At 43.3% G+C, this 243,505-nt stretch overlaps 1 protein-coding gene, 1 long non-coding RNA gene and 1 other non-coding gene across 6 annotated transcripts; 1 reads left to right on the top strand and 2 right to left on the bottom strand.

Moving 5' to 3' along the window:
• Positions 1–8,147: 8,147 nt before the first annotated feature.
• CLIC5 (chloride intracellular channel 5) lies at positions 8,148–165,501 on the top strand. 4 transcript variants are annotated; one of them, XM_055330576.1, is made up of 6 exons: positions 8,148–8,672; positions 117,852–117,961; positions 121,365–121,490; positions 128,949–129,055; positions 154,126–154,310; positions 160,717–165,501. In XM_055330576.1, exons 1-6 carry the CDS (start codon positions 8,148–8,150, stop codon positions 160,882–160,884), a joined length of 1,221 nt encoding a protein of 406 aa, XP_055186551.1. In that variant the 3' UTR covers positions 160,885–165,501. The 4 variants fall into 4 exon arrangements, with proteins under 4 accessions (XP_055186551.1, XP_055186552.1, XP_055186553.1 ...); XM_055330577.1 differs by lacking the exon at positions 8,148–8,672 and adding an exon at positions 65,013–65,461; XM_055330578.1 differs by lacking the exon at positions 8,148–8,672 and adding an exon at positions 65,489–65,791.
• Positions 62,017–62,123, bottom strand: LOC129513172 (U6 spliceosomal RNA). Its single transcript, XR_008665158.1, has one exon. It is a non-coding gene; the product is annotated as a U6 spliceosomal RNA (small nuclear RNA).
• A 39,927-nt stretch (positions 165,502–205,428) lies between the features above and the next one.
• Positions 205,429–214,941, bottom strand: LOC129512516 (uncharacterized). Its single transcript, XR_008665045.1, has 3 exons — positions 214,819–214,941; positions 213,876–214,046; positions 205,429–207,166 (listed from the first exon to the last, which is right to left on the bottom strand). It is a non-coding gene; the product is annotated as an uncharacterized LOC129512516 (long non-coding RNA).
• Positions 214,942–243,505: the final 28,564 nt, after the last annotated feature.

Raw genomic sequence — 243,505 nt, 5'->3', positions numbered from 1 at the left:
ATTATTTCAGTGAAGAGGATCCCATCGGTCTCATCATCCCTCTAATATTTAATAGTCCCCTTTTCCCATTTTCTTTACTCATATTCTCTAAGTAATGACACATCATAAATGACTTCTACTGAGTTCTTCCAGATTGGATACTCTAAAATAGACAGTGCCAAGGTGGACCAAAATGTAATGATGAGTCAAGGTATGGATAACTGTATAGTTTGGCAAGTAATAAAGTGCAGTAAAATTGGGGGTTCCTATGGATGTAAACATTTGCAAAGAGAAACCTATGGTGGGGTATATGCCAGAGTCATTATCATGAGGCATGAAATTCAGCAGGTTGGAACCACTAGATGAAGTCTATGCATTGACTGGCTGGTAGAGCACCAAGGAGGAGAGAGTGCCAGGAGAGGGGCATATTTACAGTGATGGGAATGACACAGCAGAACCATCAGAAGTTCTCAGGTGGCTTATACATGATTTCCTCTCTGTGCCATATTGAACTGTGGATGTCATGCTGTGATGTGCCAGTAGAATGAGTTGCTCCAATAAGCAGTAATAGCTACTGAAAATAGTTTTTGCTGAGCACCTGTCTTGGCCTTGAACCTAGCTGGAATTTAAATGGTTCTGGAATTCAGCTTCTTCTTCTTCTTCTTCTTCTTCTTCTTCTTCTTCTTCTTCTTCTTTCTCTTTTTTAAAGATTTTATTTATTTATTTGAGAGAAAGAGAGAGTAAGAGAAAGAAAGATCATGAGCAGGGGGGAAGGGCAGAGGCAGAAGCAGACTCCCCACTGAGCAGGGAGCCTAATGCAGGACTGGATACCAGGACTCTGAGATCATGACCTGAGCCAAATGCAGATGCTTGACAAACTGAGTCACCCAGGCGCCAATGGGATTGAACTTATTTCTGTGTTATGTGTCTGCTCATCCTCAATATCATCCTATGAGCATAAAATTCGGATTTCTGAGCCTAGCATTCCAGGTTGTCCACAGTCTAATGCAGTCCTGCCCATCATCTCTAGTTTTTCTATAGTCTACATGCTCCATGCAATCTGATTTACTTTCTATCATTGTAAATTCTCAACTCTGCAGCATATCTCTCACACCTTTCCCTCCCTTCTCCACTCCACTCATCCAAGTCTCATCTACCGCCCAAGATACTCACTTTTCTGGGCCCTCACTCCCAGCCTAGGGTGAACTCACCCTCTTCTGAAATCCTACAGTCCCAAAGATCAGTCTCTCTTATTTATCACTACACATGATACCTCCTATTGCCAGTTAACTCTTAAGCAGGCACATTATATCCTACACTCAGTTAGATTTAAACTCTTAAGGCCATAGGCTATATTTTATAGCCATTTTCATAACCTTCATAGTGTCAGATTTCCTGTCTTTAGATGGATCCCCAATGTTTGCTTATTCCTTTAAAAAACAGACAACAGAATTGATATTGTTATCTAAGGAATAAAGCTTAATAGTAGTAATAGTGCCAAGTAAGAGCCATTCAGGCACAGCAATAAGCTTCTTACTGACATTATTTAAGTAAATCCTTCAATAACACATGCTATCACTCTCATTTTACATATGGTACAACTGAGAACTAGTGAGAAATGGATCTTCCCTAAAGAGTGAAAATGGAAAACTTACCATTAGGTATTCATTCCTTTGGCTTAGATTGCATTTTTTGAAATGAAAAAATTACTGAGTGTAAGCCAGTGGCTTGTTGAGAGTATGTGGTTCTTTGGAGGGAAAAAGCAGTGATGAGGGGATGGCTAAGGTAAAGAGAAGAAGGCAGAAAAGCAAGTGGAGGTACTGGCATTGGAGATAAACTTGCCCTTCTTAAAATAACTCATTTATCTTTCCCTCTCTTTTTTTCCAGCTCGTCTGAGGCCAACCTTTTGCGCCAACTTTCCTGAAACCCACCTGCTAACTCAGCTACCTCCAGCTACAGGGTCATGTTTTAAGTCACAGGTTTACCACATGTAGTAGGACCCAATCAATCATTCCAGGACCTGTTGTAGGATCTGATTTCAGTATCTCTGCCTATTTTAGGAGTCTATGGTTTGATAATTTTCAGAATTGGCTGGAACAAACTGATATTAAACCCAAGTAAGTGTTCCTAGTGAAAGTCAAATATTTGAGCTCTGCAGGAAATTTAGGCCTATAAACTGTCCTCATCCCCTCCACCTCAAAATGTTGAACAAATTACAAGCCCTTTTCAAACAGCAATTTCTAACAGATCCTCATTTCCCCTTCCCCATCATCTGCAAACCACTGATAAGAACAACTGGGAGGAGGGAGAGTAAGGCAGGCAGTGCTCAAGGTTTGCTCCCTCAGTGTGAAGTGCCCTGGCCATTCCCATTTTCTCCCCGGAGCTGAGCCATTTCACTGTTCTAAAGATCAAACAATTCAGAAATACTGCTTCTGTATGGAAAGTCATGGCCACTGGGTCTTCAGTATCCCCCCAGATCTCATGAGGATGTTGCAAAATCTGAATGTAAATGGAATAAGATGGAGGATATCATATTCATGAGAGGGTACTGAAAACATGAAGATCTGAAGACATTTTTTGAGAAGGAAGGTGAAGAGACCTGTCCCTCAAGCCAGATGTGAGTGGAATTAGTCTGAAGAATAATCTGTGGGAGAAACTGAAAGAATTGATGGTTCCCCTGGGAGTGGAGGAAGGGAGAAAGGAAGGGAGTGAGGAAGGGAGTGGGATAGGGGTGGGCCAGTGAAATGGTGCCACTGATGTGTGACACTATTCCCTGTGACCCCAGAATGTCCATGAAATTCTTGGATGTGAATGGATTTTTTTTTTATATAGAAACTGATGAAAAGATGGCATTTTGGGTCTGAGTGATACAAAGATGGACCTAGATTCAGAGAAAAGGATGAGGAAGGAAACTATGAAACTGGGAATTTTTTTTTTGAAACTAGGAATTTTAAGATCTATTTCCTCAAGTGTGTAAGGATTGAGGTATTCTTAACCGATGCCTGGGTTATATAAACTGGTTTAACATACCCTGAGAGTTTTGTAATGGCACTGTTGATAGTTACCTAGAAGCACCAGTGGTTAGGTTGTTGCTGGCACCAGGGGCTTCACGCAAATTCCTTTGCCTGACTTGCTCCACCTGATTGGCTATATTCCAGGGAGGTGGTGATTTTAACTCCCATTACTTAATGATGGTAACTCAAGAAATTCCACTCCCAGAGGAAGAAGTCTAAGATAATTGTTAACATGGAGCATTTCTTATTCATTAGCTATGGAAGTGATCCTTTTTTTTTTTTTAAGATTTTATTTATTTATTCATGAAAGACACAGAAAGAGAGAGTCAGAGACATAAGCAAGGGGAGATGTAGGCGCCATGCAGGCAGCCCGATGTGGACTTGATCCCAGGACTCCAGGATCACGCCCTGAGCCTAAGGCAGATGCTCAACCACTGAGCCACCCCGGCGTCTCATATGGAAGTGATCCTTAAATATTTTGCTTAGGTACCCATTAAAAGAGTTCTTAGAAATCTTGTAACCCTTGGTATGTTTTTAAGTTGGCATAATTATATGGAATCATGTAGTATACTCCTTTATGTCTGGCATATTTTGCTCAACATAGTGTCTCTGAGATTCATCCATTTGGTTGTCTGTATCAGTAATTCATTCCTTTGTTATTGCTGAGTAATATTCATTACATAAATATACCACAGTTTGTCCATTCTCCTCTTGCTAGAACCTTTCAGTGTTTTGGATTACGAATCAGAGTTCTCTAAGCATTCTCATGCAAGCCGTTATGATGATTTTCACATTAATTTTTTTCCTGGATACATTTCTAAGATTTTCTGGAATTTTGGAGTCATAGGGTAAGTGCATATTTAATTTTATAATAAACTGCTAAACAATTTTACAAAGTGGTTGTACCATTTATACTCTCACCATCAGTGTATGAGAATTCTGGTTGCTGTACGTCCTCACTGACACTTGGTATTATTAGTTCTTTTAATTTTAGCTGTTCTAGTGGTATGAAGTTACTTCATTTAACTGCATTTCCCTCTTTAAAGACCTTATTTAATAACATTCTTATGTTACTTTCTGGTGAAATTTCTTTTTTCAAAAAAGATTTTATTTATTTATTCATGAGAGAGGCAGGGACATAGGCAGAGGGAGACTATGCAGGACTCTATCCCAGGACCCGAGGATTATGACTGAGCCAAAGGCAGATGCTCAACCACTGAGTCACCCAGTTGCCCCTATGGGGGAATTTCTATTCAAGTTTTTTGCTCATTTTTAAAGATAGAAATTATAATATATCTAACCTAAATGCATTGCAATTGGATTAAATATATATAGACCAACTACTCAAATTAAAGGCAAAGACTGACAGTCTGGATAAAAATATAACTATCTAATGCTTATTATATAAGGACACACAAAAGTTGAAAATAAAAACTTGAGAAAATATATCCTTAAACACTAACTAAAAGAAAGTTGATATAAGAAGAAGGCAAAAAATATTACTAGAGGTAAAGAGGGCATTTTCTATGAAGAAATAGCCCATTTACCAAGATGATATAACAGTTCTGAATCTGTGTGCACCTAATAAAATAACCTTAAAAACATAAAACAAAAACCAAGAGAACCAAAATAAGAATTAAATCCTTTTGACATGGATGATCATAAAAATAAAACATAGACAATCTTGTGGGATGCAGAAAAAGCTGTACACAGAGGAAAATTAATAGTCTTAAATGCATATATTAGGAAAGAAAACTGAATACCAATTTATCCATCGTAATTATCTTGAGGTAAAAAAAAAAAAAGCAAAGTAAAACCAAAGTGAGGAAAAGAAAGAAAATAATGTGTTTTCTTTCCTTTCTTTTCCTAACATATATATGAAGCCCTCGAAATATTTTTGACTGATTAATTGATTGATATACTCTCTTTTACAAGTAAGCAACCAAGTTGCCTTTTTTTTTTTAAGATTTTATTTATATATTCCTAAGAGACACACACACACAGAGGTAGGGACATAGGCAGAAGGAGAAACAAACTCCATGCCAGGAGCCTGATGTGGGACTCCATCCCAGGAGTCCAGGATCATACCCTGAGCTGAAGGCAGATGTTCAACTGCTGAGCCACCAAGGTGTCCCACCAACTTACTTTATACAAAGTGCTGTGGAATACCCAGATGTTAGTTTTATTTCTATAAGAATTTAAATATAGTGAGAATATAATGTTTATACACATAATACAGAAAGAAAAATAGACCATGAATAAAAGGATATGAATTCTAGATACATCTCCTCCACTTTAGTTGTTTATAAGACAAATATTTAATAAGCATCAATGGTGTGTCAATCATCTGCTGAATTTTAGATGTATACTGATGGGCAAAATAGTCCTGGGCTCTGTTCTAATAGAACTTGTGTTCAGCAAAGGATGAAGATCATCAAAATTTATTCAACAGATATATATTAATATATCTAATATATACCAGCGACTGTTCTAGATGTTTGAGGTAATGATGAAGAAGCAGGTAGAGAGCTGTGACCATACAGGGTTTACATTCCAGCGGGAAAAAAACAGAAAATAAACGAGACAAAAATATGTCATGTATACATCTTATTAGGTGATAAGTATTATGGAAAAAGAAATTAAAAGTCAGGTGAGGTTTTTAGTAATGGGGGGGGGTTACAGATAGGATTTGGATGTATTGACATTTGAAATAGGACAGTCAGAGTGGCCTCATTGGCAAGTAGATGATGTATAAGCCAAGATTTAGAAGGAGAGTTTGGAAAATTGATTATGTAGACACCCAGCGGGAAATGTATTTCAGGCCAATGTAAAGAGAGCATTCTGGAATGTTCCTGGCACAGCAACGAAGCCAGACTATCTGAAACACGGTAAGCTGGAGTAGGAGGGTGGGGAGCAGTTACAGGAAAAGTGGTGCAGATTTTGTAGGATCTTGTGGGTCATCATAAAGACTTTGACTTTTATTGAAAGAAATGGGAGCCATTATAGGAGTTTGAACAGAGCTGGCTGATATTTTAACGGGATGATTGGCTTCATATCATAATCAGTAACCAAAACATGATAGGTATGCAGGGAGGTGGGACACAGGGGACCAAATTTATAAAATATCTGCATGATCTTAGGCCCTAAGCTTAACCAGTCTCCAATGCCTGGCTGGGTCATCGTGGTGAGGACCCAGTAGCATGCTGCGTATATATTCCCATGTTGTAGAGTATTATTCCTTGGTAATAGTAATACAGAATGGAACGTAATCCAGTGCCAGATTATGAGTTACACTCCAGAAGTACTTCAGCAGTTAAAGCATGCATTCTTGGAAGGAGCAAGACGACCCTAAAAGAATGAACATTCTTAAGATACCAAAAGCTTATTCTTTTTCTGCATATGAAACACAGATATACATACAGTATGCAAACAGATATGTAATATACCAGCAGTATTTTCATTTCATGGGAAGGAATATCTAAGAAGGGTTCTCCAGGTGAGGGCCTGGCAAGAGGGATCAAGAAAATGGGTTGGAAAACATGACTTTAGGAGTGAGCAAGTACCTGAGTTCACTGAGCTGGAGGTTAGGAAATCATCACTGAAATCAGCTCTGTCATTCACTCTCTGTGTGAAGCCTTTCTAGATTTCAGGCTTTTCCCTGACATAAAATAAATGTTAGACTAAATGTCATTTTAGGTTTTCTCCAGAGCTTACATTATGAGTGGGATTTGAGCTGTGGGGCTCCCCTGAGTTATGCACACCTGATTATGGAACCTATGGTAATGTATCAGGGATTTGGACCCATCAAATCTCATATTTCAACGAAAGATAAAAGGCTAACATCAAGAGCCTTCAATGTCTGTCTCTAGCAGCTTTGCACTCATCTATTCTTTGAGCCATCCCTGAAGCTAGAATGTAGAAATTCTGCTCTCCTTTGCTCCAGAAGATTCCTGGATACAATAGTGGAGCTAAGGGTACAATGGAGTTTTGTTGATAAGATGTTCATTGAATGCTTTGTCCACAGTCACATTGCTTCTTAATTTGTACATGATTTCTAGACATTGAAGTCCCTTTACAATTTATATGAGGTGTCACTTCAAAGAGAACTGTGTGCATGGTGTGATGAAGGCAAATAGGAATTAGCAGAACAGAGTACCAGATTAAAAACAAAGAACTTGTATATTTGTGGCATCCATAGATGACATCAAACAGGCAATCTTATGTATGTAGCTCCTTACTGCTTATCCCAGACGTGAGGCAGTTGCACTAAGGACATCTTGAATAGTTTATTCTGTGCCCATTAGGGTTTAGTTTTTCTTCCTTGCCTTTCATGTATAGAAGTCTCTTGACCACAGAGAATGTATCTTCTAACATGTATGATTTGTGCTCTATTTGGTATCCTGTACAAAACAGAATCTTGGTGAAGGTTTGTTGACTCTGATGATCACATGGATTTAAGAGGGAAAATAAAACCCAAAGCCATAAACCTTTGAGGTCTTTATTTTGGGCTCTTTGTACTGATGTGACTATAGACCGGTACTTTTATCTCTCTTTCCTTCTGCCATTTAATCACCAGGTGGTGTTTCCAGATAAGAAATGCAAAGGGAATTTATTACCTAACTGGAGCATATACAACTCATGTATCAGTACTCTCAGAATTATTTTATGTAATAAATTCAGCCTAGTAATAGATGAGCTACCATTGTGTAGAACTGTTCTCCGCCCAACTGCAGGGACTTCTTGAATGTTGTCAACATTTAGAGGCAATTGGAAGAGGGAGCCCAATTTAGTGACAAATGGCTAAATATTCAGAAGTTCAACGTGTACCAGGAAGATGATTCAACCTCTTGCCAGACCAAAGAATCTCAGAGTGACTGGCAGTGAGGAAAACCCCAGAGTCTGCTTGAAACTATCCTTAGGAGTGAAGGAGTTAACTGAGTGTGTAAGCTTTATCTTGTATCCAATGGACTTGTGGTTTGCCGATGAAAGTCTCTGGTAAATGATTGTTAGAGACGTATCATTGGTAGCTGTTGCTAGTTGCTGTGTTTCAAAAGCCTGTTGATTCCTCTGCAAGGGGCTGGAGGATCCTCTATCCCTTTATTCATTTCTGGTTCATTCAGGTCTGCCTGCAAAAGATCTATCAGATTCAGGAACATGAATGATGAAGATAGTAACAACATCTATGACACAGTCCAAAGAAAAGGCATCTATGAGCTTCCAGATGATCCAGGAGAAAATGAGTTTCCTTCTTATGATAACATCAATGAATGCCTGACAGAAAACCACGTATATGCCACTGAACTGGAAACCCATGAGTATGACTCTGTGTCAGTTTACGTTGCTGGGGGCAAGGAGGACAGCTTGCCTTCTTCCCAACCAGAAGCAGCAGATTACCTCCTGCCTGATGAGGTATGTCCTGAGTCCCAGGATCTTCAACCAGGTGAGCTGCAGGAAGACCACGACATCTCAATGGAAGAATTACATTCAGCAACCCAGGACCAGGAGACTGGCCCAGAGGAGTCCCAAGAGGATGGAGGCATGATGGGGGAAGATCTTCCTTCCCCTGCAAACTTCACCATCCAGCAGGGCAGAGCCTTCGTCGCCAGGAATTCTGCTAATGAGGGTTTGGAAGAAAATCAATCAACTTCCATGGACCCTGAGATAAGCCTGTTTGTGAAGGTAAGGGCTATCTCTAGATAGGCACACTTGCAGGTGTAGATGGCATAATTGGGGTCTTCTTTTGCTCCGAGCATCCAGGGAAAGATGAATGATGTCATGGTCCTTGGATCTTAAGACATATTTAAGAGTGAGGCTGGTTAAATAGTCAATGCCAGAGTTCACTCAGGACTGCTCAAAGGTATAAGAATTGGAAAGCACATTTAAATTGTGTGTCAAATCACTGACCTTTATATACCAGGGCAAAGCATGTTTTTAAGAGTTTACCTACAAGTGAGCAGAAAATGCAGTTCAAATCCTTACCTTTGTGACAGTGTGACAGACGTTAAGTACATTTTCCTGTCTGGTTAAACTTTTTTTGTCAATTTGATTTTCAAAAATGAAACCAAGTCTTGTGAGAGGAAGTCAAGTCAGTAGTCGGCCAGGCACTGGGGTTTCCTTCTTAGCATTTCCAAGGTCACAGATACTTCAGATACATGGTTAATAAACGTTACCTCTGTCACTAAGTCTGCCCTTTTGGCACCAATATAACTAAAATATCTGATGAAGTAATATGATCTTGGTTGTAGTAGTAGTAAAATACTAAAAGCCAGTGTTAATGCTTATGGTATATAAACTCAGAACTTTGGTAATCTTGGTTTTATACTGACATCGTGATAAAGACTATTTATTACAATATTATCAAAACATAAAAAAGCATTTCAGGGCTAGACAAATCATCTTTATGAACCAAGAATGCAGAACACTTTTTCCCAACATCCACTCCCTGACAATATTCATACTTACACATTTCTTAGTATGAAGATGGCATATTAGTAAATACTGCTATTCCTTGATAAAAATAAACCTACAAAACACTCAGTTCATGCTTATTTCTCTCCTTTGTGGTTTCCAATAACTCCAATAAAATATACTTTATTTGCTAATTTATTGATTTTTTTACTTTGTAATTTTCCCTAGATGTTTTGTGTGTAAATTGTGTCTCCTTTCTCCTATCATGAAGTCTTTAAAAAGCACCTAGCAGAGTGTTTGACTCATACTTAGATACCCGACAAAACTTGCCTGATATTATGTTGAGCATTTGGTGGGGAAAAGGGGTATGGAAGACAGGGCGGGATTTTATGTCAAGAAATCAGCGATGTGGTGCAGGAGACAGACTTGCCCATGGTTAATTTTGGTGAACTCGAGGCTGGAGCTCAGAGCTGTGGGTATTCTGGGAGGGAGTGCTCAAGTGTGCAGGAAGGAATCAGGAGAGGTTCTACTGAGGAGCTCACTGACATTCAAGCAGGTGCATTCAAGCAGCCCTCCACTTCCAAATCCACATCACTGTTATATTAGTTAAAAAACAAACAAACAAACAAAATAACCCACAAAATCCCACACCCGGTGAGGACTGGTAGGTGTATTTTTTTCAGGACAGAATCGTCCATGCAACTTTATGCAACAGACAAGGTGGGTCGTCATTATGATCATCGTCATCACTATGGACACATCAAGACATTTGTAAATTTGACAAAGCATTGATTTCACCAGAAATTAGCTTGCCACTGGTGTTGAACAAAACAGAAGTGTGCTTGTGGGGGGGGAACAGAAATATTGGCGTCTCCAGCTGGTATTAGCAACAGGAAAAACTGCTTGGTAGTAATGTGCGGTCCTACGTTATTTAAGATCTGTAGTTCCCGAAAGCAAATATTGGAGCTAATTAACTCTTTAGGTTTACATTCTTTTTTCATAATTGTTAACTAATAGACCTCAGCTCCTATGTGTGAACTCTTTTTAAAGGATACTCAGCAGTACTCAGTAAGAAGAATGGCAGTCATAATCCATGTTTCCCAATCCTCCACCCATCCCCACTGCCGTTCTTTATTCAGTGTTGAATGGAAATTATACACGAAGGCAAGGAGTACAGGGGCTTCTCTGCTTATTTGGGAGTGGAGAGTCTGAGGGTAACCCGTTCAGGCTCTTTCCTCCTTCCAGCTTTGGGGTGGGGGGATGGCAAAATGCTGGATGCCCCACCTTGGATGGAGATCAAGTGGGCTTTATGGCTCACCATCTTTTTAGCAGGGCTTCTTGCCATGGAGTCGTGGGGTTTATTCTTTCCCTGAGCTGTTTCAGTGTAGACCACTTTGGCTGCATCTAAGTCCATACTCACTTGCATGCATTTTCAGCTGTTCTAGGCAAACCAGTGAATATCATGCAGGTTTGCCTAACATTTTACTGAGGTGCAGCCATTTCACGGTGTTGGGTGATTACTTAATTAAAAAATATCATTTATTTATTTAATTAAACAGATATTGTGCCAGGCCTTGGTTTACAGCAATGAAGAAAACAAAGTCCTGGCTCCCCTGCACTTTGCATTGTAGTGGAAAAACAACTGATGGACAAATACGTAACTACAAAATATGCCTGGTGGTGATAGTGCCTTTAAGAAATATAAAATGGAATAATGGGTGTGAGCATGTCCTATTGCGGTCACACTTTGTGGCTTGAAACAACACAAATTTATTCTCTTCTAGTTCTGGGGATCAGAAATCTGAAATAAGTCTTATGGAGCTAACAATAAGTTGTCAGCAGGGCTGTGTTCTTTCTGGGGGCTCAGGGAACAATATATTTCTTTCCCTCTTCTAGTTTCTAGAGGCTGTCCTCATTCTTGGCTCATGGCTCACATCATATCACAGTGGCTCTTCCTGCTTTTCTCCTCATCCTACCTTTTTCTGATCTGATTCCTCTTGCGTCTTATAAAAAGACTTGTGATTAGTTTGGGTCCATCTGGATAATACAGAATAATCTCTATTTTAAGATCCTTAACTTAATCACATCTGCAAAGTCCCTATTGCCACAGAAAGCAACACTCATGGGTTCTGGAAATTAGGACACAGACATACTTGGGAGTCATTATTCAGCTTCCCACAGTGGGACAGAGTGACAGTGAGGAAGGGAGCCAAGGAGGCAGGGTGGCTGGAGTGGGGGAGTGAGAGAGGTAAGGTAGCAGCAGGTAAGGCCTGAGAGATGGAGATGGGCACAGAGCGTGTGGAAGAGGATCTTTCACTTTCACTCAGAGTGATATGGGGAGTCATTGGAGCTGGCTGCTTTCTTTTTTTTAAGATTTATTTATTTGAGAGGGAGAGAGAGAGAGAGAGAGACAGACAGACAGACAGACAGAGATACAGCATTGGGGAAGGAACAGAAGAAGAGGAAGAAAGAGAATCTCAAGAAGACTTCCCACTGAGTGCATAGCCCGAATCCAGGGCTTGATCCCATGACCTTAAAACCATGACCTGAGATGGAATCAAGAGTCAGTCACTGAACCAACTGAGCCACCCAGGCACCCTGTGGCTGCCCTTTTGATGGTAGACTGTAACAAAGAAAAAACAGAAGCAGAAAGGACAGTTTGGAGGCAGGTGAAAAACTAGGCAAGAGATGATAGTGGATTGGCCAATGGTGACCACAATGGAGGTAGCACAAAGTAGGACTACAATGGCTTTGAAGAGTGACTCCAAAGGTTCTGCTGATGTGACATAAAAAAAGAGAAAAGCCAAGGCTGACTCTAGGGGTTTTGACCAGAGCCACTGAGTGAATGGAGATGTTATTCCCATTTCACCTATGGACCTCTTCTCCAGGACCATATGAGCAAGAAAATGTGCTCGTATAATCACTCATACACTATCTTTCCTCCCTCTCTCCTCTTCCCTCCCTCCATCCTTCCTTTCTTTCTTCCTCCCATCCTTCCTACCATCCAGCCATCTATCCATCCATTCAACATTTACAACATACTAACTACATGCCAGGTACTGGATAAGAGAGGAACACACCATGTCTTAACGCCAACTGTCCTGTAAGGGAAGGCAGAGAAACACAATTCTTAAAGATAATAAAAGGAAAGAAATAGTTGCTTGTTGGTCATTTACTGAGATCCAGTGGGGGAAAAAGGTCTCTAGTGAGAGTCGCAGTCCACCTTCCATAAACTTCCTGGGTTTTCAAAAGCTAAAGTTTTTTGGGGGGCAAATAAAAATTCATCATTGCAGGTGAGAAACTATAAAATCCCATTGAGGAAAAGAGGGAAATTTGGCTGGATTGGGATATTGGTATGTGGCTCAGTTGAGGAGCCAATGAGGACATTGTGGGCAGTGGGTTCAGCATAAGCAAAGGCACAGCAAATATCAACATGTGTATGACTCCATCTGTTTGGCTGGAGCAGAGAGAGGTATGCATAGGTTCAAGCAGATGATGAGATTGAAGGCCTAGGAAAGTAGTTTGCATGGCAAACTGGGGGGCTTGCAGTTTATCTTGAAGGCAACTGAGAGTGAGATCAAGAGTAAAGCAATGTTTACGGTGACGGTTAAGCAAATTAAATAGCATTGTCACTTATTGTGTGGATCAGGACCAAACAGACGTGTAGCAAGCTTCATTTCTTTTTGTTTGTTTTCGTGTTTTGTTTTTGCAAGCTTCATTTCTAAAACGAGTTCAAGCATTTAGATGTAAATCCATTGCGTATAATGATTACCTATATATATTTTTTTTTGATTACCTATATATTTTTTTGTTAATTTATTCATTCAACTAAGCATCTGGATATGTCCAAATATTTAGATACTTGGCTACGCACACATAAGTTTCTGGAAAAAGCTAGTCAGTGTGATGCTGATTTGTATATTATCTATGTGTATATCTAGTTTGGTTATATTTGGTCTGGAGAGTATATGGATTCAGCACAAAGTTTTTATTGATATTGTTTTAGCATAGTTTCCAATAAAAAAAAAATGTGTTTGTGTGATCTGTCGCAGCGTGGCTGAACTACTTAAAAGTTGTAGCTAGCACTTAGATGTCTAGAAATGGCTGGAGCCCTGTAAAGGTCTTCCTATTCTATGATCCCTGGTGTCAATAATAAGACATGTCAAGTTGGTAACACTGTGAGAAGAGACAAGTCTGAGCCTGTTGCATATGCCCAATCTTTCATGGGGCAAATGAAGCATATATAAAAAATGGAGCAATGAGCAGGTTTGAACAAAGATTTCTATTCTTATCATAATTTCCTCTTAATTAGGGTGCTGGGAACACAGTCAAATCCCAATTTTATTCAAAATAATTTTCTGGGTGCCCATAAGAATTAGTTTGCTTTGTGGACAAATGCCATCAGTCAAAGAGGTCACAGAATTCTGGTGCTATGACAAGAAATTTAAAACCCAGAGGGTCCCACAAACTTGCCCATGGCTGCCTGCAAATTAGTAGCAGCCTGGGACTTTGGCCTCTAAATCCAGGGCACTTCCCTTTATATCGGCATTCCTAGCCTCGGATGCTGGATATTCACAGATGTGCTTCAGGAGGTTCTGGAACATTCTAAAAGTCTATGCAAATTTTTTTGTGGAAGGTAATCTCAACAGGGTTCATGAACCCTCAACATTATTTATCATTGTGATGCATTCCACTTGCCCTACCTAGGTATTCATGTCTTGTATGTCCATGTGGGAGGAAGTAGAATGTGTGATGAGTGACCCAATTAATGCCTTTTCTTTCCAACCAGCTCCTTGCTCTAAGCCTTTTAGTATCTTGAGAAACTATGTGAAGAAACTCTCCTGAAAGAGTAATGAAGGAGCAGTCCCTGATTCATCATGTGGGACTATGTCACCTCTGGAAATGAAGGCAACGTGGTATATTCTAACATAACTTCCATACTAGGATCCACCTGTTTTCTAGGGGACATTTTTGGACATTTTTCCCCTGCAAGCTTCACGTCAACATAGCCACAACTACCTTGGTGGGCAGTATCACCACTTATACAAACTAAAACTTTTGAGTAACATAGGTTTCCACATCTTCACTTCTCAATGGTCTAGTCAATTTCACCTCCTGAATGTTCTCATCTCTCCAGCCTGGCTACCACTGGCCACCGTCATCCTGGCCACAGTTATTCAACTGGTCACTCTGTCTCTAGTCTCATCTCCCTCTCAAGAAGCCCCCACATAGTGACCAGAATGGTCCACATAAAGAGCACATCTGCCCATGCCTTTTTCTAGCTCTGCAGTGGCTCCCCACTATCTCCAGGAAAAAGGCCAGAAGGAAGACAATATGTATGAAGGTGTTCGTGTTCCATCAGTCTTGCAGCCAAGACCTACCTCATCAGGTGCTACTCCCCACTCACTCTTTGCCTCAAAAAACGTTGACTTGTATTTTACTGCACCCTTCATACCGTGTAAAGCCTGGGCTTTTGCTCAAGCTGTCCCTTTTAATGCTATCCTTTCTGGAGGTGACCCACTGTCCCAGAAGTCATATTTTGCAGGTGCATCTCCTGGCCCCTCCAGGTAGGGCTGGACTGAGTCTCCTCTGGTGCTGTTCATTGCTCTTACCTCAACGTATCAGTTTTCCAGGGTTCTTATAACAAAGTACCTCTACTACATGGCCTAAACAAAAGAAATTCATTTTTTTAATCAAGGTGTCGAAAGAGTTGGCTTCTTCCAAGGCCTCTCTCCCTGGCTTGTAGATAGATGGTCATTTTCCTCCAGTGTCTTCACATGGTCCTTTCTGTGTGTGTGTCTGTGTCCTGATTTCCTCTTTTTATAAGGATAACCAGTCATATGGGACCAGACCTTTCCTAATGATCTCATTTTAACTTCATTACCTTGTTAAAGACCCTGTTTCCAAATGCAGTCACATTCTGAGATACTAGGGATTAGTATTAATCATACACATTTTGGAAGAACATAATTCAGCCTGTAACACTGAATGTTAGGATAACCTCTTTGTGTCTGCATCTGTCTCTTTAGCTGTGAATCCCTGAAGGAAGATCTGCCTTTTATATATACTCATATACCCAATCCATGGCTACTTAAATGATGGTTGAAGGAAGGAAAGGAGGAAGGAAAGAAGGAAGGAAGGAAGGAAGGAAGGAAGGAAGGAAGGAAGGAAGGAAGGAAGAAAGGAAGGAAGGAAGGAAGGAAATAAATGAGTTACCCCCAGGATGCTCAGGGCAATGCAGCAGGAGGAAGACTGGTCCAGTGGTGCTCCAAGCACGTGTATTAGTTTCATAGAGACTCTGTGACCATAAACCAGGGGGCTTAAAACAATAGGAATTTATTCTTTCACAACACTAGGGGTCAGAAGTCTGCAGTCAAGGTATTGGCAGAGTCCTATTCCTTCTGACAGCTCTAGGGGAGAGTCCTTCCTTGCTTGTTCCAGCCTCTGGTGGCTCTTGGCATCCCATGGCTTGGGCCTGCATCTCTCCAGGCTCTGCTCCATCATCGCATGGACTTCTATCCGGTGTCTGTCTCTGCTTTCTCCTCTAAAGATTTTATTTACTTATTTGAGAGAGAGAGAGAATGCTCAAGAGAGAGCACGAGCAGGGGAAGTGGCAGAGGGAGAGGAAGAAGCAGGTTCCTCACTGAGTAGGGAGCTAACAGCCAACACTGAGCAGGGAGTTGACAATGACACAGGGCTTGATCTCAGGACCCTGAGACCATGACCTGAGCCAAAGGCAGACACTTAACTGACTAAACTACCCAGGCATCTCTCGCCTCTCTTCTCTTATAAAGACTTGTCAATGGATTTAAGACCCTTCCTAATCCAGGATGATCTCATCTCAGGATCCTTAATTTAATTACAGCCACAATGACCCTTTTTCCAAACAAGGTCGCATTTATAGGTTGTGGTTGGACCTATCTTTGGGTAGGGAGGCACTCTAACTCACTATAGCCCCTGCAGGTAGGAATTAGTTGAATTGAAGCATGGGAACACGGACAGCCACTCCTGGGATCCATATTTGCACCAAATGCAAGGGGTTCTGTGAGAAGTCAGTGGACTGTTTCCACCTTCATCTCATTAGATCCCAGACATGGATGAGAATGCCTGGCACGTTCTTAACATCATTCTGAAGCTGGGCAGAAAGCCAATATTCTGAGTGCTTAATTTGATTTGTTGAGCTCTGAAGGAACATTAGAATCAAGGGACTTGAGGATTCCCGCAGCTGTCAGCGTTAAACAGTACAAGGAGCCCCCTGTGGTAACAATGTCACCATAGCTAATGCAATGTGTCCTTGCTCCTGGGTCTGCCTTTATGCTTCTGCATCCATATAATTGACCAAACACAGTCTGTCAATAGACATAGAAGCCAAACCAAACACATTAACCAGGAGAAAGTGAGTAGTGTCAACACTGGGGGAGAGAACACCAACTGGCCAGGAAGGGGCTGCCAATCAGAATATTGGGGGGAGGGGCACAATGCTGGACTAGTGGATGCTGGATCTTTTTCTGGGCTCCCATTTTCTAAAGAGTAGCTGGCCAGATTGTTAGGTCTTTGAGGAAGGGACCACGTTTTCCTTTATCTCTGCAGCACAGTGTCCTGTGGGCTGCTGGCCTTGTCATAGGGATTCCGTAAATGTTGGTCAGAGTAAAGTGAACTCTCAGGTATCTTTCACTCACCAAATGGAGTAAAGATCATTTCTTGGAACAAAACTGCATACTGGACACTTAACTTCTCTGCGTTAAGCTCTGCCCCTTGCCAACGTCATCAAGTCCACCCTGGAGCAGGACCCCAGCCCTGACCCAACAGCCTAATGGTCTCTCTGGTCCCAGCTCCCTCCGCATTGTGCCTCATTCATTATGCTCCAGGAATGCCGAGCTCCCTGCGAATTGGATGCTGTTTTGCCCTAGCTGGCTTTGCCTATACGGACTCCTCTGTCTATAGCATTTCCTCCCCTCTGTCAATTGACCAACTTCCATTCATCTTTCTGGCCTTGAATACCCTGGGAAGCCAATTCTAAACCTCCAGGCTGTTCTGTGTGATACTCCCTTAGTGCTTACCTCCATCTTAGCAGCTGTCACCTAATATTGCAGTCATCAGGGCTGCTCTTCATTGGTCTGAAAGCTCCACAGAGAACGTGCTCTGGGCCGCATCTTACTCACCTGTGTAGGTACACTCACTGTTAGCATGGATCCTGGCCCATAGTTGGGTCTCTTAAATATTTGTCAAATTGATTGAAATTGAACAGGTTATGGGAAGAGCAGTTCTTTTCTGAAGAAAAACCTTATTTGTATTCTCTGGGAAATGTGCTCAGCGTTAAAGCAACGGCTCTTATGACGCTGCCTCCATTGATATTTGACTTTGAGGTAGGGGTGGGTGGATGGTGAGTTCTGATGAGAAACCAGCTGATATAGAGGGAAGAACCAAAGGGGAAATTCTTATTTACTGAACGTTTACTTTGAACCATGGTGTGGTTCAAATACCTGATCTCCTGGTATTATTTCTGTAATAAGAATGAGGAGCTAGATTCCCATCTGGATTCTGACATTGACTAGCTGTGCAACATTGGGGAAGTCACATGCACTCTCTGGGCCTTAGATTTCTCACCTGTAAAAAGGACGGTTGTATGAGATGAGCCCAAGAAGCCCCACTGGTTCTAACCTGCCATGCCTAGAACTCCGTTCTACCCTACAGTAAAATTGTCTCCAACCCACGGGGACCCTCCATCTGTCACATCTTGAGTTTATATTTTTCCCCTACTTTGAAGTATATATTGAACCTACTCTTAGGCAGTCCTGTGATTTTTAAAGTAAGGGAAGGAGGAAATGATGAGTAACAAAGAAAGATGTTCTCACATAGAAACAGGATTTTGACTCAAATCATACTGAATAATATTAGGTTTTGGAACTTTTCTCCCCCTTAAATAGGTTTGTTATTTGCATGATTCAAAATTTGAGGATGGAAAAAATGGAATCTCTCCTCCATCATACTAAAATTCATTCTAAAATTTCATGTATATACTTCTTGAGATATGCTGTGCACATTCCAGCATATATATGTATGTCCAATATTTGAAATTATCTCCTTTTTCTCCATTTTATTTAATACTTATGATATTACCATATACCCTATTCTATACCTTCCTTCCTTGGGGCAAATTTATTGGGGTATAATTTGCATACATCTAGCAACTTTAAGTGTACACTTCAATAAGTTTTGACAAGTGTATATAATTGTGTAACAACCACCACACTCACCATGTAAAACATTTCCATCATCTCAAAACATTCCCTCCTGTTCATTTGCCATGAATCTCCTCCCAGCCATCCTCTGACTCCTGGAAACCACTGATCCTCTTTCTATTGCTGTAGTTTTGCTTTTTAAAAAATATCATATAAGTGTGGCCCGGGTGGCTCAGTGGTTTAGCGAGGCCTTCAGCCCAGGGCGTGATCCTGGAGACCTGTGATCGAATCCCACATCGGGCTCCCCGCAGGGATCCTGCTTCTCCCTCTGCCTGTGTCTCTGCCTCTCTCTCTCTCTCTCTCTGTGTCTCATGAATAAATAAAATCAAATCTTAAAAATATATATTATATAAATGGAGTTAAACTCTGTGTAATCTTTTGTGTGTGGTTTCTTTCACTTAGCATTATGCTTTTGAACTCATCCATGTTTATATATATAGCTCCCTTTTATTACTAAGTAGTATTCCATTGTATGAATACACCACAATTTGTTTATATATTCATCAGTTGATGGACACTCGGGTTCTTTCTCCTTTGGGGCTATAATAATAAAGTGACTAAACATGCACACATAAGCTTTTGTATTGATTATGTTTTCATTTCTCTTGGGCAAATACTTAGGAGCAGAATTATTGGCTCATATGGTCAGTGGGTATTTATCCTTATTAAAAACTTTCAAATTGTTTTCCAAATGACTGCCATAATTTGTATGAGATTTCTAGTCACTTTCTTTCCATAGTATTGAAATACTTAGTATTTTCAATCTTTTAAGTTTTAGGCATATTGGTAAATGTATAGTGGTGTTTCCTTATATAGCTTTAATTTACATTAAAAAATTTAATCCCAGTACGTTAACATACAGTGTTATTTTTTAAAGATTTTATTTATTTATTCATGAGAGACACAGAGACATAAACAGAGGGAGAAGTGGCTCCTCACAGGGAGCTCAATGCAGGACTCAATCCCGTGACAAGGATCATACCCTGAACCAAAGTCAGATGCTCAACCACTGAGCCACTCGGGCATCCTTATACAGTGTTATATTAGTTTCAAGTATACAATATAGTGATTAAACAGTTCTATACAACATGCAGTACTCATCACAACAAACACCCTCCTTCATCCTCATCTCCTATTTCCCCTATCCCCCCTCCAACCTCCCCTCTGGAACCATCAGTTTGTTCTCCATAGTTAAGAGTTGGTTTCTTGTTTGTCTGTCTCTCTTTCTTCTCCCTATGTTCATTTGTTTTGTTTCCTAATTTTCACATATGAGTGAATTATATCACTTAGCATTATATTCTCAGGCTCCACCCATGTTATTGCAAATGGCAAGATCCCATTCTTGTTTAAGACTGAATAATATTCCATTGTATATATCCACCACCTCTACTTCATTCATTCATCAATCGATGGACTCTTGGGCTACTTCCACAATTTGGCTATTGTAAATAATGCCACTCTAATTATAAGAGTGCATGTATCCCTTTGAATTAGTGTTTTTGTATTTGGGGGTAAATACCTAGTAGTGCAATTACTGGATTGCAAGGTAGCTCTATTTTTAACTTTTTGAGCAACCTCTACACTGTCCTCCACAGTGATGGTATTGCCTTTTATTCACATCAACAGTATAAACTATTCCTTTTTTCTTCACATTCTTGCCAACACCTATTGTTTCTTGTGTTTTTGACTTTAGCTAGTCTGACAGATGGGAAGTGACATCTCATTGTAGTTTTGATTGGCATTTCCCTGATTATGAGTGATGTTCAGTTTTTATTACTTTATATAGTATCTTTTTATATTGAATTTTAAGTTTTTTATATAGTAACAATACAATTTCTTTATTAAATAAGTGTTTTACAAAGTTTACAAGTCTGTGTCTTTTGAACAGAGAAGTTTTTGATCTTGAAGAAGTCCACTTTTCAATGTTTTTCCTCAATGGTTTCTGCTTTTTCTGTCCTTTCTAAGACATAATTGTCTATCCCAAAATCACAAAGATTTTCTTCTATATTTTCATGTCATCTGTAAAAAAAGGACATCTTTATTTTTTCCTTTCCAATCTGTACTCTTTCTTTTACTCCTTCCTTCCTTGCTTTCCATTCTTAGAAGGAAAACATTCAATCTTTCCTCGTTAAGGCTGATGTTAACTATATGCTTTCCACAGATGTATTTTTTAAAGATTTTATTTATTTATTTGAGAAAGCAGAAGGGGAGGGGCAGAGGGAGAAGCAGAGTTCCCACTGAGCAGGGGGCCCCATGTGGGATTCGATCCCAGGACCCTGAGATCATGACCTGAGCCAAAGGCAGATGCTTAACTAACTGAGTCACCCAGGTATCCCTCATAGATGTCTTAAGTTCCTTTCTACTCCTAGTTTTTTTGAAAGTTTTTAAAGGCATGAATGCCTATTGAATTTTGCCAAATTTGAGGTTATCATGCGGTTTTTCTTTTCTTTTTTTTTTTAAGATTTTATTTTAGAGAGAGAGAGCAAGCATGAGTGAGCAAGAATGGGTAAGCAGGGGGAGATGCAGAAAGAGAGGGAGAGTCTCAAGAAGACTCCATGATAAGCCCTGAGACCATGACCCCAGACAAAATCAAGAGTCTTTTGCCTAACTGACTGAACCACCCAGGCACCCCTCGTGTGATTTTTCTGTTACTGTGAAATAAATTCATTGACTTTTCAGGTGCTAAACCAACCTTACATTTCTAGGGTCAACCTTACTTCATCATGATTTATTATTATCATTATAGATTGCTAGATTTGACTTACTACAATTTTGTTAAAATGTTTTCATCTATGTTCATAAGGAATATTAATTAGTCTGTAGTTTTCTCTTTTTTTTTTGTAGTTTTCTTTTAATTTATTTGTCAGGTTTTGTTATAGGGATAATGCAGACCTTATAGAATGAGTTGAGAATGTGTTTCCTCCTCTCCTGTTTTCTGGAAGAGCTTTTGTAGAATTGATACTGTTTTCTTTAATAGTTTCATAGAATTTGCCAGTGGAGGCATCTTCACCAAAGATTTCTTGGTGGGAAGGTTTTTCCCTCCCTTAAAATTCAGTGTACTTAATAGATACAGAGATATCCAGGGATATCTTTCTTTGTGGATGAATTTGGTCAATCTTGCCCCTCAAGGTATTTGTTGATTTAATCTAAGTATTGAATTTACTGCCAGTTCTTTCCTTATCATATTCATGTCTTCTTCTACCTTCTTAAATATAGTCTATTCTTAATGACAATTTTAATATCCTTGTACACTAATTCTATCATCTTATCTCTATATATCCATATATATGATATGGAGTTTATTTTTATTGATTGGCTTTTTCTTTAATTATGAATTATATTTTCCTAGTTATTTGCAAAGTCTAGTAATAGATTTTGGCTGCCAAACATAGTGAGTTTTATGCTGTTTGATACTGGATTTTGTTGTGTTTCTTTAAGTAATGTTAGGCTTTATTTTGAGATGCAGCTAAGTTACTTGGAATGAATTTGATCCTTTTGGAGCTGACTTACAATTTTTGTAAAGGTGAGTCCTTAAGTCCCATCCTAGAAATGGTTTAGAGCTAATTTAGCTCCATTACTAAAGCAATATCCTCCTGAGGATTCTATCTAATGTGTTCAAGGAGGTCTTTCCACTCTGATAGCTGGGAACCAAACTACTACAAGTCCTATGTGAGATCCTAAGACTGTTTCTCCTACTCATTTCCAGTTCTTTCCCCATACTTGGTAGTTTTTCCCTCCCTCTCTCTCATTCTCTCTCTCTACAGCTCTATCCCCTCTAGTATTCAGATGAGAGAGACAATCAGGCTCTATTTGGGTTCCAAGCTGCCTATCTACAATGTTCAAAAACCATCATTTCATATAGTTGGTTTGCATAACTAGGTGTTTAAAGTAAATTTCTCATTATTGAGTGTAAGTCTGGATCCTTTCCCTCCATTCTGGCCAGAAGGGGAGGTTGTCCTAATTGACTTTAAGTTTTCCATTCCTTTTGAGTTGCTTCTCCTTTCTTTCCAAACATTGGCCCCTTGAATTCAAACTTGAATCACTGTTTGGAATGTAGTCATAAAGCCCAACTGTACTAAAATCTAATGATAATGACACTAAAGTGATTTTGTGGGAAACAACTATAGCAAATATTTTGGCCTTCAGACAAAGGTTGCTTGCTGACCTTCCTTCTTTCCATTCTCTTTTAAGAGTATGTTGTTACATGCAAAGTCTTTATTTTGTATCTTTGAAGAGACAGGAAAACAAATGTCCCAGCTAATTACTCACCAACACAAGCCAGAATGCAATGCCATATATTAACCTCTTACCATTCAAATTCTGGTGATTCCATCAATTCCTTGGAAAATTCTAGGAGGAGTGAGCTTTCCTACTCCCAAAAGGGAATCCTATTCTCAAGCTACCTTCCAGTACCCAGGCCCCAAGTGTCCAGAATGAATTTATGGGCCAAATGTATTGTATACAAGGGAAAGTGTGCTAAGTGGTAGCTTTGCTCTCAGATGATACTCCCTCAAAAATATGAGATGACCCCCCCATGTGAGTGAGGCTTGAAACCAAGTGTTTTGTGCAAGACAAACACCTTGTGAAGACAAAGATTAAAATTCTGGGCTTTAAGCCATGCCTCACTTTTATGCTTTATAGCAGAGCCTTCCACATCCCTTCATGAGCCTGTGGGTCAACAGAAGTTCTAGACCTGTCACAAGCCATCAGCCTCCCATTATTGCCAAGGCTTGGTGCATAGCAGTAACATGGCAACAGCCAAAATAAATAAGAAAATGTATTGTTTAGGAAACCACTAATGTTCTGAGGTTTCAATGATAACAATTGCATAGCAAATATGTGGGGTGATGATGAGTAATGGACATTGGTGCCTCTCACTGACTTCACTACAACTGTGTGTGATTTCCCCTTCAGAAATATTCTAGCCCTGTTCTTCTGTACTGGCAGGAAAGGCAGGCACTGGGTAGATAGTCTTTTTATATTTCAGTAGCAACCGCCTATAAACTGGTTTGGTTTTTATAGAACTGTGCTATTTGAAACAATAGACATTAGCCACATATGGCTATTTAAATTTAAATTACTTTCTTTTTTTTTAATTTTATTTATTTACGATAGTCATACAGAGAGAGAGAGAGATGCAGAGACACAGGCAGAGGGAGAAGCAGGCTCCATGCACCGGGAGCCCGACGTGGGATTCGATCCCGGGTCTCCAGGATCGCGCCCTGGGCCAAAGGCAGGCGCCAAACCGCTGCGCCACCCAGGGATCCCTTAAATTACTTTCAATGAAAAAAATATTGAAAGTTTGATTCCTCAGTCATGACATCCACATTTCAAATGCTCAACAGCCACATGTGGCTAATGGCCACTGTATAGAAAAGTTCAGATATGGAATATTTCTACTACTGCAGAATGTTCTATAGGACAGTGCTATCATAGGGTGAGCAGGGTTCAGATCTGGCATGAACATCAATCAGCTGTGCGGTCACAGGTCACTTTCTGAACCTTTACTCTTTTGTCTGAACATAAGAGATTGGGTGATTGACTTTAGTGAGACAAGATAATGGGCATGCCCACAAAATGAAGAAATCAACAATGAAAATTATTCACAAAATAAACAATACCTGTGCTACAAGTTCATCGAAATCAATTGGCTTAAAATGGCAACTATTTAGGCAAAGGTCTTCAACTAATAATCATCAGCTCTTGTGAGTCTCAATAAAGCTATCAATATCCATGGGCGAAGCCCAGGCTCACTGAGAGTCTCTCTGTGGCAAGTGCTATCCATCAAAGCCGCAGTAACTTTGAGGATCGAAGAAGCTGCCCCTTCAGCAACTCGGGCCGAATGGAACATTAATCCTGAAACCCAGCCACATAGATCAGGGTCCTTCTCCATATTCAAAATAACTTGTCAGGTTAAAGCAGGGAAAGTTACCTGGAGTGAGGGAAGGGGGTTGTTTATTGAGGAAATGTGAGGGTGAAGGTTGAACAATTATCTGGCAAGTATGGTAAGTTCTGATTCTATAATAAAAAATGTAATAGCTGTGAGAATGAGCTCCAGTCCATTGTCTTCACCTTCCTGTGTGTCCCTTTCATCTTTCAAATCAAAGGTCAATTAATCTTTATTGAGCCTGTACTCTGTACTTCACGTGCTGATACTGTGAGAGTTAGAAAAGCAGTCTAAGATGGGTTTCTTTCTGTGACTGTGACCAGCTGGCTCAGGAAGAAGGCTTAACACTGTGAACCATTTAGGAATTAATAGAGAAACAGTTTCTAGAACATATGACACATCATACCAAATGAACACTAAAGGCATTCAAAGATGAAAGAGGATTGGATATATCGGGGAAGGCTTCATGGAGGAAGCAGGTTTTAAACTTTGAAGGAAATGCAAGCACTGGGTTGCAGGTAGGAATTAAGGAGGAGATTCCAGGCCTCAGCAATTCAGTGTCTTTCTCAATCCCATGTCATCTTGGAAGGCAGTTTGGCAAGGTGTTTTGTTTTTTTCTTTTTTAAAAGATTTTATTTATTTATTTAAATAATAAATTCCCCTGCACCTCCGCAGGTGCAGGGGAAGAGGGAGAAAGAGAGAATCTTCAAGCAGACTCCCTGCTGAGTGTGGAGCCCTACACAGGCCTCACAATGCTGAGACTGTGACCTGAGCCAAAATCAAGAGTCACATACTTAAGGGTGCCTGGGTGGCTCAGTGGCTAAGCATCTGCCTTCTGCTCAGGGTGTGACCCTGGGATCAAGTCCTGCATCAGGCTCCCAATAGGGAGCCTACTTCTCCCTCTCCCTATATCTCTGTCTCTCTCTCTCTCTGTGTCTCATGACTAAATAAATAAAATCTTAAAAAAAGATAATTCAGACACTTAACCAACTGAGCCACCCAGGCACCTCTAACAAGATATTTTATAGTAGAAACCATGGAGTTGGACAAAGTGATTCAAATCCTGGTCCCAGTGCTTATTAGCTATGCAATGTTGGGCGATTTATTTAACCTTTCACGGGATTGATGTGGGGATGAAACGAGTTCATATATGTTAAAGTCTTAGGTATAAATTAGTCACCATACAACCATTACTGCACCCTCCAATCTCTTTTTCTCAGAGCCTATTTGTTTTTACTTACATTTACATTGAAGCTTCTTTTAATAGTAGCCTCAGTAATTTGTATTAACCTGATCTTTCCACCATTTCGTCAGTTTGGTTTTCCTGACTTAACTTTTGCAGTTAGTAAATATACCCTGTTTAAGTCAAACCGTCTGCAGATTTGTCTTCATGAATAACTCAGGGTTTTTTTTGGGGGGGGGGTGGGTTGTTTGTTTTTAAAGATTTATTTATTTAGTTGAGAGAAGTGAGAACATGAAAGGGGGAAGGGGCAGAGAGAGAGAGACTCTCAAGCAGATTTCCGACTGACTGTGGAGCTCCTGGCAGAGCTCCAACCCACGACCCATGAGATCATGACCTGAGCTAAAGACATGAACCATCCAGATGCCCCCCCCCCTTTTTTAAGAATACCTCAGTTTTTCTTATCAAAATACTCATGTCCTGGGACACCTGAGTTCCTCAGTCAGTTAAGTGTCTGACTCTTGATTTCTGCTCAGGTCATGATCTCAGAGTCTTGAGATCAAGCCCCATGTAGGGCTCTGCACTGAGCGGGGAGCCTGTGTGAGATTCTCTCTCACTCTCTGCCCTTCTCCTACACTTGTACATGCTCTCTTCTCTCTCTCTATAAAAGAAAGAAAGAAAAAGGAAGAAAGAAAGAAAGAAAGAAAGAAAGAAAGAAAGAAAGAAAGAAAGAAAGAAAGAAAGAAAGAAAAATACTTAGTCTGTAAAGCCCTGAGCAGGGTCCACTTAGTCACCAAACTTGAGGCTGGGTCTTAATGTGTTTCCCATGGCCATATCTAAATTATTCAAGAGACTAATTGGTTTAGGAAGGCCTTCTGTTGTGTCAGTGTTCTTCCCTAGTGGGCTCCAAGTTCTCTGAAGGCAAAAACTGGGCCTTGTTCATCTGTGTGTGCCCAGCCAGCATCCTGAAGAGTACATGCCACTTTCTCATTGGTCCATGCCTCCCTAATGAAACTGGCCTCTCTTTGTAAAATGGGCTAGTGATGCTTAACTCCCACTGGCTCCTCTAGGGTAAAGTAATTCAATTCCATTCAATTCAAATGACACTTAGTGAGCATCTCCTCTGTGTCTGGTTTAGTGCCAGATGATGGATATCCATTAGACAAACTGCCCACCTAAGGGGCAGTTTCTGCTGCCATGGAGTTAAAGGCCAGTCTATCATCTCTCCTAAGAGAACAAGACCTTAGGAGATGCAGAAGAATCTTATGGAACCTCGTTCCATCCTTATAATTTCAGGACACAGTATCTCTGGCAAACAAACAAACAAACAAACAACAACAACAAAAAAAAAACACGCACAAAAAAACCCCTTGAACACCATCTGAATTATGGTTGGCAAGAAGAGTTGCCCCTCCCAGATGTGATGGAACTGTGCCTGGTAATGATTCTGGAGAGTGTATGGACCAGGCAGGATGTGCTGATGAGATAATTCTGATTTGCCTAGGCTCTTAGTGATTTCATAGCTTGAGATGAGGAAGGAATTCTACTTCCAAACCTTGCCTTCTGGGTGGGCTTCTGTTCATGTCTTACTGTGACCTCATCATAACACTTATAAGATTACCTGTGGATGTGCAAACCCCCATATGAGCTAGAAAGGCTTCTGTTTGCTCATTATAGGAATGTGATGATGGCTTCAAAAGTAGGGCTTATTTTTCATGTGTGATGAGAGCCTGGAGCCTGGCTGTTGGGGTTAGGTCAGCTGACTCCATGATGAGCTACATAGTAGCTCTCCACTCTTCTCAGTCACACAGGGGGCCATACTGTAGATCAGGGGATGGATCAACCTTCCACAAGGTAAAGCAGCTCCCCTAGCACCTGGAAAAAGCAGGGATATGTTAAGGAAGGTTGAAGGGTAGTGCTCTTGCATAGGCAACAAACTATGCCTGCCACCTGCCCTCAATTCCCCGTCTCCCGTGTTGCTGGGGCTTTTCTTTCCAATGAGCGTCTTGTTTTAGTGCTGAGGATCCTACTTTTCTTCCTCTTTCCTGCTGTAAGCAGACTGGCAACATGGGTTTCTGAGTTAAACCTGGGTTCTTGTCCCAGTGAAGATATTTATAAACCAGTTGAACTAGGGCAAATCTCCTCACCTCTTAGAGCCCCAATTTCCATCCATGCCCATGTCACGGACTTGCTTGGAAGATTAAACTGTGGTTATCTAACTCAGTTCCTGGCATGCAGTGGGAGCTCACTCAAATATAGACAAGTTAGGTTTGTTATCACCCTCTCTGAGAAGGAGCCACATTGCTGCTACTCAATTCCTCAGGTTAATTTCACATTAAGAAGGAAGCAAGATTTCCTCCAGCCTGAACTGGTTCTATCTATAGAGATAATAACATACCTTTTGAATTAATTTAAACACAAAACCAAACAGAAACTATACAAATAAAACACGATTGTGTATCTGTTTTAAACCCTAACACTGAGCTCAAATTGCTAAGTAATGTACAGTGTGGTCTTGTTCTTGAAATAGCTAAGACAGGCTGTACACTTCTACAATAATCTCTCCTTGAGGATGGGGAGCAAGCCCATCATTGCCCACAACAGTTCTTGTATTGGTAAGTGGTCTTAGTTGCAGACAACAGAATCCCCTCTAGTAGTTTAAGCAGAGAGGGATTTATTCAGGGTGTTAGGAAATTCACAGATTTTTCTGGGATAGTCAGGGGCCAGGCTTAAGTGATATACACCCAAGGACAGAGCAACCTAGAGAAACACTGAACCATATTCTAGGATGATTCTAGAGGAAACCCCACTGCTTGCTGTTGGCCTCTGTGACACAAGGGTTAGGCACTAAACTTCCCACCAGATCTGCAACCCAGAGAACCCAATACCTCTGCCACGGTGCTTGTCATTAGATCTCATATGTCATGCACACTGCTGCTATGTGATGCTCCCTTCTGCCAATCCGTTCTCACACATAATGCAATTGTTTAGTGCAATTGAGGACATCTAGACCCTAGCTGCAAGAGAGTCTAAGAAATATAACTTTTGGAGGGAGGGATGTGAAGGGATCTCTACAGTATAGGAAGCCATGCCAGGAGAGTTTAGAAAGATTTGAGTGAGCCTCTCTGCAATATCTGCCACAGAGCACAAGCTCACTTCCACAGTAAAAGACTTCCCTGGTCCTCTCCCTCTCATACCCGGTGACTCCCTTCAGATTGTGCCTATGGCACTTCACACATATTCTAGATAGTGCCCCTATGACATTCAATCATCACTACTTGTTCCCACAAAGGTTTTCCTTGTTAAACTGAATCATGGCATAGTGGGAAAAGCACTAAATTTAAAGTTAGAATGGAGTTCAAATATCAGATTTACTATTTACTAACTATTTAACTTTGAAGGAAGTTGATTGACATCCCTGATCACTAATATCTCTATTTGGAGAATAGGGTATGGTATCTACCGCAGTAGCTTGTTATGGAGAGTGAAGTGCTTAACTGGATCACTGATACATGCCATGAGCTCAATAGATGGAAAATTCTTTCTAAATTTTCTAATCATTAAGAACAGAAATCATTTTATTTTAACTTAAATTTGCATCTCCAAGTAGTTTATATTTAGTACCTGCTATAAGCCAGGGATTCTGTGAGGTACTAAAATGATAAAAATGAACAAGAATCTCACAAACACTCAACATATGTGGGAAAAGACACACACACACATATGCATGTACACACATGCACACACATACACTCTTTGACCGTGCACGATGATAATGTGTGGCAAAGGAGTGATTGATCTTTCAGGAGGAGACAGGAGGCCCAGGAGGATTTCACAATTCAACACTTGAGTTGGATTCTAAAGGTCATGTAGGAACCCAGATAGAGCAGAGGAGAGGTATGCAAATCAGGTATCAATGGCAATAAGCTGAGGGCATTTAGAATCAGCAAGTGGTTCAGAGACTGTGTTGCAGGAGTAAATGATGACTGCAGTGAGTAAATGATACCGAAAATGAGGTTTAGCTCCCTAACTTTTAGTGGAAGGTTTTGTGTGCTGAACTAGGGAAGCTAGATTTTACCTTGTTGTTAATGGGGAGTAATGAAAGATAAAGCAGAATCAGGACTGATCACATTTCTACAGCTATAAAACTTTGATACAATAAGGTGTATGGAAGCTGGTAGACCAGTTAGCTGGCTACGATGAACAATCAAAATTATATCACAGGTGAGAGGCTATGAGAGTCTGGACTAATACAAAGAGCAATGAAAAATATACAGTCAGTGAAAATTATTTAGAATCTAGAACATCTGAGACTGAGTACATACTTGGATATGGAAGACCCGGGACTCCTGGGTGACTCAGCGGTTGAAAGGTCTGCCTTCAGCTCAGGGTATGATCCCAGGGTCCTGGGATCAAGTCCCGCATCAGGCTCCCTGGAAGGAGACTGCTTCTCCTTTTGCCTGTGTCTTTGCCTCTCTCTCTGTGTGTCTATCATGAATAAATAAATAAAGAATCTTAAAAAAAAAAGGGTATGAGAGACCATATGTATTATGATATGACAGATTAGGGAGGAGAAGATTTAGGTAAAGGGAGTTGTTTTCAACATTTTAATGTGCCCTGGCCTATACCAGTTGATGTGCCCAATAGGCAGGCAGACATATGGGTGTAAAAGTAGAAAGAGGGACAAGATTAGCTATAGACATCTCACTGGTATGTAGAAATAAAAGTTGTAGTAATTGATGTAAAGAAGTTCATACCAGAAGAGAGTAAGGACTTCAATGAAGCCAATGTACACATTGTGCACAGTGGTGTGCTAGTAAATGATTAGAAACAATTTCTCTAAGGAGAAAAGTCTCAATTTTTAGTATTTGCTGGTTTCAATAGTTTTTTTTTAATAAATTAATTTTTATTGGTGTTCCATTTACCAACATACAGAATAACACCCAGTGCTCATCCCATCAAGTGTCCCCCTCAGTGCCCATCACCCATTCACCCCCACCCCCGCCCTCCTCCCCCTCCACCACCCCTAGTTCATTTCCCAGAGTTAGAAGTCTTTATGTTCTGTCTCCCTTTCTGATATTTCCCACACATTTCTTCTCCCTTCCCTTATATTCCCTTTCACTATTATTCATATTCCCCAAATGAATGAGAACATACACTGTTTGTCCTTCTCCGATTGACTTACTTCACTCAGCATAATAGTGTAAATATTCCCACCAAAGCCAATTGCAAGCTGCCAGTGTGGCATCACTGAACAGCAAGTTGGGAAGAGGTGTAAACAGTTGGCTTTCATAAGCTGGGACAACCCACTCCACCCAGCACTAATTGTATAGCTTGTACCACATGCAAGGGTGCTTGTCTAAGGGAGGTAGGGCTGGTATCCAACCAAGTCTACTCAAGAAACCAGGTGTCTGTAGGGCTGCTTCTGAAGAAAGGGAGCACAGTATTCTACTTTGTTTGCCTAAAGATGCCATCTTTATCTAATTTTGTACCCCAAATCCAAGAAAGCTAAGGATAAAGCATTGAGGAACACCAACATTTATGCAAGGGGGACAGAAGATGCACCAACATGACACAAAACAGAGTGGGCAGAGAAGGCTCAAATCCAAGCATTTCCCCTTTTTAACTGGATGGCTTGGGTAAATTACTTTAGACTCAGTTTCACCATTTTTTTTTTAAATATTTTTTTTTAATTTTTTTATTTATTTATGATAGGCACACAGTGAGAGAGAGAGGCAGAGACACAGGCAGAGGGAGAAGCAGGCTCCATGCACCGGGAGCCCGACGTGGGATTCGATCCCGGGTCTCCAGGATCGCGCCCTGGGCCAAAGGCAGGCGCCAAACCGCTGCGCCACCCAGGGATCCCAGTTTCACCATTTTTAAAAAACTGTGGGAAAATGCATGTAACATAAAATTTAATGTCTTAACCATTTTTTAAATGTATTGTTCAGTGGCATTAAATACATTCCACATTGTCATGGTTTATCACCACTGCTATATATCCACAGAATTTCTCATCATCTTGCAAAACAGAAATTCAGTACCTGTAATATCCTAACTCTCCTTTCCTCTCCCTGCTAGCCCTTGACAATTACCATCCTGATTTTTGTCTTGATGAGTTTGGCTATTCTAGAGACCTCATATAAATAGAATTTTACAGTAAGCTTCACCATTAAAAAAAAATGAGAATCAAAATACCTTCCTCATGTGGTGATTGTGAAGGTTCCAAGTACGTATAGAAAGCATTACACACATACCCAGAGAAGGCATTCAATAAAAGGATAACTATCATTTTTCACATGTTAGAGATGCTGGTTGGATAGTTATGGGTGACACACATAGATGAGTAACATCCAGGACTTCAAGAACTTTCAGCTCAGTAGGAATGATTTCATATTTATAAGTCACTATTACTCAGACTCAGACAGAAAGTGAAAAAAATCCTACGCAGGAACTTTGAAAGATTTGGTCTAATGGAAATAGTGTGTGAAGAGGGACTGTACACACAAGGGCACTGTATCAGTTGGCTTGGGCTGTGTAACAAAATATCACAGACTAGGAGGTTTTACAACAGCCATTTATGTTCTCACAGTCCTGGAGCCTAGAAATCTAAGGTCCTGGTGATAGCTTCCTTCATCTCTTTTGGATGGCAGCCTTTTTCTCTGTGTCCTCACAGGGAGACGAGTGAGCTCTATGGTGTCTTTTCTATACTACAAGGACCCCTCTTATTGGTTCAAGACCCCACCTTTATGACCTCCTTTTACCTTAATTATTTCGTTATAGACCCCATCTCTAAATACAACCACACTGGAACTCAGGGCTTCAACATATGACTTTTGAGAGGACACAAACATTCAGTACATAATAGGCATGGAGATGGGAATATACGTTTTTAGGGAATATTCAAATATCCAAAGAAATATTCCTTTGGACAGAGCAGAAAGGACTGAAGGTAGAGGCATGGAGAAACAAAATTATCCCTGGGGATTGTTTTGGACTGCAGAAGGCCTAGAATTGCAACTAAGATTTATAGAGTATATTTTGTTTACAGCAAGGAGTTCCCAAGGGTTTTGAACTAGGAAATTGCAAGGTCAGAAATGTGCTTTGGGACGGGGTTTTATGGCTACTTCTGCCTCTATTATCATGGAGCATAGAAGGAAGTGTCAGCATTCCCAGATTAAGTACCTAGCTCAGAATCTCCCAACCAGACCTTTCAAGTGGCTTTCCTGAATGCCAGTCAGTGTCCTGTTTGGCTGGTAAGGAAGGGACATGTGGTTTGAAGCACAGGCTCTGAGAGACCTTTGTGAAAAATCAATGAGGGGCATCCTCCCTGGACCTCCCCCAACCAAGACTTTCTAAGCATCAATCAACCCGAAAGCAAAACAGTCTCCTTATCTCAGCGAAAGGTCTTGGATGGCAACTATGAATCTACCGACCAAAACAATCTGGCCAGCTTCTTGCTGACTGCTGAGTACACAGCACAACTACCCGATCTCGCATTTCATGAAGGAGGTGTCCAGTTCTCAGTCTCAAACTGTCAAATCTCAATTAGAGAGCTCTTCAGGGCAAGATTACAGAATGGAATGCCTCTGCCCCAGGGGAAAGTTCTCCTCAACCTCTTGAGGCAATAGGTCCCAGCAGCCACTGCGGATAAGCAACTAAAAATAGCCACAGTATAAAACCCCAGTCCCAGGAGCGTTGGAGGAAACAGTTCTAGAAGAAGAGAAACACAGACTGCGATCAAGCTTTGCCTGGTGTTTCCCAACACATCAGATGTGTGCCTTGAAATCGCTAATGCCAACCCCAGCGATTAAAGTGGATTTACTGGGTGGGATCGGAGGCCCTTTTCTAATTATGCCAGACTGGGAGATTATATTAGCCCCCCATCACTCTTCCATCTGCATACTTTCCTCCCTTGATTTGTTCACAAACACTGATGGAACATGACTGATTGCTCACTTGATTCTGTGTCAGCTGTCACCTCCTCACGACCCAAGCAGCACCTTCCGTTGCTCTATTCCCTTATCCTCTTATTTCCTTTAAACACCTGGCATTGCACTTGATGGGTTTTCTCTGTGCTACTAGCATGGCAGCCAGCTCCAGGGCCAGGCACTCTGCCTACCTGGGGTCTGGCTCAGGAATGCTGGTACTGAGCATGTGTTGTGTCATGCATAGCCCTGCTCTTTGGCCTTTCTCTTCGTAACCCTAATTAGTCGGATATTGTCCATTCCAGGTTTGGCTTCTGCGTCCTATTATTTCGCTCACATTATCTGTCTCTCTCTTTTCTCTCTGTGTTCTGAAATATACTCTTTATTCTCCAGCTCTTCGATTAGATTTTTCATTTTTGGCAGATACTGTTTTTTTTTTCTTAAGATTTTATTTATTTAATCATGAGAGACACACAGAGAGAGGCAGAGTCACAGGCAGAGGGAGAAGCAGGCTCCCTGCAAGGAGCCCGATGTGGGAGTCGATCTCAGGACCCCAGGATCACGCCCTGAGCTGAAAGCAGATGCTCAACCACTGAGCCACCCAGGCGTCCTGGCAGGTACATTTTTAAATTCCTAATATTTCTGGTCTTATTTTCTAATTGTTCCTTTTTAGGAACAAAGCTTCCCATGCTACCCAATGAAGGCAGAGACAGAAGTCAAATCAACCATTCTCCCTTCGGGGTAAGCAGGAAGGAAGTGGATCTCCAAATGCCAGAGTGAGCAAGGCTTTACCCTGGTGTTCTCATACCCACAGTGAAAGCATAAGCTCTCCCCTAGCTCATCAGATGTTTTCCTGTGGAGAAGAATCTTCCCTCTAGAGCCTGGAGGTAAATGCCACCACCTCCAGCTGGAGGTGACAGTTGGCTGTCATCTGGTATAGCTGTTCCAAGTGAGTCACTCTGCTTGAACCCCACATTGCACCTCCCGCCCACTGGCCAAGTCCGAGCCCACAGCTTCTCCAGGGTCCTAGAAGGGAACATGGCCTCCACCTTCTCTGCAGCTGCCTTGGGATTTATTCTGGGCCAATCCCATTCTGGGGTTTCTGTGTCCTCTATCATCAGTCAATATGCTTCTAGCTGCCTTCTCTCCTCCAGAAGTTTGTCTAAATCCCCTATTGGTGACCCTGTCTCATTTTCTTATTCCTGTGAGGTTATTCTTTTTCATACTTCTATACTGCTTTTCAGCAGGATCTCAGGAAGGTCTGTGGGCAGAAACCTGTCAATAATACTTCATGTACAAAGGGTTCTAAATATAAATATAATATAATGGGTTTAACTGCAATATTTTCTTCTTTTAAGGAAATCTCATTATGCTAGTGTTTCATGAAGTACATTAATGGAAAATACTGTTTTAATTTACTGGTATCCTGCTAGCACTGGGACCTAAATGTGTGAGATTTTAGCAATGTTTGCTGGATACGTGAGTTCTCAATACCACCCCTACTCAATACCACACCCTAGGAACAGACTTACTTCATAGCCATTATCCCTAAGCTTAGACATGAGTATAACACACTGGCTTAAATCATAATTAATGTATGTGAATCCCAACTTCCATATCTATGACATGGAACAGTATTTACTCTTCCTACTTGGTCCTGCATATCAAAAGAAACTATATGTGAAAAAAAAGAAACTATATTTGACTGTATTGCTGTATTGTATAAAATGTAAAACACTAAACAAATACAAGGAATCAGTGTGTCAAAATTCAGTTACCATGTCACAGGAGTTAGAGCATGAAAGGGAAAGATATTTGAGCATTCCCTAAACATATCATATGGCTGGTTACCTTGTCATTCTGCATTTATAGATGGCCCCAGCCACAGGTCACAGGGCAGAGCACTTAGGCCTGTATGTAGAGCTAAATCAAGACTTTTTCCTTATTTTGCAAGTGACGACTCTGAGGTACAGAAACAGAGACTCCAAGATCTTTAGGTCTGCAGAGGATCATGGATGTTTGATCCAGTTTGCTTGCTTTAGATACATAGAAACTATGACCCAGAGAGGTTAAATAATTTGCCCCCAATCATATCAATATTAAGGTTAAGGTAGAGGCAGAGCTAGCAGGCAGGTCTCCAAGGTCAACATAACTCAACCCAAGAAATATTCACTGAGTCTCCAGCTCGGGTTTGCCACTGCCCCTGAAGAAGCTCACAAGTGCTCAGCAAACACTGGTAGAAAGTTGATAACTACAGAGTGAGTCATTCAGTTACATGCTCTGGGAGCTCAGCAAAAGAGCCTTGGTTGATCACTGAGATAGAAAAATTTTTGGTAGTTGATACCTGCTGTTGCCAGAAATTCTACCCCTGCACCTCAAAGATTGTTTAATGAGGTGATATATACTACACGAACACACACACAGATAGATGTATGTTATACACACCTACTGTATATGTAATATACCCACATAGATATATATAAAATACACACATACAATGTATATAACGGACACATTTATATATAAAATATATATACTTTTTATTTGTATATACATATATAGTATATGTATGATTTGTGGAGGCTATTACTCTTTCCCTATTTCTTTTTTCTGGTTATCTTTAGAATACTTTGAGATATATAGAGATGTAAGCAGAAGAATCTACTGTAAATGTCAAAGGCAGTTTCTTGACCTTAAAAACTTCAGGAGAAAAGGGGACCTGCTAGGGGAGTGCATTTTGCCTGAAATATATTTGCTCCACTGAAGCCAAAGTACCTCAGAGCCCACATTCCTTTCATGGCAAGGAAGTAGAAAACTCCCATTTTCCTGGCAACGATGTTTATTTACTATTGAAATATTATGCCTGTGTTTGGAAGGCTGATGCATCTATTAATATTTTAATTTCTAAAGTTTATAGAGCAGCAAATTGGTTTGGCGTCTGTTAGTAACTCTGCCCTCAGATGGAATGATTCAATCTTGGCAATTAGTGGGCACTGTCTCCCATTAGCAAGAGTAACAAAATAATGTGGTTGAATATTTCAGGATGCCAAGTTTATTTTGTGTGTGGACAAATGACATTTTTGTCTTGGTTTCCATTTCTTAGGTCTTTTTTTTTTGTTTTGGGTTTTTTTTTTTTTTTGAGATAAAGAGGGGGTGCTGGCATGGCAGAGGAATGGAGAGAATCTTCAGCAGATTCCACACCCAATGGAGAGCCCAATGTGGGGCTCAAGGTCATGACCCTGGGATCATGACCTGAGCCAAAATCAAGAGTCAGACGCTCACCCAACGGAGCCAACCAGGTGCCTCAGAAGATCTTTTTAAAAAGTCTCCCCTTTTTATTTTATGTTGGAAAATTGAATTTAACCAGAACCAGAGCACAGGGCATTCAACAGTGTGAAGGCTGGGTGGACCACTCTTCTGTACTCTGTCCACAATGCGAGGACAGTTGCTTTCAGTGGAGAGGATTAACTGTGGTGTCTCTGCACAGAGGTGTGATCCCAGGTCTCACAGCAATCCAGAAACATAGAGAGGGATCAAAAGACAACTTAGTAACCAGCCTTCTGACATTCATGTGGCTCAAAAATGTTTTGCCATTAAGGATATGCACAGGCACTAGCCACGGTGTGATCTTCTATGCCTGGTGATTATTTCCAAAGCTATATCCCGCACAATACCAGTCCCTTGACACACTTCACAAAAACTGGATTGTATGGCTAAAGAAATTTGAGAAACATTACCTACTACTTCCTCCTCTTACAGATTTGCAGTACATATTTGCCCCTAAGATAACTTAGCCAACCCGATGTTTGCCACTTGTTGAAGTTGCGCCTATTCCTACAACCAGTTGGATGGCTCTTGCCTGGACCTGAGGCTATATTGAAACCAGGACTCATATCTGTGCCTGTTGGCCTCCAAAGCTCAGATTTTTAACTGTGTGTCATTCTGTTTGGTATGTGAGCACATTTAAACTCTCCTTTGGGGGTGCCCAGGAGGCTCAATCAGTTGAGCTTTGGCTAGATCATGATCCTGGGGTCCTGGGATTGAGACTCCAAGTCTGACTCCCTGCTCAGTGAGGAGTCTGCTTACCTTTCTCCCCCTTCCCCCTTTCCCTCTTCCTTCCTACCTCCATGGTTGTACACACACACTCTCTCTCTCAATTAAATAAAATCTTTAAAAATAAATAAATAAAATAAACTCCTCTCTGAAGATAATTCAATAGTTGGAGGCTTTCACTGTCTCCTATGCTACCCAATGTTCCCTTTATAGAAATGAAAAAAGAAAAGAGAGAGATGGAAGAAAAGAGGGAAGGAGGGAGCAGTTAGTTCTTGCAGACGCATAGGTAAGATTTAGCAACAGGAATACTTTTGAGCATTTGAAATACTTGTTTCTGGGGCTCTTGGGTGGTTGTGGGTGCTTGTGGTTGAGCGTCTGCCTTTGGCTCAGGTCGTGATCCTGGGGTCCTGGGATTGAGTCCTGCATCGGGCTACCCACCGAGGAACCTCCTCTCTCTCTGGCTCTCTCTGTCTCTCATGAATGAATAAATAAAATCTTAAAAAAAAAAGAAATATTTATTTCCTTATCACTGTCACAACTCCCTGGGAAATGTTATGCTTGGACACAAGTTTAGGACATCATTATTTGAAGGATGAGAAACTTGTATCTTCACGGGATGGGGAAATGATGGCAAGGTGACTGTGAATGAGGGGGTCCAGGGTTAGTCTCCAAAGATTTCCTGGTGGAGCAGCCTCTAAGCTACTCTTCTCAGCTGACATTTGCAAAGCAAAATACCGTGAGTGTAACTGGCTTATCTTTACTAAGAGCCCTACTTAGCCTAGGGGTCGCAGGGTTATTAATATAGGTGGCCTTTAGGAAAGTGCTTTTGAACAGCAACCTCCTTTGTTTGCCTCCCTTGCCTCTGACCACTCTACTCTGGTTTTTAAATTCTCAAATTTGAATTCTCAGATTATGTATGCCCTTTATCAACTGAGAAGAGCTCATTTTTCCTGCTGTCGCCATGGTCTGGAGCATGAATTCTGATGGCTAAACCATCGCCGTGTGACTGAGCTCTTCAGGCTCTCTGCCTATTCTTCCTCCACAAGGCAAAGAATATCTGATGGAGGAATTGGTCAAACTCTCCTGAGCTGTCTCCACTGCCCATCTGAACTCCTCTCCCAAGCAAGGAAGAAGGCCAAGGCCCTGATTTGGGCTTGAGTTCTGGGAGATGGAGTGGAAAAACAGATCTGGGGAGGAGAACGGAGTTGAGGTGATGCAGGCTGGGGCACAGCAGGTAGCAGCAAAGGTGGGATTTGGTGTAGGAGGCAGAGTCTGGGAAGGAGATGTAAGGAGGCCAAGGAACCTGCAGAGGGGGCATTTGAAGTTGGGAGGATGGAGAATTAGGCAGAGTACAAAAGTATTCTCGTGCCAAGGGTTAGGTGAGGAGCAGGGGCAGCTCTAGGTTTCTTGGGGCCTGAAGCTTCTGTAATCAAAGAGCCCTCCTCAACAGATGGTTACAAAATTGTGAATATAAAATTAAACACAGAAGTGAATATTCATTTGCAATGAGAAAATGAATCAAATCATCAACTTAAAATAGTTGTCAAATATCAAACATCAAAAATCCAAGAAAGTAACTTACTGTTTTATTAAGTTCCTACCACACATTTCCAATACCGTTTTCCCTTGTTTTTTGTTTGTTTGTTTGTTTTGGCTGCGTACACTTTGATTGCTTCTCCATTTTATAATAATTGCGTAATGTTCTTTTTTTTTTTAAGATTTTATTTATTTATTCATGAGAGACACAGAGAGAAAGAGAAACGTAGGCAGAGGGAGAAGCAGGCTCCATGCAGGGAGCCAGATGTGGGACTCAATCCCAGGTCTCCAGGATCAGGCCCTGGGCCAAAGACAGGCGCTAAACCACTGAGCCACCCAGGGATCCCCTGTAATGTTCTTTTTTATAGGAGAGGAAAAAGAGAATTCCTCCACTAGGACAACTGATCAACATTTGATTTTTAGGATTGATAGTTGGGGTGCAAAAATGCAATTATTTATAAAACTACTATGGGTTGATATAACACAGATATACAAAGTCTATTGGGGATACATCCCCTTAAAATGTACAATGTGTACCTTATTATTATATATGCTGCATTATTGGGTATATTCCTGCCTAAAAAGATCTTCTGTTTTGACTAAGCTTTGGTAAGAACTAAACTTACTGCTTGTGATTTTCCATATCTGATAACTGAGAGGACTCTCTGCAGACTAGCTTCTGGCTCTGTACATTGCAAATCTTGACTCTCCACCACTACACACATACATCTGGTGCACACATTTATACTGCACTATGATCTCTGATGTTGCGCCTTTAGGTCGTGACCTGGGTAAGTCACCACCATGGATGGCATGAGTATTACCAGAAGCTAGTCCTTCATGAGGACATCTAATATAACATAACTACAATCAGAAATGACTTAGAACCACACAAATATATCCCGCTAAACCCAAACAAAATATATTCTTCAATTTAACTTCCCACTTGGTGGAGCCCCCAAATGCCCATGGCCACTCCAATATAAAACCAAAGAAAATATAATGGAGGCCAAGTTGCAATAGAGACTCTGTTCTTAACCATTGCTGCTTGAGTATCTTGTGCTTGCAAATTTTACAAGAACAAATGTTTATATGAACTCTATCATAGGTCCCTTTCTGAGACTTGGAAGGAACCAATGCAAGAGAGGGGATTAAGGATTTTGAATTTTATTAATGTTGTAATCAATCTTGCTTGGGTTAGGTTAGAGAATTTCAAGCATCTTCCCCTACCAACTGGGTATTTATTTATTTAAAGATTTTATTTGTTTATTCATGAGAGACACAGAGAGAGAGAGGCAGAGACATAGGCAGAAGAAAAGCAGGCTCCCTGTAGGAAGCCTGATGTGGGACTCGATTCCAGGACCCGGGATCATGACCTGAACCAAAGGCAGATGCTCAACCACTGAGCCATCCAGGTGCCCCCCAACTGGTTATTTAGACACGGATGGATCAGTCCCGATCTTTCACCAATCTTACACACGAAGGCTGAGCCATCGTGTCATGCGGTAAGGGATGGTGTCAGGCTCTGTGTTATCTCTCAGGAACAAACCCCTCCTGTGTGTTAAACTTCACTGCCACATGCTTCCACTTAAGGAAACTACAGTTAACAGACAGACATTGTAACTACTTTAAATGGACTCTGTTTCAAATGGCCTTTGTCAAAAATTATCCTGGGTTACCCAATTGGAAGATGACCATCCAGTCCTAAGTAAATTTCTACTTCCAGGACAGGAATACTGGGCAAAAAGACATTAAAGAGGCTTTTGACCTCCTCTACCCTTTTAGTACTCCTAGTTAGTAGCCAGGCTGTCTGGCAAAACTGTGCAAGTCCTTCACCATGTTTCTTTTTTTTTTTTTTCTTCACCATGTTTCTTTTGTTTCTGTTGAGGTAGAATTTATGAGCTTGTCTTGCCAATAGTTTTACTCTGGGAAGATCTTCAGGCGAGCTAGACAAGAGAATAGCAGAGGACATCAGAGGAAAAAAAAAGTAGCCTTAGAGATGCATTGTCAAGGGAAATAAAGTCCCAACAGGCAAAATGACACATCAGAGTTAAGGACATTGGTAGACTCAGGTAACAGAGCCAAGATTCATCTATGGAAGCCAAGTCTACTTTGCTTCTTTACCTTCTATGCAAACTGTGATTTTCTTGAAATCCTAGTGAAGATAGTTCAGGAAATCAAGGGGTAATTCGGGTACCCTCTCCTCAGCCCCCATACCCACTGCCCATATCTTCCTTCCCCAGAGTGTCTCTACCTGCCTTGACGCAGTTCAGGTGATTGTTCAAACTTGTATTTGTAAGGTAACGATACCAAACATTTATATTCATTGGAGATCACTTACCCTGGGCTTCTAAGGACTAGGGAATGTTGGAAATTTTGTGGGTACTATTTATTAGGAAAGAAGAATAAGATGTGGAAGATCGTAGTGCTTTGATAAATACCAACTGGTAATAGAATATAATTTCAACTTTGGATGATATGAAAAACAAAAAGCCTGCATAGAACACAGATAGGGAGGAGACAGATGAACTTGTTAATAGCAGTCACATTTGTGTTGTCACCTTACAAGCGCATGTCATTTTTTTCTTCTGTAAATATATTTTTATACCAGTTTCAATTCATAGACACTTACTAAATTAAAAAAAATAGATACAGTGTTTTTTTAAGAAAATAAAATTACCTTGACTTTGAATAATAATAATAATTTTTAATAATAATTAAATGCATTTTTATGGTTTAGTGCTTTGATTCAGGTGTCTGGTTTTAGAAACAGGGATCGTAGACCCAAGGGCAGTCAGTACATTTCCATAAGAGATCCCCAAATATAGAAGTGAACCATCTTGCTGCCCAGAAGGCCAGTGTTTTCTTGATGGCCAGTATCGTGGAGGCTGAGCCCCTCGAGTCCCCAACTCTGCGTTTCATGGAGTCATACTTGCTGTGAGTCAGTCCAGGGTGAGTCATGCTTCCCACATCTGCAGGGGAAGGAAGGGAAGGAAGCAAGAAAAATAATAATAACTTGGTTGTTATTGTATGAAATAAAGTAAACTTCAGTGTGCTGGGCCAGATGTAAAATTATAACAACCAATCTTTGTGAAAATGTAAAATGCAGTATGCTGGATTGAGTGTTTTGTTTTCTTAATTTTTCAAAAACTGTCATTTTTTGGGGGAAAAAAAGGTTTATTCTCTGACCTCTTGGAACTGCCTCTTAGAAAGGGGCAGCTAATTCCTCTGGCAAACTTTGTGGAAACTTGACACAGAGCCTTGGGAGTTGCATTAAAAATGCAAGAGGGCATTTTACTCTCAGAGGAGAGCGGGGGTGGAGGAGGCTGTGTAGTCACTGCTCCAGGTCAGCAAATTAAGAATTATTTATTTATGGAAAGTGGGCTAGGTGTCAGCAGGGTTCTGGGAAGCAACGTGCCCAAGAATGAAGTACTCAAACCCAGCAGATGAATCTCCCCAACCCTGATGATTTATAAGAGAGTTTTGAATTCGGTTTTCATTGTCAGTGATTTTTCAAGTTATATTTTGAATTCAAGCTATTGATCTACCACTTTCTTTGGCTTCAGTTGGATAAAGTTTAGATGGTAGCTTTCATTAATTGCACTGTAATCCTAGGAATCCCCAGCTATGCATTTTTATAGCTTTAGTAACTTTACGGCCTCCCATAGACAAACCAGATGATAGAAACAGATAACTGTTTAATGAAAGAATCAATTCCCCAAAATATTTTTATCCAGGCTCACCTAAAGAAATCTAGACCCCTGGGCACTGACAGATAGGTCTGTTCGTATGTAACGCAAAAGATCACCAAGGCTCCATTTATGTTTTATCTTTGCCACGAAAGCTCATCATCATAACGAAAGGAAAAGAATTCAGAACCACAGCATAAAATTTCCAAATTTATGTAAATTTCTGAGGAAGCTTCCTCTTTTAAAAAAAATTATTTATTAATGACAGACACACAGAGAGAGGCAGAGACATAGGCAGAAGGAGAAGCGGGCTCCATGCAGGGAGCCTGATGTGGGACTCGATCCCGGGACTCCAGGATCACGCCCTGGGCTGAATGCAGGTACTAAACCACTGAGCAACCCAGGGATCCCAAAGCTTCCTCTTGAACACAGTGATAATACAGGTAAAACTGTCTTCTAGAAGCCACAGTTTCCCTATACCTACTTCCTATCTCTCCTCTCTTGCCTTCTTTTTGCTCTTTCTTCAAGGATTACTCTTGGAAAAGAGTCTGGCAAGTGCAGTCATGCCAAGATATAAATATGGCTTGAGGTGATGATTTTCATCAGGATGTTTGCTTTTTTTTTTATTGATCAAAAAGACTTCAGCCATAGCAAGGAATTCCTTTTGCATTTTGCAAGGAAAGGAACCCTAAGTGGCATTCCAGGGATGACAATTTATTGTACTTATGCCTGCTTTTGGATTTGGGCAACACTCAATATAGACATCACACACAATTTTGCCCCCACTGTTTTAGTTGGGGATGCCTTTTCTCTCAGCCAGAACACAAGCAGATCAATGTAGGCAATGTTGTCTTATTTAGCTTTGCCTACCCCGTAGCACCCAGCAGGGAGCACTGCACATAGTGGGCTGAACCATCATCCCGTGAGTCTAGGAACTGAAGGATGGGCTGCCACTCCCTCTAAGCACATAGTCACAATTATGGTGCCCTATGCAAGTTATGTACAGAGAGCTTCTCTGCCTTACCCTGGTGCCATGTGCCGACAGGTGAGGGAACTGTCCTCAGGAAGTAAATGAAACACAGGTAAAGGATATTTCTCTCTTCCCCCTCTCCACAGTTCATATATTTTTCTTCTGATCTTTCCTTAGTATGGATAGTATCCTCAACCTCTTCCAAGTGCTACCTCCAACTTTGAAGCAGCTCTCCCATCCCGTCTTCCTAACTAGAACATGAACCAAACACATTAGGAGTTTGCCTTATTTGATTTGGCAGCACAAAAGAAAGAAAATTGGTCTAACTGCCATACCTCTACTACCTCAAGTCTTCCTCTGTTTTAATTTATCTTGATCTCATTTTCTATAGACACAGATATTTGAGAACACAGCAGATAAGTGAATGAAGACCCTGATTGATTTTTACATCTAATTCCCTGCCTGCCACACATGTGATCCTGGGCTATCTCCTTAACACTCCAAATTCTCACTTTTCTTGTGGTACATGCCTTATAAGGCTATTGTAAGGGGTAAATGAGTCGATGTATATAAAGCACCTAGCACAGTACTTGGCATACCAAAGGTAGTCAAGAAATGTAAGCTCTCATCAGCATCATCAATATCACCACCATCACATCCAGTAGCAACAACCAACACTGTTGGTGCTAATAAGGCAGTTATCCAGTGAGAGTTATGAGTGGGCCAGCAGAGAGAGTCACAGGAACGAAAATCCTGTGAATTATATACTTCTCAATAGATCCTTCCCTGTCAGTCAGCAACTATACTCCTTAAAAATACAGACTAGTAAGCAAGGGTGTATGTGCATCCAGAAGTACTTGTTTGAGCCTCCCACTTGATGATACTGTGTCTTCCCTTATGAAAGACCAGGTGGTAGAGCAAAGTAGGTCTGGGTTTGAGATCTGGACTCTAACTTTGTCTCTGCCACTAATGAGTGATGGATAAGCTCCTCATCCCACCGGGCTTCTGCATTCTCACCTGGCAAAGAGGAACTTAGACTTGATACGTTCATTCCCCTCAGGCTTGGACAGTTTGTGTTTCATTTAAGATCTATTTACTTCACTCCTCTTTTTTTTTTTTTTTTCCTTTCCATTTTCCCATTGAGAGGCCAAGGCAAAAGTGGTAACAAGCAAGAAAACAGCGCCCTCTAGGGTTTTCCAGAAACATGCCTGTGTTGAGGATGTGAGCAGAAGAAAAACACCAGGGTGAGCATCTGGGGGCTCTGAATTTCCTAAGGCTTACAATTACCTGCCCCACTTCTTTAAAAAATTTTTTTAAAATTTACTTAGTCATGAGATACACAGAATGAGAGAGAGAAAGAGAGAGAAAGAGAGAGAGAGAGAGAGAGAGAGAGAGAGAGGCAGAGACACAGGCAGAGGGAGAAGCAAGCTCCATGCAGGGAGCCCGATGTGGAACTCAATCCCAGGACCCTGAGATTATACCCTGAGCCAAAGGCAGATGCTCAACCACTGAGCCACCCAGGTGCCTACCCTACCCTGCTTCTTAAGTGGAATTCACAATGTTGCTTCTATCTTGATGGGTTGAAATAAATTTGTTTTTAAAAATTGCAAAATACCAAAGGAAGAAAACCAGCAAAAACGAAAATGAAAACCCTTGAGAAAACTTGAAGGTACGGAAGCCCAAGTCAAGTAAGAAATACTGGGAAAAAAAATTAAGCCCTGCTCAGAGAGATCAGTTGTTTTTTATTTCAAATATGAAAGTTTATCATATTTAAGGAAAAATATAACCTTTTGATGTTTCAATTGAGACAATTAAGACAGTGTTTAGAATATATCAGCCAGGTAAACATTAGTATTTTTACTAATGTGATATTTAAAATTTTTTTTAATAAAGTTTTCGGAGGGAAATCCATTTAAATTTATATTTTTGAGTTTATTATTATCCTTTTTAAAATGAGGCAGAACTCAATAAAAAGGAACATTTATTGTCTCCTAGACAACAGAGTCATGGGATATCACAAATCACCTGATCTAATGGTCCATTGTATAGATGGAGAAGCTGGTAACCCAATGTCTTCGTATTTAAATCAGAGCTCTTCATAGTTTCTGGAAGATTACATAGAATAGTAAGAGCAATGCTAATACTTCATGTAAATGGCAATAAACAGCTACCAAGTATCCTGCCAGGTTTTATAGGGAGCATCTCATTTAATGCTCAATAAGTTCGTTACTATTGTTTCTTTCCCTTTTATAGACAGAGAAATGGAAGCACAGAGGACTCATATGACCACCCTAAAATTTACAGCTTTATCAATACTTGTGGGGTTTTTTGTAAATCATCACAAACATATCCTACATTCAAATTCATAGATATATACTCAGATAGATATCACTAGGCTTTTTATGACCTCTGTGTTTAGAGTTGAAACAAAAAATTATTCAATTTTGAAAGCTCTTCCTTGACCATTGTGAGGACCAAATGAGTCACAGAGAGCTGGGAAGAGCATTCAAAGATGGTGGTAAGTGGGTCCCAGGGAAGAGATGGAAGGCAGCTTGCCTTGGAATTGGTCAGCCAGGGGTCAGTTCTTTTCAGTGAGGTATAGATTTAGGTTCCATCATAATCTTTAATAAATTAAGGGTCTGTTGACCAAGTATACATACAAGGAAAAAGCTGAATTCATATTGAAGCTTTGCAGAACTCTATGTCCTTGTGTTTATATTTTATTCTATTCTTTGGTAAAAGTACACAAATGCACACTTGACTATCCAAACACAAAGTTTTGTGTTGTTCTATCACAATTGTTTTCATATGGATATTTCCTCATGTTTCACTTTAAATAACTACATCATGCTATTCCATCACCTTGATGTATCACGATTTGCTTAGTCACTTTCCTATTGTTGAGGCTTTGGGTTGTTCCAGTTATAAATAGCGTTGCTATACCATTTACAGACAGTTTTTAATTTGGGGAATTTTTTTCTGATATGTATTCCTAAGGGTTTAATTTCTGTGTCAAAGTGTACTATCTATTGGATCTTGTTATGAATTGCTAGATTGCTTTCCAGAAAGGCTAAAAAAATAAATTTCAAGTCCAATAACATTGAATTTTCTGCATTCAATTTTTCTGATTTATCCACCAAGAAATCTATTTATCACTTTAAGTTGTTTTGATCCCACCACCACCATCACCTCTACCCTGACATCATGACTACTTCTAGCACCCTCACCTTTGCCAAGACAACCAAAAGTAACACCATGAACCATCAATACCACCACCAACATCATCATCCACCTCCCTGTCAGCATCACCTTCAAAATGCCACCACAACTTGTCACCAAGATCACAGTCACCTTCATCAACCAAACCACTACCCCATCTCTGTCATTCATTACCATCACCATCATCAAATCCACCAACACCAGCACTACTGCCACCATTACTTTTATAACCCAACTCTCACTATGGTCAGCTATTTTCACCACTATCTGGATCACCACCATCACCATCATCACCTTCACCACCACCATCACCAGCACCATCATCATCATATTCTACCACATACCATTATTGGAGACATTCAGAATGTGCCAAATACTGTACTTACATAAATGATTTTGTCCTCACAAAAAGTAATAACCTCCCGTTACTGACTAGAAAACTGATGTTGAGAAATGACCTTTGGTCAAAGACGCTGATAAAATATGACAAAGCCAAGATCCTTAGCTGCCTTCAAAGCCCCTTCTCTGTACCGTCATTTACTTTAATTGATGTACTGTGGTCTTCCAAAGTTCTTTTGTCTACATCTCTTTAGTTACCATTGAGACTGAGTCTCATTCCATGTGGCTGTTTATTGTTGACACTTCTTTGTGTGTAAACCCTTCATTTATTTCTTGTGACCTCATTTTGAATGAAAGTTGAATACTGACTTTAAAATAATTAGATCAATTCTCAATTAGATCAATTCTCTATTTTTCTATGGTAAGACTTTCCCTTTAACATTTATTTTTATTTATTTATTTTTAAAGATTTTATTTATTTATTCATGAGAGACAGACACAGAGAGAGAGAGAGAGAGAGGCAGAGACACAGGCAGAGGGAGAAGCAGGCTCCATGCAGGAAGCCTGACGTGGGACTTGATCCCACTTGATTATTTCTTGTATTTGTATATTCTATTTTTTAAAAGATTTTATTTATTTATTTATTTTAGAGACAGCACACAAGCAGGAGGAAGAGCAAAGGGAGAGAGTATCTCAAGCCGACTCCATGCTGAGTGTGGAGCCCGATATAGAGTTTGATCCCAAGACCCTGAGAGCATGATCTGAGCTGAAATCAAGAGTCAGACACTTAACTGACTGAGCTACCCAGTTTCCTATATATTATTTTTGTCATGTAATAAGTTCTTATTATAGCTTCAATCTACTTTTGAGATATGTATTCTAACTCATAATTTCTTCCTTGCTTTTAATATAATATCACATAGTTTTGGTAATTGTCTTTTGTTTTAAAATTTAGAAAGTAAATCCTCATTAATCCTTTTAGAAAACATTTTTTTTTTACATTTTTTTTTCCCTGTTTGTTCTTCTGGAGAAATTTTCAAATCAGTGTTTCAGATTTTATGAAATATATTATGGAGACTTTAATTGTTATCATATGAAAAAAGAGTTTTGTTACTTTAAGAATATTTGGCTTTTCATCCGTGAAACAGATTTAACTTCCCATTATTCATAGTATTATATTTTCCTTTCAAAATTATTTTATCTGGAACTAAATTTTTACCTAAGCAATTAATGGTATTTTTATCATAAGAATACATAGGTTTTATGGCATTATGAAGTTATTCATCACCTAAGTATCAGGATATGAATAATTTTAGTGAATTTATCTTTTCTAACACATTAGCTTTTGCTGTAACTGCCAAATCTAAGATAAATAATTCAGATATTATAACAATTTTCTCTGTCACTTGAAAAACAATATCCAAGTTAGTAAAATCAATGGCATTTTTTTAAACCCAAAATATTTCAGAAAGGCAGGGCCCCTAGATGAGCCAATTTGGGAGATAGAGAGTCTCCTGGCACACGGATACTATTAATGTAAATTAATTTTGGATGTGCCCACTATGGCTGAACTTTCTAAAAAAACTGTCATGTGAAGTGAGATTTTTGAAAGCACTAAACTTCCTTTTCTCCTTTTCCTCTCCTTTTCTATTGTCTGGGGCTCCTATGTGCTGACTTTGGCTAAGTCAAAACTGGGGTATAAGCTAGAAAAATTATTCCAGAGACAGACCTCTAAGAAGTCAACCCAAGGCTGGCCTTGTTTGCTCCTTTTGTCCCAGAGATAGAGCACTGCCCCCAAGTACTAATGGGATCCTGGAGTTTGAGGACCCACTTTTTACCTCTCTGAAAGGTAGCGTCCTGAAGTTTGGAGATTAGATTTTGCAGTCACAGCAGAAATAGGTGAGTCCAACATTCCATGCATTTATTCCAAAAATATTACTGAGCTATGCAGGCCACTAACTGGATAAAAGCATCTGTTCTCCATCTTTTCTTTAATCTGTGAATGTAAAAGGGGGAAAATAAAATCACTGGATTAGGTTTATTCCTGTGTCCCCTTCGCTCTAGAATTAGTATGTTTGCTATCACAGAACAGATACTTGAAAGACTGGGTCAATGAGCTCTTCCAAATAAGAAAAACTAGTATTAGTGAGTGAGCCCTATGAGTACAATATGTCCTGGGTTTGCTGTGAAGGCCCAGGTCTCAACCTTGAACTCTGAGGCTCATTGTCACTGGCTTTAATCTTCTCAATACAACTTGCTTTCTACCCGCTCAGGGATCTACCTTTTGGTGAATTTGTGATCAAATATCAGTCCTTCCTGTGATTCTCCAGTGGTATGTATGTTTCCTGTATCCTTAGCCACGCAGTGATGACCACATTCCTAGTACACACCCAGGAAGGGCAAGAACTGTTCAGCAAAGCAAGGAAGCCCTTTGATGTCCAGAGACGACTCCTTCACTTATTTATTCATTCTTTTGTGCTTTCATCAATTTCTTACTGAACACAGTCTACGTGCCCGCACTCACAACTTTTTTTTTTCTTGAAGATTTTATTTATTTATTCATGAGTGACACACAGAGAAAGGCAGAGACATAGGCAGAGGGAGAAGCAGGCTCCCTGAAGGGAGCCTTGTGAGGGATTCGAACCCAGGATCTTGGGATCATGCCCCAAGTCAAAGGCAGATGCTCAACCACTGAGCCACCAGGTGCCCCACACCTACACCTTTTTGCCCAACCTTATCAAGCATGTCATTCAGCTTGTTAAGTATGTCATTCAGAGGATAAACTGTGACCAAAAGATAGTATTTTTTATTTTTGAGCCAAATCAAGGTTTGGATATCCATTTGCAAAAAAATTCCTTAATACTATTCTGAGTAAAGGAGGAAATAATTAATTGGTCTGTCACCAACCAGAATGACAGTGATGACCTTCTTATGGAGGAATTCCTTGACTATTCATGTGGGAAGCAAAAGAGGTAAAAATGCAGCCCCTGCAAAAAATATCAAGACCTTTGCAAGATATACAAATATCCAATCATTGTACTGCATACTTGAAACTAATATAATGTTATATGCTAATTATATTTCAATAAAAAGATATTTTTAATGTTAAGAGCAGAGCTTAAATAAGAACTGGTAAACTAAGGATGAAAACTAATTCTTTTTTTTTGGTATATTTTTCCTTGCTTGTCTGGAAGAATCTTAAAATCTGTTCTTTCGGGTTTTATAGAATATACTGGAGGCCTCAATATTGTCTTATGTGTAATTTTGGAGTAAGGAGATGGACAGAGAATTTGGAAGGCAGGAATTTCCAAAACTAAGACTTGCCATGTTATTTTCAAAACAAGCTATTGCAACTGTTACACCATAAAACACATCAGGTTTATAAGCCTCTAGCCCTTGGGAATCCACTAATGAAATACTTGATATTCTGCAATACCATTGAATTTATTCAACAACCATTTATTTATTTGACAAATACTTCCTGAGCATGATTGTAGCACTGTGTGTGCTCTGGGAGCAAATGAAAAAAAGTATAAAACATTGTCCCTAGCCCTCAAAGACGTTGCAGTGTGGTTGGAGAGACAAGATTTACAGAGTGAAAGGAAAGCTAATAATAGAACACAGCTTAAGATTAAACAACAAGGATAAAAATAAATAAATAGCCAAAAGATAAATAAGTGCCAAATGAAAAAATAAAAGTGACGCTGAGTTTCCAAAGGAAGAAATTACTGTCAGAACAGACGCCCTGCCCTGGCAAGGTAAGATTTCAGCAGCCTTAGAACACAGAGAAGACATGGGCAAGGCCGTGAGTGGGGAAGCTTTACTGCAAACACAGCCATTGGGTCAGCTAGTGCCCCAGGCAAACAAATGACTCTCAGGGTGGCTTGACTAAATATGCAAAATGACCAGTGACTTCCGCTAAAATGGCCAAAGTGAGAGCCCAGGATAAATGCACGTTGTCCACAGGCTTGATGCAAGTCTATCCTAGAGTTTTCAAACACAATTCTGAGAGATTGAATACCTAGAGGCAAACAAATCCAAAGAACAGGAGAGCTGCAAGCATTGATAGGGGAGCTGAGGCAGTTATGTCATTTAAAAGGAATTGAAGCATGGGACAACTGCCAGGTAGCCATTAAATAGCACATTTGTGTACACAATACATTCTGAAACAAATGCCTATACTTGCCCGTAGTCAAAGTGCCTTTTGCTAGAAGGAAAGTATTTTCTGCTTCATTAGTTCTTTTTTCTTCTTCTAATATTAGTCAAAGACTTGAAAATTTCTGCTCTCTTCTGAGGCAAAGGTCACAGCACAATATAAAATAGGAAAAAGGAAATGGCCATTAAGAGCCAAGACACCTAAATTCCTGTCCTGCTTTTGCCATTGATACCGTTTGAAACTTGAGACTTGTCAGTTAACCTTTCTAGATCTGCATTTTTCCCCACAGGATGATGGTAATATCGTCTACCTTAATTGCTTTACAGGGTTATTTGGGATTGAGTAAAATGATATGGGGGAAAATGCTTAACGTATTGAGCACCTACTTTGAATCAAGTAATCTCACATTCTTTATGTCATTGAATGCTGAAGACAATGGCTCATATTAGGTGTTAGTAGCCCTGTTCCTCGATAAGGAAACTAATGATTTGGAGAGGTTAGATGATTTGCTCATTGCACAGAGATTGTGATTCAATTCAACAAACCTTAGAGCTATTTTCTCCCGTAAAGCCCATCTGTCAGGTTGAAGTTCATGGCCTGAATGTCTGCCCTATCCTCCCTCAGCTTGGGGCTCATTTTGCTTTGGAAAGATCTGAGACAGAAAATTGAGAAGGCAGCCCTTGGGGTGAAATGTTAGCCTGTGCCAAGCTCACAGCTAAGGCAGAAGATGGGGGTGGGTTTTGAAGATGTGACAGTGTCCAAAGCACGGGCTGCTACCACCTTCATATACTTAGTATGTTACATGTCTCAGCCAGAAGCGCCTGAGTTGAGATTATTTCCCAGCTCAGGGCTTCCGCGAGGGTAGATCTTGCCTTCCATATATGGGATTAAGAAGATTCTCTAATAAGCAACATTCTCAATGTTGGCTGCACATTAGAATCAACTGAGTAACTTACAAATAATCTCAGTGCCCAGGCTGCACCCCAGGCCAGGGACATTAGGATCTATGGTGATGGGAGATGGAAATAACATTTTAATAGCCCCCAAGTACAGCCAAGTTCTAGAGCCATTGATCCCATAGGATAGAGGAAGGGTCTCCCTAAAGGGCAAATTTGGTTCCCGGTATTTCAAGATCTTCTAGTAACAGGGAGAAGCTACTCAGGCATTTTCTCAAGTAGCATCTTTGTTTGTTTGATTGATTTCTGTTCTATTAGCAAGCGATGAATAGGAGTCCTAGGATCCTAACCTAGGCCTTCCTCAAACTTGCTAATGTCACCCTTAAAAAGTAATAACCCCTTGTATTAACATAACATTTTATGGCCATGTATCCTGCTTATTCTTAAAACTGGCTCTTCAGATATCATTTAAGGACAAAAAAATTTGTTTAACTTCTTTCTTACTGGATTTCTCTTCTATCTATCTATCTATCTATCTATCTATCTATCTATCTATCTATCTATCTAATCTTATTAGATATATTGGTGGTGATCAGTCTACTGGTTACAGTGATGATCAGCACAGGAAGGACAAAATAAGAAAGACTCTTCCAGATAGAGATAAATCTACAGATAAATGCATCTAGGGGTAGAAATTTCATCTTACAAAGTGATGCAAGTCTCTGTCCTTTGGTATCTCTCTTTCTGTATTTGGGGTCTTCTTTATGGAGCTTTCAGAATCAAAACTTAAAGTTTCCTGTGCTGATATTGTCAAGGACAATGAGGTGGGTCTTCCTGTGTGTGCAGAATAAAGGTACGAAGGCTGTGGAGAGCTGCAAGAAAGTGTCTGGGCCTCAGACTCTTCTTTCCTTCTGCCTCCATGGTGATGGAGCTTCAGTGGCATGAGCATCACGAGGTAACTTATCAAAAGTAATAGGTTTCCTGGCCCCATCCTCAGACTCAGGGTTTGTAGGAGGGGCCCAGAGAGATGCATTTTTTAAAGCTTGCTCAGGGATTCTGGTTCAGACTGTCCTAGGAAACTCCTCTGGCCTCAGACCCTTTTGGAATGCTGGCCTTTGTGCTATCAATTGCCTTCTCCGGCGATGCCCTTTTAAAATGTAGATATGACTGCAGTCTGAGTCACTAAGTTCCTCTCTGTGGGCAGATGTGAGGAAGACTGAAGTAGAAGGGTCTTAGTACCCTGCTTATTGAAGGGACAAGGGGGAAAGTTAAGACCTGCTATTGTGAGAGTTTTGGTAAGGCATGAGAGTTCTGAATCCAGTGACGGGTCCAAAGAAAAGGGAATTGGCTTCCCAAAGACAATTGTGGTTGATTTCACATAGCCCAGGGGAGCACTAAGAGGGCTATGCACAGTCTAGCTGACTATGGATTAATTAGAAAAGACACTTCTTGAAAAACAAACAAACCAAAAACCCAATGTATGAAGTAAAAGTTGTAAAAAGCAAAAATTGAAACATTCTCCCTTCTAATCCCACAATTTTGAAATAACCATTATTTATACTTTATGTGCAGAGCTTCCAGGCAATATATACCATAACATTCTATATATCTTACAAGAAATGAAATAAATTCATGCACTTTTCCATAATTTATTTTCTTTTTCATTTAACAATATATCCTGACATCTTTCCATGTCACTATATATATTCTTTTTGCAACATCCTTCATTATATGGATGCACCAAATGTACCCAATCAATCTTCTGATGGATATTTAGTTCACTTCTAGTTTTCTATTTCAAACAATGATGCAATAAACACCTTTGAACATATACCCTTTGTTTCCTTAGGAGTTTCCTATCAATGGGCCTGTTGAGTCTTCACATGACCCTATGTCTTCAAATATGATAGATAACTGATTTCCAAAGGTTGTACCAATGTACACTCACCACTCGTATTGCATATTTACCTAATTTTTCTCATAACTCTTTAAAAATTTTTACCAATTAAATAAGTGAGAAATCTTCCATTGGTGCAAAATGTTTTATAGCTAAGTGGTGTGTTTTTCATATACTTATTAGTCCCTGAGATCCTGCAACTAGTGGTTCATACCTTTTATCTAGGAGTCAAGGCTCATTTTTGTGTTTTCCCACAGTGTGTTTTCTTATTTTCACTATGGCATCTGTTGATAAACAGCAAATAGTCATGGGTGGCAGAGAGCAAATCCCATGGAGAAGGGGACAAGCAAGGGAGTCATTTTCCACTTAATCAAGATATCAGAACCAGCAACTTATTAAAAAGCACTGCTTTTATTATTTAGTATGTAAACTTTAAGAATTAGAGCAGGGATCCAGGGATCCCTGGGTGGCACAGCGGTTTGGCGCCTGCCTTTGGCCCAGGGCGCGATCCTGGAGACCTGGGATCGAATCCCACGTCGGGCTCCTGGTGCATGGAGCCTGCTTCTCCCTCTGCCTGTGTCTCTGCTTCTCTCTCTCTCTGTGTGTGTGACTATCATAAATAAATTTAAAAAATAAAAAAAAAGAATTAGAGCAGCATGTTATATTCTGCAAAGCACAGTGCTGGGAATAAAATAAAATCTTAAATTATAAAAAAATCTTAAGTTATTTACAAAGAAATAAGTGCATGTGGACAGATAGAACTAGACACATACCATATGCTGGCTGTGCTGGGCACATAGAAACACACATAAGAACACCAGTCCTGCTTTCAAAAATTTAGATTTGTTGGAGCTGTGGATGTGTAAAGTGATGATTACAGTCCAAGAAGTGATTAATGGAGGTATGAGTAGATGTCTTCTGTTCTTGAAGATCTTAGCTCTAGAAGGCAACAGATTCATAAACAACTTCAATGTAGTGGCACAAGAGTAGAGGTTTGCATAAGGTGTTATGGAAGCATTAGCATTTTTCGTTCATTTGTTTGGGGTTTTTTTGAGAGAGAGGAGTGGGGCTGGAGAGGGGCAGAGAGAGAATCTTAAGCAGACTCCATGCCTAGCATGGAACTTGATGCTCAATCTCAAAAAGTTGAGATCATGACCTGAGCTGAAATCAAAAGTTGGAGGCTTGATGATTGAGTCATCCAGGCACCCCAGGATGCAGTTTCCTTTTTAAAGTGCATCACTGTGCTGTTGACCCATGTCCACCTTAAAATAGCCTTTTAAGATCTTTTTTGGTCATATGGACCATCTCTTACCCATAGCCCTCTGTTCCATGCAGGTTCTAACTGTTGTGGATATAAACCTCCAGCTGCAAACATTAAAAAACCCAACTCAAGATGGTTTGAGCCAAAAGGGGATTTTAATGACCCTCAGGACAGGAAACTCTAGGGTATTAATTTTTAGGTACCAAGGGATCTAGTCACTCAAATACTACATCAGAACTTGGGCTTTCTTTTTTTAAATAATAAATTTATTTTTTATTGGTGTTCAATTTGCCATCATACAGAATAACACCCAGTGCTCATCCCATCAAGTGCCCCCCTCAGTGCCCGTCACCCATTCACCCCCACCCCCTGCCCTCCTCCCCTTCCACCACCCCCAGTTCGTTTCCCAGAATTAGGAGTCTTCATGTTCTGTCTCCCTTTCTGATATTTCCCACACATTTCTTCTCCTTTCCCTTCTATTCCCTTTCACTATTATTTATATTCCCCAAATGAATGAGAACATATAATGTTTCTCCATCTCTTGGTCCTTGTTTTCTCTCTCTGTTGCCTTTACTCTTAATTATACTCTGTTTTAGTGGTGGCAAGACCGTACAAGCAGCTCCAAGACCATGTTGTAGTTTCTCTGTAAGTCCAGCAGAAGGAAAAATTGTCTCTTAAGCACATTTCTGACAAAAGCCCCAAATCAGAGCAAAGTCTGACCTCTTTTTATCACATGATAATGAGGATTCATATTGTATCTTCTAAGAGTTACATAGAAACAGCCTCAATTAACTTTATCACCTGGTGGAGATAATCACAGTTTTAAAGAAAATGATTCTTTGCCAACTAGATCATAAATGTCATGAACTCAGCATTACATAGTTTGCTTTGCAAGTCTATTAGAAGACATGACTTTTTCATTTTAAAAATGGAACATTGGCTCCAAGTTGATCATGTGCCCATTTTGAACCATTCAATGTCTCAGAGGGATTCAGTGCTCCCTTTGGCCAACATGAGTCACCTGCCCACCCCAAAGCTCCACTCGAACCTAATGGGCTGTGAATGGAACAGTGTAGATTCCAGGAAGATGCAGGAGTCCCTTAACAAAAGTGCAAATGGATTCTGGTTGTCAAGCATTGTAACAACTCTTCGCTTTTCCTTTCAGAATTCTAATCTGTTTGGTCATTATGGGCATTTCCCCAATTCCCTCAACTCATTCTTCATTCTCCTCCCACCCATGGACAAGCTGACTCTCCCTTCCCAAAATTCCTTATCTTTCTTCTCCCCCAGGCAGGGTCCTTCTTAACACCATGCACTGTTTTGAATTATTAAAGGCTCTCTCTGGTCAATTGGCAAGATGGGCCTGTTGGCTAAAAGAAAATTAGATGTGTGCATAAAAATAATATGGATCAACAGCTTTTTGGGAATTTTGTTATACATGTATTTATTTTGAATCCTGTCCAAGACTTTTAAAAATATATTTGTGTAAAAGTTGTATTTTAATGTGATCTTGCTGTGACTAAAGTATGAACTTTGCCATTAAGTGAGACAATTACCAGAGCAGTAAATCCTGCCAAAAATTCATGGTGCTGCAACAGAACATGACCTCAGGTCACTTTTTTCTGGTTGCTTGTCTACCATTGGTTTCCCTTTCTCTAGAGGCTAGGTATTTTTTAAATTTTTCGTGTGCCACATTTTGGTGCCACTTCTTTTTTCAGTTCTTCTCTGGTGTCTCTTAGATTAAGGAGAGTAAAGGAGGATTCCAGAATTCCCAGATTCACCCATGCCTTATCCAAGACCAGTCATTCACTGATTCCAATCCAATAAACAATTTTTAAGTCTCTATCATCATCCCAGCCTCTTCCAAACTCATCCTACTTCTCACACACTGGAAAGCACGGTGGTTAAAAAGATAGGCTTTCACAATGGACAGACCTGAGTCAGAATACCAGCTGTGTTGTTTATAATTATCTGTGTGATCTTGGACAAGTTACTTAACATTTTTAAGTCTTTGCTTCCTTATTAGTGAAATGGGACTGATGGTACCTGTCTCATGGGGTTATTACAGAGATGAAGTGAGCTTATGAGAGATTCAGAGCTTCCGGCACATGGTGGGCTGTTAGTAAATGTTAACTATGATTATTATTACATAAATATTTCTCATGTCTTACTTCAAAATTAGAATCTTTATAAAAGCCCCACACTATAATGTCCATTTCAATGATGTCAAACTTTGAGTAAAATAAGGACAGAATCCTTAGTCAGGGAGGACTCTGAATAAAACAGCTGCCAGTTATTCATTAATTCATCCCACCAACAATTATTTTTTGAACATGTACACTGTACTAGGATTATGAATAGTTTGTTTATAAGTGGTTTTGTGGATGTTGTTGTTTATAAATCTATAGCAGGGAACCCTTATGTTCTGAGGGTCATGCGAAAGAGACAGAATTGGATACGTGTCCTCAAGGAGCTTTCACTCACATGGAAAAGACAAAACGCAATCTATGGTTGTTTAGCAGCAGGAAGTGATATGCACAATGCATGCACGTTCTTGGAGGGTTCTAGAATGAACACAAGCAGCACTCCTCCAAAACACTGGTGGAAAGAATGAGCAATGAGTGAATCAGTGGGTGAGCGATGGTTGTTGACAAGGACTCAGGGCTTGGCTTCAGTCCAGCCCACTCCCAGGCATCTCCCTGGGAGACTGGAGGCAGACTGCTGTGGGGACCAGGATTGATGGTAACGTTAGGCATGCCCAAGGGCACAATAGTTTATAAAGGAATAGATAGAGCTAGCAACCCACCCTAATCCTCTTCACAGCCCAACCTGTGACTTCATGTGGGTATAATGGCTTTAGGACTCTCCTCCCCTTGTCTACACCCAACCTGGTCCTCCCACAGAGACACTGTGTAACTTCTGCAGCTGTCATCAAATCCTGCTGGTCCCTTCAGCTTGAACCTCAAGTCCTTGGGATTGTTTGTGAGAGCCTCTGTAAAGAGTGTAAGAGTGGGACAATCTAATTCTCTTAGAAATAGCTGCTACTCTGGGCAGAATGAAGGGGTTCAACTAAATATCATTAGGTACATAAAAGTTGGAGCTTGTATCTAATGATGTGCCTATACTCTGGTACTGGACAAGGTGAACATTTCTAAAAAAAAAAAAAAAAAAATCTCCCTAAAAGGATCATCATTATTTCATAATAAATGTCCTTTTATCACATACACACACACACTCTCTCAGTCTACATATGCTTATTTTGTTGTTTTATTTTTTATTTCAATGAAGGTTTGTTCTACATTATTGATTGACTATAGTTAGAAATACTAGGTCTCATAAAATGTCCGTTTTATATATCTGAAGTCAATGGTAAGATGAGATCTGATATCAAGGATTTGAAAAGAAGAATGTGAGGAAAGGGGATAAAAAAATAAAATCTAATGGCTTCACATTTTTTTGAAGTTTTTAAGAGTCTTGATCCTTTGAAAAATTTATATACAGATAATTCTCATTTTGGGTATAGAGTCCTGTATGTTTTAATCTATAACCCCCACCACAAACAAGATACAGAATAGTTTGATCACCTGAAATAATTCCCTATGCTACTCCTTTGTAGTCTCATTCCCCTGCCAATCCCAACACCCTGCAGCCACTAATGTGCTGTCCATTGCTATAATTTTGTAGACATTCCCAGAATGTCATATAAATGGAATCATTCAGTATGTAATCTTCTGAGATTGGCTTCTTTCACTTCTTATACTGCAGTTGAGATTCATCCATGTTTTGTTCTTATTCATTTTGTTTTATTGCTAAGTGCTCTATCATTGTATGGATGTACTACAATTCTTGATTTATTTAGCTATTGAGGGACATTTACGTTGTTTCCAGTTTGTGTCAATTATGAATTATGCTGCTATGAACATTCATGTACAGGTTTTTGTGAGAACCTGTTTTCATTGCTCTATCCTAGGGAACACCTGGGAGATGCTGGTCACCTGAGAGATGACACGTGGGTCTTATGGTTAGCGTATATGTGACTTTATATGGAATTACCAAACAGTTTTGTCAGAATGGCCGTACAGCTTTGCGTCCTCACTGACAACGTATGGGAGTTTCAGATACTCTGCATCCTTGCTACCACATGGGGTTATCATTCGTGTATTATTGTCACCATTCTAGTAGGTATACTATGTTATAATTTTATTTGTATTTCTCTACTCAGTGATGATGCTGATCATCCATGTCTCCTTTGATGAAATGTCTGTTCAGATTTTTGCTAATTTTTTTTAATTTTTTTATTTATTTATGATAGTCACACACACAGAGAGAGAGGCAGAGACACAGGCAGAGGGAGAAGCAGGCTCCATGCACTGGGAGCCCGATGTGGGATTCGATCCCGGGTCTCCAGGATCGCGCCCTGGGCCAAAGGCAGGCGCCAAACTGCTGCGCCACCCAGGGATCCCCGATTTTTGCTAATTTTTAATTGAGTTATTTGTTTTCTTATTTTTGAGCTGTAAAAATCCTTTACAAATTCTGGATGCAGGTTCATGATTTCCTCCTCTACTTAATTTTGAACGAGATTGTATAGATTGGTATTATTTCTTTCTTAAAGATTTGGTTGACTTCATTAATGAGGATCTCTGGGCTTGGAGGTATTTTTGGGTAGGGAGGATATTCCACTATGAATTCAATATCTTTAGTGTACATGGGGCTGTTCATTTTATCTCTTCCTTCTCGAATGAGTTTTGTTAGTTTGCCTTTCAAGATTTGGTTCTTTTCTTTCAAGTCTTTAATTTGCATGCAGAGAGTCGCCTATATTATTCCTTTATCATCCTTTTATGGCTGAATTTTGTAGTGCTAGCCCATCTTTTGTACCTGAAACTGATAAATAATATATAACTTCTCTCTTTTTCTCTTCAAAACTCTAGCTAGAATTTTTATCAATTTTATTGGTCTTTTACAAGAATTAGCTTCTGGTTTCATTGATTTTCTCCACTGTTTTATCTTGTTTCAGTTTCATTAGTTTTTTTTTTTCCTTATATTTATTATTTTATTCCTTCCTGCTTTCGGTTTTGCTGGTTTCTTAAGGTACAAGCTTACATTTGAGACAACGATTTCCTTCTAAAAAGAACATTTCAAACATAAATTTCTTTCTAGGTGCTACTTTAGCTACATCCTGTAAATTTTGATACATTGTATGCTCTTTTACATTCAGGTCAAAATATTTTCCAATGATCTTTGAGACTTCTTTATTGACCAACAAATTTCTTAAAGTGAATTGCTTAATTTCCAAATAGAGATTTTCCAGAAACATTTTTTATTGATGTAATAGATTCTATTATGGGCAGAGAATGTATTTTGTATTGTTTCATTCTTTTAAATGTAACGCTTGTTTTGTGACCCAGAATTTGATTTATTTCGGTGACTATTTCATATGTGCTTGAGAATAATGTGTATTCCATTGTTATTTAGATGGGATAGTCTACAAAAGTTCATTAGGCCAAATTGGTTGGTAGTATTACTTAGGCCTTTTTTATTCTTACTTATTTTGTTGTTGTTGTTGTTGTCTATTTGTGCTATCAATTACTAAGAGAAAAGTTTTGAAAAAAAAAAAATTTTAGGGATCCCTGGGTGGCGCAGCGGTTTAGCGCCTGCCTTTGGCCCAGGGCGCGATCCTGGAGACCCGGGATCGAATCCCACATCGGGCTCCCGGTGCATGGAGCCTGCTTCTCCCTCTGCCTGTGTCTCTGCCTCTCTCTCTCTCTCTGTGACTATCATAAATAAATAAAAATTAAAAAAATATATATATAAAAAAAGTTTTATAGTCTCCAACTATAACTGTGATTTGTCTCTTTCTACTTTCAATTCTATCAGCTTTGCTTCATGTATTTTGAGACTCTGGTATTAGGTATGTTATATCTTTTTTTAAAAAAGAATTTATTTATTTATTTATTTACTTACTTATTTTGAGAGAGAGAGAGAGAGAGCATGAGCAAGGAAAAGGGCAGAGGGGGAAAATATGCCATTTTATAGTAAGTTTTATGTTTGCTCTCTTTTTTCCCCCGTCAAATCTATTAGATTATTTGAAGATTTCTTCCCATTACATTTTAATATATCTATTGGATTTTTTTTTTTGTATCTCCTTTATAACTTTTCTACTTGTTGCTTTCAGAGTGGTTACAACACACATACCTAACTTTCCTTAATCTGCTTATGGTTCATAGTTTGCCACTTCAAGTGAAGTATAGAAACCCTACCACTATGTAAATCTCTTTACCTCCACCCTTTATGTCTTATCATGGAATCCGAATATATTTAAAACCCCATAAAACATTTTATAATTTTTGCTTTGAACAGTCATACACAAGTATGGATATTACACAGATTTGCTTGTCATCCTTTCACTGGGGCCATGCTAATATTCTCTGTATTGTTCTAATTTTAGTATATGTGCAGCCAAAGTGAGCACTAAATAGGTTTTTGAAGTCCTTTGCTGGTAAATGTTTATCCAAAACTTGCACCAACTTTGTGAAACTATGATTATTAATAGTACAGTCTATGAAAAAAATAGTACAGTCTATGTATGATCAAGGAGGTGTTTTTCTCTGGACAATGCTATAGTTGACTCTAACCAATTATGATGTGACATTAAAGGGTACAAAATGAAGACTATTTATCCTGAACTAAAGCAGAATGTGGAATTGAAAACTAGAAATATGCACAAAAATATTTTATCGTCGAAACTGCCTTTTTTTTTTGCAACATGAACATTTATTATATCAAAACTACTGGTCATCTGAAGGGATGTCCAAATGGAAGATATTATCTAAAAATTAAAAGGCAACTGGTCTGTTTCCAGTAAGCAGTAGATATTTGGAGAAGATGAAATAGAAGCCAACTCTGCTACGTTTGGAATTAAGGAGAGTGGAGGTCATACCAGACATTGTTTAGATCATAGCCAAGAAAATGATCACACATGTAAAGCATCTTTCATCTAAAAATAAATAACCCTCAGAGGCATTTTATGCATATAATTTTATTTACCTCTGCCACATTGCTATTGCAAATACTGCCCAGAGTCCAGAGTGGGGAAGCGATGAGCACTCAGTAAAGGTATCAGCCACCCTCTGTACCCTTGTCCTTCCCGGAGATGCAGTCACTGGCTCTGAAGGTACAGCTGTGAAGGTGACTGTTTCTCTAAAGGCTTTGGTGATGTAAGACTGAAACCAAGGAGGAGGGGAGAGGGATGAAACCTCCCTTTGATTGAGCTGTTGCGTACTGTGAGGGTTACAAAGTTGGGTTTGATGACTGTTTCTTCAGTGAGAAAAGCATTTGGACTTGGACTTTATGGAGAAACAGCCTGCTATAAAGGGCAGTTAGGATACCTTGCCATCCATCTTCTCCACCTGTTAGATGCCCGCCTATTCAGGAAGGTTCAGCCCAAGTGCCTTCTGCTTTACGAGGCCTTTCCCTCTACCCACTCCAACTGTGGTGAAGAATCTGTCTACAGGCTGATTTATGTAGCTCTTGCATCTGCCCAATTCATGTGACAGGCTTCATCTTCTTTCCATGTGACTATAATCTGGAAATGGATCTTAATCTCCGTTCAGACCAGGACAGTGTCATTGTTTCTTCAAAGTGACTTACCCAGTGTGTACTAAGATAGGGAGAGGCAGTTAGCAGAGGAGCTGAGAGCACAGGCTCAATCTTTCTGTGTTTAAATCCACCACTTTCTAGCTGGGTGACTAGAGACAAGTTACTTAAATACTTTAAGCCTCTGTTACACTGGGATAATAACACTATTTTTTAAAAGATTTTATTTATTTATTCATGACAGACACAGAAAGAGGCAGAGACAGAGGCAGAGGGAGAAGCAGACTGCCTGCTGGGAGACTGATGAAGGACTCAAACTTAGGACCCTGGGATCAGGATCTGATCTGAAGGCAGACGCTCAATCACTGAGCCACCCAGGCCTCATAACACTATTTGTAAAGACTCAACAAGTGAAGATGGTAGAGTGCTGAGCATTTTTGTCTGGTACATAATAAGTAGTTACCTATTTTTCTTATTGACTAATTTTTTTTTCTTACAAAGCTGGGAAATACATACATATTTGAGAGCAAGGCAAGCCAGAGCACAAACAGGATTAGCTAAAGAGAAGGCAGAGAAAACAAACAACTGACCAGATTTCAGATGTAAAAGATTTTGTACCTATTTTTAAAAGAAATGAAAGATGGGAATGCAAATTGGTACAACCACTCTGGAAAACCATCTGGCAATATTTATTCAAGAAGAACATTCTCACACTCGATAACTTATAAATTCCACTTGTAAGTATATACCCAAGAGAAAAGTGTCTGTATCACCAAAGGATATTTGATAGGATGCTCATAGCAGCAGTATCCATGGCAGTAGTTAACTATGCAAATGTCCATCAACTGAAAAGTGGATACATAAATCGGGGCCACGAAAATGGATGATTTACAACTACACACAACAGAATGGATGAATCTCACAAGTGTCATGGTGAGCAAAAGAAGCCAGACATCAAGGAGTATACAGCGCCTCTATTCTAAGATTCCTGGCAAAACTAACTTGTGTTGTCACAACTCAGGATAATGGTTACTCTGGTGGAAGAGGGAGACGGGGGGAGGAGGAGGAAGGGAAGTGAGACCCGGAGAAGCTTCTGGAGTGGAGTGAACACTCTATTTCTTCATCTGGTGCTCCCTGCATGGCTTCAGGTCACTGGACGCCCATGACATGTGCATTTTTCCGTATGCGTATCACACTTGACTACAAAACACAGAATCGAAATAAGAATAGGAAAGGAAAGAAGAGACAAGGGAAAGAAAGGGAAGACAAAGCAAGCGCAGATGAGAGAGCCACGGGTCCTTGGCCCGGGCTGCACCTGACCAGGCTGGCTCACCCCTGCACCTCACGCACCGGCCCTGCCCATCCCCTCCTCCGTTTGCCCAGCGCCAGGGGGGCTGGTACTCGGGGTCCTTTCTTTCCGGGCCCCCTCCCCTCGGCTCCTCCCCACTCTGAGCTCGGCGGGGGCAGGCAGGGGCTTCCCTGGGGTTAGGTAACGGGGGTAGCGGCGCGGCGCGGAGGAGCTAAGGCATCACCAACGAAACCCAAGACCTAAGCCATCTTTCCTCCCTCTCGTCCACCTCGCCTGGCCTCCTGCTCCCGCCCTTTACCTTTCCCAGAAGGTCCCCCGGCCGGGGGGTGGTGCCAGCCAGGCTCCGCGGCGCCCGGGGTCCTGCGGGGCGGCGGGGGGGGGGGCGGGGGCGCGGGCCGGGGCAGAGGCCGCGCTCGCGGGGTGCCCCTCCCTCCCCACCCCGCCCTGACCCCGCCCCGCGGCCTCCGGCTATTTTGGGCGCGTTGGCGGCGACGCGGGGATCGCTGACAGGCGCGGATCCTGTGACACCTCCCTGCAGCCGCACTTGTTGCTCCGGGGACCGGCTGCCATCCCTCGGCCCCTGTCCCCTCGGACTTCCCCTCCGTTGCATGGGATCTCTCCGGACACCCATCTGGATCGCTCAGACACCGCTGTCCCCGGCTTGAGAAACTGATTTGAAAATAATCATCATCATCATCACCAGCAGCAGCAGCAGCAGCAGCAGCAGCGCGGCTCTCCAGGAGGACCAAGCCCACGGAGCAGGGGCGCAGAGCGCGGCTGGCCCCGGCGCCGCAGCGGTGGCGCCCCCCCGGCCCGGGACGCTGGCCCCGGGCGCCGACGGCATGACGGACTCGGCCACAGCTAACGGGGACGACAGGGACCCCGAGATCGAGCTCTTCGTGAAGGTAGGTGGGCGTCCCGGCGGCCGCTGCACCTGTCGCGCCTGCAGTCGGGCTCCCGGCGGCGGCGCGGGCTCACGTGGCAGCCCCGACAGAGCTGGGACGCGGGACCCTCCCCTGGGAGCGCGGCTCAGCCTTGGCACTCCCTTGGGCGGCCTTGCTGCAAGCCAGAGAGCAGAGCCTCGCTTCGGGGCTCCCCGGGGTCGGGCAGTCAGGTGCAGCCTGGCAGGTGGCGGTCTTCTAGGAGAGTCGGCGGGCTGAGACCTGGAGCATCACCGGTGCGGCCCCGGAGCCCTGCCCGGTGGGATCTGGGCTGGTCCTAAAGGGCGTCTCGAGGTAGGGGGAGATGGCAGGTTCGTGGCGGGACCCGAGAACCTTTCTTCTAAAACTGGGGGGGGGGGGTGGAGGGGGGGCGGAGGGGGGAGGAGACAGGGGAGGGAAGGGAGGGAAGGGAAGCAAAGGACACCTTACCGAGATATTATTTTGCCAATTATCCTTGGCAAAATAAAAATGACATCTCTGCAAACGTCCTCCCTCGCTCCTGCTCAGAGCTACTTGAGAAGGAAAAGCAGGAGGAAACCAAGGTGTTTCTTGCTTTGGTGACCCGCAAAGCAGGAAAACACACACTCCTTGCGCCGGCATTACTATTATTGCCACAATCAGGATTCCGCAGGGTAGTGTAAGGAAGTGCGGAGGGTCTGGCACTAGGGGAAGCCGCAGGTCACACCGGGGCGGGATGGGACGAAGCACAGGGAACCCACGAGACGACGCGGCCTCGCTCCCCGGGTGCAGCGATCCGCCGCCAGCACTGCGCTTCATTTGCAAGCTGTGGGAGGGAAGGGATGGAGGCCGGGAGGCGGCGTTTCCCCGCTCGGCTGGGGGAGTGCTGTAAGAAAGAAACACTTGATCAGTGCTCGCCGTGGCCGACGCGCCGCGGGAGCCGGGAAACCTGAGGCGCCCGCGGGCCGGTGGCCTCCGCCTCCCCGGCGGTGCAGAAAGCGCGGCCAGGACGCGGGGGAGGGGAGTCCGCGGGCCGCCTGCGCGCTGGGACTTTCGCGAACCGGGAAAATACCCTTGGTCTGCGGTTGCCCTGGAAATGCGCAGGTAACTGAGAAGGGGAGACGCCTTGGTGCCCTTCGAGAGGTCTCCCCGCTGAATTTAAAAGGCGCAGGTGTTCCCTGCAATGGGAAAGATGTTATTTGGGGGCAAAGCTCCCTGATTTCCAAGCTGATTAAACAGAGAGATTGTCACAAGAAAGTGTAAGATCTGCATAAACCTTGGTAACAACCTTTTGGTCTTTGGTATCTTTGGATGCCTAAAAACAAAAACAAAAACAAAAACAAAAACCCAACGGGTTGTGACTTACTTTGCACTTGGAAAGTGGTCTGTCCCAGCTGACCCAGCCTGCCACAAAAGTCTGTTACATTATCTTTGACGGGGTGTTTCCTTCTTTGGGTTTATTTTTCAAAATTATCTGTAGAAATTACATCTGTCGTTTAGTGACATTTGCTTTGCTAAGCTTATTTCTTGTCTCCCCTCAGTTGGTTTCTGGGACCGTTCTGGGCAGGAATACCAGGTCTTCTGGGAGACCCAAGGAATGATGAAAGAGGTCGTGTCCCCTTCAGAGCTTGGCAGTGTCGGACCAAGGGCCGGGAAGGGGAGCCCTGGACCTTGGCGTCCAGGTCTGTGTCCCAGGGAATCAGCCGGGAGGGCTTTAACAAAGCGATGAGTCTCCCTGCCTGCCCTCCTTGAAGAAAACTATTCTAGGACTTTCTCAGATTTCCTGGGAGCAGGTAGTTTCATAGTGTCAAGTTCCTGAAAGCTATTTGAAACACAAATTGACTCTTTAGAAAGCCAAAGAAGCCCTTTGCCCCACTAGTAGGCACAGAGACCAATTCTAGCTGGACCTTTGGAACTTCATGGTGGTGGCTTTGAAGGTTTGCTCCATTTATATAAAAAGCTCACTGGGCAGCCCCCAGGACCCCCAAGAATTCAAAAATGCCTATGTTGTTATTTGTTTTGTCCCTGAAGGAAAGAAAGGGATCCATGAGAACCGGGAGGCCCTCATGATTAGCTCAAAACCCAGATTGATGGTAGAACAAAAAATTCAGAATGGAAAGCCCTTGATTTTACCCCCTCTTTTTTTGAAATTCTAGGTCGTTGGTATCATTTACAGGGACCAGCAAGGGCTGAAAATGATTGTGAAGTGGCAGGTTGTGAATGGTTTCATTTTAGGGAAACAATGTCCTGATCTACAAAATCAGGTATTCTAAAGTTGAACAATCTCTCAGCTTTATGATTCCCATGAGAAAGGCCTTTCTCTTGGGGGTGTCTAGGGTGCTTTCTGCAGGGCAGGGTGGGTTGGTTTCTAGGAAGCCTCTGGGGCAGGTTGGACCCCACCCAGAGCCACGATGTATGATCGTCATCTTCAACACTTCCTTGAAGAGACCTCCTCTTCACACAATCTGTACCCTGGGTGTGTGCCATTCAAAACCTGGGTCACCCAGGGAGTTTCAAGGATTTGGGATTCTATCCTACATCAACTGATTATCATAATCTGTTAACTATTACTGCTGCCGCCAATAATAATAATAATAATAATAATAATAATAAAGGCAGCAATTTTAGAATTTATGAAGCATATTCAACTACCTTCTCTTGTTGGATCCTCAGCATCCCTGTTTCTAAGCCTTGGCTCACTCATGTGAAAAATGAAGGAAACGAATAAATGTGACTCACAGGAAGCTTATGAGAGTTCCTGCTGTCAGAGCATTCAGTGAACCAGGGTTTACTCTCTGCGTAACAACCTAGGGAAGTGAGCATGATGATGCCACCTGTTTGATGGCTGAACAACGCCCGTGCTCAGAAGTACACTGTAAATAACATTCAGATCCAGTCCTCCAATGTTGTAGTTTGGACTCTGCATTTCTTACTCTTACTTTTCCAAATACCTATATGTCAGGCCTTACAGCTTCTTTTGCTGAATTGGGCTCTCGCGTGTCAACCAAGATGACAATTCATTGATAGCTTACTAATCCATTCTATGTGGTCATCGAATGCTGCCAAGATGCCTGCTCTCCTTGCTCTGTACTCCTTCCTTCCAGGGAGCATTCTGGTAGTGACATCTAGGAGATCTTTTCCCCCCATTTTTAGTTTCTTCATCACCAGTAAGAAAGGTTTGAGTAAATCAGCTCTGAGCTAATGTTTCATAGATGCCCCATGGGCCGGGGAGAGGTTTAGAGGCCCAGAACATGAGTTGGAGACTTGTCTCTGCCTAATCAGCTCATGACTGAACAAATTACATAAGTTCTATGGTTATAAATAACCATAATGATATTATGGTGATCATATCATTTATTGCTCAGACTAGGACATTTGGTTTGAGAGTGAAATGGGGTGCTATGAATATTTGGACTAGGACAACAGGTGTCACCAAGAGCTGGTTGGGGGCAAATCAGGATGTGTGGCCACCCTAGTTATGAAAATGCTGCCACCACTAACTTTCTGTGAAGATTCCACAGGAGCAAATAGGTGAAAGTACTTTGTAAATGAAAATGGTTGTAAGCACATAGATGTAAAATAATGATATGAATTCTATGGCAGATAAAAACCTTTCCTGATCTGCAGGCCCCTGATATGCCTTAGGGAACAAAAGCCTGGCTCCTTCCTCACTTGCAGGGCTATTTCGAGAATAAATGAGATCATACACAGCTTGGACTTTGATTGTAAGGGGAAGAAAACAGGTTAGAGAATTGACAGTGGCAGCCAGTGTGGTTTATAGGAAGAAGAAAGAGTGAGGAAGTAAAAGCAAAACAGAAAGTGATTTGGCAAAACAAATACAGGATGTGCTGAGTACGTTAGATCAAGACATTCCTCCCATCTCTACTGACTCCTTGATACCCAGTCCCATCCTTGACCCAAGAAGTAGAACACCAGAGAAGTGGTTAGACCAATTTGCTACAAATGTCTCTTGGTGCCAGGGGTGTGAATTTCAATAGAAACTAGCAGTTCTCGGGATCCCTGGGTGGCGCAGCGGTTTAGCGCCTGCCTTTGACCCAGGGCGCGATCCTGGAGACCCGGGATCGAATCCCACGTCGGGCCTCCGGTGCATGGAGCCTGCTTCTCCCTCTGCCTATGTCTCTGCCTCTCTCTCTCTCTCTGCGTGACTATCATAAATAAATTTAAAGAAAAGAAACTAGCAGTTCTCAGCTTCCTCTACATATTCAAACTGTTTGGGGAGCTTTAAGAGTACTGCCCCCTGGTCAGTTGCGTGGAACTCTTTGCAGGGGGGAACCAGAATCAGTATTCTTACCCCCACCCTCAGGTGACTCCAGGGGGCAGCTCAGGTAGAGAGCCACTGAATCATGCTCAGAGGCAAGTCTGACTGCAGGTCTGACTGCCACAGCTGAAAGAGGTAGCCTTACTAGAGGGGATTAACGTCCAGAATTTCTACCAGCTTCAGAGCATGGAGATCAAGAGTGTTGTTGATAGAGCGCTTGTGTGCAATCTGTGCTCAGTTAACAGATGCTGATGGACTATAAAGCCCTATCCGCGGGACTCCAGAACAATCCGTGCATGGGTTGGTCTAGTCGAATAACCATCAATTCAGCGTGGGGGAAATAAAACGGAGTCCTGCTGATCGTTGGATGGAAACAACTAGTTGTTTTATTTGTTGAGTGATCCGGAAGGCTCTGACGGTGGTGCAGAGCACAAATCAAGTCACTATGACCGATAGTATAGTCCTCTGACTTCCAGAACAGACAGGATGAAATCTGGTGGCATTCCCTTTCAGATCCCAGCTGCCCACTGGCTGCCTGGTCACCTTGGGTACCTCACCTAAGCATGGGATCTTTCAGTTTTGATGTTCCTTTCATCACATTAAGCAACTGTTTTTCCTTTCTACTACTCCAGGTTTGGGTCTGCGGCCAGTAATCTAATACCCAAATTCATCTGCCCTGCTATGTGTGTGAATGCATCTTTCCCTGGTAGCACATCCATGGGGGTGCTAGTGTTGTAGGTCAGCTGGTATATGCGTCCAGGTCCTGTGGCAGGTGGTGGGAGTAAGGGCTACCGGCTCACAGATACTGAAGTCCACCTTTAGTGCTGTCAGCTTCTGCCTCCTGGGTGACTTACGTTGTCTCCCCAGGTTGCCTTTCTCCATCCAGGGCAAAGACTCCATCTATTTAGGCGGTCAGGTAAAAACGTTCTCCTCTAAATTCCTTTTGAGTTGGCAGGGGCTGGACCCATGTAAGTGGCAGCAGAAGGTGCAGTGGCGGAGGGCTGGCTTTGGGCATCAGGCTGTGGGTTTCCGGCTGTGTGGGCTAGAACAGGCTGCCATGGCTCTCAGTGCCACAGTTTTCTTATCAGTGTGGTATTGATGATGATAAGACATAGTTCATGGAGTTGGTGTGAGCACTGAATAATCTGTTGCAAAAAGGTAGCTTCTTTTGCAGGCCCGTTGCATCCTAGTGAGAAGCCAAGCCCGTGAGCTCCCCTTGCCTTGGCACGTCCAAGAAGTCACAGACTCAGTCCGGTCCCTGCTTTGTCGCTGGAGCAGGACACAGACCACTGGGAGCTGGAGCAGTGTGTAAATATCACTGGATCTGATTGCCTGTGTGAAGCTGCTGCTCTGTGAGCTGGAGGCCCCCAGAGGCCATGGTCTGAGGCAATGTGGTTGGCCTGGCTGCAGAGGGTGTGCGGTGAGCCTGACCAGTGGTTGGGCTCCTTGAGCTCAAGGGAAGTTGATTCTTCCTGTCAGTTGGTCCTTCAACCCAGGGAGCTCTCCCATGGCTTTGGGGACTGGGCCAGGATGCATCAAACCAGTAGGGGCCCTTACCTTGCACCCCTGGAGATGTTACTTTAGGGGCTTCATTCCCTTTCTTGTCACTGAGCTCTGGGCAGGACTTCACAAGCTTACCTTAAAGCATCTTAAAACCTTAACCTGTAGATGAGAAAGAAGGCTCTAGAGTCTACTTCCTTTGGTTCCAGGAGGATCCTTCCCTCCCAGCAACCTTCTAGCTCTGCATAGCCATAGTTGCTCTTATAGAAAATATACACATGTGTTTACTGGTCTATGCAAACAACCTAGTAGACGCTCAATAGATGGTATTAAAAAAAAGCTGTTATCCAGGAGACATCCTTATCTGTCTTTGTCATTAGGGCTGGAGGACTAGAAATTGTGAAGGAGCAAAGTGGAAGCATGGCTTTCCTGAAGATGTGGGTCAGTAATAACAAGGTTCTTTCTACCTGGAGCATCCTAGATCTGAAGCTGCTTGCATTCTGAGGGGTCAGCTCTACCTATCGGGGCCATTTGTCTTCCAGGTCCCTGAGTGAGAATCTACTTTGGAAACACATATATGTAGTCAAGGAGTATTTTAGTTCTGAGATGTGAAATCCTTTAAGGATAAATAAGATAGCCTGTTGTCAGAAATGAAACGAGTCCTTCCTAGGAAAAAGAAATGGAGTTGTAACTTCTAGAAGCACCCTCAAAAGCTCTGCAAGCATGGGAAAATTCTTTGTGTGTTATTTGTTGTTGCACTCATGGTGTACAATGGCGAGGCCAATGGTGCTCAGCTTTGGAGTGTGAACAAGTCACAGCAAAGCTGCTTTACATAGGCTTGCTCGGGCCCCTTCTGCAGATATTCATATTTAGGAGGATTTAGATAAGGCCTAGGCATCTGTATCCTTATGAAGCTACCCCTGGGTGATTCCGGGATTCATCAAAGACTGAGAACCACGAGCCCAGATCATGAGTATTTAAATAGGGCTAAACAAATAGTGGGGCATCCCAAGGGCAACGTGAAGCCCAGCCCCTGCTTGAAGCATGCATTTTATAGGGTGGAAAAACCTGAGGCAAGAAGGCTTATTAGGATGAATCATCCTGAATTGACCACAAATAAACCAGAAAAGAGAGGAAAGGAATGCACTTGACCTTTCTTTCATAACTTGCTTTTATTCCTTTGTAACATTGCACTAAAACATTGGAGTGACAAGTAATTTTAGAAGCTAGGTATGCAGGCAGCATTAATAAGGTAAAGAACTTTCGGAGTAAAGGGATAGAAAACAATCAGTCGATCAGTCAACCAGTCAGACAATTACCAAACATGTTTATGAAGCCACCTATTCTGTGCCAGGTTCGGTGAAAACTGATGAAGGGGACTGGAGAGCGAGGATGGTGGGTGTGCCCACGGTCTTGAGCTTTTGGCTAAAGGAGCAAAACTTCAAGCAAGCATGAGCGACAGGGAATGAAATGAGAGGTGTGAGTGTAAAGACCAATATGGCCCAAAGAGCTTTCCAGTGTAATTTGAAGGGAGGTGGGACCTGAGTTGTGCTTGGAAAAATGATCAGGATTCACAGAATGGCAACTATGTCAGGTTCAGCAACAGTATGAGGTAAGGGTATTCAGGGACCAGGGGAGGAGATTGGCATAGATTGGCTGAGGAGAATGGCATATGGAAGGGTACAGTTGGAAATAAGATAGGAAAAAAAAAAGAATGGGAAGGATCATGAATGGCAGATAAATGATTTTTGCTCCCTCATAAGTAAATGGCACATAACCAGAAGTTTCTACACAGAGTAAGACCTTGATTTGGTCCCTGTCTGGAAAGGTTCACCTGCTGTATTACATGATGTGGTGGGCATGGTGGGTGAGCTGCTCTGTTTCTGCTGTTGCTCTCATGCCTGTATTCACTGTGACCATGTCAGGAGGGGAGATTTGAGGCAGAGGCCATGAGGAGGATTCTCCAGTGTTCCTTGTGAGGTGGCCATAATGAGCTCAAAGTAGGAGGGGGATGCTGTGGAAGGGAGATATGAATACAAAATAGGGCACAGGCCTTGAGAGAAAAGTGTAAATATATGAGGGATGCCAAAGCTTAAGATTGAGTGGTATTGTGGTAAATTCACCTCCCAAGAGACTGGTTTCCATGTTTCGGATAGTGAATGGACTGAGTACAGATAAACTAATTGGGCTTGAGCTTTATAGTTCCTTTTAACCCTGAAACCCTATGAATCTATGATAGAGTGGCAAGCACAGAAGTAGTTGCTAATGAGAACAATCTTCTGATGTTACAAGTGTTTTGTTTGAGGTGACGGCAGGTCAATCAAGTACAGATGTCCGCCAGAGTGCTGGAAACCCCATACTCAGAATGACGGGAAGACCAGGGCGCAGGGCGTGGGTCTGAAGTTCTGCTCAGAGCTGCAGTTGAAGGAATAAGTTGCTGGAGGAGGAGGGAGCATGAAGGAGTGAGGAGATAAGGACTGTGCTCGGGAAATGCCCATTTGAGGGAGAGGAATGAGGCACAGGAGAATCTGGCGAAGTTGAAGAAGAAGCAGAAACTGAGGGAAATAAATCTAATGTCCTGGAGGAAGGGAACTATGGGAATGATGGCTGAGAGGCAGGAGATGTCAGAGTGTCCCGGAAGAACTCAATTCTGTGCAGCTGTGGCAAAGAGAGCATGAAGAGAAGCCAGAAGGTGACAGAAATATAAATTAGGGTTGGATCATGAGGCACTTCTGAGGGCAGGTCAAGAGATTTGGACGCTTATTTAGGATGTATTGGATTGCATGCGGTACCACCTGCTTGTGGGGCAGTTATATTTTTAAAGAGAGGAGAGTGCTTAATTACCGGAAGCTGGTGTGCGTGGCCCTGTTGTATCTGAGGAGATTTGAAACAGGAAGTCTTCACGGTGTGTCCCAGGCCACCCACAGGCTGTGTGTGTTGAAGTTCGGTGCTGGTTACTCTGCCCGCTGCGTCAACCTCTATGGACCTTAAGATGATGTCTTCCACTTCTGTTTATCATTATTCTGTGGAAAGGAGGAAAGCAACAAGTAGCAGGCTGGAGAGATGACAACAGGGAAAGGAAGGAAGGATGTATAATGAATGGAGTCCAACTGGGAGCCCATTTTTTAGAATGAAGAGGAATGAAAACCATGTCCCAGTTACTATCTCTTAAAAATCCAAGTTGGGAGGTTGCCATAGCAACAGATATAGTTTCTTGATTCAGCTCAAGGCTCCTCTCTCCTAAATGCATGCCTCTGTTACCCAGTGCTGACGAGGAGCAGAGGCCCAGGGAGTAAGCAGGTAGGTATTTCACATTTTCACATTTGGGTGCTGTGGCATTTTGCAGTCACATCATAAAATTTATGATCTACAGTGTAATTTGCCTTAGAAGCTAAAGGAGTCATTTGTCTGTAGTCATTTATCACAAATGCCTCAGATTTTTCTTGTGGGGATAAAGAGTTCCTGGCCGGGCCTGACCACGGGGTTCCGGGAGAGGGGAGCCATGTGGGCAAAGTTATGTGACCTCTCCTCTGTTGGGGACTTAAGGAGTATAACAGAAATCTGATCTGTTTGACAGGATATTATAAGGGACAAATAACATAAGAAACATGAATCTCTTCTGTAAGCCAGAGTTTCACTGAGGCATTTTATTGGTCATTGTGTGCCCATTGCTGAAACAATGGCCCATCTGCTTATTCACCTGACAGCTCAGTGCAATGTTTAGTGAATGGTTTTCCCTGCTTGGGCTCCTTCCACTCTAGTCCTGCCACCCATAGGGGTGCCAGCAACTCTGCTGGCCTCTATGTTTGCCAGCACAGGAGGAGATGGAAGGTGGTGAATCACCTGGAAGGTTTGCAGGGTTTCTGACAGGAAGTGGTCAACTCACCTGCTTTCCATAGTCCAGAACTCAAGTGTCATCTAGCAGTGTTCCTAGGAAAAGGGGGAACAGGTTAGTGAACAATGAAGTGTTCTCTACCATAGAAATGATTTATTTCCTTATTCCTCACCACCATGTTTACCTCATCACCCCCCGCCCACCGCCGTCATGGCATCCTCTCTGCAGCCTCTCTCCCCTCCTGTCAACCATGTTTGATGCCATTACCTTAATATACTCTGAGTACTTTATCATGCCCACTCCTCTACCTGCTAGATCAAGTTCTGTTGCTTCAGCCTGATATTGAAGATACCCTAACCAGGCCAGCGTTCTCTTTCCTGACCTTCCTTCTCATGCTTCCTGAAGATGGTTCCAAATGTGTCCTTACAGTTTGTGATGCATTAGTGAGTGTCTTTCCTGATTTTATCCTCACACCCAGCCCCTCCCCTTTGAGGAAGAAAGAGATTTAATCTTTATCACAGACAAGGTGCTCGCTAGGCTCTGTGTACTGTGTTGTCCCGCACAAGTGGAGGAAGGAACCTGGAGATCCTGACTCTAGAGCTGGCCAGTCCCCACCAGAACAGGGTTGCTCCACCCTGCGTGGTCCTAAGAACCACCTGGGACACTTTCTAAACTCCCGCACAAACTCCTAAGTCAGAATCTTTAAGGGATGAAGTCCCAGACATCTATAATTCGCTAGTACCTGGTGATTCTGATGCATAGAATTTCCATTATGCGAACATTGCCCATAATATCACAAGGGCCCACATGAATATCCAGAACCCAGAGAAGTGAGTCTAATGGTGGGAACTGAAGGCCCTGTTACATGCAAACATGGGGGAGAAATTTGAGGGGGCCAATGGGGCTTCATCTCTAGCTTCTCTCGGGTCACCCCAATGAACATAGAATCCCAGTCATCTTAAATATTGGCCCATGTCTTTAGAATTCACTCCGTTCCCTATACAATTATAGAAACAGCCATTGGCATGTTTCTGGTTTTTGTTTTTGTTTTTTCCCCAGCTGTTCATCCCCATCCCTAGATCATAAGGTATTTGAAATAGAAGATGTTGGGAAAGGTATTGGAAGGGTGGCAGGGGGCCAAAGGGAGATGGAGATGAAGGGAAACAGACTTGACTTTGAGGTAGAGAACCCAGACCTCATTCTTCAGTTCTCTTGGATGCACGGAGTCTCCCTTCAGTTTTGGGAATCAGACAGTTTGGAAGGTGAGTAGCAATAGCTGTGGCTGTGTGCTGGTCTGAATACCTTGCTTCCCTTAGCTACATCCTGTTATTACTCCCAGTTGGCAGATAAGGAGACTGCAATGCAGAGAAAGGGCATCCCCTGACCAAGGCTGCAGAACTAGGACATGGTGGGACCGGCTGCAAACCCCACCCCTGGGCGTCAGAATCTGTGCTCTCTCCATTGCCTCATTTCCCCCAGGCCCTCCCAGCTGTGTGAAGATGAAGTGTACTAAAGATAGAGTAGGATATGTGAGGATCTGTTTTTCCTAAATTCTCTGTGGGTCACATGAACAATCCAAGGTCAAGTCAGATCTCTATACTTGGGCGATTGCCAGGTAAGGGCATTAGAGCCACCTAAAGACCCACCTGTTCTAAAGTCTCCTTTCTGTTTCTCTGCTGTAGTAGCATCGACCCCTTGGTTTAAGACATGGCCCCCAAAGGCCCTTTATCAAATCTAGGTGTTACCCTGAATGGGCTGCACATGGACATGGGGTCTCCAGATGTCACGTTAGCTAGGATTTCTTTATCAGATCAGGTGGCAGGAAGAAGAGGATCAGCAGAAGGGGAGAGAGAGACCAGGAGTCTCTCTGCATGCTCTGAGTGCTGTGTGTTAGGTGTCTGTCAGGGCAAGGAGAGAAGGTGGTACCTGCTGTGTGATGTGGGGGTGGCTACCAAAGGCAAACTTTGTCCCCTTGCCAGTTTATCTAAGAGCTGACCATTGGCCAAAGTGCCTTAGGATTCTAGGGTCAGCTTTAAAACTCGTTTTCACAAGGCTGAAGCCCTTGACTTGAAAGAAATCCTGTGTGTATTGCAGCCAGCCCTTACTCCATAGTAAGAACATTTTTTTACCTGTGTGCCAAGAATTACACTATCAAGGGTGAGGCAACTTTCATTCCAAAGTGGGAGATAAATGGCCCTTGGTGAGAATGCCTGGCTGGTTAACCCTTTGGAGTGAAGGAGTACTTCCCAATGTATAACCAGACATCAGTCAAGGAGGGAAAAAGAGTGGTTATCAGGTGCACCTAGGTGATGAAGTGTGTGTGACACAGGAAAAGGAGAGTCTACAAGAATCTTGAAAAGGAGGTTAGGGATGGAAGATAAATGTCATCCTTGCCATGGCTCGGCTCTCTGGGCTTGGTGCTGGTTTCCTTTAGTTGGGTCCAAGCAAATAAGAACAGTAACCAACTGTTCTTCTGAAGTCACAGATGAGCTGGAGCCTTTCCTTGTGGCTGGCTGTTTTTCTACAAGGGACTTTGCGTGCCATCATCTCATTATTGCTATACCTAAAGATCACATATATTATACACACTATATATTATAGACATACATTAGATATATGGTGTTTGGCATACACTGTACGCTCAGCTAATGCTACTGATAATTAATAAATACATATCTGCATTTATTCTATATTTACCAGGTGTTTGTTGAGTAACAGAGCAATATAAGGGAACTCAGGGAATCTGGTCTTTGCTTCTGCTTCCTGCCAGTCTCTTATTTTGGACAGATTGTTTGAGTTTCTTCATCTCTAAAACATGAGGATTGGATGAAATGATAGCCGAAGTCCCTGTGAGCCATAAAAATTAGTTCTTTGATTTTTCTGTGCACTGACTGAGTACCGTGTGAGGCCCCGAGGAAGATTCCAAGAGGACTGGATTCTCAAGCAGGTTATTTTCTATTTGGTGCAGGGTCCTGGAGCCCCCATAACGAAGGCTGGGTCCAGCAAACTGCTTCTGTAAAGGGTCACGTGGAAGTGTTTTTGGCCTTGTGGTCCATAAAGTCTCTGTCACAGCCACCCAAGTGCCACCATTGTAGCATGGAGGCAACTGTAGACAATACGTAAAAAGAATGCTTTTTCTCACTTCCCCTGAACTTGGGGAGGTGGTTCTGTCAAGTGATTCCCTTAGTGTTTACATCTAGCCTGGCTCCTGCCATGCCCCGTGCTGCTAAGTCACACTGGCTGTGTCTCTGGGCAACACTCTTGACACCCATGTGCTGGAACACGGCCACCTGGCAGTGCAGAGACACAACAGGGTCTCTGCCGAGAGATGTCACCAGGTGAAGATACAATAATGACCTCATTGACAAACCAGTTTTGCACACTGAGGGAGCTAGGTAAGCAGTTCCAACGGACAAGCCAATCTGTGAGGCCTCAGACAACTGCTCCAGCGGTTAATTTCCTCAGAAAGGAGAATGTTGTCTTCTGAGGCAAGTATTCCTGATGGTTACCACTTGGGGTACTTTATGCCCTAGACTCCCCTGTGCCCTTGACTAAGATGCTTGGCCTCTCTGGGAAATTTTTCCTAGGTCTGCTGGATCATGACCTCAACTCAAATCGTGTAAATTCATGGAATCCACTTATGGTCTCTGGTTATTGTTTACTTCTTTTGATTAACTTTCGCATTAGCCAGTTTCACTGTGGGTGTGTGTCTTTGTGTGTGTGTGTGGGGGGCGTGTGTATGAGTGTGCGTGTATGTGCGCCCCTGGCTTCCTCATGTTCAGCACTTCGTTCTCAGCGGTCTCAGATACCAGGAAAATTGGTTCTTTCCTATGCTAACAAGTCTTAACAAAGAGCACTTTTACTCATTATTCATGTATTTATGTACTGGAGAATACTTTCAACTGATTTCAGTGCTGACACATTTGTCCTTTCCGCTGTGGCCCCGTACCACTTGACCACGCTCCACGTGAGCCCTGCTTCTTCGAAGCAGAGGCCAGGAGCTGACTTTTGGACCAATCTCATTCTGCTTAAATTAGCTAGAGTGTGTTCTTTGGTTTGCAATGAAAAAATCCTTATCAGTACCTCCTTAGAAAAAATTGTACAATAAAATCTTCCCTGAAGTCTTACAGATCCTAAGACATCAATGATAAAACCATAGAATGCCCTATTAGGATATTTAACACCGAATATTTATTTTATAACTCCAGTAAATTCTTTAGGGGTGATTTCCATAAAGGCTATTACAAACGTGGATCCAGGGCCATGGAATTATCTGACTTTGCGGGCCAGCCTGGGGGAGGCTGAGGTAAAGCAGATCACATGGAGTTTGTTGCCAAAGTGCAGCCTTTTCACTGAGAGAAAACAAGTTATAATAATCAGAGAGTCTCCTTCAAGAGTGAAGAGTATTAGTAATTTGTTTTTAAGATTTTATGTATTTATTCATGAGAGACACAGAGAGAGGAAGAGACACAGGCAGAGGGAGAAGCAGGCTCCCTGCAGGGAACCTGATGTGGGACTTGATCCCTGGACTCTGGGATCACCACCTGAGCCAAATGCAGACACTCAAAACAGTCAACCAACAGCCTCACCCTCAGCCTACTTATTCCCCTCTCAGCCTGCACTGAAGCTGGGATCCTGGTGAGGATGTCTGCTGAGCATGAGCCCTGCTTTCAGTCAGCCACATGGAGAAGGAAGTAGACTTATTGGGTCAATCCTGAGGGTGAGTGCTGATGGCTGATTTTAAATTTTAAGTAGGAAAGGCAATTATTTTAATTTAATGTACTAAAGAACCTTCTTGCATGGAGAGTTGTCAAACCGAACAATAGATACCTTGAGAGATACGGTGAACTACCTGTGAAGGATGCAGTTTTTTTAATTTAAAGATTTATTTATTTTAGAGAGGCAGAGGGCATGCACGCATGTGCATGAGTGGAGGGAGGGGAAGAGGGAGAGAATCTTCAAGCAGACTCCCCACTGAGCATGGAGCCTGATGCAGGGATGGATCCTGAGATCCATGAGATCACGATCTAAGCTGCATTCAAGAGTCTGGCACTTAGCCATCTGAGCCACCCAGGCACTCCTGAGGGATGTATTTAAAAAGAGGTTGGATGACTTCCATAGGACTTGATGTAGAAAGAATCCATGTATTTGGACCTCTCATGTAGTCTTGGGCACATAGTAGGTGCTCATTAAACAGTAGCAATTGTTAGCAAATCTGTTCCCACTCAAGTTATTTTAATCCTCTTGTGGAAAGACTATTTCATGGTAAGCATAAAAGTAGTCAGTACTATTATGTGAAGGGTTTGTTAAGTTTAGAAATGTGTTAAAATGATGCTGTGCTTTCAAAGTGCTGGAGTTACTCAGAGGAGCAAGGGAGGAACTATCTCTCCTGTGTCCTGGGATTGCTGTAGTTCATGCAGGAGTTGATGTGCTCAGGCCTCGTATCTGGTTTAAGTTACAACAAAACCAGGTTGTAAGGCATTTGAAGGCAGTTGTGCTAAGCTTTACTTCCACATACCCTGCAAGTCTTTGCAAGAGCTAAATGTTTGGCAGGTCCTCAGGGAGTTTCTCAGAGATTGATTGATTGGTTGTTTAATAAAATCCTGCCAATCTGGTGACCTGATCTAGAAAATGTTAAAAAAAAAAAAAAAAGAAAAGAAAATGTTAAATATGCTGATGGTTCTCTTTTGTCCAAAATGTGGTCTGTTCACTTTCTTTAAAATAGATATAAGGGGACACCTGGATGGCTCAGTGGTTGAGCTGCCTTTGGCTCAGGGCGTGATCATGGGTCCTGGAATTGATTCCAGGACTGGGCTCCCTGCAGGGACCCTACTTCTCCCTCTGCCTCTGTCTCTACCTCTCTCTGCGTCTCTCATGAATAAATAAATACAATCTTAAAAAAATAACATGTGAACTTAATAGTTTGCAATGGCAATGTAAAAGTTAGAATTTCAGAAAATTTCCTCCTATACAATTAGATATTTTCTGCTCACATGGCTTTTTGAAATCTCTCACAACTCTGAAAATTTGGAAATGAGGTCACGACCGGTGAGCTTAGACTGGCTAGAGTTCCCGAGCTTTCTAATTGCCAGCATCTATTTCCTACAAGGATCACTGGACCAGAGCTGTTCTCCTGGTTGGCTGTGATTGGCGGGAAGCCTCTCCTGTGGGAGCTCAAAATGCTCTGTAGGTCTCTTTCCCAGGAGCCAGCTGGCTTTCATGGTGTGTGTGTGTGTGTGCGTGTATGTGTGCACGTGCGTGCACAAATGCACATATAGAGCATGCATTCTCTCTCTCTTTTTTTTTTAAAGATTTTATTTATTTATTCATAGACACACACAGAGAGAGAGGCAGAAACACAGGCAGAGGAAGAAGCAGGCTCCATGCAGGGAGCCCGACATGGGACTTGATCCCGGGTCTCCAGGATCACACCCCAGGCTGCAGGCGGCACCAAACCACTGCGCCACCGGGGCTGCCCCAGAACATGCATTCTCAATGCATGTTCATATCTCCTGAAGGGGGTAAAATTGGTTCTTGTGGGGTGAAATGTCTTTCTCTTTTTTATAGATAAAGCCCAAATGCACATATAGCACATCCACAGATATACAATCTATCTGTGGTACTAAATTTTCATGGGAGTGATGAGAGAAAAAAATATCTGAAAAGGCTTTTCAGGGTGATAATAATGAGAAATCAGCTGAAAAACACTGATGCAGACTTACAGCAGATACACTGACGTATAAATACCCATGCAATTGTGTGCACACATGTACACCACAAGTACGTGCATGTATGTCCATTAGGCATAAACACACACATATATATATGCTATAGTAGATTCACCCTAAAATTGAATTGGTGACAGGGACAGGACTGAATTCTGTGTTGTTTGTGAAACTTTCTGCAACTAAGAGTCTCCCTGTGAAGGATTTGCTTTCACAGTCATGTCCCCCATTAAAGATCTGATTTTCCATGAACTGCCATTCTCTTCTCTCTCTTTTTCAGACAGAGAAGGAATGAGGGAGAGAGTGTGCACACATGTAGGGGGCAGGGAAGGTAAGAGGGAAACAGAGAGGGAGAGAATCTTAAGCAGACTCCAGGCTGAGTGCAAAGTCAATCGTGGAACTTGATCTCACCACCTTGAGATCATGATCTGAGCCGAAGCCAAGAGTTGAATGATTAACCGACTGTGCCACCCAGGTGCCCCTGCCATTATCATTTTAATTTGCAGACACTTCAATTAACATTGTGCACAGTCTTCAAACCCAGATAATCTGTGTTTGCTGTCATTTTAGGGAAAGGCTGCCTGTTAGAAATGAGCTGGAATACCAATTCACTCCATGAGACAGTTGCTGAGTCCTTTCCTGGTGGGTGGTGTTGCAGGGTATCGTATGGGGTATGCACAGATGGAGTGCTAGACCCCTGGGTCTGGGACCCCAAGGCAGAGTCAGGGCTAGGGATGGCATTTACAGGCATGAGTACCCCGGATGTCACTGAAGGAGGGGAGGTCACCCTTGGGAAATAGCCCAAGACAGGGGAAGGGACTTGACTCACATTCTTTGGAACTCCTGATTCAATTTTCTCCTGTCCCACTACCTTATCAATCTTATAGCCTGATGTTCACGTTTCTCTTGTTAAACACTTCTGCTATGATCAGACCATGTTTTGTTTTTTTTTTTTTTAAGATTTTAATTATCTATTCATGAGAGACACACAGAGAGAGGCAGAGAGACACAGGCAGAGGGAGAAGCAGGCTCCACCCAGGGACCCCGATGTGGGACTGGATCCCGGGACTCCAGGATCACACCCCGGGCTAAAGGCAGACGCTTAACCACTGAGCCACCCAGGCATCCCCAGACCATGGTTTGATTCAGAGGGCCTTTCAAACATTTTTGGAAGTGGGTGGTATATATAAAATCCATAACATAAAATTAAAGTCTAATTTTTAGAAAAAGTCTTGTTCTGTATTTGTACAGCTAATACCTTTATTCGACCAGGCTGTCAAGAACCAGTGTTGAATGCCTCGCACTTCATCTCAGTGTCCTCCTTCGCCATTATGCTGACCCTCTGCTCACACTTACTCTTCTGGTTACTTCCATGATGTATTCCCAACCCTCCTTAGAAAGCACTGGGGAAGGAGTGCTGGGTCAGCTCAGCTGGTTAAGCATCTGCCTTTGGCTCAGGTGTTGGGCTCCCTGCTCTGCAGGGAGTCTGCTTCTCCCTCTTCCCCTGCCCCTCCTCACCATGCTCTCTCTTGCTCTCTCTCTCTCTCTCTCTCAAATAAATAACATCTTAAAAAAAAAAAGAAAAAGAAAAAAGAAAGCACCTGGGGAATTTAAAAAAATGTCAATACCTGGCCCCACTCTGGACCAATCAAATCAGAGTCTCTAGGGGTGGGGCCCAAACATGTCATGTCTTAAAACTCCTTTAGTGATTCTGATTGCAACCAAACCAGGTATTACTTGTTTACTCCATTAGGTTCCTCCCAAATGACCACACATCTGAGCCTTCCAGGGAACTTCTGAAAAATACAAGCCCCTAGACCCACCAGGGAACTTGGGTATGGAAAGAGAAATCTGTGTTTACTGTTGCTTTACTGCCCGACTTTCATGTTGCAGCCTCTGGCTTCTGGAGACACCATTTTCTTTACAAGAAAAGTTCTCTCTTTCCTTTCTACTTTACCTTCGTGGAAGCCAGCTCAGGATTTTGTTGTTTTAAAGAAACCCCTTTCTGATGGACATGCACACTCTCCTGCATCCCCTGGGTTCTTGTGCCCTCTGTCTCGGTTCAGAGAATATGGGTTTGCAGTATACCAGCTTTGCATGTGGTTAAATAGGTGTGACTACAGGCACACAAAGAAAAAACCCAAGTTTTTCCAAATAGCGGAGACTTAAATGGTTATTCTACTTTACTGTGAAAGAAGCACCTGAGGTCATTATGGGATGGGCTGGGAAAGGGGACAGGACTGGTGAAGGTGCAGTGAGGAAAGCACACAGAATGGTAAAATGGAACGTCTGTGAGCCCTTCCTGTTTGGTGAGCAGCTACCTTGTGTCAGGCGCAGGACAAGAGAGGAAGGGCACGTTCCCAGCCTATAGTGAGCTTGCTCTCTGTGAGACGTACAGTCACTCAGCAGTTTCAGTACGTCCCTCACAGGGCTGTTGGGAGGATTGCATGACTTAATGTCTGCAAAGTGCTTAAAATGGTGCCTGGCATATAGTAAGAGCTCAGTAGATGTTGACTATTATTATTGGGCTTTGCACATGGCTATGCTGCTCTCACCCTGCTCTATGGCCTTAATTGTTTTTTTTTCTTAAAATATTTTATTTATTTATGAGAGACATACAGAGAGGCAGAGACATAGGCAGAAGGAGCAGAAGGCTTCCTGCAAGGAGCCCGACATGGGACTTGATCCTGGATCCCGGGATCACACCCTGAGCCGAAGGCAGACAAACGCTCAATTGCTGAGCCGCCCAGGCGTCCCTAATTTTTTTTTTTCTTATTGAGATATAATAGACATATAACATTAGTTTCAAGTGTATGATATAATAATTCAATATTTGCATATACTGGGAAATGATCACCACAATAAGTCTTGTTAACACTCGTCAACATACATAGTTATATTTTTTTTCTTGTGATCAGAACTTTTAAGACTTTCTTGGCATTTCTTATTTAAAGCTTCTGGACTTAATTCCTTCAACAAACACTTAACCTTGGGATTTCATCATATATCAACAAAGGTTCACAGAGTCCTTCAATTGTTCCATGTTGTGGCCAGGCTAGGGCTCAGAAATGACAAGAATGAGTCAGGGTGTCTGCCTTTGATGGGAGTGGAGGGGGAGGTACCACTTCTGTGCCTGCCTACCAGGGAGAGGGAGCCAGGGAGGAGCTGCAGTCAAGAGGAAGGCCCCTGAAGCCACTGCAAGGATTCAGAGGGGTCGCTGCTGTTTCAGGCTCAGGGGTGGTGGAAGGCTTCCTAGATGTCTGGCATTTGAGGAGGAGCCTGGAAAAGAGAAGGCCTGGTAATGCAAGTGGGCCACACTTTATGTCTTTGCACCTTGAAGTGTACTCGGGCATCATCTGTGCTGCCATTTCATCCTTGCCTCATCCTTCTAAGGGGAGTAGGTCCCCTTAGAAGTGCCACTTTAAGGATGGGGCAACTGAGGCTTAGAAAGGTGGTCGCCAACTCTCCATATCTCAGAGCTAGTGGGAATATGGTCAGGCAGAGAGCAGCGGGGAGGAGAGAAGACATTTCAGGTGGAAGGAGCAGTGGAAAATAAAACAGAGTGTGAGAGTTTAGGGCATGGGGTGGGGGTGGGGGTGTCCAGTGACAAACTGACTTTGGCTATCCCCAGGCAAGACTGAGAGTTACACGGGGAAGGTTGATTGTCCAGATGATAGTCACGTGATCTAAGGTTTGGCACCCATCCTATTGCTGGGGCGAGGTCTGGAGGCTGCATGTCGTACCTGCCATCAATCCATCAATGCTGGATGCTGGGGAAATCCACAGGGTCCCAGAAGGGGTGGCTGGGATGATGGTGACCAACCAGTGCAGATATTTCAATATTTGAACAGCTGGCATGGCCCGAATATCTGCTCTGTTTGTGATGGAATCATGAGAGCCTTTGCACATAAGGTAGAAGAGTTTGGGGCTTGTTCTGTAAGCATTGAGAGGCAGTTTTCATAGGTTTAGTTATTAAACTAAATAAGTTGAGTCATGATTGTTAAGTACTGTCGTTATGAGCAGGGCTGGTTTTGATTTTGAGTCCTCTTGAAACTCTTGGGGGGAAGCTGGTGGGTGGAATATATGAAATCAATAACACAAAATTAGGGCAGCCCCGGTGGCGCAGCAGTTTAGTGCTGCCTTCAGCCCAGGGCATGGTCCTGGAGTCCCAGGATCAGGTCCCACATTGGGTTCCCTACATGAAGCCTGCTTCTCTCTCTCTCTCTCTCTCTGTCTGTCTCTCATGAATAAATAAATAAAATCTTTGAAAAAAATAACCTCCTTAAAAATATATAGTTGCTCTATTTACCTTTGAGTTACCGAGACCTCGGAGCTAGTGCACCTGATGCTCTTCTACATGTGAGAGCAATTGCTGCTTCCAGATGGCATTTGATGCCTTCCTTTAAGGGGCCAGAAATTGTCCCTCTGCCCCCACTCTTCAGTAGAAGAGCCACTGACGTTCTTTTTGATTTTAACTTTTAAAAACCTATTTCCGCAGTGATTACTTTGTTATCCTCATGACATCCTTCTGAGCTGAGTGAATCTCATATGATAATACTTTTTTTGCAGATGTGGAAACTAAGACACCCCACCACGCACACACACGCACAGATGAAAATAAGAGATTGGCCCAACTGTACAGAGTGGGTCAGCAAGCCAGAGCCAGCTAGCCCTTGCATAGCCTCATGGAGACCTGGCTGTGACCAGTGTGGCGAGGCTCAGGGGAGGTTCCAGAGCACTCCTGCTGCATCAGAACAGGTGTGTGTAGGGAAGCTTCTTTTTCTTTCTCTCATCCCTACATCCAAGAGTTCAACAGATGGAGTAATGGTAGACCCTATCTTTCCTCAATCCAGCCCTATCTATAGGAAGTGACTTCCAGCAGCAGCGGTACATTTGTGTCCCTTTGCTGTATAACAGTTACTACAAATCTGGTGTTTTAAAACCAATGTATTTATTATCGAAGGGTTTCTATGGGTCAGGAGTGTGATGTCCACTTAGAGGGGTTCTCTGCTCAACATCTCCTCCGGAGCTGAAAGTTCTTTGCAAACCCTCGTGGTTGTTAGCAGAAATGGGACTGAGGCCCCGAAGCCCTGAAGCCCCTGCCAGTTGTCTGCCAAGGGACTCTCTACATAGACACTTCCCATCCTAGCAGCTTGCTTCTTTAAGACCGTCTTTGCCATGCTTTCTCCTGATTAAGTCAGGCCCACTCAAAACAGTTTCCTTTTGATTAAATTAAAATCAACTGATTTGGGGCTGCAATTATTTCTTTTTTTTTATTTATTTATGATAGTCACACACACAGAGAGAGAGAGAGAGAGAGGCAGAGACACAGGCAGAGGGAGAAGCAGGCTCCATGCACCAGGAGCCCGACGTGGGATTCGATCCCGGGTCTCCAGGATCGCGCCCTGGGCCAAAGGCAGGCGCCAAACCGCTGCGCCACCCAGGGATCCCTGCAATTATTTCTGAAAAATTACTGCACCTTTACAATATTCTCTTGGCTAGAAAAAAGTCATAGATCCCATCCACACTCAAGGGGGGTATTATGCAACAGCATAAATGCCAGCAGACAGGAGTCATGGTCAAGGGAGGGTGCGGGGTGGGGGTCACCTTAGGGTGTATCTGTCATAGGCAGGTGAACTAACTTTTCTCTACACTTATTAACATTACCCAAGCGCTCCATATACACCATAAGGAATTGATATGGAACCATTTCATAGTAAGGGTTGCTGAGGTTTGAGACCCAGTCCCTTTCTCAAGTTCTCACAGCTAATAAGGGCAGAAGTTGGTCTTGAATTTGGGTGTGTCTGGCATCAAACCAGCCAACCAAAACTCTATGTGCCACTTAAGTGAGTTGCCAGTCTTAAGTCCATCGAGGACACCATTATATTGAGAACTAAAGTTTTATTCTGATCTTCCTGGGTGCTTATCCACTTTATATTTCTTCCCAAGCTTAGATTATGAGCATAATCTATGACCTTGGATTTGGCATCATTGGGTTTTCTGAGGGAAGAAGAACACTCCTCCTATGTAAGAGGGGATTTTGTGTATGTTCCCTTATAACCATCCTGCAGTGTGAATACCATCTTGCAAATTTTTGCTATGAGGAAACTCAGCTGCTGGCTCAGGGATGCTATGTGACATTGAACTTCTTATAGTTAGTTGTCCAGAGTCAGATGCTAAACTCACCATCTTTCTATCACACTTTATTCCATCCAGCACCCATGGACCAGCCCAAATCATTTTCTAAAACAAAAAGGAAACAAACATAAAAGTCAAGATGGAGGGTTTCTCTGTTTATTTGCTTTAGACAGTTACTTGTATAGCTGCCTCTTTACCTCCTTGCCCTGTGGCTGGAATGGAAACTAGTGACTTAAACATGAATGGAAACCACTTTAAAAAATAATAGCACAAGGCTGGTACTGCCTACAGAGGGGCAGAGGGTGAGGTTTACAGAGGAGCTCAGAGAATCTATCTTATTTTGCTTGATCTTTATAACACCTTTCCTTTGTAAAACAGACTACAGCCTAAAGCATATCTGTATAATTATATAGTCAAATTGTCTTAACAACTCTGTTCACCTGTCGCTACTTTATGGACAAGGGAAAGTTTCACATAGAGACTTAGTGTCTTGCCCAAAGTCACATAGTCATATGAGGAAGAGCTGGGGGTACTGCACAGGATGTACCACCAAGCTCTCCATCTGGATTCCCCTCTCATGAGCAAAGATGGATATATGCGTGGGGATGTCACTGAAGCAAGCTTATGGATGGGAGATGAATTCAATCATGGAGCCAAAGAGTTGGCCCCCCAATTTAGCCATCGACACCCTGTTGGTAAAAATCCTCAAACCACTATCTCAGGGCTGGTACTTTTACTGTCATTTCCCATCCTGGAGAGCAATGTGACTTGCCCTGCTCTCTGCCGCTGGGGGGATTTTGGTACATTTAATGGGATGCCTAGCTTTTTCAAGCTAATTTTTCGTGTACTTAAATATTTACGAAACAGAGCCAGGCAGAGAATCCTTGTAAAGAGCAAGCTAGGCCATTTCTCTTTTCCTATTTGGATTAAATTGTACTACCCGGTTTATGTATTTACATGTTACATGTTTCATGATGCCATGAAAGCAGCACTCAAGATAATGTTCAAACAATGATATTAGGCACAGAAAGCTGGTGCCTTCTGTTGATCTTAATTTTAGTTTGGGGATTTCCCTTAATACTTTTTCCAAAATTTCAAGGCAGCTTTGACTTTTGCCAGCCAAAATGATTTCTTTTTTACAGAGGTAATATCAGCAGTTAGGATGTTTACAGAACAATACTACTTCAAGGGGATGCTGGGGATATTTGTGGGAGAAGTTGGACAGGAGGTCTGTGAGGTCCCAGTCATGACAGTCATGAAAGGGGACATGATTCATATAGAATGACACCTGGAAAGTGTCACTGAGGACTGTGAGAGTGTTCAGTTAGAGCAAATCATGCCATGTGTTTCCTCAACATTTTGACAAGAATGAAATAAGATTCGAATGGTCAGCAACTCCTGCAGACCAAGTCCTGTATGTCAGCACTTCTAATCTACAGAGCAGTTCCACCCATGGGCAGGAGATTCATGGGCTACCTGGGATGGAGAGAGCCTCGGCCCTGGGTAGTGGGCCACTGAATTCATAGGATCCCTTAGACAGATTGGTCTTCTGGTTTCTTTCCAGGACATTGCCCCCTGCCTGTGGCTTTAGGTATGTACAACATGTTCCTTTCTCCAGTGGAGACCACAGCTTAGCAGAAGAGATAAAGCTTGGACGTCCATAGCAACCCGTATCTAACTTCAAAGGTCAGCAGAAGATAGTGCTAAATGTTGAGTGTGGAAAAACAGCAATGACTTCTGGCAAGGGAGTTAACAAGAAAGGTTTTGTATAGTGAGACAGGATGTTAATACATGTCTGTAGGAAGCAAACATTTGCAGAGCTTCCCACATACCAGCTAAGTTAATGGGGTCAAATGCTTGGATTAAGTCCATAGTACCACTCATGTTGCTATTCTCAGCATCTTCCACTGGCTGCCAGTGGAAGAGCATCAGGTCTCCATTTCATGAGCAACACAGGGGCCACACTGACTTTCAAGTGAGACACACTGCTACTGATACATATGAAAGTTCATGGAAGATGACTCAGGTAAATGCTGTTCTGGAATTGTCCACAAGAAATATGGCTCCAGGTCGTCTGTCCCTGAACAAGCCTTTTTATGGTGGGCAAAGTCGCAATCACTGTGACTGCCTATTTGTAATCTAAGCATTTATGATGCCATGAATCCTTAGGTTACTGGCCACCATACTTGTGGATTGTAGTGAAGATTACATCCTTATCAGGTTCCCTCTACTCCATGAATGGGGAGATGAGAAATCTCAGTCCTAAAAATCAGGAAAGACCTCATGCTTCATTGAGCCCAGTAATTTCCAAGGATTTTTTTTTTTTTTTGGTCATTTTTGTTAAACTAAATCGTATATAGAACCTCACTCTATGAAGAAAGTTAGGAGAGGGGATACTCTGGTCCACCTCCCCTTACCCTGAAGTGGCCCTGAGGTACCTCTGAACAACACTGGAGTTCCAGGGACCATAGTCCCCAAACCTCAGATCATGCCTTCCACTGCCCTCCATTCTTAGGCAGCAAAGTCCTTTCTTTTAAATTAATGCCCAGAAGGTTTTTTACCTGCCTGAGGTGACATAGCTGTTCATGGACCAAGATGGGACTAGAACCTGGGTTTTCTGACTTAACAGAACTCCTTACCCTCTGGGTGGTCTTGTCTATTAACGCTAAGGATTCTGACAAACCTCCATTCCCCTTACACCAGAGAACCCGTGATACAGGAAGATAATGATAGTGTATCAGTCAGGAGCTCAATGGAAACTATTGACAATCCTCAGAAATAGCACTTGGAAGAGAGTTTAGTAAAGAGGCTATTTACAAAAGTATGACCAGGGCTTAGAGGCACTATCAGGAGAGGGTAGAGAAATATACCTGGGAAAGCAACAGGAAGGACCCTTTACCACTCTGAGGCCTGAACCTTTACCTAGACACAGAGAGAGTCACTGGAAGGTGTGTGCCCTTCAGTAAAGGGATGCAGCCAACTCAAAGCAGCCCGATAAGTGTGGAGCCAGGGCAGTAAATACCCTGACTTTATGTTTCTTCGGACCTCGTGTCTTCCTCGGCCTCACTGGTCAACGACATCCTCAGCAGCCAGAGGGTAAGGAGCCCCTTGATAGTTTCCCCCATGTCAGCCTCCCAGGGTGCATGCAGGCCAGGTGGAATAGGTGGAGAGGGGGTCTGGAGGGACAAACAGAGATTTCCAACACAGCTGGTTAGGAAGTTATCACTTCACTGTGGCACTTCCTGGTCAAACATTGTTTTGAGAGGAGCTTGTTTTTTACAGAAAGGTAACTATGGGAGGAAGTTTATGAGGAGGTTAAATACACATATTTCCTGTTCTTGAACAAATAGCTCAAGGCTCCCAGAGGAGCTAGAGCACATGCTTCTCTCTCTACCTTGGAGGTTCTTTTTCATCCTTTTTGCCTGGATTTAGCCCTTGGAAGCCTTTTCAGCCTCTCCCTCCCACCCACCCTGGCTTAAGTCTCTTGGGTGTTTCTCCAACACGGTGTGCATGGCTTTGTTACTGCTCCCATCCCATTACCTTCTAAGAGCATGTTGAATGTTCTGCATCTGCCCTTGAGACAGTCACAGGGTCAAGGCTGGCAATTGTTGACCTTATCTTCCTGGTATGGAGCTGCTCAATGGATGCTTTGTGGAGGGAAAGAGGATTTCTTGCCCACCAGTCTGCTCATCTTTGGAAATGAAATATCACGGAAAACTCAATGAATTCTTCATGAGTGATTTTGATTGATAGGCTGTAAACAAAGTCACTTGCCTAATGATTTATATTTTTCCTTTAAAATCCATTCTTAGCAATCCATTTTGTGGGTAACCAGTTGTGGTGAAGGCCACAAACCCATGAAGGCCTCCCCCTGGGGAGTGAGTCCTAGGAGGAGGCCCCCTGGTGACAGTCAAATGGCAAACATCTGCATGTGGATTCATGGCTTACAGAGTCCATGCACTACATTTTCAGCTCAGATCTCAAAACAAAGCTATGGCAATGGGAACAGTTAGCTCAAATGTCATTATCCCCACCTTACGGATAGGAGAAACTCGTAGCTCTCAAAGTTATGTGTCTTGTCTCAAAGTCATGCGTCTTGTCCCAAAGTCATTCATCTTGTCTCAAAGTCACACAGCCAGTGACACATTGGTGTGGGGCTGGGCCTTCTGACCTCCTGCTGGTGTCTTTGCCATGCTAGCACAGCACATCTAAGGACAACAGGAAAGAGCATTGGCATCATCTAGCTAAAGACAGTAGATCATGGACCAGAAAGTACTTAAGAATTAATATTGCTCAACCTTCTCATCTTGAAACAGGGAGCTGATACATTGACAGCTCCTCTGATTTTTTTTTTTTTTTATGCCAAGTGTCTTGTTAAATTTTAGGGGGTGGGCAATTCAGTCTCTGTACTGGTTTCTCCTTTCCTTTACTGTTCCAGTAAGTACTTTTCCACACTCTCTTAAAATGTCTTTCCCAAGGACCCAGGTTCCATTTATCTCTTTGAGCTATTCATTCGAACAACAGTTGAGGGCTTACTGTGTGCTAGGCACTATTCTAGGTGCTGGAATACAGCAGTGAAAAAAGTAGACATGATCCCTGTCTTCACAAGGCTTATATCCTAATGGATGAGACAGGACATAAATAAATAATGTAATTTCAGATTATCCATAGCATTATTAAGGAAATAAGTAAGGGGCTGATTTAGATGGAAGGGGGGAATAAAAGAATTATCTGAGAAAGGCACTGTATTTTGGCCCTAAATAGGTACTGAGGAAATATTTGGTGAATGAATGTATGTGTGCATAAGTTAAAATGAATGAGTGAATGGTTATTTTTACTTTTTTTTTAACCAGACATCTCCTTACCCCTCACAATCTACTCTGACCTACCCACTTCCTCTTTGTGCCCCCTGGTCCATACCTAATTCCGTGTGACTCTTCATCCTCCTCCCAATACACCTGCTACTCCCTGAGGTAAGCCTGATGTACCAGAGCAGTGTAGGCTTGAGCTGAGCTCTGCAGAGTGCCACGTTCAGTGCTCCAGCAGGCTGTAATGACAGCCGCCCACGACAGTATGTGGTGGGCAAGCACTCCTCTTCCTGTGTTGATTTCATTTACCCAACCACAACCCCCACCCAGGAATGTGGGGACATTGCTTTCAATGACACTTTGCTGGCTCTGGGCATGACTGAACACACCCCTTTCTCAGAAGGTATGGATTTGCATAGCTTCCCAGGAAGAATAGTAACAAAGCCTATCGAGCTATTCACCCCCACTCTTCTCACGCCGCTGCATAAATCTCAGATCTGGTGGGGTCAGCCTGTGAAGAAGCCCCTGGGTGGATGTCTGAAGTTCTAACAGGTGTATGGGTGTATACTCAGAGAGTATATGCCACAAGGGTGCTCTGCTACTGTTGTGTGACTGTTTCTTATCCTTCCACTTCCTTGAATGTGCATGCTTTTCCCCGAACAGCCCATAAAATTAGGCCTATGCATTTTGCAGTGTGTTCTATTCACAACATGTTATCACTAGCATTTACTCTCTTGCTTTTTTTTTTTTTTTTTTCATTTGAGAGAAAGTATATGAGTGGAGGAAGGGGCAGAGGCAGAGGGAGAAGCAGACTCTCTGCTGAGTGTGGAGGCTGATGCAGGGCTTCATCCCAGGACCCCAAGACCAAGACCTGAGCTGAAGTCAGACCTTTAACCAACTGAGCCACCCAGGTGTCCCCTCACTAGCATTTGCTCTTAATGTTAAGTATCCTTTTACCTGTGTTACTGGGTTCTAAAATCATTTTTCACATAGTGTTTTGTGTGGAGAGTATAAAGAACATGGAGAAATATAAGGAACAATGCCTTCATCTTTTTTTTTTTTTTTAAATAGTAAATACAGTAGAAAACTTTGTATGAGGAGTTATTCTAGTGATCGTTGGTGAACACAGAGGCCAGGACACTAAAAAGTAATTTAGTGAGGTGATTTTCACAGATGCTAATCTTACGGGGTAGGAGGATTTCACTGTTGGCAGCCCAGCATGATTCAAGACCAAGCAAAAGGCTACAGGGTAGACAGAGGGCCTGGAGCCCTTAGTGGAACCTCCCTAGTGTCACTTTAGAGAGAAGGGCTCTGGATTCAGAGCTGCTTTAAGGTGTTGAAGACTTTATTCAGGCAGTTGGGTTTTTAAGATAATAATACTTTGGTGAGTTGGGAAAGAATGTGACTTGTTTAGAAATCTCTTCCATTCAAAGGGTCACTTTGGACTGGCAAAGGGAGGGTATGTCCCTGTACCTGACTCCCTAGTTTAGTATCCGGTCAGTACATATAATACTTCACCTTTGTCTCTGGTCCACACAGCACTGTGAAATAGGAAGGGAATGTTCTATCTTCATTTTATGAATAGGGAAACCAAGGCTCAGAGGAAGTGAATGACCCATCTAAGGTCATATTCCGGTGAAGGGTGGAACCAGAACTAGGATTTGGGTAGTCTAACCAGACTCAGGGTTCATCCCACTCTGCTGTGTCTTTTCTTCAGACCCCAGTACTCAACTCTTTTGGAAAGCCGACCCACACCCCTGTCATAATTATTCTGTATCCCAGGCACCCAGTACAGAGGCTCTTAAACCTGTGGCTGCTAGACCAGAATCATCACCTGCGAACTTGTGAGAAATAGAAGTTCTTGGGCTCTATGCAGACCTGCCATGTTTGAGCAAGCCTTTCAGATGGCTCTGAGGCATGCTAAAGTTTGAGAACCACTGTTTTAGAAGTTTTCAAAAAATACTATTGAATAAATATTTCCTAGAATTCCCGCAGACTTTCATTAGCATATTTTAAATGTTCAAGAACTCCCATTTATATTTTTATTTTAAACATTCCAGTGACTTCCCAGGAACCACTCCTTATTAACCAATCCCCTACTGGAAAGGAGTATTTTATCACAGAGTAGCAAGGAGGCCCAATACGGTGTTCCTTGTACATGGAAAGCTCAGAGAGAAAAGAAGGCACCAGAGATGGAAACAGCAGACCAGATATAATATCATAATGTAGGGAATGTTAATTGAGCTCTCATTTTGTACCACAAGCTATCCTTAAGTATTTCCCATGTACTATCTTCTTTAATCTTCACTGCAACCAGAAGAGGTATATACCACATTGCATCCCCACAAATGAACAAAACCAAGGCCAGGAAACTTGCCCACAATTACAAAACTAGTTAAGTGGGACAACCTGGTAAGATTCCAAAGCCCAGGGGCTTACATGCTCTTGCATTTTGCTTCTCATGCTCTGCATCTTTCAGAGGTGAGCATGAACACTGAGCAAGCCACAGGGGAAGATGTGGAGGGGAGATTCATCTGATGTCCCTTGCACCTAGAATAGCACTTAGCACATTGTTGATGCCTAATATTTGTGTAGTGAATGATGAAATGGACTATCTGCAAAATAATTCTAATAGGAGTGGGCGAAAAGGCTTGGCAGAGAGGGTGGGATCTGAGTTGGCATTGGAAAATAGAGATGTAGAGAAAAGGCACTCCAGATGAGAGGAAGGGTACAAAGTATACATGCAGCAAATGGAGCTCTAACAGATACGGTGGGCAAGCCATTGCCCTGGAGGGCTGGAGAGGGAAAAAGGTAGGTCCACTGACAGGAACTATTGATAAAGCTGGAAAGAGAGGGTGGGAGGTTTGAGGGCAACCCAAGGAGGTTGAAGTTTATTCTGTTATCCGTGAAAGGTCGTTCTCAGGATGGTCTCCAAAGGGCCAAATAAATAGTTTAGGGTGTTCTAACATATCTGTTTATTATTTTTAATCTTACAAATGACAGAAGAGGGCTGGATTATAGATCTGGGACACTTTGCTGGGATGGCAACACGAAACTCTTCGTTCCCTGTTTTGATTCATTACCATTTGCATGCAGTCATAGTAACTACAATATGCCTGTTACTAAAGCTTGCAGTGGCATGTGATAAAAATGAGGTTTAAAGTTGATTGTAAAGAAGCCTGACATATTGTCATAGGAAAGAGGGAGGCAAAATCCAAAAGACCACGGGGCCCTAAACAAAGAACAGAGAAGTTACGATGATCTCTATTATTCCAGGATAGGATGAAAGCAGCTACCTAGTATATTTATTTAAAACAAATATTTATCACAAATATTTATTTTAAATCCTCATAGAGCTTAAACAGGGCTTCTTTGCAAAGGCAAAGCCCTAAAAGGAAGTAATTTCCTCTTTTGATATGCAGGCAGGTCTGTCTGAATGACACTCCCATTCAGCAGTGAAAAGTGAGACCAATATGGCAATAACAATATGCACCGTGCAGGCACACAGCACAAGTGAGATCCACCTCTAGAGAGAATCAACAATACTCCTTTGTTATTGTTGTTTTCCTAACTAACTGCCTGTTCTTGTTCTAGTTATTTTAAGAAAATTCCTAGGTCTGAGCCATTACAGTGTCCATTCCCCATTCCAAAAGAGTCTAGAGTGATTATTAACACTGAGAACCATTGGATTTGATCCAACGAAGAATACAATTGTCATGTTTTTATTTATTTATTTATTTTTAATAGGATTTCTATTTTTTTTAAAGATTTATTTATTTATTCAGAGAGAGAGAGAGAGAGACAGAGAGAGGCAGAGACACAGGCAGAGGGAGAAGCAGGCTCCATGCAGGGAGCCCGATGTGGGACTCAATCCCAGGACACCAGGATCACACCCCAGGCTGCAGGCGGCGCTAAACCACTGTGCCACCGGGGCTGCCCAATTGTCATGTTTTTAAAGAAAAAAGGGATCACACACTCGCTCCAGGAAAATACATAAGAATCCAACAAACTCACTCTTTTAAAATAGCTGTGTACTATTCCATAACTTAGCCACATTATAATCAACCAGTCTGCTACTGGTAGACATGTTTACAGTATTTCGCTTTTGAGTATCACATGTTCGTGATTTGGAAAGGACAACTTATCTATGGAGTTTAATTCACTTTATATATATCCGCATGTAGGTTGGCAAAGAAACCTTTTCTCTGCATTTTACAGGTAGAAACCGTGAGGCAGATATTGTTTGTTTGTTGTCTTTTTTAAAGAGTTAGCTGCAACATACTTTCTTGTATTTTTGCAACTTTCTAAAAGATTAATTTATTTGAGAGAGAGAGAGAAAAGAGAGCAGGACAGGGGGAGAGAGAGAGAGAGAGAGAGAGAAACTCAAGCAGATTTGGCACTGAGTGCAGAGCCCAATGCAGGACTGGCTCTCACAACCCGGAGATCAGACTCGAGCCAAAACCAAGATTCAGAAGTTTTAACTGACTACACCACCCAGGCCTCCGTATTTTTGCAACTTTCTATGCTGGCTTTTCATATACTGGGGGTTACAGGCAGGTAGCCTGCCAAGCCAGGGCATTGCACCCTGATGCGTACTGGGAACACGCAGTGTAGAGCCTTCAAGAAGCCCCATTCACTGACCACAGCGTGTCAGGTTCCCATAACTTAACCTCTGAGGCGAGAGTCCAACATCTGACTGGTCCCACAGGCAAAGAGGCAGGTGACTTCAGGGCGCCAAGGATGCGTCCTACGCAGGGTGGCTCCGTCTGATGATTCTAGGCTCTGTGGGCTCCTCATGGACAAGCTACATCATGGAATTTCAATAAATAATGTAAACCTGGCTCTGGTTTCAGCCCCGGTGTTCACTTTCAGCACCAGGCTGCCATTGTTATTTGCAAGCAGGCCCCTCCTCTGCACGAGGTATGGAAATTTGGCTGAGATTCACTGACATTTTGAGAGCACGGGAGGGCTAGATTACTGTGTGCAAAAATAGAGATTTTTGTTTTTTTCTAAATAGGAGCAATGTGAAATCCAGATGTGCAAGGAAGTACTTTTTAAAATAAAAAAGAAAAGCTGCTTATCACTGACCTAGTATGTTTGCTTTGTTGCTCTATGAGGCCCTTGTCTTCCAAGGCTGAAGGCCTTCTCAAATACCAATAGGGATAAATCACCTAGAGATCTTGTTAAAAATGCAGACTGTGATTCAGTAGGGCTGAGGTAGGGCCTGAGGATCTCCATTTCTACTAAGGATCTGCATTCCTGAGGAATGCTGATATTGCTGGCTTGTGGACCCACTTTGAGTAGCAAGGCTATAGACGACCTAAGAATTTGCTCCTATCAAGAAAATTGTTTCTTTTAGGGACATTGTTGGGGATTCTCAGGGGAGAGATAAAACACTCTTTTTTCTTTTCAAGATTTATTTATTTGGGGTGGAGAAGGGACAAAAGGAAAGAAAGATTCTCCAGCAGACTCTACACTAGATAAGATATGGGTCTCCATTTCATGACACTGAGACATGACCAGAGCTGAAACCAAGAGTCTGAAGCTCAACCAACTGAGCCACGCAGGTGCCCTACAGAGATAAAACATTCTCAATGGGACTTGATTGAGGAATGGGCTCATGTTCTCTTTCTTAGGATGGGGTATTCTAGCTATAATGTCAATCTATTGATAAAGAAAGAAGGGATCTGGGCTTGCAGTGCTGTTGGGCCAAATCCTTCCAGGGTACTGGCATGTGCTGTACCCCATTTGAGCCTCACAGAGAATTTGAGAAGCACCTGGGCAGCTATGGTTATTCCCAGTTACAGATGAGGGACAGAGCTTTGGGGCCAATACAAGCCACCTCTCTCTCCTCCACTATCCCCCCACGGGTGACAGGATTGAGAGAAGAACCACCTTGCTCACAGCTAGTTACATAACTGCAGGTGCTCTAGACTAAAGTCCCGGATGTTCAACATTCCACTTCTAGTAAATTTGTTGAGAAAGCCTTGTTCCTCCTCAACCCCAAAGTCTTTCCCTGAGGCTGTGGTATTTGCATGCAAACTGTATTTTGAACAATGAGAATGAATATGTCTGGCCCTGAACTTATCACAAGACTGAGAAGAGAACAATGAAACAGGGTCTGTTTTATGACTTGGTAGAAAGAGTCCCATAAAAAAAAGATCTGATAAGAGCTAATTGGGAGAACACAGGGGGAAATTAAGCTTCTCGTTTTAGCTGTGCCCTATTTTTTCTGCTTTTTCTGCAGTCCTCTGCTCTCTGGGGAGAAGTGTCTGCAGAGTCCCATCTGAGGTCGCCATTATAAATAAAACATGTAATCACCAAATGACACTGACACTCCGTCCCACTGATCCTCATTGAGGCCTCAGAATTTTCTACATCATGCTTCTGGCAGCCTCTTCCAATAATTGAGAGATGAAGCACACGTTGAAACGTCTTTGCCATTCCTGAGCCTCCACAGAAAGATGATTTGAAGGGGGCTGATCCTAAACATTTGATAGAATTCAGAAATCTGTCTGCTATTCTTGAAGGCCAACACTTGGCATCACCCATCCTAAACATAGCCAAACAATAGCGAGCTTCCTTAGGTAGAGCTTGCAAGTGAAGCTACTGTGACTAGCTCATTCGGCTTAAATTGGTTCACATGGTTGAGAGTTGGTCTAGAGGGCAGGACCATACATAGTATGATTTTTAGCAACCACATGCAGCTACTTTAATTGGTGCCTTCAAACTAAACAAATAAAAATTATATGCTTTGCTGAGTATTGACATAAATTTACGTTACATAAATTTCTACTCCAAACCTATTTTTTAAATATTTTATTTATTTATTCACGATAGACACACAGAGAGAATGAGAGAGAGGCAGAGACACAGGCAGAGGGAGAAACAGGCTCCACACCAGGAGCCCGATGCGGGACTGGATCCCGGGACTCCAGGATCGCGCCCCAGGCCAAAGGCAGGCACCAAACCACTGAGCCACCCAGGGATCCCCCTACTCCAAACCTATTGATGGGACAATTTCTGTTAGAGCTGGAAACACACCTTCACATCCTTCACATCATGTGGCTGATTTGAGGGCTCCTTTCTATGGATCCCAGTATTAGGATGAAAGAGCAAAAGTAGGGTTTTTTGGTGCTTGTGAATTTGAGTAGCCCAAGAGCATCATGCCAAATTCTGAGACTTACAGAAAGGATCCAGTAGAGGAGAACCATTCCTGCACCTCACTTATTTTGGAGTCACTTGGAGGTAGTTTTGTATCTTTATAAAGACCACTTTCTGTGTTTCCTCCGAGGCACAAAGTGGAGAATTTATATGACCGTTCTTCACAAGGAAAGGCCATTTCCAACTTCTAAAAAAAACTTTATTTATTCATGAGAGAGAGGCAGAGACATAAGCAGGGGGAGAAGCAAGCTCCCTGCGGGGAGCCCGATGCAGGACTCGATCCCAGGACCCCGGGATCATGACCCGAGCCGATGGCTGACTCTCAACCACTGAGCCACGCAGGTGCCCCAATATCCAACTTTTTTGGAGCCCAAATAGTATTGCTTAGTGAGTACCTGGGAGCAGAGTTGGACATTATGCAGTCATCCCTTCATTTCACAGGCAAGGATGCAGAAGGCGACATTGATACAATCACTCGCTCAAGGGCACATTTATCTTGCAGGACATCTGGGACCAGCACACAGGTCTTCCAGCTGCCACTGGCCAGACAGAAAGCAGGGTGGGCAATCTGTCTTTTGTAACGGTAGAACTTGTGAAAGAAAATATTGTAGGTCTTGGAAAAATTCCCTTTCTGAATAGAAACACAGATTTCATCTCAGGTTATGGCTTCCTGGGAGATGGCCTGGACCGTTGTGTGTGTGGTATAATCACTGGAGTGAGTTTATTTATTTTTTTTATGGGAGTACAATAAATAGAACATTTCCTGTCTCGGTCTGCCATTTGGAAAAGCTTTTCATTTTCCCTCTGGGCCTAGAGGATGACAAAAGACAGACTCCTTTTCAATTATAGCTCAGTCTGAGCTTGAAGACACAACTCAGCCAGGATCGAGCTCAGATTGAGTTGTCTCAAGGCAGAGAAAACGAAATTGCATCTCCTTGACACAAAACCCGGCTCAGCTTCTATGTCTGTAGCTGTGAGGCTGTTTTTAAAAAGTGGAAGACGGAATCATTGAGGACCGCAATCATCACAGCACATTCTGTAAGATCTTGAAAGGAATTAGTTGGGTGGACTTATGTGATAGGAGGCACTGGCTGGTGGGGATCTTTCCATATTGCACGGTGGTACGGAAGCCTTTCCAGACTATGTCTTTTAGTATACTGATTGGGGGTGGGGGGTGGGGGTGGGCAGGGACCAGAGGGCAGAGGGACGATTAGGGGGGTGATGTGTTGAGGGCTTGCTCTCTGCTAGGTTCTGTGCTCCCATTTCACGTGTGTGATCTCCCTGGATCCTCCTAGTCATCCCATGGGGGAGAAGGGGTGAGTGAAGGTGGGGATCTAGCAATACCATTTCTCTCCTGTACTTCCCCTGGGGGCTCAGCGCCTTCAGTATGAGTCTGACTTGTCTTTACCCTCAGTGAATCCTTCATATTAAAGTGGAATAAAGCTTGGTCAGAGTCTGTATACTACAATGATCAGAATTTTTCCTCCTATGACTTTAGTATTTTACTCTTTTAAGAGAGTAAAAGGACAGGTAAGCAGAGGCTAGCAGGAACTTCACCTCTAGAGATGAATTTTGGAAGGATTCAGTTCTCACAGATCCTGTGATTATGTCTGAATCACGTACATTGATGACTTTGAGATTTCAATCGTCTCCGCTCTGCTGCAGACTCCACCCCACCACTTGTATCCTGGACAAGCCATCTGTGCTTTGTGGAGCTCTGTTGGCCTCATCTGAGACATGAAGGAGTTGCATGAGGCCTGAAGAGTCTAGGCTGGGGTGAGGGTGGGGCAGCCTTCCAACAGGAAAGCTTCTTCAATAGCTTTCTGAGGGAACGTCCTGAGAATACCATGGAAAGGTGTTCGAGGAAAATTGTGGGAAGGCAAAGGCTTGAAGGGGCTGTGAAGGTGGTTAGAGGTGGTTCTTGCTGTATGTCTCATTTCTCCTGGTGCTGCATTGATGGCTGCTGCCCTGGAGCTCTAGCTGCCTGCCTGTCAGGGTGGAGGGCCAGCCCTCAAGCTCCATCTCCTCAGCGAACACTTCCCCGCAGGAGCCTGTGTGGTTCTGGGATCTGGGAGGCCATTGCTGGCTCATAGGATTTCTATTCAGCCAGTAGAATCCCTAACTGCAGATATAAGGCTCAGGGATATTTACCTTTTCTGAGCCATGTTTTGGCCATATTTTAGAGTGCCTTTCAAGAGCATCTTTTTTAATCGACCCACTTTATGAATAACAAAACTAAAGCTGGGCATGGGGGCTGGAAATTATTTGCACAAGATCGCACAGTTATTTGAGCCCAAACTAGATCTGGAACATAGGACTTCTAATCTCTGCTTTTTATTGCCCTCCCTTCTTTTGATTAAAGGGCTACCCCAGGAACTCCATTTAGCCAGACACCCTCCAAACATTCTGGCCAGGGTCTTACCACAAGCAAGGATCCCAAATTCATAGCACTCATATCAAAGCAAAGTTAAACATTCCTGTAGTCTCCACCTCCAGATTAATTAAAAAGGAATGTGTTTTGTTTTTAAGTCTTGCCTTTCCGACCAGCCCTGAAGTAATTTTAAATAGAGTATTTTAAATGGAAATTAAAGCAGCTTTGTGACAAGAAGTGCTTCCCATTGGCCTCAGCACTCTACTCATTATAGAAGCTCCAGCCTTATAAGTTGAAAAGATAAGAATTGACTGGATCTCACATAGGATTTAAAAGGGAAAAGCCCTTTTAAAGTCTGGTCTCCAGACTCTGGGATGCTACTGTTACCATTCTTCCTTCTTTCCCAGCTCCTCACCTACCTGGCAGATGCCTGAAACCCCAGAACCAGAGCCCTATCCCTTCTGCATATATCTGGCCCATAATCAGTGCCAAACAATTATCCAGGATTCATTCTTTAATTCGAGTGCTTTCAGAGTTGGCTTTGAGAAATGGGGAAGACACCATGTTGGGGATGGATGGCTAAAGGGGTAAGAGACCAGTGATGGCAGGAAAAGCAGACCTAGGGGACATAGGGACTCCCAGAAGATAGGCTTTTGACTGCTTTGTGGCCTCGCCTTTGATTGAGCCAACACTCTCAGACTGCAGGAAGAAAGAGAACTAGAGAATCCCTGGCTGAGTTTCCTGAATACAGCACAAAGGGCAAGACCACCTGCTTATAAACACCCCACTCTGTAACCAAGCCTCCAGACCTGCACATATGCAGTCACTTCTGCTCCCAGGTCCTCACCCACTGTTTTGCTTGAATAAATCCTCTTACCCTTAGACTCATATCATTGGTTGGCCCTAAGACCTTCCCTGAACTCCCAGATGGGCTCCTTTGTGTTCCTACTCTACCCATGCTCTGTCACTATTACTCTTCACTTATGATCTGGACATCATCTCCTTACCTTTTGCTGCCTTCATGTGGGCCAGCTTTTTAAGGAAGGGGACTGGTTCTTATTCATCATTGAACTCCCAGGCTCTGCACCCAGCAGGCCCTCAGTGCAGGTACTTGTCTGACTACGTGGACCATCCCCTGCCTAAGTGGTCAGGTGACTGCATATGGTTCAAGGTGGGGCTAAAGCCTCCTAGTGCTCCACACAGCCAGGAAAGCTGAAATAGGACTTGATGGGATCCTGCCTGTAGAAGAGAGTCTCTGTAGCCATTGGTGGCTAGAGGATAGTGCATGGAAAGAGGAAATGTGGTTGAGCCCATATGACCATGTGAGAGCCTGGACCTGGTCACAGTGTTGTCTGTCACCCTCACGGAGGACCCATCTGCAGAGATCAAGAGCAATCTTGTGTGGAGGTGTAACCATGAAGATATGAGCTGGCAAGTGAGGTTCCTGGCACTGTGGCTGCACTGGTTTAAGGTTCTCCAGATATCTTCCATCCAAAATGGGCTTTCCATTTCCTGAACAGCTCAAAATGGTGCCTTTCTTTCAGGGCCTATGCAAGGACTGGCAGTGGGGGAGCATTAATAGAGGTGCAGGGTGGGGAAGAGGGGGAGAAGGAGGGCTGTGGTCTGATGGCATCTCCAGGACAGGAGTGTAAGGAAATAGGGAACAAAAAGAGTAATGAGGGCCCCTGAAATTTTCCTGAGATTCTGACTGTGTGTTTGGAGGGGCCTGGGGACCTCATTTGTCTGTTTTTTGTTTGTTTGTTTGTTTGTTTGTTTAACACATCCTTTAGGTGGTTCTATTATATATCCCTAACTGTGAGCACCACTAGGTCAGACATGGCCAAGTCCAGTCCAACATTGGAATCCTTTTGAGAGTTTTGAGGAAAAAAAAAAAGTTCTGAGCCCTACCCCAGATAAATTAAATCCAGATATCTGAGAGCAGGTCCTGGGCATGGCATTTTTAAGTGAATATTAGCCTTTTCAAGTTCTATAAACCTACTTCACCAACATATTATAAAATACTCATTTTTGCCAGAAAATTTTCCAAAGGGTCCCAGATTTAAGTGAACCTATTTAATAAATCTCATGACTCAGATGTAATGTTAGTTGGCATAAGCTTTTAATCTGTCATATTTGGGAGTTTGGGGTAGATGAGAGTTACTGAACCCAAGTGAGATGCCAGATGGCAGATTTTGTGATTTGAAATCTAAAGTCTTTCCAGACCAGCTTGTGATATTAAGATTCCATATCCCAAACTCCACATTCAGACAACTAAAGCAGAGGGTGGGATGAATAGTAATTGACAGATCTTTGCTATCACAGGATCCCAAATGCTAACTTTTGTGGGAGATGCGGAGTTCAGTGTCAAGATACTCTTGTCTGCTGTGAAGATTATAGGAGTTGCAGGTTCATTTCGTGAACGAAGAGAAATGGTTTCATGATCAAAAGTTGGAACTAGTATCTCTAGTATCTCAAATAATAAATATGAAATAGGTGAAGGAAGGAAAGCAACACTTTTGACAGTGGCCTGATTAAGTGGAAAACACGTTTTCTTCATTAAGACTGCTATTCTTCTGGGGCAGGCTTAGGTGAGAAGATGTCTTCAAATGAAACCCATGTGAGACAGAGTTCCATTTATTTGAGGCTGTAGATTTATATCGCTCTTTGGCTTCCTGTGCTTTGGTGTATTTCTGATGTGGGAGACTTCCAGCTTTTAGCTTTCCTGATTCAAGCATTGAGAGCCATAGTCAAGCCTGAAAGAACAGCATGATGATCCCATAAATGTGTGTAGCAGAAGTTCCTGGTGATGAGAGGACATACAGGCTTCCACCAGGCTTCAGTAGAAAATCACCAGGGATTGGCCACAACCTGAGTCTCATCTTCATCCATCTATCTTCCTTGAGTTCTTGTCTTTGGCACCTGAGCCCCTTGAAAACAGTGGTTGAAGAATGTAACTCAGCACAGAAACTCAATGACTTTACAGAACACAGACATACCTGTGCCCATGATCATACCTACAACTCACCCAACATGCATCCCTTTCCCTTCCTCCCTTATGGTCCATGTGACACTGTCCTCGTTTAGGAACACTTCTCTAGCCAGTGGACAGTGACCGTAGTTCTTCCTGTGTTTGCTTTCTCTCCTGAATGCATTGCTTGGCACACGAAACCCTGAGCACCAAGGTATTGTTGAGTTTTTGTGTCAAAGAGAGGTCTACTGGCCCTTGACCAAGGCATAGCATTTCATAAAGAGGGATGTTAAATTAGCTCTTCCTAAGTATTTGTCTTCTGTAGTCATAATGACTATATAAATTTATAACATGAAAATCATGTGTTTTATGCCTACTATCATTCAGTGGTGTAACAACCCTGTAAGGTAAATATTTCTGCCCCCAATTTGCAGATAAGAAACCTGAGGTTAAGTGGGTACGTGTTACTTGTTGGGTAACATACCACCCCAAAAATTAGTGGCTTTAAATGATGAAAACATTAATTTTGCTCATGAACCTGCAGTTCAACCAGGGCTTCATGGGGATAACTCATTTTACTTCACTAGGTGTCATTTGGGACAACTCGAAAGCTGGGGCCCGGAATCATCTGAAGTCGCATTCATTCACATGTCTGGTCAGTGATGCCACCTGTCAGCTGAGCACTCAGCTGGAACTGTCAATTGGAACACTGCACAATGACTCTTGTGCTCTGGATTGCTCATGACTTGGTTTCTAAGGGCAGGCATCAGAAAGGAGAGAGTATGCCAGGCCTAATCTGTTCTTTTTGTGACCCGGATTCAGAAGTCATACATTTGACATTCTACTACTCATCCAGGCAGCCATAAAGGCCCACCCAATTTCAAGAAGAAGGCAAATATGGACTCCACCTCTTGAGAGTATATGGAACTGGACATAGTGCTGTAGCCACTTTGGGAAATGAAACTTGCCACATACAGCTGCTTGATATCAGTGCTGGAATTTGAACCCATGTCTGCCTGACTCTATACCATGCCCTTTACACTGTACTCCAGAACTCTGTGGAGTCAAGGACACAAGCCTGCCTCTAGTACAATGGACTTTAGTTGTTAAATATTATACCTGGGGCTAGTAGATCAGAAAAAGCCTAACCCAGAAACAGAGGTTTGGATGTTGGGACCTCCCGGGCTTTGTGCAAATTCATGATAGGAGAGCCATTCTGCCTCCCGAAACCCTATAGGGTAACTTGGAAGACGTAACAGGACTATCAAATTTATACTTCTTGAGACACCTGGATGGCTCAGCGGTTGAGCATCTGCCTTTGGCTCAGGGCGTGCAAGGGGCCTGCTTCTCCCTCTGCCTATGTCTCTGCCTCTCTCTGTGTCTCTCATGAATAAATAAATAAAATCCTTAAAAATATATTTAAATTTATACTTCTTGAACATTTCTTGGGCTCCCAGGGTTTCATTAAGTCAATCAATCAATCAATCAATCACCAGTTGCACTTATGCTAACAAAAGACTTCTCACCTATCTTATTAGAAAGAGAGATTGTTTGGTATGGAAAATAGTAATAACAAAGAATACTACCTGACTTTTACTAATAAGGAAATGTCAGGTGTCTAATAACTGGCAAACTATTCAATTGAAATGAGGCAAAGTCTAGAATAATGTAGAAGGGAGTGAGAGAATGGGAGGTGGAAGTCACAGGAAGGATGGAGCCAAGTGAACCCTATAGCATTTCAACATTTTCTCTTTTTCTTCTTCCTTTCTTCCTTTTCCTTCTTTTCTTTTTTTAAGCTTGGGGGTTGAATAGCATGTGTTTAGTTCTAAGAACCAGTGTTACTGCTGACTTAGGAAGGATAATCATGTTCTTGGGGGTGGAGGAGTTCTCCAGAGGGCATCAAGCATGGAGCAAGGGGGGTGCCGGGGGGTGCGGGGGGGGGGGGGAGGTTAACCGAGAGGCCAGGGTCAGGAAGAGGAGAATGTCAGCCAAAGAACAGGAGGGTCAAATGTGGGACCAATAGCAACAGTGGAGCACTAAGCCAACTGTGGGCCCTTCTGAGCCCAGGGCCTCAAGCGGCCACACAGATGGCCTGCCCATGGAACCAGCCCAGTAGGCAGGGGGCACCAGGTGACAGGGACACTGCAGAAACCTGAGTTTTAAGAAGTAGGGAAAGTCAAAAGTTCTAACTGCAAGAAAAAAGTCAAGTAGGAGTAAATTACAAAGAAAGGGAGAGAGAGAGAAAAAAAAAGAACTGCTGAGGCCCAGAAAGGGATTGAGAATCATTTTAAAAGAGGGCGTGAAGTAGAAGCAGGACTGGCAAGAGGTTTAAAAGAGACCCATTCATTTAATCAAACAGTATGTTCATGAAAGAATAAAAATAAAAAGCCATGTGGGAGTGAAAAAAGGGGCTAGGAGAAGGGGCATTGGTGTTGGGTTGGAAAGGGCAGCTCTTTCTCAGAGTGTGCGGAAGAATAGGCGGTGAATACAGACTCAGCGCAGATTGACATAGCGCTCAGGGTAGGCTGAAGGCCACTGCCAAGAGGCCTCAAGCACAGCAATATTATACAACACAAAGAGTTGTAGGTGTCCTTGGCCCCAAAGCCACTCTCAGACCAGAGCAGTAACTACTAAGGGTCAAAGGCACCACTGGACCCTGCTCTCTTAGTCAGACCCTTAACAGAGTAGCCTTCTAGGAATGGCACCCACAAGTTCCTTTGAGAGGGGATATTTACATAACTATATTGAGTTGTTTCTAAAACCATCTGGGGAGCTAAGGTGTTGATGACAGACACTGGACTGATGGGTTACCTGTCATAGGCAATACTTTTAAATTTACTTTGTGTGATGTTTAATTTTGTGTGTCAGCTTGGCTGGGCTGTGCTCAGATATTTAGTCAAGCATTGTTCTAGATATTTCTGTGCTACAAGTGTTTTTTGGGTGAGACTAACATTTAAATGAATAGACTTTGAGTAGAGCAGATTACCTACTCTAACATGTGTGGGCCTCATTCAGTTAGTGGAACATCGGAACAGAAAGACTGACCCCCTCTGAGGAAGAGGAAGTTCTATCAGCAGACTGCCTTTGGAGTCAACCTGCTGCTCTTCCCTGAGTCTCCAACCTGGTGACCTATTCCATCAGGTTATGGACTTACCAAACCTCTATGGTCATGGGAGCCAATCTCTTAAAATAATTATTTCTATTTTTTAAATTATTTCTATTTTTAAAAAAGTTTTTATCTATTTATTTGACAGAGAAAGAGAATGCAAGTATGGGGAGCAGCAGACAGAGGGAGAGGGAGAAGCAGGCTCCCTGTGGAGCAGGAAACCCCATGGGGGCTCATCCTAGGACCCCAGGATCGTAACCTGAGCCGAAGGCAGATGCTGAACCAACTGAGCCACCCAGGTGTCCCTAATTATCTCTATCATGCACACACATGTATCCTGTTGGTTCTACTTCTAGAGAACCCTGACTAATGCACTTGAAATTCTTCATGTGGGATCCCTGGGTGGCGCAGCGGTTTGGAGCCTGCCTTTGGCCCAGGGCGCGATCCTGGGGACCCGGGATCGAATCCCACACCGGGCTCCCGGTGCATGGAGCCTGCTTCTCCCTCTGCCTGTGTCTCTGCCTCTCTCTGTGTGACTATCATAAATAAAAAAAAGAAACTCTTCATGTCACACTGCATAGGCTGATCCAGGCTTTATAATCCACTTTACATAAATGCTGACAGTATCTGAAGCCTCCAGTGTGTACTTGTTACCTATTTATTGAATGAAAAATGCCCGGATGCCTATGAGTGAAGATTCACGTGGCAGCTGAGGAAAGAGCTGTTGTTCCTTCAAGGATAAAACTCCCCGTCCTCAAGTGGACCACAAACAACCAAGACCTATCCCTGGCTAATGGAAGGCTTACCAACCAAATTATTATAGACCATTCAGTATTTAAAAAATCATCGTTGGGATGCCTGGGTGGCTCAGGGGTTGAGCATCTGCCTTCGGCTCAGGGCATGATCCCAGGATCCAGGATCAACTCTCACATCAGGCTCCCTGCATGGAGCCTCCTTCTTCCTCTGCCTAAGTCTCTGCCTCTCTTTCTCTCTCTCTCTTTCTCTCTCTCTCTCTCTCTCTCTCTCTCTGTGTCTCTCATGAATAAATAAATCTTAAAAAAATAAAAATAAAAAATCATCATAATAAGGATTACTCTATGAGTTACACTAATAAGGAAAAATGGGCAGCTCTAAATATTGTTATTGTATAGAAAAATTCTTTCTCTTTCATGTAATGGGAATCAGTTTATTGCTCTATATATGAGTCATTTTATATCCAAAGAAAGTTCTCTTTCTGTGGCCTTTGTCACCTTGATACTCTTTCCCATAAGATAACAACCAGCCTAGTGTGGCAGAAAGCTACAAATCAGAAATCAGGAATTCTATCCCTGATTCTGTCATGGCACCAGGCTGTGCAACCATAGACAAGTCGTTTAACCTTTCTGGGCTTGTTTGCTGACCAGTAAAATGAAAGAGCTAGACTATATCATCCCTGAGTTCAGTTCTAACTTCATTATTATAGAATTTTTATTTCTAAACTTGAAAAACTTGCCTAATCACCTGAGTCTGGGGATAGTTTTCATGGGCCAAAGCAACAAAAAGTTGAAATATGCCATAAATTAATTTTCTGGACAAAATTGGGGTTTCTTCATCTAGGACTTATCTTTGCTGGGTTTTTAAATGAATCAAACCAAGAGCCTAAAAATACTGCATTCTGAAATACCAGACATGTAAACATCTGTAGTACTCTGGGCCCAACCAAGAGAGAGAAACCATGCAGTAGTTTAAACAGGAGAAGTTTAACATAAAGTATAACTATGACAAATAGTAACTATGACATCTATGAGAATTCTGAAGCTATAGGGAAATAGCCAAGGAAGGGGTTCAAATCTCATTGGAGGGAGCAACTGGGTGGCTCAGTGGTTGAGTGCCTTCCTTTGGCTCGGGGCATGATCCTAGGGTCCTGGGATCGAGGACTGCATCAGCACACAGGGAGCCTGCTTCTCCCTCTGCCTATGTTTCTGCCTCTCTCTGTGTGTCTGTCATGAATAAGTAAATAAAATCTTTTAAAAAGCTCACTGAAGAAGTACTGGTCAGCCCAGTAAAAAAGCACAGAAGCTCTCTGGTTTGGCCAGGCCAGAGCTGGTCCAGAATTGTTAGGGCAAGTAATAGGCTACTGTCCAGAGCTCAGCTGGGGAACAGGTGGTCAGCAATGGTGTCATAGGCATAAGTGGGAACCAGGTGGTAGCAGAAGGAGGAGGCCTTCAGGCCACATGAGGCTTGCAAAGTAAGCATCACATCTGTGTGGCCATCCTGAGCAGAAGCAGGCTCTGTACAGGCTCCATGGAGGCTCCTCTGGCCACAAAGTGCTAGAGGGATCACATTCTGGGCTGTGGCTAGGGTAGGCTCTGCTGGATGTCATCACACCCACACAGCTGCCCCCGAGCCTTCACCAGAGACAGGAGAAGAGCCTCTTCCTACTTCCCTCCCGTGCTTTCTCCTAAGGAAGACACCATTACGCTCACTGTAGAAATGCTGAAAGGAATTTCCCCCTAATCTCATAAAACATTTCCTACAGTGTGCATTCAGAGCTGAGAGACAATAAATTGATAAACAACATATAGCTGTCAAGTCCAAATGCCATCTGACCATTGTCTGCTATTCCCTCTTGGGAATATTCCTCTCCAAAAATTCCTCCCTCTTCCAGACCCTGGTGCCCCCAAGTGACTTGTTTTTAAAAAAGGTTTATTTATTTATGATAGACTTAGAGAGAGAGGCAAGAGACACAGGGAGAGGGAGAAGCAGGCTCCCTGAGGAGCCGGAAGTGGGACTCAATCCAGGATCACGCCCTGAGCCAAGAGCAGATGTTCAACCACTGAGCCACCCAGGGGTCCCCCCAGGTGACTTTTGGACAGTCATCAGCTTCTTCTTGTGCGGAGACAAAGCTCTGTGTACCTGGTCCTTTCGTGGGGTGTCTTTAATCAACAGTTCTCAAATGTCGCTCATGACCTCTTGGTGTCCCCAAGGCCCTTTCAGGAATTCTGGGAGGTCATACCCGTTTTCAAAGAAATGTAATTTCTCCCTGGGGTCGAAATTTCATGCGTACAGCTACCTGTGTTTTAGCACAAATCAAGGCTGTGGTATAAACAGGTACTAGGAGTCACGTGCATGCGGGAAAAAAAGAAGCCAGTCTTATTTATGAATGTCCTTGATGAAGCAGTAAAAAGTATATAATGTAATAAAATATCAACCCTTGGGTATGTGTCTTTTAAACATTCTGGCTGATGAAATGGGAAATCCACATAAAGCTGTTGGGCTGCATTCTGAGTACAACGGTTGTCGGAGGAACAGCCCTTGCTTGATTGAGTGGTGAGCTGAACCAGCCACTTCTCTCACGGAACAGGGTTTTTACTTGAAAGAGCAAGTGGCAGACAAACTGTGGCTTTTCAGGCTTGGTACTTGCCAGACATTTTCTGGAAAATCAGTGAAAGAGCGTGTTGGTTCCAGGATACCAACTGACAGGATTTATTGCCTATGATAAAACGCAAGCTTTCAAGAGAAAATTAGAATATTGGGAAACACATCCCTGCCACCGTGCATTTGACGGCTTCTCTGAAACTTCTCGGATGAGCTTAGTGATGATATTAATGAATGAAATATTTTGACATTGTACGATGACATGTATCAGCATTTGGAAGATCTGCATAGCTCAGTGAAATGCTATTTTCCGAATGACGAATTTGTGATGTGAAACAAATCATTCATGGGTGAAAGATTCATTCATAGTGCGAGATAGATGAATGGGTTTTAGTGGAACAGAAGAACTTCACTGATAGGGTTTCAAATTCCATCTACCAACGAGGTTTTAAGAAACAACCACTTGAGTTTCGGTATGGTATTAAAGAAAAATGCCCAGGATTATCTGAAAAAGCTATTAAATTACTCCTCCTTTTTCCAACTACATATCTGTATGACGGCAGATTTTCTTTTTATACTCAACCAAAAAGCAGAAGATTGAACGCAGAAGCCAGCTTTGATTAAGTCAGACATTAAAGATTTTGCAAAAATATAAAACAATACTGCTCCTCTCACTCGATTTCTTTTCTTAAAAAATACATTTCCTTTATTTCAAAGTATTACTTATGTTAATGTACAATATGTTTATTATCATTGCTATCATTATATTTAAAAGAATAAGTAAATGACTGTTTAAAATATTTTTTAGCTTTCACTTATAATACAGTAAATACAAAAGCTCTTTGGGATTCTCAATGATCTTTAAAAGTGTGTAAGAGTTTTAACACCAAAATGTTTGAGGATTGCTGTCTTAAATAAATCCCCATTAGTCACTTAAATTCACAAAATTTATAAATGCAATGAAAGAGGTCAAGAGAGGAAGGTGACTTTATTACTCAAGGTCACACAGTGAATTAGAGGCAGAGATACGTCTAGATCCATGATCTCCTACTACAGTGTGTTATACAATCCAAACTTTCTCCCCAGGACCCTCTTCAGAATGCAAACATCACAATTTTGAGATACTCAAGCCCTAAATAGGGAGCAATACCATCCTCCCCTCAACATGCATCAGCTCAGACACGGACAGGCACCAGCTAAATTTCAGGCACCTGTGCTTGTTGCTGCTGAGGGCAAAGTAAATAAAACATGGCCCATGTTTTGGAGGTAACCAAGCTCACCCTTTAGAGGGAGGACTATATGAAAGGCAATATCTCATAGCAGATAACCTGACCTACCTGCCATATAACATGATGTATATTCATACTTCCTACATAATTACATCGTGCCATTATTTTTTTTAAAGATTTTAATTTATTTACTCATGAGAGACATACACAGAGAGAGAGGGGCAGAGACACAGGCAGAGGGAGAAACAGGCCTCATGCAGGGAGCCGGATGGGGGACTCCATTCCGGGTCCTCATGGTCACACCCTGGGCTGAAGGCAGCGCTAAACCGCTGAGCTACCCGAGCTGCCCACAACATGGGGCATTATTATATCATTATTATATTATTATACATATATTATATCAATATTGCATATCATATAAGTTTTATTATATACATAGCGTATAATATAGTAGAATAGAACTCATAGTAAATACGTTTACTTTATCTAGGAAACAGGCAGTGCTTTGGGGGTCACAATTTTGTGCATGCACCCTAGGCGCATGGCAGAGCAGAATTGTGAGCTTGGGAAGTTTTGCCACCAGCTGTATACCATTCTCCTTCTGACACTTTCTGACTTGCATTAGTTTTCTAGGGCTGTCATAACAAATCACCATAAACTGGTTGGCTTCTCTCACACACGACACACACATTTATTCTGGAGGCTAAAAGTTTGAAATCAAGGTGTCAGCAAGGCCATGATCTCTTCAAAGGCTCTAGAGAAGGATTCTCTTCCTCATCTCTTCTTGTTTCTGGTGTGTCTGGCAATACTTGGTGTTCCTTAGCTTATAGATGCAGGACTCCCAATTTCTGCCTCTGTCTTCACATGAACTTCTCTCCTGCAGGTCTGTGTTCAAATTGCTCTATTCTTATAAGGGCATCAGTCATATTTAGGGCCTGTCCTAATCCAATATGACCTCATCTTAACTCGATTACATTGGCAGAGACCCAAATAAGGTCATACATGTTCTGGAAAGACATGAATTTAGTGTGAATTGGGGGCATTATTTTACCAAGTACACTGTGTGCCTGCCCAGCCTTCATTGTTCACCGCCTCTTTGGAGCATCCCTCACATTTTCCCTCACACATTTCAGGACCCAGCATCCCGTTGAGCCTCACCTGGCCATTCCCTGTTGGTGTGTTGAGTGGTTGCCACAAGCTCCCATTGTTTAACTTATGAGTCTAACACAGGACTTACCTGGGCCATGTAACTGGTAACTTGTGAAGGAGGAAAGAAAGAAGGTAAACAACTCAATAGTAAAAGACCAAATACCCTGATTAAAAAAAAAAAAAAAAACAGGCTAAGGACTTGAATAGACATTTCTCCAAAGGGGATGTAAAAAGCCAACATGTATATGAAAAAATCTCAACGTCACTTATCATCAGGCAAATGCAGATCAAAACCACAATGAGATACTACCTCACACCTGTCAGGATGGCTACCATCAAAAAGCCCAATGTCAACAAGCAGTGCTGAGGAGGCAGAGACATTGGGACCTGTGTGCACTGTTAGTGGGAATGCAATTGGAGTAGCTGCTATGGAGAACAGTATGGAGGTTGTTAAGAAACAAAAAACTAGAACTACTCTATGATGGAGCAATCTCACTTCTGGGTATTTATCCAAAATAATTGAAATCAGGATCTTTTTTTTTTTAATTAAGATTTTATTTATCTATTTGACAGAGACAGAGAACACAAGTAGGCAGAGTGGCAGGCAGAGGCAGAGGGAGAAGCAGAAGCAGGCACCCCACTGAACAGGGGAGACCTATGTGGGGCTCAATCCCAGGACTCTGGGGACATGATTTGAGCCTAAGGCAGATGCTTAACTGACTGAGCCACCCAGGCGCCCCTGAAATCAGGATCTTGAAGAGATACTAGCACCTCCCTCATGCAGCACTATTAGCCATAGCCAAGACGTGGGAGGAGCCTAAGTGTCCACGGACAGATGAATGGATAAAGAAACTACCTGTGGTGTACGCATGCAGTGGAATACTGTTGAGCCTTAATACGGAGGGAAGTTCTGAAAATGCTACATCATGGATGAACCTCGAGGACATGATGCTAAATGAGTTGAGTTAATCTCAGAAAGACAAACACTGCTCGATTTCATTCATATAAGGTCACTAAACTAGTCAACATCATAGAATCAAAGAGTGAAGCAGTGGTTGCCAGGGCTGGGGGGGAGGGGAAATGAGGAGCTGCTATTCAGTGGGAATAAAATTTCAGGTAAGCAAGGTGAATCAGCTCTAGAGCTCCGCTGTACAACGCTCTGCCTGTGACCAACAGTAATGTATTGTCCCCTTGGAATGTCTTAGGGAGTAGATCTCATGTTAAATGTTTTGGCCACAAGAAAGGAGAAGAAAAGAGAAAAGAGAAAAAAAGAAGAAGCTGAGAATCCTTACATCTTATTTCTATTGCTCCTTTGGCAATTTTCGTTTCCTGGGCCTTGCATCACAATTTACAACGTGATAGTTTCCTGGTCTAACGTAATTTATGACAATAGGGAAAGTGTGGGAAGCTGTGAAAGCCTGAACCCTCTGCCTCTCTGGCACAGCTGTGTGCACATGAGCTGAAGGGTGCGGTGTGCACACCACTCCCAGCATTGTCACCTTCAGCTCTGTGACCTGTGGCCACTGGGTTACCTGTTTGGGGCTTCAGATTGGACTCTGGGCATGGTGGCAGGAGCTCTACATCTAGAACCAGATCACCTGGGTTCAATCCAGGGATGCTTAGGCTGGTCATTTCCTTTCTTTGGGCCTCAGTTTCCACATCGTGCAAAAGGGTGATGATATGCCACTGCATCGGCTTCTCATGAGGAATAAATGAGTTAATATTATATATGAAGCATTTCCAACAGTGCCCGAAAATGTAGACGTGGTTGTTATTATTATATGATTTCCTGTCCAGCTAGTAAGAATTCTAGTATTTTACTAGTTTCTCCTTCAATTCTCTTATCACTGCCCACCCACCCCTGTACCCCTACCAGAGGTAAAACAGGTGACAGTATGTGGATGTGGCTTTTGGTTTTGGTTTTTAATTCTCTGCTTATCACTTTTAACTGGCCCTGGGGAAGATGTCCTTTGTCTGGAAGTCTTAAAGGACCAGGAACCAGGTGCCTGTCGAGTGAGTACTTCTTGGGAAGAAGGTCTTAGATAGCTGACATCATAAACTCCAGTTAGCACCAAGCTATTATTAAATTAATAGCTGCCTGTCTGAGTGTGGCTTTATCAGTAACTTAAGCTCTGTGGGTAGGTGTGGAACCCACAATGTGGCCTCCCACCTTTCAGATTTTATATAACGGAGCCCATGGTGTCTCAGCTACTCAAGAGTGGGTCTGTTTCCAGCACGGAGGAAAAGCGAGACCTGAATAAGGATGGGGCTTTTGGCCTAGTTAAGAGAGAGGTAAAATAACTGTAATTTCATAGCAATTACCTACAACCAACACCGCCAAAGGCGCCAGTTTTCCGTGATAAACCTGAGCCTCTGCTGGGAGCAATTTGCAAGGTAGAAATAAGCGCACAATTAGGCTCTCCTGTATGAAGGGGGCATCGGCCCCTCCCCATCCAAATGCCACAGCAAAACAAACCATAGAGGGGAAAATATTGTGTTGCATTTTGGAAGTGCATTTTCCCCCTCCTTCTCTTAAAAAAAAAAAAATCTTTATAAGCCCCCATTCCAGGATGTTGTTTGGATTGTTTGCAACTTTTCCAGGAATCTCCAGGGACCTTCACTCTCCTGGTGCTCCCTGTTGGTTGGAGAAAGGGGCCACCCATTCTGGGGGATCCACCAGCAAACTAGAGTCAATGGGTGATTTCTCCCTCTAATTGCCATGTCAGGAGCCCTTACAACACTCAGTGGAAATAAATTATACAGAGATCAATTTCCCAACCTTTCTGTTTGCTTATGTGTTTGCTGAAAATGAATTCCTTATAAAATTCATGTCTCTGCAGCCCACTCAGAAGTAAAGCTAGACTTGTCTTTCAGATGATAAAAACAAACAAATAAACCAGAAACAAAAAAAAAATGTAATGTAATTTTGAGAGAGGGAAATCTAGCCAGCAGAAGTATGCAAGTCCTCAACCATGCCATCTGTTATTGTTATGTATTTGTTCCCACCTTATCCGCCAGCCAACCCCACAGAAGGCCACCAGCTCCTTAGCTAAATGCATTTTTGAATGCCCTGTCTAAATTTCCTCCAGTGCCTTGTACATAATTGAGAGTTAATATGCCTTTATCAAGGAAAAGGATAGTTTAACAAGTGATGGCTTATTGACACTGAGGTCAAGGATGAGTCATAGCTCAGGGAGCTATTGATTCAAATATTGAGTCTGCTATCTAGACAAAGAGAGATGAGGTCAGAGTCTGAGGTATTTGTACTCATGATATATCATGGAGCAAGGGCTAAAGGGTAGAACAGAGTAAACTAGAAAGGAACATAGTTTGGCTAGGTATAGCCAAAGGAAAGCATTTCTAATTGTTAGAACTACCCTCAGAATGGACGGTGCATGGAGATATTAAAGCATAAACACAATGATTACTTGGAGGTATAGAAGTTGGTGGTCCAACATCATTTATTTGGACTGTGTGATGTTGCAGGTCTCCCTGTACCCTGAGATGCTAGGGTTCTATGGTTTCAGAAAGCTTTGATACATAATCACCATACTGGGAACTCAGATTCAGTTCAGCACATATTTATTACGTCCTTGCTGTGTCTCAGGCATTGCCCTGCATAGACATGAGGAAGACAACAATAAGGTAGGGCGACTGCCCTTTGAAGTTAGGCTGGGTCATGGCTTTAGTCAGTTCTCCGACGGGGGTATATTCCCTCTTGCTAATATGCACATGCTGACTTAGGACTCTGGTTCTCTTCTTTCTAGGCTGGAATTGATGGGGAAAGCATTGGCAACTGTCCCTTCTCTCAGCGTCTCTTTATGATCCTCTGGCTGAAAGGCGTTGTGTTCAATGTCACCACTGTGGATCTGAAAAGGTAAACGATGCTGTGTTAATGAGGGATGTGTCTGGCTGCAGGAACAGAGAACTTTCTATGAGGGAAGGTGAAAACCTGCCCATGGCTTCCAGCAGCCTCCTGCTCACACCTCATTGGCCAGACTGTGTCTCAGACACCCCCCCCACCTCCCCCTTACAAGAGAGGCACCTGGGACTGAGCATTTCTCTGCTTGATTATGTTTGATTAGGAAGAAAGAGGGAAGGAATGGATATTGGATATGCAACTAAGAGTGGCCAGAGGTGGACATGCATATGTTAAAATCCAGGAGTCAGCCCCTCTGGCAGTACTAGCGTCCCATCCTGGGGACCCTGGCAGGACTTCAGGTCTAAGAGTCTGAGTTTCCAGGGCATTGGCATCCAACCATTTCCCCTGCTTTGCTCTCATTTTTAGAATTCCTTAGTGTGAAAGTTCTGGATAATAGGCTGGGATGGAGAGTTGCTCGTGCAGTTTTAATGGCTGTTAAAAATGCCGGGCATCATTCACTATCAAGAGCCACTCATCTCAGGCTTGTATCCTGTTTCCTGTCCTTTCAATGTTGAGTAGCTCCAGGCTCCAGGCTCACTCCCTGAGCCTTTATGGCTGCTTGTAGCCTCTTCCCTGGTGAGTTTAGCATATTCTCCATGTCACCTTTATGTAAATTATTCTATACCCATGACCCTACCACCTAGAAATCTCTAGATATTTCCACTTGCATTTTCTATTATCACTTTAAAACCCAAATGTCAAAGATTCCATCTGTCATTTCTCCTTTAAATTGGGCTCCCCTCCTGAATTCCTGTGTTCTTCCATTTTTCTAAGCACTGGAGATTTTCCAGGTCCCTTCTCATGCTCCCTCCCTTGTCAACCAGTCCCCAAAGGCAGGGCACTGTCCCACTGTGCTACCTGTGAGCCCTCTCATCCGTTCTCAAAGCCCACACTGGATTAAAGTCCCATCACTGCCAGCCAGAGACTGTCTCTTTGTTTTTCCAACTGGATGTTTTCCTTCCCGGTTCTCTTGCTCTTTCTCTGATCCTAGGGTTATTATTATTATTATATTGTCCTAAGGTTATTCTTCCTAAAATAGTCCTTTAATCATGTGCCTCTCCACCCTTCTCAGAAAAGCTCCTGATATTTCCATTACCTGTGGAATCGTGCCTGTGTCATCTGTAGCTCTTTGATCTTAAGCTTTGCCAACATTGTCTCCCAATGCTTCTCACCAGGACCTAGCTACCTCTGTCAGCTCCCCCTCCTCCCATCCCCTTTAGCTTCCAGCCCCTGGCTAGGATGCTCCCTCTGCCTCACAGATGCTCTCCTGCCTTCCTGAATGGACAGACCTTGCTCAGCCCCCAGGTGCAGCTTTGGCTCCCTCCCCTAGATCATCATCTCTGAGAGCAAGCTTGCATGTTGGCTGAGGATCAGAATGGGAAAGAAAGCCACCTCAGCATTCCTCAGATGCTTATATTGCTCTTTCATACCTATTAACTGACCCTGCCAATGCCCATTGAGGCAGGCCGGGCAATATCCCAACTCCAGTTGAATAGATAAGGAAACTTTCTTACTGCAAAATAATAATAATAATAATAATAATAATAATAATAATAATATTTTTTAAAAAAGGACAGAAAAGGAAAGAAAGAAAAACAGAAAAAACATAGGTATAATAAAGAGTTAAGGACTTTTTAAAATGTGTGATACGGTGATGATTAGCAATTTCAAAGAAATTTCATTAGAAATTAATTTCTTATCCTGGCACCACACCATTTATTGACTGAGTGACCTTGAACAAGGTCCTTCCTTTGTCTGCGCCTCCATTTCCTCGTCTGTACAATGGGGTTACAAGCACTGCCTCCTTTCAGAGTGTGAGGAGGTGGTGAGGCAGGCCACAGAGGCATTTACATTCAGTACTGTGCCTGGCTCACAGCAGGAACACAAGCTGACTATTCTTAGCACCCTCCCTTCCCTCACTGAGCTGGTGATGCAGTCAGGGAAAGAGGACTGATATGGATGAGATAGTCCATAAATTCGACTTGGCAATATGGAATTAAATGCAAATTGTATCATCTCAACCATAAATGCTGGAGAAGGTCAACAAAGAGAAAGGTCTGCAACTGGCCAGCATCCCATTGGCTAAGTCCATCTGAGTAGCTACCACCATAGGCAGTCCTCCCCAGTGATTCCAGACTCCAGAGGCCACTGTTCTCTTGAGTCACGGCAGGGGCGGGGGGTGGGTGGGTGGGAGGAACAAAATAATTTCTGTTTCTTTAAGCCACAGGGAGGTGATGGGTGAAAAATATAATCAGTATAGATTTCCCCTCCCAGCTGCAAACCCAAACATTCTTGCCTTGTGTCAGCTCTGAAAAACAGGAGGAGAAGGTAGAGAATGTCCTCTCATTGTCCAAAGGAGGGACGCATGCTGCGCAAACAAAGGGACCAGGCGAATGAGATTTTAAAACTCCTCAGTCCCAGCTGTCTTGGGAGTTCCAAGTGCTGTACACAATGCAGCTGGAGAGGATGTGTGTTTGGGGAGCGATATGGGAGGAGCACCGTAATTGAAATTCTTCCCTTCCCCTCCCAAACTGGTGACGCCAAGAATTTGTTTCATTACAGACTCCTCTTCCCCCTTGTTTACTTTTCTTTGGTTGCTCCATCTAATGTTTTCCACTTGATCAAGACTCCCACAAGTGTTGAGTTCTCTGCGAGAGCATTCAGGGTGAGTCTTCCCTTAGCAGGGAAGCGTGTCCTCTGTTGCTCCTCCTGTTCCTTACTGTTTCCTTCCTCACTGCTCTCACCCCACGCCCCCTCCTCCCCACCCCCCTCCGCCAACCTTCCAACTTTCGCTTTGCTCCAGGCTTGGGCTTGCATTTCCACCAGCTGGTGGAAGCCTGGAAGCATGCCCTTGGACACTGTCTGGGCCTTGGTGAACACAAGGCCACTTTCTCTCCTGTTGCGCATCCCTTTGACAATGCAGAAGACATTTCTTAGTATAAAAGTATGATTGAATTCATTGATTTGTAAAGTTTGGCATTCTATATAGTGCATTTTTGTTAAGCTAAGTGGTGAAGGAATGTTGGAAAGCAAAGCCCATCCTCTGCCCTGGGTGTTAAAAGCCTGGCACTCCTTTAGATAGCCACCTGCCATTTCTCTCTGCTTTTCCAGATTTGACTCTTCCTCTTAACTTACTCTCATGACTCCCACTGGACAGACTTCCTGTGTCACACCACATCCCATCAGAACTTTCTCCAATCACCCCTGCTCTACTCACCCTCCCACCACCATCACCATAAGTCTGATTTTGCTGACAGGAGTGCTGGACAGCCCAGGGAGTCTAATTTACAAGCTGCAGGTTCCCTGAAATTGAGGTGCCCTGGTGTAAGCCACTTCCTGAATCTTGTTCTCTCCACAGAAAGCCAGCTGACCTGCACAACCTTGCACCTGGCACCCATCCACCCTTCCTGACCTTCAACGGGGATGTGAAGACGGATGTCAATAAGATCGAAGAGTTCCTGGAGGAGACTCTAGCTCCTGAAAAGTAATGAGCTGCTTATTTCTGAAGCTAATAGCAGGGTTGGGTTTGTGTTGGAACTAGAGAAGCATAGCGTTAGCTTCGAGGAGGCAGATTTCCAAAGGAGCCTCATCAATCCAGAGAGCTGCCCAACCTTAAAACGTCTCCACAAAGTCTAACTCCAAGAGCGGATACCCCTCTGAACAGGATATGCCTCCTAAACAGAGCACCAGGAAGGGTGCCACCCCTCTGTCCCCCTATGTGAGTCCTCTTCAGGTCATTTTGCTGGAAAGACCCTAAATGAGGGCCAGGACTCCCCAGTTTTAGAACGAGATCTAGAAGGCTACAAAATGAGAATAAGTCAGGAGAGAGCTAACCCCATAACTTAAAGCCACATCTAGGTATGAATAGGAGTCACGAATCTGACCATGTCTGGTTGGAGCCCATAATCAAAGATGAAAAGACTGACTCTTCTTCTAACGTGAGCCTGGGGGTTGGGGGTAGAAGAGAGACCAGAGAGCTGTAGGTTCTTGGGTGGACCAGCTGTTCCTGTTGGAAAAATGGAAGGAAAGGGAAAGAAGATGAATTCTGGAAGTTACTGGAAACTAAACTTGTTCATTATACTCTATATTGTAATCAGGGATTAAAACAACCACGTTGTTTTGTTTTAACCAGGAAAAGATTTCATATAGGTAAGGCATATATACACTCCATCCTGTAGGACAGCCACTGAAAAATTTGAACCGAAAGTGTTTAGAGTCAGTTTTCAAGCTTACTTCAGGGGGGTGAGAGGATGAAGATGGCAGAGGGTAAAAAAGCTGGAAGTGGAGTAATCAGTAAGCAGGAGCCAATTGGTGACAGGCCATGTGGCTGAACTAAGGCAGTGACAGTGACCTGGGGGCAGAGAGGTAGGAAGGACTCAGAATCTCTAGTGAGCTCATAAAATAAACAGAATTTGACCACTGGAAACCACTATATTGCATTTATTTTGAAGTTGTATTTATTTATCAATACTTATATAGATAGCCCTTGCCAAGCGCCCTAGGAGATAGATGGTATGTAGCTTCATTTTACAGCTGGGGAAACTGAGCCATTGAGAGGTTGTGTAACTTTCCCAAAGTCACACATCCAACAAATCAGTGTTAAATTAAAACTCCCGGTCATGCTGTGATTAAGCCTTAACATTTATACATTCTTCCTAATAAGTATTCTTTGTCATTCACCTTAGGACAGTTTATTTTCACACTGAGTGGAAAGCTGCCTCAAGCCCATTGGAAGCAGCTGAGTGTAGACTTGAAATGAGTGCATTGATCAAATCAGCCATCACCTCCATCTCAGCCACCACCAGAAGCCACAGCATCTCTGAATAGGACACCAGTCAGCCACTTTGCTGAAAGGATCCTGAGGGGGTCCAGGTGCCATCTCCCTCCCTTAGGACTCAGCCTCAGGGCCGCTGCTGGTTGGAAATCCCATATGCAAAAATACTGTTTGCAGTAACTGAACAGAGTTTAGACTTTGTGTGGAAGACCCAGAAGAGAAGGTCCAGGGTGAAGCTATTTTCCTTGAAGTAAGATTTGTACTCAGGAGTGACCACTTCTGTCTAGGCCAATGGGAGATGTGAAACAGAAGCAGCAGGGAGCAGACTGTCCCATCCAGTCCTTTCCCAGGCCAATAGTTGGAGGTATTCAGGGCTGGGTTGAGGCTTGCTCTCCTAATCCTGCCAGTGGTGTGCTGTGACCCTCGAATGTTCCTTCTCTGCTCTCTCCCTCCATTCCCTCCTGTTCTTCATGCCCACTTTAGCCAGGCTCCCACCACCCCAACTGGCTGTGCTTTTCCTGGACTGATTATCTTACTCAGGGCTCTCCAGTCCTATATCCACAGTGGGGCCAAGGGGGGTAATGAGACCCCTGGAGTTTCATGCCCCCAGTACACGTGTACATTCTTCCAGAGGAGGACCATCATCAGATCCATCATCATTTCACCAGATTCCAAAAATTTGCCATGATCTAACCAGTGTTGGACATTGACACTCCCTCCTCTCTTCCCTGTCCATGCACATTCCCTGTCCTGAGTTCTGCTTCCTCTGGTCAATGTCTTTTTCTGGACTGCATTTGTATGTGGGAGGTTTTCCTCAGTGCATTCCTAATGTGTCAGTGATGCAACAATCCACCACACCCAAGGAGCAGAACCTCAAAACCATTAAATGCATGTCTGGATAATGCCATCGAGATGGAGGCCCTACTGAATAGACTGGCAACCATTCAAGAGCCCCCGGAGTGTGCTTTAGAGGCCTTTGGATGGGTCATCCTGGGGCAGATGCTGCAGTTACCAATCAGTAAATGCCCTCAAGCCAGTGCCTCAGCCCCGCAGAGGGAGACCTGCTGTCCAGCCCTGGCCGGCTGCCCACTGATTGGAGCAGCAAGGCCCAGGTGGCTCGCAGCTGAAGGCCCCTGGAGGAGTGCAGCTTGACCTTCTGGTTCTCTAGGGGGCAGCAAAACCCCCATAACTGTTCACTGAACACAGCTCTGCCATGTGTTTCTCATCACACCACTGTTTGTGAAAGTTGCCAGAGAGCCAAGAAATTGTGGTAGCCTTTTTCCCCTTAGCTTTATTTTTTTAAAGGAAAAAACCTCATGTGAACACTCCAACCATTTTTTTTTTAAGTCACATTTGGTCCCACAAAGAATTTCGTGTCAAATGGAATTCAGGAAGTCTCAAGTAGTTTCTAAATGGGACTAACTTCCATTTCTTTCCTAAGACTGGCCCAGTTAACACTCAATAGGGAAGCACTGGGATCAACGTCTCGATTACTGTTGAGGCATGCTGGGCCTCATCTTTCACCTCCATAGAATGGCCAGAGTTCCAAGGATCCAGAGCCGAGAGGCCAGAGACCAGACTCTAGCCACCTTTCTGCAGAGTTTGCTGTATGACCTTGGGCAAACCTCTCTCTCATTTCCTCATGAGGGGGTGAAACTGCATAGTCCCTAAGATGCCTTTCAACAGAAGCTCTATGATCCCATGAAGGGCTCAAAGCACTTTTCTAAAGCTGGATATTATTTAAAATACCCCTCATGCGTAGATGCTATGATAAGAAGTCAGGAGGGTAAACTGATAATGTAACATGGCACAGCATATATAGTCAGTCAACTAGCAAGCATATACTGAGTGTCAACAGGGTCCAGAACATTGTAAGAATTGGAAGACACTTTGAATTCATTATTTTGAGAAGTGTTTATAGATATCACACAGTAGTGAAAACCATGAATGCTTCTTCTAACTCTCTGGGAAGTAGAGAAGCCTCCTTGGTACCAGGGACAGGATTGCCTGGTGGCTGAGAAGGTGGACTTTGGGGTCAGAACAGCGTTTATTCTAATCCACACCTGGAGATTGTGCCACAAAAATTAGCCACAAAATCTCAGTGGCTTAACAGAATAACAGTTTATTGTTCACTATGGCAAAATCTAAGTGAGCAGTATGACTGTATTGTAGCCTTTGGAAATGTGACTCCCAAGGCTCCTTCACCGGAGATAAAGTAAGAAGGTTCATGCCAAATGTTTTAAGGGCCAGGGCTGTGAGTAGTTACATCACTTTCCCTCTCATCCTATGGCCAGAATCCAGTGGCATGACCCCAGTCTAACTGAGAGGTAGAAGCTGGGAAATGCAGGGAAGCACATGGATATTTAATCTTTAATTCTCACAATGTTGATCTCGTGGGACTATCATAGAAGATAATACTACTTAGCCTTGTGCCAGACATTGAGTAAAAGCTCATTAAATGGCACCCTGAAGCATTAGGAAGAGGGGTCACTACCTTTTTTTGTGACTGTCTTCCAGATGTAATCATAAGGACCTCAATCTTAAACCCACAGATCCCAAGGGATGTCTTTTAATGGCTAAGCCAGACCTTTTCTACCTCTAAGGATCATTTGCTTAATTAACAGAGACAAGACAAGCAAGGACACAGTCAAGGATCAATAGAGTCAGAAGCATTGACCGGTTTTTCAAGTGAAGGTTTGTTGAGATGAGGAAGCAGGAATAAAAGAAAAGGGAGAGAGCTTTTCAGTTCATTAGAAAAAGGGTGATAAACACTAAAGGTGCCAGGGGAGCCCTTAAGATCAACAAAGGCCCCTCCATTCGGGCAGGAGAATTGTCTCCAACGCCAGGGACAGGACTTGGCCATGGTGGATGCTTAATGCATGCTGGTTTTATTGCATGGGACCCTTTTGTTCAATGGCATGGTGGCCTGTGGCTAGTCAGTGAGAAGTCAGTGGGAACCCTAAGTGAGTCAGAGCACTTCCATCTGCATATAATATATATATAATATATATATTATATATATAATATAATATATATATAATACATATATTTCACTATTGTTTACAAAAATTTTTTAATGAGAGGCCAACTATTTTGCATCCTGGAATGAAGGAATGAGGCTTAAGTGCATGTCTAAGATGAATGCATTTGAAATAAGATATCTTAAAAAATAGAATGGAGAGAAATTATCATCCAGTTAGAGCAGGATTCAGCAAACTTTTCAGTAAGGGGCTAGATAGTAAGTCTTTGACTTTGGGGGCCATAGAGCCTGTGTCACAACTCTGATGTTATAGAGTGAAAACAGCCATATACAACACAAAAACAAATGGAAGTGGCTGTGTTCTAATAAAATTTATGACTACTGAAATATGAATTTCATATTTTTACATGTCATAAACAAAATACTAACCTCCTTTTGATTTTTTTCAATCATTTAAAAATGTTAAAAAAAACTATTCTTCGCTCCTGAGAAGTATAGAAACAGATATTGGGCTGAATTTGGTCCATGGTTGTAGGCTATTAACTCCTGAGTTAGGTTCACCATCTCTTTGATGGTCATCAGACCACATCACAATCTTACTTCAAAGATGTTTCCATGAATGAAACATTATTTTTTAGCCTTCTAGAGAAGCAGAATGTACTCGTAGCCCAGTTATTTGAATATACAAAACATGGTGTAAATGTGGAGTTAAAATGAATGCCCTTAGCATCCCCAAGATATTAGAGTAGTCTCCTCAAGTCTAGTCACCAAAATCAGTGAGATTAGTATTTGGATACACATTCCCCACAAAGACAAACTTCAAATGGGACATTAAGCTGTACAATAAAGTCTCAGTAAATCATAGTGCTTAGGAAACAGGACAGCACTGGCATGGTTTCCCTGAACACATGGCCCTTTGTTCTCCCATCTTAGATTTGGTTCTACTTACTCATGTTGGGCCCACATCAATTGTGAAGATATGGTCAGATTATTGCAAGCCTAATCAAATGATGGCATAAAGCAAAACCAAAACAATAAACCCAAACAAAAAGCTTATTTAAAATGCCTTTTCTAGGCCCTTCTTTTTTTACCTTTTCAAGCAAAAATCAAGGGCCCTTGGTATCTATTAATAATAATTTAAGGCAATCAGTTGTGAGAGCCTGCCAGATTCTAGGTGCGAAGTTCAAAATAGGGAAGGATCATCCTCAATTGCCATAATCTTGGATTAACTAGCATCTTGCCAATAACTTGCCTGCTGCCCCCCAATAGCAGCAGATGGATCCGATAATTCCCAGTTTATTCCGGAAGACCTGTGTCTTCCTGTGAGCGCCCTCTGCAGGTGAATGGAGAGAGTTCATCCATGGTGCTCAGCAGAGCTGGAGGGAGGACTGGAGCTTTTAGAGTAAATAGCAGAGCTCAGGAGAGGCCACAGGACACAGAAGTGGAGAACTGGTCTTTCAGAGTGAACCTCTCTAGTGATCTTAGGCTCTAGCCATGTGACCTTAAACAAATAGCTTAACTTCTCTGGGCCTCATTTTTCTCATGTGGAAAATGAACCCAATCAAAGTACCAATAGAACTGTGAAGAATAAATGATGAATACATGTAAAGGGGCTAGAGGAGTGCCTGGCACACAGCAGGCACTCGATACGATTTAGCTTTTGCTGGTATCAGAGAAGTGGTGAGATGAAATAGGAAGAACGCTGCTCCAGGGGGTAGGCCGGGTTCTCAGGGTCCCCCAACTATTTATTATCCGTGCGTCTGTAAAAAGCCATCTTACCTCTCTGGTCTCTAGTTGTCTTTCCTGTAAAGTGAGGACCATAATGCCTTCTGTATCTGCCTTATTGCAGAGGGCTGGGTCCTGTGACTTTCTGAATACTCTTCTGATGGCAACATCTGAAATTAAACAGTTACCTAGCATGGCTCAAGAGTGGACAGTCCTAGCTAGATAATGGGCCAATCGAGGAGCAGCAACTAAAGAGAGAAAGAAAGAGAGAGGGAGAAAGGAAAGGAAAGGAGGGAGAAAGGAAAAGAACAGAATAGAACAGAACAGAAAAAAGAAAAGAAAAAAAGAAAGAAAGAAAGAAAGAAGAAAGAAAGAAAGAAAGAAAGAAAGAAAGAAAGAAAGAAAGAAAGAAAGAAAGAAAAGAAAAAGAAAGGAAGGAAGAGAAAATAATTTTTAAAGACTCTTTGGTTCACATTATTTACAACATTAAAGGAAATTTACAAAGCATTTTGCTTTTCAACATAAAGCAATCAAACAGTGGGCAGTAGACAACTATTCACCCAGAGATCACAAAGGTCCACATAATTGATAATGATGGTAAGTAAACAACCGTTCCCCATCTCCTTCCACTGCTGCAAGGCCATACACATAAAATGTTTGTGAAATAACATTTCTAGAAAATTCGATGTTGCTAAGGGGCTTTAAGCCGTGGACTCCTACACAAGTCTATCTCATTCAATTTTAGTCCTAACTCCAGTCTGCCTCTTATATTCTTCTGGCTTCAAATGAAAGACTGTGCCAAGGTGAGAGGCTGGATCACTGCAAATCTAGCTCCACGCGTGGAAATGAAGCAATCAGAAACACTTGTCCTGCTGTTAGAGGCAGTAGATTTCATATCTCATTATGCACACAAATAAGACGTGTGCGAAGGATATTTCAGAAGAGGACCAAGGGTACCTTTTCTTTTGAGAAACAGTTTCAAAACCTCAGTGGCAAGGTGCCTAGTATCTCCTGGCTTCCAGAATTAGCTCTGTACAGTTAGGATTATCATCACAGGCCTGGCAGTGGATATTATTTTAATATGGGTTGGGGAAATGTCAGGGACCCCACCCAATGTTGAGGCAAGCTCCTCCAGAATATCGATTAGCCCTTTCTTTGGTGTAGCACTGTTTGGTGGTCTCAGAAGAGGACATGATTCGGGCCCCCTAAAGGGTTTTCTGGTTTCCTGCCCACAGATTGTGTCCCCCACAGGCAGCACTCCTTACCTCACTGGCCTCTATTTTCTCTGTCACTTAATTGGGACAGAGAGTACCCACCCTCTCTATAGGATTTACATAAGATTCCTGAAAGATTTGTAGATGACACTAGAAAGGGGAATGTTGCTCGTCGTGTTGGGCACAGTCTCTCCCTTAAAGGAGCTCCAAGTTCTCACTGATTGTAGAAAACCATGTTTTCCATTCCAGGTACCCCAAACTGGCTGCAAAACACCGGGAATCCAACACGGCAGGCATCGACATCTTCTCCAAGTTCTCTGCCTACATCAAAAACACAAAGCAGCAAAACAATGCTGGTGAGTGTCCCCCTTCCATCCAGAGCTCCTGGCAGTAGTATCTGCTACCCAGGACATCTCAAGTACTCAGGTCAGAGAAGCGCCTGGAACCAGTGCTGTTCACTGTTCGCCCACATCTGAGTCCTCTCTGACACAGGGAGGGGTGGTAGATCCTTCTTTTTGTCTAGTGCAAAAGTAAAGACCAATGGGCCTTTGTGCTGAATTTGGAGGGAGGGATGCACGTTGTGTTCCGGCCTGCCTTACTGCACAGCATTATGGTTGACGCAGAGGTTTCCTGCTTTGGCCATATGCTGTTCATTTGTCCCAAATTCACAACCCTGTCTGTGTTCTTGGGAGGCTCTGACCAGAACCACTTATCCCAGCTTCCTTCCCGTCCCTGAAAGCCTCCTCAAGGAGTTGTGCAGAGGCCATGGTGGGACAGCATGGTCACCATGTTGGTGAATGCTACAGGCAGAGCCTGGCCCTTTGCATTCTCCCCTACTGCAAGTGCAGAGGGTACTGGGGAACCCACATCTCAACACCTGGCTCATCTTCCATCTGGCCTTGGCTACAGAGCCTAAGACTAATTCTCCCATGAGGCCTTCTCAGAGGGGTCTCAATGCCTCATTTAAGCTTATAGCACTTTAAGTATCTCATTTGGCCTTTCCTTTAAGAATGAGACAAAGCAATATGAATAGAACCATCAAACTGAGTATGTGTAACATCTGAAGAACTGTGTCAGGCCCTGGGAGGAAAAAGAAGAAGGATGAGAAAATTCGCTTGACTCTCAGTGGGAGAATGAGACTGCCCTATGGGTGGGAGCCTGGAGCCCAGCACAGAGCCAAGCAGAGCAAAGGCTTCATGGATCTTTGTGAACAAATGAGTGAATGAATGACCATCAGATGAATACACAATGGACCCAAAGAAGGTGGGATATGCTACATGCTCCAGGAGCTTGGAGGAGAAAGGCATCTTTTTGGACAAGGTGACCAGGAAGGGTAGAGGAGTGTCCCCCACAAAGCCATGTTTGCTTGGGACTTGAGAGTGAGGCCTTATTTAGAAATAGGGTCTTTGCAGATGTAAGTAGTTAAGGGTCTCAAGATGAGATCATCCTGGATTTAGTGTGGTTCCTAAATCCAACACTGGTGTCTTTGTAAGAAAGGGAGAGGGGAATAAGGGGGGGGGGCACACAGAGACCAGGGGAGTGGTTCATGTGAAGGTGGAGCAGAGTTTGTAGTGCTATGACCAAAAGCTAAGGAACTCCTTGAGCTGCCAGAAGCTGGAAAAGGCAAGGAAGGACCCCCTCCCCACCAGAGCCTTGGGGAGGGAGTGTGGCCCTGCTGACATCTTGATTTTGGACTTCTGGCCTCTAATACTGGGAGAAGTGACTTCTGGTGTGTGAAGCCACCCATCTGTGGTGCTTTGTTGTGCTGGTGCTGGGACATTGAGGCAGCCCCTCATGGCGCATGAGCGAGGGCCTGCCACTGCTCGGCAGCCGAGGACCCAGAGACAAATGAGAAGCTCCTGCCTGCCAGCAGGCCAAAACTGGCTGTCAACTCTAATTTGCAGATTCCACATCCAAAGCCCTTTCCTCTCAGCCACAAATACCTTCCCTCAGACTTGTCAAAGCACCCTCAGAAGGATTATCTCATCTGAGCGTTCCAGAATTTTCAAGTTACAAATGGCATTTAGATATTATCCATATTTACAGTTCTTCTTTCCCCAAACCCAAAGCAGCAGTTTCCACTGAACATCACGTATCAGTTTCTCATAAACTCAAAGCTCTCCAATTTGTATTGTTTCCACTTCTTCTCTTTCACCCTTTTTGACTCTGGGATGCGATCTGCCCTCATGCCTCCTTCACCCGTTAGCTCATCCGTGCATGTCAGAGTACAGGCATTTCTGTTCTCCTGGAGAGTCTATCCCCATCACAGTCCTTTGCCCCATTCTTCTGTCTTGCCTGTAACTCCATACAAGTAACCATAGCCTGGGCACCCTCCCGCAGCCCTCCTCCTTCACTGTTCCTTCCCTTGACCCTTACCCCCCAGTTATGGTCTATTGGGTCCAACGGTTCTAAGGCTCAGCAAACCAGAAGCCAAGACAGAGAGTAGCACCGTGGTCCACCCCCACACCCACTTGCTTCGTTGATGGTCCCCACCCCTCTCTGCTTTGTGCCAGCTCTGAAGTTGGCAACCCCTCATGGCAGCTGCAGAAAGACACCCTAGGCTTCCTTGGACATGCCTCCCTACACTACTTTGCCATTTTTCCCTGGGGATCTACAGCTCTGCCACTATTTCTTCAATGTCCCTTCTTCAGATTGTCTCTTGTGTTTTCAGCTTCCTTTTCTCTTGAAAAGAGCTCTCCCTCCCTTCCACCTTGCCACCTAATGCCTCCCAGATCCCATATATAGCCGGCCATGGTGGTGTTCCTTTTCTGCCCTCTTGACATCAAAGTATGAAAAAACCCCAACAAAATGATATGGTCCTGCCTGGTGGGTCATTTCTTCACTCCCATGGTGAATGCAGGGACTGCCATTCAAAAGGTCCTTGTTTTCACAAAACCTCAAAAATCCCTAGTTATTGGGGCACATGAGTGGCTAAGTGGTTGAGTGCCTTGCCTTTGGCTCAAAGTGTGATCCTGTATCCCGGGTCCAGGGGTCAAGCTCCACATCGGACTCCCTGCAAGGAGCCTGCTTCTCCCTCTGCCTATGTCTCTGCCTCTCTCTCTGTGTCTCTCATGAATAAATAAATAAAATCTTTAAAAAAAAAGTCCCCAGCTACTGAAATCTAGAGGGCATCAAGGGGAGCCATCCGCAGCTAGCATGCAAGAGAACTGTTCATGGGTTCGTACATTCGGCCATTCATTTATTCATTCAACCAACACAGATTGCATGGGGCGGCTACAAGTCTGAGCTAATGCTTAAAGGGCCTTTCTTGTGTGCCAGGCACTGTGCTAGCTTCTAGAGTTGTTGAGACAAATGAGACCAAGTCATTGCCCTCAATGAGCTAACTGAAGACTATAAAACATACACAGGAGATTACCGGCCTGGGTTGGAACTCTGCATCTGCTACTTCTAGCTTTAGTAGAGAGACTCTCTCTGAGCCACTGTTTCTGCATCTGTAAAACATACTAATATTCTCAGTTTCTGCATCTGCCAAAGAAGGCAATTAAGAGCACAGCCAGGTTTGTAAGGTTTGTAATGTGGATTCATTGCCTTTATAAGTCAGTGCCTACCAATCCTTTAGCACAGTACCCAACACATGGTAAATGTTCATTTAGTGTTAACTTTGATTATAGTTGTTACTGCAAAAATGAGGCAAACTTGAATATTGGCATCAGAAACTACTGCTTCAGCTCATATTCTCTCTGCTCCCAACCAGCCCTTCTGAATGTCCCACTCATGTCATCTCATTTGCTTTGTTCCCCGCTTTCTTCGTGCCTTACCTCCTCTCCTCACATCAAAGAGGCTCTGTGGCCTAGCCCTGCCTGTCACACCTTCAGGATTGTTGCACTTGACCTGAAAGTCATGGTTTTGTTCTTTATATTGGTGTCTATCACTGTCCTACCTCCTCCTTTGGTAAACTGCTGGATCCGGGTCCCCTCGGCCTGAGGAGACCAGATCCCACCTCCATACCCTGCCACACCACCTTTTCAGACTTGCTCTTCACTTTACTTAAAGATAGCATGGGCTTTCTCATGAAATTCTCTCTCCCCATCCCCCTATTCTCACACTCTCTAAATAAATACATAAGTTAGTAAATAAATAAATTAATTAACAAATACATAACTAGAAGAAAGTCTTAAGACCTCATACTTAGTAGGATGCTACATGGGCTTACTTTCTTGTTGCTTGGGATCCCCCACCACTGTCCTGGTTTGCAGGGGGAAACAGGACTTTGTTTCTGGATGTGCTGTGTTCTCTATAGCTCAGAGACAGGCAACTGTGTGGTGGTTCAACTTGCAGACTCTGAAACCCACTGCCTGGGTTCAGACTCCAGCTTCCCTCCCTCCTACTGGCCTCCTGACACCAGGCAAGTTACATCGACTCTGTGAGCTTCAGTATCTTCATCTGTAAAATAGGTGCAGTAACTGTACATCCCTCCTAGGTGGGCTGAGAACAATGCCACCACTGGGTTCAAATGTCAGCCATTGCTTTGAGCTGTTATCCAGGGGCAAAGAGTGACACCTCAGCAGAGACATCTGGGAGAAAGGCAGAGTTTGAGGGTGTATACAAATATATGATTAAGTCCATGAGTGAGAAGAAGGGAGCACTAGGGACAACATGAAGGACCACCCATACTTATGGGAGGGCAGCGAGACAGGAGTCAGGGAGGGAGGTTAAGAAGGATTAGCCAAGGAGTAAAGAAGAAAGTTGGGAAGGGCAGAGGGCAAGGAAGATCCTGAAGATGAGGAAGGAAGGTTTTGTTGTTGCTTTTTTTTTTTTTTTTTAAGAGTGATGTGTGATACCAAATGCTGTGCAGAGGATCCTAGGAGGCGTCGTATTGTGCACAGCTCCCTGGAAGAGTCCTCAGGCATTCTTCTCTGACTGCATTCCCCTCTCCTGCAACTGTGCATTACTCAGATCCTACACAGCAAGAGGCAGTCCAGTCTGGTTGGAGAAGCAGGGCCTTCTCCCTTGGAGGCGGGAGGGGGTATAGGCACAGGAGGAACCACTTGGAGTGCGATCAAGAGCCCATCAGAAGGGATTGCTTGTGGCTCTGAGAAAGAACATTTTTGAGCATGGAGAGAGCAGCACCGGGTTTAGATCTGGCTGTAAGGAGTCTCTGCTCTGAGCCCCCAGGACAGTACTTTGCAGCAGAAGGATCAAGAGAGGGCTCCAGCTTTGGCCATCCCCCTATGGCACATCTGGTAACACCCTGGCAGTAACCAGCAGTCAGCTCTGTCTCCCCTGCCCCCCAGTCCTGTGTCTGCCTTGCTGCTTGGCCAAGAGGCAGTGCGTGGGCCTCCACCTCTCACAGCCTCCACCTCTCTCTGCAAGTGTGACCTCCTGGTTCTGCTGTTTTCATCTTCTTCTGAGAGGCCATCATGGCACATGGAGCCCCCGTGACCCTGACCAGGCAGCAGCCTGACTCCGCAGCTCTGGCTCTCCTGGCTCTGGTACCCCACCCTTGCTCCAGGAAGGGGACACCCTTGCTCTGCCACTGGGACACCACTGCTCCTCTTCTGTTAGCTTGAGGGGTTGCTTTTACTCCCTCCTTAAACAAGTCCTCTCTAAGAGGACCTGGGCTTTCCTCTCTGAATATCCATCTTACTTTGTGCATTTCTAACCCCCAAACTGCCATTTGAACAGACTCTAAAAATCTCTGCCAGGCGTCTTGGCTTTCAAGAAATTCATTTAGCTACTTACCCTACTCTGGCTTTAAAATACTATCTTTGACTTTACTTTTCACAGTCTCTCCTTTTTCCTTATGCTTCAATCCTACTAAGTCTACAGATTTATTTTAGTTTTTGAACATATTGTGTGTTCCGGGTGCTTTAATTCTCTGTTACTATTTTTAAAGCCCTCTTTACGTTTCTTCCAGCCCTATCACATTTCCCCAGGTACCATTCATATTCCCGCCCGGTATCATTACCATGTCGTTGTTGGCTCATGTTGTATTTTTATGTACTTTCCCCATTTTCTTTTTTTTGGAGAGGGAGTGGACATACATGCATGTAGACTAAGGCAAGACCCCGGTGTTTCTTCTGATCCATTCCCACCCGCACCTGCTATGTCCATCCTCGAGCACACTTCCGCTTCCCTCTCCCCGACTAAGAGGTATAAATGTCCCACCCCCAGTCTCTTTTATCTCACCCATACATCATGTAAAGCTTTATGACTTTCCCTAGCCACATTTGCATACTTTTAAAATTTTTAAAAAAAATTAAAAAAAGATTTTATTTACTTATTCATGAGAGACCCACAGAGAGAGAGAGAGGCAAAGACACAGGCAGAGGGAGAAGCAGGCTCCATGCAGGGAGCCAGATGCGGGACTCGATCCCGGGTCTCCAGGATCACACCCTGGGCTGAAGGCAGGCGCTTAACCACTGAGTCACCCAGGTGTCCCTCTTTTTTTTTTTTTTTTTTTTAACGCATCACACATATACATGTCAGGTTGCTGGTACCTCATATATCTGAGCTGAATGATTACTTTCCCACTTTGGATGATTTCCATCTTAACAGGCTTCCTTGGAATTCCCTTGTGTCTTCCTCCTTCAAGAGTAGCATTCTCTTGTATTTTTGCCTCTATGTTCTGTCTGAGGGGCCTGCTTTTTATTTTCAAATGTATTTTCACACTACTTGCTCCAGAAAGACTGCTCGCAGGGGTGCATACTGCTCGCAGGGGTGCATAATGCACGGCAAAGCAGCATACAGGAGAACGAGGTGAGAAAGAACAAGGCACAAGCACAAAACAGAACTCAGGGTTTGCTGAAAAAGCAGAAGCCGCTCTGCAGAGCCTTGATGCTGCACGTAGGCGCAGACCACAAATTGGATGCTAAACCTTCTAGCACACAGAGCCAGGAGCGACCTCCTGGTCAGCTACAGTTGGTTCTCCCTGTAAGACAAAAACATACCAACCTCCCAAAAGTATAGGAAACGTTATCAATCTGGGGGCTGGAGTCCTGGTGTGGGGGACCTGCTTCTTTGCTTTGGCCTATGTGTTGTGGGATTTCCCTTCTGTTCATCCGCTGCCTTCCCGCTCCTTTGATTTCTGTAATCTTTCTCCTGCAGGCACCCTGCCCCCTCTCCCCATCCTACTGGTCGCCACTTGGGCCCTCTTTCCCCCAGAAATGCATTTTCTTCTTTTTTTTCTCCATGTACCTGAGGGGCCATAAGAGCCCCCTGCAGCTTCTGGCCTTGTCACCAAGTCATTGCTGGACTCGGATCAGCCTGCCCATGCCTGTCTGTTTTTATCACGACTCTCATGCTCCTGTGTTTGCAAAGATGTGCCCCTTGCTGCTTATGGAAGGCACTATGCTCTCCTACCATACTTTCCTGAAGTCTTTGTCCTAATACAATACTTCTGACCTCCTAAATAAAGTCTTAAAAGCCTTCCGTGGCTGCCTGTGGTATGCTAGACGCAGTGCTGTGTTTAGAGTAAGGTCCCATACCAGAGACTGAGTTGTCTCTCTAGCTTTTGCCCCTCCTTAGTTCGATGTGTAGTAGCCGTATTTTCTGCACTGAAGATCAGATGTCTAACAAATTGCCTTCATTGAAAAGAATCAAATTATAAGAAATTGGTACTGTCCCAGAAAATCCAGGACACATGTCCCCAAATGAAAAGCACCTGGTTGGGGCTTAGCCCTCTGCTTCCTCTTCTCCCCAACCCAAAGCCAAACCTAGCTGCCACCATGAACGAAAGGAGAGTATATGACAGCTCCTACCATCTCCTGGCCTCAGATCCTTTGCTGAAACACAGGAGTTGCTGTTAGCCTTGAAGGTCTCTGAGCAATCGTGCTGGTGTTTACAAATGAGGGCAGAGGTTTCCTCCTTCCTGAGGCTCGCATCAGCGGCTTCACTTCCTGAGACCCGGAAGCAAGCAGTGGGCCTTCTGGATTTATCCTGAGAAAATGGGCGATCATAGCCACCTATCAGGAAGAGGACTCTTGGAATGTTCTAGAAACCTCAGCCAGCTCATCTCATCCTTGGGATGATCATTCCCACTAGATGAAAATGTGACTGAAGGATTACACTCCAGATATTATCATATCAGTTACTCCCATCCTGCCTCTTTCTCTTCCTTTCATCTTCCCCCAGAGCCCTCACGAATGGTAGCATGATCAAGCCAGATGCACTTGCTTTCCTTGCTCTTTCCTCTGGTCAGGCCTGAATCTTCAAGTTGTCCTGTCTTCTCTTTTTCTAAAAGGTTGGCCATAGCCTCTGGGTTGGCCATGCTCCTGCCTGATGCTAGTGGAAAAAGAATTTTTCTGTAGCACTGGCAATCTTTCTTTCTCCGCCAGATTCCCAGTGGTTTGTGTCCACACAAGCTCATGTCCTCACAGCCTGGCTGGCTGGCTGATAGCACCAAGAGACCGGCTCCTCCTGCAGCCTGTTCTGCGTGTGCTCCCTGTCCCATTGCCAACTACCTGCTTCCTAGCCATACCCCTTGCTCCCTTTTAATAAAATCTCTGATTAAACAAGACCATCATTTGATGTATGGGGGTTGAGGCTCACAGGCTTCATCCCCGTATTAAGAAGTTTATAACTCAATCTGTAGAATGGGCTGCCAACAAAAGTGAGTGTCCCATCATTGGAAGGGCATGGAAAGATGCTGGACCTTTGAAGATAAGAACTGCTGGATGCGAGGTATCATCTTAGATGAGACCTTATTATTTTAACTACCAGTAAGAAACAAAATATGCTTTCAAATAAACAAAAACCCTTTCATTTAAACTATAACATTTTGATTGTAAAAAAGATTCTGATTTCAGAGATGGTCAAGTGTGAAAAAATGAAATATGTAAAGTAGATTATTCTCATAAACTTTCCCAAATGGGACATTCTATAACTTCCTAGAGGCTCTGCAGTGGAGCATCAGATCCTCCTTATGCTTGACCTTGAACTACACCTTTGGAAATTAAGTGAATTGAGGTCAGCATTACTTCCAGATCCCTCTAGGCTAGCTGTCCTAACTCCATATCTGTTGAGTGTCTGTTGTGTCCCTGTTTCTTGTGTCTGGAAACAGGTAGAACTTCTCTCTTAGGTTCAGGATCAGCAAACATTTTCTTTCTTTCTACTTCCTTCCTTCTTTCTTTCTTTCTTTCTTTCTTTCTTTCTTTCTTTTCTTTCTTTCTTTCTTTCTTTTCTTGCATTCTTTCTTTCAAGATTTTATTTATTTATATGAGAGAGAGAGAGAGTGTGTGTGGGCAGGGAGAGGAGCATTGAGAGAGGGACAAGCAGACTCCTCGCTGAGCACAGAGCCCTATGAAGGCTCAATGTAGGGCTCCATGGGGGTGGGAGGCTCGATATGGGGCTCCATCCTATGACCCCGAGACCATGATCTGAGCCAAAGTCAGACACTTAATCAATTGAGCCATTCAGATGCCCCCAAATATTTCCTGTAAAGGGTCAGATGATAATTATTTCAGACTTTTTGGGCTACCTAGGCTGTCACAACTGCCCAACTTTGCTATTGGAATGATAAAGCAGCCACGGCAACATGTGAACAAGTGACTGTGGCTGTGTTCTGATACATACAGCTTCACTTATGGACACGTGACAATTGAATTTCTCATCATTTCCAGGGGTCATGAAATGTCATTCTTCTTTTTAATTTTTCCAGCCATCCCAAAATGTAAAAACCATCCTGAGTGCAAAAATACACAGTGGGCTGCATTTGGCCCTTGGAATATAATTTGTTGACCTCTGTCTCAGGCAGGCTCCGACTATAATAGCAAGTTCTTTTCATTTCTCTACCTCTCAGACTCTCCCTTTGTAACAGGGGAGATTATAATACTGTTCTTTCTTATAGCGTTGTCATGTCAATGAAATGAATTAATGCAGTAAAGCCCTGAGGAAAGTTCCTGGCACACTGTAAGCACACAATATGCAATAGCTGTTGCTGCTTTGCTACTGCTAATTTCACAAATCCTCCCCCAAATTGCCTGGTGTCCACCCTCGGCCTGGGTGGCTCAGCTCTTGCTGTCATATGGCGGCATGTGCTGCCCTCTTCTGGCAGTTGGAGGAATCAGCCTAGAAGAGGCTAATCATGTTCAGCATGAGGGGGCCTGGGGATGTTCAAGCATCCTCTGCAAAGGAGAATCCACTTATGCCCAAGCCTAGGCCGGGGGTTCAAGAAGAGGCCAGGTCTCCCCTTGGGGGCTCAAACCTGTCTTCCGTTATCTGTCCCCAACACCCAGGACGGGGCATGTCCAGCAGGCCGGAGGGATCCTCCAGAGAGGTCGTTGGCTACCTGCTAACTAACTAGCTGCCCTCAATGCTTCTCTCTCCCCCCGTTCCCCTCCCGCTACCTCCAGTCTTTAGTTTTTTCAACTTCCTTGACCTAAAATAGGAAAGTGTATGAAAGGATTCAAAAGCAGCCGGGGAGGGCTGTTCTGTTAGCTTAGAACTAACGGGCCCCTTCCTATCACAGCCCCAGGATTTCTCCCAAAGCATCCTGAAAGCCAACTGCTGTTGGGGGTGAGGGTGGGGAGGCGTGAGGTGGAGCGTTTTTCCAGACTCCCCAGGATGTGGCAAGCCATGTTGAAAAGAGAGTGTATGTTTATTATTTCCAGCCACTTCAATCACAAGGTGGTGATTTCCTCCTCCTCTTCCTCCCTCCCAGCCCTCAGCCCCACGTCAGGGTGGGCCCAGTCTGGAGGCCGTGGCCTTTCCAGGGGGATGGGCACGGCCCGCCTCCCATTCAGCCTCATGCTCTGAGGGAGCTAAGGGAATATGAAAAAGGTAGGAGTGTGAGTTGTAATGACTCTGCTGAGGAACAGAAGCCAGCAAGGGGGCAGTGGGGCTCCAGGTCTATCCTCTCAGACACACCGACCTGTTCTTCGGAGAAAGACCGCTGTGTCCCCACTCAGGACAACTGGTTCCCTGGACGAAGTCCTCAGCCCAGGCTGTTATCATGGTGGAGGCTCCTGGGTGGTCCCCGGACCACCACAGTGGTGAGGATAACGAGGTGACTGTCTTGCCACTTCCTCATAAAGCAGCCATTGCTGTCTCGTTTCAAAAACGCCTCTGGCCATAAAGGAACCCTTCAGGCTGCCTTCCTTGGCCACCCCTGTGTGCAAATAGCCAACTCAGGATATTTTGTTTGTTTGTTTGTTGGGTTAAACTTTGCTTTGATTAGCATTCTTACAAGGAAAAACAAATAGCCTGGGCTCAGTGGGCCCCACGTCCGAGGCTTGGCAAGTCCTGCGTAGAGGTGCCCCCCCACCCCCCAAGGCGGGTCCTTGAAGCTGGGCGCAAGACCGAGGCCAAGGAGTGAGTGTTTCCTTCTGGCACCTCCCAGGAGTTGCCCAGGGGATTCCTCCACGGGGTCTTTGATTTGGTTCATTATTGAGGCGGATGCCGGCAATTTATAATCTAACAAATTTTGCTTCTGAACCGAATCTTTGGAGGGCGGTTGGTGGTGGCATGGCGTGAGGACGGGGGGCAAGGGGGAGGCGATGAGGGGGAAGGTCCAGCGTGGGTGGGCGCATTCATTAGTGGAAGGAGCCGGCGTTCGCTGTGTGGGCTCCCCGGCTGGAGTGGAGCGGAGACCACCAACACCATTCCATGTGGTGGAATTTCCCGCCGTCTGACCAGAACCAGTTTGCCGGGCCTGGCCTGGCCTCAGATCAAGGCCTGGGGAATAAAGGAACATTAAATGACTAATTTGAACACTAGTTAAATCCTCTTTCACCTCTGGCTACCGTTACCTCATCCTGTGCAACCGACACCTCTTGTCTTTGTGCAGTCTACACGTGGGAGCTAAGTGTGTCTCTCTCTGTCTCTCCCCACACGCGTGCACACGCACGCACACACACACACAGCTCTTGTGTGTTCTGGTGTTTCCAGGTACCAGCAGAGGCCAGTGAGTACCTCCTTAAATAAATGGCACGTATCAATTCATCTGAAAACACGGGCTTGCAAGTACCGTTGTTTCAGTGATGACATATGACATGGGTCTCACAGCTTCACTATGAAGCATAATGGTGTTTAGACCACAGAAGTGCAGTAGTGTGTGTGTGAACCTGTCTACACTTCGTCATGCACGTGTGGGTCAGGAGTATTACAGTTGGTGATGCGATGTCTGCACTTAGAACCTCTCAGCTGTAATTAGCATATAGCTCTGAGGGAAAATTCTCTCTTCTCTGTTGACTCTCACTGGAGAATGGCTCTGGGTAAATGAGCATGTAGGATGGGTTTCCCCATTTGGGGGGATGACAAAATACGAAGTCTAGGCGGTGACTTGAACCTTCTATTGAAAACTTCAAAACACCTCAATTATAAACTCTCTTTGTCAAATTCGTCACTGTCTTGTCCAGGCAGGTTGGATAATGTTCTCTCCATTTTGCACAGCAGAAGTCGGGGCATGGAGCAATTACCCCAAAGACATGAGGGAGCCATGATGTGACAAATCAGGCATTTCTCAGCTTTTAAATTCCTTTGCCGTTGACTAAGTGATGCAGAAACATGGGAATTGAAACCAGGGGCTCAGTCCAGTCTGATATGATGAATTTATCATCTATTTGGAATAATTTGTTGGGGAAAAAAAGTTATGACACATAACTTTGACTTTAAAACTCCTTCTTTAAAAATCTGCACTAGAGCTGTCTTTCTGGAGGGTACCCCATGCCACTTCAAGCCCATTCATGAGTTTAGCCTGAGTGCATTAGCTAGATTAGCTAAAGAGACACCTATTTAGGGCTTAAATATGTCAAGTAGCACTTCATTTTGTTTGCCATGTCATTCAGATCATTTTCTAACTTGAATGCACATTTGAGTCCCCCAGGCTTTTGTTAAAAATGCAGATATCGATGCTGTGGGTCTGAGGTGGGTCCTGAGGGATCCCAGATGATTCGATGCTGCTGGTTGAGGAGGGAGCTTTGAGAAGTAGAGTTCTGGGCAGCAGTCTCAATGAAGGCACTCTCAAGAGCCCAGCTCCACATCTGGCCCAGAGCAGGTCCCAATAAACATTTAGGAACTGAATGAATGAACCAGCTCCCAAATACTTCAAGACATGCCTATGCTAAAAAAAAAAAAAAAAAAAAAAAAAAAAAAAAAAAAAAGACATGCCTATGCTATCTGCTCATTTCCCTAAAAAAAAAAAAAAAAAAAAAAAAAAAGGTTGGTAAAAGGGCCTGGCCTGCCTCTTCAGCGTTAATGCCATTTCCTCCGCCTGCCTCCTGTTCTAGCCTCACCTTAAAGCCTGTCCCATATCACCCACCCTCTACTCTCTTGACTACCTTTGAAACTTCCCAGCCTCCACTTCATTATGTTCTATGACTAGCACTGTTTCTCAGCTGAGACCATATAGTGCTTTCATAACCTCTGTTGTATTATGTGGAGCCTCATGGTGGAAAAAAAAAAAAAAAGAGGAAGTACCACATTTAAAACCATCAATAAGAACAATCTGAACAGTTACCTCATGAAGACCATCGGTTGGTGGAGGCGGTGATGGTGTTTGCTTAAGTGGTATTTTTCTTGTCATCCTTATTTTTTTTTTTTTATAAAATACATTCAAGGAACATTGTACTTGGGGTTAAAGGTGAAACTTCATCAAGAGTCAGAAGAGAAAACACAGGAGACTAAATTCCTGTGTTCTTCCAGCTAGAGGTCAGAGGTCAGATTATTCTTCTAGAAATCCCTGGTCGAAGAACCATTTAATGATCTGGGTCACAGTAAGAAATACATTTCTCTCTGCTCATGTCTCGAACCCCTTCCATTCCTAAATATTCTGGAGAAGAGGGTCGAACCACGTGATTCCCCTGTATGGCTCTCTGACTCTGATGGTCACTTGCCCATTGATGTTTGCAATGACAATTACCCATATTTTGCATCTGTTTGGAGGACCTCAAAGACAGGTTTTGCTCAACACTTTGCCCCCGTCCACGACCCCAGCTTTGGTCCTACTTGTGTCACCTGGCAGAGAGGAGCAGGTTGGTGGTGACCTATACTCCTTTGGCTCTGATGAACCCCCAGGAGGGCATGCCAAGCCAAACAAATGAATTCCCTTCAACCATTCCTGACAGACCAAGTGCTATCATTACACAAAGAAAGGAAACCATTGTAGGACCTCTAATGAGATAAAGCCAGTTGCATAAGCATATAGAGACATATAGAATTACATTTTAGGGGCCCTCACCTTTCCTCAAACCCTACTGAATAGCTCATTCTTTCAACAAATACTTATTCAGTACCAGGCACTGCACAAGGTGCTAGAATAATAATGTAATAAAGAAATATTGACAATATCTATGTGAATTGGCAAAGATTGTGTTTCGCTGCATATAATAGAAACCTGATTACAGACGCTAAACCAAATATTTGATTTATTTTACTTAGCGAAAACCTATAGAGCATTTTACTATGTGCCATGCCCTGCTCTAAGCACTCTTTATAAATGTTTACTTCTTAATAGGAGTTTGCTTTTCTCACATAAAAAGAAGTCCAGAGAGTAGAGAGGTCCAGGCAGTTGTAGTTGCTCAAAGAAGTCATGGATCTAGATCCTAAGAGCATAAATTGTCTATCTTTAATGTGTGACTTTCATCCTCATGTCACAAGATACTCCACTTCCAGACATTATGTCTGAGCTCCAGGCAAGGGCAGCTTTTCTCTCCCAGAGGTCCATCCATAAAATTCCACTTTTATCTCGTTGGTCATAACTTGGTCATTTGGCCTTCTCTAGTGAAAGTCTGGGAAGATAAATATCTTTGCCAGGGCACATTACCACTCTGAAAAAATCTGGGTTCTTTAAATAACAAAGAAGGTGAGAGTGAATTTTTGCATATAATTCACTTTCAACTTCAGATGACTTAAAAAAGCTGCAGTGAAAATATCTGATCTAGTCATGCCAAAATAGTATTTCAAATTCTCCTTTGGGGTTGACCAAATCTGAATCATTACCCCACTTAGATTTTTAAGAAATAGAAGTATAGGGGCTCCTGGGTGACTCAGTTGGTGGAGTATGTGACTCCTGGTTTCAGCTCAGGTCATGGTCTCTGGGTCCCAGGATCAAGCCCCATGTAGGGCTCTGCGCTCAGGGGGGAGTCTGCTCGAGATTCTTTCCCTCTGTCACTCCCCCCACCTGCTCTCTGTCTTTCAAATAAATAAATCTTAAAAAAAAAAAAAGAAATGGAAGTATAAAATTGTACATGCATTCTGCAACACTCTGACTTCAAACTTTAGAAGATGCATGACTCATGTAGTAAAAGCCATGCAACTAAAACACCTGGTGCATAGCTTCTCCCGAGACTGTAATCCTTGTGGAGGCAAGTGCGGGCAGCTGGAGGGCTGCTCTGAGCAAGGAGGGGTGGTGGAGGGTATAATTTTGGCGTATCAGGGGAATTCTGTAAAAGTATCACTCGCCCCCAACTCCTGCAGAACTTACCCTCTAAGTTTGCCCCTTGCATGACTATGAGACACAAAGCTCACTCTGGGGAGACTGTGGTTACAACAGCCGACTCAGAGTGAAAGGACCAGCTGAGTACTCCAGAAAATGCTGCATAACTCATCTGGGGTGACTTCCTCAAGGTAGAGGGCGAGGGAAGCACAATGTTTATCAAGCAAACTTTTTTTTCTGGTAACTCTAAGAATTTACTAGCTTTTTGTATGCTTGATTTTTTTTATACATCAAGCATATCACACCTTGCACCTAAGAGCCACTCACTGCATGGTGGCCGTAGTTCTAAACCTCCTAGAGGGGCATCACTCGTTGCAGGCAACCCTACAAGGTGTGCTTTGTTAGGATCTCCGTTTTGCAGAAGAGGAAACTGAGGCACAAGATGTTAAGCAGCCCGCCCAAGCTAGTGAGTGGCTGAGCCAGGAACCCCACTCAGGCACCTGGTCCCATAGTCTGTGCACCTGACCTGTACACGTGATACATTTAAATAATCCATTATTTAAAATGTATGTGGTGCTGAGTTTTTAAACAAGAGTAGGGAGGTCATTTAGGAAACTGTGATCAAATCAGTCCATAAACCATGTGTGTTTCCCAAATGTACCACATAATCCCAGCCTCACTTGGGGAGTCCTGACACAATAGCCATGGGAGGCGAGGGGCACCGAACCTGGCCCACCCACAGTGGGCACTGGAGAGAAACGAGTTCACAAAAGAAAGAATGGGCAGCCAGGGGAGAGTTTACAGTATAGTCAGAATGTTGGAAACTGGTAATTATTTAAATGTAGAGCTGTGGTGGCCGGGTGGCAGTTTTTAAATTTGTTAATGGCTCTTATATAAAAGTTGTAGGCATTTGAAGATGAATAGGATAAAATGTGACTAACTCAGTTTATTTATTTATTTATTCATGAGAGACACATGGAGAGAGGGGCAGAAACAGAGGCAGAGGGAGAAGCAGGCTCCCTGCGGAGAGCCTGATGCGGGACTCGATCGCAGGACCCTGGGATCAGGCCCTGAGCCGAAGGCAGACTCTCGCCCAACCGCTGAGCCACCCAAGGCATCCCAGTGACTAACTCACTGTAGCCTGAGTGTTTGGAGGGAGGGAGCGTTGAGGAAGGAAGTCTCTAGGTCCAAACACTGGACAGAAGACCAAGAAAGTATCTCCCTTGACATCCTGAGTCTTTGAACATGAGGACTGAGCCTAATCTATGGCCTGATACTTAAAAATAACCTGTCACAAAGTAACCATAAAAATCTCAAGTTTTCAGCCCGATTCAGTCTGCTCCATAAACTACAACCAGCATTAATAGCTCCAGTCAGCATTTATGTCGCTCCTTCTATTAGCCCAATGGTTTTTACAGCCATTTATGAGTTTCTGGAAAGCCTAATAGAAAACACACATACATGTTACACACGTTGGCTGTGGAAGATGCGGTTTCCGTCGGGTAAGGACAGGCCAGGAGGGGTCGCCACCGCCCCGCGGCTGGAGTCTGGGCAGGGCTCCCCAACGGGAACAGCTCTCTGCGGGTCGCTCCAACGGAGCTACACCCTCCCCAGCGAGTTTCTGCTGCTTCCTCTTTCCACTGGCTGGCTCCGTCTCAGTCAGTCTTTCTCCCTCTCTCTCTCTTCCTGTTGATAAGCGATCCCTGGGGGACTTTACAGGGTACAGACTGTGTACACCAAAGGAGACCTAAGTTCGAAGACATACATGATCATCTTTCTTTTCAAATTCATGGTGGCTTTTAGATTTAGAGAATTATCTGAATCGGGAAGTGTCTACGTTATGCATATGTCCCTTCTTCATACATAAAAAAAAATGTATCTTATGAAAGCCATGCCAAGGTTGTCCTAAATTCTTTACCATGCTGGTATTTAAACACAGCCAAATGATTGTCAAAGACACAAATATATATATATATATATATATATATATATATATATACACACACACACACACATACACACACACACATATGTAGTTTGTTTTTGGGAGTCATACATCTAAATATGGGGCAAATATCAGGTGGATTTGTGGAATTGTATAAAAAAAGATGATTCTTCTCAAGGATCCGCTATAGGGCTTGAGGAAGAAACTCTTCAGAGGACCTGTCTCTTCTTCAAGGAGAGAGTCCTGGCTACCTTAGAAATATCTCAAAGAAATATATATCCATTCACTTGGTGATCTCTCCACCAAAGGGGGGTGGGTAGGGGGCTTCCAACAATGTCCTGTATCCCAGTCCACCTTAGTTGTAAGACCTGAATCCTGCCTTGGGACTAAAGAATCATTTACTGACCCCTTACTGGAAAGAACTATGGGAGTTGGTCATTTAATTCACCCTCCCATTCAAGGCTGAAATCTTTTCTAGAACAAACAAATAATACCCATGGCAGCAGGAGCTACAGACTCCTCTTGAGCTCAGCCGATGCTGCAAGAGGGACCAGTAGGGAATCTGTTGAAGTTGCCATTGCATTTTCCTTTCTCATAAACCACTGTTTGTCTTCCCACCTTTCCTGTTTTCACCAGTACCTAGAAATGAAGGCCTGGGAATGGCTTCCCATCCTCCTCTCTGGCTATGGGGCCAAGTCTAGGGTTCTTGGTCTCATGCCAAAGGTGGACATGAATTCTCCAAACTATCAGACCAAGAAAGTTTGACTCATTCCTGTAGGCTGGAGAGAGCAAAGCCAGATCCAAAAGAGATGATTCCAGGCAACTTGGGATTGCAGACACATTGGAAATGCAAGTGTGAGCTCCATCCTCCGAGCTGGCCAGGATTCCCCTTGCACCTGGGAAGTTCCTGGATGCTCACATAAGCTTCACTTCAGACACCTGGCTTCAGTCTCTCCTTCTTTCACATCCTCTTATAAACTGAAGCTCTACAGCTGTAATAGTCATAGCTAATTTTTGTTAAGTCCCTCTATGCACCAGAGTCTGTAGAAGATGCTTTGAAGCAGCCTGTCAACAACCAGAACCAGTGCAGGATTCAAACTCCGATCTTTTGAAAAGCAAAGTGGACGTACCACCCTGTGACTGTGGTCACAAGACCTCTCAGGGAAGCCTAGTGCAGGGCTATATGACACCCCAACTCAGGATCTCTCTGTCCCTTCCCTGTTGATAGCCGTGACATGTGAACATACCCCAAGGTCCCAGGCACAGGAAAGTAGGGCTCACTAAGCCTGAAACAAAATTTAGTTCCCATCTTGTGCAATCCTGCTGCCATTTCTGCCTCTGTGGTTGAAGGACTGGGCATTGATAACGCTTTGAGAGACAAAATGACCATGTGGCTCAGCTATGCCTTACCTGTTGTGTGTTCTAGAAGGGTCACTGTGGGTCAGAGGGTATGAACCCCAGTTCCCACCTGCTTATGATTTTCCCTTTATGTGGTCATTCATATTAATGTAACTCAACTATCACTGGGCTACGTTTTCTATCTTTAAGGGCTTTTGCAACAGAGAAAAGCCATGTGACTCCAATTCCCTAAACTTGAAAGATGAATGTAGATCTTTATGGAGGGATTCTTACTGAGGAGGGAACCACACTGCCCAGCACAAAGCCAAATGTTCCAACCTCACCTGACCCCCACCCCGGAACATCTCTGTCTCTCCTTAAAATTGTCTTCTTTATGACAACATTTATGTTCCTGCCCACCTGACCTGCACCTCCTCTTCTCCCACCCCTGTAACTCTCCTGAGCCTTACTGCTTCTCCAACCTCTTCCTCTTTCCTGGATCTTTGGCCCTTGGGCATCTTGTGTAAAGCAATATGACCTCCCTGTTTCAGAAGAAAGGCTTCTTCTTCCAGAAAGGTGAGATAGAGATATTACATTCTTACTATTTGATTTTTTTTTGTTCCCATCACATTATCATTCGTGTTTAAAACTATCAAATGTCAACAAGGCATGGCCATCTTTGTATTTTCTGTCCAAGAATACACGATGGCCAGAGAAATCTCCTTTGTGGTCTCCCTCAAACCACAGCTATGCTTTTTTTGTTATATTGACATGATCTCGAAAGAGATGAAAAGGAAAAACTTCATCCAGTCCTCCAGGTATTTCTCATTATCTAGATACTTATTTCTTCATAAGAAAAACTCATATGAATTTCTTTCTTTTCACCAAGATGTTCTGCTTTCACAGATGATGTGACACCACTGGCCTTGCATACAGGCTAAGTTAGTATTTGTTGCTGAGAAGTGATGTTAAGGGTCCTGGTAGGCTCTCTCCTCAGAAATAACTCCTTCTAGACCCAAATGATAGTCACTGAGAGGAGCACCAAGAATTCCAGCTAAAATCAGGCCATTAACAGAAGAACACAAATATTTTATCAAATTCACTATAAGTTAAGGCACAAGGAGTGGTGTCCTAATAGCCACACTCTTGTTAGGTAAATAAGGGCTTATGAGAAAGGAAGATGGAAGGCTGAGTGGACTCCCAAAGAGCCATGGGTTAGTCCTTGGCACCCAGAGTGAAAGAAATTTAAGTTTTGGAATCCAGCAGTCCTGTTTTTAAATACTGGTTTTCCTCCTTCCTTGGATAATAGGGCTAGTACTTTTCTCTTTGTCTTTCTTGAGTACATGATTCTAATCTGCCCTGAGCATCCATTGGCCCCATGACAGATAAGAATTCTATAGAAGGAATTCTAAGATAGAAAGAAAAAAGTATTCAATATTTAGCTGCTGATTCAAAATAGCATTTTCAACAAGACAGTAGCCTTACAAGCCAAGCTATTGTCTTAAAATGCTCTAAATCTCTTTATCTCTCAGTTTTAGCACATCAAGAACCATACCGAGAGGCCTCAGATCACAGAGAAGAAATGGCCCTTCAGTCCATGCAGTGGGCCAGGGAAGCTTGCTGTTCAGTGGTTGATGGACCATTTGACATAGGAAAATGTAAAGGAAAGCGTACCCTTCCTGAACCATAGGATTTGGGGATGAAGGAGAAGAGACAGGTAGAAGGGTCAGGCAACTAGAGATGCATCTAGAAAGCTCTATGTGGCACTTTGCTTGGGAATCCTTCCAGGGCTTTGGAGGGAACCAAACAGCCAACTTCTGACCACTATCCTACCGTCAACATCCCTGTGCTTACTCTGGAAGAAAGTGGAGGTTTCATTAAGAAAAAAGTAAAAAAAAGAAAAAGAAAAAGAAAAAGTAAAAAAAAAAGAAAAAAGTAACTGGGACACCTGGGTGGCTCAGCGGTTAAAGCGTCTGCCTTCGGCTCAGGGAGTGATCCTGGAGTCCCGGGATCGAGTCACACATCGGGCTCCCTGCATGGAGCCTGCTTCTCCCTCTGCTTATGTCTCTGCCTCTCTCTCTGTGTATCTCTCATGAATAAATAAATGAAATCTTAAAAAAAGAAAAAAATAAACACAAAGAGACACAGGACCTGTGGTAGCTTCCCAAAGCCTCCACCTGCTAGATCCCAGGACCCCTATCTCCCCAAGGCCATGAGCTCACAACAATCCCCTTGCCTTCATTTTACTTATCGAGGAAAGACAGAGGAGATGGAGACTTTCTGAGAAAAGGAGCATTTTCATGCAAAACAAACAAACAAACAAACAAACAAAAAAGCAAACAAACCTGAGAATTCTCTAGAGGGACTACTTATTACATCAGACTGGATTGTAATTCAGAACGGACTAAAATAAAATTGTCATTCTCCCATTACCCAGGGATTGGGGCTCGTAAGGAAGAGAACAGTAGTTAAAAACCAAACAAGGTATAATTTCAGTGTGCCTCCTGGCCCCAGTTTGCTTGCACATGCATGTGTGCCTTGGGGAAGTCTAAGACTCAATTTCTTTATCTGTTAAATGGATATGAATAGTAATTCCCATCAACATAGCTTCACTGTCTATTTAAATGATAGGTTGTGTAAACATCCCTGGTCTTACTTCAGAAATTCAGTTACTGTCTTTCTTGCTGGTGCTGGATCAGAGCCATGAGAGAGGCACCGTGGGATGGAGGGTCCTCGGCCTGGGGCCAGCTCCCAATAGCCCCGATTGTCTTCTCCATGGGAGAGCTGAACAGACGCCTGTCTGGGCTGCAGCCGGCAGTCAGAGGTGGCTCCCTGGCTCTTATCTCTCTGCAAGTTCACATGCCAGAGAGAAAACACACATGAGGAGCTGAGAATATAGGACCCTGGGCCCACAGAGCAGCTCCTGTCCCTTCAAAGAGTACCTTTGACATGTGTTCCACCCTAAGTGAATTTGGAGCCCCAAAAAGTCTGCGTGGCTGCTTGCTGATACCCCTGCTGCACAAAGCATGCCAGCAAAGCAGGGTTGAGCTGTGCTTGCAAGAGCTAGTTGGAGGCTGAGCTAGAGTCTTGGCTCCCTGGTCCTCATTCAGCCTCCATGCCCTGGTAAGAGTATATTATTTTCTTAGCTCAAATTGCCGTTTCCAAGTCATTATTTCTCTACGACGAGAAAACAATATTGGTTCTTATGTAATATCAACCTCAATGAATCTGGAAGTGATCATGGAATGGGTGGATTTTTTTTCCTCCTTAAAAAGGAGAAAAATAAATTTGAGATTGTTTGCATATGGCTGAGAATATTTATGAACTATTCCCCTTGTTTCCTCATCACATATTTTACCCAGCGCGTTTGTGTGTGGTACAGAATAAATCTTTATGGAAAGGGCGGGTGCAGTGGGGTAGAAAGCAATCAAAGGACAGGGGATCTGTCAAGTGCCTGGGATGTTACTTCTCCTGGGTCTCAGGGTCCCCTGGCCCCAGGCTTGCTGTGGTCCGAGGGTTACCCCATCCTGCTACTCAGAGGAAGTCTTTGGGAGGGAGGGTTTCAAATGTGAGCACTGATAGAATTAACATCTACTTGTCACTATGGTTTCTTTCACATCCCCTCACTCTTACCAGAGCAGAAAGTATCACCACCAGTGGCTTCATGACCTGGGTGCTATGAGCCAAAAGAGAGAATTAAATTCTATGGATGCCAGATTGAGCCAGGGTCAGAGGAAGAAGTTGGCAGATAGGAGGGAAAAGAACTGGCAGAGAATGTATTGGTGCTGGCATCTGTTATTCCATAATAATGGCAGTGTGTTAGCAGAGACACATTGTCTGTGTCCCTCTGGCCATGACTCTCACACAGCTTGTCACCAAGAAGGATCCCGATGGAGTGTGGCTGTACGTTAAATCAAGAAGGGAAGTCAAGCTCTGGGCTGTTGATTGTCTTCTCCAGAGACTGGGCCTCAGAACTGGAGCTTCTGAGAATCTCTCCTTCTCTGCTGCACCTTGGATTTTTGAGGAATATAACTGACTGAGGGTATAGGGTCAAGGGCAGAGAGCAGATGGTCACCACATTTGGACCTGCACTGGCAAGGGTGATCACAAGGATGTCTTAGCATGGAGCTGGTGTCTGAGGCACTTTTCCCTGCATGATCCCAATCAGTCCTCACTATGGCCTTAGGAAGATTAGGGATCTTCATCTCACAGTTGAGATAAGAAAACTGAAACTCAGTGAAGTTGAGGAACTTACCCAAGGTCACACTTCTTTGTAAGTTCTGGGATCAGGGATGTTCCCAAGATTTGGCTGGGGAGCGGGGGATCTGAAGCCCATACAATAAATACAAATAAGGAATTTAAAAAAAAATCAAGTTCAAGGCTTTAAAAGGGGCCCATAGGATTAAGGGAACTGAAGCTCCAACTTGAGAGCATCACAGTTATATCCACCCTGGGCAGGCTCAAAATTTTAAGGCAGGCTTAGCTCCAGGCCATGAGATCTCTTCCATGCTGCCTCACCTCTTCTTCTCTCTCCATCATGATTACCACCAACTGGCCCTTCACATTCCTGATCAAAAATACATGGACTGGGGATCCCTGGGTGGCGCAGCCGTTTGGCGCCTGCCTTTGGCCCAGGGCGTGATCCTGGAGACCCGGGATCGAATCCCACGTCAGGCTCCCGGTGCATGGAGCCTGCTTCTCCCTCTGCCTATGTCTCTGCCTCTCTCTCTCTCTCTCTCTCTCTCTCTCTCTGTGACTATCATAAATAAATAAAAAAATTTATAAAAAAAATACATGGACTCAGGCGATGACATTGACACGCAGAGGACATCCTTGGCACACACCTACTTGGATGTCGCAGTTATGGCGTAAGGCAACAGCCATGCCCACTACCACACTTTATCCTTCCACCTCAAGAGTTCATGGAGACATCATTGAAATCCATTCAGAAATGTCCTCCCAAGGAGCTCCAGTTGCTGTTCTAGACGTCTTTTACCCAATATCAAAATAGTTCCCACACCGGGGCACTTGCACACAGCTTCATGCAGTGGCCTGCTTGGGTCTCCAGCGGGCATTTTGGAATTATAATCTGCAACATTTCATTTCTATTCATCTGTCTCTCTCCCTTGGATTGATATCAGTTGGTCAGGTTTCAACAGGCACTCTATTTGATATTTCCTTTCTCCGTTACAATCAAGATTTTGGCATAATCGCCATAACTGAAAGGGGTGGAGGGATTTAAGGAAGCAAACAAACCCAGTATAGGTCATAAGTGCTTCGGTTGGGGGTGGGGAGCATAATGGCTATTGTTTGGTATCCACCCTCTGCTATTGTCCTCGAATAGGCTTGCAGTCCCATCCTAGTCTAGACAATTCCTAAGGGGAACACAAGCATTTTTCCCAGCCCTGCTCCCTCTATTCTCCCAAACTGGAAAAACCCAAAGCAGATGATGGAGTACAAGTTCAAATGCCACACCAGGGAGAAGGAAGTATTGAGAAACTACGTCCAACCTCCAGCCTGTTTTCAAACATTCCAGTAAGTGTTCAATGGATTTATCTTGGGCTGGTGCTGTTTCATTGTCTCAAACAAAGGCCTTCTATGAAAAAACAAACTTGGGTTAGGGGAGGAGTGGCTAACAGAAGGCACATTTGGGATCAAGTAAATAAGAGTACTGTCCTTTGGGATCTCCCTCCAGGGGCAGCATAGCATCCCTCTTTCATCTGCTGGAATTAACATTGGACTGAGTCCTATTACCTCAGTGTCATACTCTACACCAGAGCCTGGGAAAAACAGCCTTGGGGAGGGGGTGATGACGCAGGTGCAGTGGCTGGGGCTCCAACCAGCCATCTTCCCCACCTCTGTCCTCGGAGCTGGGGTGGCCAGTCTTCTGTGCCTAGAATGGACTGTGAGATTCCGGATGGATTGGTTCTGAGTGATAGTGACTTCTAGCTGTTGTTCTTTTGAATATTTTGTTCTACTCCTGTGTCTGAAAGAATTATTGGATTGGAAATTATTGGAGCGAGACTGTCAAAGTCTTCTACTGCATTACTGTCCTTTGGATGTTCATTCTCTGAGCTGTGTCCATGACCGGCTTCCATATAGCTGTGTTTGTAGATTTCTGGTGGAGCTCTCTGCCTGGTGCACTGGCCCTTCCATTTTGGACATCTCTAATTTGTAGAACAACCTTCTCTAGATTAAACTGAAATATGCCTTTCTGGGATCCATGAGTCCTATAGGGGGCAACACCAAAGAGGGTAACTTACTTTCCTGTGTCATGTCTTCCTGGAAGCTTTGTCCCTTTCCCTTCTCAGGTTGGGTCAGTTAGTGTTTCCATAGTTAATGCTTCCACAAAGTCTGGTGCATATCTCTATCCTAGGATTTTTAAGCACTTACATACTTAGTTAATAGCCCTTTCTTTCTACAAAATTATTATATGGGTTAATTATGGAATATTAGCAAAATATGGAGAAGCAAAATAGAAAATGAAAGTCAAGTATTATTATTGTATCTACTGGAGATAAGCTCTCTAAAACTTTGATATATATCCAAATGGTTGCATTTCTACATTTATGCTTTTTTCAAAAAAAATATTAGCTAGTGTTTATTGTTTGGTTAAGGTTTGCTTGTTCAGGCCACGTAACACTCTTCTGCTGCATTGTATCCATGGCTGCCGGCTATCCTGTAGTGTGTGGGAGCTGGCAGTGTGACATTGGGGACAGAATTCAGGATAGGCTACTCTAAACACCCTCTGGTTGTTTCCAGTGGCAGGAAGGTTGACTAAAGATTCTTCTTTTGCTGTTTCATGCTAGCCCTTGAGAGAGGCCTGACCAGGGCACTGAAGAAACTGGATGACTACCTGAACAACCCTCTTCCGGAAGAAATTGACGCCAACACTCACGGGGACGAAGACAAGAGGTCCCGGCGCAAATTCCTAGATGGGGATGAGCTGACTCTGGCTGACTGCAATCTGTTGCCCAAACTCCATGTGGTCAAGGTAAGACAGCTCAATCTGCAGGTTGCTTGCCGTATCCAACTCCACCATAGGTCCCGGTCACCTGTGGAGGAGTCAAGGACAGTGCCACCTGCTGGTCCAGAGCCTGGGCTCAGAAGTCACATGAATAGGAACCCAGTCAGGAATCCTACTGCTTACTGGCTGTATAGACTCTCTGAGCTTCAGTAAAACAGGCATATATTACTTACTTCTTATTCTTACTTCTTGGCTGGGAGAGTAAATATGGCATAACAGTGCCTGACATATTATAAAGGCTCAATACATAGCAGCTGCTATTGTCATAGCATGTATGGTTATACATACACACATATATATGTATATGTATAAATGGATGGATGTATACATGGATGTATGTATATGTATACATACAATTATACATATATATGTGTGTGTGTGTGTGTGTGTGTGTGTGTGTGTGTATACAGAGAGAGAGAGAGAGCGCGCACAAACATACTTCTTCCTTGTCTCTGCCTTGTGGGTGTTCACTGTCCACACCCCCACATCTCTATGAAGTTGCTTCATATACAAGCCTTCTCATTCCCTCTAGTAACTCCCTAGGGCAGCCGTGTATCATCTTCTTTATCTATCGGTTGAAGAGCAGGAGGCTACAAGAAGTGACATCATTTTCTTGCCATGGTTGCACTCACTGATCAACTTCGACATGCAGTTCAAGCCTGTCCTAAAAGACTCCTAGGATCCAAGAGTTGGAAAGAAGGGAATTCCTAGGTCATCCAAAACTATTTCCCACCCCAAACAGGACCACTTTCTGCCTGTCCATGACAGGCTTCCTAGAGTTCTCACTGCACGGTTCTGATGATGAAGAGTTCCCTGCCTAACAAGTCAGTCCTACCATTTTGGATGGCTCTGATTATTAAAACATCAATCCTTTTTTTTTTTTTTTTTCAGGGGCGGGCAGGGGCAGAGGGAGAGGGAATGGGAGAATTTTAAGCAGGCTCCAGGCCCAGCACAGAGCCCAATGTGAGGCTCCATCCCACAACCCTGAGATCTTGACCTGGGCCCAAATCAAGAGTTGGATGCTTAACTGAGTCCCACAAGTGCTCCTGAAAACACCCTTCCTTATGTTGAGCCCAAACAGCCTCCCTGCTTCCCTCTGTTTTCTGGAACAGCATGGAACAGGGCTGTTCTGTTTCACCTCATTTGAAAACAATAATTGCGTGCCCTGATGTTCTTTCTCTAAACTAATGCATCTTCTAACATCCTTTCCTGGCCCTCACCAGCCTAGAGAAACACAACGTGGGACCATATAGCTCATTTTATGCACATTTATATCATATGTCTTGATAATACAATACACTCTGAGGGGATAGTGGCTTCTCCAAGCGTGATGGTGGATATATGGTGGCCCTTTCATAAATACTCATTGATTGACCATTTGATCACCAAGCTTGTGTATCATACCATTTCCCTTCCACCCTTCACTAGAAAGAATCAGATTTAGTCATTTGTCAGCTGGATACCTGCCTATCATTTTCCAGCTGAAATCCTGAGCTAGAAATGTGGGCTTCTCTCCAATCAGAACACAACCATCTTGAAGTGAAATCTGAGCTGTGCAAGCACTGGTGTTCCCACAGGACTTGGGCAGAGCTGGAGACGGGGTGAGAATCATGAGTGCCATTACTAGGGGCTGGGAAAATGCAATCTATCAATATGAAGACACTTTGGGTTCAGGGCCAAGCCAGTGGTTACTTGTAAGTCCAGCCAAGCTCCATGTCTTTGATATTATTAATTACTGCATGCCCCCACCACACCCCCGGAAACATCTTGTATTCTCTTTTCCTGAAGAATAAGTGACACCAGGAGGGATGGTGTGATTCCAGTTCAGTCACACTGTGTCAGTGTGATGTAATGGCAAAGCCCCCCTTCAGAAAGTCTTGAGATCCACGTTCTGGTCCTGTATCTGCCACCCACTAACAGCAGGAGCTGGGGAGAGTCATTGAGTCTTTCTGGAATCCATTTTTCTCATGCGTAAATGAACAGATAGGAAGTATATTCCTTCTTGTTTCTTTCTTCTCTCTTCCTTTACTCCTTCTTTCTTCTGTCTCACTCAAACATAATATCGACTACCCACTCAAGAATTTCTTGTCGAATAAGGTAAAACAAATGGATTCTCCAAGGCCCCAGGCTTCATCCTACCACCCCTTCAGTTCCTCCCAGCCCTAAATAACCATGCTACGCCCGTGTTCTTGGATGGAGTTCAGTGAGCTGTTCACTTGGGGAAGCTGGGGATCAGAAGGAGGACGGCCTGCAAGGGGACAAGGGCTGGGCCTCGCCTTCTGTCTCCTTGGATTTCTGCTGATCCAGCTTATCAGATCCCAGGGACCTGGCAAATCCCTGATGTGCAGAAAAAGTGAAGGGGGAGCCAAGTCAGGCCTCCAGTTTGGCTCCTGATGCCAAAACCTAATCTGGGCTGTGGGAGCTAACTGTTTTCATATGAAAGAGCAAATTCAGAACACGAGCATGGACGTTTTTGTGAACGTCAGAGATTCATGTGCGCATCTGCGCCCGCTCTCTCCTGTGCCCTCACCCTCTCTCCCTCTCTTGCCTGGCTGTCATTCAGGTCCATCTTCATTTTCCCTGAGAGCCTGGTTTGAACTCTCGCTGTCTGGCTCCCTTCTAGTCCTCATCTCCCCAAGTCAAGCCAACATGTGAGGAAACAACGAGCAATGTGGCCAAGGCTCCGGGCGTGCAGATCCGGGCAGGGAGGGGCATGGCGGGCCTTCTGTAGCAGCCACTGGGACCCCAGCCTAGCACAGTGACCTGCTTCAGTCCCTGAAGCAAACAGGAACAAAGACATAAACACAAGATATATATATATATATATATATATATATATATATATATATATATCTTCATAAATTGTCCTTCTGCTGTTTTTAAATCTCCTCTCTCATCCTTTAAAAGTGAAAATAAATCCCAGCATGGAGAGATTTGGGACCTCTGTAATCAGTCTGTGACCCACCACTCCTGCATGGACTTGCTCGTTAGCCAGGACACCTTCTTCTCAAAGGCTCTCCAGCAAACTCGAGCCCTGCAGTAAACAGGGAGGTCAAGGAGAACTGGCAATGGGAGAACTGGCAAACTGGCACTTGCTCATGGTGAGTGCTCTCCCAAGGACTCAGATCCCATCTCCTTGGCTTATTAGTTGCACTAAGCTGGACAGAACATTGTGGGGAGGGCTTCTTTGGTGACCACCCCAAACTGGGTGCCTTCACAGAGAGAATTTAAAGAAAGCAGCTATAAGTACTGAAGAACTAGGAAGGCAAAATGTACCAGGAGGTTCCACCTTGATGAGGCCACCGCAACCCCTTAGGTCAGGGGAGGCAAACGGAGGAGGTTAGAGGTTGGAATTATTTAGACTTGGAAACAGATGAGGGGCCCCTGCAGAAGCGAACCTTGGAAGGGGCAGGGGGCACTGCTGAGCTGGTGCTGGGGGCTGGGACCCAACACCTGCAGGGGAATCACTATTGAGTGCTGGCCTCTCAGCCAAGGTGGGGGCACTGATTCCACTAGTGGATGGGAACAGGATACCCAGGACAAAAAGGGGCCTCCCTTCTCCCTCCTCCAGCTTTGCAGGCTTGCTCTCTCTCTTTAGTACCCCTCTTGGCAGAGCCCAGCAGAGACTCACTGGCAAAACAGGTGTGATTTGCAGAGTCCCCACTACAGTGTCACAAAGACACAAACACTAGGGTGGTTTGCAGCTGAGCAACAATAGCCGGATGACTGGCACACAAGGGATTCTGACTCCAGCGGCTCTTTTCTCATTTGCATAGGGGCTGGGTGGCCACATGGAGAGAAAGGAAGGACTGTCCTGGAAATACCAGGCACAGCAGAAGGAATACAGTCAATGATACTGTAATAGGGTCCTAGGGTGACAGATGGGAACGACACTGCTGGTGAGCACAGCAGAGCATACAGACTTGCCCAATTACTACTTGTACACCTGAAACTAATGTGTGTCAGCTATACTGGAATAAAAAAAGAAAAGTCAGCTATACTTAAAAAAAGAACTGGAAGAAATATTAATGATTTTTAAAAAGATATTGGTTGAATGAACTCATTCCCTGTGCAACATTGTATAAGCCATTTACTCTCATGTGGCTTTAGTCTGCTCATTGCTAAGGATCTTCAGTCTTTGAAATTAAGTGAGTTTCTTTCATTTGTCTCTAGATGTACTTTGATTTAGAATACCTGAAGACAGTAAAGGTGCAATACAGCTATTTATTGAATCTTCACTTACTTAACTTCTCTTTGCCCTACTTTCCTCATTTGTAAAATGGGGATATAATACACTCTTCCGTATCGAGTTGTTAGGGATTTAAGTAGCTTGCACAGTGCTTAAAACAGAGCCTAAAGCAGAGCACATAGTAACTAAATGCTGGCTAGTGTCACTATTCTTATAAACGTTATTGAGGGGCACCTGGGTGGCTGAGTTGGTTAAACATCTTCAGCTCAGGTCATAATCTCAGGGTTCTGGAATCCAGCCCCGCATCAGAGAGTCTGCTTCTCCCTCTGCCCTTCTTTCTCTTTCTCTTTCTCTCTCCCTCTCTCTCGCAAATAAATACTTAAAATCTTCAAAAAAAAATAGTGTTATTGTGATTATCAGGCAGTATGGAAATGAAGAAGGTGGGGCTCCTGTCCTTCTACTGCTCACAAGCTAGGGAAGAGAGAAGAGAGAGAGAAGATACTAAAACAGTAACTGTAATTCAGAATAGAATAGTTCTTAGTATTGCAGTGAACACTCAAACTGATGCCGGAGAATGGAAGGGGAAAATGAATCCTCCTTGGGAATGTGGTCAGACTGATGAGGCTGGGCTTTTCATGCAATAGGTCATTGTTGCCTTCACTCAGCACAGCTTTCCAGGGAACCCTGACCATCACTGGCACCAAAATGAAGATGAAAGCCCAGAGTAGCTGAACTTCAGAGTTCTCTGAGTGGGAAGATCCTGGGGTCAGCAGTCTGAAGACCTCTCTAAAAACAAAGCAAGGAAAGGAGTCAGAAGCCAATGTTTTAGGAGAGAGGCTACTCTTTGCTATTCCCATGCCAGCCCCAGAGGGCTAGAGGCAAGACCAGCTACTGTGCAGACGCCAGTGTACAGTGACAATAAAGGGGTCCCGTTAAAAAGTACTTAGAATTTCCAGATGGTGACAGTGGAGCAGTCAACCAAGAGCAGGCCTTTCTGAGTTCCAGGCCCCATGTAACTACACAGGTCATCCTCTGTGAAGACCACCCTACCCTTACCTCTGAATGCATGCAAATGGACAAAAGATGGGTCTTAATGAATTATAATAGGAGATAATGAGTGCTCAGTAGCAGCCAGCCACTCCTCTAAGCTTTTTATGTGTATGAACTAATCTGTTATTCCAATGAAGGTTCTATTATTATCTTCATTTTAGAGATAAAGAAATTGGGACTCAGAGAGGCCAAGTAACTAGTCCAAGGTCACACAGATGTTATAGTGGAGTAGAATTGCAGATCCAGTCCGTTGGGATCCAGAGCCCATGCTCTTAAGACCCTGCTACCGTTTCAGTGCAAACATCACCTCCCCAGAATGCCCATCCACAGCCCACACATTTGGCAAACCAAGGAGAGATTAGAAATCATGATTTGTTCACTCCCACATCATACTTTGAGCCTGCATATACATTCCAACATCTAGCTCACTTTGTGTGTTTTTGATTCTCTCCTATAACTAAGGGTGCTTATGTAAAACAAAGTGGGTGAGGAGCAACAATGTAGAATTTTACCAATTAGACATAGCCACTGGGTGACATATTGGTATAGATACTTTCAGTTACCACACCTATTTCTCCAAATGCATCATACTGCACTTTGTAAAATTTTTATTTATTTCTCATTTGTTTTGTACTGCACTTGACACTTAACGATCCATCTTAAAGGGTTATCCAGATCCCAGGAACTCCTCTGCAGCATCATTTCTAATGGCTCTCCAGTATGGCATTGTATTTATGGATAATGATACATTTATCCATGTATGCATATGCATTGTTGGACATTTCTGTTCTCTGCCATTTTTTTTTACTATCGCTTTTTTTTTTTTACTATTAGTCCCATGATCACAGATATGTAGCTATATCTTTGATATTATTTCTGAAGGAAAAAGCAGAATGACTAAGTCAAAAGGGCAAATTATATTTACTTAAGAAATAAATAAGATGAGGTAAGATGAAAAGAAGGCAGCACTGCCACCTTGCATGGCAAACATTTTGCTGCAAAGTGGCCCACCGTGATGCAAGTGGGTCCTCCCTCCCTGCACACACACACACACACACACACACACACACCAGGTCACACCATTAAGTCTCCCTCGCTGATTTGTTTCGCACTTTCATGCCATCTGTGTTGTAGATTGTGGCCAAGAAATACCGCAACTACGATTTCCCTGCTGAGATGACAGGCCTGTGGAGGTACCTGAAGAATGCCTATGCCCGGGATGAGTTCACCAACACCTGTGCGGCTGACAAGGAGATCGAGTCAGCCTATGCAGATGTCGCCAAGCGCCTCAGCCGCTCCTGAGCTCGGCCACCTTGCCCCACCACTGGCAGCAGAAGGACTCAGCTTCTCCCAAAGGAACTCCAGCCTCCCAGACTCCTCTTGCGCATGGCCTTGGGAAACATCTTTTTGTAGTAGGCCACGTCTCGCTGGCCTCCTGGGACTCCAGCCTGCTGTCTCTTCTGAAGGTCAGAACCGACCCCAGGTGATCGGACAGGGATCTGCAAGCAGAAATGATAGAAATAATCAAGCTCTCAGCCTTTGGGCCTGGCCTGGGTTCAGTGTTTTGAGGTCAGTGTTGGAGAACCCACCTGGGGGACTGTCACTGGCCTCTCTGCCAATATCAAGATCTCTCCTCAGCTCCATTAAGAACATGGAACATGGTGTCCTCTTCCACCCACCTCTTTGTTGGTTAACTCCACGGCCAAGGACAGATGCAATCATAGTTCTTACTAGAAAGAGAGCCATTGCATTTGGGGGGGGCGGGGCGATGAGGGAATGAATGGAGGACAGGCAGGCTGTGGATTTGGCACCTGGCAGACACACCTTCAGTCCCTCATTGCTTTCTGATGCTCCGGTCACATGGGGCATGGAAGACCAGGCTGGAAAAGCACTTCAGACTGTCTCCGTTTGCTGCAGTGCTGAGAACGTTGCAATGCCCTTATGCATCTGACTGACACCAACCTCTGTTTTCATGCGGTCCAGGCCTTTTGAGGAAGGAGAATTTGCAGTTGCAAACCCGGGATGACCAGGAAGGGGGTGAGGGAGCAGTGTTGATGCCAAAAGGCCCACAGGGTCTACCAGCCAGGGGGGTTGCTTGCTTAGGGGTAGTTTTGTTGGGGATTACATGCCTGGGTTTTGACTGCGTTGATCCACAAGTGAATTTTGGTCTGTGAAAAAGCAGATGTGAGGTGGGCGGGTGGGGGGTGTAGGTGACGATAAAGTCATCTATGAGGCTCGATGTTCCCTGGGAATCTTTCACACAGGTCTTCTTTCTCGTGGTCTCATTAAGTCTTGAACTGCTGATGTTATGTCACTACCAATCTTAGAGCAAAAATCCAAGAATTGGCCAAAATTGACTTTCCAATCTCTTTAAGCTCTTTCTGAATGTGGGTCGGCCAGCTGGGCCTCCTGGCTGAGAGGTAGAGAGGTGGCATGATCACAGAACACCACAAGAAGGAAGTCCAGGGGCCTTTCCGACTGTGAAACCACAGGGTTTGAACTTGAAGAAATATATATGCCCCATCTGGGTTCATTTTCCTGCCATCTGACTCACCTGCCACATGAAAATGGGCACTTTTTTAAGCTAATATTTCACTCTTTAGACATTCTCCTTGAGTTTCACTTCCTTTAAAGCTCGCCTGGCTCAAGCCTGGGCACTGGTGCAGAGGAAGCTAAGAAAAATGAGCTAATCAGCAGCCCGTTGTCTGAGCGCATGCCCTTCGAGAAAAGTCACCTGCCACAGGCAGCCACCTTCACCAGTTCTCCTACCTGTGCTGCCCACTGGTAGAGTGAGGCTTCCCAGTGCCAGAAAGCCCCCAAGGAAGGTCAGCAGGGCAGCAGGGCAGCACCGTCCTTTCCATAGAAACGTCAGCACATCCTCACCCTGGCAATCCCTAGGCCAACCTGCTTCCAGGGATCTCTGAAGAAATCAAGTGGCCCGATGATTTGAACAGAGGGGAGGAAGCAGGAGGAGCCCCTTGAGCCCACCGAGGAAGAGGAAAGTTCTTAGTATGGCATTTTATTAGCCTGAGAGCTTTGCAAAGATAGGAGGACCTGGTTAATTCCCACCCCTAAAGGAACCTTTCCAGGGACTCCCTGGGAACTTAATCCCTAGGCATGTTTAAAAAAGGAGAATGGTGAGAAAACAGTCCTTTTTACTGTAAGGAAAAGCCCCGAACTGGCCTCTTGGGAGATGAAGTCTTGAATGATCCCAGAGGACTTTTAATTAGTGTAAATCTTGTTGTCCTCAGAAACCCTTCCCTGAGTTTAGCAATACAAGCACGATGACCTAAGAGGCAGCTTACTCTCCAGAGACCCACAGTGGTGCTGTTCTAGAAGCACACTGGTGTAGCAGAGCCAGCGGGACAGGGAAAACAGGCCGCCCAGGTGGCACAGCTCCCCCCATGGGGTTGTCTGATATTAATGACTGATTTGATAGTCAGAATCCAGCCGTTGGCAAGTCTTTAAAAACAGTCTTTAAAAACAAACAAGCCAAACTGAATCAATATTGTTGTTTCTAGATGTTCCTTCTGCGGTTGACTTAGTTTTACATAAATAACGATATTAAGGCACCAGTGGAGGGGGTCAGTGACATGATCAGTTATAACCATTTAAAACAGGGGATGAAGTTGTAGATGGAAAGCACTTCTGAGTACTTAATTCAGGAATATCTTTTTATTTCAATAGTAGATTATCGCATAATACAACCGTCTATTGGCTGAGAGCTTTAATGTCTTAGGACCAGATTTGTCAGAATATTTTAAAATAACAATAATATTAACCTTCTGATTATGTTTTCCAAAATGGATTTTTCTCCAGATCCTCCAGCCTCCTTGGGCTTTGGCCACAACCCTATCACATACACAGCAAATCATCTTCAGGCATCAGTATGATGAGGTCCTTAAGTGTCTCCAGAACCAACTCAGGGAGTACTAAACGTTTTCAGTTTGGACTCCAGAGTTTTAAGACAGGAGGTCACCCTATCATTGGTCTTGAATGAATATTGATCCCTCAGAAAGCATTTCAGCAGCATTTGAAAGTGCTTGGGTTAAGATCCTATTTTATTTTGGATTTATTTTTCTCCTTTGACTTTCATGTCACTATTTTATTTTATTCTATTTTTGTGGGATAGCAGAGTGAGAGGCAGAGGCAGAAAGAAGAATCAAATTCAGAATAACTGTGTTGAATTTACCTGTCAGGTGGGGCTACCTCTCAGGTTGGCCCAGAGAGAAGGTATTGGGTAAGATTTTAAATACCTTATACGATGAGCTGGATAATAAAAGCTTGAGTGTTCTAGAGCATAGTTGCATAGTTCCTTCTATTGTATGTCTTTATATCCCAATAAAGGAAGCCACATGCCTGACAATTCAGAATCACAGGCTATGAAAAGTGAAACACACTTTTATTTGGCCACACTATCTCAGACTGGTTTCAGCTTCCCAGGAAATGCCAGTCTTCAGTGTTCACATCTCCTGCTGATGGGGCCAGCAAGGATCTTGGTCTTTTCATTAGAAAAAGACTTCACCAAGAGTGAAGTTTCCTGAGCTGCATTTTCTGGCATTTGTCAAATGAAATAACAGAAGCTCTTCACAGCACCTGTACCTACTGGCCATTGTGCAGACAGACAACACCAAGCATCTTCACATTGTTGCAAAATGGATCAAGCCCCAAATAGACCCTGAATATCTAAGAATCTCAGTAAGGTCTTGGTAAATAGAATTAAAAGAAGGGTGGAGTGAGGAAGGTACAGGTATGTCTATTAAGACTTTTCTATTGTGAGAAACCAGCAAAGAGTCTGTGTCTAAAATTAAATTGGTCTAGAAGCAGCAGGAATCCAGTAGGTACTCCCGTGACTCACCAATATCCCCAGTGGCCAGGAACCATTTTTATAGCAGTGAATCCAGATGTTGCTGTCTCTCTCCTTGGAAAGATAAAGTATTAACTCATTCAGTGATTGCTAAGGGATCACTTCCTTATTTTTTTGACATGCCATTAAAGAGGATCATAAGCATTCGGGAAAAAAGTATGCACGTGAAGCATCCTGGTTCTGAAGTTAGGAGAACAGATGTCACATCTTTGGCTTTGGAGCCCTTTCTGCAACAAGACCCATTGTCTTCTATCCAGTGCTTTTTAGCATTCAAACCAAGTAACGTGCCCCCTTCATGAATGCATATTCTTCTACCTTTGCCAATATTCTTCTCCCAGCTTTGTTTCGAGATGCTTTCCTTTCATCATGAGGTATGATCCAAAGTGTGCATAATTTTATTTAATGTTACTTGAGGAATTAGATCCAATGCTCCAACCAAAAATACAATGAAAGATTGCCTCATCTGGGGTTTGGGCCAATCAGTGTTTCTATAAAAGCAATCTGTTTTTTGGAAAAACATAGTTTTAAGGATCCAATTATCTAAAATATTTTATGTATAGTTAGAGATTTCACAATATTGATTATGCATATGCTTAAAAAATGAAATATCCAGCTGATGTTTGAATTTGTCTTACTTTCCTGACCTCCTGTTTGTCCCATTCTAGAAGCTGGGGGTTAACTAATTAGCAAAAGATGCCTTATAAAAGAACAAACATTTCATTCTATAAAGACACTCCAAATGATGGTTACTTGATTTTCTCAAGACCTTTAACTGTGGTGATAAAATAGCAGGACTTACTTTCAAGCCTTAATAAATATAAGTTGCCTTTTAATGAAGATATTGCTGAATGTTTTCTTCATGAATCTGAACCAGTTATAAAGTTGTTTTCCAGTCTTGATTGGTATTGACTAATTCAATAAAGTTGGTTTATTTTCAAATATTACAAAAGCAATCATCAGACTGCTTATTTGAGGTGGGGATTTCCTGTGCTGTTTTAAATAAGTGTGAAACACCTTTTTTTCCCAAATAAAAGTTATTCTGTTTTCCCATGATAAAAGAGAATATGTTCATTATTCTTAAAAATCAAAAGCAAAGAAAAAGAAAAAGGAAGAAGAAAAGGAAAAGCAAGAAGCTTATAACCCAGTCATCCAAAAATCTATTTTTAATTTAGCAGGGCTGAATTTTATCATAGAACATGGGCTGGGTAAAACAAAACAAAACAAAAAACAAAGCAAAAGCAAAAAAACAAACACCAAAAAAACAGAAAAACCCCAACCCTGATGTTTCTTTATATGTCTCACTTCAGTTTCCTATCTGTATGGTCATACCTGGGCATAGGCCAATAGTGAAAGTCCAGGTATGATTTAAGGAGCACTTTAAAATACTGGTCTCCCTGCACCCAAAGCTCTCTCTTGGCCCACAGTGGCCTAGCCCCGTAAGTGTTCCTGACCTAAATTCCCACCCCTAGAACATCACTGACTCTAGGTTAAGGTCCCCAGAGCCTTCAGGAAGTTTTACATGAAGCCAACATTGATATCCGATGAAGACCTCTGTGAGCATTCACAGATACCTAGGTCCTCCCTGCTCTGTCAGAACAGCCTCTCCTCACCTTGGAAGGGATGAAACACCTGATTCAGGGAAGTCCTGGTGGGAGAGGTGGCCTGTAGCTCAGAACAGGTGTAGCAGATACTGTGGATGGTCTCCCTCCATCTTGACCACGCCTGTGTTGCTCTGGCAGAGCTCTGATTGAGTCAGGGGTCTTCCTCCTCACCCCTTTCTGGTCCCCACCTACACAGGACTCAGCGAAAAGTGGCTCCAACCACAGTCCCAGGGAGTGAATCATGAATGAGCTGAGCCTGTCCTCCTGGCTGTGATTGGTTTCAGAGTAGGTTCTTGACCAAGTTCCACCCAGTATCGAGGGAAGAGATTTGTTTAGGGGCTTCTGAGAAAGATCTCCTTGTTCTGAAGATGGGACTCCTCAAGTCACTGCCTCTGGATGTGGGTTTGAGGCTTGAAAATGCTGCCACCCCTGGAGACCATAAGGAGCAAGCTTCAGGCAATACACTGCAAAAGGCGCCAGAATGGAGGGAGTCTGCCTCCTGGATGGGACCACTGAGCTGCTGAATCAGCCCACCGTGTACTGCCTCTAACTCTGCATTCCCTATTCTGTAATACATCCTGGATTGTTTGAGAGTGTTGGTTTGTTTTTATGAGCAGCCAAAGGCATCCTAAGTGGTGGATTAGTCAAGTTTGTTGTCATTACGGCTGCTGTTGTCTTTAATAGCTGGGTCAATCATCAGATTGTTCATCCAGGAGGTGTTCCACATTCCCATAGTTTGCTCTACAGGCTGACCTAGGGCTGGGGGCATGAGAGACTTCATCTCTCTGCATTTTGGTTTCCTTAATTGTGCTGTGATAAAACCAAGGGGCATGTGGATAGCAGTGCCTGTGTCTGACACTCAGAACTCTCAGAACTGAGTCCTGTTCCAGAGAACCTGGCAAGAGGTGAACCTGGAAGTAAGAGCATATCATTATACTTACAAGTGTTGTGAGCCGTGTCTCTTTCATTTTTATGTCTAGTAGCTAAAATACCCAGAATCCTTGGTAAGTTTTATCTTGTAGGAAAAAGCCTGCGGTATCAGACTGGGAGAAGCTCAGGGTTGAAAACAGGAGATCTAAAAAAAAAAAAAAGAAAACAGGAGATCTGACATCTAATTCTAAATCCATCACTATGTGTCTATTTGAACTTGAGTAAAGACCCTTCCTGGGCCCGTTTCCCCAACAACATTACTAAGGCCCCTTATCTGGAATGATAAGGTCCCTGATGAAGAGTACATGTAGGTAATAAAGGGTTATATAAAGGGAAATGACATTTCAACCAATTAGAATCATCAATCTATTGGAGGGTCTCACTGTGGTCCTTCCTAATGGAAAGAAGCTGATCATCAGAAAATACATAGGTGTTAGGAACTGTGGGGTTTTTTTTTTCTTTTAAAGTAAACTTCAGTTGATCTTGGAATCAATTCACATCTATGTCAGTCTCTTATCTTTTTAATCTCCAATCAAGGAAATCAACATCTACGTACAATGAAAATGGCCTTGGGGCCCTGCAATAAGGTTCATTAAGCTGCAGTTATAAACGGCAGAAAATAAAGAAGATCAAATTTCAGAAAAATTGTCAATAAAAATCATGGAAATTAAAAAAAAGTTTGAGTTTAACCTCCTTTAACTAGGATATCCTGATGCCCTGAACCTTCTGTGTCCAAACATATATAGGACTCAAAGTCTAGACCACGCAAGATCCGGGTACAAATACTGTAACTCAGGTCAGCCTAGAATCCACCTGTGGGGCAGTGCTTGGTTGCATGCTATTTTGTGTGTCTGGAATTGTGCCTATGTATTAGTCACTCCTTACCACCCTGTCCCCAATTAAAAACTAAGCTCCTTTAAGGGATAAAGTATAGATTATCCAAATTTTGTACCATGCCTCACCTTGTCTAGCACTCAGCAAATATTATGTACTGAAAAATAGTTATTAGTGGTTGACTAGAGAGGTCATGAGACAGTATTCTAGGCTTTTGGGTTCACCTCGACTCTCACCCTTTGTGTTCCTGGAGTCCCTGACTCCCACTGTACCATGATTCTGAAAATGGAGAGTTGACAGTGAGTCAAGGAGAAAAGCAGGCATCTGTGTCAGTTAAACACACCTCCACTATACTTCAGAACAATGGGTCCTTCTAAACAGTCTACACAGCATTTCTTTCCCTGTCTGAAAAGATGAAAAGCTGCCTGATGCCTACTGGACTGCACAGTTGTGATTCAGTAATGATTTAACTAGTTTTCCAAGTTGGCCACAAGATTCTGTGTAGATTGGGTGTTTTATTTAGAAATGGATTAGAAGCTTTGAGGTGAGAGTGACTCTGGGTACTATAGCTCTGGAATTATTTGGCTAAATATGAGTCAAACAAATACATCTTTTTTCTGAATATATGTTCATTAGATAAAAATTTAGAAAATACAGAGAAGCGAAAGTGAAGAAATGAAGGAATACCTATAATCTTTCCACCCAAAGATAACTACTTTTAATATGTAAATAATTCTCTTCCTAGAGTTTCTAGTGAGATAGAAATATAAACATGATTTTTTTTTAAACAAAAAGAGAGCAATGATTGAGAACAGAAACCAATGAACTTTCCTGTCTCTATGATGAACAGTTATGGCTAAAGCATGTTTTCCTGTTTCTCTGCCAAATAATACTGGGACTAGACACAAATAGTAACAAACTTGTTACTTGCTTACTTATTAGGACCAGCAGCTTGCTCAAAAATATTTGCTTCAAGACCTTACTGTGCTGTGGCCACCAACCCAGAGTTGTTATGTCATAAACTGCCCCATCCCAACCAGTTCCCTGACCGGTGAGACCCACCTTATGATCACTGGGCTCTGGCTCTAAAACCGTAAATACCCTCCCCGACTCCCTTCTTCTGAAATATTACTAAGACTCTATCAAAGAGGTATTCTTTTTTATTGAAATCAATCTAATTAGTGTAGTTTTTTAAATCAAGTTTTTTTTCTGGTGATTTTTCTCGTTTGTTTAATTTTGCTTTGGTAATTGTCAACTAACATTCTATAAACTATTTTTCCATTTTTAAAAAATTCATTGTGAACATCTTTCTCTGTCCTGTTTTATCTACTACATCATTTCTGTTTCGTAATCCATTTAACCAGCTGCCTATTATTTGGTCTTAGGATATTTCTAAGTTTTTACTCAGAATTAATGCTATGATGAAGTTCTGATAAGCTAGATTCTTTGTTACCTCTATTTTCCCCTTCTGGAGGTAAAACTGCTAAATTAAAAGGCATGCAACTGGGTGACGGGCACTGAGGGGGGCACTTGATGGGATGAGCACTGGGTATTATGCTATATGTTGGCATATTGAACTCCAAGTAAAAAACATACAAAAAACCCCACAAAAACAAAATAGGAATAATAGATCTATCTCACAAGTCTGTGGAGAGAATTAAATACAATGCGTGTAAACTACTCAGTACAGTGTTAGGCAATTGGAAAGTATCCAACAAACAGTCACTATGATAAATGGTCACTAAAAATTGTATTATTTTGCTCATCCTCTGCAGATATAGTAGAGGAGAACTTTGATACAAGTCAGTAAAGTCAAAAAGATTCAAATAGAATATCCTAAAGACTTCTGTGTGGGAAGAGTCTGAAGATGTAATAACAAAAGAGTCAAGGATTAGATTGCTGGACATCAATATGTCCCAGCAATCTTGGGAAGGCTTATATTTTCAGAAACCTATCTGGCCAAAGAGCCAATAAAGAGAAACAAATATTCAGAGAAAAAAAAATTAAAAGGCATGCAGATTTTAAGGCTTCAGGTTTATATTAATAAATTTGCCTCCAGATTGTTCCAAACTCACTGTCTTACCAGAAGAATATGAACGCTTATTTTCTTACATCATTGCCAGTATCAGGTTTTGTCATTTTTCATTTCTTTTCAATTTGAGAAGATTATCTATTTATCTGCTCTTTTTTTTTGATTTTTTTTATTTATTTACGATAGTCACACACACACACACACACAGAGAGAGAGAGAGAGAGAGAGACAGAGACAGAGACATAGGCAGAGGGAGAAGCAGGCTCCATGCACCGGGAGCCCAACGTGGGATTCGATCCCAGGTCTCCAGGATCGCGCCCTGAGCCAAAGGCAGGCGCCAAACTGCTGCGCCACCCAGGGATCCCTATTTATCTGCTCTTTATCTGTTTAACCACTTGTTGAGGATCTCTCTTCAGTTCTCAATTCTACTTTCCTTACTGTCTTTAGGTTTCCTTCCTCAGAAGGGAGTGTGCTGGTTTCCTCCTCTGCAGTTTAGCTCCTACATCTCCATGAAACTGCCACATCATGGAATGAGTTGAGTATAAACTGGTCCTTGTGTCAGTTGTTCCCCTTTGGAGAGAATGTTGTGGGGAAGGGCAGAGGGAGAGGGAGAGAGAAACTGAAGCAGACTCCCTGTTGAACGTGGGGCCTGAAATGGGGCTCCATCTCATGACTGTGAAACCATGACCTGGACCAAAACCAAGAGTTGGACACTTAACTGCAACACCCAGGCACCCCAAGGACTCCTTGGCATATGTAGAATTCCTTATTTAAATAAAACATGAGAAAATTTAAAAGGAAAAAAAATTCTTACTTGTGGCAACATCAGGATTGTCATCCTAGACCAAACCCAGTTTATACCCTGCCGGTATAGCCTCAAGGATGTTAGGAACACTATAGGAAGCTGAGTATGTATGTATGTGAGAGGGGCCTGGGTCTTCTCTGACTTAGAGCTTTGGGAACATTACCTTTGGACTTGTGAAGAGCTATTTTCTGCTAGAAATTTCTACCAGAAATTCATTGAACTTTTGGCCTTCAGAATAAGATTAGGCCTGTCCTTAGGGAAGACGGATGTGGATAAAGTGAAGAGAGAGAAAAGTGGTGAATTGGTAGGCTTTGTCATGGGATTTATGGAAGTGTGATAGAAAAGTGAAGCCAGAAAACCTGAAATTAAAATCTGTATTTTCTAGGGTGATGGTCTCTAGAGTACTATGGCCTCTGAAATAACATCCAAGAGACAGGAAGATCTTTAGTCTTGAATCCTAGATTAATTAATGGGGAAAAGAGACTTTATCTTCACCTGGAACCAAAGGACTTTTGGAAAATAGTTGTCTTCATTCTTTCTCGTTAGCCTCACCCCGTTTTCATGCATCACACAACTCCTTGAGCATCATGTCTTATCACAGTACTAGTGATTCTCAGAGAGATTCTCAAAAAACCAGACCAAGATGGCGATAATTATCTGGCTCTTGATTTAGCAAGACGCCATATAACTTGAAAACAAATGTTGAAGAAAGGTGATGAATGTAAAAGAGCATGAGACTCCAACTGAACCATTGCACAATTAAGACCTTAACAGGGCCAAGTTCAACAACCAAAAGAGACATGGAGCCCAAAAGCTATCATGTGGTTATTTAATTCTAGAAAGGGGAACTATATGAAGGTGTTGAGGGGGGTAATGAAAGGAGCAGTTAAAATGTAAATTGCCCACTAGAGACTATTTTAAAATGCTTTTTTGGAGTACCTTGCAAGGAGCTCCAAAGTCAATAATAAAAGATTCTATAAATGCATCAAGGCAAAAAGCCAACTAGATAATCAGTGAGACCACTTGACCTAGAGCTACACTGAGAGATAAAATGGAGAGGCAGTTGTTTTTCTTTTTAACTCTCTAAAAATAAAGACTACAAGGACATCCTCACTTCCTCTTTTGAAAGACATTCTCATAAATATGGACTCAAACAAATAGGACTGGGAGCAACAGACGGCAACAAGAGGCATCCTGAGGGGGAAGCTACTGGTTACTATTTATGTCCAAAAAAGTGAGAATAACCTTCCCTAAGAGGGGCTATAAAATACCCCATATAGGTAAATTATCCCATGTAGCCCCAACTGCATTTATAGATTGTTGATTCTCTGAGATACCAGCCCAAGGCTACTGTGGCCAAAAGACCAACCAAATGCTGGAACAGCATTGGCCATGACACACAAAGCTTTGTATTTCCTAGTGCAAAAGCAGGGTATGGTCCCTCCTGTCTGCAGTTTCAATTGATATATTCCAGAGAATATTAATGGTGGCAATAGCCTACCTTGCATCCTCATGTGCTAAATAGTATGTATTGCAAGTATCTCAAATTCTTTCAATATTCCCATAATGTATCCCATTTTTTGTTTACAGAAAGAAAGTAGGAGGCCCACAGCCATTAAGCAAGTTGCTAATGTTCATAAGCCATGAGGAGATAGGATTTCAACCCAAAAGACCAACAGTGGGTCTTAGAGGTGAGAAAGATGAATTGAAACAAAAAATAGTCTTCAGTCTGAAAGGCAGAGCTGTAATATAATCAAACCCACAGTAATGAAAAGCTTTGTGACTGATCACCAGATGGAAATATGAACCAGGTACACATAGTATGGGAACCCCTGGAATATCTAAAATTAAAAATTCAAATTCTTTAATAATGTGTCTTGGAGATTGTTCTGTGTAAGTAGATAAAGAACTTCCTCAGTTGTTTGTTTTATAGGTATATAATTTTCATTGTATGGATGTGCATTTATTGATGGATTGATTTGTAAATATTTTTGAAGTGGAAAAAAACCCCATGCACAATAAAACTCATGCAATTCAAAAGCCATTACAATGAGAAGTAGGTGATCTTCCTACTGTAAACACTCTCACCCACTTCCCAGAGGATAGCCCCGTTAACAATTTCTTATTTAACTTCTAGAAATTTTCAATGCATGCACACACACTCATTACATTGCACATCATGCTGTTTTTGGAAGAATATAGGATATGCGTGTGCATATATATGCATCATATTTTATCAAAAAATGGGAATGATTTTTTATTTTTTTACTAAATATATCTTAAAGGGTTTTCTATATCAATATATGTCACATTTTTTATACATCTGCATAGTGTTTCACTGTTTGAATGTAACATAATTCACTAACCATTCTACGTTTAAATAGACAATAAGGCCATTTCCAGTCTTTTGCCATTGTAATAATACTGCAGCGAACATTCTTGGTGGTATTTTTTAACATACACGAGAAAACACTTGTAGTATTAATTCCTGGTGGTATAATTAGCAGATCCCGGGGATATGTATTTGATTAATTTATTCTCATTTTCATTTGTATTTTAAATAGAAAATGCATTTGTGTGGTTCAAAACTTAAAATAGTGTAACAAATATTGGAAAATCTCACCACCCCATTCCTCTTCATTATAATTCCTTCATCATCTGTAAGTAAAGGTTTTATCAGTTTCTTGTGAATCCTTCCAGATTGTTCTTTATTCAGTTGCAAGAAAATGCAAATATATCTTATCCCCTCCATTCTTACCCCAAGAGCACATGCTATATACATCCTCCTGTATCTTACATTTTTTTACTTAATTTACCCTCCAGATCTCTTCATTTAAGTACATAGGGCTTAGCCTCATTATTTTATAGCTGAATACTATTCCATAGTGAGACATTCCATAATTTAATCAATCCCCTTTTGATGAGCACCAAAATTACTTCTAATTTTGCTTTGCTACTGCAAATAATGCTATAATGAATAAATACCTCATTTTACACTCACATGAACAAATATAGAAACATGAATATAGTGTGTTACCAGTTGGGTTAAAAAAAAAAAAAAGGAAGGGTGCCTGGGTGGCTCAGTTGGTTAAGCTATGGACTCTTTATTTCAGCTCAGATCATGATCTCAGGATTCCAAGAGTGAGTCCTGCATTGTGCTCCATGCTGGGTGTGGAGCCTGCCTAAGATTTTCTCTCCCTCTCCCGTTGCTCCTTCCCCTGCTTGTGCTCTCTCTATAAACAAACAAGGGAAAACAGAATTATTATGTATTATTATGTATTGACTGGTGAGGTTTTTTTTTTAAAAGATTATTTATTTATTTATTCGAGAGACAGAGCACAGTGGAAGAGGGAGAAGGAGGGGGACAAGCAGACTCCTTGCTGAGCAGAAAGCCTGGGCTTGATCCCAGGACCCCAAGATCATTACCTGAGCCAAAGGTGGACACCTAACTGACTGAGCTACCCAGGTGCTCCTGGCTGTCAAGTTTTTGACAATTACTTGAAAAGATGAACAAAAAACCAGTAATAATGTTCTTTACTGGGAAGGATGGAAACTGGATGAAGGGAGCAAGGTAGGAAAGAGATTTTCCTCTATACATCTTTTTATATATTTTATTATTTAAGTCATGTGAAGATGCTATAGTGTTATATTCTGTACCTATTTTGGAAAGTATGTAATACACATCAAAATCTGTTTATAACAAGTTCCAATAAAAGTCTGGAGTTATTTTTTTAAAATAGACCAATCAGGGCATCCATAGGCTCTTGAAACAAAGTTATAAATGTCCATAATACTTCTTTTCCAAATTCAACTGGTCTGTGTTCCACCTGGCTTTTGGCATAACCATCAGTATCATTTTTCATGAATTTTCTTCCTAGTTGGTTAATTTAATATTGCTAGCATTATCATTTTTCTGAAACCTGAGGAATTATAGAAATATCAGTTAACAAATCCTTCCTGCAGAATTAAATTAAGAAATGTAATTGATAGAAAATACTCATACCAACACATAGATCCAGTTGGGTGAAGAGACAACGTATGGCTGTGGAGAATCCCCAGCAGCCTAGGTTTGCCAAGCCCAGGTAAGGGCCCATGGGTGAGATGGAGCTTCATACTGCCTTGAGCTTCAGAGCCTGGGGGGTCCCCCAGTGGTGAACCCTCTGGAGCTACACTCACTTCAATATGCTTCTCTGAACTGCTACTTCTGTAAACACCCAGCAGTGTCACCCACCAACACCCATCATTTGGACCTTCTGGGAATTTTAGGACTACACGTGACATTTGGGTGCTGCCTTGTTAGTTTTCTTTAATCACAACCTTCAAGTCATGAAATCATCAGCAGAAGGTACCGGGGAAATTCTATCCATTAATCAGTGAATCATTTTCCTCCCTCATCCCAATATTTTTTTACCCCTCTCTCCTAAAGCCTTCCTGTAACATGTAGGTCCCCAGTGGCTTCCCTTCCCCTCAGCCTTAGAACTTATAAATTTGTATTATAATTTTATTACATGTGAATTCATTATACGTTACATTATATATTACCAGATTATCTCTCTTTAGCATTAGAACAAAATAGTAAAAAGCCATTGCCTCTTTTAGAAGGTGAACCCAAAGCTGAAATGACAGTAGGTCCAAGACTCCACAGTATTCCAGGTATTGTAGGTATTCATGTAATAAGTTATATAAATTGTAACTTTGCTTTTTCATATATCTATGTGTTATGGGTTGGATTATGTTCCCCCAAAAGATAGGTTGGAGTCCTAACCCCCAGAACCTGTGAATGTAACCTTATTTGAAAATAGGGTCTTTGCATATGTGATCAGATTCAGATGAGGTCATACTGGATTAGGATGAACCCTAATCCAACAGGATGGGCAAGCTTATAGGAAGATGAAAATTTGCACACAGACAGACACAGAAGGAACAGGGCCATGTGAAGACAGAAACAGAGACTGGTGGTTATGTTGTCATAACTGGAGCCACCAGAAGCTGAAAAAGACAAGAAAGGATCCTCCTCTATAGGCTTTGGAAAAACATGGCCATGCCAACATTTTGATTTTGGGATTTCTGGTCTCCAGAACCACAAGAGATAGATTTCTGTTGTTTTAAGTCACCCAGGATATGGTACTTTATTATGTAAGCCCTGGAAACTAACAGCCTGTGTATTTGTTCATTTCTAAAAATGTCCTGCATGTGCCCCTCCTTGATATGTTTCCACACATTCCCACCCCAAATGGGAATGTCATTCAAGCATCTTCAGAGAGGCTATCCGCTGCATCAAAGATGGGATTTACGCATTGCACACCCTAAAGTCTGGGACAAAGTTTCCTCTTCCTGCCACCTCCCTGGCATTCCCTGTAAGCATTCAAGAGCCTCCACACTGAAGGAGGCACAGATAATGTCCCAAGAATGCTCAGAAGATCAGAGGTCTGGCTCCATATCATTACTTTGCACATGATCCCACATCCAAAGGGCTTCCCAACTGCCTTGCCCCAGCTCCAGGCATTTGGAAAATGGTTTCTTTGCTTACCTCCGCCTCATTGTGCAAGGAGGCGCCCACCAGCTTTGTCCACCCCAAATGCCTTAGAGCTTTGCAGTGATGAGAAAAAGGCAGAAAAGGCCATTTTCAAAGCTGTTTGCCTGAAGAGCACCTGGAAGACTTATTTGGCAGGTTCTCCCTTCAGATTTCCTTTCAGGTGATCATGGATTTGGCAGTGGGGCACTTGGCTAATCCTCAAAGAACACAAATCAAAACACCCCATTCTCCTGCCTCATAATTATGTTATCCAGTTACTCCCCTCAAGCCGGTGATAAAAGGAAATCTAGCGAGTGGGTGCTCGACAGGTGGCCTTAAAAGGTTTAAATTGCCACTTGAAACTGTGCTGATGAAAGGGGTCTGTGCAGGTGTGACTTACATGGACAAGGACGGGGTGGAGGCGGCTCAGAGCACACCCAAGGGTGGAGGGTTAGGCAAGTGTCTCCCCTCAGGTTCACCTTCCAGTACTGACCCAGATGCGGAGCCAGAGCCTGGGCAGCATCAGGACTGTGGGCTGCACCTGGGAGAGATGTTGAGGATTTGGCTTCCCCATGCCATGTGGAAGTCCAACCCATTTCAAGACCTACTCTGAAGAGACCCAGAAAAGCCCTTATGGTAGTAAGGATAAAAGCCTATGTTCATTGAGAGCTAATCTTCCAGATTCTATTCTGGCCACTTGATCCCACTCTTTAGCATCCATATTCAGTTATGTTCCCCCTGTTTTCATCCCATGGAAATTTGTGAAAGAAGTTCTTGCATCATGTTGGTTACTTCCCATGAGAAGCTCTGTTTCTTCACAAAGTTCATGTTTTCAGTATTTTTAAGAATTTTGAGGGCCTCCCATTCTGTTTGGGCCATCTCCACATTTGAAGCTTCTTGACATGGCATTATATTTCTTTTTCTCTGACCCTATTGAATGTATCTTCTGAAAGTCTACTTTTGATATCCCCCAAACATGCTATTCCCTTAGCTTTTAAGAGCTCTAGAATGAGAGGACCACTTTAACTCTGGGTTTCCATGACTTCATTTCATCAGCCTTGTTTTTGTTTCAAATTAGATTCAGAGGAGGTAACCAGAGAGTTGCAGTTCCCACCCGTCTTTTCATCTTTCCTCAGTCAGATTTGTATCCACAACAGAGAGGCATTTTCCATACGCTTCCACTTTGAGGGATGGACCAGACCCCACCCTGTCAATCAACATGTTTCTTTGGGGAAAAAAAATGATCTTCTATTGACATCGTGGGCACAACATGACTAAAATATTTAGGGGAGGTTAACATTTGAGTTAGATAGTAGGGCGGGGGTGGGATGGAGAGTCTCTCAATGAGATTTCTCAACGGAATTATCTTTTTTTTAACCCTTAATGAAAAAGTTGGAATTATTGAAAACTTATTTCATGAGATACCCAGCACTTTTCATATACTTTTGACAGCTTATCACATTTTGGGTAATTACAGATCATTATCAACTTCAGAAAAGATGAAACAGTGAGGGGTACATGATTCCCAACATGCCCTCTCCCCAAAATTGCAGTTGCCATATTTTTAAATTCCATTTTAAATTGCCATCAGTTTTAAATTCCATTCCTCATACATCAAGCCATATTGTCTTCCTTAGTTATTAAGCATTGGGATTCTCATGTATTACAAAAGTAGTCTAAAGGCTGTAACCAGTAACTGCCAAATCTCAGGGCTTCATGAGATAAAAGGTTGATATCTCATCTGGGTCATAGTTCAGCTGCAGTGACTTAATCCTGAGGGGCCTCACGTCTACTGCATTTGCCTTTGCCAGAAACTGGACTTCTCAGCCTCCTTTGTGCTACAGGTGGTCATGTGACCAAGTTCTAGCCAACGAGGGAGAAGAAGATGAGTCTTTGGGGTTGCCTAGCATTGCCTTCGATTACAAAAGAAAAGCATTTTTTTCCTATTGCTTCCTTCTTCTGAGTCCTGCTCAAGATTTGGTGTTAGCATGCAAGACATTTTTTGTTTGGATAATCTCAATTCTACACTGTTTCCTGCCTCCAGTCCCTCTTCTTTCCCTCCTGCCTTTACATTGCAAACAAATCATCTTACAAAAACACCTGTCAAACTGATCATATCACTTTGCAAAAAAAAAGCTTGCTTCCCTTGCCTAAAAGATATCTCCAAATGCTAGTGTTTAAGGCTAAGGTGTATCATCCAAGGAAATATGCCTGGTTCTGTGGCAGTATCTGTTGACATGAGGTAACAAGCATGTGGATGAAAAGCCAACAAGGTGGGGACTGGCCAAAGAGAGGGATGGTAGGAGCACAGGCCCCTGGAGGCATCACTGCACTACTGAGCCAGGCCTAGACCCCCTCATTATGGACCTCCAGACTCCTTATTATGGGAGATAATTAAGTCTTCTCTTTTGTTGTTGTTACTTGCTGAGCTGGACCTTCATGGCCTGTTCCCAACCTCACTAGTCAGCCTTCATCACCATGTATCTTGCCCTCCAGCTACTACAAGCTATGTAGGCATTCTCTTGCCTTTTTTCTCTTTATTCACGTTCTTTTTCCTGCCTAGAATTCTCTTCTTCTGCTCCTGTTTCAGGCACCTGGATATTCACCTGTTTTCTTCAAGATTCAGCTCTGATGGTTCTTCCTCCAGTGAGCCTTCACTGCTTTCCTCCAGGCATGCTTCATCTCAAGGCCCTTTCTTCTACCTCCAGTGACAATTGATAAGCTGGGTATGCATTTTCCTGTGACCATTTGTTAACATCCAGCCTTCTCCACTGTTAGGAGCCACTTGAGGTCAGGGGCAGTGTTTTACTTATTTCTGAGTTCCTGGTACCCAGCACAGTATGCTATATTTCTTATACTATATGCTGTTATGGTTAAATTATGCTATATTTATTAAGTTCTATTTATTAAGTACACTCTGCCTCCGTGCCAGGAGCCCATCAGACTACAAGCACAGTTCACGCTCCTTCGCTCAGGCTTTTTTCTCCTCATGTACTCCAGCTTCACATTGTCTCGTGAATTCCTGGAATGTTGGAGTTGGAATAGACTTGCAGTTTTACTAAGGTTTATTACAGGAATAGCTGTATTGAGTGAAATAAAGGATTCCAGGAACAAATATATTTGGGAAGCACTGAGTCAAACAAAATTTAAACACACCCCTCAAGGTACAACTTCTCAGAGCCCATAAGATGCTATTATGTGTTGGGAATCTCTAAGAAAGAATGGTGACATCTCTCAATGCTGCACCCCCCATTGCCCACTACGGAGCCCTCTTCTCCCAAAGCATTCCCATGAACTCTCTTCTGTGGGACGCAGACTGGGATGCTCTGATCTGCTACAAGCCCCTCTTTCTACAGGTGGGAGCCAAGATCCAAGCCAGCAGTGAGGCTTCCTGGCCATTTTGCCTTTACATTGCAAACAAGTCATCTTGTTTGCACAGAATCTCTCCATCCCACTCTGTGGCTCCATCTTGCTCTTCTCCACCACTTTCTGGCCACACCACTAATTTAGCACTTTGCATGGTTGGTCATGTATTCACTTATGTCTAGAACTAAATTATAACTTTCTGAAAGGGAGAGGCCGTTTCAACACTCTTCGATCCCCTCACTGCACAGTCAGGCGTGTGGTCAGTATACTCCTCCTGAAGAATGAATGGAGAAAGAATGAGTAAGAGAGGTGAAAGTCTATCTGTGTTTTGAAAAGTAATCATATATCTCTCTGGGGACCAGACTATATGCACCATTATTAAGTGTACCACTAAAAAGGGAACCCCTTTCCATGGCTTCGCCATGATGCTTTTTCATCATCAGTTGTAAGGAATATCCTAATTTCAGGGGTGTTAAAACAAAAACAAATGTGTCTCTTAAAATTCTTGAAATACAGCAGAGACATTTACTCAAAGCAAAACTCTGCTCTTCAGATAACCTCAATCCACTAGAAACTCATGTCAAAATTACCCAAAGCCTCAGAGTGGGAAGGGAGTGGGAAGGAGAGAAGGCTCGGAGTCACAGGGTGATGAACAGCTATGGCAATTCTGCCAAGGGCCAAAGATATGATGCCTTGAGGTTTGCAAGGGCGGTGGCCATTGCTGTTGGGCGGGCTCCAGTTGAAACCCAACAGGCAGGGCACACAAATGGCATCAATTAATCTGAGATTGGTAATGACATGTTTGTTTTGGATTGAAGGAATGCCATTGTGGCTTCAATGCAGTGGTTGGGTTGCTGTGGATGGAGGGTGGGGAAATGTGTGTCCTGGACACAGACATGCTATGGCCTTTGAAATCTATCCAAGAGGGTTCCGGGGTGTTTTTGGTAGTTGAGAGTCTCTGGGTGAAAGCATCTCCTCAAAGAACCTCAAAGTAAAGCAGCAATTGTTCTTTCTGAACCTGTGAACCAGAGGCTAACACTCACATGCTGAGGGCCACGGGGTAGTACTCCAGAGTTGATCTGTACATCTTGACATCTTTTTTATTTTCTTTTTTTAAAGGAAGACTTCTTTCTCTGTGTAAACACTGGGGCCCAGGGCAGTCATTTTCCCTTTGCCAAAACCCAGTTCAAATTCACGTATTCGACATTTCAAACCAGACCCATGTCCTCGGTGGTCAGGCTGGTTTTCCTCTGGCCAAACACAACCTTTTGCACTTGGAGAGGGTGACCTGGGGTAGAAGGGCACTCACAGGGCTTATTAAAAAGGGCACCAAAGCCTCCTGGGAGAGAAAATAGCTCTTTCCAGAAAGGTTTTTCATGATTATGTGCAAATGAATCTGAAACACATGGATCAAATTTCCCTGAAATTACACACAGTTTTAAAAATTAAGGGGGGAAAGGGAATGGTTTTTCTGGTAACCCCAAAACATCTGAAGAAGAAATACACACACTTGTGCACATAAAAATAAACCAAATCATGGTATCTGAGGCCTTGTATAAATGCAGGATCCAGCGGAACTTGTCCTTCCTCCATGGGTAAGGCCCAGGCCTTCCCTTTCGTCAGCTAATGGGGAGAATCTGTGGCTGGGAGGCATTCTCCAGCTGAGATGTACTGTAAGGCTGAGGCAGGGCAGCCGGGGAAAAGCTTATTTTCTGTTGGTTAAGCCTCTCCATTAGTTACCTTTACCTTTATGAATGCTGTTAAGATTTGGGCTTTAACATACATAACTTTAAATCAGTAATATCCTTCATGGTTCCATGATTTGTTGGCTCCATATGTAACCTCTTGGCCCATTAAATTGGCTCCAACTCAAATCCTGTTGTTCCTTTGCTTTCAGCTTTCTTTTTGTAGGGAAGGGGCATGGAGTAGAGGAGGGAGAAAGCAGGAGAAATGAGAAGAAGTTAGAGAAAGAAGAAAAAGTGGAATTCCATCTTCTGAAATCCCAAAATGTGGAACTCATTGTCTGTACTGGCTTTGAGGCAGAAAAAAAAAAAAAAAAGAGCTTAAATATTTGTTGAAGTCTGGATTTCTCCCTGCACCCGTCCCCCCATTCCCTCTTATAAAATTAAAGCTGAAGCTAGCAGTTCACGTCTAGCTCTTGAAATGTCACCAGCAACACTGCTATTATTCTGATTTTCTGGGCAACGCCCGTTGGTTCCCTGCTGTAGCTCAATTAAGCTAACTCTGCTTCTCTCGGATCTGGGCTGACAGCTGCATTGAATTTGGGTTCATTGGGTGATTTATCGGGCCTGCTGATGTATAGCCGCGTGATTTAGGAGTGCAAAAAACCCTGGAATGCACCAAAAAGCAATATATGCATTATTATTAATAATAATAATAAAGATAAATGTCAGCCCCAAGTGACTCTGGTGGCCCTTGCCACTCCATTTAACATTTTAACGGTGGCATGTGGCCCCTGCATGGCACTTGGTTCTGTCTGGTGCCTTCGAGGAGGCTAAGAAAAGGTTATTTGTCAAACGCTAGGTCAGAGTTGTGGGAGGGGTATGTTTAAAGCTCCAGGTCAGACCAGCCCAGCTGCATTCCTGTCCCTGTCATTGAACGAGTTGAACTTTGTCACATTATTAAGCTGTCAGCAACGCCAGGGCGTTGTTTAGATTTCTGGTGGGAACTCCTCACACATGCTCCAGGGCTCCATGGGGATTTTATCAACACCATTGTAAAACATGCACAAATGAGCTGTGCTGGAATTGCCCTGGGAAGACTGGGCTCCCTTGGCCTCATCAGGCAGGAATGGAAATACCAGAGTCGGGTCCTTGTGCCACCCACAGACACCCTCCCCGGTGCCCTCTGCAAACACCACCGCGTGGCAGGTCCCTTTGCTCTGCCGTGTTACTTCTCCCCGTGTTGAAGGCTGAGAGTCCGGGCTTGGCCTTGGCCAGGCTGGATGCTGAGAAGCCCTGAATGCAGATTCATGCAGAGCTGAAGTGGCCCAGTGGGGCTGTGCTTGCAGTCCAAGGTCAACCTCCCTGGTTATCCCTCTTTCTCTTCACAGCCCTGTTCCTCCCTCACCCCAGAGACCCAAATGTTCTCATATTGTTAGTCTTCCAGGCTAGGCGCTGGGAAAGCTCCAGGTACAAATTACAGAAGTTGAACTGTCAAGAATTATGGGGCGCACTGTCTCCATAAAGAAGGTCTGCATTTAAAGGGGACTGGAACTGAGAGCTAGGCTTCAAATTTTAGCTATCAACAGCAGACTCCAGCCAGGGAAGGGATTTGGGGCTGGGGGTTTCCAGCAGCCCTCAAATCAGCCCACTGCACGCAGCTTCCACTTCATGGCCCCATGGAGCTGTCTCCAAATAAGGGATACATGGTGTCAGGAGAGAAGCATGGGCAAAAAGTGAGTGATAATGGGACACCTGCAAGGTAACTCCAGAATCTCCCAGGTCTATGAAAATAAAGTGAAGAACGGTGGGTGGCCGCCACGGCAAGACCCACTATACTGGAAGGGAAGAGGCCAGGACAGTCTGGGACACTTTGGATCTGCTCAAACATCAGGCTGGCCTCCAGTGGTGTGAGAGGGAAAAAACACCAACAGCTCTGTCCCCTATTTGCTCTGTGACCTGGGGCCACAGCCATGTGCACAGGGGATAGAAAAGTAGCATAAACCCTGTAGGTGAATGAGGGGACCGGGCAGGATGACACAATGATGCTGAATATATTTCTGAACGTAGGAGGTCACCTGGCCACTCTGTTTTCTAAAGAGAGCAGAATTCAGGCCCGGGTGCTCTTTGGCATTGCTGGCTGTTTCCACTCTGGCATGAGACTGCTCCAGGTTCTAGGCCTGGCGGTGCCACTAACTGGATGTGTGAGCTTGAGAAACACTCGACCCTCTGGCAAGTCAAGAAGGTACACTGATGACTCAGTCTTCCTCCAACTCCTGTGATTCTTTTTCAACTTGTATGATCAAAACCAGAGCAAAGGAGTCAGAGCCACCGTTCAGGATCCGGGGGCTGCGTGGGGCTGAAACAATGTAGGCAGTGACACTTACACAATTGAGCGACCCACACCTAAGTAAAAACACATGGTCACTTCCACCTCCCCATCCCAGTGTATGCAGCATGTGGGTGGTCCCCGCAGAGAAGTGGAAAAGATCATGTACCTGCTCAGAGGATTTTTCCACATAAGAAGAGTCCCAGATCTTTCTCCAGACCTCCCACTGCCGACAGTTTGGTCCATCACCCCACAAAGAGCTCCTGGGGGATGCGAAACTTCTTCCAACAAGGCTCCTTCTTACTACCATGGGGGGTTAGCTAACGACCTCATTAAATCAGGTCCATCCAAGCCTTTGGATGGGTGCTCTGGGCACATCAGGTGGGAGCCACAGGCCTCTTCCAAGAACATAAGGCATCACAGTTTCTCCTCCTTCAGAGTTTGTGGTCATGAATATTGTTAATAACAATCACAGATGTTACTGCACTTGTTAACAAGCAAAAGGCAGGGATCCCTGGGTGGCGCAGCGGTTTGGCGCCTGCCTTTGGCCCAGGGCGCGATCCTGGAGACCTGGGATCGAGTCCCGTGTCGGGCTCCCGGTGCATGGAGCCTGCTTCTCCCTCTGCCTGTGTCTCTGCCTCTCTCTCTCTCTCTCTCTCTCTCTCTGTGACTATCATAAATAAATAAAAAAAAAATTTAAAAAAAAACAAGCAAAAGGCAAATGATCGCTCTTGGGTGTGAGATACCTAGACACTGGGACAGGCCAACTGACATGTCATAGCTCAGACTCGGGCTTTTAGATTGAGAAAACCTGAACTCCTCAGTTCTGCCGTCCTGTAACCCTCTGCAAGCCCTCTCTGTTCCCTGTACCACCTCCTGAATTGCAGACTGGGAGGAGTGATGACTCCATCTGCTCTGCGTGCTTCCCAAGAGCTCTGCTGACTCAGAATCATACCTGGTGCTTTTAACAACACTTACCTCCAAGAGGATTAAATGAAATAAGGCACCTGAGGTTCTTGATACACAGGCAGGCATGCAGTAGGAGCTCAATAATCATTTGCTATCATGATCACTGTCTGCCTATCTCCCTTCTAGAGGTAGTCAGTGTTGGACGCTGAGCTAGATGCCATGAAAACATGATTTCATTTAATCCTCACAACAGGAAGGAGGTGATGGCATTTTGTACATTTTGCAGATGGGGAAATGTAGGTTGGAGAGATGGTTTCCTCTAGTTCCCAAGCTGGTGCTTTTTCATTTTGAATGCAATGAAATAATGTGTGCAGAACCATGATACTTTTGATAACTCTTGTTGGTATTATTTCACTAAAGACCCTGGTTTCCTGGTTAATCTCTATCCATTAGGATACATTTGGCCACATGCAATGAAAGACTCAGCTATCAGTGGCCCAGCTGAGAAAAGCATTACAACATCTGACATATATTCAAGAATGGAGGGAGGTGGTTCTAGGATCAGTTCAGTAGCTCTAGGAACCCCAAGTAGTCCAAACACCAAGGAGTTGGATCAGCGCTGCCATGGTTCTCTGCCTTTCTCTCCATTGTTGCAAGATGGCTGCCAGAGGGCCCAAACATGATGTCTTTGCACCACGGCATCCCAATGAGAAACACAAGGAGGGGTCAGAAAAGGCTTGGAATTCTGCTTAGCAGGGGATGGGATGAAGTTCCTGTGTACTCAATGGTTCCTCCACAGAGCATTCAGGCCCTCACCCTATAGCCTGCTTCTCTTCTGCAGCCCTGCCTTTCACTGCTCACCCACTGGGCCCTTGGGCAGCAGATCGCCCCTTTCCTTGACCTGTACACTATGCTCAGGCCTACTTCCACGTTTCTTCTCTGGGTTCCTTCTGTTTACAATTGCTTTCTTCTATACCTTTTGCCAGTGACAATCCTATTTCACAATAAAGGATAATCACAACTCATACTCATCCCTGATAAGTTCAGTCTACCCTAATATCACATTTTCATAAAACAAACACAGGATTTGAAAGAGAGGTGGTCTAGCATGGCAGCTGAAAGCATGGACTCTGGAGCCACACTGAAAGTATTTGATTCCTACCCACTATATCCACTAGGTTTATGACCTTGGATACATCACTTGGTCTTTCTGGGCCTCAGTCTCCTCATCTATGAAATGAAATAACAGTAGTACCTACCTCATAGGATTACAACTTTAGTGTCTGATGCATAGTAAAAGCCATTTGTATTTTATTACTAAACTATCCCTTTTGTTACTTAGATCCTAGATTATAGGACTAACAGAGACTATCTAGATCACCCAGTCCTATGACAGTTACGAAAACTGAGGTCTAGAGAGTTCAAAACTGACCTCTTCAAGGTCATAAGGATGATTTAATACTGTTGGCAGGTCATTAAAATATGGACATCTTGATGTCAACAGTGCTCTTTTGGGAAATGTTTCTGAGCCTCTAGATCAGAGTTTTTCAAGGGAGTTCACTACAACCATCAGAATCCCATGGGAGCATATTAAAAATTAGGATTCCTAGAGTCCACTTCAGACTCCCTGAATTAGGTTCTCTATCTGTAAGCCTAGAATCTGCTTCCTACTTTCCCCCACTTCCCAGGTGATTTATGAGAGAAAATGGATCGCTACCCACTGCTGGAGGGGTTGGCACTTCCTTGAGACATAAGGCACAATGCCTAGGACAAGAGGAAGCACATCTCTAAGGCCCAAGGCAGATCTCCAGGAAGACCGGCATGAAGTTAAACAGGGAGACACGAGGGCAGGGTGTCTTGGCTGTGACTCAGAACCATATAGAGTTTTAGAGACTGGGAAGTTTGGCCAATGCTATGAATTTTCTTGAAGGGTTCATGCTGAAGGAGGAGACAAAATGGAAATGGCCACTCTCTGAGACCTGCCTATCACTCAGCTCTCAATCTTGGGCATTTTCCCCTGGGCTAATTTCATTTAAAATGTCACTGGGAACGTGTGAAATCTTGAAGGACAAATGGGATAAAAGACCCCTATATTAGTTTTCTGTTGTTGTGTAATATATTGCCATAAATTTAGCAGCTAAAAACAGCACACATTGATTATCTCATAGCTCCTGTGGGTCAGGAGTGGGAGCAGAGCTCATCTGGATCCTCTGCTTCAGTCTTCCAAGACTACAATCAAGGTGTCCTCTGGAGCTGAGGTCCAATCTAAAAGTTCCACCAGTAAAGAATTTGCCTCTGAGCTTCTGTTGTTGTTGGTAGTAGCATGTGGATCCTTACGAGTTGCTGGATTGAGGATCTTGGTTCCTTGTTGGCTATTAACCAAAGGCTACTCTCAGTTCCTAGACATGTCGGCCTCTCCAACCTGGCAATTTACTTCATCAAAGCCAGCAAATGTGTCTGCTACCATAAAGGAAGTGACAGCCTTATACAACCTAATCATAGAAGTATAGCCTGGTCTGGGGATCCCTGGGTGGCTCAGCGGTTTAGTGCCTGCCTTTGGCCCAAGGCGTGATTCTGGAGTCCCAGGATCAAGTCCCACATTGGGTTCCCTGCATGGAGCCTGCTTCTCCCTCTGCCTGTGTCTCTACCTCACTCTCTCTCTCTCTCTCTCTTTCTGTCTCACATGAATACATAAAATCTTAAAAAAAAAAAGATTTAAAAAAAAAGAAGTATAGCCTGGTCACAAAACCTAATCAATGTTGCCATATTCTATTGGCCAGAAGGAAATTACTCAACAGGAAGGGATTATACAAGGCCATGAATATTAGAATGTGGGGATCACAGGGAACTTCTATGTTAAATGTTTTCTCTGTCAACAAAAGTGATTAAAACCATTGAACAGAACTGTAGAAGGTGCAAATATGTCAAATGGGTAGCCTATATGGAGATATATTAATCCATACATACCATCTCTTAAGTTACTATATAAGCTAAGTGTGAAATGTCATTTATTTGTGAAATATTTATTCACAAAATGTTACTGATGACTGGCTAGAGGTAGTCTTCCAGACCTAGATGAATAAAACAGAGGACTGCCCTCAAGAGGATTTTAGTCCAAAAGGAGAGAGAAATTATAATACCTGCTGCTAAATTCCCATTGCCAAAATCCTCACTCTGAAAACACCTCTGGAAGTGAGAGCACAGGATCTCTGAAAAGCTCCTATTAAATGCAAATATAGCATCCCAGGAGGGAGGACCCAAGTGATATATTTCAGCAAGATTTGACTTATAGTCACAGAACATTTTAAGCAGAAACACAAAGTTAGATATGGTGGCAGACCAGCTGTAGTGGCCCTATCCAGCCTTGGCCCCTCCATGACTGGGGAGAAAACTACGGCAGAAAGTGCTAGAAAGTCATAGGCAGGCAATACAAAGAGATGTTCTTCACCAATAGTTCTGTTTGGGGTAGACTCCAGTTTCAGCCAACAAAAAGCAAAGAAAGGTGTGTGAAAAAATGTGGATTAGCCACATCTCCCACATCTTAACTTTGTTAATGCAAAAGAAAGTTTTAAAAGGGGATCATTACTTGATTTTATGCATTCAATATTTATTGAATGCTTTATCTGTGCAAAGCATGCCAACGCTTTCTCTGCTCCTGTGCAGCTTGTTATGACCACAAGCAAGATAACTTCATACCCACCTTGTAACACATGGGAGAATCATTCCACAGCTCACATGGGAACACTGCCAAGCAGGATAAAATATGGCCCCAATCCTCCTTGCACAGAGCATTCTGTGAGAGAACAATGAGAGAAGCCAGACTGACATTTATAAAGTGGGATCCTCAGGTGCAAAACACTTCTTGGAAAGAGAGCAAGAAGAGAAGAGCCAAGGTTTAGAAAAAACATTTGATAACAATGCTGAAGGGACCCCTTCCCTGAAGGATTATAATATGTTCCCTGAACTCTAATTGGTGCAGGAGAAACTGGGACATAGAGAGGAACAAACCACCTCTTTGAAAGGAGGCAGGATGCTTGCCCTCCAGTGCCAGACCAGCGGCAGGATGCCAGGCTCATCCTGGGCCTGGGAGATGAAAGGCTTAGGTCGCTAGCTGAGGCTCCTTTAAGCAGAATCCATTGCTTTCTGATCTCCAAAAATCACAGTTGGAGGAAAAAGGGAGAGCATGTTTGCCCTGAGCTACCTAATTCTTGTTTTATTTTAAGCACTTAGATTTCTTTTCTTTTTTTTTTTATAGTTTTCTTTTATTTTATTTTTATTTATTTATTTTTTAATAAATTAATTTTTTATTGGTGTTCAATTTACCAACATACAGAATAACACCCAGTGCTCATCCGTCAAGCACTTAGATTTCTTTATTAGCACTATGACTTATCTATCCTACATCTGATCATTTTTGAACTTTGCTAATACTGGTCCTTCAATTTCCTGATAGCTCATGGCAATACCATATGCAAAGGAAGAGTGCCCAAACCAGTATCTTTGACCTAAATTAGCCTCCCAAGCCCTGGGCCATGGTCCTTGGGTGCAAAGGCTCTGGAAATTCAGCTCATGTTGGGGAGCCAGCATGGTGGAAACACTTCAAGATGGAGGCGGCACCTCTGGCATTCAGAGGCTCCTGGGAATTACACAGAATGCGCATCTAATGCCAAGAGCTCTGGATGGAAGAATTTGAAACTTCAACAGAGTTTAGAAACCTTGAGACGCTAATCACAACTCAAAACTCAGGACCAAATGAAGTGAGAAGGTGTTTCTTGATTACTGGAAGGACAAGATGTCTGTCTTGAGATGAATGCTACCATCTTACAGAGATGCTGAATAACAGAATGAAGACAAGGGTGCGGGAGATAGACACCTGGTGCTGAGTCTTTTGCTGAGATTGTGCTCATGATTTTCCTTCATTTTTAGTTTCTTTTCCTGATTTCAATACTTGTGATATTTACACTGTCAGAGGATCAAGACATGCATAACTTGGGTCACACTTCACTGTGTTGAGTTTACTCGATGTTATAATTTGTTCTATTTCACATTTCTAACATTTGCCTACCCCCAGTAATTGTTCTTCTGGAACATGAGGGCATCCCATTAGGAACTGTCAGGGTTGCATGCTGCGATTCATGAGTAATTGCAGAGGGGGTGCAGCTAGTATGGAGCAAGGATACACATCTACCTCAAGGCCCCCCTGCTATCTGGATGTTCCTAGAAAATAAAGAATCTCTGGATTGCAGGATAAGAAGGGACTAGGAGATCCTCTGCTGTAATCCTTTCATCTTGGAAACCAGACAGGTAATTTGCCCAGATCACAATAAACAAGGAACTGATCTAAGACACAATGCCAAGTGTGTCCACCTTCAAGCCTAGATTCCTCCCCTACACTGGGCTACCCTTGAGAAGTTCTGAAATTGACCCTATGGGGAGATGCAAGCATCAGACACATTTGTTCTGAGGCATTTGCAATGACCACTTTCTACCTGAGTATGAAAATCTCTGTGCTTTCCCCCAGGGGGTATTATATCCTGACTCCTGTTGGGTCTCTTTTCTGGTGTCCTCCCAGCCATCTCCTGGGCCCCAGCAGACAAGATGCTTGTCCAGTTGAAGCGAACCCCTTGGTAGCAGAGTACCCACCCATCTCTCTGTTGTAACTTTATGGTAATCGTATAACCAGTTCTTGCACACACACACACACACACACACACACACACAGGCACACATGCACACACACACAGAAATGAACAATATGAATTTCAACTGAAGGAAATATGAATATTTAAAAAGCAAAAAATATATTTTAGTTTACAGAGCAGAACTGATCTGGAAATAATCTGGTTTCGATATGCCTCTAGTGTAACCCTTCAAATATAAGACCCCTGCAGAACTCACTATCTCTAATTTCTTTTGTTGCAATTTTCCAATAAAATCTGGCAGGGGCCCAAGTTCTCAGAGGACTAATAAGGATAAGAATGTCCCTGATTTTCCTTCAAAATGAGAAATCATTTCAACGTGAGGAGTCCAGCCACAACTGGCACAATCCCCATGGGTCTCTGGATTTCAGGAAGGGGACCGGGCCTCTCTCTGGCCATCCCTACAGCCTCCCAGACTTATAATTATGTAGTCAGCAGCCCAGAATTGTGGCCTACTTAGTTTTCTCTAAAAGCACTTAAGGACAGTTTAATGAAAGGAAAGAGCAGCAGAGAAAGGGAAAAATGCTTTTTTTAGGAACAGAACAAAGTATCATGTTTTCTTCTCTCTCTCTCTCCTTTTTCCCTTTTTGCAATATTTCTCCTCAGAGAAAATTATAGTCTTTAAAGCCAGCAATGTGCTCTGTATGTTTTGCTTATTACAGTGGTTAAAACGAGAACCATGGGTGCTGGAGTATCATTATAACATTCTTGATACCCCTGATATATTTGTGCAAACATAGTTGTGGGCAGTGCATGCACGGTGATGAGCCCGTGTTGTCTGGAGAAGTCGCTCCTTGTCTTTGTTTATTTCTCTGGAATCCATAGTTTGTATTTCTTTTTACAGTTTTGGCTCTACCAAACTCCATTTTTTTCTTCAACGTATCTTCTTTTCCACTCCCTCAAGCGGCACTGAAAGGTTTCTGCGCCAAACAATTTGCAAAGGAAACAGTTCAAGTCAGAAATGGAGTAAAATGGGGGCCGTACAAACAATGTGGGATTGATTTCTAATTGTTATCACCTTGTGCTGTTTGATTTGTATCTGTGTCCTTCTCTGTTTGCTGTTTCTGTCGGGAGACTCCCAGGAAGAGCGTTCCCCTTTCCTAGACAGAGGGCCCAAGATCCAAAAATTAAGACAAAATAAACAAAACAAAACCCCCCAAAGGGAAAATCACAGCACCATTCAGGGACAATGCTGCATGTCACTGACCCATATGCTGTTGGGACACAAGGGAATAACACCTTTCTCCATTCTGTCTTCTACTCTAAAAATGCTTACAGTGACAGAAAAGTAAGACATGAGCCATTAATAAGGCAAGATAGATCAAGGGCCACAGGAGTTCAGAGGAGAGAGAGCCTACTGATAGCTAGATAATTCTACAAGATTCTCTGGAGGATCTGGGCCCTGAAGGATGGCGGGACCCCAGAGAAGCAGAAAGAAGCCAGGAAAACTTGCAGGGAGAAGGAGCAGTAAACTGGAAAGGCAGTTCCTGAAAGTGGCCATTGTTCTGTGGGTCAGTTTCCCACTGGGAGGCCTCTTGGGTTCTCCCTAAGGAAGCTTTCTAAATGGAATTACTTTTATTTGATATTGTCTAAATTTCCCACTTTGTTGGCCTTGGGTGCTAATAATGCAGATTTTGTGAGTCTGAGCCCTTTGTGTTTCCGCTTGGTCATTGGATTCTAACTGTGTGGTGACACAAACATTTTGGGAATCTGACAGAAGCTGTGGACTCTCTCCTCATAAAAGTTGACATAAACATAAATTTATGCTTGTAATTTTAGGGGACCCCTGAAGCCTCTTCATGAAAACCAAGTTAAAATGCCTTCACTGAACCGTCATCCCTGAGGTATAGATTGATTTTTATTCAGCCCAGTAGGCCAATGCCCAGAACACAGCAGTTGATCAATAAAGGCTGAATGAACTGTTTATGATTGAAGTCTGTGTCTCCCTTACTTCTTGGCCCCTAGATATTTCCACCAGTCTGCTTTCCATGGGCCACAGACTCAAGTGGCCTGCTGATCCCGGTGCTTGTGTGGAAGGCTATCATAGACCTGCTTACTGTGGCTTCTCCCCTATCCTAGCATCCAAGAACTCATTCTTTCATTGAATCCACCTTTTCATTGTTATTTGCCCATCTTGTGTCTTATCTCCTAGGACTGGGCTCTGTCTGGCATCTAAGATAGTGGTCAACCAGTTAAAGAACTCCATGCCAGCATGCTAAAGGAAGAGCAATACAGAAGCCTCTCATTCTTCCCATTTCTGTCGTAGGTAGACCCCATGTTTTTCATGCTTGTTTCTGGAGGCAGCACTTCAATCATATTTTCTGATCCCAAAGAACCTACAATGAGGGGAATTGAACCCTAGTAGAATGTGATGTGTGTCCTAAGAAATTGGAGATGTTCTGTGGCAGAGGGAAGCTGGCAGCCCCTCTGGTCTCACTCCATGTTAAGAAAGCGTATCCAAAAGTTAGAAATGACACAGAAGATTAGCCAGTTCCCTTTCAGCATTATACTAAAGCATGTCTCACAAGCCTTCCTAAGAGCTGTTCAATTTTGTCCTTGAGGACATAGCCTTTTTGACTTATTATTTAATATTAAGAGCTCAGTCATTGTAAAGTTAGATGTTATAGAAAATTAATATATCACATATAATTTTTATCTGATAGAAATGCAAGCGCTGTCAGCCTAATAGAAAACTTCAAAGGTTTTGTTGTCCAATAGAAAATTAGCTAATGTTGTATTTAAAGTTTCTGTTTTCAGCGATTTTCTTGCATTGACTATACTGCAGTCTCTTTAATTCTCTTTGAAACTAATTTTAGTATCTTGCAGGTTTCCTGATTGTGTTCAATAAATCCTTGACTCATGCTCACTCCATAGCTGTATGGAATTACGACTTTCATTTTTTGGGAAACTATCAGCTACATTTCAGCTATGAGCAGAGGCCAGCCAGTGTCAGAGGCAGGTCAACCCCCAGAGTGCTAGAGTGGCACTTCTTAGACCCTAGGATAGACGCGGATCATCTGTGGATCTTGTTAAAATGCAGATTCTGATTTGGTAGCTCTGGAGTGGAGCACTTCTCATGAGCCCTCAGATAAAGCTGACTCTGCTGGTCCATGGAGATGTTAGTGCATCTGGAGGATGCAAACGGTCCTCACAGACGACTGAATGAATCTGCAAACTTGTGTCCCCCAATCCCATTTGGGCAGAGGAATGACCCCAAGAGATAGTATAGATGACCAAAGAACTGGGCTTGGTGGGGAGTTTCTGGGAACTTTGGGGGAGGTTTAAGTGTGCGTCGAGGGGCAATGGGTAGGAGGGTGGGACAATATAAAGGAAATGAAGTGATTCATGCTCCACTGTGATTGCAAGAGAGAAACCCAATCTCACTGCAAAGGGGAACGTCCAACTCAGAGTGCCTTCTCCAAGCAACACAGCCTCCACCCTCTCCTGACAGGACCCACCCAGACTGTTCCTCAGGGAACCCTCCAGGGCTGTCAAACACATGGGCAGTTCTCAGACTTCATGTTTTCTATGGCAGTTGGGCTGTTTGCACCTCCTTTGGGAAGAGGAGAGGTGGGTCCCTTTTGTTTTCTGTGGGCACATTTCAATACTTTGGTGGCCTGACTCTGCTCTGCTGCATGCTTTCTTACATCATGGGGCACTAGTATTTTTAATCCTTCACATTTCTTGGAAATTCACAGATCTCAGAGACTCCAAGAAACACACAGTTTGTTTAGTTCCCTCCTATCCAGGGGCCTCTACCAAAACGAAGAGGCGTGTGTTCTCCAGGACGATGGAGAGCTTGGTTCCAGCTCTCAAAGGTCTGCTTGTGGACTGGACAGCACTGAGATGGGAAGGGAAAAGAGGACAAGTGAAAGAGAGGGGGAAAAGGGGGAAGGAAGAAAGGAAGGCAGACAGGGAGGGAGGGATTTGTCCATGAAAGAGCTGTCCTTTTTTTCTGAGAATGTGTTCTGCCTTTTTGGAGGTGGTGTTAAACATTGTCATTGAGATGATATTGGTTGTTGATGACTTATGTTTTGGTTTCCTTTTTGTTTTTTATGACCTCATTCAGTAAAAGAAAAAGTTGGCAATCCCGTGGTAGTTAGTCCTCCAGTTTGGGGGGGAAATTGTTCTCCTCTGGAAAGCCACACCCCCAAGAACCACTTATCCTGGGTTCTCAGACCACAGATGAGATGCAGTCTAGTGCCTGGGTCCCCTCCTCCAGCTGTCCGCAGCCCCAGGACTCCCAGGACTGGCGGTAACTTCCTCCTGGACGTGGGGGAGCCCCTTTCCCCCCACCCTCACCGGCTGCTCAAAGGGAAGCAACACCTGAGAGGATGGGTAACAGAGCATTTTCTGGCAGTGGATTCACACAAAGTTTAGAGACTGGAAATGAGTTGGAGTCTGAAGATCTGGGAGTGAGTCTTGGTTCTGCCACTTTAAAACTGTGTGGACTTTTGCAAATGGGAGAATCTTTTTGAAGCTGAAAAATCTTTCAGGGTTGCCAAGAGAATAAAATCAGTAACATATATGAAGAGCTCTATAAAATATAATAAGAAAGAGCTGTGAAAATATAATCTATTGTTACACAATCCCTCCCTCCCTCCCTCCCTCCTTTCTACCAAATTTCCACACACAAATGAAACACTGTTGGGGTGGATAGCTAAGATTTCTGGCTCACTTGTGCCTGCTTTAGGTGTGGGAACAGGTCTATGATCTCACACACAAGCAGTGTGATCACAAGCATGATCTGATCTCAGACACGAGCAGTCTGATTTTTTCAATTATTTATTGGATTTTATTGATCTCGGTTCTGTCAGGGCATCAAAAGCTATGTGGGTATAATTCAAATGTGTTTTCCACGTCAGTAACCACCGTTTATAGAAGTTGAGGTACAGAAAAGATACCTTATCTAACTAGGTATTATAGCTTATCAAGTGCTCTGATATAATAATCTCATTTAACTCAAAAAGAATTGAGTATTACTACTTCCAATCACACATGAAAATTCTAGAGATCAGTTACTGCCCTTCATACCACCAGAGTGGCAAGGACAGGATGCTAACCTCATCTGGGGTGACCCTGAGGCTCTACTCTCCCCCATGCTATTGGAGAACCAACACTGAGTCCCAACTCAATCGCCGTGGGGGAAATTTGGATAAAGTACCAAGGGTCAGACTGTCCCAACTCTACCACTTACCAAAAGTGCAACTCTGGGTTCTTCCTTTCTGATAGATACTATGAGGTTCATAAAATCCATATTACATCTCAAATAATTTCCAGGGAAGCAATTACAAACAAAAATGAGGCCAAAATACTTTGCATTTGTAAACATCATAATCACTAACTTTCTCTAATAAACGAACTCACCATTCGCCAAGACAGGTTCTTTTGCCAAAACTGAAATAAAATGCAGTGTCATGTATTTTTCTGGTAGAGCTGGTAAATGGAACTGTTCATACCTGAAGGGTTAAATAAAATATTTTTATACTATTTATGTTGAACATTAGCTAGCTCCCTGAACTGACATTGGACGTTATCCCTTCAGTGTGCATTAGAAGTAATATATGCATCTGTTACTGATGTTAAACATCTAATTGGGGGGAGTGGAAATATAATATAATAAAGACATGTATATATGAGAAAAGCTGAAGTCCAAAATGCTTTAAATTATAACATGATGCCTTCCACTTTATTTAATCAAGTCCTTTCTTATAACTCAGTTAAAATGAGAGGGGAGAGAAGAGAGAGAGGGAAAGTAATACTAAAATTTATTCCTAATTTTAACTCTGAAGTATACAATAATCATAGTGATTTGGTGAAATAGTTTGAATTTTCCAAAGCAAAAAAAACAAAAAAAAGAATAGTTGCTGTGTTTTCTCTGTAAAGGCCTCTCTTCAAAATGATAAATACAGAACTTACCTTAATCATCCTAATATTCCAACCCAGGAAAATTAAGATGTTGGTAATGTCAGCATGTAGGTTGTCAAAATAGACATGGATCCATGGTGGTGGATCTAAATGACAAGGATCAGTGCTGGAAGGATTACTGGAGTTCTCAAAACCTTACAGACCAAACAAATTTGACTGACCAAGTTTTTCAATTACATCCAGTGAGGTGACACAAGTTAGATTAAAAGGGCCAAGTGTCTACCTCTATATGTTAGAGTATGTTTGACTTAAAAATGGGAGGAGAAAGCAGTAAATAAAATCTGCCTATCTAAAAAATCCTTGATCTTGTCCATCTCACAAGCCATCTCTCTCCCTTCCTTTAAATCCCTCCTGCCTCAAAGTCACCAAAAGATGGTGACAACTGGAAGTGACTCTATGTACATGGCAGCTGTGAAAGCCACACCCGCTCCTTGAGGGCATCCCTGTCTTCAATATAGCACACTGTCAACTCAAGGGAGATGTGCTAGAACAGGGGTCACCAAACCACCCCTGTTTTCTAAATAAAATTATATGGGAGCATGGCCATGCTCTTTACTTACACAATGTCTAGGCCTGCTTTGACCCTACAAAGGCAGAGTTGAGTAGCTACAACTGAGACCACAGAGCCCACAGTGGGTAAAATATTTACTTTCTCATCCTTCATAGAAAAAGTTTGCTGACACTTGTACTAGAAAGAGCACCAGCCACAGAGCACCAAGATTGGCATTTCATAAACTCCAAAGCTCTGATTCTCAACCCTGCTGTAACTCCAGCACAGAGATGGGAAAAGACATATTCCTGTCAGTAATTCCATTGTACGTCCAGTAGTGGAGATACTCGCAGTACACACACACACACACCTGAAAAACAGATTTTCCACGAAGCTAGTGAAATTTAACCTTCAGGATCTCTCACTTGCACCAGGCCTTGGAAGAAACCCCAATCATGTGTTCACATGGTTATATGATTCTGCAATGATTGCACAAAGAAAGTATAGGGACCACTGTCTTTCTCCATTCCAGCTTTGCCTCCATCAGTCTTTGCCACATGTTGGACAGTGCTAGAAGGGATGTGGGAGTTTTGTGAATCCAATTAAATAGAAGTTGAGTTGGAGAGTTGGAGATGTGTCTACTTTGAGTTTAGTGGGACATAAGTAGAGATAGACAGACAGAAGCTACCATGGCAACTTCTCTTCATGGTTAAGTGCTTGCCAGTCCTCCCAAGATGGGAATGACTTGCAGGGATAGTCTTCCCACCCACTGCACCGACCCACTGGTGCTGTGACACAAAGGTGCAGGCATAGCTGTCCTAGCACTATATGGGTATGTCTGATGGCTCCCATTAATGAAAGTGTGTAGTCATGGGGGAGAAAAAGTTTTGAAATATGTGAAGCCAGAAAGTAGTCTATGGAAAATTCTATGCAGTCTTACAGTTCATATATGAAAGAAACTTGACAGCTCTTCCCAAAACTGTTAACAGTCTTAGAATGTTGAAGGACACTTTTAATTGCAAGTGGTGATGCTGAAAAAGACTTTCCCATCAATAATAATTTTTTTCCATCAATCACACTAAAAAAGGGGTCAAATTACCTATTTCTTTAGATAGACAATTATGCAACAACATTGCAATTATTCAAAACGATAAAAAAGTATGCAGCCAACAAATGTGGGAAACCAGTGTTATACAGTGTGTCAAACTATTCATTAATACAAATATCAGGTTGTTTTCCAGATTTTGTAATGTTTGTGGTCAGCTTTTTAAAATGAGCAATGTCTTGTGGTTTTCCTTTTATTTTAAAAACATTCTGTATCCCTTTTCCTAAATAGGGCCCCCCAAATCACATAAGCCTTAGGCCCACAACACCTGGCCTACGAACACACGCATTCGTGTATTATTAAAAAACAAATTTTCTTTTCTTTTTTAGTGCTGGTCATCGTAACCCACTACACTGATGCCACAGCCTACTAATAGAGTAAGATTCACAGTTGAAGAACTCTCCCTTAAAAATCCATACAAAGGTGGGAGCTCCTGGGTGGTTCAATCGGTTATGTGTTTGACTCTTGTTCTTGGCTCAGGTCTTGATCTCATGGTCATGAATTTGAATTTGAACCCCAGTTGAGTTCCATACAAAGGAATTCTTATTTTAAGTGAATCCATTGCTACATGGACCATGTCACATTCCGAGCTACCTAACTATGATGGACTGGATGCGATGGAAAGAGCCTAACTTTCAGAATTCAGTTGACCTGGATATGATTCCTGACAGCACCTTATTTGCTTGGTGTGTTCCTGAATGTAATATTTGACTTTCCTGTGCCTCAGTTTCTGTATCTGTCAAATAGGGTAAATGGTACCAACTGCACGGGGTTGTTGGGAGGGTGAGATGAGGGACCCTGTGTTAACAGCAGAGCCCAGAACCTGGCCTACAGCAGGCTGTCTATGCTGGCGGTTTCTGCCCTTTCCCATCCACATCCCCTGCGAGCCCCCAGCAGCTCCTGCACAGAGAATACAGCTGGCAAAGAGACACTCAGAGGAAAGCCTCTGTAATTAATGTCATATTCACTCAATTTCAGGTCTAGACAATATTTTTCTAAAACAATTGCTTCCAAGGGCCAGTAATAAAAACAGAACAATGTCAGTCATCAGAACTCAGAAAGGGGAGGAGAAATACTGCCTCTGACGAGTCCATTCTAACTTTGATCTGAAATCCTACATTCCTCTGGGGACTTGTAGTAAATGATTTCCACACTTCTCCACGGCTGTTGGTCCTTGCTGTGCACGGCCCTGTGACTCAGGAAAAAAGACAGGAATTCAGCGAGAAGACAGCTTTGAGACTGTCCTTGAGGGGATCCAGAAGCCTCAGTGGCTAGGGTAGCAGGTCAATTGCCTTCTGGAGGTCACTGTCAGAGGTCCAGTGTGAGGCCAGTACTCCAAAAACTGTGGGAGCCCCGCCTCTCTGACCTAGATGATTTCCCCAGCCAGTATTCTGGGGTCTGAAATTCACATCCATCTGCTAGGTAGGGTTGAGCCTACAAGCAGCTACCTGTGTCCTGGGGTGCCAGAGGAGATGTTGAGAGAGAATTGCAATTTTCCCTGGCATTGGACCTGCTAAGGGGGGCTCTACTCTTCCCCACCCTTAGGCCTCCTTACTAGTCAGGAGCAGGAACTTTGGAAGGTGCCAGCCACAGCCACCCAAGAGCTGTGCTTTGGAGAGGTGACATTTTGGTGGATTACCATGCAAATGGTGTCCCCTGAAAATGGGCAAAGCTAAAGTCCAGGTGCTGGCAATTTAAATCTGTCCAGAAAAGTTTCTTCACATCTCCTCCGTGGAAAGAGAGATGGAGACCAGAAACAGAGAGAGATGGAGAGGCTGGTAAAAGGAAGAAGAAAGAAAGATCTGGAGGGAGACAAAACAAGGAAACTGGAGAGAGAGGCTGAGTGGTCTTTGTTATAGTGCAAGAGAATAAACCAAAACTCTTTGGTAAATAGAATTCAGCAAAGAAGCGAGCAGATGTTCCCAGGAACACAGGGCACGGCAGGGCACAGACCACCCAGAGCTCAGACTCCTTTACCAGATCTGGCGTTTTGTCACCAGAGGGAGTCCTCTCAGTCACCAGGGGCCCTGGGAGTCATTTGGGTCTATGCCACCACCTTAGATTCCCATATTTGAATAAAGACAAGCCTTTGTGATCCAAAAGGAAAATCTGCATTCTCTTTCCCCTCTCTTCTTTTCCCCCTACTCCCCTGGTTCAATAGCTAGTAAGATTTAAGATAACTCGACACAACAGGAAGGAGCAGTAACCGAAAGTGGCATGTCACACTCACCAGGCAACCCATTTTAAAGTTCCTCTCCAGCCTCCAAAAATAGGGGCTCCCCCTGCAATTTCTTTAACCCAGTCAAAGATCCCCTTCTATCATAAGCGTATCCTCAACTGAGTATGAAGTGGGATCTGATCTGAGTAGATCATTTATAAGTGACCAACAATCTTTCTTAACCCTTTCAGGAGCATTTATATTGTAAAAGAGCAAACCAAGACAAAAAGAAACAAAAAAGGGTGATGAGTCTCTAATTGGTAGGGTTCCAGGTAGGGTGGCAAAGGGGAGGAAAGAATTTCAGGGAGGGTGGGAGCCTTCACAAAAGGATGAGCTGGTCTCCCAGAGCCCCGCGAGTCATGTCATGAGGGCAACTGCTTACTCTATCTAGGGCTGAAGCTGCTTCCGTGTCTAGGAAGTCACCTCTCTCTTTGGATTAGAAGCCCGACACTTCTGCTTTCTGCCATAGCATCAGATAGGTGAGTCGAGTGATGCAAGGCAGGGGTTCTCAAAGTGTGAGCCCCAGGGCAGCAGCAGTAGCATCACCTGGAAGCACATGAGTAATGCAAATTCTTGGGCACCTCCCTAGGCCTACCTACTGATGCAGAAACTCAAGGAGTGGGACCCAACAAGCCCTCCTGGGAATGCTGGTGTGCCTCAAGATTGAGAACTACCTTATATAAAACATGGTGGACTAGGAACACCTCCTTTCCTCTGGCTAGCTTCAGACTTTGAGCAACTCGCTTAACTTCTGTGAGCTTCAGTTCCCCCAAATATAAAATAATATAGGATCAATCAGTGTCCAATAGAAAAGTGGTTTAATTAGATGCTCTGTAAGAAGATATCTTATAGGCAGATCATTCTGGGAAACCCTTTCTTAGATAAACTATGATGTATATTAGCCTATCAAAGACCAAAAATTCAACCATGGATAAAGAAACCTGTTTAACTGTGTTTAACTCTGCTTGGGAAACATGTTTGAGTATGGATTCTCTTCCTTGGTCACACTCGTCACACCTGGAACGGGACGGGTTTAGGTGGTCACCATGGTCTCTTCCAACTGTAACATCCCTCAGGTCCCTGGGAGGCTGGCTGTCTCCTCTCTGGGCCGTGTCTCCTGCAGCACATGTAAAATCAGTTCCAGTGAGCAGATACTCAGCCTATACAGAGCTGTGCCCTGTACTGAAGTTTGTCTGTATTATGATTTGTGTGCATTCACTGATTTTGTTTGTGTCATGTACAACCTTACCTTCTCTGCCACCTAGAGAAAAAAATCATAGGATGGGAAGAGCGTTAAACAGCTTTGAGGGCAAGAGGTGAGGTGTCTGCAGACCAGTAGGAGGGGTGAGGAAGTGGGCCTGAGGGGAGGGGGTGCAGAGCAAAGTGACACTCCTACAGGGGATAGCAGGGTCCCAGGAAGGAGGAAGCTGATGAGAGTCCCCAGCCATCTGCAAGACGGTCAGGATCACTTCATAGCTTCTTGTTTTTTGACTCTCTGATGATTCTCAGAAGGCAAAGTGAGTCATGTGCATGGGACACCCTAATCTCTGAGAACAAGTGATGACAATAATGATTACTAATAACTATTAGGATGTTCTGTAACTTACAGAGCATTTCTGCATAGATTGTTCCTTGATCTTGGCAACAATTAAACTGTGAAGTAGGAGTTACTTTAATCTCCGTTGTATAGGTAAGAAAACTGAGGCTCGGTTGGGATTTTTCTAAAAGATTTTATTTATTTATTCATGAGAGACACACACACACACACAGAGAGAGAGAGAGAGAGAGAGAGAGGCAGAGACATAAGCAAAGGGAGAAGCTCTCGCTCCATGCAGGGAGCCTGACATGGGACTCAGTCCCGGGACTCCAGGATCACTCCCTGAGCCGAAGGCAGCGCTAAACCGCTGAGTCACCTGGGCTGCCAGGGATTTTTTTTTTTTCCGTGATCTAATAGCCTATAAATGGGAGTATCTGGATTAGATACTGGGACTCTCCTGCCATTCCACATGCGAGTGGTCTCCAAGAGCACATAATCTACTCTTCCACACTTGATCTTAGCCAAAAGGCCACAAAGTTATATAATCTGCTCTTCTAAATCAATTTCCACCCAGAAGCTCTCATTGGTTTGTGTAATGTTGAATTAACTTCATGCCAGCCCACTGTAGTCCTGGCAATAGATAGGAGGAGTGTGATGGTTCAGAACATGATTCTAGAATCAATTGCTTGGGATTGAACCCCAACTTCTCAGACTACGTAAGTGATTTGGGGTTTTGTGGGACTAATGGTGTAGCACAGTGCCTGGCATGCTAAGCATTGTGTGAGTATTGGCTATACTTCCAACATTGTGAGAAGACAGATCTCGGCTGAAGTCAGACACCAGGAGAGATGATGATAGGAGGCAGTAGAGGGGTGGCAAGTCTCCGGTTATGCCGAGACCAAGGACAGAAGGAATGGCAAACACGGTGGACTCAGGACTGAAGACTGCTCAGCATCTCCACACTGACATTTAATTCCAGGTGGCCTTGAGCAAAAACTAAAATGCTTGGTTTTCTCTTCTGTCTTGTTGAGGTTGTAATGCCTGACTTGCTTTCCACACAAAGCCGTTTGAAGATTAGACAGGCCAGGCCTGACCACTCGTAGCAGACACTGTTGGCTGCCTACCTAAGCAGCAACTCACCCAGCTCCTCGGTAACAAAATCCCAACTTTGTTCAGGTTTCTGCCTCTTCCACCCAGCCACACATTTACGGCACATGCTCTGATGGGCCGAAGCTCATGAGGGGGCTCCATTTCTCCTGGTGGTGACTGATAGAAGGGCATGTAACATGATTTTGACCATTGAGAAGTGAGGCGAGATCCTCTGGAGTTTGGAAGGGGGAAAGGATTCTTGATTTTAAAAAGAGCCATAAGGAAGAAATGGTATCTTTTCCCCCTCAATGTGGCCACGACTGGATATGATACTGGTCCTACTGCTGCAGGCATCTTGCTACCATAAGGGGCCATACTTGAGTCTAAGGCCAGCTCTCTGAAGATAGCAGTGAAGTGGGATGGAAACACCTGGGTATTTGATAACCTCACCGAGCCTTTTAATTAAGCAATTCTAAGATGCTCCATCTCTGACATTGCCATGTGAAATAACAAACGTATTATTTGCTTGAGGCAGTAGGAGCAGGGTACTGTGCTGCTTGCCACTGAGGGCACCTAATATCCCCCAGATGACAAAGCACTGTACAGTACAGTTTTATGTTTCTCCAGAACCATCACTTGTATCGAAAGCTCCAAATTCTCTGTGTAACTGGGAGAATAATAACAAAATTTCCAGAAAAGCCTCAATGGGCTATAGCCCTTGGATGACAAGGCCTAGACAAGGAATAGACTCTCAGTGTAACCGAGTCTACCTCAGCTTCACACTTTATTCCCCTTGAATGATGTTCAGGGCTGTGTCTCCCCACTGATTCTCCTGTTCAACAAATGATGTGTCCTAAATAAATAGCATACAATAAAGGAGCAAATCGTGCCCCTTCTCCAAATCCATGTGTACTTTCCCTTGTCATCCAGATTTCCAAAGCCTACATCCACTGTGCATCAGAATACAGGCAAACCAACTGTGGGAAATAATTTGCAAGTCACAAGTCCATGCTTCTATTTTATTTTAAGTGAAATGGAGAGATGCTGGCTGCACCAATGTTCCATTTTCTAAATAGAATGCTTTATTTGGCCAGGCCAGATATGACCTAATGATGGAGATTTAATTGCATCTGAAAGGAAGATAAATTAAAATATAAGTAGTAAAATTGCATATTCTTACTAAACTGAACATGTGACAGGATTTTTTTTCTTTTAATAGCTGTTCATTCTTACTATTCTCTCTCATTTGATGACAAATGGCAAATGTCTTCAAAATTGTTTAAAATTCTGTGGAGTTATGTTTGTTTTAAATTTTGTACTGTGCAGGCGGGCAACAGTTCCTGGTGAAGAATCAGGATAACGTCAGAGGTGATGTCTTGATGGGACGTGTAGCTCTCAGTAATGACAAAGCCCTTATTCATTCCTGGAACATAGTAAGTGCTCAACAAATGTGTTTTGAAGAACTAAAGCATAATATCCTGTTTATTATAAGCCAAAGACACTGAGCATCATCTTAAGGTGGCAGTTTAATATTATATTAACAGGCTTGAGATACAAAGTGTAGTAAGTTACTAGAGCAAATGTTGTATTCATTGAAATACCTATGCCTTTTCAAAAATATATGGCAATGGTCATCAATGTCCATGGTGAGCCGCTGGGATTCACAGACTCTAAGCACCTTAAAAGGAAGCATTATTATAAAGAGCATGAAACTTGGAGTTCACCAAACTGGAATCCTGTTCCTGGTTGCATAGCCACAGGCCAGAGATTCAATGTAGTACATTGTAGCTATGAGGACTAAGATAATGCATGAAAAGTACTCACTGAGGTGTCTGGCATATTAATCCTAGTCAGAGTCACCGAAAATATAATGAATGAGTGAATGAATGAATGAATCAACTATGTAGGCGATAGCTTTCAAGTCCAATCTGTAATACTATAGCCAAGTTCTATATGACCAATTCATGGATGTTACATAAGGGAAACTCACCCAATCAGAATCATTGATTAGCCAAGGTATGCTTTTATGATTGTGCTTAGCTTATCGTTTCTTTTTTTTTTAAGATTTTATTTATTTATTAATGAGAGACACACACAGAGAGGCAGAGAGAGAAGCAGGGAAAGCAGGGAGCCCGACGTGGGGCTCAATCCCAGGTCTCCAGGATCACGCCCTGAGCTGAAGACAGCGCCAAACCGCTGAGCCACCCGGGCTGCCCAACTTATCGTTTCATAATTATTTGTTTGTAAATTTCTCTATAGCCAGAACGTAAAGGTCACACAAGCATGAACGATATACATCTTTTTATCTCCAGTGTTCAGCTTGGCATGGGCACATAGTAAGCACTTAATAAACATAAAATGAGAAAGTGAGCGAATAAAGAATTTTGCCTCGGGCTAGGCCTCTTTTCTGTAAAATATTGCATGATTGACAGAGAATCCATTGGAAAGTCAAAAAGAAGCCACTACAGAGAGCCCTCTATGAAGTCTAAAAACTATAGGCTCCCATTGCTGGCTGTGCTGCCAGATGAAAACCACATCGTGTGGCAATTTACATTGTGTTCTTCTAACATCAGGACATTCAAGACCGCCTGGCTCCTGCCATCTTATGAACAACTCTGCCTCAACACACTGGCTACTGTTCTCTCTATTGAATTGCAACTTTTTTTTTCCCTGGGTATCGATAAACAGCTGCAGAGTCAAATTAGTACTGTTTACTGTCAAATTAAGACGGAAACCGATCCTTTCTGTTCTTTGTTTACAGCGCCTGTACTGCTTGTCCCAAACCCCCGAATAACTAAATGTGAGCGGACTGCCTCTGAAGGCGGATGCTGCCCCAGATCAAACAGAAGGCAGATTTTGTTTGTCTTCTAAAATAAACTATCTTTTCAGGTTCATGGGCTCGGAATAACAGCTATCATATTTCGCCAGCTGTTTTTTATTCCTTTGCTAATTTTACAGCTTGGTCTTTGAGAAGGAGGGCTCCGTCTTTGTTCCATTCCTATGGTGCTGGTTCAGTGCCAGGGGAACAGAATATTCATAGAAATTTAGGAAGCCAAGAGAGAGAGGAGAGTGTGTTAGTGATTTGGATGCATGGATAATAGTGTTCTGAAAAATCATCATGAAATAAACCGCGTTTATTGTCAAGACCTAAATACTGTAGAAATTCCTAATAATAGAGTTTTTAAAACCTTGGTCCTATTACTTACCATTTATTTCATTTCCAGGCTCTTCACCGCTGCATATTCAATAAGCAAACTTTCTACCTATTCTTCCAAGTTCTTTTCTTATGTTGAACTAGATGGTGCCACTTAGAAACCATCCGCAGATTGACATCACTTTGATTGATTCCACCACTTTTGAAGCACGTTCTAAAGCCAGCCAAATGCATTGTCCTGCTTATACTCTTCTGTCTTGTTCCTCAGCCTGTTATGAGGAAGAATCTTGCAACCTGTCTCACTGGAATTCAGACATGCTGCTTCTGTTGCTTTTTCCGGTGTCTCAGGCAACCCTCTTAACAAAGCAAATGAAGTTGTGCTTCCAGAAAGAGTTCCCAGGGAACCACTGCTGGCTTCTGAGGGAGATTCTTTATCTTATGCTCATAAACCAAGTTCCTAATAGCTTGACCTAGAATATCATCCAAGACCCCCATTGTGTTGATTGCTCTGCAGTTAGTAAAACCTATCCTCTTACCCTTTGGGAAACTAGAACCAATCATTGGCCAGGTTTGTTTACCATTCATTTCACAAAAAGTAATTTTACGTACATTGTGTAATTTAACCTTCACAATGATTTTATAAGGAAAATGCCATACCCCACTTGGTAACTAAACCATCACATAGGGAGGTTAAAGATCTGGGACAGGAGTCGAAACCTCTTTGCCATCCTTAGTCTAGACCTACCTGCCATCATGCTCCGTCGTCTCTTCCTTGGGATTCAGAGCCTCAGACCTGGCTTCTGAGTTATCTCTAATGTGACTACACTCTCGCATTTAAAATTTCCTCTCTTCTCCAGTGTGAAGCTCTAGCCAAACTAGGCTACTCCCTGAACCTAAATCTGTACAATCCTGCCTCCATGTGCATGCCATTCCCTAGTCCTCATCACATAGCCAGGTTCCGGTTAAAATATCACAGCTTTTGCAAATCCTTCTCATGTGAGACCCATATGTTCTCTCTCACACACACACATAGAGATGCACATCCAGAGCTGTTGCTACGGCTGGTCGATCATTTGGCAGTGAATAGAAAGAGCACCTTGCTGGGAGAGCCCTGGGCTTTGTAATCCTTAAAGCCAGTGAGCTCAAGACTCCAGCCAAGGAAAGAACTTCGAGAGCCCTCGGGTGCTGGGGCAGACCTTCTAGGAACACCAGGCTGAGCAGACACTGGACATCAAATAGTTTCCTTCTCTCACTGGGGCTACACCCGGGGACGCAAATCCTTCCACACTTTTAGTGCTCCCCTAGCAAAATGGCCATCTTCTTCTGCCAAAATCAAGTGTGGAGGGTGGAGGAGACTGCAGTTGGATCCTTCGATGTTAGCACCCTATGCCGGCAATCTCTTCAATCTGTGAGAAGCTGGGGCTTCTTGTCCAATCCACCATTCATTCCATCATTCCTTCCATAGGAAAATATGAACACTTACCCTGGAAAACACTAGAGAGAATAAAAGTGAATAAGAACTGGTCCCTAACCTCAGAGTATAATTTGGTGTGAGCAAAAACCTTAAAGATCGCAAAACAAGGCAGCGGTACATGAAGGTCTTGTCAAGCATATGGAAAGCAAAACAACACAAAATAAAACACCACCCCAAGTTCAGTAGAAGGGAAGATCTTCCCACTGGCTTTAGAGACAAGCTGGAAATCAAAGAATTAGAAGGATTTGAGGAGTGAAGGTAAATGTGAAGGTGGGAGTTGCAAGATGCGTTCAGGCAATGGCCAGCGGGTCCAGGCTATCGCACATGTTCCATGCAGATCATGGGGAGCTGACAAAGTAAGACTGTGAACACCCAGCTAATGCATTTGTATGTTTTGTGTTCTTCTGGATAGATTATGGTGAGAGCCGCTACAAAAGGTTTACACAATTTCAGGAAGGTTAATCTGTCCTGTCATGTGAAATGGAAGAATGTGGGAAGAATCTTACATGCCTCTTGCTCTAACTTCATCACATTTGGAAATCCTTCTGCATATTCTCTTCCTTCTCACTTCTTGTTCACCTACCTCACCACAAATTAAAAGGAAGCCCGGAGTGGAAGCCCAACCCAACATGCTTTTTTTTTTTTCTTCTTGCTGTATTTTTTTTTAAAGAATATATCTGTGCTAGTTCTACTTATGAAAGAAAGAAAAAAAAATGGCCAAGGTTGAGTCAGACAGGCTTTTAAAGCTTAGAAGGAACTTCAAGCTGAGGAACTGTATCTGATATAGCACAAAGTTCATTGTCATCATCACCATGATTGTCATCACCACCACTAACAACTATTGAACTCAAACTCTTCACTAGTTCTTGCTACGGACTTATTTAATCTTTATAATACTGTAAACTAGAGAAAAGTGGTTGACCTTTATCCTGGTCAACACAACAATATTGATTCTAGATTGTCTTTGGTGTATGCATAGTCCAGGCACAGGGTAGAATTTCCAGCCTGCATCCTGGGAACCAGCTCAGGGTTCAAGCTGGGTATAATCTGGAGTTTTGGTTTGGTTTTATCTTTGGACCTGATCAATATTCATATCTCCATAGCTTTCTTTTATTCTTCAAATATTTCTTGAGCATCTTCTATGTGCCCAGTACTTTGGTGAATAAGACAGACAAGTTTCCTACTCTCATGGATAATTTTTGCTTGTAATGACAGAGGTAGAAACCTTAACCCTTACTCATGATATCAAGGAAACTTGGGTTTCCTTAAGACTTGGCTTAGATGCTAATTATTCTGGGACCTTGGCCAAGCCTCCAAGCTTCCCTGAGTCCCAGTTTCCTTGTGTTTAGAAAGATAGGATTCACCTGGAGGGGCTCAGCTTTTCATCAGAGTCTATGATTTCCAAAGTTTTACAAAGTGAAGTTGTGCTACAATCAGATAGCTTTCCATCTCCATATGTCAGCCTTTCTGCTGTCTAGGGCTGAATAGTTTCAGCTTCATGGAGCAACTTGCCCTACTGCAAGCCCTTCCCCACTGAAGTTCATTGGAACCATTCTCATCTAAGGACACCTGTGTCCCACAAGGGTCTGCTAGGTCCAACCTGACTCTTTGCTCAACACCACTCTGAATTTCAACTCAATCCTTTTTAACTTGACAAATGTTTCTTTGTTTACTTTACCTGGTAAGTGAATCATTGACCTTATAAAAAGCTCATTTCTGAGATGGAGTGGGATCCAGGAAAGGGCAATGCCAGTCATTGTTCCTGACCTTCTCCGTTAGTTGAAATATACTCAGTGAGAGGTGATGTCATTCCCCGAGGCAGACACAAGACATACGGGGATAAACAGAGTTGCTATTCTCCTCTCATTGGAAGACCATGCCAATGAAGTTATGCTAGGTTCTTCAGAAAGAGGAACTCAAGAATTCAATATGAGTATCATTATATAGACACCACAAAGCCTCTTTGAATGTAGGACTCTGTTGACCTCGAGTGTACTGTTAAATTGGAAACAGGATTAAGTAAGGCAGTTACAAATCACAAAGCATTAGGGCTGTCACCCATTTTCACCCTCCTCCCCTTCCAAATGGGCATGCAACTTCTTTTGTTCAATGGCGTTTGGCAGCTGCCAACCCAAAGCCATTTTGATTTTTGCTATTCATCTGTGGTTTCAGCCACGCATTAGAGGCCTATCTTTTTCCTTTTTCTCCCTAAATAAAAAAATTCATAAAGAAACCAAGGAGTTGATGGGAAGAGTGGGATTCTTTCATTAGGAAGCAAGTGGGGAAAGCATGAAGTATACAAAAAAGTTGTTTAATACCATGGGCTGGCCATTATGTCCTCTGAGCCTCAGGAAGTGGGAATGATGATTGCTTCCAGAGAGCTAGAGGGACTTCAACAAGATACTGTACAGAAAACACATAGCACTCTTTCCCTCCCATATTTGCTTATTCATTCAACAATGAGTAAACACCCATTCTGTTCTACAGAGGACGACTTTTAACTCCCTCAGAAACAGAGAACACAGACTTAGCTACCAATCCTATTAAAACATGGAAGAATGAGTTTCAGAACACATTCTGATATAATAATATCAGATATAATAATATCTGATATAATAATATCACATATAATAATAACTCTTTCTGAGTAATCCTTTTCTCTTTATCTTGCATCTTTTCACCCAGCCCAAACTTCAGTGTGGAGAAAAACCTCTGCCCAATTCAACTGCCTTCTTCCTAATCTTTTCTTGAATCCAGGAAATCAGATTGAGAAGAAATGTCTGGAGAAAAAAACAGCCTTGAGAAAGAATGGATGACTTTTGAGATGCCTTGGTGGCTCGGTGGTTGAGCGTCTACCTTGGGCCCAGGGCGTGATCCCAGGGTCCTGGGATTGAGTCCGGCATCAGGCTCCCCACAGGGACCCTGCTTATCCTCTGCCTATGTCTCTGTCTCTGTCTCTCTCTCTCTCTCTGAGTCTCTCATGAATGAATAAATAAAATCTTAAAAAAAAAAAAAAAAGGATGGATGACTTTTGATTGACTTGGTTCCCGGTAAGAACTTGAAGTATAAAATCCATTCACTCCCACAAAGGCCTATTATGTGCCTATTAGGATGCACTGCTAGTGGTGTGGGATGTGGGAGAGGGCTGAGTTCAAGTCTCCAGTTAATCTAGTCTACCACTACTTGGCTCCCCAACAGTGGCCAACTCTATTGCCTCTCTGGGCTCCTCCTCTGCTAAGGGGGCCTGGAAGAGGGGGTGACTCATGACATCTCTCCCAGCACAAACATTTTACAATGCTGATGGGCACAGGGAAAGAAACCAAAATGTTGCTCCTGCAAAAACGAAAGCTCTTTGCCTGTTCTGTTCTTTATTTGACCACAATTACTTAAATTATTTAGAACATATTTCCATGTTGAAGTCTAATTGTGGAATTCTCTTTTCTTCTTTTTTGCTGTTGTTGCCTTTGAATCCAACTTGTTTTGTTCATTTCCTTGGGTGGAAACTTTTAGCGCTGAGTGCATTTTTATGAGTGTCTTTAAAAGAGAGATTTAGATACAGTTCCTCTGCCTTCATATGGAAGTTCCCTGAAATTTATAAAGAAAAAAAAAAGAAAAAAGAAAAAGAAAAGTATCTAGTCACTTTGAATCTAGGTCAAACTGAATTTTAATATCCAAAGAATGTAATCAGAAGGCTGGAGTCTACATTACTGTTTTAAGATACCAGATTTGGCAAGTTTTCTATTTTGTTATGAAGGACCCTACCCATCTCGAGGCTAATGCGGTACATATTAGCATTCAAGACCTCAGGAAATCTCATTTTGGATTAAATTTAACTCTATATATCCTAGAGTTTTTAGATAAAGGAATTTCTGCTTCATATATTCTGTGGACCACATCAGATTCATTTCTCTAGCTTAGGGTGATTCAACAGTTAACAAATGGTCCAACGCATTCCAAAAGTAAATATAATAACATCTTATTAATTCAGACCTCTCCAATGTAGAATCTATGCACCCTGAGGGCACAGGCAAATCTAAGCAATTTAGTGGTGTAAATGACAATTAAGGAATTTTAGCTTTCTTAAGAAGACATTGTTTTAAGTGCGTTAAAAATATTTTTGCATTGAAAATAAGATGCTAAATATAAATGATCCTAAATTAATCTCCAAAGCTGTCCCAACAGCCTCTCTTTGCACAATATATTTTTAGTCACTATTTGTGGCACTGTTGATAAGAGAAATTATTTTTTAAAACATTCCACAATTCCAGTTTTTTCCCCTTGGGGTATACTTGTGCCACAACTTGATAGAAACTAATAACATTATTACTATAGAATATACTGTGCTGGAAGATGTGATGTGTTTGATCACAGCGTGAAATTGGCTTTATGTGATTCACCCCAGGGTAACAGTGAAAACATCTAGGGGGGACACGAATATTTGAGGTGAGTTTGAGTAAACATAGAAGGAAAGCTTGTCATCAAAGGATGGAGGGCATCATCGATTGTGGGGCAAGTAGGATCCACACAGGCAAACTCATTTGCTGAGATCTCTCAGTTTAGCAAGAAGGAAAGCAAGACTTAGAAAGAAAGCATGACTCTTTACTCTCGGCTCAGGCTTTTCTACTAGCCTGGTCTTTACTTTGTGAAAGCAGCTCTCCTCCCTACAGGTCCTTCTGCTCTTCCACAAACGCTCATAGGCTGACCTAGTGCCTTAACCTCAAGCAGCCGCAGAATCACTTGTTGAAGGTACACTGGGAGCCTGCCTACAAAATTGTTCAATTTCCCCCCAAACCATGTCCTTAGCCTCTAGGATTTGCTTTTGTTCCAAAGCCTCTGACTCAGTGTTAGTCCCATATAGACACAATTATTGGGCTGGTGGGGTGGGGAGGAGGGGGTGGTGATGGTGCAGAGAGGGGATATATATTTATCCTGCCACATTATTTTGACTGACCCTTCTGCCCATTTCCACCTCCTGCTCATTGGTAAACCAAGGGTAAGTGAGTATTTTAGGGAAAATGTCCTGGGAGATCACCAGAGCAATCTGAATTTTCTTCAAGTGGAACTGAGAGCCACAGGCCACAGTAACTTGACTCTTGAAATGTTCACCACTGATCTTGGCAGCTGTTTTCTTTCTGGTTTGTGATTTTCAATAAGATCCCAAACAACCAAAGGAGGAAAAAAAAAAAAAAAAAAAGAACAAGCAAAGAGAGAAAAATCCCGAACCTTCCAAAACCAGCCATTTATCATAGTCATTCACACAGCGACCTCAAGGGAGGTCACTGCTGCTTAAGAGTTGGCGCCGGTGCTGTGGTGAGCACCAAAAGGCATTTTTGGCCTAACAAACCAATTAGCCAATGATCATATCCACTTCCTTGCTCCTTCCTGAATTTCTTAAACATGTGTTTCTTGGAATCCACCTCTTTTGCCACATAGACCCAAGCGACAAATCATCAACCCCAAAGATCCAGTGCTTCACAACAAACCACTGGCATATGTTGCAACTGCCAGAGGGCAAAAGGGAGTGATAAACCAGACTACCAAATTTGGTAAAAAAAAAAAAAAAAGAGAGAGAGAGAGAGAAAGAAAGAAAGAAAGAAAGAAAGAGAAAGAAAGAAAATAGAAAGAGAGAGAGAAAAGAAAGAAAACTATTTATATTGGCTAAGTAGTATATTCCAAAGTGCAGTGATGGCCCTCATCTATTTGCAAAATGTGTTTTGAGCTCTGTTACAGTTACGAAGTTTGTTGAGAGGGAGTATGTATCATCAGGGCTGGGCCAGTAACCAGGAAAGCAGTAGCTTGATGAAGTTTCTGCAGTCCACATACCGATCCTCAGCCTGGCATATCCAGCAGTTAGATTTGGCCCATATATACCCAGAAATGAAAGATAATTTCTTTTAGGCAGGTGTTTGACAACCAAACACATAAGGGGCTGATGTATAAACCAGAGGCTAAGCTATTCCGTAACAATGAGGCTGACCCTCTTCTGAAGCTGGCATGCTCCTTTGCCTCCCATGCCTGTCTGGAATGCTCTTCCCCAGAGACCTGGGAATCTGAAGGAGGCTAGTCACAGAGCATTGACTCAACAAATGCAGAAAGATGGCCTTGAAGAACCTTTCAACCCCACCAAAATGTCCCTCTTTCCTGATTGGACCTGGATGACTCCTGCATCCTTCTGTCTTTCTACCATTCCAAGCTGTCCCCTGTGTTTTTATTCTTTCTGGAAGTTCCTGGAACCAGTGTTTGAAGCCATGTTGGTCTCTCTCCACTGCCTTTGTCCTCAGTCATGTTAGAGAAGTCCCTGCTATCTTCCAATATTCTGGATTTCCTCTCTTCCTTCAGCCATTTATTTTTTTCTTAACTGAGAAAGCGAAGGGTAGGTAGGGCTTTCGCTAACAATGACAGAGGATAGAGGGTCTGTGCATACTTAGAGGTGACAAGATGTTATCTAACCATAACTGTTGAGAGGACAGAGAATCCTGAGAACAAGCTTTTTTTTTTTTTTCACACAAATACCAATAGCAACCACACAAATAACAACCACACAAATAAATAGCAAAACAACCACACAAATAACAATACAAATAACAACCACACAAATAACAATAACCACACAAATAACAACCACACAAATAACAATAGCAAAAAGTCCACCTTGAAGGTGCTAATCTTTCTAAAATACTTCTGCTGGTTGCCTACCTTAGTTACTAAAATCTAATAAACATCACTGACCTTTTAGATTATTGGCTTTGATGACCATAGAACACTACAGCTGTAGTTGGTATAAAATATTGTACTGAAATTTGGTTTTCGTTGCTGTTTTCCCATCTGTTTTCCTTAATGCAGATCTGTTTTCTTGTGATTTCTTCTCAATGCTGAGCTGAGGTAATATAAGTTCCAGTTCTGCAAAGATTAGTAGTTAAGCTCCATTCAATTAGAAATTTGCAAGCACAGGGTGCCTGGGTGGTTCAGTGGTTGAGCATCTGCCTTTGGCTCAGGTCATGATCCCAGGGTCCTGGGATCGATTCCCACATCAGGCTCCTCGCAGGGAGCCTGCTTCTCCCTCTGCCTATGTCTCTGCCTCTCTCTGTGTGTCTCTCATGAATAAATACATTTTAAAAAATCTTAAAAAAAGAAATTTGCAGTCATAATGATTCATAACTCATGATAATTTTTACCTTGGGGAACTGTGGCAATCATATAACCTAATCGGTTCATCCTGTGAATGAGAAAATGAAGGCCAGGAGGGAAATGAACTGTTTTGGGACACTCAGTGAATTAGTAGCAGAGTCATTATCACATCTTCTACCTACAAATAAAATGGTCTTTCCACCTAGTGGGAGTGGAAGTTAACCGATAACCAGAAAAGTTGTCACATTGATGGAGGAGGACACGGGGGTGTCTTCATGCCTCTCTATGTTTGGGTTGAGACCTCAAATACAAATATTACCAATTCAAAAAGTAGTAGAGACACCTTTCCTTTACCCCTCACAAACCCTGGTCTTGGAGACTCAGGCAAGGGGTAATGTTTCTGGGCCTCTCTTTCCAGAACTGCGGGCAATGAGGATGTTGCATGGGATTTTTGTTTAGTAATAGAGCTTTGTCTACCCTGAGCACGTCTTTAGACTCTCTGTGAAGAGAACAAAGAACAAAAGAAGGGAAAGGCCAACATCACCTTGCAGACAGGGCCCACCGAAGTCTGGCTGGACTCAGGAGGGGAGCCTGCAGAGCAGAAGGCACGAAGAAACTGGTTTTGGAGTCTTGACTGAGGCTGGGTTGGGCAGCAAGTCCTGAGGCATCATAGCTAAGAAAACAGGGGGAGAATAAGAAGATCTGAGGAGAAAAAGCCTACAAAGACACCCAGACACCTAGAAAGACACCTTCTTATGGCTGCCATGACTGAAACTGACAGGGACAAAGGGGTCTCTCCCCACCTTACCCCAGCATTGCAGACGTTCAGACAAGAAGGGGGCAGGGGTCCAAAGACTAACTCCATGTCCAGGACAGATGCAGATTATGTGGGCCTGAAGCCAATACCATTCCTTTCAGGCTAATACAATTAGAACTAGCCTGAAGCTAATTACACTTAAAGTTAAGAAAAAAATACGAAGTACGCTACAAAGAATGAATTCTGTTGGAATTATGTGTTTAAAATGTGAATTTTTATTTACAATGAAGCAAAGAAAATGCAAGATATTACAAAAATCTTAAAAAGCCGTAAAATACCAAAATATTATAAAAGCCAAGATGATGCCTGTAGTATCTTTATCAATTAACTTTCTGACACACCTCCTTACTACTGGGTTTCTTTTCCTATGTTTTTGTTTGCATTTTTTTTTTGAGGCATCATTTCTGTAGCTGATTATTATGTATTATTTTCTTTATGTGGGCAGGAAAGGCAATTTAGTCTTTCTTCCAGCATGATTGATCAAAATTTGCTTTTTCGGGTTTTTATGGTATTTTGCAGTAATAGTTTTCATTAGGCACTGGTGAGATGCCTAATCTTCCACTTAAAATTTTGGACATGTAATGTTGAAAAGAACTTTCCACAACATGGCTTCTGGTTCCACACATCAATATCTGGCTTCTCCTCTGCTGTCTCATACTGCCAGTGCCAGGTGCCATAGGACACAGTCACAGTGAGAGATGACTCTGGGCCTGCATCTTTGTGCCATGACGTGGGACAAGTCTACCCCTTAGGTAATAGGAATATTCCCGCCATTCCTACATCAGGAGGGTTTGCAATAACCTAACTATGCATGGAAATGGCAACAACCTAATTGCCCTTTATTTGGATCCCCCAGGATGCCCATGGCCACTCCAATGTCACTTAACAGGAAGGAAGGTACTGGAGGTAAGACGGGGACAGAAAAACCAGCACTTAACTGACTGCCTTAAAATAACTTACTTTTGCCAATTTTATAAAGACATAAGAGCCCTGGGGCCTCTTCCATGCAAATCAGGGAAGGAGGTCCTGAAACCTAAGCCCTCATCAGCTTCATAGTAAATCCAGGCCTTAAATCTGGAAATGCCAGACCTGTTGATAAAGCTCAATCCGCCCTCCATCTCCCCCAGTAGGCTGGCTCACCTGATGTCTGGACTGAGGAGCTGGTCTTCTTAAGTCTGTAGCTAGGGGATGGTCAGGAGGAGGGGGTCCCAGATAATCCTTAAAACGAATCCATATGTGGCTGGATTTGCCTGATGAGCGGGGAGGAGGGTGAGGAGCCAAGACCAGCAAACGTCTATATTCCGGGATTGATTAACATCGTGAGGAAAGAAAAGCAAGGAGCGGCCTAGTGTGTAGTGTGGGGAGCAAGGAGGGGACAGAGGACAGCGTGGAGTCACATGTGCAATTCAAGTGCACACACACACACACACACACACACACATAATTGCCAGTCCCAAACATGCGTTGGGGCACTGTGGATAGAGGGGCTGCTATGTGAAGCTGGTGGAGAGGATTTCCAAAGGATATGGTAAGTCACGGGGCACTCACATCATCATCTGACCCAGATGATGGAATGTGTGACACAGAGTAGGGTAACGGTCCCCTCACATCTAAGCAGATACAGCATGACAGCATGGCCCTGGCACTGTGAGGACCAGCCCCCATCTCAGAGGAGAAGGCCCTGAATGTGGTGGGCTGTATTCCTGCAGTGGGTTCGGGCACAGAGTGAGGCAGCTCAGGGGGGCCATGCATAGAGAGGACATCGTCAGGAGGGCCTCGAGGGGGGAAGGAGGGGAGAGAGAATACCACGTAGCAACCAGTACTGGCGCATGTGGCATATGCTCCCCGGATTCCCCAAATGACGGGGCAGGGCTCCGCAGAGGGCTGAGGCCTGCATGAGCAGGTGGGGGCAAAACCAGCCAGGGTGGCCTTGTCGTCACTGAACCTTTGAGATGGGAGTTCCATTTCCTAGATATTGGCACCTCAGCCTGCTTTACAGGAAACCCATCTAAGTGACATCAGTGATGTGATTTTGAAGGTTAGGCGAAGGATATGGAGACCCTCCCTGGACCCCTCTGTTGAGGGTGAGGGGGTCCAATGAGAAGAAGATTCGGATTATGTATCCCTTCAATCATTTAGTAGTTGTTGAGCTTCTGCTACGAGGCAAGATTTCCAGCTGAGCGGCTGCCGAGGGAACAGGCAGGCCTGACTGCACTGCTGCATCTCGAGGGAGCTGCTGGCCCACCAGGGCAGCCAGACGAAGGCTCTGGACTCTGGAGCCGAGCTGACCTGGGTTTCCACTGACAGCTGCCCTCTCCCAGCCTTGAAAACGTGCGCAGATATCAGGTCACTTAGACACCTGAGCGCCGCCGGTGCTGGGGTCCTCGCCTGTAGAATGGGAGCACCATCCGTGCTTGCTTCTGGGCAAGTGTGAGGAGGAAGGCGGAGGTTCCACGGAAGCGGTCAGGGTCGTCCTGGTGCACGGAAGGGCAAGGCGAGTGTGAGCTATCCACAGCCTGTTCATAGCCTTGTACTCTCATTGTCTGCATTCAGGACTCGGGCCGCAGCGCAGGCCTGGAGCCAGGCCACGGCCCTGGGACGGCGGGAAAGGGAGCACAGCCTTCCACGCTGTGGCCTCAGATGGCAGCAGCTGACAGGAGCTGCACAACCTGGCAGCCCGCCCCCCGTTCAGCAGATAAGGAAGCTGACAAATGTCACGAGGGGATAGACAGCTGCACACAGGAGCACACAGATGACACCTTCTGGAGACTCAGAGGAAAACTAGAGAAGGAGGCTTTGGAAGGGCGGCTGAGACTCCCAGAGTCACCGGGGGGCTGGGGCTGGAACCAGGGAGCTTTGCTCAACTGTGTTTCTCCTTCCAGGCTGGAGGCCCCGGAAATGTGGGCTGCAGCACAAGTTACCTCTTCTTACTGGGCCGGGGTAGGGAGGAGGCACTGACTGGGTCCTGAAGGTTGAATAGGAGTTTTTCAGGTAGGACCCTGGTTTTGGGAGCCAGCAAAGTCCTATACGGGGAAAAAATGGAGATGAAGTTGGAATGTTAAGCTGCAGCCAAATTGTGGAAAGCCTCCTGAGCACGGAATGATCTAAGGCTCCGAGACACGATGGGAGAACGTTATGAAATGGTCCTTTATGCCTGGGTTGATCTTTTCTATCAAAATGCGTTGTTGGGGATCCCTGGGTGTCTCAGTGGTTTAGCATCCACCTTTAGCCCAGGGCCTGATCCTGGAGTCCTGGGATCGAGTTCCACGTCGGGCTCCCTGCATGGAGCCTACTTCTCCCTTTGCCTGTGTCTCTGCCTCTCATTCTCTCTCTCTCTCTCCCTCTCTCTCTCTCTCTCTCTCTCTCTCTCTCAATCTGTGTGTGTGTGTGTCTCTCGTGAATAAATAAAATCTTTAAAAAAACAAAACAAAACACGTTGTCAGTTAGAAGGGAAACAAAATGAAACTGTGACCTGTGCTCTTTGCCTCTTGGTTTTTAGGAGAAGGCAGTCGTGGGGAGAGGAACAGCCCTTGCTGGAAGCACAGGCCCTGGGGCTCCCCTCCCTCACCAGCCCCCTACCCAGCAGGCTTATTCCTCAGCCTTCCCCCTCCTCACTTCCCCAGACTACACCCTGCTCCTTGCTCGCTTCCCCACCTTGCCTTATGCCCTCGGCCACATCCGAAATACCTTCTTTCTCCTGCCCTCCTCTTCCCGGCCGTCCCTCCTGATCCAGAGCCCTTGCTGCATCTTCCAATGGCCTCCCCTAATCAGGCCAGTCCTCACCCCAAATAGCAAGGATGGTCACCCATGCTGAGCCCACCCTGTGAGCGCTGCACTCCCGAGTGTGCTCATTCCACCAAAAGTAAGGCACACCTGCCACACCCCCGGGGACCAGCCAGGGATGCCGCAGTGCTTGGGATATACAGGTCCCTGCTCTCCCAGGGCTCCACAGTGCTTCATGTTGTCGCAGGGACCCTGGGAGGGGGCAGTCCTGTCCATCACAGAGGGGATAACTGAGGCTCAGCCAGCTAGAGCATCTTCTCCAAGGCCATACAACTAGAATACGGGGGAGAAAGCCTGCAGCACAGGTCAGCGTGGTGCACCGTCTCCAGCACTGTGACCCAGAGTCACCTCTGACAGCATCTATGGTGACACCGTGTCCGATCTTAAGCACCTACAGTGTCTTCTTATTGTTTGGTGTGTGGTAAACATCGCTGGGTAAGTGAGATCATTGAAGGCAGGGGCCCAGGCTTTCGTGTCATGATTTCTCCACGGCACCTGGTACCACGCTGAGACCAAAATACTTGGAGAGTGAGGCAAGGCAGGCCTTATCTGGCTCCCCAGAGCCTGTCTCATTTTTTGACCCATAAATTCAGCAGCAGAGAGAGGCCCATGGGGCTCCTGGATACTGAAATGCCTCTAGGCTGCTCTGCTTGTCTCTGGTCCCCACCACCTTCTAATCCTCCTCCAGGCCTTCCAGCTCTGTAGGAGGGCTAGCTAATCCCTTGATAACCAGAATCTTCTGAAAGTACTATTTAATCAGGCCATGTATTCCAAAGATACTGTGGCATTCCTTTTTTTTTAATCTTTCAAGTAAATGATGAATAACAAATCATACAGTGCTAGTTCCCCCGGCAGCATTGTTCTAAAAAGGAGGGTCCTCAGGCAGCATAGCTATCACCTGGAAACTGGTTAGAAATGCAAACTAGTATCTTGTTGAGACTTTTTACATCTGTGTTCATCAGGGATATTGGCCTATAATTCTCCTTGGTGGGATCTTTGTCTGGTTTTGGGCAAATCGAACTCCAACTAAAAAATATACAATAAATAAATAAATAAATAAATAAATAAATAAATAAATAAATAAACAAACCAAGAAAAAAAATGCAAACTGAAGGAACACTCTGGGGTGGGACCCAGCAATCTGTGTTTTAACAAGCCCTCCAGGGGCTCTGGGCAGCATGAAGTTGAGAACACTGTCCTAGGGCTTTTCATATATAAACTAACTCCCTGAATTCCCATTCCAATCCTCTGAGATAAACTCTATTGGTAACTCCACTTTGAAGTTAACACTCCACTTTGGAGTTGGGGGAACTGAGGTACAGAGAGGTTAGGTAAACTGCTCAAAGTCACACAGCTAGTGAGGTTGGTGGAAGGAGAGGCTTGACCTGGGGAGTTTGGGGAGCTCATGGTGGTGGCATCTGCTTTACCACGAGAAGAAATGTCTATAGACAAGAGGCTGGTGGGCACAAGGCAGGGCTAACTCAGACTTTGGTGGGCAAGGGGCATGCCAGTTTTCCTGGCGGTCACGTGGACCTATGAACTGTTGCTGGCAAAGTGACCAAGTAGATCTGCAGGTAGCATTGTAGAAGAAGACAAAGCACTTTTAAAATCATCCTCTGCCAAGCCCTGATTATGCCATAATGTGCTTCCCTCAGGCCCCAACAGTGATTTCCCAGCAACACCTCCATAAGTGGGGTGATAAGGAGCTCAGTAGAACGTTGCCGCAGCCCCTGACCATGGAACGACAGTGACTGCCTTAGACCAGGGGTCTAGGGTCCCCTAACTGGGGGATCATTCTATCTTAAGGGAAATGTCTGAGAGGGCAAAAGAGCATCCAGGAAACACCCATCCTCCCCCGCTGACCCACTAAAGGCTCTTGTGCCCAGCTGGGCTTCTCCATCTGGGGTCCTGGGAGAGAGCTGCGGATGGCCACTGTGAAATGGTAGCACATTCCTGTGGCTGATACCATGCAATTTTCTTTCAAAGTCTGCTTAAAGATTTTACTAGCTCTGAGGGTTGGGGTGGGAGTGGAGAAGAGACAGGGAGATAAACAGACAAAAAGAGACAGAATGACAGAATGAAGATATGAAACTGACTGCAATAAACCAAACAGAGCTGGTATAAAGATCTTTCATCTTTTTCTGTGCTGGTCCATCCCATGGCCTCTAAGGAATGAGGATTAACAGTCCCTAAGAACCCACACTGTGCCGGGGACGCTCCATGTGTCGCTTCACCCAGTCCCCACCACACCTACAAGGCCAATTTTATTTACCCACAGAACATGTAAAAGACAGAACTAGGTTGCAGTCTTCCTTCTGCTTATCACCAGCCCAACACTTCTTGCTATATAACTTTAGCTCAATGAGTCTCAGTTTGTTTGCCTGCAAAGTGAATCTCCAGGTATACAAATTATTGGCACTTGAAAATAAACTATGAAATGCTCCTGTCATCTTTCCTCTCATCCCAGTACTATTTTCTCTTTTCTCATCTCATTGACACATGACCTCTCAAGGTAGCACCTATGGGACTGTTCATTTATCTCTAAGGACATGACACAGCCCTGTTTTTTGGGATGCAAATGTTGGTTCTCTGACCCCATCGAACACCCACTTGAAACAACCTGCCTTACCTGAACCATAAGGCCTCATAGTTCTTCCCTGAAGAAATATTCATCAATTTTAAAAGTTTCAAAATAAGTGCTCAAGTTCAGAATGGTATCTTGAGCCTCCTTTTATCTCTATACTTCCTCCCAAATCTTGTTGAAATAACACGAAATAAATGCAAAAGAATAAATCCATAACAAACACGAAAGGATCCCAACAGCAATCTAGAAGATTTTACAAATGCCTAGAACTCAAAGAAGATGAGATCATGTTAGTGGGTAACGCTGAGTGGAATTATCTACACCCCAGAAACACATACAGGAAGAGAACTAGCCTGGAGGAGGCACCCTTCCCAGCAAAGCACTGGAGATACTCCCAAATCAGAGCCACAGCTAGAAAGAATAGGGGTGGTCTATAGAGTCACTATTTATTTGTTTTTATTATTTATTTATTTAGTTATTTTAGAGAGGGAAGGGAAGGGACAGAGGAAGAGAGAAAATCTTAAACAGACTCCTTGCCCAGCAGGGACCCTGATGCAGGGCTCAATCCCATTACCCTGAGATCATGATCTGAACTGAAATTAAGAGTCAGACATTTAACCTACTAAGCCACCCAGGCGCTATTGGAGTCACTATTTAAAGGCCTTTCTGAGTTTTACAGCCCTCAACTCTCCTCCATAGATAACAACGGGCTGCGATGGCATTTGCTTGTGTTAAAAAAACAAAAAAAAAGAAACATCCATCTGGCCTTGGCTTCTGGAATGTTCTCTACCCAAGGTCTCCTTGTTCGGGATGGCAATTTGGTCACATTGCTTGGTTCTGCAGTATGTAATATTTTCATAATCACAGTATTTTATATGCTGTGTATCTCTTTTCAGGGTCTCAAACCAGCCTACAGATGCAACTTGGAAGACCTAGAATATAAATCTTAAAAACCCTGAAAAGGTAAAGTGAATACTAGTACAGTTCTGACAAGGAAGTGGGGGAGGGGGGGTGGGGAAGGAAGTGCAGGTGTCCTCTTGGCTGATGTTACAGTCTTTCATCCGACAAATAGCAAGCGAGTGCCTCCTTGTGTCAGGGTGATCCCCAGCCCTGGAAGGCAGCAAGGAGCCAAAGGGACAGAGGTTCTCACCCCCGTGGCACTTCTGTTCCAGTGGCAAGACAATAAGTACTGCCTAAAAGTTGATGAATCACAAAACAAAAATTTAAGTATATTACTTCAAACTATGAAAGGAACCATGAGATTAGGAAGATAACAGTATTATGCAAAAATACAGAGAAAAGGACAGATAGTGTAAATGTGCTAAAATCCCTGTAATAGCAGAGAGGGAACAAGTTCAAGACCCAGGTGTATAAGGGAATTATCTAAGCATCTGGTAGGAATCACTGAAAGTAAGTACTGACACAGTTAGGGCCTTATATCCAGGGCGTGGGGCCAGAGCTGGGGCCCAAGGAATGGACATTGGTAGTTCTGTGGCGGGGAGGCATGTTTCTGTTTATGTGCGTATAAGTAAATATTACACATAAATGAATAAAATGATCAAAACTCAACTTTACAAACCCTGGGAGAAATTTAAATAGATATTCTCATTCCTGTTTCATATGCGAAGAAACAGAAGCCAGCCCGCATCAGTACTCATGATTAGAAACCAGGTCCCCTGATTCCTGGCTCGAAACTTCCCCTACTTCCTCAAGGTTTTTCCCTTCAGATACAGACCCACTGGGGTTGGGATTCTTGATTTCTTGACTCAATGCAGGTTCCTTGGGGTTGCTGACTGCTCATCTTTGAAGATAAGGAGAATATGACCACCACCGCATGGGCCGTGGAAGGAGGGTGCACGCTAACCGCCTCACACAGGCCTGGTGACAACAGATTCTCAAAAGTATCAGCTTCCTTTCTTTATATTTCTTTTCTTTTTTTTTTCTAACCCATCCAACATTTGGAACATTAATACCATTTGCCAATCATTTTTTCTTCTAATTTTATGTGATTTAGCACTAGTTCTGACTAAAGGAATCTGGCAATTCATTCAAATATGCAGGCTTGCCATATCAGAAGGCTTGTCATGATTTGAGAGGTAGAGAATGTTACCATTAAGGCATTTGAGAAAGATATGATGCTGCTGACACATCCAACCAATGTTCCACATTGGGTGAGTCAAGGGGCGCTTGGTGTGAGGGGATACTGCGCAGACTTTTCCCTTTACCCCCCAAAATATCCTGTCTCACTCACCACACTCAGGTGTCACCCTCTGAATCATTCTTTTGGACCTTGAAGAATTTCAGATTTCTCTGGTCCCCTATGAATGTGTCTCAGACCACATCCCCCTAGAAGGAGTGGCTGTTCAGCTGGGAGTACAGTCTCTTGGGACTAGACTAGGGAAAGGATGGAGTAGAATAAAGAGGAAGGGAAGAAGAGCAGGACTGAAGGGGTGGCACTGAGGATAATGCCACCAGGACCCCCAGGTATCTTCTGCACATTATAATCAGTGCTTCCTCCTGAAGGATGCTGAATAGCATATAAGGGCTCACAGGATCAAGTGCTACCAATGAGCGAGGTAGACACTGTGCTAATACTTCACAGACATGATTAGCTCATTTGATCTTCACAACTCTATGAAGGTGTCACTATTATTATTTTCAGTCTACAGATGGAGAAACTGAGGCACAGAGAGGCTAGGTGTCATATGTAAACCACGTAGCTGTGTGACACAGCCAGGAGCAGAGCCCAGACAGCTTGACTCCAACACCATGCTCTGCACCATCACACTAGAAACACTCAGTCCACACCCCATAACACACACACACACACACACACACACACACACACACACACACACACCCTGGGAGGATGGGAGGACTTTCAGGGAAGTCTTGCTTTCAAGAACCACTAGTTGCCGAGTTCTGCCTTTTAGAGCCTGTGAGATACTGAGAACATGTTTGTTGTAGGTACAAGTGCTTAGCTGACACTAACTTAGTAGACTTACCCTCTTTGACTCCAGAGTCCAGAAGGAGAACTAAAGGGTGAGCCTCACAGGAGCCTCACAGTAATTCAACCTAAGAAGTATAATAAGACAAAGGACTGCTATAGTTGGTATGAGCCTCTGTCAGTGGAGGTGGAGGGCTTGGGCAGCGCCGGGCCAGGGATGGTCCATGCCCTGGGGACAGGGTTGGAAGAGCCCAGAATCAAAGCCTCTTTCAGCCTTGGCAGTCAATTCAGACACACTTCTCCAACCTGCCATCACAAAGCTGTGCATCACAACAGCAGGAGATGCATGAAAATAGGATCCAGCCTCTGAAGAGTTTACAATGTGATTCTCATATTTTCTAATATCATCTTTGGAGAGTTTCTGGGAGGAATTTAATAAAGGACAGTGAGGATTCATTCCTTTCATCTCCTAAGGCTAAGTCCATTCTGACCTGCCCATTCATTCTTTCTGTTCTCTGTCTGCTTCCAGAGAGTGCTATGGGGATTCAAGCATATATATATATAATATGTTCTATGTCTTTGCCTCCGCAGAGGAAATGCTCTGTCTTACTGTAAATAATAATTAGCAGGTCAGTGAAGGTTGTTAAATGTCCCCGATGCTTTTCTCACTTCCTTCCAGACTCTCATAATTACTACCGCTCTGAACCCAGCGGGCAGAGATGCATATTTCTCTGTCCAGGAAATGACAATAGTGAGATACCCTCTTCTCACTATAGTGAAAGTCTGCGTGACTGTGGATCAGCCCTGTCCTGAACCCATATTAGAGTCATTCATGTCCCTGCATGGAAATAGCCACAAGGGAAGTCAGCAATTGACTGCCTAAAAGACCCAGGGCTACAGGTCATGGCCCAGGGTTCTAGATGGCTCTACTACCATCTGCATGACCTTAGACCAGCCACGGAAACTCCTGGGCTTTTGTTTCTTCATCTGTAAAACTGATAACACAATACTTACTTTGACTAAAAAATATCATTGCTATAAGAATTCATGCTCTCATTCAATATTTCATATTGAATTTAAATATTTATGGATCATGAGTCTGGGTCAGGTACTACTGTAGTCCCCAGGGCAAGATGGGGGGTGGTATAGTCATAAACAAAACAGGTAAAAGTCTCTCTCTCTCTAGAGCTTCACGGCAGGGGTGGGGGGAGCAGGTAAATAAGTGAATAAACTAAACCTACAGAATATCTGATGGTGATAAGTGTCTTGGCAAAAAGTAAATCATGAAGGGAAATGAGGAGTGCTGGAGAGAGATCGGCAAGGGCATCTCTTAGAGGCTGCTGTTGAGACTTCGACCCAAAGGATGTAAAGAAGTAACCCCAGAGCATATTTGGGGGAAGAGCATTCCAGGCAGTGGGATGGCAAATGCAAAGGTTCTGAGGCAAAGATGAGTCTGTACATTCAAATACAGCAAGGCCAGAACTATGGAGGGGATGAGGATGGGGGGTATAGGAACCCTGAGGTCCTAGGGAAGTGGGACTAGATGGGCCAGGACCTTGTAAGGCCTTTGACTTTGACTGTGAGTAGGATGGAAGCCACTGGAGGGTTTTCAGCAGAGGTATGCCATAATCTGCCTTGAGTCTTAAAAAGAATCTCTCCTGCTGCTGTGTTTAGAAAAGAGAATTGAATGAAATAATACTTCCTGAGATGTTTTGCAAAACACAAAGTACAATATGAAAATGAAGTGCAGTAAGGAACTGAGCCCCCAGGCCCCCCTGGGAACAAATTGTTCTGGAGACCCAGTGTGGATTAAATATGATCACTCCCCCTTTCCCCATGGAGTGGCAAAGTTTATGTCCCTCCCCTTGCATCTTTTTTTTTTTTTTTAAGATTTTATTTATTTATTCGTGAGAGACACACAGAGAGAGGCAGTGACATAGGCAGAGGAAGAAGCAGGCTTCCTGCAGGGAGCCTGATGTGGGACTCAATTGCCAGGACCCCAGGATCATGACCTGAGCCAAAGGCAGGAGCTCAGCCACTGAGGCACCCAGACGTCCCCCTCCCCCTCCCCTTGCATCTTACTGGTTCTGCAACTCCTTATCAAATAGGATATGGTGGGAGTGAAGCCGGGCCTGGTCTGAGGCCAGCTTTTTGAAGGACTGGTAATGTAGAGCAAGGAAAGGGCTCCATCTTCCAGGCTGTTCTCTTTTACTAACTTATCTGAGCACAATTCTCTGTAGTGACCTGTATAACCTTACCAAGGCCAGGAAGCCCCAACAAGCCAGTCCTATGAGAGATCAAAGCACAATGGAAAAGCTTTGTTCAGCTCCACCACTTACTAGCCATATGATATTGGGTGAGCTGCTTCGGCTCTCCAAGTCTTATTCAAGATAGTAAGTTCCACTCTCCATGTTTGTTATGAAACGTAAATTAAATGACATGTGCTGAGTACCCAGCATGGTGTCTGGCACTCATATTGTGGTGCCCTATTTCAGACATAGCCCTAATGCAGAGCAGGAGACTGCCTCTATGGATGATCAGAGCCTTTCTTTCTCCTTGTAACTTTACCTACTTGATGGGAATGTCCCAGCCCTAGACTCTTCCCTCTGGGGACAGGATGGCAAAAGTAGGAAACCATTCAGGAAAGGAGTCTACTAAGATGGGGATAGCTCATGGGAGGGGCTGTGGAGGGAGCCCTGTTTGGAAGACAGCCCAAGTTTGCTGATTCCTGATTTGGGAACCCTCTGCTGGGCAAGGGCTTCCCTGGGGATGGGGAAGAAGATTGGTCTGCCAGAGGGAATGCTTGAAGGAGGGATACAACCCTAGAAGCCAGCAATGAGATGCCTCCCATCCCACACTTACCCCTTCAGGTCCCTGAGGGCTGTGAGGGCCCTAATACTTGTTTTGGAGAGAATTTTACTCAGTGCTCAGAGGAAAGAGGAAAAAAAAAAGCCAGTAAATCAATAACAGATTTTTCTTCCCATCAGTTGGTTTAAAGTATGGAGCCAATGTCAACCAATCTAGAATTTCTAAGTTGTAAATAAAAAATTGAATGGTAAGATTTTTATCTTAGCTGCTTCATAAAAGCCACTATTCAAAGTCTTGGTTTATCACTCTCCTCACATAGTCTAAGCTAAGGTATGGTTGCCACACCTCATGCCAGTCCAGGAAATTCACTGGGAAAGTCTTCATTTCTACCTGACTTGGACTACAATGCTTAGATATGGCACTCCTACTAGATCCTCCTGTTTCTCCTCCAACTTGTTTTCCTCAACAGATTTCCTGCACCCTGAACAAATCATGCAGAAACAGATCAATGAAGGACATTGAACAGTCTCATTGTTCAGGATTAAATAGTCAATCAACATGCGCAGAACTGTACGGGGTACTATGGAGAATAACCATAATTACAACAATAATAGTAATGACAGTTACTATTGATTGCACCTGCTATATGCCAGGCACTGAGCTAGCCACTTTTCGTATCTTATTCCTGATTCTTCCAAAAAAAAGACAAAGTGGTTGTTCCATTACCTCCATTTTATATCCAAGCTGAGACTTACAGAAGCTATGTAAGTTGCCCAAAGTTGCACAATTAGTGAGAATAAAGAGTCATATGATCATTCTCTTGCTCCGAGGAAACACCAGCTCTCATCCATTACCCAAGAATGTTTTGCAAAAAAAAAAAAAAAAAAAAGAATGTTCTCTCACTTCTAGCCATCTGGGGAATTTCACTCAACCAATAAATATGTATAAAATACTTAGTATGTGTACTGGCAAATAGAACACTGGCAACAGAGGAAAAAATATGTAAAACAATTATTTATTCAATTTTGTGGAACATAGTAGAAGGTCAGAGAAAGAGGACAGAGGAAAAAATATGTAAAACAATTATTTATTCAATTTTGTGGAACATAGTAGAAGGTCAGAAAGAGGACAGAAAAAATATGTAAAACAATTATTTATTCAATTTTGTGGAACATAGTAGAAGGTCAGAGAAAGAGGACAGCGTAGGCCAAAGAGGACAGGAAAAGTTTCACAGAGAGAGTGAGTCTTGAGGTGGGTCTTGAAAGATGAAAAAAAATCATTCCAAGGGCATTCCTAGTCAGGGGAACAGAATAGTTAAAGGCACTGAAGCACAAATAAGCATGAGGAAGCATGTTGGATGAGAGTGAAAATAAGTCTTAAGTGGAAGAATGAAACTAATCCCATACCCTACAGGAATTGGGCAGGAGGATGGCATTTGTCTAGGAATTTAATTAAACTATTGCAAATGATAATTCTAGTGCTTCAAATTTCTTATTCTCAAAAGGTTTGAGGCTACTTTTAAAAGTCAGAGATGAATGAAAAAACAAACAATACTACTCTGTTTTAATACTTGAAACATGAACTCTACTATGAGAGAAGCAACCTACCAAACGATGGTATGGTTAAAAAAGTGTTTCTGTCTTTCCTTATGGGTTGAAGCTGGAGTTTTTTCTGAAAAGTAATTTGTCTTCAGAAGACTTCTGTGTGTGTGTGTGTGTGTGTGTGTGTGTGTGTGCATATATGTGTATCTGTTTCCATAATACTCCAGAAAACTGGAAAAAGAAGAAAGTCTAACTAGCCCTTACTTGGGTATGGAAAGCCATATAGGGACCAGAATTATCATGTCCACATTCCCAGTGGATGAGTCTGAAGGTCTTGGAATGTCAAAGTTTTCCATGGAAGAAAAGGGAACCCTCTTACACTGTTGGTGGGACTGTGAACTGGTGCAGCCACTCTGGAAAACTGTGTGGCGGTTCCTCAAAGAGTTAAAAATAGATCCGCCCTATGACCCAGCAATTGCACTGCAGGAGATTTACCCCAAAGATTCAGATGCAATGAAAGGCCAGGACACCTGCACCCCGATGTTTCTAGCAGCAATGTCCACAATAGCCAAACTGTGGAAGGAGCCTCGGTGTCCATCGAAAGACGAATGGACAAAGAAGATGTGGTCTATGTATACAATGGAATATCACTCAGCCATTAGAAACGACAAATACCCACCATTTGCTTCAACGTGGATGGAACTGGAGGGTATTATGCTGAGTGAAGTAAGTCAATCGGAGAAGGACAAACATTATATGTTCTCATTCATTTGGGGAACATAAATAATAGTGAAAGGGAATAGAAGGGAAGGGAGAAGAAATGTGTGGGAAATATCAGAAAGGGAGACAGAACATAAAGACTCCTAACTCTGGGAAACGAACTAGGGGTGGTGGAAGGGGAGGTAGGTGGGGGGTGGGGGTGAATGGGTGACGGGCACTGAGGGGACACTTGACGGGATGAGCACTGGGTGTTGTTCTGTATGTTAGCAAATTGAACACAAATAAAAAATAAATTTATTATTATTTAAAAAAAAAGGTTTCCATGGAATACCTTGTCATCTTATACTCTCTCCAGTAACTTCCCAAGATGGCAGATTATTCCAGATGGAACGACTCCAATTTAGGGGAGAACTCCTGTTGGGTAAGGGATGGATCCTATGGTTAGAGAAACTCCTATGGAGAAAGGCACTTCCCAAAACAGATTTACACAATAAAAGCAGAAAGAAGGAGGTGCTCTTGCAAAAAGACTGAGACCCAAGGACAGAGATGGGGGTCAAGATCCGGAACTGAGAATATTTTCAAGGCAACCATCCTAAGGTGGTTGGACCTCCTGTACACTTGTACTAGGGATAATTAACATTTAGTTATAGTTTTAAATAGTTTCCTTTCATGCAGAGCCTGTTAGCTGTCCTCCTTGTGCCCCCCCTTTGATTGTTCAAATTTGTTTCTCGAAACTAACTGCTCCATGTGAGGCCTCACTTTTGAGCTCCCTTTGCATACAAATAGGGGCATGTGGGATGTCACTTGAAATCTCCCAGGGCCTGCAACTTGCCCCTGGCATGGAATGATCTTATTCCTTCAAATCCTTGCTCGCTTCTGCACAGAGAGCATTGGGAAATAGTATTTCAGTCACCAGGATAATAATAATACACTGAAATTAACAACTTAAAGTTTGTGTGTGTGATCCCATTGGATACCAACCAGGGCACTAGGATGTGGTGATGACATCTACTATTGTCCCCATTTCAGAAACAAGGAAACTGAGATTCATGCCTTTAAAAAAACTCGTAAGTGGCAGAGCCATAGCTGATCCATAAGAGAGTTTGTGCTGATCGAATGCTCTGTATGAGAGAGTTTTGGGTCATTCCTCATGAAATTGCTTTGCCTTGCTCCTTGCCACTGCTGCTCTCATGGTACCAGCTTCATTACTTTTGGGTTATTCCCTGATGAAATTCTCCCATTTTCACACTCAAATAGGTGAAGGCCCAGAGAGGCCTCCCTGGGGCCTGTGGCTCCACTTAGAATCTCAAATCACAATGACAATGGGATGTGTAGAGAACAGTTCAAACTGAAGTCAACATGTTATGGCAGTTGGCTAGGTCTCCAAGTACAAGAGTGTTTGCTCAGGTTGCCTGTCCAGCTCTAGAAAATGGAGCCATGAAACACTATCTCCAGCCATACATTAACATTCAGGCAGTCAGTAAATAACCTTTTTTAAAAAATTATGACTCCCCTCAAGAGCATTTTAGATATTTTTCACCCCATCTCCCCATGAAAATTTAATGCCACAGATATACTGTATATCCACTTATGGACTGTGGCCCTTTGAAGGGCAGTAAACCAGTTCTCAGGTTTTTCTCATGCCACTCCCCCAAGAGTCAGTTCACCCCTGGGGGGCACTGTCACCTGCATTAAGAATGCATGGTTTAGAGTACTGACTGTGTGTGAAGAATATCAAAGTGAGGAAAACAGAATTGATCCCTGCCCTCAAAGGCTTACCATCCAACATGAAGTAGGCTTTGTCTTGCATCATCAACAATCCTAGTAAAAGAGAGAAACCAGAGACTCTGGGTTAATTTCTGTCTAAACCACTAAAGTTGATTTTAAGACCCTTCTCAATCCAGGAGTTTAGTAGCATTAGATCGGGTTTCAGTTCTGAGCCATCATCAGTGGGGGCTCTACATATAAAAAAATTGGCAAAGACTTGCGGTCTGTGTGGAAATATGGTTGGGAGGCATTCACCACACATTTATGGCATGAAGAATAATTTCTGCTAAAAAAAACTGTTTATAATGAAACACAAGACAGAATGGAACAAATTCCTCCAAAAAATTAAAAATGTTTTTTTTCAATCACTTCTATTGAAAATCCATTCAGCGGGATTTAAATAGCCGACCCTACTCAAGATAATGTTTCACTTTCTTTAACAAGGGAAAGAATTCGAAGCTGAAAAGCCAACTGCTACTTCATTACTTTAATGGAAATCCCCTTGAATTCTATGATCCACTCAATCACAGGCTCATAGACTGAGTCACCAAAAGGTACGCACCCGAAGAAAGGGACTGAATGTGAAAGACATTCCATTTCACTTTAGTGCCTGAGAACAAGTTACTGTACTGCTTCTGGTGGGCGTGGGGGAGAAAACTAAACATGTGCCATGTTCCTTCACTCAGCAAATATTTATTAAGTGCTGCTTTGTGCCAGGTACCATGATAGGTATTTTTTTTTTAAAGAAGTCCATGAGGGAAAGAAGTGACACTTCTCTACCATCTATAGCATGCCTGGTCTTATACTTCATTTGTGAGGCATTTGAAATGCAGTATTGGGAAGCTATTACATGGGGAGCAGGAAGGAGACTTGAGGGCTGGATGCACCTCTGTGTCCAACCGTGTGAACATCCGTCAGTTATCTAACGTCTCTGGGACTTGATTTCTCCACCTGTAAAACTTAGAGGTTGATGCTAAATAGTGGTTCTCAATACGGCTCTCTTCTGGGGGCTGGGGGCTGGGGGCTGGAGGCTTCAGGGATATATAGATGCTTGAGTCCTGTCCAGGACCCATTGTATCAGAATCTCTGGAAGTGGGGCTTGGGGGTAGGTTGTTCTTTGTTTTTGTTTTAAGCTTCCCCCAGTGATTCTTCCAGTTTTGTGCTAAAGACTAAAGACAAAGAGGGACGCACCTAAAAACAAGATGGCAGCACTGACTTCCTGACCATGAGAAATTCTCAATGAAAAGAAGAGGCCAAGGTTTTCCTCCATGACTTCTAGTTTCTGCTTTGGCACATTTATGCTTTCCTTCCTCCTTCTCCCATTCCCATCTGTTTCCTTTCTCTCCTGACCCACTTGCTATAACCCAGTGTCCGCTGTACTTTTCTTCTGCTTTTGGCAAAATACATAGCAGCATTCATTTGCAGCTTAAAGAGAATTCATTTCAAGAGTTTCTGGTCTCAGGAAGAATGACCTGTAACAGTAAGATGAAGGCCCTGTAACCCTGAGAAACTGATCACAGGCCTCAGGAAAATAGCTGAGGATACTTTTAAGAGTCAGGAACAAGGCTTACATGAAACCCTGTAGAATAGGGATTGGCCTTCCCTGGCCATGTGGAAGAGTCATATGCCCTTGATCCCCAGTAAAAAATTAGATAAAATTTCCCCATGATTTAACCCAAAAAGATAAGAAATTTGGAATGAATTGAGAAGTCTTCTGGTCAAACACTTCCATCCAAGGCTCTGGCTCCCAGGCCCATAAGAGGAACTTGTGGATGTTCCCCTTAAAAAAATGGAAATTCCATTACATTAAAACATTCTTTTTTTAATTTTTTTTATTTATTTATGATAGTCACACACACAGAGAGAGAGAGAGGCAGAGACACAGGCAGAGGGAGAAGTAGGCTCCATGCACCGGGAGCCCGACGTGGGACTCGATCCCGGGTCTCCAGGATCGCGCCCTGGGCCAAAGGCAGGCGCTAAACCGCTGCGCCACCCAGGGATCCCACATTAAAACATTCTTTTACAGATGTCCAAACACTAAAAATCCCAGGTTTCTCTGTAAGGTCTAGTTTCATCTGCCAGGAGAAACTGACCTATCTAACTTGAACACAATAACATGAATATAGAAGGTATTCAATGAGCATTACCTTTTCCCTTCTATGAAAGAAGTATATTTTACATTGTTCAAGTTAGAATGGGGGCATTTTTGCTCACCTTTCTTTCAGCCCCAAACTAAAAATCTTTCAAGGGACAAGAAGTGTTCCCACCCAACTCTTATTCTTCATCACTTAGCAGAGTGTTTGGTACTGGAAGAAGTGACTAGATGAATGAACAACTGTCTCAATGGAAGTTTCTCCTATAATTTTTTTTTGATTTTTTTATTTATTTATTCATGATAGTCACACAGAGAGAGACAGAGAGGCAGAGACACAGGCAGAGGGAGAAGCAGGCTCCATGCAGGGAGCCTGACGTGGGATTCGATCCCGGGTCTCCAGGATCACACCCCGGGCCAAAGGCAGGCGCCAAACCACTGCGCCACCCAGGGATCCCCTAATTTTTTTTTTCTTATATAAACCATCCCACTTTGCTTATAGCCCAAACTGCACTATTTGCCAGCACAAGAAGATCTGGACTACTTCAGGATTAAGTAACCCTCTGACCACGCCTAAATGTACACCATTTGTACATGACCAGATGACAGCCTCAGTACCTATGAAGTTGTTGCCCACAGTGGGCATGACATCCTATGACTTTCCCCTCTGGGTGTCCCATTGAGACTCAGTTGAGAGTAGATTATTATTCATTCAGATCATATTCAATAAACTATTTAAAACATTTTTTTGAAATAATCATATATTCACTGGAAGCTGCAAAAATGTGTGGAAGAGGTCTCATGCGTTCTTCACCAAATTCATCCAATTCACCAAACTACTATGCAGTTTGGCAGGAAAACTTGTTATCAAGTCTGTTCACGTAAAGGAATGGGAACTAGAGTGACCAACGTACCTGGTTTGCCCAGAACTGAGAGGGTTACCAGAACTTAGGACTTTCCATCTTAAAATCAGTCCCAGGCAAATTGGAACAACTGAGTCACCCTAAAAATATTCATACTAAATTGCTAAGCAAGCAACATTTGGGGAGGTATATCCCCACTGCGCCTTTTGCACCTCCTCTAGGATTGGTTTCCATCACCACCACGAAGCTCTCTGGCTATTTCATTTCTCCTTCTTGCAGACTCTTGCCGCCTACTACTTGTATCTGCCTTTCTTCCCAGAGCTCTGTTTGAGAATGATCCCCTCCTGTTTCCCTGAATCCCCTGTTAGCTATCAAAATTTGTATTTTCTCAAGTCACACTGCTGGTCTCAACAAGGTATTGGGAGAAAGGTCTTTCATTCCAGTGCAGTGAAAAGACTCTTGTCCAGTGCTCCTGGATAGGAAGCAGAGAGCACCCTCTCCTGCCACCAGTTGGCTGAGTGACTTTGTCAATCATCTTCAAGCTCTGGGCATCTGACTCCAAAAGTGAGGGTATTGGTTGAAAATAAGTTTTCTCACCAAATCATACTATTGAGATTTGGGGCCAATTATTCTTTATGGAGGGGATGGTCCTACACACTGTGGGATGTTTAGCAGCATCCCTGGCCTCTACCCACTAGATTCCAGGAGCACCCATAAGCTGTGACAACCAAACATGTCTCCAGACATTACCAGATGTCTCTGGGGATAAAATCACCCCTCGTTGAGAACTGGTTTAAAATACTTCTGAAGTCACTTCCAGTTCTGAAAACATTTGATTTAAAGTAGCTCCCAGTAAATTATGAGTGATTAATAGTTTCCCCTCAACTTCCCAAGAATATTTGTATTTCAAAGTATTACCTATTTGGAAAAAAAAAAGTCCAGAAGCATCTTCACTGAAATAATAAAAGCAGTTCTATATTGTGGTGGTAGACATTTACTTCCTCCTGAGGCCCTTCCCCTTCCTTTCTCTCCCACCCCCTCCTGCTCTTCTTCTTCTTCTTCCTCTTCATTTTGGAGGCTTAATATCATGGTTATCTACTACCTAAGTACTTTTTTTTAACTGAATGTTTTTCAGTCCAAATGAAATTGGTTAGTAGGTTTTCAAGCCAGCAGGAGGGAGCATGAGTTTAAGCAGGAGAGATCACAGTAAAAACAGGGTCTTACTAACTCACATCATGTTGAGCTATTAGATCTTTTCATATAGTTGTGTTGACTTTGAAATTTTTACACTGTATTTATCCAAATCAGATTGTTTGGCAAACAAAGGGTGTTTTTGAAGTACTTTTTACACCAAAAGTATCCCTCCATTTCAGGTACCTCAGCTGGATTTAACAAAACCTCATCAACTCTCACTTCCCAGAAGCAGTCAACCCCAAACTATCAAACTCTGACACTGGGCCTATCTGGCTGAGAGGGAGTCCTAGAGGAAGGACTTTTTAGAAAAATCTAAAAATCTAAAATCTGAGCTCCCAAGACCTTATGGATTATCCACTTTATACAAATATGCCAAATTTTGATTGCACTATATTAAATTGTTGATAGCCGGCCATTCTGACCTATAATACCTACAATTTTATATGGTTTCCCCCTAATAATATTCAGAAACAATCAAGTAGGTGGAGTGTCACGCCATCAGCACTGGTCCTTCTGCTGTGTGCTTTGATATAGGAAGTAGGTGGAAGAGAGAGAGAGGAAGGGAAGTTAAGGCTTACAGGGAGAAAAGGTGGGAACTCTGGCCTCTACGGTAGTTGGGGACCCTTGGAGAGGACGGTCATCCCACAGCTGACTTGATCCATGATGTCACCGAGAGGAAAAGGCTGTAGATTGCGGCTCTGCCCCATGCAGAGTGTAAGCTACTTGAGGGCAGGAGCCATCTGCTATAGTTACCACCTCTGCGTGTCTCGCGCTGTGCCTTTCACACTGCGGTGCACACGGCAGAGACCCAACAGTCACTGCTGAAAGATTAAGTGAGTGGGAATATCTGTCTATTCTATGGTCAAATGATTCATTCTGACCTTCATTCATTCCTCCAATGTGTATTTATTACTGAGTATTTGCAAAGAAAAATGTTAGATAATGTGGCTGGTTCAATAATTTTGTCCCAGCTCTCAAGATTTTTTGAGCCTATGCAAATAGAGCCTAAAGAAGTGGTTTCAACACTAGAATCCAAGTGCAGTGTGGTTCCATGTGAACGACTATCACTGAAATAAGCAAGCCGGGGGAATTCCCTCGAAGCTACGTTCATGACCCCAGTCTCTCTGCAAATGACAGTACCCAGTTAAAGTGAGGGAAAAAGTCTAGTTGGAAGAAAAAAACGTGTTTACTTCATTAATGACTAAGTCTTCTCATGCTCAACAACTCATTTTTGGATTCACAAAAACCACAAGTTTGCCCCTATTGTCAAAAATACACATTAGCAGGCAAATGCTCCCAAAATATTCCAACGTGCCAAAGTCGAACTACAACAAAGATTCTAAATCTTTTGGATTACTTTTGGGGTCCTTTTCCCCTTTTAGAGCACTTATGGTTTAGGAGCATAATTGACTTGGATCGGATTGTCCTCTTGGTGGAAAGCCAATTAGATTCATTTCAAATGATTAGAGCTACCAGTTCTGATTGAGGTCAGTAGAATAAATAAATCATTACTCAAGGGGAGGCTGTTCTTCCATTTTCTATAGGAATTTCGACAAATTTCTCAAAGTCTGAAAACCTCATATGTTTTGATCATTTTCCTGTCTTGTCCTGACATTTGCATTCCTACTAGCTTCTTCTAACACAGCTTTGACTGGTGTTCAATGACTGCCAGCAATTTGGCAGGACCATTCGTAGGAGGCACAGCTACGTATCAGCAGCATGTGGTCCTGCTCCCTGGAACTCGCTGACTCTCTTGGCTGCCATGATGGAAACCCTCTAACTTTAGCCTCTCTTCCCAAGAGAACCTGGCCTATCATCCTGCTTTTGTAACCTCATCGTTAGGCATCCGAGATGTCCAGAGAAAAAGAAGACTGCTGGAGGACAGAAGGAACATCAGGGCAGGGCAAAGGTCAACAGCAATCAGAGGACCTGAGTCCACATCCTACCTTGCTGCATCCTATGGTACCTAAGGTCAGCACGCTCCCGCACTGTCCATCCACAAATTACAGAGCTAACTGAGATGATCCTGATGTTGCTTCAAGTTTTAGTTCCCCATAATTCTGTGGCCAATTAGGAAAAAAAATATGCCTCTTTTCTTCTGCCCTCCCTACTTCCCTGCCTTCCCTCTTTCAATCTCCCTCTCTCTCTCTTCCATAGGGCTTGCTAAAAGCTGGCAAATGCTTCCCAGCAGCCAAATAGAAGTCATTACCAGAAGCACTGCAGCTAAACAGAGGGAAATGTTTAGGTAAGCATTATAATGGGCATGGAAATAAAGAGACCACAATTCAAAGCATAAGTCATCATAGATGAGAATGCACATGTTTGGGGCTAGGTTTATGAGAAATGAACGGGATGATGCTGTGCTGGCGAATCCCTGGCCTTGTGTTTTCTTAATGCCAGGAGTGATTTATTTTCTGGTAAACAGTTTTGCTCAAGTAGGGCATCCAATTACTACAAACCTTGTTTGGTATAAAAACTAACTGCATAGAAAAATATTGCCTTTGCAAGGTTTAACTGGTTGTTAATCCAAACATGTGGCAGAGCCCAAATTCCAGGGCTGAAAATATCCTCCCGATTCTCAGCAGCATCTGAACGTCCAGAGTAGATCATAATCATCACTCTCAATGAGGCGTGACTCAGAGGTAGCGTATGGAAAGAGGACATTTCCAGAAAAACCATGGTATGGAAACCGAGCCCGCTGGGGGAGGCGAGGCCTCCCTTAGGTAGAAGTTCTGCTCAGCTCTTTGAAGTATGAGGTTGGGCTGCTTTGGGAAGATGAAAAAAAAAAAAAAAAGAGTTTTTAAAATCCTCCTTTCCACACAAATCTCTTCACATACAGCTCTGTTCCCTAGGATGTTTCATCACCTTAAAAAATATATTTAAAACAGACACAAGTAAGAGTATCCTTTCTAAGTGAAGTAAAGCTCTAGGCTTTTATTTTTTTTAACAACGACAAAAAAATCAAATTGCCTTCTTCAAATTCTCTGGGTTTGCCTCTCAGCATCCATGAGACCTAATTGTCATACTTTAAATATTTTGTTTTTAAGTAAAGAAAGCTTGAAAGAGAGAGAGAGAGGAGGTGGAGGAGGAAAAATGAGAGCAAGAGAGGGGAAGGGGGGAGGGAGGGAGAGAGAGAAATCTGGTTATTAAGAAAATTTAGCTTCTGTGTCAAAAAATGTTTTAAAGAGGGGAGATAAGTCTAATACCTTGCTTCCCACATCTCTTTTCCGAGGGGCTTCCCCCTGTGCTTAATATTTTCCATCACCTCCATGAGGTGCCCTGTGACCACGTATCCCCAGGGCTGCAGATGCTCCCTCCGCCTGCATGTCCTGGAGGATTGGTTTCAAATACTCGCCCTATTTCAAGGTGGCAGTTGGCAGTCAGAAGGATCCTAAACAACTCTGGAGCCATTTGAGTGGAAAGGAACGTGAAGCGTCAGCTTACCCGAGCACTCAGACAAGCGGCTTAGCCACGAGGCCCAGGCTCCTGGCTCCTTGCACCGGGCTCTCGGCCGCAGGCCGCTCACGCCACTGGGAGCCACGGACCAGGGGACTTGGCCCGAGGACACCCTCCACTGCTAGCAGCCAGATAACTGACCCCTTCCACCGAGCTGGTCCACACACATCAGTAGTTGCAGAATTCCAAAGATGGGGATTTTAGAATCTTCCTTGGTGGTTCATTCCAGTGTCTCCTAACCCTTCCACCAGGTCCTGCTTCTTCTCTCCCCTGATGCAATCCCAGCCTCTGGGGGTTTTTTTGTTTTTGTTTTTGTTTTTTTCTGTCTTCACTAGAAATGAAAAACAGCTGGACACCATCTTCTGCCTAATAACCCTCCATAAATTGGGAGACCGTTATTAATCCAACCGGTCCTCGTCTTCGCCAGGTTAAGTGACGCCACCAATGGCCTCAGCCTTCCCCCATCCCTGCCGACTTCCAGTGCTTAATTTCACGACTCATCGTGTCACTCAGATGGTCAAGGCCCAAACTAGAAATTGTATGAGGATTTGACTGATACTAAGAGTGTGTGTTGTGTGTGTGTGTGTGTGGGTGGGTGTGTGTGTGTGTAGGAGGGCAATTTAGCTCAGAGTTCCAAGTTAATTCGTTACACTTTTTTGTTGTTGTGAAAGGCATCAAGAAGAGTTTGTATAACATACATGCACGATTTAAAAAACAATGAAATGAGAGCTCATGTACCCAGTGCCGGTTATTTTTTCTGTTAACGCTGACCTGATGTTTGATTTCGCTCATTTGAGAGGAGGCAGAGGGTCATGTCGTCACTGATCACATTTTAAATTGCATTTACATTTCCATCACACAGGCTACATTTTCAACCAGCAGTGCTCTTCTAACTCTCACACACGTGTGTGTTATAGAGCATTTTTCAAATCTGACAATATTTAGCTGAGGCATCAAAAGTTTTCTAAGATGGCCCACTCTAAAAAAGCTAAACCCAGATCAAAAAAACAAAAAACAAAAAACCTTCAAATGGGGAATGTTTTCAGTGAGCCAAGTTGACTAACAGTCTAGTTCTCTATTATTGAAATATTTACGTCTGAACTTAAAATACGGTGTTTTTTCAGCAGGAAATGTCAGGAAACAGGCCACTGAATTGTTTCTACCAAACAATATTTGGTGGTATCGTTTCCACCATCCAAACAAACTGCCAAGAATCAGATGTGCCTCGCACTAAAGATTCAAGCTCCTGTAGATTTCTTATCGTGAATTTTCTACTTATCAGTCAGAAAGATGGCATTTCATGAAAGCATTTGAAATTAAGCAACATTAACAGACCATGGTCATTTTGTATATCTTGGGGGGAAATTGTGCTACCGAGGTAACATTTTATCACTCATCATAGGCCCTTCATTTATGGTCAACCTGAATCTCTGCTTGAGTCAAAGGCCTGAAATTTTCCTGGACCTGAAGCCACAACTTTCAGTTAGGCTCACAGAGAGGGAGATGCAGGTGCTTGTTCTCAGGAGGCAGCTATCACTACCTCTCTCCTCCCCAGGTGGCCTGTCTTCTTAACACAGAAGGAGCCTCAGTTTACCAGCTCATCTCTCCTTCTTCCAGAGTTCTCTGTTGCTAACGTTTCATGTCCTAGAAAAGCATCAGAAATAAGAGCTGTATTTTCACCACCCTCGTATCTATTTTTCCTCAAGCAGACCAAGGTATTTTTTGGCTTGTTTTTTTTTTTTTTTTTTTTTTTTTTGTTTTTTTTTTTGGGGGTCTTGTTTTGTTTACCTCTCCTGCGAGCTGATTGCCTCTTGTGCCTGGGACGGTACCTAACTTGTTTTGTGCTTGCAGGTCCTCTTCTCAAGAGGTGATCAAGGTCTGTGACTTGGTAACAAATTTATTTTTGTTTCTTTCAAGATTCCAGATCTAAAACTCGAAGTCGCTTTTGAACACAGACTTCAGTTGGCTCCATCACACATGCCCAAGAAGCTGTGCAGGGAGGTTGGCTTCTTACATCTAGTCCCTTTATCCAATACCAAATCTTTCCCTTGGCTTCATGTAACAATATCTTTAAACCGTCTCCATCCATGCCTCCTGAGAATTTATAAAGACTGTTCACTTGCCCTTTTTTTCCCCGTAGCTGTTGCCCACATTTTAGTCTAGTTCCCTTTGTTAAAATTGAGGATCTTTAAATTTCTCTTTGGTAGCAACCTCACTGCGGACACTTCTTACAGGGATGTCTTTCTGGAGACCTGTCAGAACCAAGGTCAGACTATTTCCTATCAGTACAGCTGTTCCAGGCCCCAAAACAAGGCTGGAACCACCTAGCAGGCTCTGTGTAGGATCCAAGGCAGAGATGGGCTACGGGCTACCTGTCTTGAAAAAGAGAATCTTGGCCATTGGGGCCACCCACTTGATACCATCCTGGAGCTTGGAACTGGCCTTTTTAAGAGGGAAAGAGGGGTAGGGGGGAGAGAAAAAATAACATAGCAAAACTGATCTCAGCACTACCCATGGAGTCATTAATGTGGTTTCTAGCAAACTGCTCATAAAATTCATGGCAGCAGCTAATTGCTACCATGTTCTTCCTCATATACTCTCATATTAAATTTGAAAGAAAGAAAGAAAAGCCCTTTCAAAGCCATATTAATCCATGCAGAGCAATGGAATGCGTGATCTAAAGTGAGCCTTTCACATCACCACAGCTATGTGGGCTGGCTGTCAAACGGTGGATTTCATGTCACTCACAGTACAATGAACAATGCCTTTGCCAGCTGCTGCCTCTGCCTGGGCCCAGCTCCCTTGAACCCCTATAGCACTAACCGGCACGGAGTGCTGTGTGAGCGCACACATGTGAGCATCGGCACATGTGCGTGAGTGTGCATATCGGCCTCCAAACTATCTCGAGGGAATTCAAACTAAATCTTGGCATGTATCTTTTTGCCTCCACCCCCCACACACATTTACTTTAAGGTTCTCAGCAGAAGAGTGGTGGCTAGTGGCCAAGCTCTGGCTGCCGCCTTACCCTCATGAAGATGTTTTACTGCATATGCCATGCAATGTGCTAAGAAGACCAACTTTGCCTCAAGGCAGCTCTTGCAAGGATTTAAAGAACCACAAACTCAACAAGCCCATCATACTTCCTGAAATTCTCACTAGTGGAAGGCTCCTATTGGAATTAATTATTCCAAGCACTCATCAGAACTGGGCTGCTCCTCAGCTGGTCTGCACTGTTGTGGCACATCAATTGCTATGGTCAGCTTCCGCTTTGATTGGCGGTGGTGTCCATTCTGATTTGGTGTGGCATCCTTTCAATTGGTCTTGACATCCCTCCTAATTATTAAAGTCAGTGTCAAATGGATTGTTACATATTGTAAATGTATTAAATGCAATGAATATAGCCAAGAAACCAACATGTTCAGATAATGTATCAGAATAACTGGGTGACAGCTAGCCAAAGGCATGGCTGGGTCTGCAGTGAGCAGTTCAGCTGAGAGTTTCTTGCTGTTGTATGAGAACAGGATCCCCTCCCAGGTATATCAGAGATGTCATTGCAAAATAGCTACAGATCAGTGTTTATTTTTCCAATCCTGCCTGAGCAGGAAAGCTGAAGAGAACTAATGTCAATCTTCCTCCTGGGGAAAGACTGAGATCACAGCATCTTACGGGGACTACTTATCTCTCCTTCTTGCTCCAGCCCCACATTCTGTAAGACCTGAACATTTTCCATGACAGCCCCAAACCCATTCTGACCCCAACTCAGCCCTAACCAAGCCAGGCAATAAATTAGAAGCCCCATACCAACCAATAGGCATGTTTAGAATTTGTTTGGAATCAGTCGTGTAAACTGATGGCTTGTACGAATGAGGTGAGATTTCTGGGTCCCCCCTCACAAGCCTTTAACATTAGCCGCATTCTCTCAGCCATTAGTCCTCCACATCCTGTTAATTCCAAGGGGACAAATGCCTTACTCTGAACCACAGCCTACTCACATGAGTCTCTGCTCTCACATAACATTAGTGATACCCTGTGACTTCTAGAAGTAACTCAGTGCTTCCTCTCTCCTTTAGATGGCTTCTCCGATCTTCTCATCTCTCTGCCACTTCCAACAGAAAGAGTTCTGAAGTCATGGGGTCTCAGGACAAAGTTAGATCTCAGACCCAGGCAATTAAGCTACAGCTGGGAGGAGATGCCAACAGTGTGAACATGGCCAGTGTTCTCTTTCTCCCGGGTTCTTCTTTTTGTGTGAATCCTTTTTGTGTGCATCCTCATTATCCTCATTATCAGAGTGGAGAGAGTAAAACCATAGATAGGTCCATGGGTAAGAGGCCTAAGAGACCTGACTTTAGGTCTTGGATTCGGGGACGAAAATGAGGTCATTACTGTTTATATTTGTTCTAACCCAGTGCCTCAGGGATGATACCAGATAAGAATATGGGGTCAAAGTCTTAGTTAGAAATAAAGCATGTTCCCTTTGCCACTCTACCTCAGGAGCTTGAGACAATAATAAGCAGCAGGTCAAGTACTAGAGTTTCATGATCTTGGACAAATTCATTTCAATGGACATGTAGCTCTAGCCAGGCCTCTTTCCTTATGTTCAGGGGACCACTCATCATCTTCTTCCCTACTGGCTGGGTTTCTGCTTCTGACAGACTGGAG

The sequence above is a fragment of the Nyctereutes procyonoides genome, unplaced genomic scaffold (genome assembly GCF_905146905.1).
Source record: "Nyctereutes procyonoides isolate TBG_1078 unplaced genomic scaffold, NYPRO_anot_genome, whole genome shotgun sequence".
In the NCBI taxonomy this organism is placed as follows: domain Eukaryota; kingdom Metazoa; phylum Chordata; class Mammalia; order Carnivora; family Canidae; genus Nyctereutes; species Nyctereutes procyonoides.
This window is presented reverse-complemented; position numbering and strand designations above follow the sequence as displayed.

Excerpts from the sequence above, each read along its gene's own strand:
- CLIC5 (XM_055330576.1), top strand. The coding sequence starts at position 8,148 with ATGAATGATGAAGATAGTAACAACATCTATGACACAGTCCAAAGAAAA. Across the intron at positions 121,491-128,948 it reads GAGACTCTAGCTCCTGAAAA|GTACCCCAAACTGGCTGCAA; the intron begins GTAATGAGCTGC and ends TTTCCATTCCAG. Across the intron at positions 129,056-154,125 it reads AAAGCAGCAAAACAATGCTG|CCCTTGAGAGAGGCCTGACC; the intron begins GTGAGTGTCCCC and ends GTTTCATGCTAG.